The sequence below is a fragment of the Salvelinus fontinalis genome, chromosome 42 (assembly GCF_029448725.1).
Source record: "Salvelinus fontinalis isolate EN_2023a chromosome 42, ASM2944872v1, whole genome shotgun sequence".
Taxonomy (NCBI): domain Eukaryota; kingdom Metazoa; phylum Chordata; class Actinopteri; order Salmoniformes; family Salmonidae; genus Salvelinus; species Salvelinus fontinalis.
The window spans coordinates 24,887,873-25,176,230 of record NC_074706.1 but is presented as its reverse complement, the minus strand read 5'-3'; the positions used below and the strand labels follow the sequence as shown (position 1 = coordinate 25,176,230).

The following is a 288,358-nucleotide window of genomic DNA, read 5'->3' as shown; positions in this document are numbered from 1 at the left end:
GGACGGGTGGAGGGGGAGGATAGGTACATTAGCATTGATTTCAGAGGATGAGAAGAAACTCTGTTACAGTTATCTGGGGATATTTTTTGCAGTGTTTGGTAGAGTTTAGGTTTGGCGGCCATCTTGCCTTGTTTGTTTACTATTCATTGTTAGTTTACCATCCATGGGGTCTTGTCCTCTGAGGTGTTCTCTTTAATCTTTTAATGAGGGTGATGATTAGTAAAGCCAAGGCAATAGTGGAACACCGGACAATGTTTTTCCTGCGGCCAATTGGCAGGCCCCACTGATGTGTGAATTGATTCAACACTTTTTATTGATTCCAACATTGTCGGCTCATAACGAGCAGTTACTGGCATTGACCAAACAGGGTTCTGTAGGTTTGAGTGGCATGTCTTGATTTTGGGACCTACTGTAACCCACAAATATCCATGGTTCCTTAGAATGTTTAATTAGGCTGTGGGCCCCAGTCAATCCCCAGCCAAAACCCATAGTGGCTCCCTCGTTTACCTCGTTAGAGTCAAATAGGTAGTGGTGTGTGTCAGGAAGGAAGGGGACAACTAGGAGAAATGCATCATAAATGTATGTGGTGTTATATTCATAGTTTATTCACCTGGACATCATGTTTAGACTAAGGCTATTTTCTAAGGCTGACTGGATTACTTGGGGCATCTTTTCAGACAAAATCCCTCTTTCGTGAATTTACTTTCCTTTTGATGGCTTTAATGACTGAGTAGAACTCAACAGGTAGGATCAATCTTGTATGGTTCTTTGCTTCTGGTTTGTGCTTATTTGGGGGGGAGTTAAGGCTGAGAAACGGAGCCCCAGATTGGGCATTGTCTCCATCAGAGGCCTCTGGTCTGCTCTTTAACTACAGCGTAATGTCACATACAGCACCTCCTCAGTCTAATTTAATGGATGACTCTCAATGTAACGACAGACCACTGCACTAGCCCTGTAGGGGCATGTAATACAGCCATGTGTGTGTGTGTGTGTGTGTGTGTGAGTGTGTGTGTGTGTGTGTGAGTGTGTGTGTGAGAGAGAGATGACCAACACACTAACCCTGTGGAGGCATGAAGTGCAGTGAGGCGATGATGGGTCTGGACAAACAGGTTTATCATCAGGTTTAGGAAGAGGGAAGTTCTAGGAGGGGACCATATTTCTACATTGTACTGTATGTGGCGGTGGTTCAGTGAAATGACCATTGAGTAATGAATTGATGTACTCCATGTCTACTGCATTGCCTATCGAGTTGATATTATTAGAATAGAATCAACTGAGAGAAATGAATAGCTAGAAGAACCTTGGGACCACATCTCCATCTGTATCCTCTCACACATCCCACTGTAACGTTACAGCCAAAATGCCTGCCACTCCACAGACAGACCATGTCCACTTAACTTACAGTAGAGCAGATGAATGGCCACTCATGTCCATTGGCTGAACATGAGAGAGTCTCTGAGGCTCTGTGTTCAGCCAACTGAGTGAGTGATCTCAGTGGCAAACATTAGAGACAAAATGGCCACCACAGACATGCCAAGGACTCATCCAACAGTCCAGCTGCCAAGTTTCACTACTGTAATCCTGCATCTGTCATTTCCTTCTGACTGAGCTTAGGCCAGAGCTGGAGTTCAAGTCACACAGACGTTTCATAGAACTCCAGACACTGTTTTTATAGAACTTTGTCTGTGGTTGGGATTGATGGACTGATTGGTTGATTGATTTTATTTTAGATATGCCATAATATGTTAGGGCCCAGGGGATATCAAAGCACTAAAACAAGTTTCCCTATGTGATTCTCAATTGTAAAGAATACAAAATATCACATCTCACATGATCATTACGTATGGACTTGCTGTGTTGACAGTGGATAACTATGTATGCGTATGGGGCCCGATTCAATCGGATTTTCAGTTAATTTATCTAAAGCCATCCCTTTTAAATTCGTTGTACAATTTAGTTCAGATTTTCTCGACAGACTCACTAGAACATATGGAGAACTTTCAGAATATTGGAAATGAATGTAAGAAAGCCATGTAGGCCTACATTAATAACCTAAATATTTCACCGGTTATTTAACTAGGCAAGTCAGTTAAGAACAAAATCTTATTTACAATGAAGGCCAAACCCTAACCCGGACGACGCTGGGCCAGTTGTGGGCCGCTCTATGAGACTCCCAATCCCGGCTGGTTGTGATACAGCCTGGAATCGAACCAGGGTCTGTAGTGACGCCTCTAGCACCACCAAACTGGTAGATTAAAATACTCTGATCTTGTATATTATTTAGAGTTAGGAATGCATGAAATATATTGGTGAATCAAAAAATCCAGTGGTTTGATTCATCCTGGAAGTTGCCATATTAAATAGTTCAAACATTAATATTGGATGTTGAGAAAAGTGTACAATAGGAGTTGAATAGTAGTCCTATAAACCTACCCTAATAATCCTCACTAATCATGGAACTCTGATGACAACGGTCCAGTCGCCGTGAATCGTCCCGCAGGCTCCAGGTTTAAACTGCTACGTATGGTATGTGTTCCATGATTCAAATAGGCAGGCTACATGTCCCCAACAAATGTACTTGTAATATGTTAGCCTAATATGATCCCCTACTGCTAGTGATCCTCTGGAACAGCCACAGGAAGGTGACGGAGGAAAGAAAGGTAAACTAACTATGTCATGGAATAACTTATCTAAAGCCAAATGTAAGGAAACTAAAGTGACAGTTATAAATGTATGTGGGTATAACTGACGGTGGCTACCGATAGTGGCTAATATTTAACACAATACAAATGGTAAAATATACAGTAAAGAGTCCTGGCACATAATTAAAACAGTCTGGAAATCATAAATCAACTCCGTAGGTTTGGCGCTATACTGTCATTTGCGCGTGGGCTACAGAAGCCTAAAGCTTGGGTTTCCAAATATCATCCTTGCAAGTTATAAAGCCAGCGTTTCGTAACGTCACTGTGGGAAAGGTGCTATGTTGATAAGCTTCAGTTTGCTCCCATGTGACTGGTTTTACATTTTCTTCTCCAGTGACCATAAGGTCAAATCGATCTTAAACAATCGTCATTTATATTTACAATCCCCTTATCCAAACGGCTTACTCATTTACCTTTCTCTTATCAATAACTCTTTATCAATTTGTAAAATACAGAGCATGGAGAATGGTGCTTTTTCTATTGGGGCAAAAGGAAGTAGATGTTGTTTCACTAGGAACTGACAGGTTGCCTGACCTTTTCACGATGTCATCGCGCCTAAAGGTGGGAGAAGTATGATGGAATTAAGTCGAGGTCAGAATACTGCAAATCTGTAGACACACCTCCGCCACACCTTCATACAGTATCTTTGATCTCCATCCCAAATGAATGGTGGGTGAATAACATGCTATTCTCATGCTTAAGTTCAAGGTCAGAATACGTGTAAAGGGAAAATGGAATAAAAAGGGAATTATGTCCCATTCACTCATGCTTAACTCGGGTCGGAAATGCCACCCATGATGCACATTCATGCTGGATTGGTACTGTCAGGCACCTCATGTAGATAGATGCCTTTCATATCAACATCACAGCACTGAATCTCCAGGTATTTTCAGCATCACTCATCTAGCCTCTGGCAGGTGACATTGTGATTTAGCCATAGGGAGAGAATCCACATCATGGACCGTAGGTAACAATGATCATATCATGTACTCTGTCAGTGCTGCATCAATGGCTGCCTCTGTAAAGCGTAGTTTGTTGCAATTAAATCACTCACATGTTTCCGAATTGCATAATCAAATAGTAAATGTACATAAATGGTTCCTCTTCTAACAGCAGGACGCTCTTTGAACTAATTTATGATGTAGCACAGGATAAACAAACTAGTACATCATATCGCTTCCCATGCAAAATGGCTGCTGTCTTCCCTTTAACAAACTGTTGACTTTGATCATCCATCCAAGTTTCTCTGATGGCTTTTTCCCCATCCCATCACTCTGCATCGTCACGTGTCTAAGACAGAGAGAAATTAAGATGGAGGGGGAGGGAGTGAGACAGCGAGGGAGACGGGAGAGAGGGACAGATTGTTTTTGATTAATCAGCCAGACTTTAATCGTTGTTTACCGCCACTTCCTCTGAACGCAAAAATCAATCAGAAATCTAGAAGTCAGGAGGAAATGTCTCTGTTTGTGACGATGCTCCTTAGTCAAAACCTTTCCAAGAGTGTGGAGTCAATCAGAAAGGACCTTCTGTAAAACACTATTTTTCTACAAAACACCAAATATTACAACACAACTAAGAAGATGCAAAAGCAGCAAAGATTCTTGTTTTCCCAGTGGTTGGGTTTTATTGTAGTCTTGAATGAAGCCATACTACAGCCTATGTGCTGAAGCCAACTCTATTCTTCTATCGTATAGTGCATGGCGATGGCACATCATATTTGCCTTCAAAATAGAATCTCCACTTGAAATTAGCTCAGTAAGCCTCTATCACGAATCCCTAACTTTTCAGACTGTGTGAGAAAGGGGAGATTCTTGTGAAGTGTGCTGCAACAGCAAGATGTATGAGTTTGTCAGTGATCATGGTAGCTGTATTCGGTCATAGAACTGCTAGGGGAGCAATTTAAACTCCAGAGCCCCCTGCCGCTGTCCAGCTGTCCAGATGCATTACAATGGACAGGACCATAGAGAAACTGGCTGGAGAGGAGTAATGATGAATGGACACACACACAATCACACACACACACAGACACTGCATGTGTCCAGACTCAGACTCACCATTACCCCCCAGAGAGGTGAGAGACAGCAGCATGTCCTTTCAGTCAGTTCCCACTGGGCACAGACATCAGTTCAACGTCTAGTTTGGATTTCCATTTGGTTGAGTAGTCAACTAACGTGAAATCAACAAAAAATGTCAACATGTCATTGGACATAGGTTACTTTTTGCAAATCCAATCGGTTTTCCACGTTGATTCAATGTCATCGTATAGATTTTGGGGGTTGAAATAACGTGGAAACAACGTTGATTCAGCCAGTTTTTGCCCGGTGGCTGGTACTGATGCTGGAGGATCAAAATGAATGCCTTTGGCCCAGCAAACAGCAAGAAGAATGCCTTACCCAGACAGACGTCCCACTGGGCAGACGTCAATTCTATTACATTTACATTTTACATTTAAGTCATTTAGCAGACGCTCTTATCCAGAGCGACTTACAAATTGGTGCATTCACCTTATGACATCCAGTGGAACAGCCACTTTACAATAGTGCATCTAAATCTTTTAAGGGGGGCAGAAGGATTGCTTTATCCTATCCTAGGTATTCTATAGCTATAGCTTTAGCTTTATCCTATAGCTATTACACGTTGGTTCAAAATAATGTCATTGAAATGGCGTGGAAACAACGTTGATTCAACCAGCTCAGCTTGGTTTGGCTCAGTAGTGTTAAACAGTATTACTCCATTATAGGAATACTAAATGGCAAATTTTAATGGAGCCTTCACAAAACAATTGTGCCCATTTTTCAAGGTCTAAGGCAAGTGACTAACGTTTAGGTTTAGTGTTGGTACAGTGTGTACTGTGTGTTCTCAGTGTGCTGGAAGAAGAAGTTGTTTCTCCGAGCGTTTTTGTCAGAGCTTTTTGTCAAAGCTGTGTATTAATGTCGGATTAGAAAAATATCGCCACTCAGGGCAGGTTCAGTGCCAAAATGTCTGATATCTCCCAAACGGGGTTTAGGCTTTCAGCTTTCAATGAGGTGCAGAGGAGTTTTGGCTTCAAGTGAAGAGAGAGGGGGGTGGAGAGAGAAAGAGAATGGAACAGAACAAATAGCTAGAGAGAGAAAAAGAACGAAGAAAAGAGATTGAGTGCAGATTATAACTCCCCTCGGGACACACAACTGCATTATGGGGACATTTAAACCCCTGTTTAATTTATATTTCACTGGGTTATTGGGTGACAGTTTCTATAATAATAATTAAACATTCGGTGACCTAACTGACTGTATACAGTCTAAAATCTACACACCGAGAGAAAAAAGGAGACAGCTATTCATTTTTTTCTTCCATTTTTTTTCTCAATGACTATCTGGTTTTAAGCTGTCAATCAAAGTCACTACACTAAGAGGAAGAGGATGCCAAGGTACACATTCTTAACTTTCCCCTTCCATTCTTTTCTCTGTGTCTATCTGGGCCCGTATTCATAAACCGTCTCAGTGGGAGTGCTGACCTAGGATCAGTGTTTGCCTTTTAGATCATAATGAATAAGATTATATGGACAGGAGAGGACCTGATCCTAGATCGGTACTCTTCTGAGACGTTTTATGAATACAGACCCTGGTTTCTAATCTGTTAGTCACAGACACTATAAAAGGATGCCAAGCAACACAGTCTGAAAGCTAGAGAGACTGTCAAGAATGTTATTTTAATGTTTTGTTTTGTCGTCCCCGTTTAGTTCTCGTGACAGGGACATGGCCTTACGTCTACATTGTGTTCAAACCAACGTCAGTCAAAACCGGCAGATGTAGGCCCAACTATCCCAATCCATTAAAGGATTACCCACTGGGAACACCACGTCATTTCAACGTAGATAATTGGGTAATATTTGGTTGGGACGTTGATCAATGACATTACCACCTATATTCATCCACTCAAAAAGAGAGCCAAAAGTTAGTTGAATTTCCATTGTGTTATCACCATGTTTTCAACCATCTAAAAGCACAACCAAATTCCAGTGGACTTTTTTTTCTTCTTGATTTTTGGTTTAGTTGTCACCCAAATGTCTATCACTGCGCTTTCGACCATTTAAAACCACAGCAAAGTTCAAATGGGAATACAAGATATTTTGTTTATTTGTACAACAGATTAACATGTTATCACTGTGATAGCAGCAAAAAAAAGACCTGGATTGCAGTTGAGATTACATAAAAAATACATGACACAGATTATTACAGCAATTGTGAAGATCTCCACAGACCTGCAATGACCTACGCATGCATGCTATCTTAAACATGCAGGCTTTATATGATTACATATAAGAAGAAATGTATAGTTATAGGAACCTCCAAATGTTAAGGATGGATGTTACAATAGTTTGTAAGATAGCATTAATTGTAGGTGATTTATTGTATTACAAAAGTAATATTAAGTTGTGTTTGGTTGACAATGCAACCAAATATCAACATTTAAAGGAGATCTACTGCTTGGATAGTTCCATGAGCTGAGACATTAGCTTAATTACATTATTTAACTTTTATTTGTAGTTGAGTTGGTGAAGAGAATCCAACTTCTCATTTTGTTAACTTGTCGACCAGTTAATAAACATTTTATTGTATACTAAACAAAATATATACGCAACATGTTGGTCCCATGATTCATGAGCTGAAATAAAATATCCCAGAAATGTTCCATACGCACAAAAAGCGTTTTTCTCTCAAATTGTGTGCAAAAATGTATTTACATCCTTGTTAGTGAGCATTTCTCCTTTGCCTAGATAATCCAGACACCTGACAGATGTGGCATATCAAGAAGATGATTAAACAGCATGACCATTACACAGGTGCACCTTGTGCTGGGGACAATAAAAGCCCACTCTAAAATGTGCAGTTTTGTCACACAACACAATGCCACAGATGTCTCAAGTTTTGAGGGAGCGTGCAATTGGCATGCTGACTGCAGGAATGTCCACCAGAACAGTTGCCAGATAATTTAATGTTAATTTCTCTACCATAAGGTACCTCCAAAGTCTTTTTTTGAGAATTTGGCAGTACGTCCAACTGGCCTCACAACCATAGACCACATGTATCCACACCAGCCCAAGACCTCCACATCCGACTTCTTCACCTGCAGGATCGTCTGGGACCAGCCACCCGGACAGCTGATAATTGATGTTGGTTTCACGTCTCCATCTCAACCAAAAAGTTAAAGTTAAAGAATAGGAATAAATGAAATAAAACTTTAAATGCACTTTAAATAAAGTTTGATTTAATTATATTAATTAACTTAGAGTTTTGGTTAAGATGGAGACGTGAATCCAACCTATCAATTATCAATTTGTAGATAAACTGGAATAAAAGCCAGACTAAGTCAGTGGCTCAAATGGAACTATCCAAGCAGAAGATTCATCTCCTTTCAATTTTGCTATTTGGTTGTGTTGACAACCAAACACAATTCTACATCACTAAATATCATTACATTTGAAATCCAACCGAGCTTGAAACCCTAGGCCTATTGTCAATTTTTAGTTGAATTCCTTGTTGAGTTGAAACATTAACTGTGGATGCTATACTGTATAGTCCTAAATAGTATATTTGATGATATATAAGTGATAAAAAGTATGGCTACGTTTCATTTGCTCTGTTTAACCTTCCCTTTGGAATGACTTTGATAGCAACAGTGAATATATTTCATGTTTAAGTGGAGATCTCTTAACAATCATTCTGACGATAGGACATTGGTTAGTGAGTGACAAATAGCATAGCTAAGCAGGGCTGGGATTGGTTAGAAAACCCTGGATGGGAGATCAAAGGGTAGCTGTACATTGATACATTCTCCAGTAGGAGGCCCTGCCAGGCATATCGTTTTTTTTCTTCTGATCTTGGGTATAACGTGGACAATCTGACATTGTTTTAGAGGTTAATCTCTATTGAAATTTGGTTACCAATTGTAATTTCCCCCTCAAAAAAACTTTTTATGTTGATGAATTCTTTCAAATCCAATTATTTTCCACATCACAATACGTTGCGAAATGATGTTAAAACAACATTGATTCAACCAGTGGGTAGGGGCCAGTTTCCCAGACACAGATTTTGGCTAGTCCTGGACTAAAAAGTATGCTCAATGGGAAATCTGAATTTAAATAGTCCTACATTTAGGCTTATTTTGTGTCAGGGAAACTGGCCCATACAGAACTACTTGGTTTACCAGACCAATATACCTCGTGTTTTTCTTACTTCTCAGAAGATGGACCTGGTTAAGGCTGTATGGTTTCAAGAGGTGTCGTACTGTAGTAATGATAATGGTTTGGAGAGGTGTAGTAGCCTAATGATGATATGGTCAACAAGAAGCACTTTATCCAAAAGTGATTTGAAGTTAATAAATTCAAGCAATTTCACCATCTGGACAGATTAAGACTTTTTATTTTCCAGTCAATTTTAGTTTCTTAATTCACACTAATGAGAGAAGCAGCTGACAAACCTTTGCTTTTTTCCTTCTATTAGCCTAAACTTACATGAATTGTCAGTCTCCAAATAACCCATCCCAAAAGTTGATGACATCTTCAAAAGACACTACATAAAATTAAATATATATCAAGGAGTTGTCTATAAAAATTATCAACTTTTAAGCGTGGTACTATTGACTTAAATGTATCTTTGAGAAGGTCAAGCGCTGCTTGCTGAATGATTCTTGAATCCAAATGTCACAGCAGAAAGATAAGCAGTCCCAATGAGCCACGGCACGCACATTAGCAGGAGAGCGTCCTGAGTGTTCCAAGCGAGAGAGACCCACACGAACACATGGACACACGGACACACACACACCGCACATTAGCAGGATAGCATCCTGAGTCTGCCAAAAGATTACCAGCAGTCCTCTTGGGTCAAGCTTTTAAACCCTCTCATTTCCTGATGTCGGCCAAGAGCGAGCGTATGTGTGTGCCATCTTACTTAGAATCTAATTTACCAGCTTCCTTCTCGTGTGTCTCCATCCTGCAGTAATAAAGCAACTCATGTACTTGCTTTTAAGCCCATGGCAATATTCAATCTGCATGAAGTTTTCTGGCTGGTCAGTTGTCAAGCTGTCAAGCTCTTTAAGGACATTTCAAGGTGACCCTTAACTGTAACCCTCTGAAGGTCACTCCGGGGTTAGGACGTGGTGACACCAACTCCTTGGTGTCTAGTGTCATCGCCCATCTGTCTTATACACTGTGGACTCTGTGGACTGACTGACAGAAAAGACAGTGAGACTGACAGGTTTTTAAAAGTATTATATAGTAGGCCTTCAGTCAGGCATATGTCAGGATTCTACATGGGGGGACATATCTCCAGACTGACCACCAGATAAACTGACGGTGCGGTGTACTGCAGTTTAGTCACAGTGGGAATGTGTGTGGCTTCCCCAGGCCTCCTCCCCTGAGGCGTGTTTTGAGAAAGCAGAAATGAGTGAAATAACAAAGGCTTGGACACAAGCCATTCCACTTCAGAGCTCAAAAACTCAGGCTAGCTCTCCTCTTTTAACAGCTCCTCTGTAGGAATTGACCAGGAAGGAACAAAATATAACAACAAACGCCCACCCTGCCTAACAACAAGATGACAGCCAGGCGGGCGAGGAGGAAGTTAACGAAGGGCGGCTCGGGCCAATAATTGACGACTATCGCAATGCAATAAGTGGGAGATTGTGGCACTTGTGCGTGTGTGTTCATTCCCGCTGTGAACGGCATCGTGAAAAGCTTCTCTCGTCGCAATGAACTTCGCTGTGCATAAACTGTATCGAGAGAACACTCAAGGTTCCATCCCCATTGAATAACATTGGAAAAGAAGTCAGCGAGAATGACTGCTTTTTATAAGTATTATACAGTAGGCCTCAATGGAGGCTGCAGAGGGGAGGACGGCTCATAATAATGGCAGGAATGGCGTGTAATGGAATGGTATCAAACAAATGAAAACCACGTGTTTGATACCATTCCATTCACTCCATTCAGGGCATTATTATGAGCCGCCCTCCCCTCAGTACTCTCTATTGGTATGCCTTTAGTCCGGCACATGTCAGGATTCTACATGGGGGAACAAAATGTATTTTAACAGGATTTCACCCAACACCTCCAGAAAGTGTAGCCACAGTGGCAATGTATGTGCTGCTTCCCCCTGAGGGGTGTTGAGAAAAAGCCTGATTAAAATGCAGTTGACTCGCTTTTTCATCTTCTAAATGAAAACAGAAATTTGTGAAATAACAAAGACTTGGACACGAGCCATTCCACTTCAGATCTATAGCTCTCCCCTTGCTGAACAGCAACAAACGCCCACCCTGCCTAACAACAAGATGACAGCCGGGCAAGGAGGAAGTTAACGAAGTAACAATAATTGGCGACTAGCGCGATGCAATAAGGTGGAGATTCTGGCGCTTGTTCTATCTCTGCCGCTGTAAATGACCTGCGTGTGTGTGTGTACATGTAGGTGCGTGCATTCTCGGTGTGAATGGCATCGGGAAAAACGTATTTCACCACCATGAACTACGTTGTGCATAAAGTGTATCACTAGAACACTCAAGATTCCATCCCCATTGAAAAACACTGGAAAATAAGTCAGGGAGCATTGCTCCTTCCCAACAATAATAGGAAAGCTATTTAGCTTGACATTGTGCTGGAGCCCACTGTGCATGCATAGGCCATTACTTATTTGGGAGATGGACCAAACATAATGTGAAGAAATTGGGCTCTATTTTCCCCTTTACTGTTGCATGGTGTAACTATTAACTGTACCCTGTATTCGTCCCAAATGGTACCCTATTCCCTATATAGTGCACTACTTTTGAAGGAGTTGGAGCTTCTGTAGTGCAGGGGAGGTTAAGGGAGGACATGATAAATCTGTGTACAGTACACACACACAGAGAGAGCTGTCAGAAAGAGAAAGAGAGTGTGTGTGTGTGTGTGTGTGTGTGTATGAGAGTGCATTTAGGAGTTCCTTATTATTTAGCCCATGGCCAGCTCAGTCTTTCATTAGTGAAATACACACACACACACACACACACACACACACACACACACACACACACACACACACACACACACACACACACACACACACACACACACACACACACACACACACACACACACACACTTCCCTGCTTCTGACCAGCTCCCACAGCAATTAGAGAAGCTCCCAGGACAACCCAGGCGGAGCAGGAAATCCAAAAGCCCAGACCTGGGGGCTCTGCTGGCCGACTGTGACACATCCTGATTCCTACAACCTGTAATATAGAAGGGATACATAGATAGCCTTTCTCTCTTTTCTTTCTCTCTTTTCTCTCTCTTCCATCCTTTCATTCCTCTCGCTTTATTTCTCTCTCTCTCTCTGTCACTCTATCTAATTGTCTTTCCTATACTTAGCTGAAACAACTCTTCCCCTCGACTAGATTACCAATAATGAATTACATGTTGGTGCAGCGAGGAGAAGGAAATGAACATTCGTTAAGTTGAACACTGACTATTAAAGAAAAGCAACTCTTTCTTCCTGTGTGTGTGTGTGTGTGTGTGTGTGTGTGTGTGTGTGTGTGTGTGTGTGTGTGTGTGTGTGTGTGTGTGTGTGTGTGTGTGTGTGTGTGTGTGTGTGTGTGTGTGTGTGTGTGTGTGTGTGAGAGAGGTCATTGAACCTCTCCACAACATTGTTTTCTTGAGATAAGATGTTATCCCGGGAATCATCACGGGAATGTTATAGTATTCCCAGTTGGGAGTGTTGAGACCCTATTTTTACACAGGCACTGTGACAGGACAGCTCTGTGAATAGTCAATTACATCTGCTCAGGTAGAGAGAGCAAATTGTTACTTTGATAGATTTATCCTGTGAGATATCATTAGGACACCACAGAAGGACGGATCTCATCATGTCTCTCATTCATCTCTATTCATTTCCTGAGTATTAGATGGAGTCGGCTGTCTACTACCGGTGGGAATAGGTTTGTAACGCAGGAAGGGGGATATTCTCTTCAACAGTGACTGTGGTGTCCCACCGACACCAACCATGCATACCTCTGTTCTCTGACCATGAACACAAACTAAGATGTCTTCCAGCGTGCTTCAGCACTCTGTGTTTCTCCCCGAGTTGCCTGATTGACATCTACAGAACCGTGAAGGAACTTCCTGTCTCTCTGTCTAATTGGCGTGCAATCACATACCATTTCCACAGTCACCCAGGATATTTGTCAGCTAGCTAGGCAACCAGCGTGACCCTCCTTGTCGGAGAGAAGCAGTAGCAGGTTGACTTCAACCAATCACATGCGTTTTCCTTCGGGGCAGAGCTGCCTCCAGAACACGATTCATCCCAAAAAATGTAAACCTGCGAAGCAGTAGAGTTATTTCCGCAGCGGTTATTAGTCTAACACACTGACTTAATGGGAAGAGACAAGTGTGTAATGATTATTATTTGGCCACACTGTCCTGTCTTTCAGCAGAGGAGACAGCTATGGAGTGTCACAAATTGCACGTCCGTCCTTGTCGGAATGTAGGGAGGGCTGTGGATGGGTCTTTGCGTTTGTGCGTATGTGTCTGCTACAGATTGCCTGGATCATCTTTTCCTACCCTTTTCCTACACTCTTTGAGAAAAAAGGTGCTGTCTAGAACCTAAAAGGGTTCTTCGGCTGTCCCCATGTGATAAACCTTTGAAGAACCCCTTTTGGTTCCAGGTAGGACCCTTTTGGGTTCCATATAGAACCCTTTCCCCAGAGGGTTATAAATGGAACACAAAAGAGTTCTACCTGGAACCAAAAAGGGTTCTCCTATACGGACAACCAAAGAACCCTTTTGGAACCCTTTTTTTCTTAGGTAGATTTTTTGAACACCATCAGTGCTTTGCCTTGCCATTTCTGAATTTCTAGATAATAGATGGGTAAATCGATAAATAGATGGGTAAATAGATAAGGAGAGTGTGAATGTTTGGCAGATGAAAAAGATTTACATTGCAGTTTGAGATTAGATGAGGTTTTACCTGTTTGAAATTGAATAAAGATAAGACCATGGGAAAAAGTCAATGCCTAAACATAAATTGAAACTCATCTCTTTGTTCTATATTAAACTCGGGTAAACAGAACTGAATGTGATATCTTTAAATATAGTTCGTTTTCATTAAGCTATCAAAACTATCCTCTTTGAAATGAAACGTAAAACTACTTAAACATATTTGACACATTCAGCACACAGCTGAAGATGTCTTTTGTTTCTAGCCATGTTCAGTACACTCCATCTGCTGTAGTATGCACTGTAAATCAATTTCAAGGTGCGCGCAAATCGTCTCACAAAATTATCAGCGTTTGCGCTCTCGTGTGTTGACATACAGTGGAGTGAATATTAAACAAGATGCCTCCGGTGAAAAAGAATGAACGTATTTGTCTTCTGTCGTTCTCCACCCTATCCCTTATTTTCGTAATCAAAGATAGTATGTCCAGCTGTGAACTATTTATCTTGTTTCCCACTCGGGAAAAGCAGATGGGATGTAAGGCATCGGGATCAGTAATATACTATTTCCCAGAAATCCACTTCACATCCCTTAACGGGCCCAGCAGTGATTTGTCGTGATGTATCTCGTCTTGTAGACATTTGTGGATGATGTTCTTTCCAATCAGAGGCTTCGGTGGTGATCTGTAGTCAGCGAATGTAATCAAAGGCCTGTCGAGGTACCTTTTGTTGATTGTGTGTGCGCGTGCTTGCATGTTTTTCCATCAACGGCTTCTGTTACCTATCGACCAGTCTCTTAGCATATGTGTATAGCTCATTTATACCAGAGCATCTATGTCAAGCAGGAGGCTCATTCTAGACTGAATTTCCTGTTTCTGTCCCTATTGCAACGGTGACAATTTCACACGTTGTTGACAAGCCCCTGCATGGTGTCATATCTGTCCTTTCACATCGGATTCCATCGTCCCAGACTGGCATGCACACGGATAGGAAAATAATGGCTCTGTAATGCCTTTCTGTTATAGGCTTGGCTTTTACATGAACAACAAACTGTCGTCAGTGAACCATCAATGGCCATGTTATAGTAGTTTTAAAACAAGTATTTGTTCGTCTGCTAAAATGACTTAAAAGTATTTTTTTGTGTGTGGGTGGGGGGGGGGGGGGTCACTATTCTTTACCACAACTCAATATATGACCGTTGACCAGTCATAGCTCTCATCGTATCGGATCATATGATATTTCAGGAATGTCTCAAGGGGCATAATTCAGTAATCTTGCCTACACTACTTCCCTGTGGACCTCAGTGACACTCCGAGAACTGGGCAACCAAGCTAAATTGGTCTTGTGAAGGGACAATACTGTAGTTGAATGGAGGTGGCATCATGGGTGTAGTGAGTGATGTGAAACGTTCTTAACGTGGCAGATAGAAATAGACTGAATAGAGCTGACAGGAGTGACAGACGATCGCATCTGAACGTTCTGTAACCTCGTCACGCCTGGTAGAATGGATAAAACCAGGACTGTACACGTTGGCCTCCACTGAAACCCAGCTAGATTAACAACATTTAGATGGAGATGGGAAGGCCAGCATCCCGGAGTCGCCTCTTCACTGTTGACGTTGAGACTGGTGTTTTGCGGGTACTATTTAATGAAGCTGCCAGTTGAGGGATTGTGAGGCGTCTTTCTCAAACTTGGATTAGCTAACACAACTTGCTATTGGAACATTGGAGTGATGGTTGCTGATAACGGGCCTCTGGACGCCTATGTAGATATTCCTTTTACCCCCCCCAGCCGTTTCCAGCTACAATAGTCATTAACAATGTCTACACTGTATTTCTGATCAATTTGATGTTATTTTAATGGACAGAAAATGTGCTTTTCTTTAAACAAGGACATTTCTTAGTGACCCCAAACTTTTGAACAGTAGTGTATGTATTACAAATGCATATTTTTGTATCCTAAAATGCATCCCCCTAAATATATTTTATTAGACAAAGTGAGAAAGACAGGAAATGACAAATAAAACCAGAGTGATTGCTTGTTGGCTTGCCCACCTGTACCTTCACATGGAGCTAGCTATAAATGTGGGTCCACTATGCAACATGCTCCTCAGCTCTCTTTCTCTCCTCCCCTCTCTCTCTCCCAGCCCTGGCTGGCCGGTGTGTCATTTTTATACGATGACTGCAGCAATCACTCATGCCGTCCGCGCTGGTTGGCAAACCTAAGACACTCATGTCAAAACCAGATGTGAGCATGCAGGACAGGACGAAAGCAGTTCAGGTAATACTAGCAGGGCGATTCAGGGAAGATGAGATGTAGACTTGAGACAGAAGATTCAGGGAAGCTGAGATGTAGACTTGAGACAGAAAATTCAGGGAAGATGAGATGTAGACTTGAGACAGGCGATTGTAAGTGGAGGCATCCAACAAAACTTTGTGGCTGCGTTCAGGGTTTATTGGCCAACAGAGGCCCTGACAAGCTGGAGGTAGAGATGCAGAGCGGGAACCAGGGTAAGATTTGCATGCACTGCCTTGCTCTTGAACTCACAGCAGTCTCTCTCGGTGTACCTACGTCAGAAGTCTTTCCCCTTGTTAATCTGTGGAGGATGGAGCACCTCAGAGGATGACACCTATTAAAGAGCATGAAGGTTAGGGAGGAAAAAGAGGTTGGGGGAGAAGAGAATGAAAAAAAGTGTGTTTGCGTGTGGTGTCCCACAGACCTCTCTGAACCGTCTCCTGAGACTCACCATATCAACACCCTCTAGATCAGACGCAGGCTAATCAATTTACCTTCTCATTCTACCTTCCTCTTCATCACACACTTGTTTCAAGGCCGGGGAAAGATGGAAATGCCATGTTCTTTTATTACCACTTCACACTCTGCCTTTTTGTAAGGTGTGAGTGTGTGTGGGAACGAGTTCAAATTCTGTATACAGGTCTACCTACATAGAGGCTGTTTGAGTAGCACACCTAGAAGGAATCTAATATGGAGTTATCCTTCTATTCCATTTCTCTCACTGTTTTTCTGTCCAGGTCCAACCACCAGCTCGATTTGCAAGCAGGATTCATTTTTTTTAAATTTTGTTTAACTAGGCAAGTCAGTTAAGAACAAATTCTTACTTACATTGACGGCCTACCCCGGCCAAACCCGGATGACGCTGGGCCAATTGTGCACAGTCCTATGGGATTCCCAATCACTGCCGGAAGTGATGCAGCCTGGATTCGAACCAGGGACTGCAATGAAATGCAGTACCTTAGACCGCTGCGCCACTCAGGAGAACATGGGGTCCAGTCAAATTGAACAGCATAGTTTAGTGTGGGGTATTGAATTGACCTGCACATTCACAGTATTACACACATGCACCACTTAATGTCCAGCAGATCTATGCTTGGATATCATTTGTCTGTCTTCTGAGGAATTGGAGATTTTGTGAAACTAGAGTACTTCTACCAGCTGATTGCTCTTCTATTCAATGTAATAAACTAAAGAGTGAGACAAAGCTATAGCAGTTTCTATATTTTTGCATAAACAGACAGTACACTTGAATGATTTTAACATTGCTCTTAGTTTTATTTGGTTGACATTGCATGTGCAGCACACAATATATGGTTTAGTGTTTCAGTACCCCAACATTTGTGACCTAATATGGTACTAATACATTTAACATTTAGAATTACAAAATCAGTAGTTGGTCTAAAACCGTAACGATTGGAAGAGTATCCTGATTGTGATTTTCTTTTTTTTAGAGACCCCAGTAAAAGTAACTCCATGTGACCCAATGTAAATTTCCACACAATTTCACAACTCAACAAAAATCACTTTTCGCAACTGTAAAAAACAAAAGCAAAACATTTCCAATGAATGTTTCTATATGATTTTCAACATTTACAGTAGACATATACTTGAGTTCCTCTATTCGTGGTAGGTTGAGGGGAGGAGTAGACATCAAAGCACCCACTCTTTCTTTCCCTCTCCTCTTTCTCAAGGTGAGTGTATTCATCAGCCTGTTCCGTTGAACATCCCAGAGTTAATAGAATTAAAATCGATGACAAACTTGTTTCGCTTGGGCTTGAACTGCCTGGGAACAGACAAACAGCGTAATGAGAAAAAGCAAGTCACTCTTTTTGTGAAGCTATGAACTTTTCCTGGAACTTTTTCAGCACAGGGACTGGTTTTGAGTCAGAGAGACAATAGGGGGAGGCAGCAGGGACAAAGATGAAGGGGAGACCGTTAAGAAGAAACTCATAGCTTTCAGATTATTTTTCTCCCCACTATTCAACTTAATATCCTGCGCCCAGGAAGGAGCTCTGGGGAGGTCCAATTACCCACAAACCCCCTGGGGAGAAGAAGAGGGTGTGTAGGGTGGAGCGGCCGCCCACTCTAAGAGGTAATGACCAGGACCAGGGGCGCATTCTGCCCCCCTATCGCTCCTCGCCTCAACCCCCTGCCGAGGTCCCCAACACCAGCAGAGAGCAGACTCCTCCTGTCCTAATCACTCTTATGCCTCTGTGGATCAAGCGCAATTGAGTATCACAGGCTACATCCCAAATGGCACCCTATTCCCTATGTAGTGCATTACTTTTGACCAGTGCCTAGGGTACCATTCGGGACGTAAACAAAGTTTTGTAGCACAACAGCTACCATTACTGCAGTGAAATGGGAAGCCACTAGTCTTTCTATAAAGCAGTTTCTTAACACCTTGCCGTGGCGTGCGTGCCCAAGCAGAAGAGAAGAGGCACTGCAGCGTCACAGTCCACCACTGCACAACACACTAAAAGCCTTGCTGCCTTTTAAAATGCCACCACTAATAGCGTTCCAGGATACCTTTCTTTCTGAAGAGACACACCTTTAGCCTGTTCAGTCGCGCACACACACGGAATGAATGCTGCTTGCAAACCTGCTTTTAAATCCCAAGGCCAAAGATGTTCTCACTCAAATGTCACATTTGTCATATGCGTCGAATACAACAGGTGTAGACCTTACCGTGAAATGCTTACTTACAAGCCCTTAAAAAAAAAAACATCTGCGTTGTTGGTTAAGAAAGAAATGCCTTTAAAAAAAAAAAGAAATAACGAGGCTATATACAGGTGCCAATGGGCAGGGGTACAGGTTAGTCGAGGTAATATGTACAGTACCAGTCTAAAGTTTGGACGCACCAAACACGGGTTTTTCTTTATTTTTACTATTTTCTACATTGTAGAATAATGGTGAAGACATCAAAACTATGAAACATATGGAATCATGTAGTAACCAAAAGTGTTAAATCAAAATATATTTTAGATACTTCAAAGTAGCCACCCTTTGCCTTGACAACAGCTTTGCCCACTCAGCTGTCAAAGGCAAAGGGTGGCTACTTTGAAGTATCTAAGATATATTTTAATTCGCTTAACAATTTGTTTTGTTTACGTTATTTCATAGTTTTGATATCTTCACTATTCTACAATGTAGAAAATAGTACAAATAAAGAAAAACCCTTGAATGAGTAGGTGCATCAACTTTGGACTAATACTGTACATGTAAGTAGGGGTAAAGTGACTATGCATAGATAATAAACAGCGAGTAGCAGCAGCATAAAAAAACGGGGTCAGTGCAAATAGTCCGGGTAGACATTTAATTACCTGTTTATTAGTCTAATGGCTTGGGGGTAGAAGCTGTACCTCTTGCCGTGTGGTAGCAGAGAGAACAGTCTGACTAGGGTGGCGGGAGCATTTGACAATTTAAGGCCTTCTTCTGACACCGCCTGGCATAGAGGTCCTGGATGGCAGGAAGCTTGGCCCCAGTGATGTACTGGGCTGTATGCAATAACTTCTGTAGCGCCTTGCGGTCAGATGCCGAGCAGTTGCCATACCAAGCAGTGATGCAACCAGTCAGGATATGATGGTGTAGCTGTATAACTTTGAGGACCCATGCCAAATCTTTTCAGTCTCCTGAGAGGGAATAGGCTTAGTCTTCCCCTCTTCACGACTATCTTAGTGTGTTTGGACCATGATAATTTGTTTGTGATGTGGACGCCAACGAACTTGAAGCGCTCAACCTGCTCCACTACAGCCCCGTCAATGAGAATGGGGGTGTGCCCGGCCCCACTTTTCCTGTAGTCCACAATCAGCTCGTCTTGCTCACGTTGAGGGAGAAGTTGTTGTCCTGGCAGTCTCTGACCTGCTCCCTGTAGGCTGTCTCATTGTTGTCGGTGATCAGGCCGACCACCGTTGTTGTTGGCAAACAATGATAGTGTTGGAGTCGTGCGTGGCCACGCAGTCGTGGGTGAACAGGGAGTACAAGAGGGCACTAAGCATGCACCCCTGAGGGGCCCCCGTGTTGAGGATCAGCGTGGCAGATGTGTTGTTGCCTACCCTTACCACCTGGAAGTGGCCCGTCAGGAAGTCCAGGATCCAGTTGCAGAGGGAGGTGTTTAGTGATGAGCTTTGAGGGCACTTTGGTGTTAAATGCTGAGCTGTAGACAACGAACAGCATGCTCACATAGGTGTTCCTTTTGTCCAGGGGGGAAAGGGCAGTTTGGAGTGCAATGGATATTGCGTCATCTGTGGATCTATTGGGGTGGTATGCAAATTGTAGTGGGTCTAGGGTTTCTGGGATGGTGTTAATGTGAGCCATGACCAACCTTTCAAAGCACTTCATGGCTACAGATGTGAGTGCTACGGGGCTGTAGTCATTTAGGCAGGCCACCTTGGCGTTCTTGGGCATAGGGACTATGGTGGTCTGCATGAAACATGTAGGTATTACAAACTTGGTCAGGGAGAGGTTGAAAATGTCAGTGAAGACACTTGCCAGTTGGTCAGCGCATGCTCTGAGTACGAGTCCTTGTAGGCCGCAGGGCTTGTGAATGTTTAACCTGTTTAAAGGTCTTACATCGGCTACGGAGAGCGTGATCACACGGTCGTCCGGAACAGCTGGTGCTCTAATGCATGGTTCAGTGTTGCTTGCCTCGAAGCAAGCATAGAAGGCATTTCAATTGTCTGGTAGGCTCACGTCACTGGGCAGCTCGCGGTTGGGATTCCCTTTGTATTCCGTAATAGTTTGCAAGCTCCACCACATCCGACGAGCGTCAGAGCAGGGGTTGTAGGATTCAATCTTAGTCCTATATTGATGCTTATGCCTGTGATGGTTTGTCGGAGGGCATTGCGGGAAAACAGTCTTGTAGCTTAGTATCTGCATCATCAGACCACTTCCGTAATGAGCTAGTCACTGGTACTTTCTGCCTGAGTTCTTGCTTGGTCAGATTTGCCAAATTCAGGGAGAGCTTTGTATTTGTCTCTATGTGTGGAGTAAAGGTGTTCTAGAGTTTTTGTCCTCTGGTTGCACATTTAACATGCTGGTAGAAATGAGGTCAAGCGGATTTAAGATTTCCTGCATTAAAGTCCCCGGCCACTCGGAGCACCGTTTCTGGGTGAGCATTCTTGTTTGCTTATGGCCTTATACAGCTCGTCGAGTGCGGTCTGAATCCCTGCGTGGTTTGTGATAAACACTCTTGGTAAATAGTGTTGTCTACAGCTTATCATGAGGTACTCTACCTCAGGCGAACAAAAACTTGAAACCTACTTAATATTAGAGATCGCGCATCAGCTGTTGTTGACAAATTTGAAAAACCACCACCCCTCGTCTTACTGGAGGTTGCTATTGTCTTGCCGATGCACAGAAAACCCAGCCAACTGTATATTATTCATATCCTTGTTCAGCCATGACTCGGTGAAACATAAGATATTACAGTTAATGTCCCATTGGTAGGATAGTCTCGAACGGAGCTCATCCACTTTATTCTCCAGGGATTGCACGTTAGCCAGTAGGAGATGGTAAAAAAGGCAGGTTATCCATTCGCTGACGAATTCTCAAAGGCTACATTTTAGTCCACAACATTTGACAAATTACAGTAAATTTTACAAACATTGTATTTTCTCGAATTCCTATCTATGGCAATGGGACGGCGCTTAACCAACGTGAGTCGAGGTTCTACCAAAAAAAGTAATAATAATTGGAAAGGAAAAGGCGTAACACTTGCTCACCATTAAAAATGTGTTTTATTTAAGCAGAGTTAAAAGATAAACGTTTCGGCCTTCAACGAAGGCAATAATTCCTGTCTGCAAATACTAAGGGCAATTCAACTGGTTATACTGCGTCAACACTGATTAAGACATTCGTTCATTTATTGATTTTCCTCAAGGTCAAAAATGTCCCTTGAAACTCCTATTGAGTATGAGATCCAGTTAATAGTCCAATTTAATACACGCTTTCGGTCCAAACGCCAACGGATAGAGAAGATGGATAGAGACGGAAAGAAAAAGGGAGGTCGGAAAGGAGAGGAATAAAATAGTCATTGCAAACGTGTAGGAGGAAGTACATGATCAACTAGCTCAGGGATTTGGCCTAGTTTCCCAAACTCGGTCCCGGGGACCCCCCTGGGTGCACATTATGGTTTTTGCCCTAGCACTATACAGCTGATTAAAATAATCTGAGCTAGAGGACAACCTGAATAGGTGTGTGTGTGTGCATGTAGAGGACATCCTCAATAAAACCAGCTAGTGGAGTTAACCTCTACACCTCCATAGACAGGTATCCCATATGAACAAATCTTGAAATATTGCTATATATATTTTTGTATAATTTAATCAGTGTATGTACATCCCAAATGGCACCCTATTCCTTGTAGAGTGCACTACTTTTGACCAGAGCCCTATGTGTAGTGCCATAAAGTAGTGCACTATATTAGGGTGCCATTTGGAACACAAACCTATTTCTTTTGTCTCCTCTGGCTTCCTGTCTCCAACAGTAAAAGTCTTAGTTTATCTGTCGAGGATGACGTATTAAGACTGTATTTAAATACCTGAGCTGCAACCCTGTGTGTTTAATGTGGCTCAGTGGGAGATTTCTATGTCTACTGTGCGGACATGTGTGGACATTTCAATGGGAATCAATGATAGAAAGTTCTGTTTGTTCATGTACCTGCATATATGGACGTTTGTGGGTGAATTTCTATTTTTCCCAGTGTGTATATGTGTATCTAGAGAGTATGTATGTGTTGTTCGGGGTCTATACAGTGTGTTGAAGTCCTGCAACGGGTCGGATACCTACGGTTCCGCAAAAAAAACATTTCTAATTTGTCGACGTGCAGAGCTTGTGTTTCCTTCTGCCACGTGACAATACGTTGCAAAGTTTATTTTCCCTGACTCCTAGCTCACGTGAAAATGGGTAACATAACAGGAGAAATAAAAAAAGGTTACGATGGTGAAATACACCATAATGGAAACTGGTGCTGCTCGACTGAAATCGTCAGTTTGGAAGGATTTGAGTCATTGTGGACAAGGAGGACAACAACCCAGTAGATGGATACACAGCCTGCAAAAGTGCAACAGGTATTTGATTCCGATAATTCAGTTGATTATTACATTAATTTAGGCTTTCGTAAATTTTCGACCATAAAGTTTAAACTCAAGTTTAAACCTGCGCATCTGGTAAAAGTAGCCAATAGCCTACTCAATAAATGAAGGATATTTTTGCAGCCTATAGCCTATTTGATTCTGGGAATTGTTTAAGTTTCAATTAAACTATTTGAATATCTAAACAATATTGAATGTAAAGGTATTGTTTTGCCGGCTATAGGCTTTCATTTGGTAATAAGAAAGCCTATAGAAGGCTCTTTGGAAATGTGCGTTGGCAATGTGCCGCATCGCATTGTAAAAATATGAAGATATAATTCTTAAAAAAGGGGGGCTGAACTTCTTGATTTGGCCTAGTTTTTTGGCTTGGTCATTACGAAATGCTGCAGCCATGACTGAAGCCAAACGAGAGTTGTACATTTGTCTCATTAAATGCTTTCAATGTTTGTATATGAATTTCTAAAATGTATACACTGAACAAAAATATAAATGCAACATGGAACAATTTTAAAGATTTGACTGAGTTACAGTTCATAAGGAAATTAGTAAATTGAAAAATATTTATTAGGCCCCATCTATGGATTTCACATGATTGGGAACACAGATATGTATCTGTTGGCCACAGATACCTTTAAAAAAAAAAGGTAGGGGCGTGGTTCAGAAAACCAGTCGGTACCTGGTGTGACCATTTGCATCAGGCAGTGTGACATCGTCGCATAGACTTGATCAGGCTGTTGATTGTGGCCTGTGGAATGTTGTCCCACTCCTTTTCAATGGCTGTGCGAAGTTGCTGGATATTGGCGGGAACTGGAACACGCTGTCGTACACATCAATCCAGAGCATCCCAAACATGCTCAATGGGTGATGTGTCTGAGTATGCAGGCCATGGAAAAACTGGGACATTTTCAGCTTCCAGGAATTGTGTACAGATTCTTGCAACATGGGGCCGTGCATTATCATGCTGAAACATGGAGGTGATGGCGGTTGGTGAATGGCACAACAAACCTCAGGATCTCGTCATCACTGTGCATTCAAATTGCCATCAATAAAATGCAATTGTGTTCGTTGTATCTAGTTTATGCCTGCCCACACCATAACCCCACCACCACGGGGCACTCTGTTCACAACGTTGTCACCAGCAAACCACTTCCCCATAAAAAGGCCTGTTGTGAGGCCGGTTGGACTTACTACCAAATTCTCTAAAACAGAGGCGGCTTATGGTAGAGAACTTAACATTAAATTATCTGGCAACAGCTCTGGAGGACATTCCTGCAGTCAGCATGCCAATTGCCTGCTCCCTCAACTTGACATCTGTGGCATTGTATTGTGTGACAAAACTGCACATTTTAGAGTGACCTTTTATTGTCCCCAGCACAAGGTGCACCTGTGTAATGATCACGCTGGTTAATAAGCTTCTTGATATGCAACACCAGTTGGATGGATTGGATGGACAAAGGATTAATGCTCACTAACAGGGATGTAAACACATTTGTGCACAGAATGAGAGAAATAAGCTTTCGTTAGTATGGAACATTTCTGGGATCTTTTATTTCAGCTCATGAAACCAACAGTACATGTTGTGTTGATATTTTTGTTCAGTATAGAATATGTAGACACAGAGACAAGACGACATTACCAAAATATCTACCTGCTCCTTCCATCACACCGCCCCCTCTCTCCCCATCCCCTAACAGCCATCTCTCGCTCCACCCCTTAATCTCTCTCTCCACCACTGCTGACACCCCAGTAGTCCCAGGACAGGTAGTTAGTGGGTAGGTTTACACCCCTGAAACAACCATATCCAGGCACTAACCCCACCCCCTCACACACCATGCCCCAACCCTCTGACATACAGGTTCAAAGACACATGTAACTCCCAGGAGAGCACCATCTAAGCTTCAACCCTGTTTGTTTGGAAACCTTTTCACACAGAACTGTCAGCCCTCTCTGGCTGGCAGATGTCAATTAAGTCATCATAACATCCTCGTCCCTCCATCCAGGGGCAACACACACATGGCGGCTCAGGAGACTCACTTGTATTGGATCCCTGCCAAGTTAAGCAGCCGTCTGGAGGCAGTCATTTCAGGGATGTCGTGGTACTTGTCTGACAAATAAATCACGTCCTTTATACCTGTAGGTAAGAGACAGCGAAGGGAAAGAGGGAGGGAGAGAGTCAATTATCTATCGGACAGGCTCGGGATGATGGTGAGTGGTGACTAAGGGAGGGAGGCCTCAGTAAACCCTGCTGAGTGATGAGGGGGTGCAATTTTGAGTGTGTGTACACACACACACGTGTACTGTATGGGGGCGGTCGATAAACCCTCAACAGCAGGCTGAGTCCTATACCGAGAACTAACGACGAAGCAGGAAATCTACCAACTCCAGCTGTCATCTTTAAAAGCACCCCCTTCCAACTTAATGGAGGTGTGTGTCTCTGTGTGTGTGTTTGTGTGTTTGAGAGTGAGAGAGACACTAAGCACTATACAACAGGGCCTGGCTCGATTAGTATATCTACCGTACCATCATGCTTGGGAGGTCTGCAGCTCCCTACACAAACACACACAATTTCACTCTGGCAAAAGGTCACATACAGCAGGTGCCCGCCTTATCTGCCAACACCCCCTGAAACCCCCCTAAACTGCAGAGATAGGATTGGTTGTCCCCCATGGCTCTGTGCTGAGCCCGCCTGATATCTTCCCCGCATCATCAGAGCTTTAGGAGCCGCTGGCTCAATCCGGCTCAGCTTTACCCAGCATGGCTTCCCAGTCTCACCTGCCCTGTATTATCGGACAGTTTCATCTGCGGGAAACTGTGAAAGAGCTGGTATTTATTCTGTGATCCGCTGAGGGGAGACCACGCAGAGTGAATTCTATTCACCACAGTAGATAAAGAGCGACTGACTATAGGGCTGACTGGTGGTGTTACTGTTAGCAGCACCAGCTCTACGGGGAGTGAAAGACAGGCTAGCCTCTAGCATAGAGGTTTACCCCTTCTAGTAGACAAACAGTGGTGATAATATCCACTCAACTGGTATAGACTGCACTGTTACGCTCATCATATTCTCGTCACTTTGTATCACACCAGTTGTTGTACAGTTACTACTCCTATCACTGATGTTAATAAAAGGGTGAGAAATGCCAGCATGTGGAGCTACTGAATTCCAACTGTAATCACAGTAAAGCTATGGCCTGATCCAGTGGTTCTTAATTCTGGTAATCCAGGGTGCATGTGTGTGTTTTTGCCCAAACACAACACACCGTTAAACCTTTTACTAGTGGAATGAGGTGTGTAGTGCAGAAATATGTACCCCTTTGAGTCCCCAGGATCAGGATTGAAAAACAACAACACTGGTCTGAACGACAACAAGAGTTTAGCCTACTTCACAGCATCTATACAGACAACTATTCAAAAGAAACATTAGCAGCGAATAAATATGTACGAAAGCAACAAAGCATATGTGAATGTGTGCAGCGACGGTGCCTGGGCTAACAATGGATCAGATAAATAGATGAAATGCACAAAGCGTCACTTCTCCCAAGTGGAAGTAACAAAGACCTTTATGGTCGGATTGTTTGCAGCCGTAGAAGGCCACAGAGTGCAGAGACAGTACGTGGGGCGAGTTCCTTTATTCATAAATCACCCGCTGAAAATAATCGCTCTGATATTTGGATTTGCATATAAGGTATTATCCTTATTCCTAGGTGTATTGGTTTTGAAAAGCACAGAGACGCAATGAGTGTGAATCTACATACATTAACACACAACCTATGACTTTCTTGGGAAGAACTTGTACACAAACAAAAAAAATTAAAAAAGTGTTCCCCGCAAAAATAAATAACCGCAAATAAACACATTTAATCAAACTTGCTTACTTATTGAAGTAATTTCCAGGTGTGAGTTTACATATGGTAGCAGTCTGAAAGGGGATAATGCCAGTGTTCCAAATGTATAGCCAATAAACAAACCATGAATAAAAATGCACCGTCAATATTGCCTAGTGAGGGCTCTGCAGGAATTGGCATTAGAGCTTAGCTGAACTCCAAGGGGAATAATGATTGGTTGTGGAGATGGTGAAGGCGGTGCTCCAGCAGTAGGTGGTGCTCATGCTGTCAGACCAAAATGAGTCTAAGTAGCACAGAGGGGGAATCAGGGAGGCGGCTTGAAATGACAATGGTTTATTTTGGCACAGAATCGTGTGTGTGAATAACGTTCTTACTATGTAATTGGGCAACTGGGCATTTCATTTTGATGTGTGTAAGGAAGGCGTTGCGTGTCAGAGTGGGATTGTGTGTCTGGTCTGTGGGCCGAGATATGGTCGTTTGGGGGTGCAGTGGTTATGAAGTGGGGCTTCACTGCCTCACAGCTCTAATAAGAAGGAAAAGCATGTAGAGGATCCAAGATCAGCCCAATCGACGGCCTTGGGGGGGGGGGGTAATGGAGGTTTGCTTTACGACCATAGAGATGGGGTTCTGAGTGTCGGAACCTGGTCAACCAGTCATGGTCTTGACCCAAAAAACCACATACACACACCCCCCCAGAGGAGCCAGCCTCTGGCCACATTCTCAGCCACATTCTGCCTATGCTTCTACTAATCGGTCTCTCCTTCCCCAGGTACTGTCCAAATACAAGCAAAAAAATCTGAAGTTCCTAGATGTGGTTCTGTGTCTGACAGCTTGAGACGCCAGTAGTAGTGCGGAATTGAAGAAATGTACTATTGAAAATCACCCACAACGGCTTCTTTCCACTGATCTATAGTGAAGCAACAGAGGAAAACAGATCCATATTTTAAATATAAAAACGTAAGAAGGAAAATATCTTTAAACAAAGCACATTTGTTTTCTCTCTCTGCGTCTGGGAGATATCTATTTATTGTGAAGTATACTGAAGGTGATATGCACATCCCAACCTTTTAGAAAACCGATGCCTCTGTAGATACTGTCAAAAGAAAAGGCCTGCACGGCACACTGTGTCATTTATCATGTCTAAAAAAAACAAAGCCTTTTATCCATCTCTAGCCGTTGCCAAGACAACAGACTTGCAAAAAAGAAAAACATTTTGTAGATTGAAGACTGAGAAACAATATATTTTGAACTGATAACAGACCGCAAAGCGCTAGAGGGTTGTGCGGACTGCCCAGTACATCACTGGGGCCGAGCTCCCTGCCATCCAGGACTTCTAGATCAGGCGGTGTAAAAGGCAGGCCCGAAATTGCCAAAGACTAAAGTCATAAACTGTTCACTCTGCTAACGTCTGGCAAATGTCACCGGATCATCAGATCTCAGACCAAAAGGCTCAGAGACAGCTTCAATCCCCAAGCCTTAAGAACGCTAAATAGTTACCCGGACTATCTGCATCGGCTCTATGCATACTCACAAAGACAAATATATTGCATCCAAAATATGAATATATATATACAGTGGGGCAAAAAAGTATTTAGTCAGCCACCAATTGTGCAAGTTCTCCCACTTAAAAAGATGAGGCCTGTAATTTTCATCATAGGTACACTTCAACTATGACAGACAAAATGAGAAGAAAAAAAATCCAGAAAATCACATTGTAGGATTTTTTATGAATTTATTTGCAAATTATGGTGGAAAATAATAATTTGGTCAATAACAAAAGTTTCTCAATACTTTGTTATATACCCTTTGTTGGCAATGACAGAGGTCAAATGTTTTCTGTAAGTCTTCACAAGGTTTTCACACACTGTTGCTGGTATTTTGGCCCATTCCTCCATGCAGATCTCCTCTAGAGCAGTGATGTTTTGGGGCTGTTGCTGGGCAACACGGACTTTCAACTCCCTCCAAAGATTTTCTATGGGGACCTTGAATTGCTTCTTACGAAGCCACTCCTTCGTTGCCCGGGCGGTGTGTTTGGGATCATTGTCATGCTGAAAGATCCAGCCACGTTTCATCTTCAATGCCCTTGCTGATGGAAGGAGGTTTTCACTCAAAATCTCACGATACATGGCCCCATTCATTCTTTCCTTTACACGGATCAGTCGTCCTGGTCCCTTGGCAGAAAAACAGCCCCAAAGCATGATGTTTCCACCCTCATGCTTCACAGTAGGTATGGTGTTCTTTGGATGCAACTCAGCATTCTTTGTCCTGCAAACAAGACGAGTTGAGTTTTTACCAAAAAGTTCTATTTTGGTTTCATCTGACCATATGACATTCTCCCAATCTTCTTCTGGATCATCCAAATGCTCTCTAGCAAACTTCAGACGGGCCTGGACATGTACTGGCTTAAGCAGGGGGACACGTGTGGCACTGCAGGATTTGAGTCCCTGGCAGGGTAGTGTGTTACTGATGGTAGACTTTGTTACTTTGGTCCCAGCTCTCTGCAGGTCATTCACTAGGTCCCCCCGTGTGGTTCTAGGATTTTTGCTCACCGTTCTTGTGATCATTTTGACCCCACGGGGTGAGATCTTGCGTGGAGCCCCAGATCGAGGGAGATTAGTAGTGGTCTTGTATGTCTTCCATTTCCTAATAATTGCTCCCACAGTTGATTTCTTCAAACCAAGCTGCTTACCTATTGCAGATTCAGTCTTCCCAGCCTGGTGCAGATCTACAATTTTGTTTCTGGTGTCCTTTGACAGCTCTTTGGTCTTGGCCATAGTGGAGTTTGGAGTGTGACTGTTTGAGGTTGTGGACAGGTGTCTTTTATACTGATAACAAGTTCAAACAGGTGCCATTAATACAGGTAACGAGTGGAGGACAGAGGAGCCTCTTAAAGAAGAAGTTACAGGTCTGTGAGAGCCAGAAATCTTGCTTGTTTGTAGGTGACCAAATACTTATTTTCCACCATAATTTGCAAATTAATTAATTAAAAATACTTCAATGTGATTTTCTGGATTTTTTTTCTCATTTTGTCTGTCATAGTTGAAGTGTACCTATGATGAAAATTACAGGCCTCTCTCATCTTTTTAAGTGGGAGAACATGCACAATTGGTGGCTGACTAAATACTTTTTTGCCCCACTGTATATAAAAACACACACACACTACCGGTCAAAAGTTTCAGAACACCTACTAATTCAAGGGTTTTTCTTTATTTTTACTATTTTCTACATTGTAGAATAATAGTGAAGACATCAAAACTATGAAATAACACATATGGAATCATGTAGTAACCAAAAAAGTGTTAAATCAAAATATATTTTATAGATTCTTCAAAGTAGCCACCCTTTGCCTTAACAGCTTTGCACACTCTTATTTTTAAGAGGGCTCGTAAACAAGCATTTAATTGTAAAGTCTAGACCCGTTGTATTTGGCGCATGTGACAAATCAAACGTTATTTGATATTGTTGCTATCAAACTAACCAGAAACACCAGAAAACTAGTGACCAGTCATGTTGGGATGGAAAACTCTAGTTGGAACCAGAGAGACCGTTTGAGTAGTAAAAAAGCATAACATTCTGGAACATTCCACAACAATGACTTGTCCATTGAGGGCAGCTTAAGTAGTTCAGAAGAGAGGGAGGAGGGGGTAGCTAGCCATTTGGGACTAGACTAAAACTTTAGAACATTTCAAATCATCCCACTCTCACAAGAGTGGTAGTGGAAGTTGGTGTGTGTGTGTGTGCGGGTGCATGCCTGTGAGCGCATGTGCCTGTGACAGACGCATCCCAAAGTGACAAGATGGCAGAGAAGGATGGCAGGCAGGCGCTGGGGAGTCAGTCCAAGCCCAGTAGACTGAGGAGACTCCCATGAATCCATGTTTTAAGCATCCTTTTGACCAGCTACGACAGGGAGGAGAGAGACCAATATCAGTCAAGGAAAGCAAAAGGAAAAAAGGAGAGGGGAGACTAATACGTGGCAGTCGAGAGACCGAATGAGAAAGAGGAGCGAGAAGGCAAGGGAAATCTGAGGTGAGAAAGAAAGCGACTTCTCGTTATGGCTAAGCGGAAGGAAGGAAGGGCGTCATCTCAACTCAAATGTACTATTAAGTGACTTCTATGGTGATTATCTTTACTTTTTTTGTACAGAATGCTCAAATCGCCACATGAGACCGCCAAAGCACTTCTGGACATCAGATCAACAGCTACTAACCTAGATTTTGACTTCATACCGGACCCTATTCCTTTGTTCCATGGGCTACCAAAACACTGCAGGCGTAGACGTGGGAGACGAGGTGAAATTGAGGCGAAGTGAAAGCCGAACGGCGCTCCCTTCCGTTCTATTGGCAAATCACTTGAGAATAACACGGATGAGCTTCGTTCGAGTCTCCTATCAGAGAGGCTTGAAAAGCTGCAGTATCATGTCTTATTGAAACGTGGCTGGATGATAACGCTATGCACGTAGTACACGGTGGATTCTCCATGCAGCGGCAGGATCGGACGGCAGCGTCGGGAAGTCGAAAGAAGGTGGAGTGTTTTTTCCCCAAAATAACTGGTGTGCTGCTTCAAGTGAAGAAAATCTCTAGCTTTTGCTCACCTGGTGAATATAATAGGTCATGGTGAGCTGCAGACCTTTTAACCTACCAAGAGTTCTCATCTGTAATTATCACAGCTGTCTACATCCCTCCACAAGCCAACACCACTCTGGCACTCAAACTGTATGGGGCCATAAACAAACAACAAGCAGCTTAACCAGAGGAAGTGTTTCTGGTGAGCGGAGACTTTAACGTTGGGCGCTTGAAACTGTTCTACCGCACTTCTATCAACGCGCCACTAGGGGCGCTAAAACTACCCACAGAAATGCACACAAGCCCCTCCCTCATCCAGCTTTCGGAAAATCTGACCATGACTCCATTCTCCTGCTTCCTGTTTACAAACAAATGCTCAAAACAGGAAGTACAGCGATGCGCTCAATACGGAAGTGGTTGGATAAAGCAGACGCGAGGCTGTTTTGCTAGTACACACTGGGATTTGTTCCAGGATTCATCTGATAGCATTGAGGAGTTTACCACAAAAGCCACAGGTTCATCAATAAGTGCATAGATGTCATCCCCACAGTGACTATAAGAACGTATCCAAACCAAAAACCATGTATTACAGGCAATATCAGAGCTGTAATAGAGCTTTACAAGGAACAGGACACGGACACATACAAGAAAGCCCTCTATGACCTCCGACAAGACATCAAACATGCAAAAGGACAATATAGGAGGAAGGTGGAATCCTATTCCACTGGCTTGAAGATAACGGATTACAAAAAGGGAAACCCAGCCATGAGTTGCCCAGCGATGTAGAACTCCCAAACGAGCTAAATGCCTTTTATGCTCGCTTCGAGGAATATAACACTGTGCCTTCCGGATTACTGTGTGAACCTGCTCTTAGTGGACAATGTGAGCAAAATGTTCACAAGGTCGCCAGGTCAGACGGAATACTAGGCCGTGTTCACAAAGCACGCGCAGACCAGCTGGCAAGTGTCTTCACATAAATTTTCTCTCCTTGTCCCAGTCTGTAATCACAACATGTTTCAAGATGACCACCATTATCCTTGTTCCAAAGAGCTCCAAGGTAACCTGGCTAAATGACTAATCGCCCTGAGGCACTCACATACGTAGTTACAAAGTGCTTTGAAAGGCTGGTCATGACCCACATCAACGCCATCATCCCAGACCCGCTACAACAGATCCACAGATGACGCAATTTCTGGAAAAGAGGGGAAATAACTTTGAGAATGATGTTTATTCAACACCATCGTCCCCTCCAAGCTAGGGCCCCTGGAACTGAGCCCCTCCCTCTGAAACTGGATCCTGGACTTCCTGACGGGCCCCGTGGTGAGGGTAGGCAACAACACCTATGCCACGTTGACCCTCAATACGGGGGCCCCTCAGGGGTGTGTGCTTATTACTCCTTGTTCACCCACAACTGCGTTGCGGTGCACAACTCCGACACCATTGAGTTTGCGGATGACACGACGGCGGTAGGCCTGATCACGGACGGCAATGAGTCAGCCTACAAGGAGGAGGTCAGAGACTTAGCAGTGTGGTGCCAGGACAACAGCCTCTCCCTCAACGTCAGTAAGACCAAGGAGCTGATTGGGACAATAGGAGAAACAAGGGAGAGCACGCTCCCATCCACTGACAGGGCTGTTGTAGAGCGGGTCGAGAGCTTCAAGTTCCTTGGCATCCACATCACTAAGGACTTAACATGGTCCACACATACCCACGAAGAGGGCACGGCAGCGCCTCCTCCCCCTCAGGAGGCTGAAAAGACTTTTCATGGGTCTTCGGATCCTCAAAAAGTTCTACAGCTGCACCATCGAGAGCATCTTGACTAGCTGCCTCACCACTTGGTATGGCAAATGCACCTTCCTTGACAGCAAAGCGCTACAGAGGGTGGTGCGGACAGCCTAGTACATCACCTGGGCCAAGCTCCCTGTAATTCAGAACCTCTATATCATGGGAGGCCCAAAAAATTGCCAAGACTCCAGTCACCCAAACCATAGACTGTTCACTCTGCTACCGTCCCGGCAAAGGGTACCGGCTCTCCGACCAACAGGCTCCAAGAAATCTTCTACCCACAAGCCATAAGACTGCTAAATAGTGAATTAAATGGTACCTGAACTATATTCCTGGCCCTACGCACACTTACTAGACTATACACTGAGTGTAGAAAACATTAGGAACACCTTAATATTGAGTTGCACCTTTCTTGATACACACAGAAAACTGTTGTGTGAAAAACCCAACAGCGTTGCGGTTCTTGGCACACTGAAACGGTGCGCCTGGCACCTACTACTTTACCCCATTCAAAAGGCACTCAAATCTTTTGTCTTGCCCATTCATCCTCAGAATGCGATGTCTCTTGTCTCAAAGCTTAAAAACCATTCTTTAACCCGTCTCCTACCTTTCATCTACACTGATTGAAGTAGATTTAACAAATGACATCAATAAGGGATTGTAGCTTTCACCTGGTCAGTCTGTCATGGAAAGAACAGTACACACACACACACACACCTTTAATGTATATACACTACATGACCAAAAGTATGTGGACACCTGCTCGTCAAACATTTTATTCCTAAATCATGGGCATAAATATGGGGTCGGTCCCCCCTTTGTTGTTATAACAGCCTCCACTCCACACCGTATATAGATTTTTCTATTGTGTTATACGTTTGTTTATTTATCCCGTTTGTACGTTTGTTTATCCCACGTGTAACTCTGTTGTTTTTTGTCACACTGCTTTGCTTTATCTTGGCCAGGTCACAGTTGTAAATGAGAACTTGTTCTCAACTGGCCTACCTGCTTAAATAAAGGTGAAATATATATTTTTTTAAATAAACAGCCTCCACTCTTCTGGGAAGGCTTTCCACTAGATGGTGGAACAGTGAAGTGGGGGCTTGCTTTCATTCAAACACAAGAGCATTAGTGAGGTCGGGTACTGATGTTGGGCGATTAGGCGTGGCTCACAGTCGGCATTCCAATTCATCCAAAAAGGTGGTCGATGGGGTATAGGTCAGGGCTCTGTGCAGGAAAGTCTAGTCCTTCCACACCGATCTCGACAAACCATTTCTGTATGGACCTTGCGTTCTGCACGGGGACATTGTCATGCTGAAACAGGAAAGGGCCTTCCTCAAACTGTTGCCACAAAATCGTCTAGAATGTATGCTGCAGTGTTAAGATTTCCCTTCACTGGAACTAAAGGGCCTAGCCACCCGAACCATGAAAAACAGCCCTAGACCATTATTCCTCCTCCATCAAACTTTACAGTTGGCACTATGCATTTGGGCAGGTAAAGTTCTTCTGGCATCCCCCGAACCCAGATTTGTCCGTCGGACTGCCAGATGGTGAAGCGTGATTCATCACTCCAGAGAACCCATATCCATTGCACCAGAGTCCAACAGCGGCGAGCTTTACACCACTCCAACCGACGCTTGGCATTGCGCATAGTAATCTTAGGCTTGTGCGCGGCTGCTCGGCCATGGAAACCCATTTCATTAAACTCTCGAAAAAACAGTTATTGTGCTGACGTTGCTTTTAGAGGCAGTTTGGAACTCTGTAGTGAGTGTTGTAACTGAGGATAGACCATTTTTAGCCCTCGGCGGTCCCGTTCTGTAAGCTTGTGTGGCCTATCACTTCATGAGCCGTTGTTGCTCCTAGACGTTTCCACTCCACAATAACAGTACTTACAGTTGACTGGGGCAGCTCTACCAGGGCAGAAATTTGACAAACTGACTTGTTGGAAAGGTGGCATCCTCTTCAGTAAGGCCATTCTACTACCAAAGTATGGCTATGGAGATTGCATGGCTGTGTTCTCGATTTTATACACATGTCAGGAACAGGTGTGGCTGATATAGCCAAATCCAATCCAGAAGGGGTGTCCACATACTTTTGTGTATATATAGTGCATCTACATCTGCACATTAATCTGGTACTGGGACTCCCTGTATATAGCTCCATTCTTGTATTTTATTCCTCGTGTGTTACCATTTCATTTTTAAACTCTGCATTGTTGTGAGGGCTGGTAGCAAGCATTTCACAGTTAAATCTACAAGAGTTGTATTTTGCAAATAAAATGTTATTAGATTTTTTATTTGAAGTCACTTAAAATAGCAGGTCTTGTAATGGGCCAGTCATAAACAGGAGAGGGAGGGAGACACTATGGAGGAGCATTCCAATGGGATTAGGAAAGCAACAAAAGGCCTCCAGATTAGCTAATGGGAATACAATGGGAGCGAGGCCACTGGGAGGAGAGGGGTGAAGAGGGGCAACCAGTGAATTAGCTACGTAGACTCAGAGGACGGATAACCTGCTAGGTTGTAATTACAGCGTTAGGACAGTGCCGTCCGCTTGTCAACATAAATATTCTTCATTTTCTATACAACGATCTTAAGACGGATAATGATTCCTCAATTCAAAGTCCATACTGAGGCGTTAAGGCTAAATGCACCAACGCATAACTGAGCTGAGGATTTAGAAGAGAGATAGTTTGGCGCGCTTCACCAACACAACTCTCAGGACTAAAGACACAGCGCTACCGGCGCGGGAGTCAGGCCAGGCTACAGCACTACCGGCGCGGGAGTCAGGCCAGGCTACAGCACTACCGGCGCGGGAGTCAGGCCAGGCTACAGCACTACCGGCGCGGGAGTCAGGCCAGGCTACAGCACTACCGGCGCGGGAGTCAGGCCAGGCTACAGCAGCAGCTTCCTCACATTAGAACTGAGACTGGCTAAGAATATAATAGATGAGGCTGATTTTAGAGGATTTATACTGAAAATAGTTACGTACCATTAACTGTCTGGTAACGGAGGGGTGGAGGAGAAAGGAGTGAGTAAAAGTAAGTAATTGGGTGAATAAAAAAGAGAGCCAGTGAAAATGGGAGAAAAACAGAAGGATAGAAAAAAGCCAAAGATAAAAAGGTGGAAAGAGATTGGAGAGAGTTCTGGGTGGCTCCACACAGTTACTGAGAAGCAGCACAACTCATTTGAACTCCAGTCCAAAAATAAGCCAACAGAGATTTGTTCAAACGTTGATTGAATGGGTGTCCTGCTGGAGACTGAGAGAAAAGGAGGGGGAGCGGTGAGAATGATAAGACCACAGTGCCCCCTAAAGCCAAAAGAGTACCTCTTTTTCCCCTCCATCTCTCATCTGAAGAGCCTGTGTATTGAGAGGCCAAGAGGGTTTCGTTCAAGGCGCGCACACACACACACGTTGAGGGGCCGAGAGGCTAACGTTCAAGGCCTTGCAAACGTTACTTAAAAAAAGGACTCGGAGGATCCCTTACCGTTCTTAGAGAGCTGAGCTGTTCTGTTCGTCGGTACGTGAGGCGCATTTATTAAAACACACAAATGACCCAAAGGCCGGACAGAATGACGCACACACACACACACACACACACACAGAGAGAGCAGCCCACGCTGTACTTGAACATATTCCCTAGGTTTCAGAGGTTCAAACACACTCTCTTTGACCCCACACATGGAGAAGTTGTCATCAAGGCTGAATGGAAATAAGCCTATTTCTAGAGTGAGAGATTAAAACCAGACGAACAGGTGCAGCGTTGTGGAATTGAACCCAGCTGCCTTCCGTAGGCCTAACGGATTCACTAACACGTTTCACGGTAAATATCAAACACATCTATTGTTAAACCCTCTGATTCTCCTCATGCTGTTATGACAGTGAGACAGATAGATAGGAGAGTGAGTTGGGGAGAAAAAGGGAAAGAAAAAGAGAGAATTAGTAAGAGATTCAGAGAGGAAAAAAGCTTTTTCTAGTGGCGGGGCGAACAGTCATCACACGCCACCTTTGTGAAGCACGGCACTTGTTGCTGTTTAGTTTCCTTCTCTCCTCTTGAAGGTGCAGGTGAACGGGAAGTGGTGTATAAACTCCCTCCTTAATGAAGTAGGAGCCTGGAGATGGAGCTTACACCCCACTGTGCCGGGGAGAGGGCCTGGCAAGGTAAATCAGAGTGAAATAGTGTGTGTAGGAGAGTGTCGGAGCTATGAGTGTGTGTATGCATGCCTGCATACATGTCAGTATATATAGCTCTGTGTGTGTGAGTGTGTGTGTCTCACTTCCGTATGCAGCTCCAGGAGGGCCTCTCGCCTAAGGAGCAACAGCAGGGGGTTGTGGGAAGATAACGGGGGAGGGAAAGTTTTTTGAGCAAGGGCAGAAAGCGGTAGAGAGGGAGCGAAGGAGAAAGAGGAAAAAGAAGCTCTGCTTGCTGTTTGTGTTGCTGTTTGAAAAAGGCGGAGGCTGTGGAGTATAATCGTCTCGCTTTCTATCGTAGGTGGGAGAGAGCAAACGAGGGGTAGGGGTACGGGTTGCACCCCCCCCTTGAAACCTTGTGCGCCGTTAGGGGTCGTCCCCAATCGCCCGTGTGACGTCGCTCCCTCGCCGAGCATACTGTCGGAATCACCTTGACACACAGACTGTACAACGGCACACGCACGAGTGGTGTCGATAATCAAACGCACCCAACACACTCTGCTGACAATCTGTTGAGATTGCTCTCGGGACAATCACTGCAGTTGAATTAGTATAAAAACTTTTTTTTTTAAATAGACTGCCATTTGGTAAACAAACACCGGTACAGCAGGAAGCTAAATCAAAAAGGGAAGACTAGCAGATGATTGTTGTGTGTCTGCCCATCCATCAAAGCCATCACGTCAGCGTTAGTCTTAATACCTGCATAACTGATACTGTACAGAGTGAATCCTGTATGGTACTTTGGCTAAATACAATGTCAGGTAAGCTAAACAGCTATGCATTGTGGTTGTCAACCGGGATGTATAGAGAGAAAAGATAGAAAGAGGATGTGTTTAGTGGAAGAGGAGGAGAAGTGTCTCGCTGTGAATAGCTGAGTCAAGGACGAGAGAGGGAGGAGTGTGTGTGTCCCTGAGAGAAGAGGTCTAGAAAGAGAGGAGGAGGAGTGCACACGTGTGGTCATCTGCGTGTGTGTGGGGTCTCACCTGCTTGGATGATGAGCTTGGCACACTCGTTGCAGGGGAACAGAGCCACGTACATGGAACAGCCCTTCACGTCCGCTGAGTTCTTATTCATGATCGCATTCAGCTCCGCATGGCACACTGGAGGAGAGAGGGGGAGGAAGAGAGAAGGGGAGGAAGAAAGTCAACACACTAGGGGTGGCAGTGAACCAAAAACAGAGACGTATTAATATGCAGATAGAGTTTTCCTAGTTCCAACAGCCACATACAATGAATCAACTGGTCTAGGATCAGGTCCCCCCCGTCCATATAATCTCATTAATTGATCTAAAAAGGCTAAACTGATCCTAGTTCAGCAATTCCACTTTGAGCCTCACTTTGGGCCTTAATTCCCATTGTCCAGTGGAAAGTGTTGTACTGAGTTGAACAGATGCCTCCTCTTTCCTCCACCATGGAGGCCATAAAATGACTCATTCCTAACGTTAATTATGGGAAATGAATTGCCCCATCAGCAACGGTGGCCGATTACGGAGCACCCCCACCAATCCCCAAACTGTAGTGTGATTACCATATCCCCCCCACTAACCCCATGCTAGCCAGCCAACCTCGCCGCCACCCGCTACTGCGGCGGATTTGCTTTGGCACAACAACAGAGCACGGCACGACTGGGCACGACATGCACGTTGGTCCACTGCGCTCACAGCAAGCAAGCAGAACTCATACGATCTGGCCCAATCGAGAGAAAGAGCCGAGGGATGGTTCACTTGGAGAATTTGTGCAATCGGTTGTCATGGCAGCATGTATTTGTTGGGGAACATGATAAGATATTACCCTGAGCACTGTTTAATGTTACAGTCACTGGTCTCAGTTACCATTAGAGCAGTGGTAGTTACCATTACCACCACTGGTGAATAGCGTTAATGAACAGTGATCCGCACTGTGACCCAACAGCCAATCCCCCTTTAAAACTGCTCCTAAAACTGACTAATAATGTGGACCTCACAAAAGCCTTTTCTGGTCCCAATTACCTGTTATCAAGTAACCAACTCTGCAGCTAATTAAATGACCCATTTGTGCTCTTAAAAATCAGCTGAGGTTTACCAGAATGGCCTTCCCAGGTAGAGGGCAATTATCCCCACTAACCATGAGACCTTCTGGACAAGAGGGATATTAAGAAAGTGTGTTAGTGTGTGTGGTCTTGGCTAACGAGACTGCTGTTCCTTGTAATTGCATATTACAGCCTTTATTACGGCCAATTATCTCCCTTTGAAGATGATTAGACATTTTCTACAAGCCCCCCCCCCCCCCTACCCAGTTTCACAAAGAAATGGCTATATAAAAATAAAAAAACTTTACATTGTGTCTAGCATCACGCTATGAACTGGGCAGCAAATTTCCACAAGGACCTGGACAGTGGCAACCCTAAGAGGGCTTTTTAGGATACCCCTGGATGGGATAAAGAACATATCCTGTGTTTGAAGATAGAAGGAAAAATGTAATGAGATTCTAACGAGAAGTGGATACAGAGCAGAGAGCGAGTGCATGAAAGAGAAAGAGCGAGGAAGAGGGGAGAGAGACACCCATTGGCCAGAAAGATTGGGTGAGAAATAGATTAGGGGAAATAAGTGATTCTTCACCTAGCTTTGCAAACAGCACGAGAAGACTTGGGCACAGCTAAGCACAATATGTTGCCCAATATATTCCATCTGCAAAAACATGAACATATCTTTATGAAAGAGCTTGGAGAGAGGTGGGGAGAAAAACAAGACAGAAAAGACTAGGGTGTTTCTCTAAACCCTTCTAAATTATTCTGAAGTGGACTGGAGGAAGAAATAGGCCTACATCCTTTGAATGTAAAAAAGGGCTGTCTGGATATTCGCCAACTCATTTACTTTCGGCAGTTCGCTTTCCCTCTCTGTCCTCCAAACTAAGCAACCCCCCCTAACCTCTGCATATTAACTGGAGACATCCTTAAAGCGTCAGGTATCTCCACACACAAAGCTTCAGGTCTCAACTCAAACTGCTTTCAATTACCGGTGAGACAAAGAATTCGAAAAGAACTCCTTCAAAAATTAACTGGGCAGTTAGTTTGACTTTCCATATTTTTCAAGGAACCCTCTCTCCTGAACTCTGGAGATTAATTATCTGGTTCCTGTGGCGATTAGAAAAAGCTGTGATGAAACAGTGATGCGTCTAACGTACAGTCTGTCTGGGAATGGAATATTCTGGAACACCTGTAGCCAATTGCATGCGGATGTTAGCCTGCCTGTGACCCAATAGAACAGTGTATAGGGTTTCTGTAGGAAGGCAGAGGGAGGGGTCTGGAATTGAAAGGATAGACTGGAGTGCACTGAAGGGTTAGGACTGTACATTGTCAACCTATAAAGCCCTGCAGGAGTTTCTATAAGGCTACAATTGTAATATCTGTAGTAGTAGGCATTGGGCTATTAGGTAAGAGAAACTGCACACATGCAAAGTGTGTGTGTGTGTGTGTGTGTGTGTGTGTGTGTTTGTGTGTTCTGGCAGATGGTCAGTTAGGTGCTCTCTGACTACTGTAGCCAATTAGAGAAGCTATTGAGAGGTCAGTGATCAAGATTGCCCACCTGCCAACCGACATGGAGTCCTGTATTTGTATGCACCTTAAAAAAAAACACCATGTCCGAATAACTATACTTGCGTACTACATACTTAAAACTGCATACAATGCATGTACTCATCGCCGCATACTATTTAGAGCACACAGTTTAGTAAAAAGTATGCTGTATGCCACGACCGCAACGCAGTAGCAGCTCCTGACTGGTTGAGTATGTGGGGCGGGGCCGAGTGCGGGTGGATTTTTTAAAATTCAACAAACATGCATCACATTAACCAGCCTGATAATGGCTCACTTCCAATTTGATTCATTTCTCTAAACTCTGAAATGAATAGGAATGGAGATATAGTCTGCTTAGAACCAGCCTGAGTAGGCCTATCACATTCAACCTATACCGTAGGTAAATATTTTCCACTTGAACATATTTATTAGTGAAACCAAAGTGCTGTAACATCTTCAATTAAATCAAACAGCCTAGTATATACACACACACCAAAACGTTTCAACTGTTCAAATCAAAAGGCTATGGCACAGAAATACCTGGACAGTCGGGTGCATGGCGAATTCAGAACTGCTGGACAGCAACATAATACAGTAAAAGCACTGATCATTGGGAACGAGATCAGAATGACTGCTAAGGCTTGTCCCCGGTGCCGACATTGTCAGAAATCCAAAGATGGTTTAGAAGGCCAAGAGAAAAATGAAACTTTTCAATGAGAAAACAGAAATCCGCTAATTATATTTTTAAAAAGCCTACGATGCAATACTCAATTTTAAGAAGAACAAAATCTACCTAGCCTACATTTTGAACACCGCTGCAGAAGATTCGCTATTCGGCATCTTCCCAATTAAGTAGCTTAGTTTTTTGGTTTGGCTACTCAAAGAGAAAATGGGGCCCATCACTCGCAGCCCACCTCTTCTAATGCATTGTGGAAAAGTGTGCATCTAATTCTACTAGATAAAGAGCTGAGTATAACATCCTGGCATTTAAACCATCAACATTTTCAAAAATTCACATAATAAAAAACATTCTATTTTCACTTACTGAGAATGTGTCTTTGCGCTGTTTCACGCTATTCGCTGATTTCAGTAGCACATCCCCTTATCTAATTGCTCAGCTATGGTCAAAGCCAACACGAGTATGACATCCGGACATTTAAAGTGTAGTCAATTTTCAAAACATCGCATAGTATTAAACTTAATTTTTTCCTGCATACTCAAAACGTACAAATATTTAGGACGCAGCTATGGGTATTCGGACTCTCTCCCAGAGTCAACACACTCACACAAAAAACTAAATGTGCTAATATAACCACTGCAGCACAAATAGAATATTGCGGCACTACAGCCTATGGCCTATACAGCCAGTCACCCTGATTAAGACGCATGTCTTCCCTGATTCCCACAGGCTTGTCGAGTCATGTGACTTCCAAAGCTCTAGATTGTGTATGCGTCTCAAATTGCACCCTATTCTCTATAGGCCCTGGTCAAAAGTAGTGCACTAAATAGGGACTAGGGAGTCACTTGGAACATAGATTCTGTCTCGGCTGCCAGGGAACACCAGAGAGAGTGCCTGGCCCCTAGCCAGAGATATCACAACCCTGAAGAGACTAGAGAAAGAGAGGGGGGGAGATGGAGAGAGGGCATAGGGAGGGAAGGCAGAGAAAAGAGATTGAGGGAGAGAAAACGAGGGAGATCAAAAACAAAAGAAGACTGTGCCCAGTGGGAAAGAGGCTGTAGAGCCAACCGACACAGCAGACAAATAGAGGGCCGTTAACTTTGCTACATCGGCTCAAGCAATTACATGGCTATTCCTTTGTGTTAGTAGGAAATGAATGGGTCCGAATAAGGCATTAGGAATGAACCGGGTCGGGGGCAGAACAGGGCTACGGGCTGAGGACCGAGTTTCTATTATTCCTGGATAGTTTTGCTGAGGGAGGGAGTGTGTATGTCACTGCCAAGGGAACGGTTTAACTTCCTCTCCTCTCATTCTCATCTCAGTCTCTTTATTAACAGTACTTAAAGAACGATTCATCTACAGAACAGAGAGACAATAGTTACTGAGGAAGAAAGGGTTTTCTGAATGAGCTTTTAGAAAAGGTAGAAAGGGTGGACGCAGTATTAATCGTGTTGAATATACTGTCCTTCTCTGTATATTATAGTATGATCATATATTCCCTCTAGTTAAACAAAGTGGGACAATGCAACATATTGTGATATTATAGAGGTGGAAAGTCATTTCTGAGACACACTATTTGTAAGAAGAGGGGGGGGGGGGGGTCAGGAAGGGTTTAAAAGATCAACCCCCCCCAAAATATTGACAAAATGCTCTTAGTGCTTTGCCTCTTCACACCTCGCCATGGCAACCGCTGATAGTCTCCCACGCTGGCATCTGCTGCCCACAGTCTGCCAACTGTGCCCTCAGCCCTCTCTATCACTCTTCCCCCACCCCCCCCTTCTCTCTTCTAAACTCCATACCGAAACCCATTCAGAATAGTCTAGCTTTTTCCCAAAGAGTGGCCTACACTGTATATAAACAATTCAATGTGTCGGTGTCCTACTGTATGTGATTGCAGTAAAAAGTATGAATCTGAAAAGCCCTAGGTAAGGAGACCGGATTTATGAAACGAAAATCTGGAAATGTAATTATTTATTTATTTTTACGGGTATAGCCGCGCAATAAAATCAAATAAAATAAAATGTAAAAAAAGTGGCATGCCCTGGAACTATATTTAACTATCAATTTCCGCTGTAGTTCTTTCCAAAACTTTCATTAATTAAGACACAAAATGGATTACCCCTCCAGTTCTCTTAATCTTAGCCCATCTAGTAATTCAAAAACCACCCAAGTCTGGTAGCCTATGCTGTTGGAGACACTTTCTAGCCATGGTTATTCATGGGATGGTTAGTACATCACCAATCAAACGTTCTTATAAAAAGGTCCAACAAGGACATTTTTCAGGGACAGACCACCAAAACCGGGGACTGGCAGCAGAAAAACAGGGATGTCTGGTCACCCTAGGTATCTCTAATAGGTTATAATTGCATATGATTAGTAAGTACTTATGTACTAGGGATGTACTTGTTTCACTTCACAAACTAACTGCCCCCATTGGTCCTATTACCTATCATGAGCTCTCAAGGCTTACAAGTCAAATTTTGAAAATACGCCAGTCGTGGTTGGCAGAGTCGGGGCTAATAGCATCAAAATCAGAAGTTGGGAGAGAACACAATAGTAGCAAGTTCCATCTAGGTTGTGTGTGTGTACGTTCACTGAGTTTTGAGAGGACAAGGAGACTAACTGGAAGTTGTAGTGTCCAGCGCCCTCTTCAGGTGAAACTGTGTCACTTCTTCTAGTTCAGACTTCCAAGGGCTGAGACAAGAATCAAGATGTCCTTGTAGAACAGAGGTATAGCTACTGAATCATTTCACTGTAAAAGCTCTTTCTCTCTCACAAGGACACGCTCTCTCTCAGAAGTATAAACCGATAGTACGAGCAAGCAGTTGGCGACAGGAGAGCATTCCACCTTCCATCCAACTATTCTATCGTTTTCCCAGAAATACATTTATTTTCCAGTGTGTGCCACCTGCTCTCATTTCACCCTCAAACTACCTGGTTTCCATGACAACTGCACAAAAACATCTCTCCTTTCCCGCTCGTTGAGGTTAAGAGCACCGGCCTCCATCTTCAGTGTTACATTAAAACCCCATCTGTGCTGCCGAGTAGTCCCTCTCTTCTTTGTTTGCCTCAGCTGTGTCGTCTGCGCGGGTGACGCTTGTTTCGCCGTTAAACAACAACTGCCTTTGCAACAACAGGGGATTGACTACTGCTTATTGTTAAGGGCTTGTCTGGTTTGAAAGAGGTTGTGCACTGTAATGAAAGGCAGCTATGAGGTGAGGCGAGAGAGAATGAGGATGAGTGTGAAAAAGCGCACCATGTGGTCTTGAGAGGAAAAAGCCGGCCCAGACAGATGGAGCCTAGCATCTGTGAGTGCGAGAGAGACCGGGCATCGGGGGGGTGAGAAAGCAGGAGTCAATCACCGCACACACTTCACATGTTGGACTGGCTAGTACTGTTCAAGTGGCTAGTGTGATTATGGCCTAGCAGCATGTCAGTTGGGGTTCACAGTTCACTAGCTGTTGAAGTGGCCGGCATGTTGCCCAGGCCTGGGTTCAACCATTCATTTCCCTTCAAATGCTTTAGTTAAGATTGATTGACCTTGTTGGGAGCATTGGAACCAATGGAATAGACCCAAAAATGCTAACACTGCTCATATGGCACTCCAGATAGGCTCAATCGAATGCTCCAAGTATTTCAAGGAAAGCTCATGCTGTTTTAACCTAGTTCCGACTTACATCAAGTTATGGAACCAGCATACAGTGAGTATACAAAACATTAAGAACACCTGCTCTTTCCATGACAGACTGACCAGGTGAAAGCTATGATCCCTTATTGATGTCACTTGCTAAATCCACTTCAAAATCAGTGTAGAGGAAGGAAGGGGACACATTATAGAAGGATTGTTAAGACTTGAGACATGGATTGTGTAGGTGTGCCATTCATAGGGTTAAATGGGGAAGACAAAAGATTGAAGTACCTTTGAACGGGGTATGGCAGTAGGTGCCAGGCGCTCCGGTTTGTGGGAAGCATTAGAGTCAACATGGGCCAACATCCGTATGGAATGCTTTCGACACCTTGTAGAGTCTATGCCTCAATGAATTGGGTGGGGGTGCAACCCAATATTAGGAAGTTGTTCCTAATATTTTGTACACTGTGTATATTGTAGGTGTTCACATTAACCTAAGGTTCCTCATTGTGGTGATATTAAAGTAAATCTTACCACAGGGATAGTAGGTAGTGGTACTATAGTGATGTCCCCAGGTAGATCCTACCATAAGGATACTTGGTAGTGGACTGTGGTACTATAGTGATGTTCCTAGGTAGATCCTACCATAAGGATACTTGGTAGTGGACTGTGGTACTATAGTGATGTCCCCAGGTAGATCCTACCATAAGGATACTTGGTAGTGGACTGTGGTACTATAGTGATGTCCCTAGGTAGATCCTACCATAAGGATACTTGGTAGTGGACTGTGGTACTATAGTGATGTTCCTAGGGAGATCCTACCATAAGGATACTTGATAGTGGACTGTGGTACTACACGATGTTGCTAGGTAGATCCTACCATAAGGAGACTTGGTAGTGGACTGTGGTACTATAGTGATGTCCCCAGGTAGATCCTACCATAAGGATACTTGGTAGTGGACTGTGGTACTATAGTGATGTCCCCAGGTAGATCCTACCATAAGGATACTTGGTAGTGGACTGTGGTACTATAGTGATGTCCCTAGGTAGATCCTACCATAAGGATACTTGGTAGTGGACTGTGGTACTATAGTGATGTCCCCAGGTAGATCCTACCATAAGGATACTTGGTAGTGGACTGTGGTACTATAGTGATGTTCCAAGGTATATCCTACCATGAGGAGACTTGGTAGTGGACTGTGGTACTATAGTGATGTCCCTAGGTAGATCCTACCATAAGGATACTTGGTAGTGGACTGTGGTACTATAGTGATGTCCCTAGGTAGATCCTACCATAAGGATACTTGGTAGTGGACTGTGGTACTATAGTGATGTCCCCAGGTAGATCCTACCATAAGGATACTTGGTAGTGGACTGTGGTACTATAGTGATGTTCCTAGGGAGATCCTACCATAAGGATACTTGATAGTGGACTGTGGTACTACACGATGTTGCTAGGTAGATCCTACCATAAGGAGACTTGGTAATGGACTGTGGTACTATAGTGATGTCCCTAGGTAGATCCTACCATAAGGATACTTGGTAGTGGACTGTGGTACTATAGTGATGTCCCTAGGTAGATCCTACCATAAGGATACTTGGTAGTGGACTGTGGTACTATAGTGATGTCGCCAGGTAGATCCTACCATAAGGATACTTGGTAGTGGACTGTGGTACTATAGTGATGTCCCCAGGTAGATCCTACCATAAGGATACTTGGTAGTGGACTGTGGTACTATAGTGATGTCCCCAGGTAGATCCTACCATAAGGATACTTGGTAGTGGACTGTGGTACTATAGTGATGTTCCTAGGTAGATCCTACCATAAGGATACTTGATAGTGGACTGTGGTACTATAGTGATGTCCCCAGGTAGATCCTACCATAAGGATACTTGGTAGTGGACTGTGGTACCATAGCGATGTTCCTAGGTAGATCCTACCATAAGGATACTTGATAGTGGACTGTGGTACTATAGTGATGTCGCCAGGTAGATCCTACCATAAGGATACTTGATAGTGGACTGTGGTACTATAGTGATGTCCCCAGGTAGATCCTACCATAAGGATACTTGGTAGTGGACTGTGGTACTATAGTGATGTCCCTAGGTAGATCCTACCATAAGGATACTTGGTAGTGGACTGTGGTACTATAGTGATGTCCCCAGGTAGATCCTACCATAAGGATATTTGGTATCCAGTCTGTCGTCAGCAGAGCGGGACCAGGGCAGCAGGTCATCATCACAGCCGTTGGGCATGCCGTTGTAGCCGATGCCCACTATCTTATTCTCCTGGTTAACAATACATGCTCCAACCTAGGGGGGGAAACACAGAGAGAGAGAGACAGAGACCGAGAGTTCATTTAACGTTCAGACAGAGTGCGCATATTATTTCTCAACTGTGTTTCATCTAGGCTAGAAGATGTGACTGGGCGTATCGTTGTTCCCCCTCAACAACAAAAAATGGCAAAACATTATGTATTTGGGTGAGAAGATATTTTTCTACCCAATCTAGCCTAGCATGTAGGTCTAAGAATTTAACATTGATGCAAGTATATAGTGGGCTCAAATTACTGGTACCCCTGACTGGCAATGCACAAACAATACTTAAAAAAATATAAACAATATAATTATAGAGAGACTCAAAATACCAACATGTGAGAAATACTGTACTTTATTAATGTTTCAATGGAACCAACCAAAATCATACAATGATTTAATACAAAATTAATGTCACCAAAATCAAGGTTTTATAATTATTGGCACTCCTCATTTAGTACTTAGTGCAACCACCTCTGGCAAGGATAAATAGCATGGAGTTTTAACCTTGTCAAACATTACAGGAAAGGGAACACATTTGATGGGATTTTGGACCATTCCTCTTTGCAGATCCTTTCAAGATCCTTCACGTTCTTGGGTTTGCGCTTATCAACTGCCCTCAACTCAGCCCACAGGTTTTCGATTGGATTGAGGTCCGGCGACAGATGGCCATGGCAGAACATTGATTTGTTGTCACAGAACCATTTCTGTGTGGATCTTGAGGTATGTTTTGGGTCATTGTCTTGTTGGAAAGTCCACCTATGGCCAAGTCCCAGCCTTCTATCAAAGGCAACCAGATTGTCAGCCTGATACTGCCTGATACTTGGTGGAATTCATTATGCCATCAAATCTTAACCAGTGGCCTTGGATCTCTGGAATTATAACAGTCGCAAAACATCACTGACCCACCACCATATTTCACCATGGGTATGAGGTGCCTCTCCTTGTATGCATCTCTGTTTCGACAGCAAACATGCCGATGCTGTATCTGATCAAAACGTTTAATTTGGGTCTCATCTGACCAGAGCACCTTCTTCCAGTCATAATTGAAATTACGTTTGGCAAACTCCAAGCGTCTGTGTCTTGGGGTCAGAAAGGACTTTCTTCTGGCAGCCCTTCCAAAGAGCCTGTGGTTGTGGAGGTGGCGTCTGATGGTGCTTTTTGAAACCTGGTGACACCAAGACGCCACCAAGGCCTGCAATTCTTTCACAGTGATTCATGGGGATTTTGTTGCTTCTCTCACCATCCCCCTCCCTATCCTGGGGGGCAAAATGCATTTGCATCCTCTACCCGTAAGGTTTTCAAGTGTTCCATATCTTTTGATTTTTTTAAAACAATTGCCCTGACAGTGCTCAGTCGTTTGTGGATCTTCTTGTAGCCATTACCAGATTTAAGAAGGTCTACGACCATCTGTCTCTTTTGAACTGCCAGTTCTTTTGTTTTCTTCATGGTGTTGGATGGCAAAGGGATATTGCATGTGTGTTACCTCATTATACCCTAGTGAAACAGGAAGTGATGTAATGGCTCAATATAGTTCCTTGAGACTTTAATGAATTAAATTCCACTTATTTAAGTTTCTGGTTTAATTTTGGTATATGTTACTTACACTCATCTTTAAGGGTGCCGTTAATTGTGAAACCTTGATTTGGAGGACATTGATTTTTAATTAAATCAATAAATGATTTTGGTGGGTTCCATTGAAACATTAATAAAAGTACAGTATCTCACATGTTGGTATTTTGAGTCTCTCTATGATTATATTGATTATATTTTTTTAAGTATTGTTTTTGCATTGCCAGTCAGGGGTGGCAGTAATTTTGGAGCCCACTGTATGTAAGTAGAGGCAGAGCAACTTGGCATGAAGGGTGGAGGTCAATGTTCAGTGGTTTAGAGCGTTGGGAAAGAGAAGAGGGCTCTCCAGCTGAGAGCTAGGCCAATTAGAGATGGAGCGAGAGAGATGAGTGGGGGGGGACATCAACTTATCAGGAATCACATGCAAGCACAAAACCTCTTCTCCACCATAACGAACACAGTGGAACAGCCAATCAGGAGGGATTCTAATCTAACTCACAAAAACATTGACGTTTTCTAACCACTTCTTGGCTAATAATGATCGGTCATCTAACCAATGAGGGTGCGGCGGCGGAACCGTATGCCCTTCGCTGTACTGTTAGTTTTCTCCAGGTGAACTGGCATAGCTCCAACACATCAAACGACCTAGAGAGCCCACCCCCCGCCATGGCTCTCCCCAGGACGCTGTGCTTTGATCAGGGCTAGAAACGCTCCGCCAGGCCCCTTATCACTTTAAAAAGACCCACGCACCCCCCCCCCCTAGCCTCACCCCATCCATCAATACATCAACCCCCCCTACTCTCCACCCAGCTCCATCACTCATATGTTAGAATGATAAAAGTGTGTCAGAGAAATGTGTGAAAGACGAAGTCAACCATAGAGACCGAGAGGGAGAGACAAAAAGACGAGCGAGAGCGAGTCAGTGAGGGAGAGAGCACGAAATGATAGAGGGTCCTTCTCTGTGTCATAGGACTGACTAAGACAAAGTCAGACGAAGCTTGAAGATGATACGTAGTGTAGCTGTTCAGATCACAGATCAAATTAAGTTCAGTCTCGACTCGCGTCCCCTTGGATTTGTGCTATGCACACATGCGCCTGTCTAGAGAGCATTGCTGAATTAATGTAGGGGGCCTATTTGAAGGGTACATCTGACGAGGGAAGAGGGTAAAGACTAGAGAGAGCTGAGCCTTAAAACAGAGGCTGTAGCGTACACACGACCACATTGACAGAGGGGGGGACGACGACTAAGAAACAGTGGCTTCTTGAGAGAGTGCCCACTGAGGGATAAGCTACCGCGCTTTCTTGTTGGTTGACTGCGTCAACTAAGGTGGTCAGATAAATGGGGGGGAATTGTGGCAAAAGCGGAAGGCGGAGGCTTCGTCCTTCGGCCCCCCCGTGGCGGTCTGTAAACACAGAGGCCTCGTGAGGACCCGTCGCTGAGAGACATGAAACGGCGCCAGATATCCCTTTCTTCCGAGAGGGAAAAAGGAGAAAATAAAGGAAGGATAGACGACTAAAGCGCCAACCCTCTGTTTCATCCTCACACTGTTTTGATCAGGGAAGGCTTGGCTGGCTTAAAAACTTTTCTTTCTGTCGTTCTTCTAATCCCCATCGCCTCCACCTCTCTCTCTCTCTCTCTCTCTCTCTCTCTCGAGGTGGAGACAAGACAACATCCTGAACTAGTTTAGAAAGGAGAGGTCATTAGAGAAGACTTGTTGAAATTTCCTACCTTTCTTTCTCGCTCTCATTCCCTCTGTCTCTTGATCTCCAAGACCCCCCCCCCCCCCCCAATCGTTCTTTCTGGGCTGGTTGGTAACTAGTGCCGTCAGAAAGTATTCTCACCTCCTGACTTTTTCCACATTTAGTTGTGTTACAGACAGAATTTTAAATGGATTATATTTAGATTCTCGGTCACTGGCCCACACACACACACAATAATCCATAATGTCAAAGTATGTTTTTAGAAATAGATATTTTTTTTAATTTGAAAAGCTGAAATGTCTTGAGTCAATAAGTATTCAACCCCTTTGTTATGGCAAGGCTAAATAAGAAACATTTTACTCCTGAACTTAACAAATCACAATAAGTTGCATGGACTCACTGTGTGCAGTAATTATGTTTAACGTGATTTCTGAATGACTGCCTCATCTCTGTACCCCACACATGCAATTATCTGTAAGTTCCCTCAATTGAGCAGTGAATTTCAAACACAGATTCAACCACAAAGACCAGGGAGGTTTTCTAGACACGCATCTCACTCGCGCACACACACAGAACAAAGCCAAGGGGACTTTGAAACAGTTAGAGTTGAATGGCTGTGATCGGAGAAAACTGAAGATGGAGCCACAACATTGTACCACTCTTCATATTTTCAAGCATGGTGGTGGTGGCATCATGTTATGGGTATGCTTGTCATTGGCAAGTACTATGGAGTTTTTTGGGATGAAAAGAAAGAATTTTTCACTTTGTCATTATGTGTAGATGGGTGAGTGAAAAGAAATCTATTTAATCCAGTTTGAATTCAGGCTTTAACACAATAAAATGTGGAACAAGTCAACAGGTGTGAATACTTTCTAAAGGCACTAACTCCCAGCAGCAGGTGTGGAGTCAGAGGGAGGGAGGGATGGAGGATTACTGGATCCGTAGACCTCCTGCTGTGCCCCACTGGCCTCTCCCCCCTCCGTCCCCCTTCCCCTGGGGTTGAGCTTATCACAGAGGAGCAGAGCCAGCTCTCATCGAGGGCTGGGCGATATGGCCAGCATATCATGGTATTTTTCTCATGTTTGACGGTATATTTTATTATTTTATTAGGATCCCCATTGTTGCAAAAGCAGCAGCTACTCTTCCAGGGGTCCACACAAAACGTGACATAATTTAGAACATTAATAGACAAAAACAGCTCAAGGACAGAACATGTAAAAGATGTATAGGCACACGTAGCCTACATATCAATACATACACACAAACTATCTACGTCAATTAGGGGAGAGATGTGCCGTGAGGTGTTGCTTTATGTGTTTTTTGAAACCAGGTTTGCACTTAATTTGAGCAATATGAGATGGAACGGAGTTCCAAACAATAATGGCTCTATATAATACTGTACATTTCTTGAATTTGGAGACTGTGAAAAGACCCCTGGTGGCATGTCTGGTGGGGTAAGTGTGTATGCGTGTCAGAGCTGTGCGTAAATTGACGAGGCAAACAATTTGGGATTTTCAACACAATGTTTTTTTAATAAAAAGAAGTGATTCAATTTGTAGCCAAGAGAGACTGGCATGCATAGTATTTATATAATCCTTCTGATTACAATGAAGAGCCAGGCGTGCCACTCTGTTCTGGGCCAGCAGCAGCTTAACTAAGTCTTTCCTTGCGGCACTCGACTGGACAATAAATAAGATTAGATAAAACTAGAGCCTGCAGGACTTGCTTTGTGGAGTGTGTTGTCAAAAAAGCAGGACATCTCTATCACAGACAAACCTCTCCCCATCTTTACAACCATTGAGTCTACACGTTTTGACCATGATAGATTGTAAACTAAGGTAACACCAAGTAATTTAGTCTCCTCAACTTCTTCAACAGCCACACCATTCATTACCAGATTCAGCTGAGTTTTAGAACTTAGGGAATGATTTGTACCAAATACAATGCTCTTAGTTTTAGAGATGTTCAGGACCAGTTTATTACTGGCCAGCCATTCCAAAACAGACTGCAGCTCTTTAAGGGTTTCAGTGACTTCATTAGCTGTGGTTCATATGTTGACGATATTATTTTATCGTATTTTATGTTTTTGAATGATATATTTTTATTTATGAGTAGTGCGTGACCCTAGGGTGGCAGCACAAGTGATTTCAATGGGTCTCTCTCTCCATTCTGATTGTTTTATACTGTTCAATTAAACTTCAACTCAGAATTTTTTGTCATTTTCATAAATGTCTGCATTTCCTGCACTAATTTGTGATCATATCCACACTGCCACATAGCGCTGCACATTATTGGCAAATGTTGCAATTGCAATTTGACTTGCGATTTAAACATTTGGGTGAACTGTTGGAATCATGGAAATATAATTTTTATTTTAATTCAATAGTTAGAATATAATAGTGGGCATACAGTGTTGTTTGACATGACAACGAATGAAAATGCCAGGGAGGAGTTATTGTGACAGGGTAGGAACCAAAGTGTTGGTCAGTGTTTCCTTCGGGACACTATAATCTTTGGCTACATTAAAAATGTTGATCTCTCTTCACTACTTCATGTAGCTTACATACTCGTGCTTTGCCTAATACTCTTTGGTTTAGAAGCATGTTGCACAAACATGCTGATTTAGGCCTAAACCTTCACTGGTATCAGGCTGTATAGCTAGCTACGTTTGCTCTGACTCAGTACATGTATTAGCTAGCTATAACGAGCATTTAGCATTAGCAGTTAACACGATTTAGTGGCAAGTTGCTAAGAAAAGAGACTAGCTGTTTGCAGATGTAAGAAACAAACTAATAGTGTAATTATAGAATGCTTGTGGATTTCTATTATTGAACGCAAGTGTCTCGTGGTCGAGCAACAACAAAAGCGCTCCTTGAGTGACAGGGGGCGGGGCTTGGGGGAAAGAGACTCACACACACTGAAGTGCACATATACACTTTCATACATCTGGATCGAGTAATTTATTGATTTAAATTCCCTAATAAACCCTGCATAGTCCAGACTTCCCTCAAGACATACCTTTATGCCCAAATACTTTTAGGATTGAAAACCTGTAGCCATTTTTCCCCCCTCCATTATACTGATATCCCTCACTCCGTCCATCCACTTCTGTGGGTCAGAAATCCATTTCAAAACAAGCTCTAGGTCGATCACCAAACTAGACAGCAGTGCAGACAGGGGGTATAGGTGTCGAAACAAATCAAAACCGACATCCAACCAGAAAACCAATCCCTGACTAAGGCAGACTGGGGCTAAGGCCCCCAACTGCTTGAAACACCCCCCAAACCAGGTGCTTGCCCCACAGCTGGGAACTCAATCAAATACCCGCCGCCGTCTTGACCGGCAGTGTCAAAGAAAGGCGTCCGTGCCAGGGCCTGATCAGAAAAGCAGGGAGGGCTTATTGAGGGCGAAGGGCCTGGCATCTGGATTAATATTTAACAACAGGCGGGGCTATGGACGCCTTACACAGCCGTGGTAGAGGGAGAAATGGAGAGAAAGCGGGTTGGAGGGCTGGGGGGGGGGGGTCAGGATCAATGACGAGGGGGGTAGGGGGTGGTGATGTTACCTAGGATCTTGAATGCTTCTTTGAGTTGTGTGTGTATATATAATATATATATGCGTTTACCTGTGAGCTGGGATCCTTGCTTCTCTGAGCTGACAGGAAGGCTACAGCCATGAAATATTCAGGCCACTCCAGGTAGTCCTCACGCTTCTTCGTCTGAGCATGATCAGAGGACGGGGTCCTGATGGAGGGGAAGAGAGGAGAGGGAGAAAGGACAGAGAGAAAAGAAAATGGAGAAAGGTCAGAACGGGAGAGAAAAAAATGGAGACAAAAGAAAATGGAGGTCAGAAAAATGGGCGAAAGAAAGGTGAGGAAGAGAAAGAAAGAAGAGGAAAAGAGAAAAGGAGGGTAGCGTTAGAGGTTGAGGAGGGAGAGGGAAGGAGAACGGGTGAGTCAGAGGGATAAGACAGAATAGAAGGAAAGTGACAAGGTAGTGAGGGATGGCGTAAAACCAAAAATAGAACCTTCAAAAGGCTAATTTGTCAAAAAGGAGCAGTCAGTGGCATTGTTCGCAGGTTTCACTAGAGGTCAGCATGATGTAGTCTCGGTCTCCGTCCTCTTGCTCTACAAAGGAACACGCGTGCCGCCGTGAACGCGAACACAAGTTCAGTCGGACACTTCACACACATCCTCACACGGCCAACAGTGCGACGATTCAAAGGGCTTCAAACCTGGGTCTTAACCCAACGGAGAACAGACGCCCACTCCCTATAATTACAACACCCCTGTCTAGAGACCTCACTATCTCAGCGTACATTCTTCGGGTTTTGAAAACCATTATATCCTCTCTTTACTGCTGTGCTACAGGCCACTCACCCACCATTACGGATCCAGACACAGGAACCGGGAGCTATTATGGGTACAGTCGTAAGAAAGTCCCACTGGGTCAGGCTGGAGCACCTTGGAAACTGAAGCAGCAGTACCCAGCAATTAAATCCTACCCATCTGGCTGTCACGCCAACCTAGGGCGGATCGTGCCATAGATCTAGGCCTAGATGCCATGTCTGCCTGTCTACAAAGCACTCTCTAAAGTGGATCCAAAGACACAGCGACAGCAGAAGAGGAAGGGATACTTTGAACTCCTCCACAGTTTGGAGTGTGATCTCTCGGCCGTGCGTTTCAACCTGGCAATTAAACCCTACCCACCTGGCTGTCACATGACAAAGAAATGAAAGAGCGTCCCTATTGCCCTAGGTTGGCAATCGAGACCCATTGCTGTCCGGCAACGCACCACGTCTGCCTGTCTACAAAGACAAGATCGGGGACGTCTTTCGCCCATACCCCCGCAGACACGACTGGACTAGAAAGAAATTAAGGGATCAAAGCGAGAAGGAGAAAGTCTGACACTTTGAACTCCTCCACAGCTCGCACTGTGAGATCTCTCGTCCCTACGTTTCAAAATTGGCTAATGGTTGCCAGCATGCGGAGCAAGAATGCCAAACGGGGACAAACTTTAAAGTGAAGTGACATTTCCAGGCATTCGGACGCATTAAGTGGCGCACATCATAGGGCAGAGGGGCCGTCTTTGCTCAAAAGACAAAGAAACTGCTTGTGTGTTTTTCATTGCGGCTTGATCAAATGATGTGGCATATTGCATTTAATTAGGCCTAAAGAATCTAGTTAGAGAGGCTGTTGTAAAATCATTTACAGTTGATGTAGAGATTTGATTTGTTCAAAATGTTTAATAACACAAGATGAGAGGAATAAAACATGAATTGAAACACATTTTCAGTTGAGTAGGCCTCCACCTTCCAATACAGACTTTCAATTTGATCCAGCTTTTTAGGGAGTGTCTGACTCTTCCTTGATAGATCTAATTAAGCATTAGTCTCCGGGGAAGCTTTGGTAGCTTAAACGTCTTCTGTTATCAATTTGTACAGATGGGCCTTCCTTCTCATTATTCATTAAAGCATCACTGCACTGGCCGCAAACCTTAATATCTCCCAACCTGACACCTGGTGGTGTTCACGCGGTCTTTCAGAAGCCTGGAATCTTCCTGCTGTCATATGTTCAAATGCTGACATAGAATTACAATGACTAGAACAGTCAGACATTCCAGTCCCCAATTGCATGCCGCTCAAGTTCAATTCATTGTAATTACATGGTTCTCCTATACTGCGGCAGCTGCTGCTGTGGTCTCAGTGTCACCCTTCCCTCCAGGACATTAGTCCTTTAATGAGACGCAGATGAGTGTGTTCGCTCCCCTGGGCTCTACAGGCTTTCCCAGGCACCAGATTGTCATAGAGGTCCTACACTCTGCAGAACGGTGGTCGGCCTTCCTGAACAGGATTTTCAACCGCACAGCTGCTGGGAAAAGAGATAACATGCCATGGGATAATGCTTCCTGGGCGTTCTCCCTTCTGGGGTTTATTATTCCCACAAATGCCTATTCCTTATTGGCTTAATGAGCGGGAGGATTAGGCTATCATCGCGCTTCCAAGCAGCACGTCAAAATAGGACTTTTCCTGGCTATACTCGGCCCTATATCGTAGGCTCTATCTGGGAACAGAATTTTGAAAATTCAAGGCATTAGGCTACCTGGTTTAGTAAAAGTGCACAAAGCCGGTAAGAAAGGGACGCTCGACATAGTGAGTGGTATTAGGGAAGGCAGGAAGGCCCCTCAGAATGCCAAGTTTGCCAACATGCATGTTGCATGGGGATGGAAATGTCAGAGGTACGCGACCTAACTCAATACATGCACCCTATGGTTGCTACCATAGAATTAGGAATTTAATAGGGCATTTATGGTTGCAACCAGTTCAGAGTTGATATGGAATACGCCGGCCTATATGCCTAGCCTTCAGCCCCAGCATTCTTCAAAGCAATGATGAGAATGCAAACGCAGAGCTTGGTCAGAAGAACATGAACAAACTGTCAACTCGATGGCAAGCAACAGTTGCTCTGAAGGCAGCCTAAAGAGTTCAGGCTGAGGGTTGATATGGAAAAGGTAAAGGCCTTCAGCCAAAACATTCTTCACATCAATGAAGGTGATACAAGTGTAAGCAGAGCAGAGAGTCGAATACATTTAAAGGCTGAACCAGTAAAAAGAGAACAGCGGTGTGCCGTACACTGAAAAATATTTATGATGAAGGCTAAACATGATGCAACCAGTCTCAAAATGCCATCCAGATTTCAATCAAACACATCCGGAACTCAAGCCTTCATAACAGCGTGAAATCACGGTGCAAAGAGACCGTTATCGAGCCTGTAGAAAGGCCCTGGGAGGCACCGGCTCATTTTGGGGGATCAAAACAGCCAAAGTGGGCCCTCAGACTGCTAAAAGTGGTGGTGAAGAGGGCCAGGGGCCACAGGGGTTGGCCCAGGTCCTCTTCACCTTTCTGGGCTTCTGGCACTCTGCTGGGTGACGGGAACCCCTCCAGGTGTGTGCGAGACGGTTGAGGGCATGTTACGGGTGGAGCTAGAGTGCTCCTCGTGTTTGACATTTGACACAGAGTCAGAGTGAGTGTGAGTGTGGTTGGGACTAGGAGTAGTGTGTGTGGGATGTGTGTGTTTGTCCTCATTGCCCTCCTGCGCGTTCGCTTATTCCCTGTGCCAACACTGCTGCCATTCCATGGGCACACACACAAGGGTGGGCGGGAGACACGTCATCCCTTTTTGAGGGCCACTGATTCATATAGCACTAGTTTCAGCTGAAGAGAAACTGTGTGTGTGTGTGTGTAACAGTATAACTTTAAACCGTCCCCTCGGGCTCGAACCAGGGACCCTCTGCACACATCAACAAGTCACCCACGAAGCATCGTTACCCATCCCTCCACAAAAGCCGCGGCCCTTGCAGAGCAAGGGGCAACACTACTTCTAGGTTTCAGAGCAAGTGACGTAACTGATTGAAACGCTAGTAGCGCGTACCCGCTAACTAGCTAGCCATTTCACATCCGTTACACTCAACCCGCTCCTTTTCCGCAGCAACCAGTGATCCGGGTCAACAGCATCAATAACAGTATAACTTTAAACCGTCCCCTCGCCCATACCCGGGCGCGAACCAGGGACCCTCTGCACACATCAACAACAGTCACCCACGAAGCATCGTTACCCATCGCTCCACAAAAGTCGAGGGCAACACTACTTCTAGGTTTCAGAGCAAGTGACGCAAATGATTGAAACGCTAGTAGCGCGTACCCTCTAACTAGCTAGCCATTTCACATCCGTTACGCGTGTGTGTGTGTGTGTCACGGTTTATGCAGGCTCCATATTCTACATCTTACACATCCCGCCTCCATGTCTTTCACCAAGATGGGATAGGGAACTAAGGGGAGTAGGGAGAATAAAAAACAGACACAGGAGGGGAGGGGACTAAGTGATAATCATGTCTGAAGAGGATAGGGTGATATTTTATCCTGAGAATGGCTACAGTGGTTTCTAAGGTGTGAAATCCTTTTTCTGACTTTCTGTGTCGAGAGAGAGACGACCACGGAATGTGATGACTGTTGAAGCTGCCAACCCTCCCCAGTCTGTGTCACTCTCTCTCTCTCTCTCACACACACACACACACACACACACACACACACACACACACACACCTTGTTCCCAATGCAGTTAGTCGGCAGGTATACATTATAGCTAAGTGCATAGCTTGAATGTGACCTTATTTCAATATACTGTACAGTTACTTAGCTAGCTATCTATCTTACATGTCTAATGACTTTCTGAAAATGCTGCTAACAACAAACGCGAGCTATGTTTATTTATTTATTGAAGTTGTAGCGTTGTGTGTTATCAAAGAACTGAAGGAGTTACGTTAGCTAGCTAGCTACTACTACTTAGCCTAGCTAGCTAGTCCCACTGTAAAACGCATGCAATCAAACAACTGACAATTCGCTGCTAACTTCAAAGTGAAAAGTAAAAACAAAAAAAAGTTACCCATTCAGTTGAGATGTCTCGTTCTTAATTTCTTGGCTCATCTTTGCTTCTGTGCTGGCAAGCTGCATGTGATGTGTCGCCTAGCTGATACTTGCATACTGCGTCACAGATAGGACGTAGGACACAACACAAGCATGAAAATCTCCCGCGCTTGAAAATGTCACGAGGTCCAACCACCAGCCTATATTAGGGAATGTATAAATCCACGTAGTTGTCTTGTTGAACAAACATCTGTAGAGCGCGCCAAACTACAGTTAGCCTTCCAAGGGGGACTTCTGTGAAAAATATGTAAAACCTGCGAAATGTGTGCTCTCTACCACTGTAAACTGAAGCTGCATATGACCAAAAACAGTAAAGTGAGGGACAGAATATATCCTCCCCCGCCACTACGTGGCAGTCATGTGTCTTACTAAAACCACAGCTAAAATAAGGGAGATTGTACCATAATTCTGTTACCGAACTTTACATCTGCATCAGGGAAGAACAGTTACAGTAACACACCTCTGACTCTCTGTGATGACACACACAGCCACACACCTCTGACTCTCTGTGATGACACACACAGCCACACACCTCTGACTCTCTGTGATGACACACACAGCCACACACCTCTGACTCTCTGTGATGACACACACAGCCACACAGCTAGCTCCTTGTTCTATGTGGCCAAGTTTTCCAAAAACGATGTTAAATATCTGCCCTGAATTAAGATTCAAAGATGTCTGCAGAAAGAATGGGGTGTCAGCTATGACATGACACCTTGACTTTGAAAACATCTATTTTGGTTATTGAACTACAGTAAGTGAAGTGGATTTCACTTGGTAACTGAATAACGGTAACAGAATTACATCATGGGTCCCAGATCTGTACTACACAGAAATTCCTAATTATAGAATTCTGCATTTTATTTTACCCTTATTTTACCAGGTAAGTTGACTGAGAACACATTCTCATTTACAGCAACGACCTGGGGAATAGTTCCAGGGGAGAGGAGGGAGGATGAATCAGCCAACTGTAAACTGAGGATGATTAGGTGGCCATGATGGTACAGTATGAAGACCAGATTGGGAATTTAGCGTGGTGATATATCCTGAATAGGTACAAAGGGAGAAATATGCAATATCTTCCTTTGCATATATGGGTATTATTCTACAAACGTGCTATTATTCTAATGAGTTCTGCCCCCAAACAAGACCACATTTGTTTTATTTTATTTTATTGAACCTTTATTTAACTAGGCAAGTCAGTTAAGAACAAATTATTATTTACAATGACGGCACACAGATTTGGTTGGTCCGGACCAGACCAAATCTGAACCAATCATAGACGTCTATGTTTCACAAGTTTGGACATCACAGCACAGCACAGTAGAGTACAGTATAGTAGAATTCAGTACAGGACAGTAGAGTAGAGCAGTGGTTCCCAACCTTTTCATTTACTGTACCACCAACTATTTTGCTCTGCCCGGAGTACCCCTGATTTACCCCCTCATGTGCATTTTACCAGTAGGCCTATGGTCTCATGAGTCTTCTCAAGTACCCCCTGTGGATAGGCCAAGTACCCCTGGTTGGGAACCACTGAAGTAGAGTATAGTACAGTAGAGTACAGTACAATACAGTACATTATACTGTACTCTACTCTATTGTGCTCTACTGTAATGTAACCAACTCTACTTTACTGTACTGAACTCTACTTTTCTTTATTTTACTGTATTGCACTCTACTGTACTCCACTGTGCTTCACTGTACTGTACTGTATTGTGCTTTCCAAACTTATGAAACATAGACATATATGATTGGTTCAAATTTGGTCTAAACCAATCTACGTCTGTGGACGTTGAAATCAAGGCGGGTCCGGACCAAAAAAATGATGTCGAATGAAATTAAGGCCAGGGTGGACTAACCAAATTTCACCTACTTTCAACGTCCATGGATGTCCGTGTCGGTCGGTGCTCAGTGGGTGCAGATGCTGGTTACAGTAAATGGAAAGCGAGGGTAGGCGTTGGTAAGTTCCGGGAGAGGTCAAATTAACTGGATCTGAACATAACAGTATGCCAGTGGAAGGGAAGACAGTAGCAAGTGACCTAGCTATGATTTCTCATTGTAGCCAATTCAATTGCAGTAATTCCGTTACGGATTTGGTAACATAATTACAAGTTTTAATCACTTAATAATTCATAAACAAAATGGTATATCAGTAAAAACACTAACTAATTGGTATGTCTATCTTTACTTGTTACTTCTGTGAACTTTGCCTTGTGCCTTGAAATTAGAAAATATCTTAAGGATACTGTATGTGGGTTTTTGGTTAAGGAATTTCAAAGCACAAGGCATTGTTTCTTAAACTTGCAGACGACAAATAATTTATCCCAAACTAAATACGGGTTGATATTAGTTGGCAGGGGTCTTTACTTCAACATTATTGTGTTTTGATGTATTTCTACTACCCTTTAACCCCTACGAGAGCAGTGACCCCCCCGCAGAACGGTTGAGCTAATGTCTGCTAATGTGATTAGCATGACGTTGTAAGTAACAAGAAGATTTCCCATGAAATTTGCTCCTATGAACTTCACATGTTGGTGCTCATGGGTCCTTTTACATGGAAATGACCTCCTGCATTGTGGGTAATAGGCCCAATGCTCAGTTGGTCTGCCATATGGTATGGGTCTCTCTCTCAATTCAATTCAATTCAAGGGATTTATTGGCATGGGAAACATATGTTAACATAGCCAAAGCAAGTGAAGTAGATAATAAACAAAAGTGAAATAAACAATAAAAATGAACAGTAAACATTACACTCACAGAAGTTCCAAAAGAATAAAGACATTTCAAATGTCGTATTATGTCTATATACAGTGTTGTAACGATGTGCAAATAGTTAAAGTACAAAAGGGAAAATAAATAAACATAAATATGGGTTGTATTTACAATGATGTTTGTTCTTCACTGGTTGCCATTTTCTTGTGGCAACAGGTCACACATCTTCCTGCTGTAGTAGGCACACTCTCTCTCCCTCTCTCTCTCTCTCTCCCTCCCCCCTTCTGCCACTTTCAGGAGGAATGGATCTCCAAGAGATAATGGCCAGATGCATTGAATTCCACTGTTGCTAAACCAATTAAGATTAAAATGGCTTTTCCTAAGGAATGCATCAGTCATGCTGTAGTTGATTACGTAAATATGTATTTCAGTAGTTTGTTTAGGTGTTTGTTTGAGTTGAATAGGGAGTGTATTGACAACTAACTTTTTCTCTCTCTCCTCTCTCCTCTCTCTTCTCTCTTTGATGCAGGCTCTATATTCACCAAAGATGTGTCCCTCTGTCTCGTGTTGACCATGTCACAAACTCATGATGGTGCCCTTCTCAAAATGGTGTTTGACTGACTGGTCCGGGTCACTTGGCCAGACTTACACACAGGCATCGGATGGGAACGAGACTTCTAGAAGGGTAACAAAGGTATCAACTTCAATCCAATTACTTGATACCTTAACCCCTGACGTCATGCCCTAGCGCCGTACCATAGGTGTCCGTATCTGTAAAAGTGCTTGAGCGATATCCTATGTCAATGTATAGTGTGACAGATTACTGCTAAAATAGACGTCATCATTATGCAACTTACTGTTGTATTCTAGTCAGTTTGAGTACATTCGAGCTAATTCTGCTGTAGTAGAATTGTTCAATGGAATGTTTTACAGTTAAAGTGAGTTTAGGGGATAAAACAGGTAACTTTGAGATGACTTTGGCTTTGAAGGGGTCGCTGAGGGGCAAATGATTTAAGTGGGGAAAGACGGGTGGAACTGCTCTCAGCAACATCAAAGCTCTACTTACCATTAGAGCAATTTTAGCAGCTTAGCTAATAGCGGTGGAGGACTGAACCAGAGGTAGCATCTGAAGAAAGCCACGTCTGAGTGTCAAATGGCACCCTATTCCCTATATAGTGCACTACTTTTGACCAGGGGCCCAATCATTATCTCACTATGTAGGGAATAGGGTTCTATTTGGGATGTAGCACATGACTACCAACGACAAGAATGCTGCAGAATTCTCGTGTTAAACCACAAGTAGAGCGGAGAGCCCACTGACCTAACTCTCCAGAAATGTGCTTAGCAGCTAAAGCTTCACCACCACCACACAATGAAGTCTATGGAGAACTCAGAGAAAACTGATGAACAAGTGTTTATCTGTATTTTCCTGGAAATATTGAAATGAATGGAAGATACTGTATCTCTCTGTCTTGGTGGTTTAAAATGAAATTCTCGAAAGGGTCTTGTGTGACCCTTCAAGAAGCATCTGTTGGTTCATTAGAATGTACAGGTAATTGCCAAATTAAAGGAAATACCAACATAGATTGTCTTACTAAGGTGTTTGGCCACCACAGGCCATTAGAACAGCTTTAATGTGCCTTGGCTTAGATTCTACAAGTGTCTGGAACTCTATTAGAGGGATGCGACACCATTCTTCCACGAGAAATTCCATCATTTGGTGTTTTGTTGATGGTGCTGGAAAACGCTGTCTCAGGCGCCGCTCCAGAATCTACCATAAGTGTTCAATTGTGTTGAGAACTGGTGACTGAGACGGCCATGGCATAGGGTTTATATCTTTTTTTATGTTCATCAAACTATTCAGTGACCACTCGTGCCCCGTGGATGGGGGAATATTTCATCCTATAGGGGCATAGCCATGGTAGCCAAATAATGGACCAAATCAAATCACATTTTACTGGTCACAAACACATGGTTAGCAGATGTTAATGCAAGTGTAGCGAAATGCTTGTGAATAATAATAATAGCCTGCAGAGCATTTCTATACATGACCCTAAGCATGTTGGGATATTCATTGCTTAATTAACTCAGAAACCACACCTGTGTGGAACTACATGCTTTCAATATACTTTGTATCCCTCATTTATTCAAGTGTTTCCATTACTTTGGTTACCTGTATATCTGAATCAGTGTTCTGGCATGCTGTAGCTGTATGACACAAAAAGAGGCTACAAATAAAGTATTATCATCATCATCATTTGTTTATGGGAGTAGATCTCATTGATGACATTCTCCCCTCTCTAGAGAGTACCCAGCTAGAGGACCCCCGGGCGGAATGGAGGAAGGAGCAGGAGAGGATGTTGAAGGAGTACCTGACAGTAGCCCAGGATGCCCTGGTCACCCAGAAAGAGCTGTACCAGGTGAAATTAATGGATTAGTGAATGGATGGATGGAAGGATATATGGATGGATGGATAGGTGAATGAAAGAATGACTGAATGGGTGGGTGAGTGAAAGGATGGATGAATTAACAAATAGGATGAGTTATAACAAATAGATGAGAATAAATGAACAAGACTTATTTCCATTGTGGTCCTCGTTACCAGGTCAAAGAGCAGTGTTCAATTGGGAGATCTGGTGACTATGACACACACACCCTTTAAACCCCCTATGCTCCTTTGAGACCCATCTTCAAAGTCACTGATATCTCTTCTTGCAGCCATGGTAGCCAAAATAATGGGCAACTAGGCATTTCTATCCATGACCTGATGGAATGTTAATTGTTGAATTAACTTAGGAACCACACCTGTGTGGAAGCACCTGCTTTTAATTGACTTTGTATCCCTCATTTACTCAAGTGTTTACTTGATTTACTTGTAGGGCGTTGCTATTCCACCCAAAACTAAGATGGCAGCCAGTCACCATCCCTGAAGTATCCATCAGTGGAGGCTGGCGAGGGGAGGACAGCTCATAATAATGGCTGGAATAAGCCATCCTCTTCTCAGCAGCATCCACTGGTATCCATTTATCAAATGTGACAGAAGATATGGAAGGAAAGTAGAAGCTTCTGGTTTTCTACTAATTTGATTCCTGCACATTCAGCAAATAAGATCAAAAGGTGGGGAATGTCCCTGACCTACCAAATTGAGTTTGGAGATAGTCGGAAAAAACAAAAACACAAAGATGTTTACCAGCAGCGATGTGAGAATGATTTATTTCATCATATTGCGTAGTCAGCAGCACTGCAGAAATGGCAGTCTTTCCTGAGCTATTCTCTCCTCTCCTCCTCCCTCGCTCTCTCTCTTCCTCCCTCTTTCTTCTCCAACTCTTCTTGATCTATTTCTTGCTTTCATCATCTATCAAACTTCCTGTCTTATTTACCACCCCACTGGGCTCACCACGTCATTTTAACGTGGACATTTTTGGTTGAGACGTTGATCAATGAGCCTTTATTCACCCCCTCGAAAAGACTGCCATAAGTTTGTTGAATTCCCAATGTGTTATCACTATGCTTTCAACTATCTGAAAGCACAACCAAATTCCAATAGAAAAACAATGTCCGATTTTTTGCTTAGTTGTCATCTCAATGTGTTATCACCGCACTCTCAACCATTTAAAAGCACAACAAAGTTCAAATGGGAAGACATTGTCAGATATGTTGTATTTATACAACAACTTAATGTGTTACCACTGTGCTTCATCTAATAGCACAACCAAATGACCTGGATTGTAGTTGAGAATACATTGAAAGGTCATTTGCAAGTGATCAATGCTGTTCGAGATTCTGCGACAGATATTTCTATTGTGAAGATCTCCACCGACCTGCGACCTTTGCATGCTATCTTGAACATACATGCTTTCATAGTTACAGTAACCTCAAAATGTGGCCATGGTTTAGTTACTCATTTGAAGGTTTAATAAAAAACGGTTACATTAGTTTGCAAGATAGTCTTAACTTTACAAGTCATATCGAATTGTGTTTGGTTGACAACACAACCAAATATCAACATTAAAGGAGATGTAATCTAACGCTTGGATAGTTTCATCTGAGCCACTGGATTAATCCTATTCTTAAACTTTTTTATTTTTTATTTAGTCAGAGACGTGAATCCAACATATAATTTGTTAACTTGTCGACAAGTTAATAGGCAAGTTAAGATTACATTTGACATCAACCAAAGCTTGAAGCCCTTGGCCTATCTATATGAATTGTCTATTTTTAGTTTAACCCTGGGTTGAATTGAAACAATAGCTGTTGATGACTTTGAAAATGTTACATAGGCCTAAATGACTTATAGAGTATGGTTAGATTTCATTTTCTCTATTAAGCCTACCCTTTGGAATGACTTCGATAGCAACAGTGAATCTATTTAGTTATGAAGAGATCTCTCAATAATAATTCTCATGATTGCACATTGGTTGTAGTCAGTGACAAATATCAAAGCTAAGCAGGAATGGTTAAAACCCTGGATGGGAGACCAAATGGATAGCTGTAGATAGATTACCTCTCCTGTAGGAGGTGCTGCCTAGCCTATTGCTTTTTTCTGATAGTGTTAGATCTTCAACGTCATATCCACTATTTCAAAGGTACAAATTCAACATATTATATAAAGGTTTGTCTAGAATTGAGGTTAACATGATGACATAATTCTGTGTTAGAAATTTCACCCTCAAAACAACAACTGACTTTTTGCAAATCGAATGTATTATCCACATAGACTCCAAGTCACAATACGTTGACAAATTACATTGAAACAACATTGATTCAAACAGTTCGGGCCCACTGGGACCTCTCATCCATCTCCTCTCCTCCCTCTCTGTCTCTACCTGTCTCTCAACTTCCCTATTGTTCATGTCCTCTCTTGAAAGTCATATCAACAATATCTCCGGCCCTGCCCTACACTGACCCGTCTTCCATCTATTCTCCTCCCCTCTGTCTGTCTCGCTATCTACCTCTCTGTATTAATCCATTGCTCTCTTGAATTTCAAACAATATTTCCAGCTCTGCCCTTCTGAACTGACTGCCCTCTCCATCTCCTCCCTGGTCTGAATGAGCAGCCTGCGAGGCTGATGAGATGAGGAGAGGAAAGAGAAAGGTGCTGTATACCTCACATCTGAAAAGTACATCGCAACAGACTCTGAGATAAATACATATCCCAGCTTTGTTCAGAGAATGAAGTTTTATCACAAATCTGTTTCTGAAAAGGCCCACCTACAGGGGGATCAAAGGTTCTCTCATAAAGTAAAAAGGATTCATATTGCCATGGACAGAAGTTAACAAAAAGGCAACAATTGGTTGAGAATGGTTGGGAAAAGTTTGAAAAAGAAAAGAACATCCACAGTCTGTGTATTCCTAGAAATAGATTGTATCACTATAGTTCCTTTTGAAGGGGAGATAAACATTTTCCGATTATTTGTACAGAAAATGTGTCAAATTGCATCCTAGCCCAAAGAGAACAGACAAGCAATTGAAATTGTATGAATAAAACGGGTGTTTTTCCCCCTGGCTCAGAGTTCACTCGAGGCAATGTCTTGTAGTCTACGTACCCTGTAGTGTGACTCCATAATGCCTTGCAGGATTACAGCTGATGTTTAACCGCAGAAGTGAAGAGCAATGTGATTATTTCACTAGCCACAAAAACAATGCTGTTAGTCTGTTACTTTTATTATTGATCTATGCGTGAGAATCAGCAGGTCTCTAGATAATCACATGTCTAGCCTATCTGTCAGGCCTATATACAAAGCTGAAATATGCACTGATTCACCATAACAGTCAGAAATAGAAAATATAATTATATAACATATGCTTTAACGCTGATATACACTGAGTGTACAAAACATTAAGAATACCTTCCTAATATTGACCTGGTCAGTCTATGTCATTGAAAGAGCAGGTGTTCATAATGTTTTGTACACCCAGTGTATAGGTCTATAGGCTTATAAGATGCCCTTTACAAAAATTTGAGGCACCACACCCTAATGGAGTAATTTCTCCCCCTTATTCGTATCACAATGACCTTTTACCAGTTCAGTGTAGACACTAATAAAATACTTTTTTGTATTACAGCAATCACAGATTGTCCCTTTAAAGTTATGCAGTGTTGTTAAACTTTCTCTATTATTGTGTTTAAGAATGATTTCCCCCAAGTTTATGTAGATATTTAATTATCTGGGGACATATCATATTTTATCCCTGTCACTGTCCCATCATCCTATCTGCCTATATTTTGCAATGGTGCATATTTTACCGTTCCAAAACTTTTTCTCCCAGTTCTTGCATAGAGCGACAGCGGCCGATAACACAACTATTTAACGCGGCGGTGTAATGATTCCCGCTTGTCTGGAATGGGGAATGGGACCGTGGGTATGGGACCAAATACTTCGATTGAACCAGTGTAACAAGTCGACAACACACATATTCCATTGGTGGTGTCTTGGAAAGGGTTAAGCCGCAGGAATGCAACACTCAGGAATGTGCATGCAAATAGATTTATGCTAATGATATGCTAATGTTCCGTTGGCTGGGAACGGAGTCTGTCTGTCCGGGCCTATGTGTTCAGCTAGGAACCCAAGATGGAGGACAGGGGAAGGCAAAACATGGATCTTTACTGAGTTTTTCGTCGCTTTAGTATTCCACTGGAGTTTTTACCGTACTTATGGCGGAACTTTTAGAAGATGAACATGCCTAGAAAGGGGAATGGCCAGCTGCCGTTACCCGACGGCTGGGAAGAAGCAAGGGACTTTGACGGCAAAGTTTTTTATATCGACCACAACACTAAACAAACAAGTTGGATAGACCCGAGGGACAGGTAACAAGCAACAGTGGCTGTTTGCGTAATGTTGCGAAGTTGACAGGGGCAGCGTTTGTAAACAGTTCATAAACAGTTTATAAACAGTTTATACAAACGTTTACGTATCGACACAAAAGGGGTTCGAACAAGTGAATGCCTCGAACAGTAACGTTAACTGTTAACTATTACAGTACGTTAGCTAGATGTATTATTATAGTGTGAAACTATCAACACGCCTTTGCTAAGTTAGCTAGCATAGCTAATGGTATTGCAAGAACGTGCAGAACGTGTCATTTGAACATATCTAACGTTAGCTATTGCAAAAACGGTGATAACTGATAGCTAGTTGCATAGTTTAGAGAAATAGAATTTCAGCTGGCTATGCCGGATGTAGCTAGCAGCTAGCTATAGTTTGCTAACTGGATAGCTAACTTTCTCATGCCATGGTTTGGAATAAATTCCTTACGATGCTAACTTTAGCTAGCTAACTGTTTCACAATTTCAATGAGGATTCAACAAGTCATAGCTAGCTAACGTAGCTAGCACCATTATTCTTATGAGCTAGCAAGCTATCAAACCAACGTGCTCATTTTATGCAACTACAACAAACTCGTGAGCTCTGTTGTTGCTGAGATTCTAGAACTTCTACTGCGTATGAATCCATTTGATCAGAGAAGCAAATATGTACAAAATAAAAGCAATACTAAAGTTATTACAGTAAAATAAGCTATAACGTTACACCCATTCTCCCAAAGAAGCAAATATGTACAAATTAAAAGCAATACTAAAGTTATTACAGTAAAATAAGCTATTTCATTACAGATGGCTATACTTACTATCTAGTGGTCTATGAAAAAGGCAATTAAAATGCTAAGCAGAAACGCTAGTGAAGAAAGTGGAGTCTCCTGCAGTCCCTGAAAGGACCCTGTGAATTCATCACTCACTCTGAAATGGTAAAATCTATGCCACTTTTTTTTAAAGCTTCAGCTTCCCTAAGTTACCGTTTTGGCTTTTGTAAATGTTTGATTAAATTGTCATGAAAAATATGGGAATCTGAGATCCCCCAAATTTAGGGGCTCCCGAGTGGCGCAGCAGTCTAGGCTTCACTACAGACCCTGGTTCGATTCCAGGCTGTATCACAACCGGCCGTGATTGGGACTCCGGCGTGCGATTGGCCCAGCGTCGTCCGGGTTAGGGTTTGTCCGGAGTAGGCCGTCATTGTATATAAGAAGTTGTTCTTAAGTCTAGTTAAATAAAATAAAATGTTTCCTCTGGAGAAGTGAAGGCCTCTTATGCCTTTATGATCAAGTCTGCTCTAGCCCACTAATCAATGAAATGCTGTGCCTTGGTATTGGAGAAATAAAAAACATTTAACACGTAAAACACAATCATCTTAAACTGTGGCATGTTATTAAGGGCTAATTTCATGGGGAGAAAGAAACCTAACAGCCCATTGCTTTCAATAATAGGCTAATTCTGTACATTAGCCGGTATTGACACGCACACTTAATTCAATTGAGGTCTTTCTTACCAGGGTTTTATTACATAGGGTTCACCACACGACACAAGCCACTTATGACAAACCATTAAGCTCTAATTATGAGGATAATTGGTCAGAAAGTCCGGCCGTAATGGAAGGCTAATGCCTAGCTGCACTATGGAAATGTGAGATTCGTTAATGCTAATTTAGTTGTACGTTACAGTGTTGAGTCATGCATAGATAGAACATGGGTCGCTTGATTAAACGCTCAATGACTGAACAATTCTAGTCATTAGCCTAAGTTCTATTTTTTAAATCAACTTGCTTCATATCAATCGCAACAGTAGTCCTATATTGTTGTCATATTGACGCCTCATCACATGTATGTCAGATGTGTGTTGCTGATTGAAACCTAAAGAGTCGAAAGAGAAGGCCATGTGACAGACACTGTGCTGAAAACGGATGTTTCAGTCTGTGCTCACTCAGACCCCCCTAAGCTAAACGAGTAAGGGTATAATTGAAGCCAAATGCTTCTATAGTGCGCCTTAATGCCCTATACTGTTAGAAAACTGCTAGCCTATAATAGGTGGCATGCCAGCCATTCCTATGAGACCACCACCAGGCATTGTGAATGATATTCATCAAGTTGCTCCCACTTAGAAACAAGCTAAATCATCATTATCCACGGTTCCCTCCCTCCACCTGAACTGCGTCTAGATTCTAGAATGATATGAACTTCCTAGAATGATAGGCTAATACCTCTAATTCTAGAACGGTGTTAATCGGCAAGAATGGTAGGATGCCGTGTCAGGGTGGAAAGGAATCATACTCAGCCCCTTTTCACAATCTCAATCTTGGCCCAGGCTCAGAAATGCTAACGGTATTTACAACCCTAAGGACCTTACCGCGCGTGATATGTTCCAGAGGGGAAGAAATCATATATTGTGAAAACATATTTGACCCATGGGGAAATGTAGGTTTACTATTAGGCTACTATTGGTACTGGCCCTGTATTGTCTGTCGATACATTGTTGTGAAGATACATTGTTGATACATTGTTGTGAAGACTAATTACCGGTGGCAGTAGCTTTGGTGGCATGCCCTGCTCTTTCTACCTCTGCTACAACTCACAGTCCTGTTCAGGAGAGAAGTTGCAGGTAGGCACAGATCTAGGATCAGCTTACTCATCTGACCTACTATGCATTTTGAGATAGTGATGCACCGATATGACATTTTTGGCCGATACCGGTATCCAATATTTTCTTTGCCCCCAAAAAACGCTAACGATAACCGATATTTAAAATTTAAAGTGGCCTTTTAAGCATTCTAGTACAGTCAAATAGTTAACACACAGATGTGGACGCAGCGGTCTAAGGCACTGCATCTCAGTGCAAGAAGCGTCACTATAGTGTCTGGTTTGACTCCAGGCTGTATCACATCCGGCCGTGACTGGGAGTCCCATAGGGCGGCGCACAATTAGACCAGCGTCGTCTGGGTTTGGCCGGGGTAGGCCGTCGTTGTAAATAACACTTTTTTCTTAACTGACTTGTCTAGTTAAATAAAGTTTACACACACTCACATACACCACACTGACTAAAAAGTTATTTTGTTGGCATTTACGTATGTCCCCATTACCAGTAAAACATAATCAAAACATATTTCTTTCACTTACTTGCTGTGCTGTTTCGTTGTTCATTTGTTCAGTCGTTTCATTCTCAACCAGGATTTCTATGGAACGCCGTTTGGGTCTTTGTGTGTCAAAAAAGATACACGTCAAATAACACTAATTGATGTGTCAAATATTCTTGTTGACCAATCAGGACCTGAATATGACTGCACGTCACATAATAATTTAACGCGTTCATACATTTTTTTATGTAGTTATTACACATTGATTACACTATCACTCGTAATTCATATGTCACAACGATTCATCGATACGTATGCTATGGTGCTGGTAAAGTTGTCTCGCGCACCTACAGTGCTGGTCATGAAAAAGCTAGCTAGCGCATGGATCCAAACAATGTTCTTCCCCAAAAACATAGCAAAACGAGATCATCTGTTTCAGTAGCTAGCTAACTATATAGCTAGGTATCATCATCTAAAATAACCCTAATTTATAAGACAGTTCTTATTTGATTAATGGTGGCCTGACCCATCTATGTGAAGCTAGCCACAATAAGGATTAGCCACAATAGTGGATTTTGACTTCAAAATAAAAGTATGTCATTGACAGTGATGCAAATGCATGCAAATAATTGTTTAGATCATGCTAAACGAGGTTGGAATGTTGTTATATAAAATCAACAAAAGACAATAATTTGTTCATTTGACAAAAATCTGTTGAAATCACACTGGATGTAATATACATGGGGCGGCAGGTAGCCTAGTGGTTAGAGTGTTGGGACAATAACCGGAAGGTGGCTAGATCAATTCCCCGAGCTGATAAGGTAAAAATCTGTCATTCTGCCACTGAACAAGGCAGTTAACACACGGTTCCTGGTGGGTTAACTGTCGGACCGTCATTGTAAATAAGAATTTGTTCTTAACTGACTTGTCTAGTTAAATAGAGGTTAAATAAGTACTTTAGAAGTGCATTGGGGGCATACTTATTTCACTCTACAGCCTTACCTATGGATTGTGGATCAATGACATGGTTAATCAGTCTACTCAGTGACACCCAGAGAACATTAGAATAGTATTTCTTATTGCGGGACTCAAACAACTGTGAATTGAGCCACATTTATTGTCAACCTATATGTATTGAAAACTATTCCAGAGGAAAAACAATACTGCGTGGATGTTTTGGAGTCTGATAACTCTGAGGAGGACGTTGGGAAAAAAATATATTGGCTATTGAGTAGACTGTTACCCCATTTCATTGATCCCAATCCTTAGGTAAAGCTGTACAGTTCAATTTGAATGTCAATACACACAATAGGCTGACTGGTGATTTCATACAGTCACAGTCCCGCGATAAGAGCTACAACGCTAATATTTGTGTAAACTCTTCACAGTTGTGTTCTGTGGGTGTCACCGAGTTGACTGACACCCCAATTCATTGCTTCACATTCCAACCTTGTTTAACATGATCTAGTCTAAATATTACATGATTCCACTAATTGTAACCTTCTGCATCACTTTCAAAGTGGTACTATTATTTTGAAGGCAAACCGTAAATTCCACTATTGTGCCTAATCCTTATTGTGGCTAGCTTCACAACACATAACCCGGTCAGGTCGAGCCTCACTAGCCAGATGAAGGTAGCTGGCTGCTTATGACGTTAGCTTTGGGAAACAGGTTTAAGTAGCTGGCTAGCTATTTATTTTCATGAACTGAAGTTCAATTTCAATAGGCGAACCACAAGTGGCTATCTAGCTAATACTTACTCATAAGGATTCCTAAATCATTGCTAAGAATAGTGAAAATGACTGCAGTTTCTACTAGTCATTGTTTTCAGGCTGGTTGTATTGGTGCTAGCTAGGTACCAAGCTAAAGCTAGCTAGCTACCCCAGAAGTTGCGGTCGAACAAATAATGCTTTATTACCAACACGGTATTGTAAACATATCGTTCCTGGCGCCGGTGTTTGCTTGTTTGCAGACTTTTTTTTTACAGATTTGACAGTGCTACTGATAGTAGTGGTGGCACTTGGCTTGCACATTCAAATTCAGAACACACAACATTCCATAATAGAACTGTGTTATTTGACGTGTCAAATTAAAAGCTTATTTAACGCGTCAAATAGTGTTATTGTCAAATAGTGTTATTTGACGTGTATCTTTTTTGACACGCAAAGACCAAACGGCGTTCCATAGTATGTCGTGAAGCTTATAGCAGTGACGCTATTACTGTGTAACTCCGGTAGGGCAACATCTGAACAATAGCGCACTTGGTAACGTTAGTGTGTACCGGTGCTCGACCAGTCGTAAAAGCCAACATCACCCACGACAGAGGGTTGAATTCCATTATCTTGGCGTTAATGGATTTCGCCTTTGAGTTTAACTTTTCTTACTCTTTCAAATGACTGCTCGACTTGTTGACTGCTCAATCCACACAGCAGACATTGTGGGCTAGGTTAGGAATGCTGTGTTGCAGGTGTAGCGCAAAATATTATGTGGCGTCATTAAGTCATGTATCTACGTTATATAGGTACAAAGTTAGTTCAGGGCCTGTATTAAAAAATATTCTCATGTTAGCAGTGCTGAACCAGGATCAGTTTAGCATTTTTGATCATAATCAATAAGATTACAAGGACAGAGTGGACCTGTTCCTAGATCAGTAGTCCTACTCTGAGACTCTTTATGAATAGGGCTGGGAATTGCCAGGGACCTCAAGATACGATATCAGGATAGTTTGATGTCGATAAGATATGTATTGCGATTCTATATGTACTACGATTCGATTCTGTGATTTAATTTTGATTTGATGTTCCCAACATATTGCTCACTATATGTTTGCTGCAGAGAGACAAGAGAGACCTTGAGAAAACGAGTTTTCACCAGTCAGGGAAAAAAAGTGCTGAAAACATGTTGGCTTCCTATTTAAAAAATAAAGCTATAGGATGAAAAATACTGGAATTCTGGTGCAGGTACAGATGACTTGGAGTCAAATATCAATATAATATCATTCCAAAATAATATTGTGATATGTAACTGTATCGATCCCTCCCCCCACTACTACTGGCTGGTAGTAATCTAATGCCACCTTAGGCCTATGCACTGAATGGTGTTAATTGCGGCCGCTTGTTGACAGCTTGGAAACGGCTTGGAAACATTAGAGCGTTTGCCAGTTGACTGCACAACGCAAGGATGGCGACTTGATGCATTTTGCTGACATGTTCTATGATTTGGTGAATTTTGCCATCATATTGTTTGGTTTGGCTTACACGTAGGGTTGCAAAGGGTCGGAAACTTTCCATTAAATTTCCGGGATTTTTCCATGGGAATAGCCCGGGAATCTGGGGAATTTTGCTTAAATTCATCAACAAAGTTAGTTTATCACAGTGAACCTTTTTTTTGTGGGATACACAAGGCAATTCTAGGTCTTGTGGCATATTTTGGTTAAACTATCTCCAATTCAATGGAATTGCAACCCTCTGCATGCACAGTGCATTCTTCCATCACATGTACAGCTGATTCTCAATATCTTGAAACCTATAACAGTAGCCATTGCACGGATTGAGGGAGACAATGCCATCCTGTCTGATGTTCAGACTCTGCTTGCAGATGTAAGATAAGAAATCCGTACTGCCATGCCCACTTCACTGTTGCTCCAAGCAGAGGAAACTGCAGTTCTGAAATACATCAAAAAGTGTGAAGACTTCTGCCTGAAGCCCATACATGCCGCAGCGTACATGTTGGACCCCAAGTATGCTGGCAAGAGCATCCTGTCTGGTGCAGAGATCAACAAGGCCTATGGTGTCATCAGTACCGTGTCTCGCCACCTTAGCCTGGATGAGGGCAACGTTCTTGGCAGTCTGGTGAAGTACACTTCCAAGCAAGGGCTTTGGGATGGAGATGCAATATGGCTGTCGTGCAAACATATCTCATCAGCCAGCTGGGGGAAGAGACTTTGTGGATCTGAGGCTCTTTCCCCTATTGCCTCCATCATCATCCAAATCCCACCAACATCAGCCGCCTCAGAGCGCAACTGGTCCTTGTTTGGGAACATACACACCAAAGCACGCAACAGGCTGACCAATACAAGGGTTGCAAATTTGGTGGCCATCCAGGCAAATCTGAGGCTTTTTGAGCCTGACAACGAGCCATCCTCAACAAGGTTGGAAAGTGACAGTGAAGATGAGGCCTCAGAGTCCGATGTTCAAGAGGTGGACATTGAGGAAGTCCAGGGAGAAGACACGGAAGCCTGAGAGGAAGACAACCAAAGCTTTAGTTTCTAGACTATCATTTTACATTTTAGATGTATGTTGAAAAAGTTTTTGGGAGATGCGATGGATCATTGGGGATCATTCAATATTCCCTTTCTTTTGTTGTTCAGTGAAATCATCCCATGTGAAGAGTCAACTCATTTAATTAAAGTACAATTCATAACTAAATTGTTTTAAAAAATTATATTGGAAGGATTTAATCATTTGCAATTATGTCTACTTATGATAAGGAAAAGGTTTATGTTTCTGTCTCCATATGTTATGGTAAATATATCTAATGCAAAAAAAATCTACATTTAAATGGTATTAATATTAATTTGCATATTTCCATGAATTCCCATATTTTCCCGTTAATTCCAATGGAAAGTTTCCACCTCTGAATATTGCCCAAAATGTGCAACCCCAGTTGCGAGGTACAGGTTCAGTGCATCATAATAACCATGACGTGATGGATAGATGGAACAGAGACATGCATAGTGTGCCACAAAGAATAACTCACTTTATCCGTATAATGTGTCCATAAATGATTCTCCATTAACATAGGATGGAACTTTTTGTGTATGGGAATTGGGAAAACTCCCATTGCCAGATAGCAACAGGTGTTTCATATTTACAAATGATCCACCCCTGTACTCTGGTATTATGAAGTAAAGTTGGAAAGCACGAACCCTGTCAACGCAATATCCCACAATTCATCGGAAAAGGATGTGTTTTGAAAAGATTTTGGTGGGTGTGTTATACTTGGAATCCAAGTGGACCCTCCCACCTTTAGCATAGCACCCCGCCAAGTTGCGCCAAGACTGTCTCATGCTTCACATGCACGTCATCCCCTCTCATCCCCATGGTTACAGTCAGGCCAGGGACTAGACCTGTTCTGTTCAGTCAAGCAGAGGGGACCCTGGCTGTCCAGTGGAGGAATACACATTTTTGGCAGAAAAAAGGAATCCCTCTTCTTTTTTTTTTTTTTTTTTTTTCACCTCTTTCCTTTGCTTTCCCTCGCCTCTCAAATTCACATTTAAATTAGCTTCATTGGCCAAGGCCTAACTGACAGGAGTGATTTAACGTTGTGAAAACAATGTAGGTTCTACAATATGGTTGACAAATTATTTCAATCTCTCTCGCTCTCCATCCTTCTCTCTTCTTTCTCACTCCCCCTCTCACTCTTCCCCCTCTGCCCCCTCCTTTCTATTTCCCTTCTTCTTTCGCTCTCCTCCCCCTGACGTCTGACAGGCCCAGCCGTCCAGATCTCGGATTTATGAGAGGGGCTGAGAATAAGAGGCAGTGTCAGAGTGCTGCACCACATTCCTGAGCCCTCCCTCCCTCCCTGTCTAAATCCCCCAGAAAAGAGAGAAACGTAAATGCCTCCCTCCTCACTGCTCCAGCCCCAAAAATGTTTATTTCCAGAAGAGGCATAGATAAGACTCCAGCCCAAGTTTCTCCCCTCCCATACACACACACAGGCGCGCGGACACATGCAGACACACACGCACAAATTCTCTTGGCCCTCTCAGTTTGGAGCTTGACCCGCTTAATTGGGGCGAATTTGTAAAAGCGCGGCCTCTGCCACAAAAGTCTTCCCTCTCGCTCTTTTTTCTTCTCCACTTTTTTGGCGCTTTGTATGACGTGGTTGGCACGGTATGGGGGAAAGAGACAGAAGAAGAACGATAATAAAAGAAGTGATGTAAATCGTGGCTTTTCACAGCTGCTGGCGTCTGCTTGAGTCTGAACGAGAGGGAGAAGAGAGAGGAAGGGGGAAATAGAGGGAAGACAAAAACAAGAGTGTGTGGTAGCCTTGGAGACCAGAAGCATGGCCGCGTCCTGTAATGTGCGCCACACATGGCCGTCCACAGGCCACGGTTTCCTGCTCCTCCACTGGCCGGCCAACATATTCCTAGGGGCAAGGCTGAAGGCTTTCAATGTGTCTCTTTCAAAAGGGAATCTATCTAGTAGCCTGCCGCTGTATGTTTGCACTTGTATTCAGCTAACCAAGGCTGTAGCGTTCATTTGAATTAGGTGTCAGTGCTGGGCTGGAACAAAAGCCTGCACGCCTGTCACGCCTCTTCTGTAGAGCATCTCTTGACACAGGAGTCTCTTTTAGTCTCTTTATGTCCCCTCAGCCGACCATTGTGGTGAGAAATAGTCCTAGGCCTAGAGACGTTGGATCATTGTTACCATGACGACAGTGGACAGTGTACCGTCCAATCATCCCATCCCACCTTCCTTGTTGTCTTCCTCTTATCTCTCCCTCACATATCTCCTCTTCACACACACGCACACCCACTCCTCTCTGTAGTGGTGATGTTTGGCTCCTCTTCTGACTAGCATCAAAAGGTGCTAGTCAGTCAGATATCTTATCTCAGCCACAGCAACAAGCTCCAGTCCAGGTCTTTGTGTCCCACTGCTGTGTGGCTGGGAACCTTAATGATTTGGCCTCAGATGTGTGAAGGGCCAGATTAACACTTTTCTCTCTTTTGGACATGATGTCATTTGTAGCAGTCTTGGTTATTGTGCAGGGGAAGGAGGTGCCACGAGGTGATGTATGGGGCTGATGAAGGTGTTGGGTTGGCCATTGTGTGTGTGTGTGTGTGTGTGTGTGTGTGTGTGTGTGTGTGTGTGTGTGTGTGTGTGTGTGTGTGTGTGTGTGTGTGTGTGTGTGTGTGTGTGTGTGTGTGTGTGTGTGTGTGTGTGTGTGTGTGTGTGTGTGTGTGTGAGGGTTCAGAGCACAATGATGTGTGTATGGTGATACAGAATGTGTGACATGGCAGTTGGGTGAGGTGAGGACATGTCATTGCGGGGTGGGTAGCCAAGGTGTGAGTGAGTTATCAATTTCTGGAATGTGCTACACACACACACACACACACTGAGGGGCAGACTACTAGTCAGAAGATTTCTCAATAGTCACGCCATAGTGGAAAGGGAGGAGGGCGGTTCCTGTCCTGTCACTTCAGTACGGCCTCTATTTTCACATTGCTTAGTGTTGCTGCTGTCCTGACTGAGTGTTGTATGAGGACATTTCTCTGTGATGGTCCTGTGTCCAAACAGTAAATTGTTGGTTTGATCAGTGTGATGTTAGTGATTGGTCTACTGATAATGTGGAGGTTTTTAGCTTTTCAAACGCTTGGTTCATGCATCCGTTCTTCAGTTAAACAGCCACTCTGATGCTAAACTGGTAGCATAGTAATAACTGTAGATAATAGTCATGGTAAGCCAATACCTGTAGTAGGACAGTGCGAAGACAGCAGACCAGTCCAGAGACTGGCTTCTGAGTTCAAAGGTCGTCGGTGGTGTACGGAGTGCGATAGTCGGCCGGCCCAGCCGAGGGGGCATACCAGGAATACTGCCTGTCTAATTTTTAACATTTACAGCCGAGGGAGCGTGCATACCAGACTGACAGCCGCCCAGGCCAAGAGAGTTGGCCTGTGTGTGTGCACCTGTTTGTTAGCATTAGCGTTTGTGTGTCTTCGAGTGAGAGTGCACTGAATAAACACAGTGAAGTACGCCGGGCGGCATGCTGGCTTGGCTTAAACGGCTAAGTTAATACCCATTGCCCACATTCTTAGACTTATTCAATATAGATTCTGTCCCAGTTTCTCAAACATTTTTTGTAGTTTCAAAGATACAACACATTCTTCCAAAACCGCTCTCTCCCTCTCACTCCTACACCCGTTCTCCACCCCCATCTTGTCATGACCCCGCCAGTGAACTTGGCTGTCTCTCGTCTACTGTCGACATGGGCCAAGTCATCCAAACTACCAGTAGAAAGGAGAGCGGGAACAATGTGCAGGCAGCCACCCAGCCAGTCCTTGGGCAACGCATCCCAAATAGATGGCACAGTGGTTTAGTGTCCCTTCTCTCTCCCTGTCTAGCCAGACTTCCCCCCAGCCCACAGCCACAGTAACAGAAAGGACCTTGAGTGAGTGGTACCACGACGCCAGTTTTAGACTTTGGTCCCTCAGGAATGTGTCACTGTTACTGCTGGATGCTCCGGTGGTGTTGTTGTTGTTTAGTGGCTTGTCTTTCTGAACTCTAGTTTCTAAGGTCACTAGGTCTTTCACATGCAACATTCTAGACAGTCACTGGCCTCTGACGGAAGTCACTATAAACCAGCGTTGTAGTAATGGATGATTCCTTTATGGCTTTTCTTTTTACTCGTCTTTTTATATGAATGAACCACCTGATGTAGTTTATATATTGCTTACGATATGCACTAGCTTTACCTTTCATGTGTTTCTGTGTACAGATACTGTATGTTTCTGTGTACAGATACTGTATGTTTCTCTCTCTCGCTCTCAGGTTGACGAAGCCCCTGTCGTTTGCGGACTGTGTGGGTGACGAGTTACCGTGGGGATGGGAGGCCTCATACGACCCTCAGATTGGCATCTACTACATCGACCACATCAACAGTAAGTTGACAGGTTTACCTCCGTGTTATCCCAGTAACATTATGTCTATGCCAAAACCATCTGGGCCTTCCACCCGGGCAATCACTGATCTGTCCATCATAAACAAAGGACCCCAGGCTGTTTCATCCAAGATTCCCTCTCAGATGTTTTGGCAGGGGTATTTCCCGACACTGGAATTTCTCAAATACAACACAGAAATGAGTAGAACGGTAGAAACTGTAAGGATGTCGATTTTTTTGGTTTTCTTTCTCTGAATTACCTATTGATATTTAGGACCTGAAAACCACTGGAACTTATTTTATAATTTATAGTCAGAGAGCCATGTTGTTTGATATTGATGAGATATTGATGAGACGTATGATCATTCGCCAAGTGTCTCCATCGAATGATGAATGTATTATTTGTATTGACTGAACTTTGAGAAATGATCAAGTTAAAGTCAAAATCTTTACTCGGCCCTTTCTTTGCTCGCTAGTCTTTATCTGAGTTTTATGGTTTTCATTTGTCAAGAGTTTTCAGTTGTGAAAACCTGTTTTCTAACTGATATGGGCTAAATAACAGTAATCTGATGACATCCAGAGATATTATGAGTGTGGTGTCAAGGATGTTGACTGCCAGCAGTCTTATCAGTGACATTAAGTAAGCTAAACATGTTGCAAACTCACAGATGTCCTTCTTGGACAAGTGTCAGGCCAAGACGATAAGCTATGTTGAATTCATCAATATTGTCAGCAGATTGATCGTGATATTAATATTGTCACGGAATTGTTCAAATGAATTTTACATATTGATATGGTATTCCCTCACTGTTGCAACTTATTATGCCACATCATTTCCAGGAATCAGAATAGGCAAATAGAAGAAAAACTGAATACGTAGAGAGAGAGGGAGGGAGAGAGAGAGAAAAGTTTTCAAACTCATCTCCACTAAATGAAATCATTTTATGATTCAATTAGTCACGTTCATTTCTAAATGAGCAGATTAAATTCGACACGGGCCGTCTGTCTTCTGCTTATCCCTTAGGAAAACACTCACATTAAAAATACTTATATTAACTCCATTCAATTAAATCAGATGTTTGTTTTCTCCCAATGCAGATTAAATCCATTTCCCAAATGTTTTTCCATTGTGCTGCCTGGCTGTAGCCGCAGGGTTGAGATGTGAGCTAGCTGCTGCTGCTGCTGCTGCTGGTGTTGTTGTTGTTGTTGTTGTTGTGTGGGCTAGAGATTCTATCTATCTGTTGCACTCACACACATTTCTACTGCGATTTAGCTTTGTTTGTTTGTTTGTCTAACACCGGTGGGTAAACAAACGCAGTCAACTGTCAGTCAGGAGTGGATGATTGTGTGGAGACTCAAGGCTTAGCTTCTGTGTGTTAAGGCTGGCCCTCCTGTGGGTGGTTGGATACAGTGTATTTCTGCACTTCTGAGCTATAGTTTGAATCAGAGTTTGGCTTGTTGCATTGTATTTTTTACATTTGGTCTGGTTGGTTTCACGTTGGCGAATGTCAAATGAACTAAAATGCCTAAACAAAACCATAAATCATTTGTTTATTGGAGGTAAATGCTTATGTTAAATCCATCTATGATTAGGAAGAGGCGTAACTTGTCCCAAACTTCATATTACTTTCGCTTTGGTCTTCCAACAACATGCAGGAGGAAACAGCTCAATATTCCCTCTGACTGCGAGGTGAATAGGCTATGTACAGTAGCCTATTAGTGTTGTCACGATACCAGAATTTGGACTTCGATACCAGGTTAAGTATCACGATTCTCGATACCATCACAATATTCAATACCAAAACGTTAACACAGCAAAAAAAGAAGGCATATGAACCCGAGTCACAGAATGGCACTTTATCCAGAGCTATCCACAGCTACTTTATCCACAGCTACTGCTCTGTTCAATCGTTGGGCATCTTTTGAGTTCAATATCATTCCATTTGACATTTTTTGCGTCAACATTTTTCAGAGACAGCCATGCATCCATTAATGAATCAATTATACAATCATTCAATCAATTTGACTTTGTTTTTACAATCTAACTACATAACAACCTAATGGTAATTCTTTATTTGAATGGTAAATCTCTATTGATAAACTGGGTAAATCAAGATGTAGCCTAGGCCCTCCCGGGTGGCGCAGTGGTCTAGGGCACTGCATCACAGCGCTAGCTGTGCCACCAGAGACTCTGGGTTCGCGCCCAGGATCTGTCGCAGCCGGCCGCGACCGGGAGGTCCGTGGGGCGACGCACAATTGGCCTAGCGTCGTCCGGGTTAGGGAGGGTTTGGCCGGTAAGGATATCCTTGTCTCGTCGTGCACCAGCGACTCCTGTGGCGGGCCGGGCGCAGTGCACGCTAACCAAGGTCGCCAGGTGCACGGTGTTTCCTCCGACATATTGGTGCGGCTGGCTTCCGGGTTGGATGCGCTAAGAAGCAGTGTGTTAAGAAGCAGTGCGGCTGGTTGGGTTGTGTTTCGGAGGACGCATGGCTTTCGATCTTCGTCTCTCCCGTACGGGAGTTGTAGCGATAAGACAAGATAGTAACTACTAACAATTGGATACCACGAAATTGGGGTGAAAAAGGGGTAAAAAGAAAAAAAAAAGAAAAAGGATGTAGCCTAGGCCTATTCACACGAATGCAAATAATCAATAGGAGTGTGTGCGTGCATTGACTTATTGAGCTTGATTTGGCTGATTTCACGGAGATACAGAAGAACAGAACAATCTGTTTCCTTTCCATTTTTATTTTATTGTACTGATAAACAACAATCGCATAGGAGTTGCTTCCTAGTGATAGTTGCTGATAATGGGCCTATGTATGCCTATATAGATATTCCATTAAAAAATCTGCCGTTTCCAGCTACAATAGTCATTTACAACATTAACAATGTCTACACTGTATTTCTGATCAATTTGATGTTATTTTAATGGGCAGAAAATGTGCTTTTCTTTCAAAAACAAGGACATTTCTAAGTGACCCCAAACTTTTGAACTGTACTGTATATTTCATGTCTAGCTCAAGGCCATCGTACTCTCTTCAGACTAAACCTCCCTTCACCTGTCTAGGCTGTATTTCAGATACCTGTGAGGTGAGTGGAGAATGTGTACTGATTGATAAGGCCCCAGAGTCTATCCTATGCAGGTCAGGTGGTCTGGGGGGGAAAAAATCCTGGCCCTAGTTATGGCAAGACAGGGTGGGGTTAGTCCTAGTCTGGGTGGGTACCTACTTCTCCCTGTCTGTCCTGTCCTAGCTTCTCCCTCCCTGCCCAGGCTGTCCCCCGCCCAGCAGGCCTCACTTCCTTATTATGTAAACCCTGCTGCTGCCCTGTGGCCTCCCTGCATTGTTGGAGTGGAGGGAGGGATGGGACGGGGGTTGATAAGGGTCTGTTATGTGTGGTGATTTGCCTTCTTTTATGTGGCGTAGATGGGCCCAGAGATGCGTGGTTGCCTAACTTAGTGGGAACTTCCCCTGACTTCACATAACCACTCAGGGAGTTGCTTTGGGTTCCCCTGTCTTAGTGGAGGTCCTGTTGAAGTCCTGGGTTTATTATGTATAGAGGTAGACAGACACATGCTCTCCCTCACACTCTTATAAGCTCTCATAAAATGACATTGCAGGCTGTAGGTGGGCACACGCGTGTGTGTCCTGTATACCAGGCGTGTGTGTGCCAGTCAGGCATTCATTCGGTCAGATATTCAGTCACATCCTGAGAGTTGAGGTGGGTGTGTTCTGCCCGTGTGCTGTCAGATACCAATGACGAAACAATAGACTGACTGTGTCAACACTGTTTATTGTGCTCTAGCCACTACCTCATACCTTTTAGGGTTGCTCATCGATACAGTGTCTAGCCAACATGATTCACAAGCTAATCATTCGATTTGTAGGGAACCGTTACCAACCTCAGAGCGCAAGAGCAACTCCCAGTATTGACCACAAGTTATATAGCAGATCAGAAACAAAAAATTACTTAGGGCCTAACCGAGGATTATCCAACCCAGCAAACTGGGAACGTTCCCAGAACATTAGCTAAGATTCTCAGTTCTAGTTAATTAAGGTTTTATATAACATTAGGATGATAGCAAATTATTGTAATTTTTTTTTTATGGTTTCAATTAAATATATTTGGAATGTTCTCCTAACATTTACTAAAATGTTGTGCACATCTGTAACAACCACATTCCCCAAACTTTCTCATTAGGTTTCCAGGCAACGTAATAACCCAATGTACCAGTAATGTTTTTCCAGCAAACCAAAATTGGTTCTGTGGAAGTTCCCAGAACATTCGTTAGGTTGCGTCAAACATTCTCATAACACAGATATTGCCCAGTCGTGCTGATGATTATACAATGTTTGTATCAAATATTTCGTTTTTGTGTTATTAGAACATATGCCGCGAGCTAACGAATGTTCTGGGAACTTCCACATAACCAATTTTGGTTTGCTGGGTAGCCTACACCCTCAGCAGAAGAATACACAGGGCTGAGAGTTCCATAGAGAGAGAGAGACAGAGAGAGCGGGAGAGTGGAGACACAGGCACAGTCACAAGCACGTACACACACACACACACACACACACACACACACACACACACACACACACACACACACACACAAATCCTGCTGGAGTGAAATCCGGTTATTCCTCATAGCAGCCAGTCTCTGCATTGCTGACATACTTAGTGTGGCACGGAGGGGGCCGTGCACTAAGTGTAGAGACTTGTTGTTTTCCACACAAAGACTGTGTGTCTCCCAAATGGCACGCTATTCCCTATATAGTGCACTACTTTTGACCAAAGCCCTATGGGCCCTACTCTACATAGGGAATTGGGTGGCATTTGGGACACAGCCAAAGTACAGTAAGGAATGAAGGATTAACCCTTTCCTTCCCTGCCACCGGACAGAGTTCTGGGCTAACCCAGAAGAGAAGGTTAAGAGACAAACAAAAGATGGCAGAGACAGAGAAAGAGAGAGGGAAAGGAGTGAGAGAGAGTGGGAGAGGAAGAGAGAGTAGTGTTGGGATTGATTCAGATGGATTGCTTCCTCTGCTCTCCCACTGTGCCTTTCTCTTTCCTCCAAACAACCGACTGTTAGATGTGGGTGTCGGCCTGCTTCGTTTGCAGTGTACACTTCCTTCAGAAAGTATTCACACCCCTTGACTTTTTCCAATTTTTGTTGCGTTAACAGCCTGAATTTAAAATGGATTCAGTTGCAATGTTGTGTCACTGGCCGACCCACAATACCCCATAATGTCAAAGTGGAATTATTATAATACATTTTTTTAAACAAATTAATTAAGAATGAAAAGCTGAAATGACTTGAGTCAATAAGTGTTCAACCCCTTTGTTATGGCAAGAATAAATAAGTTCAGGAGTAAAAATTTGCTTAACAAGTCACATAATAACATGGATTCTGTGTGCAATAATAGTGTTTAACGTGATTTTTTAACGACTACCCCATCTCCAATTATATGTAAGGTCCCTCAGTCGAGCAGTGAATTTCAAAGAGAAGGAGAAGAAAACTGAGGATGGATCAAGAACATTGTATTTACTCCACAATACTAACCTAAATGACAGAGTGAAAAGAAAGAAGCCTGTACAGAATAAAAAAGATTCCAAAACATTGATCACAAGGCACTAAAGTAAAACTGCAAATAATTTGCCAGAGAAATTAACCTTATGTCCCGAATACAAAGCGCTAATATTCGGACAACTCCAAAACATCACTGAGCACCACTTTTCATAATTTCAAGCATGGTGGGGGCTGCATCATGTTATGGTATGCTTGCCATCGGCAAGGATTAGGAAGCTTTTTAGGATAAAAATAAACGGAATAGAGCTATGCACAGGCAAAATCCTAGAGGGAAACCTGATTCTTTCCAACAGACACTGGGACACAAATTCACCTTTCAGCAATAACCCAAGGTTGTTTACCAAGATGACATTGAATGTTCCGGAGTGGCCTGGTTACAGTTTTGACAAATCGGCTTGAGAATCATTGTCAAGACTTGAAATGGCTGTCTAGCAATGATCAACAACCAAACTTGACAGAGCTTGAAGAATTTTTCAAATAATAATATTGTACAATCCAGGTGTGCAAAGCTCTTAGATACTTGCTCAGAAAGATTCTAACATGTATTGACTCGGTGGTGTAAATACTTATGTAAATGAGATATTTCTGTATGGATTTTTAATCAAAATGGAGACAAATTGAGTGTGTTGTATTTTAGAGAGTCTGACTGGTGTCTGGTGTGCTAAGAAGAAGTTTAAAGGAATAGAAACATTGTGTAAAACACACAGTAAAATGCCATTGTTGTTAGTGTCGATTTTCTTTGGATAGGATTGACCTGACGAAAACGTCAACCATGAAAAAATGTACACGTAATTGCCAAAATAAAGGAACACAACAAGTGTCTTAATAGGACGTTGGGCCACCACGGGCCGCCAGAACAGCTTCAATACACCCTGGCATGGATTCTACAAGTGTCTGGAACTCTATTAGAGGGATGTGACACCATTCTTCAAGAAACAAAAGAAATTCCATCATTAGGTGTTTTGTTGATGGTGCTGGAAAACGCTGTCTCAGGTGCCGCTCCAGAATCTACCATAAGTGTTCAATTGTGTTGAGATCTGGTGACTGAGACGGCCATGGCATAGGGCATGTTCATCAAACTATTAAGTGACCACTCGCGCCCTGTGGATGAGGGCATTGTCATCATATGGGGGCATAGCCATGGTAGCCAAAATAATGTCCAAAATAATAGCCTTCACAGCATTTTTCTACATGACCCTAAGCATGATGGGATATTCATTGCTTAATTAATTCAGGAACCACACCTGTGTGGAACTACATGCTTTAAATATACTTTGTATCCCTCATTTACTCAAGTGTTTCCATTACTTTGGTTACCTGTATATCTGAATCAGTGTTCTGGCATGCTGTAGCTGTATGACACAAAAAGAGGCTACAAATAAAGTATTATCATCATCATCATTTGTTTATGGGAGTAGATCTCATTGATGACATTCTCCCCTCTCTAGAGAGTACCCAGCTAGAGGACCCCCGGGCGGAATGGAGGAAGGAGCAGGAGAGGATGTTGAAGGAGTACCTGACAGTAGCCCAGGATGCCCTGGTCACCCAGAAAGAGCTGTACCAGGTGAAATGGATGGATTAGTGAATGGATGGATGGAAGGATATATGGATGGATGGATAGGTGAATGAAAGAATGACTGAATGGGTGGGTGAGTGAAAGGATGGATGAATTAACAAATAGGATGAGTGAATGGATGAACAAAGGACTTCATGAATGAATGAACGAACAAGACTTATTTCCGTTGTGATCTTCGATACCAGGTCAAAGAGCAGCGGCTGGCCTTGGCCCTGGATCAGTACACACGCCTCAACGACGCATACAAGGACAAGTCCAGCTCACGCACCAGCCGTAAGTAGTGAACCTGACCCGAACTTAGTTCTAAACCAATTGTCACACACAAGCGCGTTCTGTCTTTCACACACTAACTGTCCAGACGGCTCTCTCTCCTCCAGTGTTCTCGGGGTCTTCGTCCAGCACTAAGTATGATCCTGACATCCTCAAGGCTGAGATCTCCACCACCAAAGTCAGGGTAAGATGCATGTCTCTCTTTCTCTCTCGCTCGCACTCACACCTCTTCTAACTAGTGTCTTCTTATTTATTTCTTGTTTTGTTGTATTTTACCCCCTTTTTCTCCACAATTTCGATATTGTCTCATCGCTGCAACTCCCCAACGGGCTCAGGAGGCGAAGGTTGAGTCATGCGTCCCCCAAAACATGACCCACCAAACCTTGCTTCTTAACAGCCGCCCGCTTAACCAGGAAGCTAGCTGCATCAATGTGTCGGGGGAAACACCGTTCAGCTGATTACCGAAGTCAGCCTGCAGGCGCCCGGCCCGCCACAAGGAGTTGCTAGAGCGCTATCAGCCATGTAAAGCCCCCCCGGCCAAACCCTTCTCTAACCCGAACGACACTGGGCCAATTGTGTGCCGTCCTATTGGACCTCAAATCACGTGACACAGCCTGGGATCGAACCCGGGTCTGTAGAGATGCCTCAAGCACTGCGATGCAGTGCCTTAGACCGCTGCGCTACTCGGGAGGGCAACTAGTGTCTTCTTGACTGTCTGCGTTTACGTCGTTCTCAATCTTCGTTCTTTTTCTCCCTCTACCTCTTTCTCGTACTCTCTCTCTCTCCTTCTTTCTCTTGCTCTCTTTCTCTCTCAATTCAAAGGGGCTTTATTGGCATGGGAAACGTATGTTTACATTGCCAAAGCAATTGAAATAAACAAGAATAAACAAGAACAAAACACACCTCTCTTCTCAATGAAAGTGCATTGCTCTGTGTCTCTGTTAATGTGTGTCTGTACTCTGGTTTTAACATTTGTATCTGTCTGCTACTGTAGGTGAATAAGCTGAAGAGAGAGCTCTCCCAGATGAAACAGGAGCTCATCTACAAAGAACAAGGCTTTGAAACCTTGCAGCAGTAAGTCCCCTTTTCACATTGATCACACCTGTCTGTCACACATCTGCCTATTAAACACATGCACACACACACACCTGTGTATTGTCTGTTGCTCTGTGAATGTTGTGATTTTACAACTTTAGTGTTATGTGTCTGTTGGACTTGATAGTGCCTGGGGGTGATCGTAGAACAGGTTGATTACATTACTCTGGTGCAGGAGCACTTTCCTGCAATGCAGGACATTTAAAACTACAAAAATTGCCATGAATCATATTCCACATAATAATTCACTATTCCTGTTGCTACAGGGTTATTTTCCTGCTGTAGCAAACTGGCTCAAGTTAAGATCCGACATCTGTAGGAACCTCTGTATAGGATTATTCGCGAGAGCCTCTACAGTCTACTAATGGGAATTCACGTTCGTAGGGAGAGAGATAATGACCCTGTGATAGGAGGTAAAGAGAGAGGGGGGAGGGAGAGAATGAAGGGGGAAGAGGGGTTGATAGAAGGAGAGACAGATTGCAAGAGGGAGAAGGAGAATGGGGGATTGGGAGTAGACAGAGAGAGAGGGGTTATGTTGCTCACATGGCACGCTCTGGATTAAGCCCTGTCCAAAGCAGCCACTTTTTATTATAATAATTGAAACAATGACGCATTGTCGTTCACCCTCCACACACACTCCATCCGCTCAGGAGGCACACACAATAAAGGAAAAGAGTGAAAAAGGGGCAGGAAGACACACACACACACACACACACACTGCACGTTAGAAAGGTCAGAAATCACGCATGGCAGCTTAACTAAGGCTGCTTGTTATGTCATTTTATCATACTACGCTATTAGAAAAACACTCAACACACATCGCTCAACAAAGAGCTCGTGTGTAAGTGAAAATGCTTGTAGACGTATGTATATCTGGGTTTTTACACCCATATAGATATCGGTGTTCACTTTCAAATTGATCTATCCAGAATCCAGATCATTGGGGATTCTGATATTTGTTAACAAAACTTGTCGTTCTTTGGGCTCAGTGTGTTCTTCTCTCTTTGGTGTTGTGTCAAAAGTAAAAATAAATGTGTGTGTGTGCGCTCCCTTCTGCAGGATCGACCAAAAACTGTGTGGCGAGCAGAGTGGATACCGTCTCAAGGAGGCCAAGGCCATCGTGACGGAGCTCAAGTCTCTCCGCAGGGCCATCAGCTCTGGAGAGAAGGAGAAACAGGACCTCATGCAGGTACGTGTGTGTGAAATATTTTGGTCTGTGGGTTCCTATATCTGCTTTTGAGAGCTCCTGGCAAGGTCATGTTCATTAGAAACCCAACAGAAGGAAACAGACTGAAACAGGAAGGGACTGGCTGAACTTATCCGATTTAGAAATGCTCATTTTCGTTTTGGTACGGTGTGCCTTTCAACCCTGAACTTCCCTCTTGAGTCTAGACCCACCCCATGTTCTCCTCTCTCCCATAGTCTCTGGCTAAGCTAAAGGAGAGGTTCCACACGGAACACAACATGGGCCGTTCGGAACCAGACCTCCGGAACCCAGTGGGCTCCAGACAGACGCTAGAAGCCGGCTCCCAGACAGACGTCTCTGGAGAGGTGAGCACCACCTCTCATACTCTTCCTCTCTTTCACTCTCTCTCACGTTCTCTCCCCTTATTCTCTCCAACACTCTATCTTGCTCCCACTCCCACTCAACATTTTGTGCCCCCCCCTCTCTCTCTTGCTTTCTCTCCTCTCTCTCTCTCGCTTTCTCTCCTCTCTCTCTCTCGCTTTCTCTCCTCTCTCGCTTTCTCTCCTCTCTCTCGCTTGTTTTCTCTCTCTCTCTCTCTCTCTCTCTCTCTCTCTCTCTCTCTCTCTCTCTCTCTCTCCTCTCTCCTCTCCTCTCTCTCTCTCTCTCTCTCTCTCTCTCTCCTCTCTCTCTCTCTCTCTCTCTCTCTCTCTCTCTCTCTCTCTCTCTCTCTCTCTCTCTCTCTCTCTCTCTCTCTCTCTCTCTCTCTCTCTCTCTCTCTCTCTCTCTCTCTCTCTCTCTCTCTCTCTCTCCTCTCTCTCTCTCTCTCTCTCTCTCTCTCTCTCCTCCTCTCTCTCTCTCTCTCTCTCTCTCTCTCTCTCTCTCTCTCTCTCTCTCTCCCATGTCCCTTTGTCTTAATAAAATGCCTGTGTGTTTCTGAGAGGAATGTCCCCGCCCCCCTTCTGTGGGCCTTCTCTGGTGGGACTGGATTCCTCTGTACAAACACACACACACACACACACACACACACACACACACACACACACACACACACACACACACACACACACACACACACTGGATTCCTCTGGTTCCTCGGAGCAGATGATAGCTGCTAGGGGCCCGGCCGGGCAGACTGGGCTCAGGGTTAGAGGTAGAGAGGCAAAGCTGCTTACTACACTGGGGCTTTTCTCCCTCCCTCCCTACACACACACACAGAGCGAGACCTTCACCGATGGAATGCTAAATGGAGGGAGGGCAGAACGAGGGAGGGAGAGGTGGAGGTCTCTCTAATGATATTAAACCCAGTCACTTGAACTTCAAGCAGGTACATGTGATGTTTTTGTTCTCTCTGTCTCTCTCCCTCGCTCGTCCTCCCTCCGTTTCTCAGGCTGGTTTGAGGAGCAGATCATCCTTGGCTGAGAAGGTTAGACTTAGTCTCCAATATGAAGAGGCCAAAAGAAGGTAATCTCTCTCCATCTTTCTCTCTGTTTTTTTTACTGCAGACATTCCTTATGTTAATATGCATATCACCTGACCACAGAACTGCAAGAGTAAACTCAACTCAATAGAGATGGATAGAGCCGCCCGCTCCACTCATCACTGTCAAACGCTCCCTGAAACACTTCAGCGAGCAGGCCTTTCTAATCGACCTGGCCGAGGTATCCTGGAAGGATATTGATCTCATCCCGTCAGTAGAGGATGCCTGGATATTTTTTTAAAATGCCTTCCTCACCATCTTGAATAAGCATGCCCCATTCAAGAAATTTAGAACCAGGAACAGATATAGCCCTTGGTTCTCTCCTGACCTGACTGCCCTTAACCAACAGAAAAACATCCTATGGCGTTCTGCATTAGCATCGAACAGCCCCCGTGATATGCAACTTTTCAGGGAAGCTAGAAACCAGTATACACAGGCAGTTAGAAAAGCCAAGGCTAGCTTTTTCAAGCAGAAATTTGCTTCCTGCAACACAAACTCAAAAAAGTTCTGGGACACTGTAAAGTCCATGGAGAATAAGAACACCTCCACCCAGCTTCCAACTGCACTGAAGATAGGAAACACTGTCACCACCGACAAATCCACAATAATTGAGAATTTCAACAAGCATTTTTCTACGGCTGGCCATGCTTTCCACCTGGCTACCCCTACCCCGGTCAACAGCACTGGCCTCCCCTCTGCTACTCGCCCACGCCTTCCCCATTTCTCCTTCTCCCAAATACAGTCAGCTGATGTTCTGAAAGAGCTGCAAAATCTGGACCCTTACAAATCAGCCGGGCTAGATAATCTGGACCCTTTCTTTCTAAAACTATCTGCTGAAATTGTTGCCACCCCTATTACCAGCCTTTTCAACCTCTCTTTCGTGTCGTCTGAGATTCCCAAAGATTGGAAAGCAGCTGCGGTTATCCCCCTCTTCAAAGGGGGGGACACTCTTGACCCAAACAGCTACAGACCTATATCTACCCTACCCTGCCTTTCTAAGGTCTTCGAAAGCCAAGTCAACAAACAGATTACCGACCATCTCGAATCCCACCATACCTTCTCCGCTATGCAATCTGGTTTCAGAGCTGGTCATGGGTGCACCTCAGCCACGCTCAAGGTCATAAACGATATCTTAACCGCTAACGATAGGAAACAGTACTGTGCAGCCATATTCATTGACCTGGCCAAGGCTTTTGACTCTGTCAATCACCACATCCTCATCGGCAGACTCGACAGCCTTGGTTTCTCTAATGATTGCCTCGCCTGGTTCACCAACTACTTCTCTGATCGAGTTCAGTGTGTCAAATCGGAGGGTCTGTTGTCCGGACCTCTGGCAGTCTCTATGGGGGTGCCACAGGGTTCATTTCTTGGACCGACTCTCTTCTCTGTATACATCAATGATGTCGCTCTTGCTGCTGGTGAGTCTCTGATCCACCTCTACTCAGACGACACTATTCTGTATACTTCTGGCCCTTCTTTTGACACTGTGTTAACAACCCTCCAGGCGAGCTTCAATGCCATACAACTCTCCTTCCGTGGCCTCCAATTGCTCTTAAATACAAGTAAAACTAAATGCATGCTCTTCAACCGATCGCTGCCTGCACCTGCCCGCCTGTCCTATATCACTACTCTGGACGGCTCTGACTTAGAATATGTGGACAACTACAAATACCTAGGTGTCTGGTTAGACTGTAAACTCTCCTTCCAGACTCACATCAAGCATCTCCAATCCAAAGTTAAATCTAGAATCGGCTTCCTATTCCGCAACAAAGCATCCTTCACTCATGCTGCCAAACATACCCTTGTAAAACTGACCATCCTACCAATCCTCGACTTCGGTGATGTCATTTACAAAATAGCCTCCAAAACCCTACTCAATAAATTGGATGCAGTCTATCACAGTGCCATCCGTTTTGTCACCAAAGCCCCATATACTACCCACCACTGCGACCTGTACGCTCTCGTTGGCTGGCCCTCGCTTCACACTCGTCGCCAAACCCACTGGCTCCAGGTCATCTACAAGACCCTGCTAGGTAAAGTCCCCCCTTATCTCAGCTCGCTGTTCACCATAGCAACGCCCACCCGTAGCACGCGCTCCAGCAGGTATATCTCTCTGGTCACCCCCAAAACCAATTCTTCCTTTGGCCGCCTCTCCTTCCAGTTCTCTGCTGCCAATGACTGGAACGAACTACAAAAATCTCTGAAACTGGAAACACTTATCTCCCTCACTAGCTTTAAGCACCAGCTGTCAGAGCAGCTCATAGATTACTGCACCTGTACATAGCCCATCTATAATTTAGCCCAACAACTACCTCTTTACCTACTGTATTTATTTATTTTGCTCCTTTGCACCCCATTATTTCTATCTCTACTTTGCACCTTCTTCCACTGCAAACCAACCATTCCAGTGTTATTTTTTACTTGCTATATTGTATTTACTTTGCCACCATGGCCTTTTTTTATATTTTTATTTATTAATATATTTTATTTGCCTTCACCTCCCCTATCTCACCTCACTTGCTCACATTGTATATAGACTTATTTTTCACTGTATTATTGACTGTATGTTTGTTCTACTCCATGTGTAACTACGTGTTGTTGTATGTGTCGAACTGCTTTGCTTTATCTTGGCCAGGTCGCAATTGTAAATGAGAACGTGTTCTCAATTTGCCTACCTGGTTAAATAAAGGTGAAATAAAAATAAATAAATAAATAAATAGAGGGCGCACTTGACCGAAAGCCTGAAAGCACTTTATCATGGGCCTTAGATCACTTTAACATGGGCCTTAGATCACTTTATCATGGGCCATAGATCACTTTAACGTGGGCCTTAGATCACTTTAACATGGGCCTTAGATCACTTTAACGTGGGCCTTAGATCACTTTAACATGGGCCTTAGATCACTTTATCGTGGGCCATAGATCACTTTAACGTGGGCCTTAGATCACGTTAACATGGGCCTTAGATGACTTTAACATGGGTCTTAGATGACTTGAGCATGGGTCTTAGATGACTTTAGCATGGGCCTTAGATCACTTTAACGTGGGCCTTAGATCACTTTAACGTGGGCCTTAGATGACGTTAACATGGGCCTTAGATCACTTTAAAATGGGCCTTAGATCACGTTAACATGGGCCTTAGATGACGTTAACATGGGCCTTAGATCACGTTAACATGGGCCTTAGATGACTTTAACATGGGTCTTAGATGACTTGAGCATGGGTCTTAGATGACTTTAGCATGGGGCCTTAAGTCCCATCCGATCTGACTTCAGATCAGATCCAAGTCCAGCCATTAAATGGTTATGCATTATCAGTCACAGGCTGTGACTTGGACGGCTGTCAGTTTCACACATTAGCGACGTGATCTGTGACCACCATGGGCAGTTTCAGGCTCAGTGAATAAAACGCAGGTAAACCCCTCTCCTTATGGACGGTAATCCCTGACATTTGGGCTTTGAAACGTTTTCTACTCCGCCGTTATAGAACAGGTGTTTCTACAGAGAGCAGGCGGTGGAGTGTGGCAGCATGACAACTCCCTTGTTACCCCTCCTCCTTTCGGAAAGGCTTGCTGCTGGCTTTAGACCCCTGGGAGTGTGTGTGCCAGGAGAAAGGAGTTCAAGACAAGCATTTTCACTGTATTCCCTTATGAGCGCATGTGTGTTTATATAGGGGTTAAAATAGACTACACGGCCAAAAGTATGTGGACACATGCTCGTCGAAAAATCATGGGCATTAATATGGAGTTGGTTCCCCCCTTTGCTGCTATAACAGCCTCCACTCTTCTGGGAAGGCTTTCCACTAGATGTTGGAACATTGCTGTGGGGACTTGCTTACATTCAGCCATAAGACCATTTGTGAGGTCGGGCACTGATGTTGGGCGATTAGGCCTGGTTCGCAGTCGACGATCCAATTCATCCCAAAGGTGTTCAATGGGGTTGAGGTCAAGGCTCTGTGCAGGCCAGTCAAGTTGTCTATGGAGATTGCATGGCTGTGTGCTCGATTTTATACACTTGTCGGCAACGGGTGTGGCTGAAATAGCCGAATGCACTAATTTGAAGGAGTGTCCACATACTTTTGGTGTATATAGCATCCCTACCCTCTGTTTCTGTTTCTCTCCTTCCTCCCACAGTATGGCCAACGTGCAGGTGGAGCTGGCCAAGCTGGAGAGCGAGGCGTGGCCGGGGGCGGTGGACGTGGAGCGGGAACGTCTCCTCCTGGTCTCGGAGAAGGAGGAGCTCCTCAAGGAGCTGCAGTTCGTATCGCCACGGCGACGCACCGCGCAGGACCTCCAACGTCTGGAGGCCCAGAGGCTGCAGCTGGAGCAGGACCTGCAGGCCGTCAGGAACACCCCCAGCCACGCCCTGGCCCAGAGGTGAGACCCCCCCCCCCCCCCCCCCAACACAATCCCCGGCACCTTCCCTTTAAAAACCTGGTGGTTGCCTCGCAGCTAGTCGTAGCCGTGCAGTTCCAGAAGTTTAGACAGAGGGAAGTCTAAAAAGTCCCCCGGACGTAGGCGATACATGAGGCTGTGTGTATGTAGTGTTTATGTGCGAGTGCCCCATGTGTTCCTCATTGACGTCCATCAGATAACAAACAAATGGATTTGCCCGCCCACGCGGTTACGGCCTTTTGTTTTCCTAATGAACGACGCAAACGTTCCAAAGGGTAAACATTGAAAGGTGCCTTTAATTACCGTTCATTAGCATACCAATTGTTACTCACCCACACACACGGAACACACACACACTGTGTGGTAATTGTCTTGTTTTGGAAGCAGACTGTGCCGCTGCAACATCGCGTCACATTAGAAGGCAGAGCGACTGCCGTAATTGGAAACATGGCGCTTGTATGGGTTGTAATTGTAATTACATATTGTCACCGACACACACACACACACACACACACACACACACACACACACACACACACACACACACACACACACACACACACTGACTACATTTGAAGAAGCCCAATAATTGTGTCTTGAGCTAATTAGGCTCTGTGTAATTGCTCGATAAATGAAGACAGTAATTAAGGTTAGTGTTCTTGAAGCTTAGTTAGCAGAACAGAACAGAGGGGATTCCTACCAGAGGGAAGGGGGCATGTTGTCTATTTAGTATTTATTAGACCAAGAAGTCTCATTGAGGTCAGAAGACCACTTTCCCAAAGGAGACCGAGATATGTGTTCTGTCCCAGACATGGATATGTGTTCTGTCCCAGACATAGATATGTGTTCTGTCCCAGACATAGATAAGTGTTCTGTCCAAGACATGGATATGTGTTCTGTCCCTGACATAGATATGTGTTCTGTCCCAGACATAGATATGTGTTCTGTCCCAGACATGGATATGTGTTCTGTCCCAGACATGGATATGTGTTCTGTCCCAGACATGGATATGTGTTCTGTCCTAGACATGGATATGTGTTCTGTCCCAGACATGGATATGTGTTCTGTCCCAGACATGGATATGTGTTCTGTCCCAGACATGGATATGTGTTCTGTCCCAGACATGGATATGTGTTCTGTCCCAGACATGGATATGTGTTCTGTCCCAGACATGGATATGTGTTCTGTCCCAGACATGGATATGTGTTCTGTCCCAGACATAGGTATGTGTTCTGTCCCAGACATAGATATGTGTTCTGTCCCTGACATAGATATGTGTTCTGTCCCAGACATGGATATGTGTTCTGTCCCTGACATGGATATGTGTTCTGTCCCAGACATGGATATGTGTTCTGTCCCAGACATGGATATGTGTTCTGTCCCTGACATGGATATGTGTTCTGTCCCTGACATGGATATGTGTTCTGTCCCTGACATGGATATTTGTTCTGTCCCTGACATAGATATGTGTTCTGTCCCAGACATAGATATTTGTTCTGTCCCAGACATAGATAAGTGTTCTGTCCCAGATATAGGTATGTGTTCTGTCCCAGACATGTTGTACCAGTAATGATTTGTCTCTCTAGGTTGAAGGTGCAGGAGAGGAGACGAGTCCTGGTGCAGAAACTGGAGGAATCAACCAGACTGACCACACTGCTCCACTCTCAGCTCAAGAGGTGTGTGTGTGTGTGTGTGTGTGTGTGTGTGTGTGTGTGTGTGTGTGTGTGTGTGTGTGTGTGTGTGTGTGTGTGTGTGTGTGTGTGTGTGTGTGTGTGTGTGTGTGTGTGTGTGTGTGTGTGTGTGTGTGTGTGTGTGTGTGTGTGTGCGCACTTCACACTTGTATACCTATACGCAAAAACACTCTTGCTCTAAGGCTGCAGTTACAAAGGCAGCCATATTCTGATCTTTTTTTCACTAATTGGGTTTTGACCAATTATATTAGTTCTGAAAAAGATCAGATTTCAAAAGATCTGATGTGATTGGTCCAAAGACCATTTAGTGGGAAAAAAAGATCAGAATTGGGCGGCCTGTCTAAACTCAGCCAAAGTGTCCCTCCAATGCATATACATACAGCTACAGTAAATAAAACGTTGCTTTTTGAGGTGCTTGCTCATCGTGCGTGTGGCTGTGTGTTTAATGTGTGTTCTCTGTCTCTCTCTCCCTTACAGTATGTCGGCCAGTACCCTGTCCGTCTCATCAGGCAGCAGCCTGGGTTCTCTGGCCTCCAGCCGTGGCTCCCTCAACACATCCTCCTCCCGCGGCTCCCTCAACTCCCTCTCCTCCGGAGACCTCTACTACACCCCTGCAGAACCCCCCTCTCCCCTAGACCTGGACTACCAGTGTAAACTGGACCTGCTCCTCCAGGAGCCCCTGACCCCCTCTGGGATAACCTACAGGCGGGGAGACCCCCCAGGAACTATCACCACCATCCACGAACACGAGGTGGAGAACCCACACCCACACAACACGTCGCTTCACACACACACCGTCGGAACCGGTACCACCGACCTGGTCCCATTAGCGCCGCTGGTTGAGGTGTCCTCGAAGCCGGCCGAGCCGTCCAAGTCGGTGACGTCGCTTTCCTCAAGGTCGTCGTTGTCTTCTCTGTCGCCGCCGAGCTCGCCGCTGGTGCTGGAGGGGGTCGGTGCGTTCCCGTCGGCAGGCCCACAGGACTTTGGGGACGGGGACGTCGGTCTGGTGGTGTCGGACTTTGGCGGTCTCAGCCTGGGATTCTACGACGGCCAGGGGATGGGGATGTTTGAGCCGGAGACGGGGGAGAGGGAGAGGGACAGAGGAGGGGAGGGGGGGAGGGAAGGGAGAGGGGCACTGGCTACCCTCAGAGAGAGTATTACAGGTGAGATGTTTGCTCTGTTCAAATTCTTCCTTTTTTTTGTGAACAATTTTTTTTTATTGGGTCACTTTCCCCACCCTTTAAAAAAATTCCAAACATACCCCTGGCGGACCCACCCAATCCCCAACCTTGGACAACTCATAATATATATAAAAATATATATTTAAAAAAGTATATATATATATAGAGAGAGAGAGAAAAACAAGTTATCAAATTAAGCAAACATTTGACATCACACACCTACATCATATCCAACAGTTTAGAGATTTCTGAGGCGACTACTTTCCGTGTTTCCAGAGAGCTAGGACTGGCTTCATTCATACGGGAAATTCTTCCTTTCTTCCTTCCTCCCTTCATTGGAATTTACCACTGATTAGAAATGCCTTGCGCTGCATGGAGCAACGCTGCCACCTAGCAGCTCAAAATGGAGCTGCACTGAAACAGCACACATTCCCATCGCCAGTCCTCCAGTTCCCCGAACACCACACATTTGTATTGTATCCCCGAACAAATACTCTGCATTCAACTCAAGGGCTTTGATGATTAGTTGACAAGTTGAATCAGGTGTGCTTGTCCAGGGTTACAGCAAAAACGTGTACTGGTGGAGGGACTGGAGGAGTGGAGTTAGGAAACGCTGAATCACTCATGCTGAGTTTATAGGTTCCCATCACATCTATGTCTTACGCCTCGGATGTGTCTCGTAGATATACGAAAATACATGTTTTCTATTTAATTTAATGAATGAACCGATGCTCATTGACAACGCTTTTCTCGAGGACCCTGCAAGCAGAGCAGCAGCCACCCGCGCATATCAACTCTGGTGTCTTACTTCATGTCTTCGTCTGTGTTGTCAGACGTGGACCTCCAGAGGCCAGGGGAGGACAGGCCCGCCTGTGTGTCAGCAGCCGTGTCAGACGAGTCCGTGGCCGGGGACAGTGGGGTGTACGAGGCCTCTAATGTCAAACGGTGGGTCACACTCACTTCCCGCTCTTTTCATTATTTCGATCGATCGCACACGCTCTCTCTCTTCAGCACTCTCCATCTCTCCCTTCGCCTGCCTTTCATTTTCAACCTCTGCCCCTTGTCCTCAACCTCTTCCCCACCTCTCCTCCCTCTCTCCTTTATCTTGAGGTACTGCTGTTCCCAATAGTGTTGCTCCACTCTAAGGGTCATGATGGGTCTTTTAACCTCCTATTCCTCTCCTCCTTTTCCATGTAACTGAATGCCTGCGATGTTTGGTGCAAGATGTGATGAGAAAACCACAAGACCTCAATTAAAACACCAAACTGAAGGCTCCTCAACTCACCAGACACACACACACACACACACACACACACACACACACACACACACACACACACACAATTAGCTTTGTCTCTTGTGTATCACACAGTTGGAGACAAAGCTAAATCTGATCTTTAATGACTGAATGTAAGGAACCCTGTCTGTTTGTCAAACGAGAGATGTTTGAGATGCAGACACACAGAGTTCTGTTGCCCAGTTGTGTCTTTCTAATTAGAGTGCATGGGCTCTGTTGCCCAGTTTGGCTGTTCGTGATTAGAATGGCCTCATTGATGTCTGTTTTTCCACACATAAAATGCTCCTATGGTCAAACGCTTTCATCATCTCTTGCCCCCTAAAGGGGGGCTTTGATGCTGATCCCTTCAACCAGTGTGGTGTGGACTCTGTCTCTCTCAGCTAGCTTTCTCCCTCCTTCCCTCGCTCCCCTTTTCTCTCTTTCTTTCTTCCTCTCTGTCACTTGCTCTCTGTCTCTGCTTGCTCTTTTTTTTCTGTTTCTTTCTTTCATACCCTTTCCTCCTGTCCTCCCTTGCTCTCCCCTTGATTTGATTTAATTAGACGATGAGCCAAGGACACCTTTTCCTCTCTCTCTCTCGCTCTGTCTCTGCTTCCTCCTGTCTCTCTCCTCTGGTCCCTCCTGTCTCTCTCCTCTGCTCCATCCTGTTTCCATCTTGTCTCTCCTCTGCTCCCTCCCGTCTCTCCCCTCTGCTCCGTCCTGTCTCTCTCCTCTGCTCCCTCCTGTCCCTCTCCTCTGCTCCCTCCTGTCTCTCTCCTCTGCTCCCTCCTGTCTCTCCCCTCTGCTCCCTCCTGCATCTCTCCTGTCACTCTCCTCTGTTCCTTCCTGTCTGTCTCCCTCCCCTCTGCTCCCTCCCGTCTCTCTCCTCTGCTCCCCCCTGTCTCTCTCCTCTGCTCCCTCCTGTTTCCCTCCTGTCTCTCTCATCTGCTCCCTCCTGTCTCTCCCCTCTGCTCCCTCCTGCATCTCTCCTGTCACTCTCCTCTGCTCCTTCCTGTCTGTCTCCCTCCTCTCTGCTCCCTCCTGTCTCTCTCCTCTGCTCCCTCCTGTCTCTCTCCTCTGCTCCCTCCTGTCTCTCACCTGTCACTCTCCTCTGCTCCCTCCTCTCTCTCTCCCTCCTCTCCTCTGCTCCCTCCTGTCTCTCTCCCTCCTCTTTTCTGCTCCCTCCTGTCTCCCTCCTGTCTCTCTCCTCTGCTCCCTCCTGTCTCTCTCATGTCTCTCTCCTCTGCTCCCTCCTGTCTCTCTCATGTCTCTCTCCTCTGCTCCCTCCTGTCTCTCTCCTCTGCTCCCTCCTGTCTCTCTCCTCTGCTCCCTCCTGTCTCTCTCATGTCTCTCTCCTCTGCTCCCTCCTGTCTCTCTCATGTCTCTCTCCTCTGCTCCCTCCTGTCTCTCTCCTCTGCTCCCTCCTGTCTCTCTCCTCTGCTCCCTCCTGTCTCTCTCCTCTGCTCTCTCCTGTCTCTCTCCTCTGCTCCCTCCTGTTTCTCTCCTGTCTCTCTCCTGTCTCTCCTGTCTTTCTCCTCTGCTCCCTCCTGTTTCTCTCCTGTCTCTCTCCTCTGCTCCCTCCTGTTTCTCTCCTGTCTCTCTCCTGTCTCTCTCCTCTGCTCCCTCCTGTCTCTCTCCTGTCTCTCTCCTCTGCTCCACCTCTGTTCTCTGTTTTATATTCCAGATGTTCTTTTTGATTGGTAATAATGAAAAACCTGCTGTGTATGTTAGTAGGTCAATGGAGTCTGATGAACCGGCGGTGTACCTGGAGGATGAGCCTGTCCTTCCTGAGTCTGCCCAGGTCCAGATAGGCCTGAAGTAAGAGTACACACACACACACACACATTAAGCTACGCAATGTCTATAACTCCATCCTACCCTGCTGTCGGACAAATGAAAGATAGTGTTGTTGTTTACAGATATGATGCTGCCAACTCCAGTTTTGTCATGGTGATCATGCAGCTGCAAAACCCTACTGCCCTGTCAGTCCCCTCCACTACCAGAGTGTGAGTATTCACCCATTCACTCATTCCATCTTTCCTTTCATTCATTCGTTTATCTGTGTGTACTAACTAGACTCTGTCAGTGTTGCGTTTACACAGACAGCATCGCAGCGTGTTACAGACCATGTGGACTTTGAGAGTGCCGCTGTGCTCAGCCTATCAGTGTGGAGTTGACTTGGCACCTGGAGGCGTTAGAGCTGCTCTGGGGACGTGTGTCAATGTTGAATCTAGAGAGCTCAATACTGAGCTGGCTTTATTTATTTTATTTCAACTTTATTTAACTAGGCAAGTCAGTTATGAACAAATTCTTATTTACAATGACGGCCTACCAAAAGGCAAAAGGCCTCCTGCGGGGACGGGGGCCTGGGATAAAAAATAAATGAAATAAAAAATATAAGACAAAACACACATCACGACAAGAGAGACAACACAACTTAACTGATGTCCTCTCACAAACACACACACACACTCTGTCTCTCTCGCTCTCAGAGAAGTATGAGACTGACTGAGATGAGGATAGGAGGTACAGCCTCACACACACCTCTCTGTGAAACACAAACTCTCTCTCTCTCACACACACACACATCTCTTTGAAACACAGACTCTCTGTCACACACAGACTCTCTTTCTCACACACACCTCTCTGTAAAACACAAACTCTCTCTCACACACACCTCTCTGTGAAACACAAACTCTCTCTCACACACACACACACACCTCTGTGAAACACAAACACTCTCTCTCTCACACGCACACACACCTCTCTGTGAAACACAAACTCTCTCACACACACACACACACACACACACACACACACACACACACACACACACACACACACACACACACACACACACACACACACACACACACTTCTCTGCGAAACACAAACTCTCTCACACACACACACACACACCTCTCTGTGAAACACAAACTCTCTCACTCACACACACACACCTCTCTGTGAAACACAAACTCTCTCACTCACACACACACACCTCTCTGTGAAACACAAACTCTCTCTCTTACACACACACACGCTGCACCCAAATACTACCACTGTCGAGAGCGTCCTGACCGGTTGCATCACGGCCTGGTACGGGAATTGCTCCGTCCACGACCGCAAGGCCCTCCAGCGGGTAGTGCAGATGGCCCGGTACACTGGGACCGTGCTCTCACCCATCTAGTACATCTACTGGAAACGGTGCCTGAGGAAGGCCCGCAGCATCATCAAGGACCCCACACAACCCGGCCACGAGCTGTTCACTCACTGTCGGGCAGACGCTATCGGGGCATGAGGTCTGATACCAACAGGCTCAGAGACACTTTCTATCTACAAGCCATCAGACTGCTGAACACTTGAACTGGACTGACCACCTGCTCTGATTCTTCGTACCTTAACACACATCCACACCCATACAGACATTCACACATCTACACACACACACATCCACACCCATACAGACATCTACAAACACACACATCCACACACACATCACAACTGCTGCTACCAGACTCCTATTATGATTGCTAAATACTGCACAATTTAAACACTTGCCCCCCCCCCCCCCAAACACGTGTAAATATCGCACAATAACTTGTGCCTCCCCGTATTATACTGATGCTAAAATGTCTATTCTATTCTACTGAGCCTTTGACTCTATGTTCCTATTCTTATCTTGTATTATTTCTTATTGTTGTTGCATTGTCCAGAAGGAACCTGCAAGTAAGCATTTCATTGGACCTCGAAGCCAGTTCCACTGCATTTTTCATTGTTCCCCTCTAATCAGGTACTGATTTAGACCTGGGACACCAGGTGGATGCAATTAATTATCAGGTAGAACAGAAAAACAGCAGGTTTCGGACCTCGTGGGGTAAGAGCTGAATAGCGCTGGTGTATACCATGTGTATCCCGTACACATGACTAATAAAGCTTGAGACACACACACACACTTGCCCTTACATCACACAGGTGTGTCTTGTCTACTCTCTGCAGGGGTGGGTGGGCTCTGTCGTGTTATTATTTATGGAGACCCCTTACGGCTTTCTCTCCCGCCAGCAGACCCTTTTTATGGCCGACAAAAATGAAAAATGAAGTTAATCCACCCTCTCATGTTCCCAGGCTTGAAAAGGCATTCGTGTCCAATCGAACAGCGGGGAAACGCCTTTGAATCCCTCGCACAACATTCAGCTGAAATATCTCCCCCAAAAATATGATACAACTTAGCAGGTGGTAGCTAGGCGTTTTAACTGGTTTTTTTTTTCTTTCTTTCTTTCTTCAACCAAACTTCCTTCATCTTATTCTCATTCAACTCATTTGAGTGAAAATTTGGGCTCCTTTGTAGTTTGTGAAATATGCATATGCAGATGAGTCTTCTGCGTGGGGGTTCGTTTGCGGGTGAGAGGAGAGGAGTCTTGCAGAGAGTAGAGAGGGTTTTTTCCCGGGAAGTGTTTGAGTCAATGTTAACTGGAGCAGAGAGAGAAATCCTCAAAGATGCTCGAAGCGCTCTGGCCGGAAGCTACAGAACAGCAGGCAGAAAGAGAAGAGCACACATCTCAATAACACAACACACCAGAGGTAACCAGGCTTTATCCCAACACTTCCCAGGCCACGTACACTTTTCCAACCTACTGCCTCTGTCTCCACATTAACTCTCTGAGTTTAGGAGTGTTATGTTGTTATTGGACGACATGACCTCAACAGCATTGAAATGTCTTCTTCTGGAACTCGAAGTTGCTTGTGAAAATGTCTCGTTTTCTTTTGAAAGTTTTTTGTATAACTCTCTTTTCTCTCCCTCCCGCCCGCCCCCCCCCCCCCCCCCCCCCCCCCAACAGATACATCCGGGTGGCGCTCCTCCCATCTTCCAGTGACATCAGCAGTCTGTTCAGGACCCGCATGGTGCCCGTGGCGCTGCCTGACAGCGTGACATTCAACGAGGTGTTCAGGGCGGCCGCGCCGCACGGCATCCTCCGGCACAAGACGCTCCGCATCGACGCCTGCACCGTGGGTCCCGGACGCACCGAGGACTGCCTGGTACATATACACTGCACAGCACAAACACACTTACCAACAGGCTTTGAGCACCTACCAACACTGTTAACTAAATACAGAGCTGACACTGTAGAATTACCACACAACAACATATTGCTTGCTTATAACAACGTCAACCATTACGACTGGGACAGGGTCAAGAATGTGACCAAAGATGGGCAGACGATCTGACAGACACTTTCTCGCACACACTCTGTCACTTTTTGTCATTATCTTTCTCCTGTCATCCTCTCTCTTTCTCTTCCGCTCTCTCTCGCTAGGCTGGAGCCCATGTGAGTCTGGGAGAGCTTCCAGTGAGTGGGGATATGACCAGTGTGTGGTACAACCTGTTGACCAGTGAGAGGAGCAGAGAGATAGAAGAGGCCAGCCAAGAGAGACCCGGCCCTGGGCCAGAGCAGCACCCTGCAGGGCCCGTGGACATGGTGAGTCCTCCTCCACCACTTCAGACCACTTGACACCGCCTGCCTCAGTCTACATGTTTCTGGATATGCCCACTTCACTTTGATTGGAGATCAGTTCAAATTCACTGCTGCATGCAGGTTATGTTATACAGAATATGCATTCTATTCTACTGAAGGGCAAATGACCGGTGGAGGCCTCAATCGCCAAGCTGTATCGACCGCAGATGGAGGCACACGAAAGTTAAATGGAAAGTTGTTGTTGTAATTTGACCCCCTTTTTCCCCCTAATTTCGTGATATCCAATTGGTAGTTACGATCTGGTCTCATCGCTGCAACTCCCCAACGGGCTCGGGAGAGGCAAAGGTCGAGTCATGTGTCCTCCGAAACAGGACCCGCCATGCCGAGCTGCTTCTCAACACACTGTTTGCGTAACCCGGGAGGAAACATCATTCAACTGACGACTGAAGTCAGCTTGCAGGCGCCCGGCACGCTGCAAGAACTCGCTAGAGTGCGACGAGCCAAGGAAAGCCCCCCGGGCCAAACCCTGCCGGGCCACTGTGCAAATTGTGCGCCGCCCTATGGGGCTCCTGGTCACGGCCGGCTGTGACACAGGCTGTAGTGGCGCCTCGTTCCAATATTGTGTTGTGTGTATGTTGTCAGGATGCGGTGTCGGCCCTGCTGCAGAGGACCTCCAGCGAGTTGGAGGCTGTGGAACAGGAGCTGGCCTTGGAGGAGAAGGAGAGAGCGAGCCAGCTGGACATGGACGGACACCAATGGTACTGACCCACTGTCCCTCACAGCCTACTCTTCACTACCATTACAAACACCATTACTTTCAGTACACACACATATCACAGTTGGAGAGGCAGAGCCACCTGGGGAAAGACAGAGACCAATGGTACTGACAGCTCCCTCACAGATGACACTTTATAACCATTACAAACACCTTTTGACTTGGTGGGAGGCCTGTCGACGTGACCTTGGCCATGGTTGCTCCTGGCCATGGTTGCTCCTGTGGGTCACTCTGGATGGGAGACGGTTAGATGACTGAATGGAATGTAAATGTTGAGTGGCTTCACTGCAGGTAGATTGTATGTTTTAATATTCAATTAAACATTAAAAATACATTAAAAAAAACACCTTGGGGGGACATTTTCCTCTCGCAAAAACACGTGTCCGTCTTACTTTCAAGACGTACAACATGACTACATCAACATTTGACTCAAATATACCAGCCAGGCAGGTTGTATTGCATGTAACAATAGGGCTGACCTCTGACCTCTCCTCTTATGACAGGCTGAGCATGCTGGGAGAGGACAGCCCTCAACTGGTCCTCGGACTGGAGGAGGAAGAAGAGGAGGAGGAGGAGGAGGAGAGGAAGGATTCTGTCAAGGCAGAGAAGAAGTTTGCTGGCTCTGGGCAGGCGTACGGAGGGGAGGAGAGGGAGGAGAAGTGTCGAGAAGAGCCAGCCAGAGAGGAAGAGGAGGAGAAGGAAGAGGAGGAGAGGAGATGTAAAGAGAGACTCCCTCAGGCAAATGAAGGACCAACGCTGGTAAGCCACGTGTGCTCTGACACACACACACACACACGGCTGAATGAAGAAATCTAGCCTCGAGAGGTGTGTTTAATGTGAAACCCAGAGTCTTTAGATCTAGACACACACACACACTTCAAAAAGTCCACTTTTATTTGGTGAACACACATCTCTGTAGCTGTAATATACTCTAACCTTCTCCAGGTGGATGCGGAGACGAACACAGAGATGTGTGGTGTGGCGGTGAGGCCTAAAGACAGACCCAGCCTGGGACCAGGACCACGCAGCGCTCAGAGAGGCTTCGTACGGAACAGTATGATCATGAGGTCTCAAACCTTCTCCCCTGGGGAGCGCAACCAGTACATCTGCAGGGTGAGTGGGTTGTATACATACGGTGAGCACCATAATTCATTGGACAGTGACCATTTTCTTGTTATTTTGGTTCTGTACTCTAGCACTTTGAGTTTGAAAGGATACAATGACAATGAGGGTAAAGTGCAGACTGTCAGCTTTAATTTGAGGGTATTTTCATACATATCGGATGAACCGTTTAGAAATGACAGCACCTTTTGTACATGGTCTCCCCATTTTAAGGTACTACAAGTATTTGTTGAATTGGCTTCACAGATGTGTGTCGTTGGGGCAGGTGTGTTCATTTGTGTCGTTAGTGAATGCATTAGAGCTGTTGATGAATAGTATTGATTCTAGACTTTGCTATTGCCTTTTGAGGTTGTTGTTGGGGTGTGACAACATCAGGAAGACAGCAGTGTCGATGCAAATGAAGCTGGCCGTCATAAGGCTCAGAAATTAAAATCAATCAATCAGGAACATTGTAAAAAACCTAGGCATGCCCAAGTCAACAGTTTGGTTCATCATTAACAAGAAAAAACAACCGGTGAACTCAATTATGTCAAAAGACCTGGTAGACTGAGGAAGACCACTGTAATGGATGACCGGGAATACTCTCTATGGTGAAGAAAACCCCCCTGACAACAGCCCATCAAAAACACTCCTGGATGCAGGTGTAGATGTGTCAAAGTCTACCATACACCAGCAGGACTACAGAGGGTACACTACAAGATGCAAACCACTGAAGAACAGAAAGGCGAGATTACAGTTTGCTAAAAAGCACCTAAAAGAGCCCCAAGAGTTCTGGAAAAAAGTATTGTGGACAGATGAGACAAAGATTAACATGTACCAGAGTGATGGAAAGAGGAAAGTGTGGAAAGAAAAAAGACATGCCCATGATCCAAAGCATACCACCTCATCTGTGAAACATGGTGGAGGGGGTGTTATGGCTTGGGCCTGTATGGCTGCCAGTGGAACAGGCTCACTTGTCTTCATCGATGATGTGACTGCAGACAGATGTAGAACAATGACTTCTGAAGTCTACAGAAATATTTTATCTGCTCAGATAAATTCATTGGACGGCACTTCATCATGCAACAAGACAATGACCCTAGACATACTGCTAGAGCAACGAAGGGGTTTTTGATGGCCAAAAAGTGGAAAATTCTTGACTGGCCGAGTCAATCACCAGATCTGAATCCAATTGAACATGCATTTTACATGCTGAATAGGAGACTGAAGGCAATAAGTCCCCGAAACAAGCAGGAACTGAAGATGGCTGCAGTACAGGCCTGGCAGAGCATCACCAGGGAAGATACCCAGCATGCAAACGATATGCGACCAAATATTAACAAAGATTACTTTATTCAACATTATGTTAAACTGTCCAATGTTTTTGATGCCCGAAAATGGGGGGGACTATGTACAAAAGCTTCTATAATTTCTAAACGGTGAATTCGATATGTATGAAAATACCCTCGAAATAAAGCTGACAGTCTGCACTTCACCCTCGTTGTCATTGTATCCTTTCAAACTCAAAGTGCTAGAGTACAGAACCAAAATAACAAAGAAATTGTCACTGTCCAATGAATGATGGTGCTCACTGTACATGCACACACACACACACACTGAAATATGTAAGTACTGCATGAATTTTGCTCTGACAGGATTCACATCTACAACACACAGAGAGGGAAACAGTTCTTAGAACTCCAGTTGAAACCCCAGTTGGAACCCCAGTTGGAACCCAGTTAAAACCCCAGTTGGAACCCAGTTGGAACCCCAGTTGAAACCCCAGTTGAAACCCCAGTTGGAACCCCAGTTGGAACCCAGTTGAAACCCCAGTTGGAACCCCAGTTGGAACCCAGTTAAAACCCCAGTTGGAACCCAGTTGGAACCCCAGTTGAAACCCCAGTTGGAACCCCAGTTGGAACCCCAGTTGGAACCCAGTTGAAACCCCAGTTGGAACCCAGTTGAAACCCCAGTTGGAACCCAGTTAAAAACCCCAGTAGGAACCCCTGTTGAAACCCCAGTTAAAACCCCAGTTGGAACCCCAGTTGAAACCCCTGTTGAAACCCCTGTTGGAACCCCTGTTGAAACCCCAGTTGGAACCCCAGTTGAAACCCCTGTTGGAACCCCTGTTGAAACCCCTGTTGAAACCCCAGTTAAAACACCAGTTGGAACCCCAGTTGGAACCCCAGTTGGAACCCCTGTTGAAACCCCAGTTAAAACACCAGTTGGAACCCCAGTTGGAACCCCAGTTGAAACCCCTGTTGGAACCCCTGTTGAAACCCCAGTTAAAACACCAGTTGGAACCCCAGTTAAAACCCCAGTTGGAACCCCAGTTGGAACCCCAGTTGAAACCCCAGTTAAAACACCAGTTGGAACCCCAGTTGAAATCCCAGTTGAAAACCAGTTGTGCATTTGTCTGTAAAGTCATGGATATAGAGGCAGCAGTGCCACAGGTTGAGACATGAGGTGTCTGCTGGAACATGCCCAGGGGGTTGACTGCTCAAATCAGACTCTCTGACACTAACTACAGCATCCTTCCTCTGTTATAGAATAAAAATCTATTTCCTGGGCGTTAAAATGGCAACCGGGCCAAATCCGAGGTCGGGTCGCACCTCGAATAGAGGTGTCATTATTTAGATACACGCTCACAAACAGAAACACACACACCCTCACACACCCCAATCCCAGACCAAAGACCAAACTACCGCAGAGCTTTCCCAGACTAACACCAGTGGATGTTCCTGTTCTCTACTCTTCCCTCTCTCTTCCCACTCTCTTCATCTCTCCTTTTTCTTACAGTTGAACCGGAGCGATAGCGACAGCTCCACATTATCCAAAAAGTGCCCGTTTGTCCGGAACACCTCGGAGAGACGCAGCCTAAGGGTTAAGAGGGTGAGTGTAACGTTTGTTCTCTCTTTATCTTGCATTCAGTTTCAGTGATTTGGTCAATAAAGGGGGACATTTTCATCAGGCAAAAGAGCACAGATCTTTGCAATAAATACCATGAAACTCATCATAATCTGAAGAGCAATGTTGAGAATGTTCTTCAACAATGTGCAATATATTCCATACAATACCTCCAATAGAAGTCCAATGTTTTACAAATTACAGCCGTTACTGGATAAATGGTCTAGTCCACCTTCATAACTGGGCTGATGATCTGCTGCTACTCTGCGCTGTACTCCACTCCATATTTATTTTGGGTTTAACTAGACTGATTGTAATTTCTATATGCTGTCTTCTAATATGTACCACATAACAGCATTTACATTTTTTTGGGATATATGAGTTAAGTTTTGTTATGTCCTCTAAATATGCCATTCCATTCAACACTACACTGAATGTCAATGTATCTTTGTCTTCTTTTTTTTATTGGAAAATAATAAACATATTTTAAAATATATATATAAAAAAAACAATGTGCAGTATAAGGAACCAACTATTTAGGCATTGCTCTTTCATTCTCTCTCCCCCCCTCTCCCTCCCTTAGACCCTGTGCCAGCCGGTGGTGGTGCGGAGGCATGGCGTAGCCGGGGAGACAAACACCCGGACCTCCCTGGACTTGGAGCTGGCCCTCCAGGCTTCGCGAACGCGTCAGAGCCGTCTGAACGACGAGCTCCAGGCCCTGAGGGACCTGAGGGCCCACCTGGAGGCCCTGAAGGCCCGGGGAGAGACGGAGCTGCCTGGGTCCGTGCTGCACGACCACAGGTTTCACAGGCTGCTGGAGCAGGCCGAGAGACAGGCAAGTGGCTGGATAGACATATGATAGATACAGTATGCACATGCATACACACTGCTAATGTCCAGCTGTGATAGAAGGACTAGGCCAAGGCCACTCGACATCACAATGTTTTGGAATGGTTTGAATGGCACTCGGGATCTGATGGCTTGTGTAAGGATACCCTGTACCCCCTTATGCCCCTCCAGGCACTCTACCATGCCATGATGCCATCAGCCACTCTCACTAATAGCAGCTAACGGCAGTTAATGCCAGGTCTCTGGCCCCAGGTGTTCTCTCAAGCTTGATTAGGCACTGAAGAGACTTAATGGCTGTATAATTTGGTGCCGTTCGCTTTCACCTGAAGTGACCCTTTTAAAATAAATAAAACGTTGCCCAGGTCACAACTTGAATAGTAAGATTTGGCATAAAGAATGAAACCATTAGTTTGCAGAATCCACATCAGTCGGAAGACACTGTATCCTGCATTTCAGAGCAACTGAAGTAAAATAATTTCTTGCTCTCACTTTTATGGAATTCTCTCTCGAATCTATCAGTCTCTCTCATTCAATGAACACTTTCTCTGTCTCCCTCCCTCCCAGGCGGAGCAGTCTAAGGAACAGCAGCGTCAGGAGCAGCGGGCTGAGAAGCTGATGAGGAGGGCCTCCAAAGACGTGTGTCGGCTAAGAGAGCAGAGTCAGAAGGTCCCCCTACAGGTCCAGTCTTTCAGGTGAGACAGACATCCCTCCGTTCAGCCCCTATTCCTTTATGGACAACTTTTTGACCATAGGGTTTGAACTGTTTTGTATCTTGTCTCGCGTTCTTGGATAACTGACCCTACTGGTCATGTAAGCCCTGTTTATACCTGCCGCTAACATGCGTCCTTCGTCCTGATCTTGTCCTGCTAGTGACCTGATCTTGTCTGTTTACACTTAGAAGATCTGATCACAATCAGATAACAATAAGTATTTTAATCGTTTACACCTGTCAAAAAATGTGGGCACAATCAGAATGTGAACAAGATCATGTTAGAACCAGGTATAAACAGGGTATAGTCTCTGAACTTGTTATGCTCCATCCTGATAGGCCTTGATGGGCAGGTTACTGTAAAAGCACTTTGTGAACAACTGCTGGTGTAAAAAGGGTTTAATAAATACATTTGCTTGATTGATAGGCATTTCTTCTCTCTTTGCAGGGAGAAGATGGCCTACTTCACACGAGCTAAGATCAATATACCATCCCTACCGGCTGATGATGTATGATTACATAGTGACACAATGAAGTATTTTTCCAACTTTTTATAGCAGAGTATTTTAATAGTGTAGTTACTTTGAATGAAACCAATCGAATAGTTTGTACACTATAGTTTATGTATTTGTATAATAAGTTGTAATTGAATACTATCTTGTAAAGAAAAAAAAGAAAAAAACTAAATAATGGCTTTCTTATATCAGGAGAAAACCCAAAATAGAGGTGTTTTGGTACTTGTATTCTGCTCGTGATTTTTCTGTACAGTTTTATAAGGTGTGTTGGAGAGTGGTGTGTGTGTGGGGTGGAGGAGAGAGTGTGTGTGTTTGTCGCCCTCTGGTGTCCTGTGGTGGAACTGCACCACGGGGCAGGGTGCGGGGTAGATTGAGTGAGTCTCACTCCCAGTCCCAAATCAACCCCGATCCTCTACCCCCTATGCACTTATGGAGATCTAACAGGATTGGATAGGTGTAAGTTATATGGTAATAACGACACTTTGCCTTCTGCTAGTCTAGGTGGCATGTTCACTGTGTTTCTTCCATGTATCCAATCCTCTGATCTCCAGAGGTGTATAGTGGGTAGGGGCTAGGAGTTGACTTTGTATTGGGCATCAGTGTTAGCTAAGTGTGCGTATGTGAGAGAGAGAAGGCGACCTACTACAGTATATCATATATAATGTCTTCTGTCCAAAGCTGGTGCTCTGCTATTTTTTTCTCTCTCATTCAGAACAAAACAAACATAAACCTTGTGAATGTAATGTAACTGCTTTTCCACTTCTATCTATCTCTGAGATACTGCACTGATACTGTTCTGTGGCTTTATGCTTTTTCACACCGACCCACCGCAACGCTAATTATTACTGCGTTCACTGGGCTCTAGTCTCAATTTTATAGTTAAATGTTTTGTCAGTTACTAGCCTGGTCCAGGATATGTTTTTGCACAAACTGATCTGGGACCAGGCTATTGTGTAGTTCACTCTGCAACTTAATTTGTAAGATTGGTTTTCCTTTCCCACCTGTTTCCCAACTGTTGAAGTATTTATTCAAAGGATGAACATAAAACCTCTGTGTTAATGCCTTTTGTTACAGATAGGTTCTCTGGACTAGAGCAAAGACAATGCAGGAAATATACTGGACCCAAATCATGTAATTTCCAGCCTTCCAGTGTTTTAAGGGTCCGAAATAGCACCCTATTCTCTATGTAGTTCTCTACTTTTGACCAGAGCCCTATGAGCCTTGTTCAAAAGCACAGAGCCTTATGGGCCCTGGTCAAAAGCACCGAGCCCTATGGGCCCTGGTCAAAGCACAGAGCCTTATGGGCCCTATGAGCCCTGGTCAAAAGTACAGGGGTCAAAAGCACAGAGCCCTATGGGCCCTGGTCAAAGCACAGAGCCTTATGGGCCCTATGTGCCCTGGTCAAAAGCAGTGGGCTATATAGAAAAAGTCAAATCAATACTTTTTTGGTTTTTATCAAAGACATGAAAGCTATAATATTCAGTATACATCAGTTTCTTTGTATAATAATGGCTTGTTATACTCCAGTAATTCATTATATTTATTATTTCTCCAAGGAGTCTCCTGCTCTATTTTTTCTGAATAATAGGACAACAATTGACCTTTGTGGTTTCTTCTCTTTATTTTGTATCTAATGTTTTGTTTGTGTGTCTGTAAACCAGAGAACAAACAGTATTGTTTTTACGTTGCCTTTTTAACAGCTAATAGCTAAGGAACAACAAGGCTTGTATTGAAAACGCTTCTCGGAGTAGGAGTGCTGATCTAGGATCAGTTTTGACTTTTAATTCATAATGAATAAGAAGGGGGACCTGATTCTAGATCAGCACACTTACTCTGAAACGCTTGAATAGGAGCTAACATCTGATTGAACTGTGAGTATAAACAGTATCTGTGGTATCGTACTTAGTTTGTATAGCTACCCCTGGACTCAAGATATATATGGCACTTCCAATCAAATTTGTTCAAATCCGTTTAGTTTACCAACACAATGTTGCCTCCCAATATCGACAACGAAGATGAAAACATGGATTTGAATTGTGGGTAGGCGGAAAAGTTTGGACTTTATTTTTCCTTTGTATTTATTTTTTGTGTTTGTATTATTTATGTTTTGGTTCTGTACAGACATGCCCCCTCCGGACCTTGTTAATTAGCAACTTATAGATGGTTCAAATGTTAACTCACTGTTTCCCCACTGATAATCAACTAGTTTAGAGACACACTGATATCAAATATGTTTTATACAACTGACCTACAGTGCCTTCAGAAAGTATTCACACCCCTTGACTTTTTCCACATTTTGTTGTGTTACAGCCTGAATTTAAAATGGATTCAGTTGAGATTTTGTGTCACTGGCCTACACACGATACCCCGTAATATCAAAGTGGAATTATGTTTTTCGATACATTTTTTCAAATTAATTAAAAATGAAAAGCTGAAATGTCAATAAGTATTCAACCCCTTTTGTTATGGCAAGCCTAAATAAGTTAAGAAGTAAAAATGTGCTTAACAAGTCACATAATAAGCATGGACTCACTCTGTGTGCAATAATAGTGTTTAACATGATTTCTGAACGACTACCTAATCTCTACCCCACACATACAATTATCTGTAAGGTCAGTCGAGTAGGGATTTTCACACACCGATTCAACCACACAGACCTGGGAGGTTTTCCAATGCCTTGCAAAGAAGGACACCTATTGGTAGATGGTTACCAAAAATAACAGACATTGAATATCCCTTTGAGCATGGTGAAGTTATTAATTACACTTTGGATGGTGTTTCCATACACCCAGTCACTACAAAGATACAGGCGTCTTTCCTAACTCAGTTGCCAGAGAGGAAGGAAACCACTCAGGGATTTCACCATGAGGCCATTGGTGACTTTAAAACAGTTACAGAGTTTAGTGGCAGTGATAGGAGAAAACTGAGGATGGATCAACAACAGTATTGTTACTCCACAATACTAACCTAATTGACAGAGTGAAAAGAAGGAAGCCTGTACAGCAGTGAAGGCTGCTGAGGGAAGGATGGCTCATAATAATGGCTGGAATGGAGTGGTATCAACCACATGGAAACCAAATATCTGATGTGTTTGATACCATTGATGCCATTCCAGCCATTATTATGAGTCATTCTCCCCTCAGCAGCCTCCACTGCTGTACAGAATAAATATATTCCAAAACATGCAGCCTGTTTGCAACAAGGCACTAAAGTAATACAGCAACAAAAAAAAGCTACATATTTTGCCTGTATGTATGTACCGTATGTAGTGCCTTTAGAAAGTGTTCATACCCTTTGACTTATTACACATTTTGTGTTACAGCCTGAATTCAAAATTTAAAAAAATTCTCGCCCATCTACACAAAATACCCCATAATGACAAAGTGAAAACATGTTTAGAAATTTTTGCTAATTTAGTAAATGAAATGAAGAAATATCAAATTTATGTAAGTATTCAACCCTCTGAGTCAATACATGGTAAAATCACCTTTAGCAGTGATTACAGCTGTGAGTATTTCTGGCAAAAGTCTCTAAGAGCTTTGATTGTGCACCATTTGCCCATTATTCTTTTTAAAAATTCTTCAAGCTCTGTCAAATGTGTTGTTGATTCTTGCTAGACAAGCATTTTCCGGTCTTGTCTTAGATTTTCAAGAAGATTTAAGTCAAAAAAATCAAAACTGTAACTCGGCCACAAAGGAACATTCATTGTCTTCTTGGTAAGCAACTACGGTGTAGATTTAGCCTTGAATTAACCTTTCAGCAGGACAAAAACCCAAAACACATCTCAGTGTTTGGTGGAAAGCAGACTGCAGACTGAACCAGATTTTCCTCGATTTTGTCAGTGCTTAGCTCCATTATGTTATTTTTTTTATCCTGAAAAACTCCCCAGTCCTTAACAATTACAAGCATACCCATAACATGATGCAGCCACCACTAGGCTCGAACATATGGAGAGTGATACTCAGTAATGTGTTAATTGGATTTGCCCCAAACATAACACTTTGTATTCATGACAAAATTTATAATATATATAAATAAAATATTGATAACTGAAACAAACAACCTTGTCAGAGTATTTTTGATTTCACATTTATCAAGTACAGTATTGGTATTAATTCAAATCATAGGAACATTGGGCTTATATCACATCCAGCTTTGAAGAGCCCATAGATGTAATGAATGTCGTCGGGAGAAGGAGAAGAGGACCAAGGTGCAGCGTGGTAAGTGTTCATTATTTTAATTAAACAACTGAACACTGAACAAAAACGACAAACGAACAGTTCTGTAAGGTGAACACACAAAACAGAAAACAACCACCCACAAACACAGGTGGGAACAGGCTAAAGGCTCAATCAGAGACAACAATAGACAGCTGCCTCTGATTGGGAACCATACCAGGCCAAACATATAGAAATACAAAACAAGGACAACATAGAACACCAGACATAGAATGCCCACCCAAACTCATGCCCTGACCAACCAAAATAGAGACATAAAAAGGATCTCTACGGTCAGGGCGTGATAATAGAGCAAGACTATATGGACAAAAAAAGAAAGTCATCTGGATAAACACCATCTCCATTAGCCTGGCCTAAAAGTACATCACATGACTATAATCCTCTCTTCTATCATTAGCCACCTAGATATGTACGCTAGAGGGCGCCACGGAGGAATGAACATAACAGCACTGTCGTGCTTGCTCGTGATTGGCTCATTCCTGCTCAAAACAGATGACGTTACACCCGGAAGTTGTGGTTTCATCAGTCGAGTAAACTTATCTATTTTTCTTGCCCAGGATAAACGATTAAGGGATTGCTTCTAATCGTTTTGCTTTTCCTCTCTGTAGCTCACATCAGAAGTTGGAATGAAGGCCAGTGTTTATTTCCGCATAATAGCTATTCACTTTCTAGAATCTAGATCTCTTTCTTGCAAAAACGTTTAGGCTACACGATTATAGCTAAAATATCTCTGGTTCTTGCTCATTGTACCAATTTCAGAAATGGCTAGCTAGGCAGGTGGATATTATTGTTCTTGATCAAGAATAGCTGCGGGCCTTTTGCTTTTGTGCCGTAAAGATCAAAGATCCAGAATGCATACAAGGGAGGCTGAGGCAACATCATATTATAAACATATTCTACACATAATAACTAAGTTGTTGAGGATTGCCAATTTGCCATACGTTTTTCATCAGTAGCCTATTTGCTCTGCCTTATAATGCCTGTAATGGAGAATAATTATTCTTCTCTATACAGCTCCAGGTAGTGTTTTGCTCCGAGACGTGCAGGTACTCACCCTGTATAAGGGCAAGTACAGTCGTGGCCAAAAGTTTTGAGAATGACACAAATATTAATTTTCACAAAGTCTACTGCCTCAGTTTATATGATGGCAATTTGCATATACTCCAGAATGTTATGAAGAGTGATCAGATGAATTGCAATTAATTGCAAAGTCCCTCTTTGCCATGCAAATGAACTGAATCCCCCCCCCCAAAAAAAAAATCCGCTGCATTTCAGCCCTGCCACAAAAGGACCAGCTGACATCATGTCAGTGATTCTTTCGTTAACACAGGTGTGAGTGTTGACGAGGACAAAGCTGGAGATCACTCTGTCATGCTGATTGAGTTCGAATAACAGTCTGGAAGCTTCAAAAGGAGGGTGGTGCTTGGAATCATTGTTCTTCCTCTGTCAACAATAGTTACCTGCATGGAAACATGTGCCGTCATCATTGCTTTGCACGAAAAGGGCTTCACAGGCAAGGATATTTCTGCGAGTAAGATTGCACCTAAATCAACCATTTATCGGATCATCAAGAACTTCAAGGAGAGGGGTTCAATTGTTGTGAAGAAGGCTTCAGGGCACCCAAGAAAGTCCAGCAAGGGCCAGGACTGTCTCCTAAAGTTGATTCAGCTGCGGGATCGGTGCACCACTAGTACAGAGCTTGCTCAGGAATGGCAGCAGGCAGGTGTGAGTGCATCTGCACGCACAGTGAGGGGAAGACTTTTGGAGGATGGCCTGGTGTCAAGAAGGGCATAAAGAAGCCACTTTTCTCCAGGAAAAACATCAGGGACAGACTGATATTCTGCAAAAGGTACAGGGATTGGACTGCTGAGGACTGGGGTACAGTCATTTTCTCTGATGAATCCCCTTTCCGACTGTTTGGGGCATCCGGAAAAAAGCTTGTCCGGAGAAGACAAGGTGAGAGCTACCATCAGTCCTGTGTCTTGCCAACAATAAAGCATCCTGAGACCATTCATGTGTGGGGTTGCTTCTCAGCCAAGGGAGTGGGCTCACTCACAATTTGGCCTAAGAACACAGCCATGAATAAAGAATGGTAGCAACACATCCTCCGAGAGCAACTTCTCCCAACCATCCAGGAACAGTTTGGTGACAAACAATGCCTTTTCCAGCATGATGGAGCACCTTGCCATAAGGCAAAAGTGATAACTAAGTGGCTCGGGGAACAAACATCAATATTTTGGGTCCATGGCCAGGAAACTCCCCAGACCTTAATCCCATTGAGAACTTGTGGTCAATCCTCAAGAGGTGGTGGACAAACAAAAACCCACAAATTCTGACAAACTCCAAGCATTGATTATGCAAGAATGGGCTGCCATCAGTCAGGATGTGGCCCAGAAGTTAATTGACAGCATGCCAGGGCGGATTGCAGAGGTCTTGAAAAAGAAGGGTCAACACTGCAAATATTGACTCTTTGCATCAACTTCATGTAATTGTCAATAAAAGCCTTTGACACTTATGAAAGGCTTGTAATTATACCTCAGTATTCCATAGTAACATCTGACAAAAATATCTAGACACTGAAGCAGCAAAGGTTTTGGAAATTAATATTTGTGTCATTCTCAAAACTTATGGCCACAACTGTACACCACTGCCAGACGCAGTAGCGCTGTATCTCAGCTGCAGTGTGTTGGAGGCTCAGCCAGCTGTGGATCCTTCATTCCTGAAATGGTTCAATGCAAAAACAAAGGCTGGGACGGAGTCGACGCACAGGTAAGACTAAACACTTGCAGATAGAGGAAAAAGGTATAGAGCTACATTTTAGCCTGCTCCCAGATCTAGCACAATGACCGTTGGCAAGATGACACAGGTCCTTGTTTCACTTCAGTGGGAGTGCAAAACAGACATGGACAACGCCTACAAATTGGACGGACAGAGGTCAGCTGTGAGGGATTCAACCATCCAGATGACACCTACATAGTGAAGGGCTCTTGTGGACTGGAGTACTCACTGGAGCTGACTGAGGAAGGCAAGAAGAGGCACAAGGGGGGCTCACACGGCTCAACAGGTGGGTCGTTAGTACACAGCGTTGTGAAATGTTTCACAACGTTATGGGACGGAAAACAATAACGATTGTCTTATTGGACAAGTTCCCTCCCTGGTTCAGTACGTTTTCTTCCGTTTGATGCCATTGAACAAAATCATGATTTCTCAGGTGGCTTCAGTGACTTCGCATCCAGCTTCAAGGGTTCCTCCGACAACAACAACCAGCATCACCATTGCAACAACAGACAACAGAGTTCTACCGGGAAAGATTCCAGTGGGTTAGTGATAGTCGCTCTGCTATTGTTTCTGGCCTATAGTATGTACAATCTTTTCCTGAGTGGACCGACGAATCTAGGACAATACTGGCAGTTCCCTGATAATGGCTACAATCCCCATGGGCCACCACCTCCTGGATTCAAGCCAGACTTCACAGGTGGGCTAAAGTCTACACCTACGCCGTCTGCTTACACACCCTTGCTTATATTTTATGGTTCAAGTATGTAGCCTGGTCCTAGATCAGTTTGTGCTGTATTGCCAATTGGCATGACCATAGTAGTTGGCAAGATGGCACAAACTGATCTGGGATCAGGCTGTCACCGATCATAAATGGTATCTTTCTCTATCCTAGGTTTCTCTTCAGGTTCCACTTCCGGGTTCCCTGGTGCTTCTGAATTCCCCGGTTCTGCCGGAGGATATGCTAGTTCTGCTGGCTACGGTGCCAGCCCTGGGTACGGGTTCCACAGTGACTACAGCTGACAGCAGCACTTTGCAGGGGGCCGTGCTGCTGGAGGAACTGGGAATGGATTCTGGACTGGGATGGGGACTGGAGGAGTCCTCGGTTATCTGTTTGGGAGCCAAAGGTCAGTGGTGTAATCCAGTATTTCTGATCTCCAGTCCTCCCAACAGCATACATTTTTGTGGTATCCCTGGACAGACGCAACTCATTGAGGGCTTGATGATTAGTTGACAAGTTGAATCAGGTGTGCTTGTCTGGGGCTACAAAAATGTGTACTGTTGGGGGCACTCGAGGACTGGAGTTGGGAAACACTGGTGTGCGCATACCTTTCGGTTTGGCATGATACAGTGTCTTTCTGACCCATCTTGGGGCAGGTAGTGTGGGCTTAGAGAAAGGGTAGGACATTTTTATTTTATCTAACCTTTATTTAACCAGGTAGGCTAGTTGAGAACAAGTTCTCATTTACAACTGCGACCTGGCCAAGATAAAGCAAAGCAGTGCGACAGAAACAACAACACAGAGTTACATGGAATAAACAAGCGTACAGTCAACACAATGTGTGGATACAGTGGAACATATGTTTGTATAACTCATTAAGTTATTCTTAGTTCCACACTGTCCCACATGAGTTTTTCTTAGGGTGGCTTTTTGATTCCTTTTTGTCAGGCTTTGGAGGGACCAAGAGAAGATACATGTTGAAGATGGCCAGGAAGCCACTGGCAGCTTTCCATGATGCCAGAAGAACACCAAGTGATGTCATCAGGGATCTGGGACAAAGCATAGGTGGAGGTCTGTACTAAATTTGGTAGGGTTGATGTGGAATTGTCAGGATTACAAGATTTTAATGACTCAAGAACTCTGAAATGTTACGTGTCTGCGAGATAGGAATGTATAATTGTTTAAAAAAAATGTAATTACCACTAACAGTTGATACTTCTTACCTGTATCCTTAAACTGCAAATGTCCCAAGGGTTTTAACTTGTTTTATTATGCGTTTGAATTTAACACATTTCCCTGATGTTTTTTTTGATGAAGCAATTTCTAAAATTCCTTCAGAAGGAATTATGTATATACATTTTTTTCTGGTTTATTTATCAGATTGCTGTGAATGTGTTCTTCAATGGCAGTGTGATACTAGTACAGTCACATGTTGTTACTGTTTAAATTGTAGGACAACCTCGTGGTGCTGAATTTCTCAGCTGGTCGTATGTATAAGGCTTTTCTTTCTTGTATAAAAACAAAACAAAAATGTTTACTGTATAAATGATTTTGATCAAATGTATTGATATTTTGAGGATTGTGTTGTCTCTTATTCATGACGATTTTAGAAGTTTAGGACATTAATATCCCTCTGCACAATTCAGAAGACAGCTAAAGGTGTGGTAAGGTAAGTTCAGAAGTGTGGCCTTATTGTTTAGTTTGACTGTTTGCATTGTGATCTGATTCCGTCCAGTGTCTGAGGGAGAGCAATCAATTCCGCGTTAACCAGAGATAACCGACACCAGCATAGCAGATCGGATTACTTATTGTACGCGATATGTCGGAGGTGTAACTGCGTTGGAGCTGTCAAATGGGTGAGCGGCTGCTCGTGTAGCCATTGTCACGAAGCCACACCCGTCCCACTCGCTTAAATATTTCAGAACGAGAAATAAAGTGTAGACTATATGGAAATGACACTTAAATTGAACAAAATAATGCAGATTTCTATCAGCTTAATTGAGGTGTATATGACATCACACATTCCAGTGTTCACACATTCCCCCCAAACACACACAAGGTGGGAAAGTATCTGTAAAAATAGGGGAAAGGAGCCCTGCGAAATTGCCAAATGTCCGTGATATGTATAATGCCGTGAGCCGCTTGTGGATTTGACGTCTAACACAGTTCCGACACCGCTAAAAAAAAACACTATGCGGGTGTGTGCATCTGGTAGAATCTAGTTCTTGGATAGGCTAGCGACGACGACTCTCCCACAGAGCCCTATGTTCTGGGTAGTCTTCTCCAGCTACCCATGTTGCCACTTATTGGCTTCTTAGTATACTCTTCTATTTTTTTACCTACCCAATTGTCCCATCGCTGCAAGTCCCGTACGGACTCAGGAGAGGCAGTCGAGAGCCGTGCGTCCTCCGAAACACAACCCAGGCAAGTCGCACCAATGTGTTGGAGGAAACACCGTACACCTGACCACCGTGTCCGCGTGTATTGCACCTGGTCCGCCACAGGAGTCGCTAGTGGCACAGCTAGCACTGCGATGCAGTGCCTTAGACCACTGCGCCACTCGGGAGGCTTTCTTAGTATACTCTTGGAGTATAAACGCGGGTTGTAGGTTCTATCCCAGGCAGAGCCTGTGAGTGTGGTTGCATTGACACTCGCTGATGGTTGGTGGACCGTGACCACTAATAGGGGTTAAGTCCTGAGGTCCCCCCTCTTGTAAAAAGCAGTGTTTATAGAGGGGAAACCTCTAGATTTCAAAAGCACTAAGTGACAACTTTTTCCAGAGGTTTCCCTCCATAACCACTGCTGGTTACTGTTCTGCAACCACATACCGCTGCAGAATGCTGTGGTAGCCATGCTGGTTAAGTGTGCCTTGAATTCTAAATAAATCACAGACCGTGTCACCAGCAAAGCACCCACACACGTGGAGATCATCCGTTCACCTACTCTGCGTCTCACAAAGACACGGCAGTTGGATCCAAAAATCTCAAATTTGGACTCAACAGACCAAAGGACAGATTTCTACCGGTCTAATGTCCATTGCTTGTGTTTCTTGGCCCAAGCAAGTCTCTTCTTATTATTGGTGTCCTTTAGTAGTGTTTTTTTTGCAGCAATTCGACCATGAATGCCTGATTCACTCAGTCTCCTCTGAACAGTTGATGTTGAGATGTGTCTGTTACTTGAACTCTGAAGCATTTAATTGGGCTGAAATCTGAGGTGCAGTTAACTCTAATGAACTTATCCTCTGTAGCAGAGGTAACTGGGTCTTCCATTCCTGTGGCGGTCCTCATGGGAGCCAGTTTCATCATAGCGCTTGATGGTTTTTGCGACTGCACTTGAAGAACCGTTCAAAGTTCTTGAAGTTTTCCGGATTAACTGACCATATCTTAAAGTAATGATGGACTGTTGTTTATCTTTGCTTATTTGAGCTGTTCTTGCCATAATATGGACTTGGTCTTTTACCAAATAGGGCTATCTTCTGTATATCACGCCTACCTTGACACACAACATAACTGACTGGCTCAAATGCATTAAGAAGGAAAGAAATTCCACAACTTAACTTTTAAGAAGGCACACCTGTTAATTGAAATGCAGTACAGGTGTCTACCTCATGAAGCTGGTTGAGAGAATGCCAAGAGTGTGCAAAGCTGTCATCAAGGCAAAGGTTAAAGATTTTCAAATATAGAATATATTTTGATTTGTTTAACATTTTTTGGGGTTATTACATGATTCCATATGTGTTATTTCATAGTTTTGATGTCTTCACTATTATTCTACAATGTAGAAAATAGTAAAAAATAAAGAACAACCCTGGAATGAGTAGGTGTGTCTAAACTTTTGACTGGTACTATATATACATATATGTATATATATGTATATATATATGTATATATATATATATATATGTTTGGAAAGAGTGCTAGGAGGAGAATTCAGCCAAGGTGCTTTTGTCGTCAAACACTGAGTTACTAGTCATTCAGATAGTGGTTGGTTGTCACGTGTGCCGTAAATAATTTATTATGGCATTATTTACAAATGATTTTAAAAAACGGACTCCTCAGCAACTGGCATGTGGTATGACATGAATCCACAAGAGGGCGCACATGAACCACCAATGCATCTTTCTCTGTTACACATCTTGACAGATGAGAGAGATTACATTATGCAACAGATATGAATATCTTGAAGCCCCCAGCAATGTTTAATTGATTATTAATCCACATACCTGGTTGATTCACCACTTTCTTGGTCCTTTGCTTCTCCTCTTCATCAATGAAGAACCCTCCACCAGAGTCGACTGTCTTGGCGACTTTAGCCGAGGTTCCACCCCCCTCTCCAGCCGATGGTCTGTTGGCCAGGCGGGCTTGCCTCAGCATCACAGGCCGCTGTCTATTCCGTTCGAACTTGGCTCTCATAGCGGGGGACAGATCGCAGTTCTTGGTTTTGGGCTCCGAAGGGGGAGAAGCAGCATGATCATTCATCGGCGTGGGGGGCTCCAACAGACCCATCCCAAAACGCAGGACTGGAGCTAGCTAGCTGTTACACTAGATAGCTGTAGGTCACACTCTCCGGTGTCTTGGAAATTGCAATAAATTGAAGATGTTTACCAGAAAGAGAGCTGGCAGAGTTGAAAGGAGGGCAGAGATGTTTTGGTCTTGTTTTTTAGGCCGTGCACAGCTGTTAGTGTCAATCCATCTGTGCGTTTGCACGAAAACATAACCACATTGTAACCGTTAACTGTCACTACTAGAAAAACATGTTGAACAAATTATTTCACTGTCAATTCCTATTACTAACATCTCTAATAAGAACTTCCAATATACATTTTTTACTACTTTATGTTTAATTAGGAAATTACAGAGCTGTACCAGGCGGTTGAGAAGTCAAGAGGTTCATATTGGCAATGCTATATTAGAATTGCAATTTGCATAAAATATTTGCTTGTAAAAAATATATATATTACATAAATTACTTTAGGTCTGCTTCAATGGCTTTCATAGCTAGGTAAGCATTGTTAAATAAGGACTATATTTTGAGATAATACATATGGTCACCACAACAAGCCCTGCTACAGACTCAATGTTATGTCCACACCATCAGTGGGATCTGTGGTGTTGGACATGGCACGCTCTCTCAACCCATATAAGAAAACCTATACTTATCAACCATCAGTAAGATGGATGTCTATACAAAGGCCTTCCACTCTTGGTGCTGTTGAACCCAATTGAAGCCTCATCTAAGTTCTAGCTTTCAGCTTGCTTGTGTATATGGTTGTGTACCATAGTTGAAAGGACATCCCAGGGACTCATCTGGACTAACTTAAAATGTGAGTTATCCTACTCTGTTGTCTGAACGACCTCTTTGGTGCAGCCTCTCCCATAGGCTGTTTGGCGACCGTTACGAAAATAAAAGAGAACGTTGGGTTACGGATGTAACCTTGGTTCGACTGAGTAGAGAGTAAAGGGTTTTCCAGCTTTCATGGCGTTCCTACACCTCCGTGGGTTTCAAGTGAAATAATATACATTATTATGGAACCCCGTTTGGGTCTTAAAGCACGTGGTCAAAACGCAATCTTTTTAATGCTAGTACAAGTGAAGATTTTTTTTCATTGTGAAAACATCCTCTACCTCCATTTCGATAGTTGAAAAGAGAAGGTTCGGAGAGTAATGCAGATGAATAGTCAAACATTCGCTTCTTTTTTAGCCTTCCCTGGTGGTCTAGTGGTTAGGATTCGGCGCTCTCACCGCCGCGGCCCGGGTTCGATTCCCGGTCAGGGAACTACTTATTTTCTTCATTCTCAGTCGTGTAACCCCATGCAGATTGTAACACAAGTAGAAAAAGGGTTATAAAAAGTTATATAAAAAATCTTTGTTAGTAATGTTCGAAAGCATAAATAGATCCAGTAAATGCTCAAATAAATCAGAGTACATGTAAAATATATATATACATGATATATTATGCACATTGTATGTGTGAAACAAGAGTATTGTTAAATGTTTACCTTCTGAAAAGGTAGCTAATCGTTTTTGAATGGGTGGAAGGGAAGTGTATGAATGTATTGAACTGTAATGTAATGATGACAAATTATGGGTACAAAAATAAATACAAATAATATGCAATTTGGCAATGAATACTGCAGGTAATATAAAAGTAATATGTTCGACCCCTCAGGTTTACCAACAGAATATTTTCCTTAACAGCTCCAGAGCAGAGTGGCGCAGCGGAAGCGTGCTGGGCCCATAACCCAGAGGTCGATGGATCGAAACCATCCTCTGCTAGTTCTTTTTTACCATATCCGCAACCAAAATGTACCAACAATTGAACCTCGACAACCAACCAGAGACAACACCACTACGAAGAATACAGATGTACACTAACCCAGAGATTTTATTTTACACCTGCTACATTAGCAACGTTACGCAGGAGTGGCTGGATCGAAACCATCCTCTGCTAATATTTTCACCATCATGTACCGTGGTGTATTTATACATCGTATGTTTTATTAATTATATTTTTAAGGGAATCGATAGAAAAATGCCTGTATTGAGCCTAGCTACCTGACATGCTAGCCATCCACATCACTCGCTCACTAGCGTTTATTTTCCACGATGAATGTATGGAGTATGAAGCGATCGATATAGTAGCGGAATTACATAAAACATTTGTCGTTACGCAACACACTTCCACCCGTAAGAGCCAAATGTATTATAATGTTCGTTTCAAAGGTTTAATGAAAAAAGAGCGCCCAACGTGGGGCTCGAACCCACGACCCTGAGATTAAGAGTCTCATGCTCTACCGACTGAGCTAGCCGGGCCTATCAACATTCCGCATTTGCAGATGATTTTGAAAGAAGGGCGGGATGATCTGAAAAGAAAGTAGTTGTGGCGTTTTGCCACATTGCAGTAGCATTTAATATTACACAATGACTGAAGGCCCACTAACGAAAAATGGTTTTCAAACCAACCTGCTGGTCTCACAAAATAACAGAACAGTTCATAATCGATGTGAATATTTGGTACCAAAATTATTGTGTTAAGAAAATATGTTTATTTTGATGTCACTGTCTATGGCCACATGTCTTGCTATTGCACATATATTGACACATTGACATTTATTTAGTACATGTTAAATCTTGCAAATAAAAAAAGGTCTACCCTAATAATATAAAAAATACATGTCTTGGAACACATTTGTTCATATAATATGTACAAGATATTCGATATTAATTCCACATTTCAGTTTCCAATAAAGAAACTTTATCTAATAATCGCCTAACATAGTGTGTCGGCCATAAAATTACAAGGCCCTTACTTTAACTACTGTAACAACAATCTGGAGTTGAACAAAGGAAAAAAGTGTCACCTGTAAAGACAACTTTCTGCTAATCCCTTTTACATTTCCTTTATATTGTAGTGTTTGTTTTGGAGGTTTGGGGGATTGTCGGTCTCACATTATTACAATTAGAATGAATTCCCATTGATGTCTGTCTCAGCAATATTCTATTGTAGATTTTATAACCATGTCCATCCAGTCTACTGATTCTAATTCTATGCCTCACACCCCTCCTCCTCCATCTCCACAGACTGATTGCTGGTGCGTCTTGAGGTTGCATATCCAGGCGAAGCACTTCCCACAGTGGCTACAGGCAAAGGGTTTCTCCCCCGTATGAACCCTCTGGTGCTTCTTCAGGTTGCCAGCCTCTGAGAACATCTTCCCACAGGTGGCACACCTGAACGGCTTCTCCCCTGTGTGTACCCTCTGGTGAGCCTCCAGGTTGGACTGACCGGTGAAGGCCTTACCGCAGGCTCGGCACACGTAGCTCTTTCTCCTCCCGGCAGCATCACAGTGCTGCTGGGCCAGCTGGGCTGCCTGCTGCCCAGCCAGGGTCACCTCGATGTGGGCAAAGCCTTTGGCCGTGGCCCCTCTCCCTGGCGGTAGACCTACCAGGGAGTGAAGAGATTGGGAAGACATACCGGTACTAGTATTGGTGGTGGAGGTAGTTGGGTTTTCTGGGTGAGTCTGTTGTAGCTGCTGTGCTCTGAGGCGTCGCTGAAGCTGCCGCTGATGTGCTTGTTGAGACGCTCTCAAAATGGCTGCCCTGCTCCATGTGGGATGCCCCTGGATGCCCCCACCCACACCCAGAGTGGCTGCTTGAACTCCCTGATGCCCAGAGAAAGGCACACCCTCCCCTGTGGGCCTGACAGTCGCTGAGGGAAGCCGGGGCTGAGGCTCTGGGTCGACAATGAGGCAGTCTGGGTCAGTGTCTGTAGTGTTGTCGGTGTAGGAGCACGAGGGACCACCGGAGGGCGATGTTGATGCCGATGTGTCTGGGGCCCAGCGCGTGAAGAAGGTCTCCAGCTCAAACATTGAGTACTCAGAGCCTAGCGTGTTGGCTGCTCTCTGCTTGCTGAGCTGCTGTGTGGTCTGGGTTGGAGTTGTGTTGCCTGGCGCTCCCTTGGGCATATTGGCTTTATTACCTAGGCTCGCTGCGGGACTGGTGGTTCCAATACATTTTTCTGAGTCAGGAGCGGGAAGTGTGGGTCTGGAGGACTCCCCAGTACCTGGATAAGGATCATAGAAAAGGTGCGTGTTTATTTTAAATACTAGTTCAGACGCTCATTCTGAGTTTAAAGACATGGTAAAGGATGATAAGCTAGATAAGCTTTTTACATGTACATTTGAGGAATGGTTTCCCATACTCAGTCCTGCCCCCCCCCCACGTTCTGGTTTTTGCCCTTGATTCAAATAACCAACTCATCATCAAGCTTTGACTATTTGAAACAGCTGTGTAGTGCTAGGGCAAAAACCAAAACGTGCACCCAAGGGACACTGATCAGGACCCTGACTTAGCAGACACTCTTATCCAAGGCGACTTAGTTAGTGCATTCAACTTAACAGGGGTCTGAACTGGCCTCGTTTCCCTCATTAAGAAAATAGCTTTTAGTAAACTATTATAAGTGAGTGGCTCAGTGACACTGTCTGGTGGGCGCCGACACGGTTGTCATGCATTCCTGGTTTATTTTCATTCTCCACTTACACTCTGCTGTCAGGTCAGGTCCTCCTGTTGCTGTTGCTGTGATACTTCCCAGGTTCTGTCCCAGTCTTAGTGTTGATGGAGTTGATTCAGGAGCTGCAGGCTAGGAAGAAGAGAGGAGAAAGAGCCTATGAGATTAACTAAACACTAGATAGATAGCGATCAGCCCAACGCATCACCGAGGGCACACTGCCTGCCCCCCAGAACATCTACAGCACACGGTGTCACAGGAAGGCCAAGAAGATCATCAAGGACCTCAGCCACGGCCTGTTCACCTCACTTCCATCTAGATGGCGGATACAGTACAGGTGCATCAAAGCTGGGACCGAGAGACTGAAAAAACAGCTTCTACAGTGCCTTGCAAAAGTATTCCTCCCTCTTGGCGTTTTTCCTATTTTGTTGCATTACAACCTGTAATTTGCATTACAACAGAAGTCACATAATTAGTTAAATAAAGTATACCTGTGTGCAATCTAAGTGTCACATGATCTTTCACATGATCTCAGTATATATACACCTGTTCTGAAAGGCCCCAGAGTCTGTAACACCACTAAGCAAGTGGCACCATGAAGACCAAGGAGCTCTCCAAACAGGTCAGGGACAAAGTTGTGGAGAAGTACAGATCAGGTTTGGGTTACAAAAAAATATCTGAAACTTTGAACTGCCATGAGAGGGCCGCCCACCAAAACTCAAAGACCAGGCAAGAAGGGTATTAATCAGAGAGGCAAGAAAGAGACCAAAGATAACCCTGAAGGAGCTGCAAAGCTCCACAGCGGAGATTGGAGTATCTGTCCATAGGACCACTTTAAGCCACACACTCCACAGAGCTGGGCTTTACGGAAGAGTGGCCAGAAGAAAAGCCATTGCTTAAAGAAAAAATAAGCAAACACGATTGGTGTTCGCCAAAAGGCATGTGGGAAGACAAAACATTTGGAAGAAGGTACTCTGGTCAGTTGAGACAAAAATTGAGTTTTTTGGCCATCAAGGAAAACCCAACACCTCTCATCACACCGAGAACACCATCGCCACAGTGAAGCATGGTGGTGTCAGCATCATGCTGTGGGGATGTTTTTCATCAGCAGGGATTGGGAAACTGGTCAGAATTGAAGGAATGATGGATGGCATTAAATACAGGGAAATTCTTGAGAGAAACCTGTTTCAGTCTTCCAGAGATTTGAGACTGGGACGGAGGTTCACCTTCCAGCAGGACAATGACCCTAAGCATACTGCAAAAGCAACACTCGAGTGGTTTAAGGGGAAACATTTAAATGTCTTGGAATGGCCTAGTCAAAGCCCAGACCTCAATCCAATTGAGACTTAAAGATTGCTGTACACCAACGGAACCCATCCAACTTGAAGGAGCTGGAGCAGTTTAGCCTTGAAGAATGGGCTAAAATTCCAGTGGCTAGATGTGCCAAGCTTATAGAGACATACCCCAAGAGACTTGCAGCTGTAATTGCTGCAAAAGTTGGCTCTACAAAGTCTTGACTTTGGGGGGTGAATAGTTATGCACGCTCAAGTTTTCAGTGTTCTTGTCTTATTTCTTGTTTGTTTCACAATAAAAAATATTTTGCATCTTCAAAGTGGTAGGCATGTCGTGTAAATCAAATGATACAAACTGCCCAAAAATGTATTTTAATTCCAGGTTGTAAAGGCAACAAAATAGGAAAATGCCAAGGGGGGGTGGGGATACTTTAGCAAGCCACTGTATCTCCAGGCCATCAGACTGTTAAATAGTCACCACTAACCGGCCTTTGCCCAGTACCCTGCCCTGAACCTTAGTCACTGTAACTAGCCGGCTACCACCCAGTACTCTACCCTGCACCTTAGAGACTGCTGCCCTATGTACATAGTCATTGAACACTGGTCACTTTAATAATGTTTACATACTGTTTTACCCACTTCATATGTATATACTGTATTCTAGTCAAGGCTCATCCTATATAACTACTGCTGTACACACCTTTTCTATTCATATACTGTCCATAATGTCTATACACACCATAATATACATACAGATTTATATTCCGGACTGACATTGCTCGTTCTAATATTTCTATATTTCTTAATCTTTTTCTTTTTGGGAATTTTACATGATTTGTTTTGTATTGTTAGGTATTACTATACTGTTGAAGCTAGAAACATGAGGATTTCACTACACCCGCGATAACATCTGCTAAATATGTGTACGCGACCAATAAAATTGGATTTGATTTAGATGTGTTACTGTAATATTCTGTTGCACCACCTTTTGCCTTCAGAACAACCTCAATTTGTCAAGGCATGGACTCAACAAGGTGTGGAAAGCATTCCACAAGGATGCTGGCCCATGTTGACTCAATGCTTTCCACAGTTGTGTCAAGTTGGCTGTTAGTGGATCTCTACTCTGAATAGCTTGTTCCATCTCATCCCACAGATGCTCAATTGGATTGAGATCTGGTGACTGGGCAGGCCATTGCAGTAAGCTGAATTCACTGACATGTTCGTGGAACCATTCCTGAACAATCTTAGCCCTGTGGCAATTCGCAGATGGCTGCCATGAATGGATGCACCTGATTGGTAATGATGTTCAGATTTCCATTCCTGTGACATTCACCCTATGAATGTCATACATACACAGTCCATGTCTTACTTGTCTCAAGGCTTAAAAATAATTATTTAACCTGTCTCCTCCCCTTCAGCTACACTGAAGTGGATTTGACAGGTGTCAACAATAAGGGATCATAGCCTTCACCTGGTCAGTCTGTCATGGAAAGAGCAGGTGTTCCTAATTTGTTGTATACTCAGCGTACTGTAAATCAAACAGATATTTAGGAAAGTCTAATTCACCGTTTTGACTTCCGTGGCAATAAATAATAATTCATTAAAATGAGTAAATTTGTTAAAGACATGCTCTGGTACTGGCGAGTACATAGTATTTTTGTGAACCTTCCGCTTTGGGCTGGATGTGTCAATGTGTAGTTCATACATACATAATCTATGAGCAGAATTACCGTTTTACCTCAATTATCCACAAAATCCCTAGTTTGAAAGCAGCTGTTTTCTGGAAGCTGTGTGGCGCCATTTTCCCCACATTTACCCCCATGTGGGCCAGCCCCCTAGTAATTCGAATTTCAACCAATAAGATTCAGCCCCTCGCCATTTGTTATCGCGGGTGTAGTGAAATGCTTATGTTTCTAGCTCCAACAGTATAGTAATACCTAACAATACAAAACATGCGAGACGCACACAAAGTAAAGCGAAAGAGAGCAATGACGTGGTGCACACATCTGCACATTTGTGATGAAGAACGCAATTTTCCCGGGACCACTTTTGGCTCGTGGGTGCTACTTTCAGAACTACTGATTAAAAAGTATACAAAAGTACCAGAGAAAGTCTTTAAATGATAATTATTTGATTTCCATTTTTGGCATATATTGTGGATGTGATGAATGCTCTTTAAGATATTGATATTGTGTCACAGTTGAGGAAATTGAATGTCCTGTGATGGAGTAATGTAAGGTTAATAACCACATTAATTCATTCATCGGTTTTGCAAAAAAACACTTTAATCTTCTTTTAACATTACAAGATAAGGACATCGATCAAAGTTTCACAGAATTGTGACACAATAGACTTATCCCTACAAGTGTAGAGCATTTTGGACTCAAAAGAATAAAGTCGTACCATCACCTAACAAGATGTTTACATGTTTACTTCTAACAAATATGGTTACTTCAACCCATTTACTGTTTTTTGGTGTATGTTGAACCTCTACCTTGGTGTTACAAGGGGAATCAAACTTGTACTATGTACTATTCTCACCACATCTTATAATTTTCACAGCTTTATGAGTAGAAAACAAATACAGTTGAAGTCAGACGTTAACATACACCTTAGCCAAATACATTTAAACTCAGTTTTTCACAATTCCTGAATTTAATCCTTGTAAAAATTCCCTGTCTTAGGTCAGTTAGGATCGCCACATTATTTGAAGAATGTGACATGTCATAATAATAGTAGAGAGAATTATTTATTTCAGCTTTTATTTCTTCATCACATTCCCAGTGGGTCAGATGTTTACATACACTCAATTAGTATTTTCTGGCATTGGCTTTAAATTGTTTAACTTGGGTTAAACGTTTCAGGTAGCCTTCCACAAGCTTCCCACAATAAGTTGATTGAATTTTGGCCCATTCCTCCTGACAGAGCTGGTGTAACTGACTCAGGTTTGTAGGCCTTCTTGCTCGCACACGCTTTTTCAGTTCTGCCCACAAATTTTCTATAGGATTGAGGTCAGGGCTTTGTGATGGCCACTCCAATAGCTTGACTTTGTTGTCCTTAAGCCATTTTGCCACAAATTTGGAAGTATGCTTGGGGTCATTGTCCATTTGGAAGACCCATTTGCGACCAAGCTTGAACTTCCTGACTGATGTCTTGAGATGTTGCTTTAATATATCCACATAATTGTCCTACCTCATGATGCCATCTATTTTGTGAAGTGCACCAGTCCCTCATGCAGCCAAGCACCCCCACAATATGATCCTGCCACCCCGTGCTTCACGGTTGGGATGGTGATCTTCGGCTTTCAAGCTTCCCCCTATTTCCTGCAAACATAACGATGGTCATTACGGCCAAACAGTTCTATTTTTGTTTCATCAGACGAGAGGACATTTCTCCAAAAAGTACAATCTTTGTCCCCATGTGCAGTTGTAAACCGTAGTCTGGCTTTTTGATGGCGGTTTAAGAGAGGTGGCTTCTTCCTTACTGAGTGGCCTTTCAGGTTATGTCAATATAGGACTCGTCTTACTGTGGATATAGATACTTTTGTACTCGTTTCCTCCAACATCTTCACAAGGTCCTTTGCTGTTGTTCTGGGATTGATTTGCACTTTTTGCACCAAAGTATGTTCATCTCTAGGAGAGAACGTGTCTCCTTCCTGAGCGGTATGACGGCTGCGTGGTCCCATGGTGTTTATACTTGCTTGTACAGATGAACGTGGTACCTTCAGGCATTTAGAAATTGCTCCCAAGGATGAACCAGACTTGTAGAGGTCTACAATTTGTTTTCTGAGGTCTTGGCTGATTTCCCCATGATGTCAAGCAAAGAGGCACTGGGTTAGGTAGGTCTTGAAATACATCCACAGGTACACCTCCAATTGACTCAAATTATGTCAATTAGCCTATCAGAAGCTTCTAAAGCCATGACATCATTTTCTGGAATTTTCCAAGCTGTTTAAAGGCACAGTCAACTTAGTGTATGTAAACCTCTGACCCACTGGAATTGTGATACAGTGAATTATAAGTGAAATTATATGTCTGTAAACAATTGTAGAAAATGTACTTGTGTCATGCACAAAGTAGATGTCCTAACCGACTAGCCAAAACTATAGTTTGTTAACGAGAAATTTGTGGAGTGGTTGAAAAACGAGTTTTAATGACTCCAACCTAAGTGTATGTAAACTTCCGACTTCAACTGTAAATATGCCTATTATCATCACCAGCTATAGGACACCCAGAAAAAAGAATTGAATTATCAAAAGGACTGTCTTGATCAGATAAGAAAGAAAAGACAAAGGCAATATTACCCTGACTACACTAATCTCGGACACCCAGAATTAAAATATTGCGTAATTGCTTCAGATACTCAAGCATCTGTCCACGAGAAATTTCACTAACAAACCTTCCCTAAGCCCCTTTACTAATACTAAGTGTCTATATTAACAGCCAAGAGTTATTCCTGATCATGTGACCTAACCAGAGGAAAAACTCTGGGTCCTATTTTTATCCTATAACTATCAGTTGTCATGTGATCAGGGACAACTCCTGGCCCTCCTGGTCCTCCTCATATTGAAATAGATGGTTGATATATCCCGGTCACATCTAGTACTATTATTGATGAAGATGGTGTTGTAGTAAAGGTTATTTTTTCTCTCTCCCCTGTAGTACTACTGCTGAGGATGATGTCGTTTCTGGTGTTTCTTTAGGTTGCTAGGGTCGGCAAAGCGTTCCCCACAGAGCGGGCAGGCGTACGGCCTCTCCCCCGTGTGAACGTTCTTGTGGATCTTAAGGTTCCAGTATTGAGAGAAGTGCTTCCCGCACACCATGCACCCGAACGGCCTCTCGCCCGTGTGGGTTCTAAGGTGCGGTTCTAGATTCGCCGGGGAGGAGAACCCTTTACCGCAGAACTTGCAGAGGTATGCCTTCTTCCTTACCACTTTCTTCCTACCGCATTTGTACGTCTCCTGACCTCCCTGTGCCTCGTCCGACCCCCCCATTCCGACATCATAACCAGCCATCTCTGACCCCTCTCTAGAACCTGAGAAGCTTCCGGAGCTTTCTACAGTGAAACCCCTGTTCTGACCCATCTCAGAGCCAGCAGGCCCCATCCTCCCTCCCATGATCAGCATGCCTGGGCCTGCTGGGTAGGAGAGGTTGAGGGAGGATGGCCCTGGGACGCTAGCGTCACCACAACCACCACTGCCCCCATTCGTCCACAGCGGAAGGGGGTGGTTCTCGTACGACACACGGCCATAGCTGACCTCCGTGGTGTGGTGCCTGGTCGTCCCGGGGTGGTGGTGGTGGGTGTGGTCTGGGGGTGAGTTGTGGTGGGTGGCCTCCAAGGGTAATGCTCCTCCTCTGTAGTTGTCTCTGCTGGACTCCTCCGGCCCTTGAGAAGAGAACACAGCGTCACAATCACACCACTGGCTGTTGTTGAAATCAATGGGAGATCTCACGATGGAGCTAAACTTGGGGAATGTCAATGCCATGATAACATGTTTTCAAAGCTTTATGCTCTGGAACAGTCAAGGATGGATGCAACAGCATATAGTCTTTACATGGGATCTAACTAGCCTTGTGTCATTGGTCTAACACCTTGATTACCAAGCCCTGCTGTTAGCACCACTACCCACTATCACCACACCCAGCCCTCCACCCCTGTAGTCTCCACTCACCCTCCTGGATGCCGAGTCCTCCACCCCGTGGGTCCAGATCCTCCACCTTGATCAGCAGGATGTCAGGGTCTCTGTTCTCCACCGCTGCAGACTGGAAACACAGGGACGGATCAGGAATTAGATTTCACAATTACGCAATGAATCGTATTCATCTCTAAATCGCACTGTGTGACTGGAATAAATCTATGGACCAATGATTATAAATTGTGTACATCTTACATGTATGCAACAAGTATTTTATGTAGCTATAGATGTTTGATATGCATCTTGTTGCATCATCTGATTAGTGAATGGATGTCTTACTCAGAACCTCTGAATATTGGACCTCTCCAATTACTATTGTGGTTATAGTGACCTTATGGGTTTGAGTGATTTGATATCATTTATTTAACAAATATTAAGTGACATTAAGAATTTATTAGAAGATTAACAAACATGTCTTGCTCGATAAGGATTAAACAAATATTAACTATTTGAGTGTTCTTGCAGGTGGTGGGAGATGTTTCTGTGTCACACTTTCAAGCAGCTCCAGTACAGCTTTTCTTATCGGTGAATCGTTTGAATCCCTTCAGCTTTCCTTTGTCCGCCATATAAACCCTCTATTGCCTATTCATTTCAATAATGACAGAAACCTCAGGGTAAGGAATGTATTTTATTCATAATAGTTCCATATGTAGAAAAACAAAAAAAAACATAGAAGAGGCATTGTAATACATGTTGGAAAAATTGTTATAGTAAAACTGCCACTCCTTCATAAACTGGCATTAAATAACTTATTTACAAAGTGAATTTGTCCAATATCCCCTTTAGCGTTAGATATACAGTACAATTTTAAATATGTACACAAAGCTAACCAGCATCATCCACTCCAGATTTACTCTTTAAGGTTGACATTTACCACGAATACCTTATCGGTAGCATATTTTGGGTCAGATATTCACCCTTCATTAGTCCACTGATATGAAATGTCTTATGTACATAATCAAAACCACCCATCATACCCAGGAACATTTCCACGCGTACCCATCTATTGGGGCCTCCATCATGAGTTCATGATGACTGACCCTAGAGCAGTGTTAAGTTTGTTAGTTTGTCAAACTATTCATAAGGTTGAATCCTCCTGGCTCGAAACATTAGGCTGGTTTCTAAAACACAGTGGAAACTTGATTAGCTTAATGAGTAAGAAGAACTAAATGAGTAAGTCAGGGCCCCCTCCCCACCCTAGGTGAAGCTCATTTATATCCATATTTATTAGGATCTCCACTAGCTGCTGCCCAGGGAGGGGCCAAACAGGATTAAAACAATTAAAATCACAAAATATAAAAACAATACATCTACAACATTACAATGCATGTCTGAGAGTGCGTGTGTTAGCATATGCGCCCGTCTCTTCACAGTCCGCGTTGTGCCATAAGGTGTTGTTTTATTTTTATTTATTTATTTTTATCAGATTTTACTGCGCGCTTGAGTTACTTGATGTGGAAGAGAGTTCCATCTATGTAGTACTGAGCATTTCCCAGTGTGTGTTCTGGACTTGGGGACTGTGAAGAGACCCCCTGGTGGCATGTCTTTTGGGGTATGTATGTGTGTCTCTGCTGTGTTAGCGGCCTGAACGGACAGTTTGGTGCTTTCAACATGTCAATACCGCTCACAAAGTAGTAACGCAGTAAAGCTCTCTACTTTGAGCCAGGAGCGATTGACACGCATGTTTTTGATATTAGCCCTCAGTGTACATTTAAGGGCCAGCCGTGCTGCTCTGTTCTGGGCCAACCGTAATTTGCCTATGTTCTTCTTTGTGGCACTTGACCATATGAGTGGGCAGTGGTGCAGGTGGGATAAAACTAGGGCTCATGTCCGGGGGATATACGTCTGGATGGTTCCTCTCGTGGTGGGTCTTGAGGTTGCGTATCCAGGCAAATCCTTTCCCACAGAGCTCACAGTGGAAGGGTTTCTCCCCTGTATGGACCCTCTGGTGCTTCTTCAGGTTGCCAGCCTCGGAGAACATATTCCCACAGGTGTTGCATCTGAACGGCCTCTCCCCTGTGTGGGTCCTCAGGTGGATCTCTACTTTCTTGGGCCGGTTGAACGCCTTGCCGCAGAAGTTGCAGATGAACAGTTTCTCCCGGGCACTGGTCCTGTGGGGGACCTTGCCGTCCCTCGTCAGGGGGAAGCCAGTGTTGCCGCCGCCAGTGTTTCTGCCCCCGCCGCCGTGTGCCCACCCGTTTGCGTCAGAAGTCGACGGCATCGCAATGTCACTGATGGAGCGAGATTGTGATGGGGCGGCCATGTTGCCATGGTTACCTTGGAACCTGCCTCCTCCCCCAAACGTTGCAGACATTCCACTGTCGCGGCCCCACTTCTCCAGAGGCGCCTTCCCTTCCTCCTCCGAGTCAATGTTCAGAACCTCCTCTCGGTTCCCCGGGAGATGGCGGTGGATAGTGACCGAAGCAGGAAGTGGACGGCGGTGCCCGGACTGAAACGACGCGGCGGCCTCGGCGACTGTGCTGTAAGAACAAGATGGCTGCCCGGCCGTCTCTGCCTGGCTGCTCTCATTAAAGAACGAGACCAGCGGCCCCAGACCGTCCCCTCTGTCGTCATCACCACTGTACATATCAAGCTCAGCAGGGTGGGGTTGGTGCAGCAGTCCTGCGTGTTGGGGTTCACTGTCAGACTTAAGGAGATGTGCCGAGCCACTGACCTCCACACGATGCCTGTTCCTGGGGCCCTGCTGCTGCTGCTGCTCGGGGTGCTGAGGCTGGCTGACCTGCTCTGGGCCATGGGCTGAAGCGGGTGGATGGGATGTGGTGTCCCCAGGGCCAGTTCTACCGCTGCCTCCACGAGGTCCACACTCCACCAGTCCTGGAAGAGAGAGAAAGGGAATGAGAGCAGGTTAATGTTTAACTCAAGTTAAAGGTATGGCCAGGTTGAGTAGTGTGAGAATAGAGTCTTGATGTTGATCAAATGCATAGGGTGAGTAATTACAGTATCTGCAACACAGCATACAAACTAACACACACACCGTCCTCTCCAATCAGTGGTACGTCGTCTGCCTCTGCATCTCCAAGAGGATCCTCCATCCTCTCCTCTTTGACCAGCAGAGACTCAGGCTCCACAAGCTGCAGATCTGGCGACTGGAAGATAGAAAAGTCGGGAATTAACCGCATAAATATACACCACAATATGGTTGATAATGACCTACTGGTGACTGATGCTGCCAAGTGCTCAAAATGGTTAAAATGGGCCATTGTGTACTGTAGGACTATGCTATAATGGAATATAACAGTTAGCCAGCAAGTATATTTGTTTTCTTGAACTGTGTAAGACATTGACAACCAGTATTACAGGATAGGTTTCTTGAACTTACCTTGTCTCGGATGGGGTTGGGATGCATCTGAGAACTGTTGTGATCATTATTGGCTCCAGGGCCTCCTGACCACATCCCCATGGGATCTAGCTGTATGTCGTAGACACCACCTACGATTAAAAAAAAAGTTTAAACTTACTTGAAAAAAATTGCAGGTTCTCTCAAGGTCACATTGGCCTAGATGAGCTTTGTCAGATTTTAAATGACCAAAACAAAGGTGGGTCCCAATGACTGTATACAGTGAGTGTACAAAACATTAGGAACATGCTCTTTCCATGACAGACTGACCAGGTGAATCCAGGTGAAAGCTATGATCCCTAATCCCTTGATGTCACCTGTTAAATCCACTTCAATCTGTGCAGATGAAGGTAAGGAGACAGGTTAAAAAAATATTTTTAAAAGCATTCAGACAATTGAGACATGGATTGTGTATATGTGCCATTCAGAGGATGAATGGGCAAGACAAAATATTGAAGTGCCTTTAATGGGGTATGGTAGTAGGTGCCAGGCGCAACGACTTGAGTGTGTCAAGAACTGCAACGTTGCTGGGTTTCACGCTCAACAGTTTCCCGTGTGTATCAAGAACGGTCCAACACCCAAAGGACATCAGGCCAACGGCATGCCAGTGGTCAAAAACAGATCATTGATGAAAGGGGACAAAGGAGGCTGACACGAATTGTGCAGAGAAACAGATGGGCTATAGTTAGTCAACTGACAGTCCACTACAACGTCGGTGCCCAAAGACCCATAAAATGCACAACTCGTTGGTCCGTGACACAAATGGTGTATGGCAGCTGACAACCTTATAGAGTTCCACTTCTCTCAGCAAAATACAAGAAAATGTGGTTGCAGTGGGCTAAGGAACAAAAACACTGGACACTGGAGAAGTGGAAAAACATTGCCTGGTCTGATGAATCCCTGGTTCCTGCTGCTTTACATTGATGAGAGGACTAGGGTATGGAGAAAACCACGAGTACATGCATCCATCATACCGCGTGTCAACATTACAGACTGGTGGTGGTGTGATAGTGTGGGGTGTGTTTTCATGGCACACATTGGGCCCCTTGATAAAAGCGGAGCAACGTTTGAATGCCACAGGAAATCCGAACATCGTTGCCAATCAGGCGCATCCCTTCATTGCAGCAGTGTATCCATCTGTGAATATTTTTTTCCAGCAGGATACTGCCCCATGCCACAAGGCTAAGATTGTCCAGGAATGGTTCCACGAACATGACAGTGAATTCAGATTCCTGTTTTGTACACTCAGTGTAGGTGGCCCCAATGACTCTATATGTAGCACCAATGGGGGGGGGGGGGGGGGGGGTGTCAATATCACACAAGTTGATGGTTTTCCAGTAGGGCTAGGCAGTAAAATGTAAAAAATGTTGACTAACTTCTATAATGCTATATTAATGTTTTATTTGTTACATTAAATAATTCAGTAATGACTCGAAAAAACTATGGCAATCAGCAGTTTTGTAACTGCTGATAGAAAATGGATAACTGAAAACTGCTAACTAACTTTCTAGCACAAGTCAACTACAGATGGACAAGGGTTTTGTCTAGAAGGGATACAGCTTGTCAACATTTTTAGGAGAACTTACCCAGCAGGTTAGGAGAATTAGGTTAAGGTTAGGAAAAGGGTAAGGGTCTCCAACCTTTTTTAGCATGAGCTACTTTCAAATAGGCACATTCTTCACTTCTCTACCCTGCAACCCCAGATCCTTGGTGTACAAATTGTGTGTTCTGTCAATATACCTTGTAAAAGAATGGTTATTATAAACTGGGCGGTTCAAGCCCTGAATGCTGATTGGCTGAAAGCTGTGGTATATCAGACCGTATTCCACGGGTACGACAAAACATTTATTTTTACTCTTCTAATAACGTTGGTAACCAGTTTATAATAGCAATAAGGCACCTTGGGGGTTTGTGGTATATGACCAATATGCCACGGCTAAGGGCTGTATCCAGGCACTCTGCGTTGTGTCATGTGGAGCACAGCCCTCAGACCCTCAGTTGTTTATTTAAGCAATAAGGCCCAAGAAACTCTTTTGTATTTTCCCGGAATTCAGATTTCTCCCCCCCCCCCCCCCCAGGCTCTACAAGCTGCAGATCTGGCGACTGGAAGATAGAAAAGTCGGGAATTAACCGCATAAATATACACCACAACATGGTTGATAATGACCTACTGGTGACTGATGCTGCCAAGTGCTCAAAATGGTTCAAATGGGCAATATTATTATTCATAGAGAAACAACGAAAATTGATGTTCTGAGTCCATGTCAATGCTTAAATCCCATCAGAAGACACATTTTGAGGCCTGGAAAAAAATCTAACGTTTTGATTTGAGTGCACATGAAATTACTTTTTTACAAAATAGAGGCATACTAAGACATGAAACTTTAGTGGGTAAATCACACAATTATAAGTTTGTGCAGGAAATGAATTGATTCAAATGCTGGAAATTAACAAATAACTATGCAAATGGAAACAATTGGTCGAGTACCAGAGTTTGAGGCTAGGACTTTGATTCCTATGTAATGTTCTACAAAAAGGACTACTTTACTGTCAGTTGTCCTCCTATTATTTTTGGCTAAAGTTTGATTTAACAGTATAAAGCAATAAGAATGAACAAAGTCCATTAAAAACATGTTTTTTTATGTACCTCCCAGAAAGTATACTTAGAACTTTTATTATTCAGAACAGTCAAATATCGTCATACAGTCAAAAATAAAAATAAATACGTATTATGATATTTTGGCCATGTCACCCAGACCTATTTTCCAGTGGTGTTTTTTAAATTTACTTTATCAGCAGGGTAATCCAATAAACTAGTATCAGATATGGTATGGCATTACAGTCTTCTTACCAGTTGATGAAGACGACCCTCTAAATTTCTCATTGGTGTTGATATGAACTCTGCTGTTGGGACGGCTGTTCATTGCGCTTTCCCGTAGCCTTCGTTCGGCGTAACCACGGGCCATCTTCAACTCGAGAAGATTCAGCTTTCGCTTCAAACCTTTGTTCTCCCTTTGGCATTGTGACATTTGCAAACTTACAACCGCATAATCGTCGTCTACCAGTTTGCAGATTTCTGCCACGGCTGCATTGGCCAATACCTCCATAATGGAAGCTAGCTGTGTCTGGAACGCAAGGCGACTCGACATTTTTGGACGACTGGCTCGCGAGCACTAAAAGTCGATAAATACACAGTCTCATGCGATGTATATTGGATATATTGAATCACGTTCACTTCCAATATCGACAAAGACTAAGTTGGACGAAGTGATTAAACATAAATAGAGACCTAAAAGCAGTAGTTTACTAGCTCTGTAGCTCCAGTTTCTTCTTCTGTACTACCAGCCTTTCGTCAGCAACACAAACAAATTATTTCCGGGTCACGGAATATAGGAAACGTTCTAAATAAAAGTTCCTCACGTAATAGTAGAAAAGTGTAATTAACCTATATTTATTCATGATATATGAAACAGGAGTCATTTTTTATATATTTAAGTGACATTTGTATTAAATGCGGGTTTTAAGATGTTCCAATGTCAAATAAATCCCCTCTATACAATACATTGTATATGAAATACATATTGGTTTATAGAGATAACTCTTCTAGGTGCCGACGTAAAAGTGGGGTTGCGATTACTCACTAGTGTCTGTAGAATATATATGAGTATAATTTCTATATGCCCAGAAACACTCTACTCCACTCACTCCATTGGTCCCAATGCAATACACTATAGGCATATAAATTGCATATTGGCTTATAGAGAGAAAACTATTCTATGTGCCAAAGTAAAAGTGGGGTTGGGATAACTCACCATGGTCTGTAGAATTGATATATGGTGTTATTTTATGTGGCACTGAAGTGTAAACACCCAGTAACACGTTCTACTTTCCCCATTCACTGCAGTGCAATACACTGTAGGCCAATAGGTGAGATTAGTTTAACACAATGTCAACTTTGATGGTCTGGCATACCTGTAGGTCAGGGATTCTCAAACTTGGTCCTGGAGCTCCCCTTGGGTGTACATTTTAGATTTTTGCCCTGGCACTACACAGCTGATTCAAATAATCAAAGCTTGATAATGAGTTGGTTATTTGAATCAGCTGTGTAGTGTTAGGGCAAAAAACAAAACGTGCACCCAGGGGGGGGACAGGACCAAGTTTGGGAAATCCTGCTGTAAACAACTTATATAGATTAACCTAATGATTATGAGCCAGTTGCGCCTTTTACTCATGTAAATCAGCCCAAGGCCAGCCTTGACCTGTGCCAAACAAATGCATATGGCCTGCCTGACAAATAATGTCAAATTACTTTAAATGGAGCCATTGGACACTATACGATACAAATATCAAATCAAATATTGCACCATACAGGCAGAACAATCTATAGCGTGTCCATAAAACTGGGGTACAGTCTATTCACTAGAGTCTCTAGAATACAAAACAGCCAATCCTCTATTCAAGCCTCATCCTTCAAATAAACAGATGAGGTCCACCAAGGCCAGATGAGCAAGGCTTGGTAACAGCCAGTCTCGATTTTAGCATGTAAATCTTGGTGGGGCAATAAAAAGAATGTGGGATGCATACCAGCAAAGCTACAACACAACACTTAACAATACATTAATTGCACTTTAACGGTGACTAAAGGTGCCCACAAACTGTTAGAGACTACAAAAAGGAAAAAAGTACTTCCGGGTCACAGAAATTCGGAAAATTGTAAAATAAAAGTCCCCCACGTAATAGTAGAAGTGTAATTACCCTTTATTTATTCATGATATATGAAACATGACTGTCTAAACATTAATGATTCATATTTTTTCATATTTAAGTGACATTTGCATTAAATGTGGGTTTCAAAATACGTTCCAAGGTCAAATAAATGCCTCCGATACAATACATTGTATATTGTAAAATACATATTGGCTTATAGAGAGAACTATTCGAGGTGTCGATGTAAAAGAGGGTTGGGATTACTCAGTAGGGTCTGTAGAATATATACACTGTGTTATTTAATGGGGGACTCTAGTCTAAATACTAAACACTTTCTACTCCACCCACTCCATAGCTCCCAATGCAATACACTGTAGGCCTATAAATTACATTAGTATGCCCAACGCCACTTTTACATTGGCACATATAATCCTTTTTTCTCTATAAGCCAATATGTAATTTATATTGTATATTATACAGTGTATTGCATTGGGGGCTATGGAGTGGCTGGAGTCGAAAGTGTTGAGTATTTAGACCAGAGACCTCCATTAAATAGCACCATATATACACTGAGTGTACATGACATGACTGAGTGTATATGACATAGAATGACCAGGTGAATCCAGGTGAAAGCTATGATCCCTTGCTCATGTCACTTCTTAAATCCACTTCAATCAGTGTAGATGAATGAAGGGGAGGAGACAGGTAAAAATATATATTTTTAAGCTTTGAGAAAATTTAGACATTGATTGTGTATGTGTGCCATTCAGAGGGTGAATGGGCAAGACAAAATATTTAAGTCCCTTTGAACTGGGTATGGTAGTAGGTGCCAGTTTCCCATGTATATCAAGAATAGCGCACCACCCAAAGGACATTCAGCCAACTTAACACAACTGTTAGAAGCATTGGAGTCAACAAAGGCCAGCATCCCTGTGGAACACTTTTGACACCTTGTAGATTCCATTGAGACTGTTCTGAAGGCAAAAGGGGGAGGGTGCAACTCAACATTAGGAAGGTGTTCTTAATGTTTTGTACACTCATTGTAGATTCTAAAGACCCTACTCTGTACTGGTGGTCATTTCCAGTGGTGGAAAAATTACAGTAAATTACCTAAAATAATTGCTGAGACGCTTGGCTTAGATCAAAGGAAGCCAAGGAAACTAAGGCCAATTTTAATTAAGCAATAATGCCCGAAGGGTGTGGTATATGGTCAATATACCACGACCAATTCTGCATTCATAACTAAGTGGGAGGTGGGAATTTACCAGTTGTGAAGTCATAAATACCAGTTGGATGCGTTCACGTGCTTTGTACTCGTTGAGAAACGCAGATTGGCTAATGGCCAACAAGCTGCGTAAACTATAAAGTACATCTATCATGCTTGTAAACAAAATTTTGTGTTGAAAACCCATATTAATAGATTGCTTTTATAAATAATGTTTTGCTGTTGCATTTACCAGCCCAGAATGCTATTATCGAGGTAATTTCCCTAGTAGGTGATGTCAGAGGTCAGCATGTGGAAGAAGTGGGATCTCATGATGATAGACTAGTAATTACCAGCTCAAATTGATTTTTTCCAGTCGTATGTGGTAAATCCCCACTTGGTTACTAATGCAATGTAAGGGCTGTTCTTAAGCACGACACAATGTGGAGTGCCGTGGTATATTGGCCATATACCACAATCCTCCAAGGTGTTTTATTGCTATTATAAACTGGTTACCAACATAATTAGAGCAGTAAAAATAAATGTTTTGACATAACCGTGGTATATGGTCTGATATACCACGACTGTCAGCTAATCAGCATTCAGGGCTCGAACCACCCAGTTTATAATACTATATAACAACCAAGTAAGTAAAAAGTCAACATACACTATATATATATATATATATATATATACAAAGGTGTATGGACACTCCTTCAAATTATCGTCTATTTCAGCCACACCCGTTGCTGACAGGTGTATAAAATCGAGCACACAGCCATGCGATCTCCGTAGACAAACATTGGCAGTAGAATGGCATTACTGAAGAGCTCAGTGACTTTCAACGAGGCACCGTCATAGGATGCCACCTTTCCAACAAGTCAGTTCAACAAATATCTGCCCTGCTAAAGTTGCACCGGTCAACTCTAAGTGTGAAGTGGAGACGTCTAGGAGCAACAACGACTCAGCCGTGAAGTAGTAGGCCACACAAGCTCACAGAACGGGACCGCTGAGTGCCGAAGCGCGTAAAAATCGCCTGTTCTCAGTTGCAACACTCACTACCGAGTTCCAAACTGCCTCTGGAAGGCCCTTTCCTGTTTCAGCATGACAATGCCCCCGTGGACAAAGCGAGGTCCACACAGAAATGGTTTGTCGAAGAACTTGACTGACCTGCATAGAGCCCTGACCTCAACCATATCAAACACCTTTGGGATGAATTGGAACGCCGACTGCGAGTCAGCCCTAATCGCCCAACATCAGTGCTCGACCTCACAAATGCTCTTGTGGCTGAATGGAAGCAAGACCCTACAGCAATGTTCCAACATCTAGTGGAAAGCCTTCCCAGAAGAGTGGAGGCTGTTATAGCAGCAAAGGGGGTATCAACTCCATATTAATGCCCATGATTTTGGAATGAGATGAGGGACGAGCAGGTGTCCACATAGTTTTGGTCATGTAGTGTATCAAAAGGACAACATGGTTCAAAATGTATTAACAGATTTGATCACATTGTTTCAGTACATAAAGGAACAGGTACCACCTGATTATGCCCAATAACATTAGGGGGTGTTATAAATATATTATTAAAAAGAGGGTATAGAATATAGACAAAACCAAATTCAGAGGGGAGATATAGTTACACTTCAATAAAATGACTATGTTTTGGCTATGCCTGCACACCAAACAACAAGTCTGTATCATCAGAGATGGTGAGCATACTCAGATGATCAACTGAGACACTTCACATGATAATTATAATTCAGTATGTCAGCTAAAGAATAGTTCCCAGATATCCTGTGTACATCTCAAGCCACACTCCTACGATTTCTCCCCTTTGTGGACACTCCTATGTCTGATCAGGTTAGTCAGGAAGGAGAAGCTCTTGTAACATAGTTTGCACTTGAAGGGCCTTTCATTGGTGTGAACTGTCTGGTGCCTCTTCACATAGTTTGCCTCAGCAAAGCGCTTTCCACACGTGGGGCAGGCGTACGGCTTGTCGGCGTCCGACCTAATGCTCGGCCTCCCACGTTGTGACTCAATGACACCAGAGGAGGTAGAAGCAGGAGCCACCACCCTCAGGTGGTTAGTCTTTGAGCTCCCTCCTTGACCTCTAGCCATTGTTTGGGTGTTGTTGGGATTGTGTGCTGTGTTATAGGCTAGGTAACTCTCGTGGTGAACGCCAATCCTGACCCGGTCTGTATTCGTGGGGTAACCATGAGGTAACTGAGGAAGGCTAGACCCAGGCCCAGGCTGTCTATGAACCCAATCACCAGGCATTAGACGAGACCCTGAAGGAGAAGACAGACTTCCTGTTAGACTCCCACCAGGGGAGTCTCCCACCACTCTCTGTGAAGGCTGAAGCCCAGGGTGACCTGCTCTGTTCATCATGGATACTGTGGTGTTTGTATCATAGGAACAGGAGGGTCTATCTCTATCAGCCCCAGGCCCTGCTTCATCCCTGCACTGAGACTGTGAAGAGAAGGGTCTGGGCTGCAGACTGGATCCCTGACTGGAGCCTCTGTCTCTCTGATGACCACCAGGACTGAGGTTGTTCAGTCCACCTGTCCACTGGTTGTGTTCTGTGTGGTGGTGGAGTCTCTGTCCCTCGTGGTTGGGTCCTGGTTCTGACTCGGTAAGGAAGAGCGACGGCTCCTGATCCAGGGTTCTGATCCGGGGCCAGGGTTTGTGACCAGCCGATTCAGAGGTCCAGTCTCTCCCTCTAGCAACACCGGATATCAGCAGGTCTTCATGGACTGCAGACTGTAAACACACATTGAACAGAAAAGCATAAAGCTTTATATAAGAAACTCTTTGCTGTACAGAAACATGATAATATAAAATGTTAACCACAGTCAAGCCCATCTCTACCACTGTGATTCAAGTACCTAACAATATGGAGCCATTGGAGTGTATTATAAAAACCTTTCCATGTATTGATTCAAGAATTAAATATGTTTTGACTGAGAAGGGAACTCCATGCAATGATACAAAAATAACAAGGGGGTCAGCACAGTCATTTTTGTATTTCATTTCAATAAAATGGTTATACACTCACATAACCTGAAGTAAAGTAATTTTATTGCACAAAACAATATGTGACAAGTACAATAACTTTTCTCACTATGGTAACACTTGACCCTTTCTGTAAATCTGGTACCCTCGATATGATAAAATGTATTTTAGAATACTTTGGGAAAGGTTCAACATTACACACAGCTTCACTAGTTTATGTGAAGTAAACATGAATTAAGGCACTATCATTTCCTCATTATAAAACACCAGCATCAAACTACAAGACATAGTTGTCACTTTTCATCAGTGAAGCATTTTTACAGACACCATCACACCAACCATCACCATATCATCTACTCTGCCTCATCATACTAATTCCCTCTTCACTTCACCTCATCCAGTTCCCTAGAACATTCAAAACCAACAGAATTAACTTCAAACTAACTAATACTATATTACATGTCACTACACATGGGCCCTGTGCATTTGCTGCTGGTGTATCCTGAGGTAGCTCCTCTCTGAGAATCTCTTCTTGCAGTGCGAACAGGCGTACAGGCTCTCTCCCGTGTGGACCTTCAGGTGTATCTTCAGCAGGTCTTGGCGTGAGAACCTCTTCTCGCACTGGGGGCAGCTGTAGGGTTTCTCCCCTGTGTGGACCCTCTTGTGCCTCTTCAGGTGGTGCTGGTGGGAGAACCTCTTCTCACACTGGTGGCAGCCGAAAGGTTTCTCCCCTGTGTGCATCCTCTGGTGGCTCTCCACCTGTTTGGGGTATTTGAAGGCTTTCCCACAGAATGAACACGGGAAGCGCTTCTCTTTGCCACCGGATCTACTGATAGCGTCACTACTACTGTCATTTGTCAATGGGCTTGTGTAGCCATTTAGTGTTGAGGCACTGGCATAGTGTGAGGTCTTGTTTAACATTAGGATGGTGTGAGGAGGATGAAGGCCAGGGAGTGTTTGTGTTGTCGCAGGGTCCATGTTCCAGTTGATAGATCCTATAGAAGGCAGGCTGAAGGCAGCACCTGTTAGGGGGGTAACCTGAGGCACCATCAGTCTCTCTGAATCACAACTATAGGAGCAGGACGGAGCATCGCTAGCCGAGTCTGTGTCTGCTCTCTTCAGCCGCATACGGACACCTCCGTGTCCCCGTGGACCAAATCTACACCTTGCCCTGGTCAGAGCCAGCCTGTTGTCATGGAGACTAAGTTCAGTTGTTGTTTTGTGTTCGACTGTTTGTTTCTGTTTGTGGTTAACAGTGTTGTTCCCCAGCCCAGAGTTGAGGACGATGTCCCATCCACTGACCTCCACTATGTCACCTCTGGTCCTGGCCTGCTCAGTGATGTTGTCCCTTAGGCCCTTGGCTGCCCCGGTCTGGGTCTGGGAATCCAAGATGTTCACCCAGTCTCCTCTGTTAGCCTCCAACCAACCACCTGTAGGAAGAGGTTACAAAATAGACTTTACAAACATCAAAACTCTACCTATGGATTTTTGTCAATTACCTGGTGAAGTTCATACATTATAATGTGTTTTTGTATGTAAACATAAGTTGTATTGATTTCATTTTGTGAATGAAGAAATAATAATAGCCAGGTGCATCACTATTCCCATTGAAGATATATTACTGTATGTAGGCTATATGTATTTCTCCCTTACCTTGCTCCCCCATCTTTAGTCCACTCAGCAGGTCAATGCTCTCTGGTTCATCCTCTATCATCTCCTCTTTGACTATCAGCAGATCAGGCTTCCCATCCTCCATGTCTACTGACTGTAAGAGATACAGAGTGAGAGGATGTTGGATCAAGAAATCTGATATGAGCACCCTGCTATGGAGCATCATCTGATTGGGCAATGAGGGATTGCTTTGAGTACTATGCAAACATGTTAGTTGCTTTTACACTATGCAAACGTGCTGATCGAATATCTTTCCATATAATCTTATTCATTATGATTTAAACAGCAAAACTGATCCTAGATCAGCACCTCTACTCCGAGAGGCTTTGTGGATACAGGCCCTGAACTAAAACCATCCAGACAGTAGTTCACAGTGGGCTCACCTCAGTGAGACTGTGTGTGGTCCTGTGCTGCTCTGCTGGTTCCTCTGTGGGTTCAGGAGGAGGTGTAGTCTGGTTGTCCTCCATGACCATGGTCCCCTCAGGATTCCCCAGACCCTCCTCATACCCCTCCTCCTTCACCAGCAGCACCTCTGGACCCTCCTCCTCCTGGAAGAGACAGGTGATACAGATTACACAGACATACACTCTCGCTGGTACGCACACACACACACATAATAAACACAATTTCAACATTGAGTGTTTACCCATCCCCACTGTTTGAGTCCTATAATGTAGTTACAGAATGACTTCAACGTTGTTAAAACCCATCATAATGGGCATACATATGTTGTAGTTAAAATGTGTCCTTTAAGAAAAGTCATCATCAGTCAAACCTGACTAAACTATTTTGTCGTGTACAATAGGTGTTTGTTAGTGTGTGGGTATGTGTAGGTATATTTAGTAAGTGTATATTAGTTATAAAGTGCTCTTGGGTGTATGCAGAATAGGGTGAGATCAGATGTGATGTATACTAAAGAGTCTCAATGAAAGTCTTATAATGAAAAGTCCCATTTTGTGTTTATTAAACATAAACAAGTGTTAAATACACCATATGAACACCACACATACACGTCTCAACAATAAATCTGCATGAACTTGATCAACTGCATACATTTTCTCATTAAAAGTGTCTTGGGAAAAAAAAGAAAGTAGTTGAACGGAAGTAATGAAACAGGCATTTGTGAACATCATATAGGCAGTACAGTACAAACACAATATGTAAGAGACAAAAATATAAAACGCACCATGCAACTATTTCAACAATTTCACTGAGTTACAGTTCATATAAGGAAATCAGTCAATTGAAATAAATGTATTAGGCCCTAATCTATGGATTTCAAATGAATGGGCAGGGTTGCAGCCCACTGGGGAGCCAGGCCCAGCCAGTCAGAATGAGTTTTACCCCACGAAAGGGCTTTATTACAGACACAAATACTAAATTTCATCAGATGTCCGGATGGCTGGTCTCAGACGATCCCGTAGGAAAATTAGCCGGATGTGGAGGTCTTGGGCTGGCATGGTTACACATGGTCTGCGGTTGTGAGGCCAGTTGTACTGCCAAACTCTCTAAAACAACGTTTGAGACAGCGTATGGTAGAGAAATGAACATTCAATTCTCTGGCAATAGCTCGGGTGGACATTCCTGCAGGCAGCATGCCAATTGCACGCTACCTCAACTTGGGACGTCTGTAGCATTGTGTTGCGTGACAAAACTGCACATTTTAGAGTGGCCTTTTATTGTCCCCAGCACAAGGTGCACATGTGTAATTATCAAGATGTTTAATCAGCTTCTTGATATGTCATTCCTGTCAAGTGGATGGATTATCTTGGCAAAGGAGAAATGCTCACTAACAGGGATGTAAACAAATGTGTGCACAAAATTTCAGCTCATGAAACATGGGACCAACACTTTATACGTTGGGTTTATATTTTTGTTCAGTATATATGCCTTATATCACACAATGTCTGGATGCAATATTCTACCCAGGAATATCCAACACTGAAATCTGTTACTCTCATTATTCCAAATGCATCTGTGGATATTTTCTGCTGACAACAATGACAATTAATCTCTGTCTTTATTGCAGGGTTTGAACTAAATGTCAAAAGCTATTGAGTGGAATGGTTACTTTCCATTTTATGGAGTGGAAAGGTTTTTCTGCTGGTGTATCCTGAGGAAGCTCCTCTCTTAGAACCTCTTTCCGCAATGAGTACAGGCAAACAGCCTCTCTCACGTGTGGACCTTTAGGTGCATCTTCAGCTGGTGTTGGCGGGAGAACCTCTTCTCACACTGGGGGCAGCTGTAGGATTTCTCCCCTGTGTGGACCCTCTGGTGCCTCTTCAGGTTGCCAGCCTGGGCAAAGCGCATATGACAGTGGTTACAGCTGAATAATTTCTCCCCTGTGTGGACCCTCTGGTGCCTCTTCAGGCTGCCAGCCTCAGCGAAGCGCATGTGACACTGGGTACAGCTGAAGGGCTTCTCTCCTGTGTGAACCCTCTGGTGGATCTTTAGGTTGCCAGCCTGGGCAAAGCGCATGTGACACTGGGTACAGCTGAATGGTTTCTTCCCTGTGTGAACCCTCTGGTGAATCTCCACCTTCTGGGGGCAATTGAAGCCTTTGTTACAGAACATGCAGAGGAACAGTTTCTCTTTACTATTGCCTGATGTTGCTCCCCCTCCCTGAGTCTGGGCTCTAGCCTCGTCGTTTGGGTTCAATACCTGATCGAAAAGTACATCAGAAGATGCCATCGACGTTGACACTGAGTCGTGATCCCAGAACCTGTGTAAAGGGGAGTGGGTCACAAAATTTGTATTTGTCTCTAAGCTACCCCTGTAATCTAAGAAATCTCTGCCCCGGGAGTGTCCATCTCCTAGGTGACGATCTGCATTCAATGTGGGAGGAGTGTCACCCTCCACTTTCACAGTCACCTCATCCACCACTATAACCTCCCCTTTCTTATCTAGGCACCCTTCAGAGTATACACTACTACTGTACTGGTTCCAGTCCCCTCTAGATAGATCAGTCTGGGTCTCTAATCCAAAGGCCATGTTGCCAGGGTCCATCTCTGTAGTGTAAGAACAAGACGGATCATCACCGCCAGTGTCTAACGCTTCACCATCACCATCTCCACGGGAATGAACCGTCCTCTGGCTTTGGTGAAATACCGGTAAGTATTCCGAGCCAGGAGCAGGAGGACAGACCAGTCTCTCTGGGTCTGATCTGTGGTCAGATCCTGTGTGTAAGAGCCTCTGTGTTACAGTTAAAGTCTCTGACTTGATGATGTCGTTTGGCGTTCCACTGACCTCCGTGATGCTGCATTGAGTCTTGGCCTGGGGCGTGGCGGCAGTTGCGATGTCCTCCTTGGCTACAGGGGGCGCCACTCCAGCCGTTGCTTCAGTCTGGATGTCGCTACTGTGCCGTGGTTCCTCCTCTCCTTCTGTCCTTTCATGCTTGACCCCAGGACCTGGAGCCTCTGCATCTGCTGACTGACACAAAAAGAGAGGAGGTTACTGAATTCAATAACAATGTAGGGAAGTCTCACAAGTAGGGCTGTTGCGGTGACCGTATTAATGCCACACCGGCGGTCACAAGTCACAAAGGCAGTCAAATAGGCTTCTCCAAGCTCTGATGCTGCTGATGGTGATTAGTAGCCTACTAAACTTGCTAACTGCCTGGTACTCAGCACTCCCTCTAATCACTCTTACATCAATGCAATTGTAATCAAAAATCGAATCAAATACTTTATTAAGAACCCATGAGCTCATATTGTGCAACATTTCCATAGGCTATGCAATTGTGCGAAATAAAACAGAGTGATGGCCTCTATTAAAAAGAGGAGGATCCCATCAGCTTTCTATAGGCTAGGCTTACAATATTTATTTCTCAACTTTCCTAATATTAAGCACATTGCTTATCTTTACATCAGGAGTATAGCCTACCTGGCTGGCATGAAAATTAACCAAGGGAAAAGCACTATTTAAGTGCATAGATGACATGTATTTTTTCAGCTGCCCCTGTTTTGAGACAGGTGCATGACAATGGTCCGTTCTAAATCAAAACAAATTTCACACATACAGTGCCTTCAGAAAGTATTCAGACCCCTTGACATTTTCCACATTTTGTTAGGTTACAGCCTTATTCTAAAATTGTTTAAATAGTTTTTTCCCCTCATCAATCTATACACAACAGACCCATAACGACAAAGCAAAAACAGGTTTAGAATTTTTTTATTATTATTTTTTATTTTTTTAAACGTAAATATCACATTTACATATGTATTCAGACCCTTTACTCTGTACTTTGTTGAAGCACCTTTAGCATCGATTACTGCCTCAAGTCTTCTTGGGTATGAAGCTACAAGCTTGGCACACCTGTATTTGAGAAGTCTCTCCCATTCTTCTCTGCAGATCCTCTCAAGCTCTGTCAGGTTGGATGGGGAGTGTTACTGGACAGCAATTTTCAGGTCTCTCCAGAGATGTTCGATCGGGTTCAAGTCCGGGCTCTGGCTGGGCCACTCCAGGATATTCAGAGACTTATCCCGAAGTCACTCCTGTGTTGTCTTGGCTGTGTGCTTAGGGTTGTTGTCCTGTTGGAAGGTGAAACTTCGCCCCAGTCTGAGGTCCTGAGCGCTCTGGAGCAGGTTTTTATTAAGGATCTCTCTGTACTTTGCCCCGTTCATCTTTGCCTTGATCCTGACTAGTCTCCCAGTCCCTGGCGCTGAAACACACCCTATGCTTCACCATAGGGATGGTGCCCGCTTTCTTCCAGACGTGACGCTTGGCATTCAGGCCAAAGAGTTTAATCTTGGTTTCATCTGATCAGAAAATCTTGTTTCTCATGGTCTAAGAGTCTTTAGATGCCTTTTGGCAAACCCCAAGCGGGCTGTCATGTGCCTTCCCCAATTGGCCAGCTCTAGGAAGAGTCTTGGTGGTTCCAAATTTATTCCATTTAAGAATGATGGAGGCCACTGTGTTCTTGGGGACTTTCAATGCTGCAGAATATTTTTGGTACCCTTCCCCAGATCTGTGCCTCGACACAATCCTGTCTCGGAGCTCTACGGATAATTCCTTCGATCTCATTGCTTGGTTTTTGCTCTGACATGCACTGTCAGCTGTAGGACCTTATATAGACAGGTGTGTGCTTTTCCAAATCATGAATATACAACAGGTGGACTCCGATCAAGTTGTAGAAATCTCAAGGACAATCAGTGGATACAGGATGCACCTGAGCTCAATTTCGAGTCTCATAACAAAGGCTCTGAATAGTTATGTAAATTAGGTATCTGTATTATATTTTGAATAAATTTGCAAAAAAATCTAAAAACCTGTTTTTGCTTTGTCACTATGGGGTATTTATTGTGTGTAGATTGCTGAGGATTTCGTATTTATTTCATCCAGTTAGAATAAGGCTCTAACGTAAGAAAATTTGAAAAAATTCAAGTGGTCTGAATACTTTCCGAATGCACTGTAAATTAACTAGTATATGTAAAGACAAGTATAATCAAGAATAGTGTGATGGGTGACAATATTAGCCTATCACTTGTGAATGATGCCCAGCATAAGGCAAGAACCAATGCTTTTTTTTGCGCTACTTTTTCTAATCATAGTCGCACACCTCATGTAGCCTAGCCCATAGGCTTATATGTTTTGATAAGGTTTGTATCAGAAGTAGTGGCCAAATAACGTTTTAAAATGAAGCACATTAATCTGCTTTACAAGGGGTGTAGAGCCTAACTGGCATACATAAGCAGTGCGTGAGTTTCAAGTTTGGGGAAGATGATTTTCACCATAAAAAAACACCTTTACAATAAAAGCATTACCTGTATTATCGCATTTGCGGTCACTGGTGATTTCCGCTAATGGAACATTCGTGCTTATAGCCTACTGCCATGTGCACATATCATGTGAAGAAATAGCCTAATAGTTATTCAACATTTTAAGCTAAACGTTCTGATCTGTTGCATAATGTAAATTTAAAAAAAATGATGCTAGTGGTTTTATTAATTTGGGATCTATCGTATCCCACAACTGTCCCAGACTATGTTTGGAATATTTATTTCTCGCACAGAATAGAATAGGTCAACTTCTGTACTATTGGTGATAGTAGATTGACATAGGCTAGTGCTTTTGCTGTTCGTTAGGCCTATTTATCTTGTTGGCTGACGAAAAGTAAATGTGGACAGTTCTTCCAAAATCATTAATATGCACCTCGGAATTGCACGCAGTTGCGTGCCCGATGTGTCGGTCTTCATTTGTAGTCTGTGACAAAGATCCGATCACGTGATGGAGAGCCATGTGAGTGTGAAGTGCTGCCGAGTGCGGAAGGGCACAACGCAGCACTCCGGGCCAAGGGGACAACGGCCACTGGCCTCAAAAGGCATGGATTCTTTTAGGGTGCATTACGGCCACACAAAAGGGATGCCGCCGTGAAATTCGAGGCATTATCAAGTGCTCGTCAAATTGTGAATGAGAGACTGATAAAGTGTGTACTGCATAAAAAAATAAGCAGAGCTCATGCCTTTCAAGTGACTTAAAAAAATCATCATTAGAGTCACATCATGCAGCCTTACAATGTATTAAAAATCAAAACATATAGCCCAATGTTTGTAGAACAACTAAAGTTACATTAATAACTCTAAATTAAGCATATAGGGGTACGTATTTCTTTGTTAACCACTCAACACAGAATAGCCGCATGTGCGCACTCCCTCAAATCGTTTGGAGAAAATATAATTTATTCTGCTTTGTTCAATTGTATTCTTCATACTATAAAATAATGCCAGATCAGGACCTAACATGAGGAAAACTCAGAGTATGCTATTCTGTTCTTCTGAAATAGACTACATTTCCTTCATATCATGTTTCTTTAGACCTGTCTAAAATAAATAATGGATTTATTGTGAGGGTGTAGGCTGTATTACATGGATTTATTAGACTTTTTTCAAATGTAGATGTTCCAAAGGTCTGCACCAGTGGCTTGTAGGCCTAAGTAAGTGTGGAAGCCAGGAGATGCGAAATGTGTTCAGTAACGTCAATCGCAGTGAGAGGGACAGTTATTTGCTTGACAATCACCCGCTGACGAAATTTCATGACCGCCACAGCCCTACTCACAAGCTCCCCTATGCAGATAAATAAGGGTGTACTTGTAAGCAAATTATTAGCTGTCGACATGGAGCAGCTGCACCCCCACCTTCAAAATAGGGGTGCAAACGGATGTTTTTGCACACCCACTTTTTTACCAGAACATGATCATGACCCATTAAATAATTTGTCATTTTCAATGATTAGTAATGTTTTGAGCTAGTCTGTATTAAAATAGATACACTATATATACAAAAGTATGTGGACACTCCTTCAAATTAGTAGATTCTGATAGTTCAGCCACACACGTTGCTGACAGGTGTATAAAATCGAGCACACAGCCATCCAATCTCAATTAGAGGTCGACCGATTATGATTTTTCAACACCGATACCGATTATTGGAGGACCAAAAAAAAGCCGATACCAATTAATCGGCCGATTTTTAAAATGTATTTTTAATAATGACAATTACAACAATACTGAAATAACACTTATTTCAACTTAATATAATACATCAATAAAATCAATTTAGCCTCAAAAAAATAATGAAACATGTTCAATTTGGTTTAAATATTGCAAAAACAAAGTGTTGGAGAAGAAAGTAAAAGTTCAATATGTGCCATGTAAGAAAGCTAACGTTTAAGTTCCTTGCTCAGAACATGAGAACATATGAAAGCTGGTGGTTCCTTTTAACATGAGTCTTCAATATTCCCAGATAAGAAGTTTTAGGTTGTAGTTATTATAGGAATTATAGGACTATTTCTCTCTATACCATTTGTATTTCATTAACCTTTGACTATTGGATGTTCTTATAGGCACTTTAGTATTGCCAGTGTAACAGTATAGCTTCCGTCCCTCTCCTCGCTCCTACCTGGGCTCGAACCAGGAACACAACGACAACAGCCACCCTCGAAGCAGCGTTACCCATCGCTCCACAAAAGCCTTGCAGAGCAAGGGGAACAACCACTCCAAGTCTCAGAGCAAGTGACGTTTGAAACGCTATTAGCGCGCACCCCGCTAACTAGCTAGCCATTTCACATCGGTTACACCAGCCTCATCTCAGGAGTTGATAGGCTTGAAGTCATAAACAGCAGAGCTGCTGGCAAAACGCACGAAAGTGCTGTTTGAATGAATGCTTACGAGCCTGCTGGTGCCTACCATCGCTCAGTCAGACTGCTCTATCAAATCATAGACTTAATTATAACATAATAACACACAGAAATACGAGCCTTTGGTCATTAATATGGTCAAATCCGGAAACTATCATCTCGAAAACAAGAGGTTTATTCTTTCAGTGAAATACGGAACCGTTCCGTATTTTATCTAACGGGTGGCATCCCTAAGCCTAAATATTCCTGTTACATTGCACAACCTTCAATGTTATGTTATAAAAATAAAAAATAAATAGCAGTAAACAGTAGCCTACCAAAAAAGTCAAACTTCATTGCGGTGGCGATTGGCTTTCAGTCGGATCTGCACAGTTCCAACGTCTTATCATCGACTCATTAAGGCTCCCGTGCAGCAGCTCTATTTCCTTTTCCAACAGCCAGATCGATCGCCTTCAACTTGAAAGCTGCATCATATGCATTTCTCTGTGTATTTGCCATGATGAGGGTGACAAAATGACTACCGTAATCAGAATGATGGCAAGTTTGAGCGCGCTCGATTTACCTCACATTATGTGACGGTGCTCAGTTTTTTGGCGGCATGAATCTTGTGAAAAAAAAAAAAACATAAATTAGCCGCATCATTGTATAAACCGCGAGGTTCATAGCGTGGGAAAAAAGTAGCGGCTTATAGTCCGGAAATTACGGTACACTGACTCTACGTGCAATGAACGCAAGAGAAGTGACACATTTTCACCTGGTTAATATTGCCTGCTAACCTGGATTTCTTTTAGCTAAATATGCAGGTTTAAAAATATATCCTTCTGTGTATTGATTTTAAGAAAGGCATTGATGTTTATGGTTAGGTACACATTGGAGCAACGATACGCACCGCATCGATTATATGCAACGCAGGACACGTTAGATAAACTAGTAATATCATCAACCATGTGTAGTTAACTAGTGGTTATGATTGATTGATTGATAGTTTTTTATAAGATAAGTGTAATGCTAGCTAGCAACTTACCTTGGCTTACTGCATTCGCGTAACAGGCAGTCTCCTCGTGGAGTGCAATGTAATCAGGTGGTTAGAGCGTTGGACTAGTTAACTGTAAGGTTGCAAGATTGAATCCCCCGAGCTGACAAGGTAAAAATCTGTCGTTCTGCCCCTGAACGAGGCAGTTAACCCACCTTTCCTAGGCCGTCATTGAAAACAAGAATGTGTTCTTAACTGACTTGCCTAGTTAAATAAAGATTAAATAAAGGTGTAAAAAATAATAATAATAAAAAATAAAAAAAATTGGCCGAATCGGTGTCCAAAAATACCGATTTCCGATTGTTATGAAAACTTGAAATCGGCCCGAATTAATCGGCCATTCCGATTAATCGGTCAACCTCTAATCTCAATAGACAAACACTGGCAGTAGAATGGCCTTACTGAAGAGCTCAGTGACTTTCAACGTGACACCGTCATAGGATGCCACCTTTCCCACAAGTCAGTTTGTCAAATTTCTGCCCCAGTCAACTGTAAATCCTGATATTGTGAAATGGAAATGTCTAATGATATATCTGATATAATAGCTAACAGATTGCCTTTTGCACCCCCTCCTCCCGTCGCCTCAAGATGAATGGTTTTGACCACTAAAGTTTTGCTTCGCTCCGGCGTGCCACTGTTTTGGTTCAGTGCAGTTAGAAAGCACTAGTTGCACCACTGGTGTTTAACATGAAAAGGTACCTGCAATATAAATGTTTTATCTATTTTGTTGTGTTGTTGTGTCATTGTTAGAGTAGAAAGATTTTTGTTCAAAATGTGTGGTTTTATTAAGAACCAAAACACAATAACATTATGTATGCAGTCCTGTTCTTAGTTGCCAATGACTGGAACGAATTGCAAAAAAAATAAAAAAATAAAATAATATTCGCTGAAGCTGGAGACTTATATTTCCCTCACTAACTTCAAACATCAGCTATCTGAGCAGCTAACCAATCGCTGCAGCTGTACTTAACCCATCTGTAAATAGCCCACCCAATCTACCTACCTCATCCCCATATTGTTTTTATTTACTTTTCTGCTCTTTTGCACACCAGTATTTCTACTTGCACGTAATCATCTGCTCATCTATCATTCCAGTGTTAATTTGCTAACCTGTAATTACTTCGCTTCTATGGCCTATTTATTGCCTTACCTCCTTACGCCATTTGCACACACTGTATATAGACTTTATTTTTGTTCTATTGTGCTATTGACTGTACACTTGTTTATTCCATGTCTAACTCTGTGTTGTTGTTTGTGTCGCACTGCTTTGCTTTATCTAGGCCTACATAATGACAAAATATGCAGGCTGTATATGAGTACATTTCTTTTTGTATGAAGTAGCGTTTATGAAAGAAAAGGTTGGAGACCCTTGCTCTAGGTCAAACTGTTGAAATATGACCCATATTACCGGAGCTAAATTTGACTTTCTATTGCAGATTCAGGGCCGCAATTTATGGACATATAGCTGACCCCCCCCCCCCCAAAAAATGCATTTCATGATGATAAATTAATAATACGTTTGAAATATCATTTTTTATGTGAAAATAATTAATGACCAAATGTAAACGCAAAACTCTAGTTTGCATTTTCAAGTTGACAGTTCTTGTTCAATGCCCTACCAGATAACACTGCCATATTGAGGACGAACATTGTTAAAAGATCAAAGTTAACATTTGTAATTGTACTACATTATTATGATCGCATTATTTGTGACAAAAAGAAGATGACAACTTAATGTGCAATTTAACAATGTTTTTTATTAACCTGTAAATCCTTTTTGAGTAAAACAATATTATTCCTCACATTTTCTATTTCATTATCAGTTTGGCCTGTCAATCGATCACTGTGGCTGGGATTGTCAGGGGAGGAGCAGAACATGTGAGAGTCACAGGCTTGTTAGGGTTTCAGACCTGTCAATTCATTATTAGGGGTGGGATTTTCAGGGAAGGGAAAAGATTAGTACTCTAGTAATTAAGACACTTTTTAAATATAATTTATTGTGGGAAACCCTAAGAAAAATAGTTGTGTTCTGTTCACAAATATGGATTCCCCATGTTAAAAAAACAGAGTAGAATTGCAGGAAAATAGTTTTTAAAATGCTAAGAATTTCTGGGAGAGGTCCCCCAGACCCCAAAGCTTTTGCACCCCCACTTTCAGAAAAAGTCAGGCGCCCATGGCTGACGGGAGCCTTTCTGAAATAAACGGGCCACATTTGATGATCTGTAATTTTTTATGTCACACTATGACACTAACCTCTATCACGATAACATGCTGGGTTGAGGTTCCACTCCCCTCATCTATAGCTATGGGTTGGTCATCTCTCCAAGCGTTGTGTTCCGCTGGCTTCACAAAGCTCCTGTGGCCTTCAGTGAGATGTCCTTCACCTGAGAGAGTGATTGAGGAAAAAGGGGTGGTTAAGTTAGGTACACTAGCTATAATTGGGAAGAATGTAAGGAAACACCTCATAACTTCTTGATACACTATTTATTTATTGATTTACTATGTTCCATGCATCACATTATTTTGAGTATGACAATAGGAAATTCAGTAAATCAAGAATCTTGTTAGATTATATTGTGTCTTTGTGCAATAATAATTCGTTCTTAATTGACCTGCCTGGTAAAATGAAGGTCAAATAAAAAAAGTGTGCAAGATAGACAAGTATTCAGCGGAAGTGACCAAAAACTGACCAACACACAATTCTGGGTAACGCATCTGAACACGTGGTGAGGGTAACACGGCAATAGCCCCCGCCCTCTGCAAAATCTAAATGTACCTCTTGCGGTTCCTCTGTATCGGTCGACGATCTTGACACTACTGGGACGACTGGCGAGGACGCGCTCTCGCATTGTCCTCTCTGCGCGCTCCCGTGCCACTTTCAGTTCCACTAGCTGTAGTTTCCTCCGCAATGCCCTGTTTTCTTTCTGGCTTTGAGTTATTTCCAAACGAAACACTGCATAGTCGTCATCTACGAGTTTACAAATCTCTGCAACGGCTGAATTCGCTAGCACCTCCATGATGGAGGCCATTTGAGTGTGAAAAACCATACAGTTAGCCATTGTTAGCAGCTACTAGCTAGCTTTACTTAAATAACATCTATCAACCAAGTCGAAAGAGAATTAAACACTACCTGGGGTAAGTATGTGATGCTGTGCAGTTACATTAGTCATATGCTGAGTTCCAGGGGGTTAATAAACGTCTAAATAAAAACGCTAACGTGGAAATTGTTCTTGGTCACAAGTCGCTTCCGTTTACACCGAAGAGAAAGAATATTATTGGTTGGCGTCATGGCTCAAAGGGTGTGGTTAAATAAATATAAAGATGCGTATTGTACTTTGAAATACGCTACTGCTTAAAATGGTAATTAAGTATGTTAAAAAGCATATTTGGTGTGTTGGAATGGCGTGGGCATATACCGGTCGTTAAACATATGTACACGAGTAGCTCATCTTCTATAAGGAAATAGCAAACATTTTTAAAAACCTTTGAGATAAAAGTTTAAGATTGGGTTTTTGAAGTGTTTCTCCAATTTATGCTTTGGCCACAAATACGATTATTATGGATGTGCATGGTTATTCGAATATCCATAGTATGCGAATAGTTGTGCGAGTACACATTTTCTTTGCAAGAAAAAAATACATGAATTAAAACATCCATCTGACAATCATTTGAAACAATGAATTGAATAAAACAAACTTTATAATGTAGTTATGACCTGCGCCCCGCAAAGACTAGTAGCCTTCATATGTGTAGCTTTATGTTGAAATGAGTAGGAGTGGCCTACAACCAGCAACCAACAGGTAGGCTGTTGTTTACAGAATGGGGTTGAAGAGAGCGCCTTTAATTAGCCTACCTAGCTTAGCTTCTCTAGGATACTCCAGTGAAGACAGGCACTGTTATGTGGGATGATACATACCATTGTGGCTGTAACAAGTTGGCTAGTTTTGGCTGTAGCCAAGCTGTCTTTGCTAATCTTACTGCATCTCTCTCAATTCAATTTCAATTTAAGGGCTTTATTGGTATGGGAAACATATGTTAACATTGCCAAAGCAAGTGAAGTGGATAATATACAAAAGTTAAATAAACAATAAAAATTAACAGTGAACATTAGACTCACAGAAGTTCCAAAAGATTAAAGACGATTCAAATGTCATTGTCTATATACAGTGTTGTAACAATGTGTAAATAGTTAAAGTAAAAAAGGGAAAATAAACATAAATATGGGTTGTATTTACAATGGTGTTTGTTGTTGCCCTGGTTGCCCTTTTCTTGTGCCAACAGGTCACAAATCTTGCTCCTGTGATGGCACACTGGTATTTCACCCAGTAGATATAGGAGTTTATCAAAATTGGGTTTGTTTTCGAACTCTTTGTGTAATTCTGTGTAATCTGAGGGAAATATGTGTCTCTAATATGGTCACACATTTGGCAGGAGGTAAGGAAGAGTGCAACGCTGTCATCAAGGCAAAGGGTGGCTACTTTGAAGCATCTCAAATATAAAATATATTTTGATTTGTTTAACACTTTTTTTGGTTACATGATTCCATATGTGTTATTTCATAGTTTTGTTGTCTTCACTATTATTGTAGAAAATAGTAAAAAAAACTTGAATGAGTAGTTGTTCTAAAACGTTTGACCAGTAGAGTCTCTCTCTCTCTCTCTCTCTCTCTCTCTCTCTCTCTCTCTCTGTCTCTCTCTCTGTCTCTGTCTCTGTCTCTGTCTCTGTCTCTGTCTCTGTCTCTCTATCTATCTATCTATCTATATATAATCTATCTATCTATTGAGGACTTGAGAGGCGTCTGTTTCTCAAACTAGACACTAATGTACTTGTCCTCTTGCTCAGTTACGCACTGGGGCCTCCCACTCCTCTTTCTATTCTGGTTAGAGCCTGTTTGCGCTGTTCTGTGAAGGGAGTAGTACACAGCGTTGTACAAGATATTCCGTTTATTGGCAATTTCTGGCATGGAATAGCCTTCATTTCTCAGAACAAGAATAGACTGACAAATTTCAGAAGAAACTTAGTTTCTGGCCATTTTGAGCCTGTAATCGAACCCACAAATGCTGATGCTCCAGATACTCAACTAGTCTAAAGAAGGCCAGTTATATTGCTTCTTTAATCAGAACAACAGTTTTCAGCTGTGCTAACATACAGTTGAAGTCAGAAGTTCACATACACCTTAGCCAAATACATATAAATTCAGTTTTTTATCATTCCTGACATTTAATCCTAGTGAAAATTCCCTGTCTTAGGTCAGTTAGGATCACCACTTTATTTTAAGAATGTGACATGTCAGAATAATAGTAGAGAATTATTTATTAAAGCTTTTATTTCTTTCATCACATTCCCAGTGGGTCAGAAGTTTACATACTCAATTAGTATTTGGTAGCATTGCCTTTGAATTGTTTAACTTGGGCCAAAGGTTTCAGGTAGCTTCCCACAATAAGTTGGGTACATTTTGTCTCATTCCTCCTGACAGAGATGGTGTAACTGACTCAGGTTTGTAGGCCTCTTTGCTCGCACACGCTTTTTCAGTTCTGCCCACAATTTTTTTTTATAGGATTGAGGTCAGGGCTTTGTGATGGCCACTCCAATACCGTGACTTTGTTGTCCTTAAGCCATTTTGCCACAAATGTGGAAGTATGCTTGTGGTCATTGTCCATTTAGAAGACCCATTTGCGACCAAGCTTGAACTTCCTGACTGATGTCTTGAAATGTTGCTTCAATATATCCACATAATTGTCCTACCTCGTGATGCCATCTATTTTGTGAAGTGCACCAGTCCCTCCTGCAGCAAAGCACCCCCACAACATGATGCTGCCACCCCCGTGTTTCACGGTTGGGATGGTGTTCTTCAGCTTGCGAGCGTTCCCCTTTTTCTTCCAAACATAACAATGGTCATTATGGCCAAACAGTTCTATTTTGTTTCATCAGACCAGAGGACATTTCTCAAAAAAGTGATCTTTGTCCCCATGTGCAGTTGCAAACTGTAGTGTGGCTTTTTTATGGTGGTTTTGAAGCAGTGGCTTCTTCCTTGCTGAGCGGCCTTTTCAGGTTATGTCGATATAGGACTCGTTTTACTGTGGATATAGGACTCGTTTTACTGTACTTTTGTATCTGTTTCCTCCAGCATCTTCACAAGGACCTTTTCTGTTGTTCTGGGATTGATTTGCACTTTTCGCACCAAAGTATGTTCATCTCTAGGAGACAGAACACATCTCCTTCCTGAGCAGTATGACGGCTGCGTGGTCCCATGGTGTTTATACTTGCGTACTATTGTTTGTACAGATGAACGTGGTACCTTCAGGCATTTGGAAATTGCTCCCTAACCAGACTTGTGCAGGTCCACAATTTGTTTGAGGTATTGGCTGATTTCTTTTGATTTTCCCATGATGTCAAGCAAAGAGGCACTGAGTTTGAAGGTAGGCCTTGAAATACATCCACAGGTACACCTCCAATTGACTCAAATTATGTCATTTAGCCTATCAGAAGCTTCTAAAGCCATGACATAATTTTCTGGAATTTTCTAAGCTGTTTAAAGGCACAGTCAACTTAGTGTATGTAAACTTCTGACCCACTGGAATTGTGATACAGTGAAATAATCTGTCTGAAAACAATTGTTGGAAAAATTACTTGTGTCATGCACAAAGTAGATGTCCTAACCGACTTGCCAAAACTATAGTTTGTTAACAAGACATTTGTGGAGTAGTTGAAAAACGAGTTTTAATGATTCCAACCTAAGTGTATGTAAACTTCTGACTTCAGCTGTAATTGGAAAGGGGTTTTCTAATGATCAATTAGCCTTTTTAAAATGATAAACTTGGATTAGCTAACACAATGTGCCAATGGAACACAGGAGTGATGGTTGCTGATAATGGGCCTATGTAGACATTCCATTTTTTTTTTTAAATCAGCTGTTTCCAGCTACAATAGTAATTTGCAAAATTAACATTGTCTACACTGTATTTCTGATCAATTTGATGTTATTTTAATGGACAACATTTTTTGCTTTTCTTTCAAAAACAAGGACATTTCTAATTGACCCCAAACTTTTGAATGGTAGTGTATATATTTGGGAGCAGTGTAAAGGTGAGTTGACATTCCCCCTTTCTCTTTTATACTGGATATTTTTCCAGCTCCTGTGAAAAGTTTGGATGTGTGTAAAACCCCCCTTCGTTATCATAATATTATATGCCCAAGGGGAGCAATTATGGTGCCTGTAACTATTTAGACAGCCTATTTAAAACAAGTTCCTGTTTCGTCTTGTAAAAATTTGATTAAAATTATTTGCTGTCTTTTCAGGTCCTGGCCAATCAAAAACAGCACATGTAGAAATGACCTGAATTGCAAGCTGCAGTTGCACACTTCTACAATTTATCTTATTAAAAGCTAACCTTAAATCAAGACCAAAAAGCAAAACAAAAAAATTCATGAATGTTTACGATATGGCCATTTTGACTTTGTGGCAACTATTGACAAACGGGGTCAAGCTTCAACACACCTACAACTTTATTCATCAAAACCCAGCCCTTTTGCGCCACCGCCAGCTACTGCGCCCATAATTCCGGTTGTGAAAATGGCTCTATTTCTGATACACAATTTTATCATTGCATTAGGTCTGTAAAAAAATGAAGCCCTGAATCTCCTATGATCAGTCTATTTCAAGCTGAGAACAGACTTTCCCCCCCCCCGAAAGAACATTGTTTGCAAGAATAAAGTATAAAATAATGAATGACTTTATTCCATCTATATCAATTCGGTAAGGTAAATATTCAATTGTCTTTGTTCGAGCATAGGCTTACTGTCTCTATAAAAACAGGAATTTACACAAGACTGTTTCAAATGACAGGTTAATGAGGGGTATGTGGTTAATTACCCTCTTAAACTCTTACTCCAAGACACTTCACATGATAACTATACTATGTCAGCTAAAGAATGGTTCCCAGATCTCCCCTGTGTACATCTCAAGCCACACTGCTACGATTTCTCCCCTTTGTGGACACTCCTATGTCTGATCAGGTTAGTCAGGAAGGAGAAGCTCTTGTAACATAGTTTGCACTTGAAGGGCCTCTCCTTGGTGTGAACGGTCTGGTGCTTCTTCACATAGTTCGCTTCAGTAAAGAGCTTTCCACACGTGGGGCAGGAGTACGGTTGTCGCGTCCGTCCTAATGCTCGGCCTCCCACATTGTAACCCAATGACACCAGAGGAGGTAGAAGCAGGAGCCACCACCCTCAGGTGGTTAGTCTTTGAGCTCCCTCTAGCCATTGTTTGGGTGTTGTTGGGATTGTATGCTGTGTTGTAGGCTAGGTACCGTGTGGTGAATGCCCATACTGACCCTCTGTATTGGTGGGGTAACCCCGAGGCAGCTGAGGAAGGCTAGAACCAGGTCCAGGCCTTCTCTGAACCCAGTCAACAGGCATTAGACAATACTCTGAAGGAAAATCCATATTTGCTGATAGACTACCACCATGGGGGGGTCTCACACCACTCTCTGTGAAGGCTGAAGCCCAGGGTGACCTGCTCTGTTCATCATGGATACTGTGGTGTTTGTATCATAGGAACAGAAGGGTCTATCTCCATTAGCCCCAGGCCCTGCTCCATTCCTGCACTGAGACTGGAGCCTCTGTCCACTGGTTGTGTTTCGTGTGGGGGTGGAGTTGTAGGGCAGCTCAGCCACGAAGTGACAATTCTTATCAACTGTATGCAAGAATTTCCTCTGTTGATCTCACCAACCCCCATTGTCTCAACTCTGAGAAGCAGAGGTTACATCCTGTAGGTCTGATATCTGATTGGAGGTTAAATTTACAGTAATACTATTGGTCAACAACTTAGTTTTTGAATCCAAACAACTCAGAAGCTTATAAAAGGGTCTTAGATTCATTGTTCTTTCTCTTATGTTCCAGACTTGCTGTGGTGAGATACCTACACTAGTTCTTTCTCTCTGACCATGCTTAGAATAATGACTTGTAATGCTTGTTAATGCTTTGTTACTTAAGCTTTATGCCTTGTAGGTGAATCCATTCAAGTGAAGTAATACTTGAATTTAGAATTCCATTCTCATGACCATTCCCTGAGCTTAGTCAGCTAAAGGCATAATACTTGATTGCACATGGTGAACATTTTAATAGGCTAACTTCTTAGTCTTATTACGAGTCACATGTGAGGTATTTATAATATAAATACTGTATATACACGTCAAATATTACTGCCCACTACAGAGTCTCTGTCCATCGTGGTTCGGTCCCAGTTCCGACTCGGGAAGGAACGGCTCCTGATCCAGAATTCTGATCCGGGGCCAGGGTTTGTGACCAGCCGCTTCAGAAGTCCAGTCTCTCCTACCAGCAACGCCAGATATCAGCAGGTCCTCATGGACTGCAGACTGTAACCACAAATTGTACAGAAGAACAAATAAAGGTTTATATAATAAACTTTACTGTAGACACAGAAACATGATATTATAAAATGTTAACCACAGTCAAGCCCATCTCTAACACTGTGATTCAGGTACCTAACAATATGGAGCCATTGGAGTTTATTTAAAAAAAATCCATATGTGTTGATTTGAAGAATTAAGTATAATGTTTTGGTTAGACTCATTAGGAAAACCCAGTCCCTGCAATGATAGAAAAATAACAAAGTCAGTCAGCAAGTCAATTTTGTATTTAATTTCAACAAAATGGTCATACACTCACATAACGTGAAGTACAGTACTTTTATTTCACAAAACAATATGTGACAAGTAGAATAACTTCTCACTATGGTAACACTTGACCTTTTCTGTAAATCTGGTACCCTCACTTTAATAAAAAAATATTTTAGAATACTTTGGAAAAGGTTCAACATTACATTACACACACCTTCACTCGTTTATGTTAAGTAAACATGAATTAAGGCACTATCATTTCCTCATTATAAAACACCATCAAACAACAGGACAAGGTTGTCACTTTTCATCAGTGAAGCATTTTTACAGACACCATCACATCAACCATCACCATATCTACTCTGCCTCATCATACTCATTCTTTCCTCAGTTCACCTTGTCCAGTTCCCTCTATAAACAAACTATCTAGTTCTACATTACATATTACTATACACTATACATGGTCCCTGTGCATTTTCTGCTGGTGTATCCTGAGGTAGCTCCTCTCTGAGAACCTCTTCTCGCAGTGTATACAGGCGAATGGCCTCTCTCCCGTGTGGATCTTCAGGTGCATCTTTAGCTGGTGCTGGTGGGAGAACCTCTTCTCACACTGGGGGCAGCTGTAGGGTTTCTCCCCTGTGTGGACCCTCTGGTGCCTCTTCAGGTGGGACGATCGGGAAAAACAGGCCCGGCACAGGTGGCAGCCGAAAGGTTTCTCTCCCGTGTGCATCCTCTGGTGGATCTCCACCTGTTGGGGGAAACTGAAGGCTTTCCCACAGAACAAACACCGGAAGCGCTTCTCTTTGGCGCTGCCACCTTTACTGATTCTGTCTCTACTATGGTCATTTGTCAATGGGCTTGTGTAGCCATTTATTGTTGAGGCACCGGCATTGTCTGAGGTCTGGTTTAACATTAGGAGGGTGTGAGGAGGATTAAGGCCAGGGATTGTCTGTGTTGTTGTCGCAGGGTCCATATTCCAGTTGAAAGATCCTATAGAAGACAGGCTGAAGGAAGCACCTGTTAGGGGGTTAACCTGAGGCACCATCAGTCTCTCTGAATCACAACTATAGGAGCAGGACGGATCATTGCTAGCCGAGTCAATGTCTGTTCTCTCTAGCTGCATACGGACACCTCCCCGTCCACGCAGACCAACTCTACGCATCGCCCTGATCTCAGCCAGTCTGTTGTCATGGAGATTAAGTTCAGTTGTTGTTTTGTGTTCGACTGTTGGTTTCTGGTTGTGGTTAACAGTGTTGATCACCAGCCCAGAGTTGAGGACGCTGTCCCATCCACTGACCTCCACTATGTCGCCTCTGGTCCTGGCCTGCTCAGTGACGTTATTCCCCAGGTCCTTGGCTGCACCGGTCTGGGAATCCAAGATGGCCACCCAGTCTCCTCTGTTAGCCTCCAGCCAACCACCTGCAGGAATAGTTTACAAAATAGACTTTTCAAACATGGCAGAGAAAATGTAACATTATGACTATAGCTACAGTTCCCTGACGGAGGGAAATGAGGGGCATCATACTACGGGGAGTCGGTTGAAGGATCTACAATCACGCCTGAGAAGGTCAATGAAATCTGCGCCTAGCTGGAAGCCCCGCCTTCCACAGATGATAAGCGCGAGACTCAGATTCATTACTTCAATTTAATAACGCTTTTCACCAAGCCCTGGAACGGGCGGCACGGGGCCAAACAGGTGTTCTACCTCATTTCGCTTCTTCAGGGAACAATAGTTATAGTCTTGACGTTACGTTTCTTTTCAGTCAGTCAACTTCGGTACAACATACTATGGGGAAATATAATCACGCCCAAGCCGAACCCAACGAATACTAAATGAAACGGCCCATGACAGACCACCTAGACCTGACCACGCTAGATGGGGCAGTCCAGACGATGCACACAATTTATTCATACTATTTCATCCTTCCACAAGACATAGTCCCGACACATCTGGGGTTGCTATCCAAGCCGGCTGGTCGTTCGTTCTATTGGTTCGGTTGCTAGAGACGTGACCCAGTCGTTTGTTCTAAATTTACATACTGGCTGGCAACGTTGTTATCCCTTGCTTGCTAGCTAGCCAACTATGGCTAATTTACAGTCAAGTCAAACAGTGCAGGCAGGATAACAACAGTAGTTGTATTTGCATTTGTTTATGCTGTTTTCGAGTGACATTTGTTTATGCTGTTTTCTAGTGACATTTATTTGGATACATCCATAACAATGAGCTAATGAGGCACGATTTCGCCTGGCATAGAAAATGTGCTCACGCTTGTTAAAAAAGTGCCTAAAATAATGATTCATGATTTCGACTGGCTGAGAAACGCTGCCTGCCTGTCTTTCGTCCCGACTCGTTCATCACTATGGGACAGTTGGTGATAGAATTTGAATATTGAAACAATATTCAACGCTGTTGAAAACTAAATGTTAGTCTAAAAGAAATATGAGATAATGTCTAGATGCTTTTTATAGTGGAGATCAACTTTATAACTTCCCTGCCTGGGGTGATGAGACAGTGGATTGCTCAGTCAGATGGAACAGAGTAAATAGGCATTTTAACGTCGTAGAATTAGCCGGTGGTATCTTGTGGAATAGACACCGGCTGGAAGAAAGAATAATAACCAGGTGCATCACTATTCTATTACTGTATGTAGGCTATATGTATTTCTCCCTTACCTTGCTCCCCCATCTTTAGTCCACTCAGCAGGTCAATGCTCTCTGGTCCATCTTCTATTGTCTCCTCTTTGACCAGCAGCAGATCAGGCTTCCCATCCTCCATGTCTACTGACTGTAAGAGATACAGAGTGAGAGGATGTTGGATCAAGAAATCTGATATGAGCACCCTGCTATGGAGCATCTTCTGATTGGGCAATGAGGGATTGCTGTGAGTACTATGCAAACATGTTAGTTGATTGATTTTTTGTTAATTGATTTGTTGATTCATTTGATTACTTGACACTCTTTGAAATGGTTTGATAATTCAAAAGGCATGGTCCCAAACTTCAGACAAAATGAATTAAGACCTGGGCATGTATCCAAAAAGAGTCTCAGAATAGGATTGCTGATCTAGGATCAGGTCCCGTATCCACAAAGCATCTTAGAAAAGGTCCTAGGAATTCTGCTAAAACCAGTTTAAGACAAAAATAACTCCCAGCTCAGAGTAGGTTTTAGGATGATGTTTAGACACTGCCCAGACAAACTCTGAGCCAGGAGTAAAATCAACTCTGAAAAGTTTCTCAGCTGGTAATCACAACAGTTTGAGGCACTGCAAAGGAAAGATGGTGATGAGTAACCATTGACATTGTGATTGTTGCAAATGATGGGGAATAACCAATGAGGCATCGCCAGCTGTGAACACTATAGCACGCCTCAGACAACCATGTTGAATGTGACTGTACATCTTAATGTTGCAATGGTAAAACGTTTGATACTGTATCATTTCTCCTGACACGATCAATTCTCTTGATTATCGGCATGCATACACTTTTTTTTAACCAATTCTGATGGTTGTTAAAGGCAGAATTTTGACTATTACCGTTATCAACACACTCTTCACCCCCGTTTAACAACTTCAAATCGTTTGAAAGGTCTATCATTTTCGTCAAAGACATTCATAGGTAGGTCCAATTTAGGCATCTTTTTGAACAACGTGATATTGCACTCCAAAAGGGATAACTTGAAATGGCATAATGTAGGTAATTAAATAATCGATAGAAAAACATGTTTATTTATTTGCCTACTTGTCATAAGTATTTAGGCATATCATGTGAAATAGGAACTCATGTGAAATCATTGTCAAAGGCACAAAAGATACTGCTGCATGTAGATTTAGATTATTTATGGTTCGATCATATAGAATTATCAAAATATTTGAACAAAGCAATTGTATGTGATGCAGGAACCACCGACTCGCTGCATTTTTCTATTATCAAGACACTTGCTGGTAACTCTTAACGGGTTAGGACCGCTCATGAGGTGTCCTAAATATCTTTCTATTAGGTGTGAATTATGACTAAAGAGGCTTCATGCATAGATTTTATTTTTACCCATAAGAGTAGAAAGTTTCTATTCTCAGCACTTACGACCAATTTTCTCCTCTGAGACGCTTTGTGAATACGGGCCCGGGCCCAGGTCCCCACCTGTCTACATAGTCCTATTCATTATGATCGAAAACTGATCCTAGATCAGCACTCCTACTCTGAGAGGCTTTGTGGATACAGACCCTGACCTAATACCATTCAGACAGTAGTTTACAGTGGACTCACCTCAGGGAGACTGTGTGTGTTCCTGTGCTGCTCAGCTGGTTCCTCTGTGGGTTCAGGAGGAGGTGTAGTCTGATTGTCCTCTATGACCATGGTCACCTCAGGGTTCCCCAGACCCTCCTCACACCCCTCCTCCTTTACCAGCAGCACATCTGGACCCTCCTCCTCCTGGAAGAGAGCGGTGATACAGATTACACAGACACACTCCTTCAGGCACGTGCGCACACAGATAATAAACACTTTAAGCAGAGTGTTTACCCATCCTTATGCTTATAAAGTGCTGTCGGTGTATGCAGAATAGGGTGAGATCAGATGTGATGTATGCTAAAAGAATTAATGAATACTCCCTAGAATGCCCAAGAACACAAAGGCAACTTGTCTAAATGACTACAGACCCGAAGCACTCACGTCCGTAGCCATGAAGTGCTTTGAAAGGTTGGTAATGGCTCATATCAACACCATTATACCAGAAACCCTAGACACACTCCAATTTGCATACCGCCCAAACAGATCCACAGATGATGCAATCTCTATTGCACTCCACACTGCCCTTTCCCACCTGGACAAAAGGAACACTTATGTGAGAATGCTATTCATTGACTACAGCTCAGCATTCAACTCCGTAGTACCCTCTAAGCTCATCACTAAGCTAAGGATCCTGGGACTAAACACCTCCCTCTGCAACTGGATCTTGGACTTCCTGACGGGCCTCCCCCAGGTGGTGAGGGTAGGTAGCAACACATCTGCCATGCTGATCCTCAACACTGGAGCTCCCCAGGGGTGCGTGCTCAGTCCCCTCCTGTACTCCCTGTTCACCCACGACTGCATGGCCAGGCACGACTCCAACACCATCATTAAGTTTGCAGACGACAACAGTGGTAGGCCTGATCAACAACGAAAAAGGCTTCTCAACAGTTTTTACCCCCAAGCCATAAGACTCCTGAACAGGTAATCAAATGGCTACCTGGACTATTTGCATTGTGTGCCCCCCCAACCCCTCTTTTTACGCTGCTGCTACTCTCTGTTTATCATATGCATAGTCACTTTAACTATACATTCATGTACATACTACCTCAATTGGGCCAACCAACCAGTGCCCCCGCACATTGACTAACTGGGCTATCTGCATTGTGTCCCACCCGCCAACCCGTCACTTTAACCATATCTACATGTACATACTACCTCAATCAGCCTGACTAACCGGTGTCTGTATGTAGCCTCGCTACTGTATATAGCCTGTCTTTTTACTGTTTTATTTCTTTACCTATTGTTCACCTAATACCTTTTTTGCAATATTGGTTAGAGCCTGTAAGTAAGCAGTTCACTGTAAGGTCTACCTACACCTGTTGTATTTGGCGCACGTGACAAACTTTGATTTGAAAAGTCCCATTTTGTGTTTATTAAACAAACACGTTTTAAATACATCATATAAAAAACCACACATACAGTGTATTCAGAAAGTATTCATACCACTTGACTTATTCCACATTTTGTTGTGTTACAGCCTGAATTGAAAATTGATTCAATATTTTTTTCCTCATCCATCTACACACAATAACCCATTAGTACTGCATGGTACACCGAAATCTCAGAACTTTTTTGACACACACAAAAAATAATAAACAGTCCGGCACTACAATTTGTTACGTCCGGTACTTAGGTCAAATGTGTCTCACGTGATTGAGAAGATCAAGTCAGCACAGCCTCATTATAGCGCAAAGAGCCTCCTCCACTTATTCATTGCTAAAGTGTGTTACCTTATGCTGCACAGAAGTTAACACACTTGAATAATGCACCACGACATGTAGAAATGTTGAAACTGTTCATTACAGTTCGCAAAACAATGTCTAAACAGGCTAGAACACGTTTACAATGCAAGACGATACTTACACACTCGTTTCTAACATGGAAGTTCAGCATTTCTCAACAGTACCATCACAAAAGTCAGAATGTTGAATAAATATTTAACTTACTTTACCTGTTGTCCTCTGATTTTGTCCTTATGTAGGAGGTAATCTTGAGACGAAATATCCACAGGGAAGAGTTATCAGCCCGACTTTCAGTACGCTGGTCTATGGTTGGTATTACCGGTTTTTAATTTCAATACAGATGCAAATTTGCACATGACAAACACTTGCAAAATATGGCCAATCCTAACCGAACCACAGCTGATTGCGAGGAGACTATGTTCGGTTACATTCAGCTATTGTTGACATATTGTTCACCAGGTGCAATATGTTAAGAGATTGAAAATACAATTCATTTTATTCAACATTCTGGCTTGTAGACACTACTGCATCTTTTGTATGGCGACTTCAGTCAGACTGATAAGCCATGGAGTAACCATGGTAACAACCAGATGTTTAGACAAGGTAGCGTTCAGCTTTAATTAAGCTACATTTCCATGCTAGCTTACAGCTGAATTCACTACCCTAGTTCTTTGTTTGTGATATGCCAACCATGATGCAAAATATGCTGATTTCAAAGATGATTGTCACCAAAAACGTTTTTAAATTCACTTTGTCTCCCTCGCCAACAAAAACAAATGAACTTGTCTTCTTTCCTTTGCCTCCCATCTGGTTTTCACTTGATTTCATAGCAACAAACTCAGATTCCAGCCACATTCTGCCTCGCGAATGACATTAATTCCTTAGACAGTGCACACTTTTATAAAAGAAGAGAGTGCTTCTTCTATGCAAATGTTGTTAATCAGTACAATAAAATAATTATCTTGGGAGTTGACAATAAAATAATTATCTTGGGAGTTGACAATAAAATAATTATCTTGGGAGTTGACAATAAAATAATTATCTTGGGAGTTGACAATAAAATAATTATCTTGGGAGTTGACAATAAAATAATTATCTTGGGAGTTGACAATAAAATAAGTCCTAAATGGAAAGGAAAACAACCTCATTACTCAATGCATCACACACTCCTATTGAATAATATGCATTCACCTGTATTGTGAATAGACTTAGGCTACATCTTGATTTACCCAGTATCAATACAGATTTTCCATTCAAATAAATGATTACCATTATGTTGTTTTCTAGTTAGATTGGTAAAAAAAAAGACCATTTGAATATAATTGTATAATTGATTCAATTAATGCATACATGGCTGTCTCTAAAAAAAAAAAAAACGTAAAAATGTAATGATATTGAACTCAAACGATGCCCAACGATTGAACAGAGCAGTATCTGAGTTGATCTGACTGGATCATGTGCCGTTCTATGACTTTGGCAAATACGCCTTTTTTTGTGGTATCGTTTTGGTGTCAAGTATCGTGATACTAAACCTGGTATCGATATCGAAGTCAAAATTCGGGTATCGTGACAACACTCTACCCCATAATGACAAAGTGAACACATGTTTTCAGAAATTTTTGCACATTTATTGAAAATGAAATACAGATATCTAATTTAAATAAGTATGCACATCCCTGAGTCAATACATGTTAAACTGATGTACTGAGTCTCACACCTGGACTGTACAATACTTCCACATTCTTTTAAAATGTCTTCAAGCTCTGTCAAGTTGGTTGTTGATCATTAATCAACGGGTGGGTCTAATCCTGGACGCTGATTGTTTAAAACTGCATTCCAGGCGGTGTCTATTCCAGAAGTTACCACTGGCTAAAACTATGACGTTAAAATGCCTATTTACTCTGTTCCATCTCACTGCACAATCCACTGTCTCATCAGCTCAGCCAGACAATTTATAAACTTGATCTCCACTGGAAAAAGCATCTAGACATTATCTTCCATTTCTTTTAGACTAGCAATTGGTTTTCAATAGCGGAGATTTTTATAAACCTTTCTGTCTGTCTCTGACATTTGCAACATTGTTTCAGTATTGAAATTCGATCTCCAGCTGTCCCATTGTAATGAACAAGTAGGGGTCGGGAGTTATGATGAGACAGGCAGGCAGCTTTTCTCAGCCAGTCGAAATCATGACTCAGCATAGTTTTTATGGATATATACTGTACAAAGAAATGCCAATATAAAACAGGTAAAACGAAACAAAGTGCAGCTAGTTTGTTGTCTTTCCAGCTTCAGTTTGAAGTGATTGTGTTAGCTGTGTTGTTGGCTAGCTCCTCTGAACAAGTGTCCTGACGAGAGAGCACATTTTCTATGCCAGGTGGAATCGCACATCATTAGCTCATTGTTATGGATGATTCCAAATAAATGTCACTAAAAGACAGCTTTTGCAAATGAAGCTACTTTGTTGTTATTCTGGCTGCATTGTTTGATGTGACTAAGTTAGCCGTAGTTGGCTAGCTAGCAAGCAAGAGATAAAAACGTTGAAAATATGAAGAGTGGTAGGTGATATGGTGTTGGATTTGCCACAAACATCGCTTTGTGTTGAGGGCATAAAGTAAAAACAAATTACCACATTTTTTGCAGTTTTAATTTAGTCCCTTATTGCAAACAGGATGCATGTTTTGGAATATTTTGTATTCTGTACAGGCTTTTTAAATTTTTACTCTGTCATTTAGGTTAGTATTGTGGAGTAACTACAATGTTATTGATCCATCCTCAGTTCTCCTATCCCAGCCATTAAACTATAACTGTATTAAAGTCACCATTGGCCTCATGGTGAAATCCCCAACTGAGTTAGGAAGGACGCATGTATCTTTGCAGTGACTGGGTGTATTGATACACCATCCAAACTGCTCAAAGGGATATTCAATGTTTTTTTTACCCTTCTACCAATAGGTGCCCTTCTTGCAAGGCATTGGAAAACCTCCCAGGATTTTGTGGTTGAATCTGTGTTTGAAGTTCACTGAGTGACTACAGATAATTGTACTGGGTACAGAGAAGAGGTAGTCATTCAAAAACCATGTTAAAATGTATTATTGCGCATAGAGTGAGCATGCAACTTACATGACTTGTTAAGCAAAGGTTTATTCCTGAATGTATTTAGGCTTGCCATAAGAAAGGGATTGAATACTTATTGAATCAAGACATTTCAGCTTTTCATTTTTAATTCATTTGTAAAATGTCTAAACATAATTACACATTTGACATTATGGAGTATTGTGTGTAGGCCAGTGACACAATCTCAATTTAATCAATTTTAAATGTAGTCTAACGCAACAAAATGAGGAAAAAGTGAAGGGGTGATAACTTGCTGAAGGCATTGTACCTGTCTCAACAAAAGCTCTGCATGAACTTGATAAACTGCATTCATTTTCTTATTAAAAGTGTCTTGGGAAAAAATTAAGTGGTTGAATGGAAGTAATTAAATGGGCATTTGTGACCATCATATAGCCAAATACAGTACAAATACAATGTAACAGACTTTTTCGGCATATATATATATATATATATATATATATATATATATATATATATATATATATATATATATATATATATATATATATATATATATATACACACCTTATATATCACACAATGTTTGGATGCAATATTCTACCCAGGAATATTCAACACTGAAATCTGTTACCCTTGTTATTCCAAATGCACCTGTGGATCTTTTCTGCAGACAATAATGAAAATTCAGCTTTGACTTTAATGAAGGGTTTGATCTAAAGGTGAGAAGCTATCTTGTGGAATGGTTACTTTCTATGTTATAGAGTGAATGGTTTTTCAGCTGGTGTATCCTGAGGTAGCTCCTCTCTGAGAACCTCTTCCTGCCGTGCGTACAGGTGAACAACCTTTCTCTCATGTGGACCTTCAGGTGCATCTTCTGCGGGTTCTGTTAGGGGAACCTCTTCTCACACTACGGCAGCTGTAGAGTTCTCCCCTGTGTGGACCCTCTGGTGCCTCTTCAGGCTGTACGAGTGGGAGAAGCGCATATGACACTGGGTACAGCTGAAGGGTTTCACCCCTGTGTGGACCCTCTGGTGGATCTTAAGGTTGCCAGCCTGGGCGAAGCGCATGTGACACTGGGTACAGCTGAAGGGTTTCTCCCCTGTATGGACCCTCTGGTGGGTCTCTACGTTCTGGAGGCAGCTGAAGCCTTTGTTACAGGACATGCAGAGGAACCGTTTCTCTTTACTATTGCCTGATGTTGCTTCCCCTCCCTGAGCCTTAGCTCTTTGGTCCTTTGAGTTCAATACTTGATCGAAAACAACACGGCCGTGTGAATCGGAAGGCCTCATCGACATGGACACACTGTCGCGATCCCTGAGAATGTGTAAAGGGGAGTGGGTCGCAACATTTGGATTAGTCTCTAAACTTTCCCTGTAATCTAAGACATCTCTACCTTGTGAGTGTCCTTCTCCTAATTGAGTCTTGTCTGCATTCAGTGTCAGAGGAACGTCGTCCTCCACTTTCACAGTCACTTCGTCTACGACTATAACCACCCCTTTCTTATCTAGGCACCCTTCAGAGTATACACTACTACTGTACTGGTTCCAGTCCCCTTTAGACAGATCAGTCTGTCTCTCTAAATCCAAGTGCATGTTGACAGGTTCCATCTCTGTAGTGTAAAAACAAGACAGATCATCACCACCAGTGTCTAACGTATCACCATCTCCAAGGGAATTAACAGTCCCCTGGCTCTGGTGAAATAACGGTAAATACTCGGAGTCAGGAGCAGGAGGACAGCCCAGTCTCCCCCGCCCTAGTCTCTCTGGGTCTGATTTGTGGTCAGATCCTGTGTGTAAGAGCCTGTGTGTTACAGTTAAAGTCTCGGTGTCTGTCTCTGACTTGAGGAATGCGTTCGGCGTTCCACTGACCTCCGTGATGCTACGTCGGGTACTGGGCGGCGCTGGGGCGGTGGTGGTAGGGACCTCCGTGGCTACATGGGCCGCTCCAGTTTGGATCTCTCTGCTGTGTCGTGGGTCCTCCTCCTCTCTTTCAGATCTCTCCTGCTTGACCCCAGGACCAGCAGCCTCTGCATCTACAGACTGACACAAGTAGAGAGGTTATTACCTGTGCATGAGTTGAATTGGATAACAATATCTTGGGAAGTCTCACAAGCTCTACTTTCGTCCCTTCACTATATCGGCATTGAACATGTCACCCTCCCTAGGAGAGGGGGTGTCCTTGACAATTTATTATTAAAATGAGAGGCCGCCTGGATCGTTTTTGCTATCCATTGTAAATAATGTTTGTAAGCCTATGTCGCCAAATTACACTACATGGTCAAAAGTATGTGAACACCCCTTCAAATGAGTGATTTGGCTATTTCAGCGAAACCCGTTGCTGATAGGTGTATACAATCAAGCACAAGGCCATACAATCTCTATAGGCAAACATTGGCAGTAGAATTGGCCCGCACTGAGCTCAGTGACTTTCAACTTGGCACCGCCACCTTTCCAACAAGTCAGTTCGTAAACTTTCTGCCCTGCTATAGCTGCCCCGTGTCAACTGTAAGTGCTGTTATTGTGAAGTGGAAATGTCTAGGAGCAACAATGGCTCAGCCGTGAAGTGGTAGGCCACACAAGCTCACGGAACTGGACCGCCGAGTGCTGAAGCTCGTTGCGCGTAATAATTGTCTGTTCTCGGGTTGTAACACTCAATACCAAGTTTCAAACTGCATCTGGAAGCAACGTCGGCACAAGAACTGTTTGTCGGAAACTTCATGAAATGGGTTTCCATGGCTGAGTAGCCACACACAAGCCTAAGATCACAATGCCAAGCGTCGGCTGGAGTGGTGTAAGGCTCACCAACATTGGACTCTGGTGCAGTAGAAAAGCGTTCTCTGGAGTGATGAATCACGCTTTACCATCTGGCAGTCCAACGGAAGAATCTGGGTTTGGCAGATGCCAGCAGAACGCTAACTGCCCGAGTGCATAGTGCCAACTGTAAAGTTTGGTGGAGGAGTAATAATGGTCTGGGGCTGTTTTTCATGGTTCGGGCTAGGACCCTTAGTTCCGGTGAAGGGAAATCTTAACGCTACAGCATACAATGACATTCTAGATTATTCTGTGCTTCCAACTTTTGTGGCAACAATTTGGGGAAGGCCCTTTCCTGATTCAGCATGACAATGCCCCTGTGCACAAAGCGTAGTCCATGCAGAAATTGTTTGTCGAGATCGGTGTGGAAGAACTCGACTGGCCTGCACAGAGCCCTGACCTCAATACCATTTTACACCTTTGAAATTAACTGGAACGCCGACTGTAAGCCAGGCCTAATCACCCAACATCAGTGCCCGCGCTCACTAATGCTCATGGCTGAATAGAAGCAAGTCCCTGCAGCAATGTTCCAACATCTAGTGGAAAGCCTTCCCAGAAGAGTTGAGGCTGTTATAGCAGCAAAGGGGGGGCCAACTCCATATTAATGCCCATGATTTTGGAATGAAATGTTCAACAAGCAGGTGTCCACATACTTTTTTTGTTTATATCTATGATCATATGTAATCCATACGTGCTTTATAAAAATCATGTTTTATTTATATCTGTAAATTAACCAATGAAATCAAACCACAGCCGGCTATGATTACAGACACTGGTGTGTGTCCTTTCAAACTCTAAACTAGTGACCTGCACTGTCATTATGAAGACAGCTTGGCTGTTGAAACGTTCCAAAATTATTGCATATGAGCTCCTAGTGTGTGCGTCTGGCAGTCCTTTTCTTTTTCAAGTCTCACAATCTCCCTCTGCTATGACAGATAAATTAAGATGTACATGTGAGTAGTCTTTCTGAAATAAACTGGCTACATTTGTTGGACTGTCATTTTTATGTAACACTATGACACTAACCTCTATCACGATAACGTTCTTGGTTGAGGTTCCACTCCCCTCATCAACAGTGATTGGTTGGTCATCTCTCCATGTTTTGTGTCCTGCAGGCTTCACAAAGCTCCTGTGGCCTCCAGTGAGATGTTCTTCACCTGAGAGAGTCACTGGGGGAAAAGAGGTGGTTAGGTTAGCTACTGTCAATGCTCAGTGGTATATTGTACACTATTGACACTGTCTAGAATTGGTAGGGATGTAATGTAACACTTTGCATAACTTCTTAATATACTATTTATAGATCGATTGATTATGTTCCATGCATCATTGTCTTCAATTAGTACATAATAGAAAATGCTGTAAATTAAGAATCTGGTTAGAATATGATATTTTGTCTATATGCAAGATAGCTAAGAAATCAAGGGAATTATTGCATATTATGCAAAAACTGACCAAGAGCCAATTTTGTTTAACACATCTAAAGTCACACATGGCAGATGGGAACGGGGCGACAGGCTGCGTCTTCTGCAAAATGTACCTCTTGCCATTCCTCTGTACTGGTCGAGGATCTTGACACTACTGGGATGACTGGCGAGGACGCGCTCTTGCGTTGTCCTTTCTGCGCGCTCCCGTGCCACCTTCAGTTCTTGTAGCTGTAGTTTCCTCCGCAATGCCCTGTTTTCTTTCTGGCTTTTAGTTATTTCCAAACGAAACACTGCATAGTCGTCGTCTACGAGTTTACAGATTTCTGCTACGGCTGCATTCGCTAGCACCTCCATGATGGAGGCTATTTGCGTGTGGAAAACCATACAGTTAGCCATCGTTAGCTAGCAGCTAGCTAACAGTAGATAACATATATCAAACAAGTCCCGTCTCCAACGCAAACTAAACACTGCCTGGGGAAATAATGTGATGCTGTGCAGTTAAATTAATCATATTTTGAGTTACATGATGTTAATAAACGTATAAATAACGACAATAAAAACGCTAACGTGGAAATTGTTATTGGTCAATGATCATTTCCGTATAAACTGAAGAGAAAGGATCTTATTGGTTGTCGTCATAGCTCATAGGGTGTGGTTAAATGAAACATTTGTGTACTGTTTGAATTACGGTACACTTATTATATTACATAAATCTCCTATGATCAATCTTTCAAGATGACAGCAGACTTGTTTAGAAAGAACAGTGTGTTAGCAATAATATAGTAGAAGAATAAGGTCATTATTTATCTACAACACCTCAGTAAAGTAAATATTCAACTATACTTGTTCTTGCCTAGATCCTGATGGTAATTATTACAATACAGTGTCTTGCATAAGTATTCTCCCCCCTTAAACTTCTAAATGTTGTGTTACAACCTGGAATTGAAATGGATTTCATTGTAAGTTGTCAACAATTTATTGAAAATAATCTGTCAAAGTGGAACGAAAATTCTAAAATAGTTTGAAGATGAATGAAAACTAAAACACTAATATACCTTGATTACATAAGTATTCACCCCCCTGAGTAAATACTTGTTAGAAACACCTTTGGTAGTGATTACAGCGTTGAGTCTTCTTGGGTAAGTCTCTTGAGAGCTTTGCACACCTGTAGGCTATTGTGCAATATTTGCCCAATATTCTTTTAAATTCTTCAACCTCTGTCAAAGTGTTGGGGATCATGGCTAGACAGCAATTTCCAAATCTCGCCCTTGATTTTCAAGCAGATTTAAGTAAAAAATGTAACTTGGCCACTCAGGAACGTTTGTCTTCTTGGTAAGCAACTTAGATTTGGATTTGTGTCGTATGTTATTATCCTGCTAAAAGGTGAATTCCTCTGAGTGTCTGGTGTAAAACAGACTGAAGCAGGTTTTCCTCTAGGATTTTGTCTGTGCTAGCTCCATCCTTTATCTTTTCATCCTGAAAAATCCCAGCCTTTGCCGATGTCAAACATATCCATACCATGATGCAGCCACCACCATGCTTGAAAATAAGGAGGCAGTTACTCAGTCATGTGTTCTGTTGTATTTGCCCCAAACATAAGGCTTTGCATTTAGACAAAAAAGTTTATTCATTTGCTGTGTTTTTTTGCATTATTACTTTAGTGCTTTGTTGCATAGAAGATGCATGTTTTGGAATATTTGTATTCTTTTCATTCTGTCATTTAGGTCATTATTGTGGAGTCAGTACAGTGTTGATCCATCCTCAATTCTCTCATCTCAGCTATTAAACTCACCAATGAGTTTTAAAATCACTGATGGCCTCATGGTAATATCCCTGAGCAGTTTCATTCCTGTCCTGCAGCTCAGAAGGATGACTATCGTTGATGTGTCTGGATGGTTTAATACATAAACCACAGCATAATTATTAACTTGACCATGCTTAAAGAGACATTCCATATCGGATGTGTTATTGTTACCCGAAAAGCTCCCTGGTCTTCATAATTGAATCTGTGCTTGAAATTCAATACTTGACTGAGGGACCTTACATATGTTGTATGTATGGGGGGCAGAGGAATCATCATGTCAACCCCTATTATTTCACATAGAGTGAGTCCTTGTAACTTATGTGATTTGTCTAACAAAATTTTACTCCTGAATTAATTTAGGCTTGCCTAAACAAAGGGGGTGAGTAATTATGCTATGATTACTATATATTTTAGTATCCAATTTATTTATTTTTATTTTTTAAATCTTCCACTTTGAAAGAGTATTTTGATTAGATTGTTGACGAAAAATGATTATTAAATCCATTTTAATTCCAGTTCGTAACAAAATTAGGAAAAGCCTAAAGGGGGTGAATGTTTAGCTGACCCCTTACATCGCTACAAGTTACCACAAAAATATGCAGAACATTTGATGGTATTGTTAAATTCTGATATAAAAATACCAACACAACAGGGTAGAATGAAGCATAACAGGGTAGAACTAACACCAATAATGAATACATGATTTAAAATAAAATAACTTTTTACATCTATACTGAACAAAAATAAACTCAACAGTTTCAAAGATTTTACTGAGTTGTAGTTCATATAAGGAAATCATGGATCAGAAAACCAGTCAGTATCTGTTGTGACCACCATTTGCCTCATGCAGCACGACACATCTCCTTTGCATAGAGTTGATCAAGCTGTTGATTATGGCCTGTGGAATGTTGTCCTACTCCTCTTTAATGGCTGTGCGAAGTTGCTAGATATTGGCAGGAACTGGAACACGCTGTCGTACATGTTGATCCTGAGCATCCCAAACATGCTCAATGGGTGATGTGTCTGGTGAGTATACAGGCCATGGAAGAACTGGGACATTTTCAGGTTCCAAGAATTGTGTACAGATTCTTGCGACAAGGGGCCGTGCATTATTATGCTGAAACATGATGTAAAGGCAGCAGATGAATGGCACCACAACAGACCTCAGGATCTCATCACGGTATCTCTGTGCATTGAAATTGCCACCGATAAAATACAATTGTGTTCATTGTCCGTAGCTTATGCCTGCCCATACCATAATCCCACTGCCACCATGGGGTACTCTGTTCACTACGTTGACATCAGCAAACCACTCGCCCACACAACGCCATAAACATGGTCGGCGGTTTTGAGGCCGGTTGGACGTACTTCCAAATTCTCGAAAACAACGTTGGAAGCAGCTTATGGTAGAGAAATTAACATTCAATTCTCTGGCAACAGCTCTGGTGGACATTCCATCAAAAATTGAGACATATGTGGCATTGTGTTGAGTGACAAAACTGCACATTTTAGTGGCCTTTTATTGTCCCCAGCACAAGGTGCCACTGTGTAATGATCATGCTGATTATCTTGGCAAAGGAGAAATGCTCACTAACTGGGATGTAAACATTTGTGCACAACGTTTGTGCAAAATAAGCTTTTTGGGTGAATGGAACATTCGTGGGATCTTTTATTTCAGCTGATGAAACATGGGACAAACACTTTAAATGTTGCATTTTATATTTTTGTCCCATGTATGAAATGGTTGAAAAACATAACACCTATAAGAGGAATGAATATTGTGCATTACTTTACTTTCTATTTATTTGATCAAATCAAAAAACATCTGTATTTTTCTTTTTTTAACATTGTCAACCGGAGCTTGTAAGACATGAAAATAGATTGTATATTGTTGCTAGCCAATTACATTACTAATTACAATTATTTATGCACATTGGATTTCATTACAATTACTTACCTTAGGCTATGTAACTGTAATTAGTAACAAATGTATCTAAATATACATAAAATAAAATCTATTCAAAGATAAATAAATATTGACATTAGTCTTTTATTTGCCACTTTCCTAACAACATTTAATAAACGTTAGGTGCATAATCCTAACAGGGTGGAATCTTAGAGTGGAGAGCTTTACACAATTTCCCCCCACCAACAAATGATGATACTTCCGGAATGTGGTACCATTGTGGGAAGGGGCTGTTTTTTTAAAGGGGAATTCAGTGTTTCCTCTATATTCATTTAGCCATCTCCGCAAAATATATATACATTTGTTTTTATATTTTTGCAGAGACAAGCTTTTAAATGGATAGTTGTTGGCTCACTGACTGGAAGTCTACGGGAACAGCTAGCATGTATTTGCGCTAACACTAGTATCGATGCATTCCCCCCAGCTAGGTTTACTGTCTCTCTAAAAACAGGCATTTACACAAGCCTGTTTCAAATGACAAGTTAACAAAGGGTTAATGAGGGGTATGTGGTTAATTACTCTTACCTCAAGACACTTCACATAACTATATTTAATCTAAATAACAGTTTCCAGACATCCCCTAAGTATCTCAAGTGATACGATTTCTCCCAATTATTAGACAACTTTGTCTGATAAGGCTACTCCTGCTGTGCATACAGGGAAACTGCCTCCCCTGTGTGGACCTTCAGGTGCACCTTCATATTGTGGTGGTGGGAGAACCTCTTTGCACACTGGGGGCAGCTGTAGGGTTTCTCCCCTGTGTGGACCCTCTGGTGCCTCTTCAGGTTGGACGATCGGGAGAAACTAGCTGGGCACAGGTGGCAGCTGAACGCTTTCTCCCCCGTGTGCATCCTCTGGTGGATCTCCACCTGTTTGGGGAAACTGAAGGCTATCCCACAGAATGAACACGGGAAGCGCTTCTCTTTGGCGCTGCCACCTTTACTGATTCCATCTCTACTACTTTCATTTGTCAATGTGCTTGTGTAGCCATTTAGTGTTGAGGCACTGGCATTGTCTGAGGTCTGGTTTAACATTAGGAGAGTGTGGGGAGGATGAAGGCCAGGAACTGTCTGTGTTGTTGCAGGGTCCATATTCCAGTTGATAGATCCTATAGAAGGCAGGCTGAAGGAAGCACCTGTTAGACGGTTAACCTGAGGTGCCATCAGTCTTTCTGAATCACAACTATAGGAGCAGGATGGAGTATCGCTAGCCGAGTCTGTGTCTGTTCTCTTCAGCCGCATACGGACACCTCCCAGTCCCCGCAGACCAATTCTACGTCTTGCCCTGGTCTCAGCCAGTCCTGGTCTCAGTTCAGTTGTTGTTTTGTGTTCCATTGTCTGTTTCTGGTTGTGATTAACAGTGTTGTTCCCCAGCCCAGAGTTGAGGACACTGTCCCATCCACTGACCTCCACTATGTCGCCTCTGGTCTTGGCCTGCTCAGTGATGTTGTCCCCTGGGCCCTTGGCGGCACCGGTCTGGGACTGGGAATCCAAGATGTTCACCCAGTCTCCTCTATTAGCCTCCAGCCAACCACCTGCAAGAAGAGGTACTTTACAAACATGGCAGAGAAAATGTAACGTTATAGCTACTGTTCCCTGAAGGAGGGAAACGAGGTACAACATACTGTGGGGAGTCGCACCTTTGCAACTTCGGTTGAAGGATCTACAATCACGCCTGACAAGGTCAATGAAATCCACGCCTCGCTGGACACACCGTCTACCACAGGATTAATTCCTTCAATTTAATGCTGCTTTCAGGGCTTGACATTAACTTTTTTAGCCACAAGTAGGACAGATTATTTACTTGTCCGAAAGCTCAAGTAACTTGTCCCTCACCCAGACCAAATCTCCAGCGTCCGGTGCCAAACTTGCTTGTGCGCCTGGGACAACAGGACTCTGCGCAACGGGAGTTGCCAGGGTCCACGCCCTGAAGGGCAAATGATCTCCCCGGACCAAGGCTGCCTGGGCCAACAGAGCCCCAAGAATCGATGATAAACTCTCCCGGCGCACTCTCTCCAACGTGGGCTGAATCCGAACCACTGGCGGAAATGCATAAAGGAAGGTCAAAGGCCACTGGTCCGCCAGAGAGTCCGTTCCCAACGGGGCACTTGGGTCCCTCATGCAGAAAAAAAGACAATGCGCAAAGATCTATGTTGGCATTGCCGAACCGCTCCCATATCTGGGCAACCACCCAGGGGTATAGCAGATCCACCTGAGTTGAGGTAAACAGGAACATGTATCACCTGAAGTGAGAGCAAATGTGCACTGCTCCACCACAACAGGGACTGAGCCGAGGTGAGGAGGGCGAGGGACCGCCCATGCCTGTTGATGTATTATATTTACATTTTTGTCATTTAGCACACGCTCTTACCCAGAGTGACTTACAAGAGTGAAAGCACACATTTGTGTACTGTTTTCGTACTGGTCCCCTGTGGGAATCAAACCAACAACCCTGGAATTGCAAGCACCATGCTCTACCAACTGAGCCACCATCATTAGATATGACCAGCACACAGTGGTGTAAAGTACTTAAGCAGTACTTTAAAGTATTTTTACTTAAGTAGTTTTTGGGGGTATCTGTACTGTACTATTTATATTTTGGCATACTTTTACTTTACTACATTCCTAAAGAGAATAATGTACTTTTTACTCCATACCTTTTCCTTTACACCCAAAAGAACAGGAAAATTGTCATTCACACACTTATCAAAAGAACATCCCTGGTCATCCCTACTGAGTCACTAAACACATAATTAGTTTGTAAATTATGTTGGAGTGTGCCCGTGGCTATCCGTCAATAAAAATAAAATTGTGCCGTTTAATTAACATAAGAAATTTGAAATGGTTTATACTTTTACTTTTGATACTTAAGTATATTTAAAAGCAAATACTTTGACTTTTACTCAAGTAGTATTTTACTGGGTGAGTCATTTTGTATTAAGGTACAGTGGCTTGCGAAAGTATTCACTACCCTTGACATTTTTCCTATTTTGTTACCTTACATCCTGGAATTAAATTTGTATCATTTGATTTACACAACATGCAAAATATTTTTGATTGTGAAACAAACAAGAAATAAGACAATAAACAGAACTTGAGCGTGCATAACTATTCACCCCTCAAAGTCAATCCTTTGTAGAGCTAACTTTTTCAGCAATTACAGCTGCAAGTCTCTTGGGGTATGTCTCTATAAGCTTGGCACATCTAGCCACTGGGATTTTTTCCCATTCTTTCAGGCAAAACTGTTACAGCTTCTTCAAGTTGGATGGGTTCCGCTGGTGTACTGCAATCTTTAAGTCATACCACAGATTCTCAATTGGATTGAGGTCTGGGCTTTGACTAGGCCATTCCAAGACATTTAAATGTTTCCCCTTAAACCACATGAGTGTTGCGTTAGCAGTATGCTTAGGGTCACTGTCCTGCTGGAAGGTGAACCTCCGTCCTAGTCTCAAATCTCTGGAAGACTGAAACAGGTTTCCTATAAAAATGTCCCTGTATTTAGTGCCATCCATCATTCCTTCAATTCTGACCAGTTTCTCAGTCCCTACCGGTGAAAAACATCCCCACAGCATGATGCTGCCACCACCATGCATCACTGTGGGGATGGTGTTCTCGAGGTGATGAGAGGTGTTGGGTTTGTGCCAGAAATAGCATTTTCCTTGATGGCCAAGAAGCTACATTTTAGTCTCATCTGACCAGAGTACCTTCTTCCATATGTTTGGGGAGTCTCCCACATGCCTTTTGGCGAACACCAAATGCCCTTGCTTATTTTTTTGTTTAAGCAATGGCTTTTTTCTGTCCACTCTTCTGTAAAGCCCAGCTCTGTGGAGTGTACGGCTTAGTGGTCCTATGGACAGATACTCCAATCTCCGCTGTGGAGCTTTGCAGCCCCTTCAGGGTTATCTTTGGTCTCTTTGTTGCCTCTTAATGCCCTTCTTGTCTGGTCTGTGAGTTTTGGTGGGCGGCTCTCTCTTGGCAGGTTTGTTGTGGTGCCATATTCTTCCCATTTTTAATAATGAATTTAATAGTGCTCCGTGGGATGTTCAAAGTTTCAGATATTTTTTTATAACTCAACCCTGATCTGTACTTCTCCACAACTTTGTCCCTGACCTGTTTGGCGAGCTCCTTGGTCTTCATGGTGCCGCTTGCTTGGTGGTGCCCCTGGCTTTGTGTTGCAGACTCAGGGGCCTTTCAGAACAGGTGTATATATATACTGAGATCATGTGACACTTAGTTTGCACACAGGTGGACTTTATTTAACGAATTATGTGACTTCTGAAGGTAATTGGTTGCACCAGATCTTATTTAGGAGCTTCATAGCAAAGGGGGTTAAGTCATATGCACGCACCACTTTAAAGTTTTTTATATATTTTTTGAAACAAATAATTTCTTTCATTTCACTTCACCAATTTTGACTATTTTGTGTATGTTCATTACATGAATCCAAATAAAAATCAATTTAAATTACAGGTTGTAATTCAACAAAATTTGAAAAATGCCAAGGGGGATGAATAATTTTGCAAGGCACTGTATCTTTACATTACTCAAGTATGACAATTGAGTACTTTTTACACCACTGACAGCACATGCCTGCCCAACCAACGCAGGATGGCCTGAGTGCCAGTACACCATCAGAAGTTCCAGGTAATTGATAAGCCGGGCACTCTGTGACACCATCCATACTCCCCAAATTCAGTAACCCTCGCAGTCTGTCGTGATCACCTTGCAGGACAACACCTGGCCCATGAGACCCCCTTGCGACAGTAGCCGGGGATCCCTCCACTGGGACAGTGCCTGAAGGCATGTCGAGGACACCTGAATTGACTGGTTTAGGTAACGAAATGCATCCAAGCGTGTTGCTAGCACCCAGCACCGGAACAACCCCAAGGGAATGACCACCATCATAGAAGCGTCATCCCCAGTAGGCGCAGGAACTGGTGAAAACGTACTGTGTGCCCCAACCGAAAACTGGGCCAAGCAGAGCTGGAAACCGGACAACCTCTGCGGGGATAGAAAAGTCCAATTTAAGTATGAGTCTAACTCGAGACCCAGGAATGGAATGTGCTGCAATGGGGTTAGACAGCTCCTTTTTCTGGTTTACAATAAAACCTAGAGCATGAACATGAGGCACTAGCCTCGATGTGGGTAACTGCTTGTTCCTTTGACTGCTATCAGCCAATCATCCAGATAGGCCAACACCCTCAGCCCCTGGCCCCTCATGGAGTACCAAAAAACGATGCTACTCTCGTAGCGTGAGGAGGTGGCTGTCCCCAAACGAAGTCCTCTTCATCACCCGAGGAAACCCCCTGAGCTGTCGAGGGACACCATGACGTCATCCGAACATGGGCCCTGTATGTGAACAAACCCACCGGCTCACCATCTTCCTGCTAGGAGGCTAGTTCCACCTTTTCCGACAAAAGCCTCAAGTCCCTCTCCGCTTCCTGTACCTCGGTCCCAGCCAAGTTGCGGAATTCTTGGAAAGGAAAGTCGCAAAGAATGCAACAAGAATGCTACACGTCTTTCCAGGGAGTTTTCACACAGTATGTGGCAATGCCCACACGGACTGGTTCGACATAGTATAACCCGCATGACTGGGGGCATGATCGTGACCTCGAACCCGGCTTAGTCATCGTCATCTCGGTCGCTTTCTTAGCCATCTTAAACATTGCTCCAGCAAACTGAAGAATAATTAACTGTTTGTGATTAGGAAACTAACGATACCAAATACAAACTTCAGCACACAATGGAGTGAGCACGTTCTACCAATATGGGACAGTTTAGTTAGCACAACGTAAGACAGTCACGTTTTCTATTTGCTTGTTTCAGTAGCGTGAAGAGTGGAATAGTTGAAGGAATGAATCCGAGCCTCATGATTATCACCTGTGGAAGGCGGGGCTTCCAGCGAGGTGCAGATTTCATTGGCCTTGTCAGATGTGATTGTGGATCCTTCAACCGGTCACGAGAGTGCGACTCCCCATAGTATGTTGTACCGAAGTTGAGTGACTGAGGTGGAACACATATACAATTTTATGTCAATTACCTGGTGAGGTTCATACATTGTGTGTTTGTATATGTCAACATAAGTTGTATTCATTTAATTTTATGAATGAAGAAAATAATATCCAGGCGCATCACTATTCCCATTGAAGAGGGCTCTATGCTGACTTTAAAAAAAAATTTTTTTACAAGGAGTAAGTATAAGTAAAATCTAGGCGCACAAAGAAATTTAGGAGCACAATTAAACACATTTCAGGTATTAAAGCTAGAATATAAAAATTTTCTAGGCACACTGATGCTCCTAAATTAAAATTCCACAACAAGATATTTAGATGCATATCTGAGTAAAAGGGTCGCACTGTAGAACCCTGTTGAGGATCTATGGGTTATATGTATTTCTCCCTTACCTTGCTCCCCCATCTTTAGTCCACTCAGCAAATCAATGTTCTCTTGTCCGTCTTCTATTGTCTCCTCTTTGACCAGCAACAGATCCGGCTTCCCATCCTCCATGTCTACTGACTGTAAGAGATACAGTGAGAGGATGTTGGATCAAGAAATCTCATATGAGCATCTTCTGATTGGGCAATGAAGGATTGCGATGAGTACTTTTTAATTTATTTATTTATTTATTTTACCGTTATTTTACCAGATAAGTTGACTGAGAACACATTCTCATTTGCAGCAACGACCTGGGGAATAGTTACAGGGGAGAGGAGGGGGATGAATGAGCCAATTGTAAACTGGGGATTATTAGGTGACCATGATGGTTTGAGGGCCAGATTGGGAATTTAGCCAGGACACCGGGGTTAACACCCCTACTCTTACGATAAGTGCCATGGGATCTTTAATGACCTCAGAGAGTCAGGACACCCGTTTAACGTCCCATCCGAAAGACGGCACCCTACACAGAGCAGTGTCCCCAATCACTGCCCTGGGGCATTGGGATATTTTTTAGACCAGAGGAAAGAGTGCCTCCTACTGGCCCTCCAACACCACTTCCAGCAGCATCTGGTCTCCCATCCAGGGACTGACCAGGACCAACCCTGCTTAGCTTCAGAAGCAAGCCAGTAGTGGTATGCAGGGTGGTATGCTGCTTTGCAAACATGTTAGTTGATATGATTACTTGACACTCTTTAAAATGGTTTGATAATTCAAAGGCATGGTCCCACTCTTCTTAAAAAAATTATCAAGACCTGGGCCCATTTCCACAAAGAATCTGAGTAGAAGTGCTGATCAATGATCAGGTCCCCGCCTGTCTACATAGTCTTATTCATTATGATCTAAAAGGCTAAACTGATCCTAGATCAGCACTCCTACTCTGGGAGGTTTTGTGGATACGGGACCTAACATAATACCATTCAGACAGTAGTTTACAGTGGGCTCACCTCAGTGAGACTGTATGTGGTCCTGTGCTGCTCAGCTAATTCCTCTGTGGGTTCAAGAGGAGGTGTAGTCTGGTTGTCCTCCATGACCATAGACCCCTCAGGGTTCCCCAGACTCTCCTCACAGCCCTCCTCCTTCATAAACAGCACCTCTGGACCCTTCTCCTCCTAGAAGAGACAGGTGATAGAGATATATACTCCCTCAGGTACGTACACACACACACACACACACACACACACAGATAATAAACACACTTTCAACATGGAGTATTTACCCATCCCCAATACAGTTGAGTCCTATACTGTAGTTACACAATGACTTCATTGTTGTTAAACCCATCATGGAGGACATAAATATGATGTGAGTAAAAATAAGTCAGCTATTAAAAGTCATCAGACAAACAAACTATTTTGAAGTGTACAGTAGGTACAGTTGAAGTCGGAAGTTTACATACACCTTAGACAAATACATTTAACCTCAGTTTTTCACAATTCCTGACATTTAATCCTAGTAAAAATTCTGTCTTAGGTCAGTTAAGATAACCACTTTATTTTAAGAATGTGAAATGTCAGAATAATAGTAGAGAATTATTTATTTCAGCTTATATTTCTTTCATCACATTCCCAGTGGGTCAGAAGTTTACATACACTCAATTAGTATTTGGTAACATTGCCTTTAAATTGTTTAACTTGGGTCAACCATTTCGGGAATCCTTCCACAAGCTTCCCACAATAAGTTGGGTACATTTTGGCCCATTCCTCCTGACAGAGCTGGTATAACTGAGTCAGGCTTGTAGGCCTCCTTGCTCGCACACACTTTTTCAGTTCTGCCCACAAATTTTCTATAGGATTGAGGTCAGGGCTTTGTGATGGCCACTCCAATACCTTGACTTTGTTGTCCTTAAGCCATTTTGCCACAACTTTGGAAGTATGCTTGGGGTCTTTGTCCATTTGGAAGAGCCATTTGCGACCAAGCTTTAACTTCCTGACTGATGTCTTGAGATGTTGCTTCAATATATCCACATAATTTTCCTACCTCATGATGCCATCTATTTTGTGAAGTACACCAGTCCCTCCTGCAGCAAAGCACCTCCACAACATGATGCTGCCACCCCCGTGCTTCACGGTCTGGATGGTGTTCCTCGGCTTGCAAGCCTCCCCCATTTTCCTCCAAACATAGTGATGGTCATTATGGCCAAACAGTTCTATTTTTGTTTCATCAGGCCAGAGGACATTTCTCCAAAAAGTACGATCTTTGTCCCCATGTGCAGTTGCAAACCGTAATCTGGCTTTATTATGGCGGTTTTGGAGCAGTGGCTTCTTCCTTGCTGAGCAGCCTTTCAGGTTATGTCGATATAGGACTCGTTTTACTGTGAATATAGATACTTTTGTACCTGTTTCCTCAAGCATCTTCACAAGGTCCATTGCTGTTGTTCTGGGATTGATTTGCACTTTTCGCGCCACAGTACGTTCATCTCTAGGAGACAGAACACATCTCCTTCCTGAGCGGGTTGACGGCTGCGTGGTCCCATGGTGTTTATACTTGCGTACTATGTTTTGTACAGATGAACGTGGTACCTTCAGGCATTTGGAAATTGCTCCCAAGGATGAACCAGACATGTGGTCTACAATTTTTTTTCTGAGGTCTTGGCTGATTTCTCCATGATGTCAAGAAAAGAGGCACTGAGTTTGAAGGTAGGCCTTGAAATACAGCCACAGGTACACCTCCAATTGACTCAGGCTAATTGACAATTTATCAGAAGCTTCTAAAGCCATGACATAATTTTTTGGAATTTTCCAAGCTGTTTAAAGGCACAGTCAACTTAGTGTATGTAAACTTCTGACCCACTGGAATTGTGATAGTGAAATAATCTGTAAACAATTGTTGGAAAAATTACTTGTGTCATGCACAAAGTAGATGTCCTAACCGACTTGCCAAAACTATAGTTTGTTCACAAGAAATTTGTGGAGTGGTTAAAAAACGAGTTTTAATGATTCCAACCTAAGTGTATGTAAACTTCCGACTTCAACTGTATGTGTTAGTGTGTAGGTATATTTAGTGTGTGTATTGATTATAAAGCACTCGAGTTTATGCAGTCAATAAAAGTCTCAGAATGAAAAGTCCCATTTTGTGTTTATTAAACAAACAAGTGTTAAATACACCATTTGAAAACCACACATACACATGTCTCAACAACAAATCAGGATGAACTTGATAAACTGCATTTTCTCATGAAAAGTGCATTGGGGGAAAAAATTAAGTAGTAGACTGGAGGTAATGAAATAGGCATTTGTGAACATCTCACTTAGAAATGTCCTTGTTTATGAAAGAAAAGCCCCTTTTGTCCATTAAAATAACATCAAATTGATCAGAAATACAGTGTAGACATTTGACTATTGTAACTGGAAATGGCTGATAATATTTTTTTTTAAAGGTATATCTACATAGGCCCATTATCAGCAACCATCACTCCTGTGTTCCAATGGCACGTTGTGTTAGCTAATCCCCCTGTTGTGCTAATTAAATAAGCAATAAAACGGGCCTTTTTAGACTAGTTGAGTATCTGCATTTGTAGGTTTGATTACAGGCTAAAAATAGCCAGAAACAAAGAAGTTTCTTCTGAAACTCGTCAGTCTATTCTTGTTCTGAGTAATTAAGGTTATTCCATGCGAGAAATTGCCAAGAAACTGAAGATCTCGTACAACGCTGTGTACTAGTCCCTTCACAGAACGGCTCTAACCAGAATATTAAGAGGAGTGGGAGGCCCCGGTGCACAACTGAACAAGAAGACAAGTACATTAGAGTGCCTAGTTTGAGAAACAGACGCCTCACAAGTCCTCAACTGGCAGCTTCATTAAATAGTACCCACAAAACACCAGTCTCAACGTCAACAGTGAAGAGGCCCCCCCTGAGATGCTAGCCTTCATTTCTCAGAACAAGAATAGACTGACGAGTTTCAGAAGAAAGTTCTTTGTTTCTGATCATTTTGAGCCTGTAATCAAACCCCCAAATGCTGATGCTCCAGATACTCAACTAGTCCAAAGGTCAGTTTTGTTGCTTCTTTAATTATAACAAGTTTTCAGCTGTGCTAACATAATTGCAAAAGGGTTTTCTAATAATCAATTAGCCTTTTAAAATGATAAACTTGGATTAGCTAACAACGCACCATTAGAACAGAGGAGTGATGGTTGCTGATAATGGGCCTCTGTACGCCTATGTAGATATTCCATTAAAAATCAGCCGTTTCCAGCTACAATAGTCAGCTATAGCATTAATAATGTATTTCTGATCAATTTGATGTTACTTTAAAATGGACAAAAAAGTGCTTTTCTTTCAAAAACAAGGACATTTCTAAGTGACCCCAAACTTTTGAAAAGATAGTATATATATATTTTAAATAGTAAAAAGAAAAAAAACTTGAATGAGTAGGTGTCCAAACTTTTGACTGGTATTGTTGTGTATATACACACACAGACACACACACACGTACGTATATGCCTTATATACTGTATCACACAATATCTGGATGCAATATTCTTTCCAGGAACATTCAACATTGAAATCTGTGGATATTTCTGCTGCCAATAATGAAAATTAATCTTTGAATTTAATGCAGGGCTTGCTCTAAACCATTCCTGAGTGGATTGGTTACTTTCTATGTTATGGAGTGGAATGTTTTTTCAGTTGGTGCATCCTGAGGAAGCTCCTCTCGGAGAAGATCTTCCCGCAGTGCGTACAGGCGAACAGCATTTCTCCTGTGTGGATCTTCAGGTGCATCTTTAGATGGTTCTGGTGGGAGAATCTCTTCTCACACTGGGGGCAGCTGTAGGATTTCTCCCGTGTGGACCCTCTGGTGCCTATTCAGGCTGGACGAGTGGGAGAAGCGCATATGACACTGGCTACAGCTGAAGGGTTTCACTCCTGTGTGGACCCTCTGGTGGATCTTCAGGTTGCCAGCTTGGGCGAAACGCATGTGACACTGGGTACAGCTGAAGGGTTTCACCCCTGTGTGTACCCTTTGGTGGATTTTCAGGTTACCAGCCTGGGCAAAGCGCATGTGACACTGGGTACAGCTGAAGGGTTTCTCCCCTGTATGGACCCTCTGGTGGATCTCCATCTTCTGGAGGCAACTGAAGCCTTTCTTACAGAACATGCAGAGGAACTGTTTCTCTTTACTATTGCCTGATGTTTCTCCCCCTCCCAGAGCCTTGGCCCTTTGGTCCTTTGAATTCAATACCTGATCGAAAAGGATGTGTGAATCGGAAGGCCCCATCAACGTGGACACTGGGTCGCGATCCCTGAGCGTGCGTAAAGGGGAGTTGGTCGCGACATTTGGATTTGTCTCTAAGTTTTCCCTGTAATCTAAGAAATCTTCGCCTTGTAAGTGTCCGTCTCTTAGGTGACTATCTGCATTCCGTGTGGGAGAAGCGTCGGCCTCCACTTTCACCTCATCTAGAATCAGACCCTCCCCTTTCTTATCTAGGCACCCTTCAGAGTATACACTACTACTGTACCGGTTCCAGTCCCCTCTAGACAGATCAGTCTGTCTCTCTAAACCCAAGGGCAAGTTGCCACGGTCCATGTCTGTAGCGTAAGAACAAGACTGATCACCACCAGTGTGTAACGTGTCATCGTCTCCACGGTAATGAACCGTTCTTTGGCTTTGGTGACATACCGGAAAGTACTCTGAGCCGGGAGCTGGAGGACAGCCCAGTAGCCCCAGCCTCTCCGGGTCTAAACTGTGGTCAGATCCTGTATGGAAGTGCCTGTGTGTTACAGTTAAAGTCTCTGTGTCTGTCTCTGACTTGAGGACGGTGTTCGGCGTTCCACTGACCTCCGTGATGCTGCGTTGGGGCGCTGGGGCGGTGGTGGGGTCCTCAGTGGCTTCATGGGGTACTCCAGCCACTCCAGTCTGGATGTCACTACTGTGCCGTGGGTCCTCCTCTCCTTCAGACCCCTCCAGCTTCACCCCAGGACCTGCAGCCTCTGCATCTGCAGACTGACACAAGAAGAGAGGAGGTTATTACCGGCACATGAGTCTAATTGGATAACAGTGTTGTAGGGAAGTCTCACAAGCTCCCCTATGGCAGCTAAGTGAAGATGTACATGTAAGCAAGTGAATAGCTGAGGGGAGCCTTTCTGAAGTAAACTGGACACATTTGATGTACTGTAATTTTTATATAATACTATTACACTAACCTCTATCACGATAACGTGCTGGGTTGAGGTTCCACTCCCCTCATCAACAGTGATTGGTTGGTCATCTTGCCATGTATTGTCTCTCGCTGGCTTCACAAAACTCCTGTGGCCTCCAGTGAGATGTCCTTCACCTGAGAGTGATTGGGGGGAAAGAGGTGGTTAGGTTAGCTACTGTCAATGCTCAATGGTATATTGTACACTATTGTTACTGTCTAGAATTGGCAAGGATATAAGGTAACACATCTCATAACTTCTTGATGTACTATTTGTTGATTGATGTATTCTGTTTAATGCATCACATTGTTTTAATTGAGTAAATAATAGGAAATGCAATAAATAGTAGAATCTGGTTAGAGTACGATAGGTTCTTTGTGCAAGATCGCTAAGTATTAAATAGAGGTTAAATAAATATAATTGTTTTTAAATCAGGGGGATTATTGCATAGAATTCAAAAACTGACCAAGACCCAATTATGGTTAAGACAGTTTCCAAGACTCACTCCTCGGGACCCTAAGGTGTGCACTTTTTGTTTTGTTGCCCTAACACTACAAAGCTTAATGATTAGTTGACTTTTTGAAACAGATGTGTAGTGTTAGGGCAAAAAACAAAACGGTCTGGAGGACCGAGTTTGGGAAATGCTGAGTTAACACATCTAAAGTCACACATGCGCTTAGGAGAACGGGGCGACAGGCCCCGCAGCCTCGGTCTTCTGCAAAATGTACCTCTTGCCATTCCTCTGTTTCGGTCGAGGATCTTGACACTACTGGGACGACTGGCGAGGACGCGCTCTCGCATTGTCCTCTCTGCGCGCTCCCGCGCCACCTTCAGTTCAAGTAGCTGTAGTTTCCTCCGCAATGAGCCGTTTTCTTTCCGGCTTTGAGTTATTTCCAAACGAAACACTGCATAGTCGTCGTCTACGAGTTTACAGATCTCTGCCACGGCTGCATTCGCTAGTACCTCCATAATGGAGGCTATTTGAGCGTGAAAAACCATACAGTTAGCCATTGTTAGCAGCTAGCTAGCGTTACCTAGACAACATCTATCAACCAAGTCCTGTCTCCAACGAGAATTAAACACTACCTGGAATAATTATGTCACGCTATGCATTTAAATGTCATATTTTGAGTTCCATGGTGTTAGTAAACGTCCTAATAAAAACGCTAACGTTGAAATTGCTCTTAGTCACTGTTCACTTCCGTTTAAACTGAAGAGAAATGATCTTATTGGTTGTCGTCATAGCTCAAAGGGTGTGGTTTAATAAAACATTTTGGCGCACTGTTTCAATAACGGTACTGTTTTTACGTTACATATCAAATCTCATATGATCAGTATCTTTCAAGCTGAGAGCAGAATTGTTTAGAAAGAAGTGTGTTAGCAAACATATAGTAGAAAATAATAGAATCACTACAGTAAGGTAAATATTCAACTGTCCGAGTTCTAGCCTAGATCCGTCCTAATATCATTGTGTAAAAATGTTTGTTTAGTTGACTGCGTCTATCTCTACAAGTTAACACAAAATATACACAACATTTGGAATAGTTAGATTATGGTTTTGAAATACCTACCCAGGTAGCTAGCACTCACTCACATGGTTAACTTTAGTTCTGTCATGAAAAGGGACACGATGGAAGTCCTACAATATTACCTTATTCTAGTGTTTGAGAACGCTTGGGAGCAGGCAATGTTGAAAAGTCATCATTAGACATGTAAGTATGCTCCCGCAACCCATATTCTCCGCAAAATGCTCTCATGGTCAACAGAGCTGATCATGGACTGTTGGATATCAGACAAACAGCAGCAATACACAATTGCATATCTATTGTTTTGTAACTTATTACAGAATACAAATCACTGATACACTTCACAAGAATTAGTAAAGCCTGAGTCACCTTAGAAGCTTAGACATAAGAGCATGTACATGAAAATATCATACAATAAGTTTACTGGACAATTTATTGGTGCCCCTGCATTAGCATTATACATTTAAAAATGTTTAATTTAACATTTATTTAACTAGGAAAGTCAGTTAAGAACAAATTCTTATTTACAATGATGGCCTACACCGGCCAAACCCGGGCAACGCTTGGTCAATTGTGCGCCGCCCTATGGGACTCCCAATCATTGACAATGTGTTCAGAATTGTATGTATGGACCATAATATTTTGGGGCGTTGGAATTGCTCCAAATTTGAGAAAAAGTCATTTCTCTCTCATGGCTAACTACCAGGAGGTTTGAAAAGACGAGGCTGAGTGAGTGGGGAGCTTATATTCATGAGCTCGCCTTGACTGACAGTTCTTTGAAACACGTACGTCAAAAAACTTGTTTCAGTAAAATCATTTCAAGCAGATTTAGTCATACACAAAACAACTCAAACAACATTGAAATTGCATCAATGATGTCAATTTTTTTTCACACATCTTCCGTTTGGCATGTCTCTTGTGATTCTCATGTCTCAGTCATTACCACAAGCACGTTCTCCCCAATTAAGGGGCCACCATCCTCCTGTGCTATCTAGGTATATAAACCTTGCCCCTCTGCAACGACGCCTTCTCCAAATCAAATGCTATTGGTCACACGCATATTTAGCAGATGTTATTGCGCCTGTAGTGAAATGTTTGTGTTCCTAGCCCCAGCCGTGCAGGAGTATCTAACAATTCACAACAATACACAAATCTAAAAGTAAAAGAATGGAATTAAGAAATATTAGATTGAGCAATATCGGAGTGGCATTGACTAAAATACAGGAGAATAGAATACAGGGCCTCCCGAGTGGCGCAATGGTCTAAGGCACTGCATCGCAGTGCTATCTGTGCCACTAGAGATTCTGGGTTAGAGTCCAGGCTCTATCACAGCCGGCCGCAACCGGGAGACCCATGGGGCTTAGGGGAGGGCTTGTGTAAGAAATTGTAATAGATACTGGAAACTTGTTATAACAAAATTCTCAACACAAGCTATACTTGACACAACAGGCACCCATCCCCTCTCTTCCCCACACATGTTGTTCTCATCAGATAACAGCCACAGACCCACACACACACCCCTCCCCCATGAACAGGAATCTGTTAAAACAACCCCACACACACACTATGTTCAGGGTTGGGACTAAAGACAAAGAACTGTGTTGGGAGCCAACGGAACGTCGACATCAGGCCGAACAAGACTACCTATGACCCGGAACGACCAATCGGAAGGCCAGACTACAAGATCAACCTACTTTACTTGTTGCATATATAATCAGCACAACATGTTTAGAGGTCTCTTCTCCGACGATTCCATAAGAATCAGACAGAAAGGGGCCGTGCTGCACGATTTGCCAGATATCTTCACACTGAATAAACTGTCTTACTAAATACTGTTCCACCCTGTCCAGCGTAATGACTTGGTCTCATTTCTCTAGTAACGAATCATCAACACTTGGCAAGCAGGGATGTCCTTGTCCCATCACGCACTAGCAACTCCTGTGGCAGGCCGAGCACAGTGTACGCTGACTCGGTCGCACCGTGTTTCCTCCGACACATTGGTGTGGCTGACTTCCGGGTTAAGTATGCATTGGGCATTGTGACTCCTGTGGTGGGCCGGGTGCAGTGTACTCTGACTCGGTTGCCTGGTGTACGGTGTTTCCTCCGACACATTGGTGTGGCTGGCTTCTGGGTTAAGAATTGTTGCGGCTTGGTTGGGATGTGTTTCGGAGGACGCACAGCTCTCGATCTCTGTATGGGAGTTGCAGCGATGAGACAAGACTAACTACCAATTGGGGAGAAAAAGGGGTAATAGAATATCTAGAAGCAACAGCCATTTTTCTCACTTTGGTCATCATCTGGTTTCATCCAAATATCATCAGATTTCATGAAAAACAATGATTTTTAACCATTCATGACATTTAAAGCTTTTGACTCTCTCTCCACCTCAACCTTTGAGTGAGGTTGTTCAGTCCAACTGTCCACTGGTTGTGTTCTGTGCAGTGGTGGAGTCTCTGTCCCTCACGGTTTGGTTCCGGTTCTGAATCGGGAAGGTATAGCGACGGCTATATGTGACCAGCCGCTTAAGAGGATGGTCACACTTGGATATCAGCAGGTCCTCATGGACTGCAGACTGTAAACACAAATTGTACAGAAAAGCATATAAAAGGTTTTGTCTGGCTACCCAGACTCCTTGCTCCAGCCAAACGCCAAGCCATGCCCAAGGACGTTAGTTTCTTCTCAGCAATGAGTCTGGTTCTGAGTAGCTCTGAGTACCTCCCCAACCCATCACCAATGCAAACAAATTTGGGGCCATCTGATTTGTCCAGAAACCGATGGGTTGGGCCAGAGCCAGAACACACTTGAGTAAAGCCATGGTTTGAAAATGTATCATTGGCGTTGATACTCTGATTATATCCACTCGCTAAGGACTTTTGTTTTGTAAAACATCCCTCATCACCACAAGCAAATTAATTGATGGCAGTCTCAGATGCTGACCACACCGCTCGCGTCGTGTGCACAAGCACCTCAAAGGAAATGTACACATACGTGTTATTCAATCATTGCACCCACACTGCTCGCGTCTGCGTAGCCAGGAGCTAAAATAGAACTTGGTTTTATTTGTGACAATCGATGCACTGCAAGTCCTGCCTCTCCCATCTCCTCATTGGTTTCTAGGAGCATATTCCCACAAGCCATCTTCGTTTAAACTGAAGAGAAATTATCTTATTGGTTGTCGTCATAGCTCAAAGGGCGTGGTTAAATTAAACATTTTGGCGCACTGTTTCAATAACCGCACTGTTTTTACGTTACATATCAAATCTCATATGATCAGTATCTTTCAAGCTGAGAGCAGAATTGTTTAGAAAGAAGTGTGTTAGCAAACATATAGTAGAAAATAATAGAATCACCACAGTAAGGTAAATATTCAACTGTCCGAGTTCTAGCCTAGATCCGTCCTAATATCATTGTGTGAAAATGTTTGTTTAGTTGACAGCGTCTATCTCTACAAGTTACCACAAAATATACACAACATTTGGAATTGTTCAATTATGATTTTGAAATACCTACCCAGGTAGCTAGCTAGTACTCACTCACATGGCTAACATTAGTGCTGTCATAAAAAGGGGCATGAGGGAAGCCCTACAATATTACTTCATTCTAGTGTTTGAGAACGCTTGGGAGCAGGAGCAAGCCATCTTCTCATTGGTTTTTAGGAGCAGATACCCACGTGGGTGTTTGAAAGATGAACTGAGGTCCAGACTCCAGTCCAGTTGGTTGTGGTAATGCACCTTAAAGTTGGTTTCCAACCGTCATATAAATTCTGAAGAAGAATAAGCCTGAAACGTACCCTTTATTTAACTAGGCAAGTCAGCCTGAAGGAAGAGAGATTACTAGAAAACAAACTTTTACATTTTATTTGTGGATTAATTGCCGGAGTAGAGGACCTTGTGCATTTAAGGTAAAATAACAACCCAATGTTTATATCCCAGGACAAATTAGGTAGCAACAGCAAGCTAGCTAGCTAAATCTCCATAAATATGTAATGTTTTTCGACCTATCCCCAAATTAATATAGTTGGTTCAGAGTTTGTTTTGGTATTTCAACATGCGTGTCCTGATCGTGTCTGGGGGACATGATATTATAAAATATTAACCACAGCCAAGTCCATCTCTAACACAGTGATTCAAGAACCTAAAAATATGGATCCATTGGAGTTTATTATAATTAGATTCCATATGTGTTGATTCAAGAAGTGCGACTGCACTTCCTGATTTGGCCTCGTTTTTCATCAATGTTCATTAAGAAATGCAAGCGGCTGTGACTGAAGACAATCATTTTATTGGGGTGTGACTATTGTCCTTCCTCCGTCTCCTAAGCTAAAGTTGGGCCGTATGAATAACTAGACAATGTTTATAAAACTATTTATAAGAGGCACATGTATTTATTTGATTAGCAATGCATTTCGATGTTTTGATTGTTGATCACCTAGTATAAAGAGATGCCAGTTGACGTACGACGCCTCCTGCCGGCCATGTTAGAAAACCACCGCATTTATTCTTTCGACAACAACAGCTGAGTGGATACCCCAAGCTGCATGATAACATTGCCTAAAACTAGTTGATTTATATCACCACGGTCAATTTCTGGTGATGGGAAATCGATGTTTTCTGAAACTTGGGGCTTTCACCAAATTGTACCGAAAAAAGGTTAATTACTCTGAGCTTTTAACACAGTGCGCATCAGTGACATCTGCTGGTCAGCATGTTTGATGTTTAAATGCAGTATACTTGTTTTCCCGATGCATCCATCAAAACGTCGTGGTGCAATGGGTAGGTGTGAGCGTTGATTTAATACATTCAATTAGAATGTGGGATTCACATCCTATTTATCCTTTTTTCCGCCAGTTTATTAAAAACGGTTATTATTTAGGATCCCAAAGACAAAAGATGATCATAGGTTACACAAAAAAGTTTTATTTGAACAACTATGGGAAGAAACGACATTTTCAACCATAGCCAGGATTATATATTGTGCCTATGCTAGTGTCTGATCCCAAATCGCTGCCCCTACCTGCACCCAGCGTTGATGTACTAGAATATTTAAAAATCGAAGTAAATTGGTAAATACGGTGTCCAGTAGAGGTCGGTGTATGTATAACAGAAACATTTTATTGAAGAAATTCCGTGGGATCAAGAATTTTGCAAATCATGGTTCGAAAAAGCACACTAGCTCCGTGTTTGAAACGAACAACTTTACAAAATATGGTGGTTACATGGCATGATTTAAGATGTTAAATTTAAAAAACTGAGCAGCCTATGCTTATCTAAACTCAGAATATAAAAGTTAGAAATACAATGTAGCTAGTTTAATCTTGTGCTGTTAGAAGACGACTGACTTGCGCTGCTCTACAGGCTGAGCCACCTGTCAGGTGAGAAAAGCAGAAGAATATCTAGAATAAGTCTAAGTACTGTGCAGCAGAGGTCGTTGTTTTGGAAGCTACTGACTTGGATCAAAAGAAGCTTTTTACCTCGTATCACGAGGTAACTGCTTGTCAACTTTGCCTTGGGTTTTAATTAAACTTTTTCCACTCACTTTTACATATTAACAACAAACTTTGGATACATCATTTAAAAATTATCAATAAAAACTACTATAGTTGTTTCATTTACAATCACTGTTCTGAAAAAGAAAAAGTCTCAAGATTCGATACTGTGTTATGGTTTCAGGATAGATTAATCCGCCATTTGGCTGTACGCCCTGAACTATCTTTCACCTGCTACAACTGAATTATCTAGACAAAATTCTAAGATTCTTGAAAGCTCCCAGCAGAGCTGGAATGAGATCGGCACTCTCATGACTTCTTCAGAGCAACTGGAAACTCAAATCTCCGACTTGAGTGCGTTCAAAATAACTGGGAACTCTGGAGGAAAATATGAGCTCCGACTGGAAATCCGACACCTGTCAGATGATACTGTGACGCCCGAGGCTTCGAACGTCATCCTCACATGGTATTGTTACTTTGACGCAAGCATTGAAACGTTGTCGAATCAGTAGTGCTTAGAAAACTGCATCGGAGCTTCTGTATTAATCATCCCGTCACTACCTTCAGGGATCCCCAGACCCTCCTCACACCTCTCTTCCTTCACCAGCAGCACCTCTAGACCCTCCTGGAAGAGACAGGTGATACAAATTACACAGACATACACTACCCTAAGGTACATACACGGATAATAAACACACTTTCAACATGGAGTATTAACCCACCCTCACTACATTTGAGTCCTATACTGTAGTTACAGAATGACTTCATTGTTGTTAAACCCATCATGGTGGACAAAACAATGTTGTGGGTAAAAATAACTTAAGTCAAGTCAGACAAACCTGACTAAAATATTTTGACATGTACAGTAGGTGTTTGTTAGTGTGTGGGTATGTGTAGGTATATTTAGTAAGTGTACATTATATTGGTTATAAAGCACTCTCGTGTGTAGGCGGAATAGGGCGAGATCCGAAGTGATATATACTAAAGAGTCTCAATGAAAGTCTTAGAATGAAAAGTCCCATTTTGTGTTTATTAAACATAAACAAGTGTTAAATAACACCATATGAAAACCACACATACACGCATCTCTGTGTGCTTAGCAGACATCTCAGCTTGGATGTCGGCCCACCACCTCAAGCTCAACTTCGACAAGACATAACTGCTCTTTCTCCTGGGAGAGGTCTGCCCACTCCAAGACTTCTCCATCATGGTTGATATCTCCACTGTGTCCCCCTACAAGAGTGCAAAGACCCTTGGCGTGACCTTGGACAACACCCTGTCATTCTCTGCAAACATCAAAGCAGTGACTTTCCTGCAGGTTCATGCTCTACAACAGTAGAGTACGACCCTTCCTCACACAGGAAGTGGCGCAGGTCCTAATCCAGACTCTTGTCATCTCCAGTCTAGACTACTGCAACTCTCTGTTGGCTGGGCTCCCTGCTTGTGCCATCAAACCCCTGCAACTTATCCAGAATGCCACAGCCCGCCTGGTGTTCAACCTTCCCAAAGTGTTCAACTGCTCCTTGGCACACTCTACTGGCTTCCAGTCGAAGCTCACATCCACTACAAGACCATGGTGCTTGCCTACAGAGCAGCAAGGGGAACTGCCCCTCCCTACCTTCAGGCTATGCTCAAACCCTACACCCCAAGCATTCTGTTCTGCCTCCTCTGGTCTCTTGGCCGTCCCACCCCTACGAGGGATCAGACCCCACTCAGCCCAGTCAAAGCGCTTCTCTGTCCTGGCAGCCCAATGGTGGGACCAGCTTCCCACTGATGTTAAGACAGAAGAGCCCCCCCCCCCCCCCTACTTGCTAAGTCTGTTATATGTCAAATTTTGAAAAAAGTACACTGAATGCGCGATTGCGTTGACTCCTACCATTTGTTCATTTTGATACAGCGCATCAATTTCTTGGATTATCAGCTGTTATCAAACACATGAGTCGGAAAAGATTAGTGAATTCTACTAGATCAAATGCCAAAATTAATATGCAGTTTAAGTATGAAGTACGCTAGTATGGGTATTCGGACACAGCCACTGCCTGGATGCAATATTCTACACAGGAATATTCAACACTGAAATCTGTTACATTCTGATTTAGAATAACAAGAATATCTTTGTCTTCAATGCAAGGTTTGATCTAAACGTCAGAAGCTATCGAGTGGAATGGTTACTTTCTACGTTATATAGTGAAATGTTTTTTCTGCTGGTGTATCCTGAGGTAGCTCCTATGAGAACCTCTTCCTGCAGTGCTTACAGGCAAACTGCCTTTCTCCCATGTGAAGCTTCAGGTGCATCTTCAGCTGGTTCTGGTGGGAAAAAGTATTTCCAAACTAGTGGCAGCTGTAAATTTTCTTCCCTGTGTGGACCCTCTGGTGCCTCTTCAGGCTGGACGAGTGGGAGAAGCTCATGTGACACTGGGGACAGCTGAAGGGTTTCTCACCTGAGTGGACCCTCTGGTGGCTCTTCAGGTTCCAAGCCTGGGAGAAGCACATGTGACACTGGGTACAGCTGAAGGGTTTCACCCCTATGTGGACCCTCTGGTGGATCTTCAGGTTGCCAGACTGTGTAAAGCGCATGTGACACTGGGTACAGCTGAAGGGTTTCTCCCCTGTGTGGACCCTCTGGTGTCTCTTCAGCGTGCCAGCCTGGGTGAAGCGCATGGGACACTGGGTACAGCTGAATAATTTCTCCCCTGTATGGACCCTCTGGTGAATCTCCACCTTCTGGGGGCAGCTGAAGCCTTTGTTACAGAACATGCAGAGGAACTGTTTCTCTTTACTGTTACCTGATGTTTCTCCCCCTCCCCGAGTCTTGGACCTTACATCCTTTGAATTCAATACCTGATCAAAAAGGACGCATCCGTGTGAATTGGAAGGTGCCATCGATGTGGACTCTGGGTCTGAATCCCTGAACGCGTGTAAAAGGGAGTGGGTTGCGATATTTGGATTTGGCTCTAAGCTTTCCCTGTAGTCTAAGAAGTCACTAGTGTTGCCCTGCGACTGTCCTTCTCCTAAGTGAGTATCGTCTGCATTCCATGTCAGAGGAGGGTCGCCCTCCTCCTTCACAGTCACCTCATCTACAACCAGACCCTCCCCTTTCTTATCTAGGGACACTTCAGAGTATACACTACTGCTGTACTGGTTCCAGTCCCCTCTCATTGGATTAGTCTGTGTATCTAAGCCCACAGGCATGTCACCAGGTATCATCTCTGTCTCTGTAGTGTATGAATAGGATGGATCATTGCTATTCTGTAACGTGTCACTTGAGTCCTGATGGAACAGAACCGCCCTCGGGCTCCCGTAAACTAAATACTCTGAGCGGGGAGCAGGAGGACCGCCCAGTCGCTCCAGCACTGTTAAAGTCGTAGTGTCCGTCTCTGACTTGAGGACAGCATTCGGCGTTCCACTGACATCCGTGATGCTGTGTTGGGTCCTGGGCAGCGCTGGTGTGGTGGTGGGGTCCTCCATGGCTACATGGGGTGCCACTCCAGACGCTGCACCATCCTGGATGTCTCTGCTGTGCCATGGGTCCTCTCCTTCAGACCTCTCCAGCTTGACCCCAGGACCTGCAGCCTCTGCATCTGCAGACTGAGACAAGAAGAGGGGAGGTTATTAGCGGTACAAGAGTTGAATTAGATAACAATGTCATAGGGAAGTCTCACAAGCTCCCCTACGGCAGATAAATCAGGATGTACATGTAAGCAAGTGAATAGCTGAGGGGAGCCTTTCTGAAACAAACTGATCACATTTGATGTACTGTCATTTGTTACACTATGACACTAACCTCTTTCACGATAACATGCTGGGGTGAGGTTCCACTCCCCTCATCTATAGCTATGGGTTGGTCATCTCTCCACACGTTGTGTCCAACTGGCTTCATAAAGCTCCTGTGGCCTTCACCTAAAAGAGTGATTGTGGGAAAAGGGATGGTGAAATTAGGTACTGTCAATGCGCAACTCTATATTGTACACTATTGTCACTGTACATTTGGCAAGGAGGATGTAAGGTAAAACTTCTTTTTGATATGCTATTTATTGGTGGATTGATTATGTTCCTTGCGTCACATTAGTTTAATTGAGCATGACAATAGTAAATTCAGCAAATCAAGAATCTGCTTAGAATATGGTATTGTGTCTTCGTGCAAGAATAATTTGTTCTTAATTGACCTGCCTGGTAAAATCCATAAAAATGTACAAGATAGTTAAGTAATAAGGTGAAGTATTGCATACTATCCAAACACTGACCAAGACTCAATTATGGGTAACACATGTGCAGAGGGGAACGGGGCGACATGCCCCACAGCCTCGGCCTTCTGCAAAATCAAAATGTACCTCTTGCCATTCCTCTGTATCGGTCGAGGATCTTGACACTACTGGGACGACTAGCGAGGACGCGCTCTCGCGCTGTCTTCTCTGCGCGCTCCCGTGCCACTTTCAGTTCTGTTCGCAATACACTGTTTTCTTTCTGACTTTGAGTTATTTCCAAACAAAACACTGCATAATCGTCGTCGACGAGTTTACAGACCTCTGCCACGGCTGCATTCGCTAGCACCTCCATAATGGAGGCTATTTGAGTGTGAAAAACCATACGTTTAGCCATTGTTAGCAGCTACTAGCTAGCTTTACTTAAATAACATCAACCAAATCCAGTCTCCAACGCGAATTAAATACTACCTGGGGTAAGTATGTGATTCTTTGCAGATAAATTAGTCATATGTTGAGTTCCAGGGTGTTAATAAACGTCTAAATAACAACAATAAAAACACTAACGTACAAAATTGTTCTTGATTTAATGTTCACTTCCGTTAACACTGACGAAAAAGGATCTAATTGGTTAGCGTCATAGCTCAAATGGTGTGGTTAAATGAAAAAGGTATGCGCGCTGTTCTTTGAATTACGGTACTTACTGATCAAATCTCCTATTCATGATCAGTATCTATCTTTCAAGCTTAGAGCCGACTTGTTTAGAAAGAATAGTGTGTTAGCAAGAATACTGTAGAAAATATTAGAATTACTTTATTCCATCTACATCACATCAGTAAGGTAAATATTTAACTATACTTGTTCTAGCCTAGATTTACTGTCTCTCTAAAAACAGGTATATACACAAGCCTGTTTCAAATGACAAGTTAATGAGGCGTATGTGGTTAATTACCCTCTTAGCCCTAGTGTTAGATGGGTACCTTTTTTGTGGTGAATGCCCATCCTGACCCTGTCTGTATTTATGGGGTAACCATGAGGTAGTTACGGAAGGCTAGACCCAGGTCCAGGCCTTCTACCAACCCAGTCCCCAGGCATTAAACAAGACCCTGAAGAAGAAGACAGACTTGCTGATAGACTACCACCCAGAGGGGTCTCCCACCACTGTGAAGGCTGAAGCCCAGGGTGACCTGCTCTGTTCATCACGGATACTGTGGTGATTGTATCATAGAGAGAGACCCTCCTATCTTTATCAGCCCCAGGCCCTGCTTCATCCCTGCACTGAGACTGTGAAGAGAAGGGTCTGGGCTGCAGACTGGATCCCTGACTGGAGCCTCTGTCTCTATGATGACCACCAGGACTGAAGTTATTCAGTCCACCTGTCCATTGGTTGTGTTCTGAGTAGTGGTGGAGTCTCTGTCCCTCGTGGTTCGTTCCCGGTTTCTACTCTGGAATAAACAGCGACGGCTCCTGATCCAAGGTCCTGATCTGGGGCCATGGTTGTGACCAGCCGCTTCAGAGGTCCAGTCTCTCCTACCAGCAACACTGGATATCAGCAGGTCCTCATGGACAGCAGACTGTGTAAACACAAATTGTACAGAAGAGCATATAAAGGTTTATATAACAAATGCATTGCTGTACAAACAGAAACATGATATTATTAAATGTTAACCACAGTTAAGCCCATCTCTAACACCATGATTCGAGTACCTAACAATATGGAGCCATTAGAGTTAATTATTTAAAAAATGTCCTTATGTGAATGAAGTATAATGTTTTGTTCGACTGTGAAAAGGGAAACTCAGTCCCTGCAATGATACAAGAATAACCAAGTCAGTCAGCACAGAGTGTGGGAAATGTGGGGGCCAAGCAGGCTACAACTAGCCAGCTATGTGTGTGGAAAACATTTAATCACAGGTAATGTATTATATGGAGCTATACACCTTTAATAATGCTAGTCCATAACTCCCTTGTGTTTAACAGGCAATCAGTATTACTCTTGAGGTTTAAGGTCAAGGGAATATGTAAATGAGCGGTCTTGCAGTTTGAAGTGTGCACAGTGTTAATAGTTACCATGCTTCAGTCTATGTAATTGCAGATGACATGATAATTGCAGCAGCCACCAAAGAAGAGCATGATCACATTCTACAGCAGGTGATGGGCAGAGCTATCCGTCTGAATATGAAGTTCAATGCTGACAAGATGCAATACATGGTGAGTGAAGTGCATGGGACACATCAGCGCAGACAACTCCAAGGTGATAGCAGTCACACAGATGCCCCCACCAGAAGACAGAGTTTACTGGGTATGACACATTTCCTAACCTAGTATAACCAAGATGAAGCCACGCTCACTGCACCACTCAGAATGCTCCTCAGGAAGGACATGGCACGGCAGTGGCACCCAGAACAACAAGCAGCACTGGAGAGTGTTAATCGTTACTATTCTTCAGATATAAAGCTAAAAGTAATAGTACTTCAGTCCCCATTGTCAAGTTAATTTTACAGTGCCACCTAGAGCACGAGTGGTAAGACGTTTAACTTTAGTATAGTCCATTTATTACTCCACTGAGTACTTGTATCTGTTTGTTTTGCGTTGTTGGTCTTTGCTAGTTTAATGGTCCAGTCGGTAGGTAGCTAGGATTCACTCACTCACATGGCTGGTTTCACCGTCATGAAAAGGAGCATGAGGGAATCCCTACAATATGACGTTTTTCTAAGTAGTGAGAACGCTCTGGAGCAGACAATGTTGAAAAGTAATTTTTAGACATGTACTTTTCTTAAATGTCGTTTTGCAATTCACTGAAGCAAGCAGACAAGATTTGCGTTTGTACCTGGGTAACCACAGGTTCTTTTCCCTACAGGCAGACATTCTATCTAATACTGACTGGAACTATACACTATACATGGGCCGAATGGCCTCTCTCCTGTTTGGATCTTCAGGTGCATCTTCAGCTGGTGCTGGTGGGAGAACCTCTTCTCACTGGGGGCAGCTGCAGGATTTCTCCCCTGTGTAAGAAATCCTATGGTGCCTCTTTAGGTTGAACGAGTGGGAGAAACTGTCCGGGAACAAGGTGGCAGCCGAACACTTGCCTATTAATGTTCTGTGGGGACCCCAGGAAGAGTAACTGCTGATTTTGCAACAGCTAATGGGGATCCAGAAGAAGTTGTTCAAAGAGAAAGCCTAATGTTGCAGAAACTTGGTTCAGGATCTCTGGAGGTATTTCAACATTCCCTGGCCTTTCAATCAAATGTAAAATGTTCTGTTATATAACAATCCTAAATTGTAGCCTATACATTATGGCAATGTACATGTTTTCATTTAGAAATCTACATCTTGCATGTTTTTGTTTACATTTACAAAGCTCATATCTCCCTCCGATTGTATGGTTATCTTTTGTGTTAATGATTTAAAGTAAACATTTCTCATGACATTTCACAAATGTCCCATTTTGAATCGATGATCAACACTGGATGAATTGGATAAATAGCTAGGTTTGCCTAAAACATTGGAAACATAATATATATAATGACCAGTCTTTAATCAAAATTTGGTTGTTCTTGTATTTCCACAAGTGCATTTCTTTGAAAAACAACTGATTGGGTTTAGATCTGTTAAATCGGTGTTTCCGTTATTTTGTGAAAGTGACTACTGTAAGCAAGTTCAATGGTAGAAATGAAGGCTATGCTCTTGCTGGACATATGGTTGAAGTGGTCAGTTGGTTTTGAGATCTGATTTGGCCTATTAAATTACTGAACACATTATTGGTCAATTGCATTTGATTGGTGAGTGAAAGTAGTTTCCACCAATGGTTCTCACATACTGTATAGACAGTATGTAGGCCTAATAGTACACAACAATAATACATCACTAATAGTTAATTTCCAGGTAATGACCCGCAGCTAATCAGTGGCTTCCTCTTTTAATCAAGCACACATACACACACGTGCGACTCAAATCATTAGTATTGTAACATTAGTAAGGCTAAGTTATTTATATCCGTCTACTTCAGTGGTCACCAACCAGTCGATCTCCAAGGCATTTACAGTCGATCGCCAAACAGTTCTGTAAAATGTGTTGTGTTCCTATTTTTTCGCCAATTCAGCTGCCCTGTGTGCCGGGTATTACAAACTGTTGCCATTTAATGTGTCTGAAGGTACAAACTCTGCCTTCCCGGTTGGCCTGGAGAGGAAATCAAGTGCACAATTTTTATGTTTTATTTTATTTAACCAGGTAGGCTAGTTGAGAACAAGTTGTCATTTACAACTGCGACCTGGCCAAGATAAAGCAAAGCAGTGCAACACAAACAACAACACATAGTTACACATGGAATATACAAACATACAGTCAATATTACAATAGAAAAAGTCTATATACATACAGTGTGTGCAAATGAGGGAGTACGGCAATAAATAGGCCATAGTGGTGAAATAATTACAATAAAGCAATTAAACACTGGAGTGATAGATGTGCAGAAGATGAGTGTGCAAGTAGAGACACTGGGGTGCAAAGGAGCAAAATAAATAACAGTATGGGGATGAGGTAGTTGTATGGCTATTTACAGATGGGCTATGTACAGGTGCAGTGATCTGTGAGCTGCTCTGACAGCTGGTGCTTAAAGTTAGTGAGGGAGATATGAGTCTCCAGCTTCAGTGATTTTTGCAGTTCGTTCCAGTCATTGGCAGCAGAGAACTGGAAGGAAAGGCGGCCAAAGTAGGAATTGGCTTTGGACAGTGCTATGCCTCCGAACGTCAATCAGATTGATCAGATGACCGAGTCTGCAGTAACATAGGAGGCATAAAAGAAAGCTATGGCAAAATTGATGCTGTGAGATTTCAAAATGTTTAAAACCATGACTAGAGAGAGACTATCAACGAATACAGCAAAGACCTGCTGTTTTTATGAGTGAGTCACGTGCTAATGGCAAATCCCCGTCTACGGTCATCTCGTCACGCAGACAGCTTTGGCTCTTACAGACAAAGATGTCGGCCTCTGTGAAGAACTAGTCCTCAGGTTGAACACGCAAAAAAGCCACCTGGTCCCCATACAAACTGTGACCATCGTGAGCATGAGGATCGACTCATCTCTAATGAGGGCTCACCTCACTGAAGTGTGAGTCCAGAAAATAGGAGATCAGCTCAACCTTTTTTCCAAGACCAGAAGGTGACTGTTCGTCAGTGTCAGAGACTGATGGATCTCATCTCCGCAAGGTTTACGTCCCAAGGAACACGGGTATTGTCGCCTGACTGTGTCCAAGGAATGCACGCGAGCACTGGCAAGATGCCGATCCCTGAAATTCCTTTCAGGCGGGATATGCTTGTGCAAAGTCCATCAGAGGGAACTGGTTCAAACAGATGCCTCCTTGACAGGCTGAGAAGTAGTAAAGGGGGGAGGCAGCCAGCGGGACATGGAGCCCCAGCTGGTCCAAACTCCACATCAACATGCTGGAGTTGAGAGAACTAACTCTGCTCAACTTACTCCCACAACTGCGGGACATACGTGCTGGTACAGACAGACAGCGCCACAGTGGTAGCGTACATAAACCACCAAGGGGTTCTGGGTTCCATCCGTCTCCACCAGATGGTACATACCCTTCTGCTGTGGCCACAGAAGAATCTGGCCCCACTAAGAGCTGGACACCTCTCAGTGAACCTGAACACTGTGGTATCCGAATTCCTCCCGCCTGCAGCTGTGGGCCTGGCCACTGAACACCGAATATGGTCTGGTTTAGATCTGGAGCCCTCTGTTGTTAACATCTTACAGAGTGCCAGAGCCCCCTCCACCACGTCAACCTATGACACACGGTGGTGCGTGTTCTGCCAGTGGTGTAGGGAGCAGGGTGTTGCTTCAGAATCTTGCGGCATAAGAACTGTATTCTTGAGGTGTTTGTTAGATGCTGGCAGGGCTGCATCTACATTTAAGGTATACGCAGCAGCCATTTCAGCATGTCATAATGAAAAGCAGGATGGTCCACTTGGCAGCCACTGGCTCATGATTAGGTTTCTTAAAGGTGTGCTACAGTTTCAGGATACATTCATCTGCCATATAGCTCTACGCCAAGCTATCTTTCCACCTACTAAGAAAGTGAAATATCTAGACTAAGATTTTTTAATGCTGCTGTCAAAGACACGACACTGCCAACAGAGGTATGCGCTCTCATGCTGCGTTCACATGCTAGTCGGAACTAGGAAACTCGGAAATTGACATGGCACGCGTATAACTACAACCAGTTGGCAAGTCAGAAATGTCAGAGTTTCCTAGTTCTGACTAGCACCTTAACGCGGCACCAGTTCCGACACCTGTCAGATGGTAGTGTGACGTCCGAAGCTTCGAATGTCATCGTCACGTGGTATTGCCACTTTGATACAAGCATCGATATGTTGTGTCGAATCAGTAGTGCTTTGAAAACTGCATCGGAGTGTCAGAGCTTAGTATCAATCATTCCATCACTACCCTCAGGGTTCCCCAGACCCTCACACCCCTCTTCCTTCACCAGCAGCACCTCTGGACCCTCCTCCTCCTGGAAGACACAGGTGATACAGATTACAGACATACACTCCCTCAGATACGTACATACACTCCCTCAGATACGTACATACACCCACACACAGATAATAAACACACTTTCAACATGGAGTATATACCCATCCTCACTACATTTGAGTCCGATACTGTAGTTACAGAATGACTTCATTGTTGTTAAACCCATCATGGTGGACATAAATATGTGTGTAAAAATAACTCAGATATAAGTCAAAAGTCATCATCACACAAACTTTACTAAACTATTTTGACGTGTACGGTAGGTGTTTGTTAGTGTGTGGGTATGTGTAGGTATACAGTGCATTCTGAAAGTATTCAGGCCCCTAGACTTTTTCCATATTTTGTTATGTTACAGCCTTATTCTAAAATGTAATAAATACTTTTTTTTCTCATCAATCTACACAATACACCATAATGGACAAGCAAAACAGGTTTAGAATTCTTTTGCTAATGTATTAAAGACAAAAAACAGATACCTTAATTACATAAGTATTCAGACCCTTTGCAATGAGACTTGAAATTGAGCTCAAGTGCATCCTGCCAAAAGTGCTTCAACAAACTACTGAGTAAAGTGTCTGAATACTTATGTAAATGTCTTATTTCCAGTTTTTGTTTTTATACTTTTGCAAAAATTTCTGAAAACCTGAAACCTGAATACTTTCCAAATGCACTGTATTTCGTGTGTACAGTAATTGTACAGTATATAGGTATAATGCGCTGTCATGTGTATGCAGAATAGGGTGAGATAAGATGTGATGTATACTTAAGAGTCTCAATGAAAGTCTTAGACTGAAAAGTCCCATTTTATGTTTATTAAACATAAACGAGAGTTAAATACAACATATATGAAAACCGCACATACACACGCATCTCTGTGTGTCTGGCAGAAATCTCAACTTGGATGTCGGCCCACCACCTCAAGCTCAACAAGATGTTGCTGCTCTTCCTGCCGTAGAAAGCCTGCCCGCTCCAAGACCTCTCCATCACGATTGACATCTCCACTGTTGCCCCCTCCCAGAGTGCAAAGAACCTTGGCGTGACCCTGGACAACACCCTGTCATTTTCGGCAAAAATCAAAGCAGTGACTCACTCCAGCCGTAGAGTACGACCCTTCCTCATACAGGAAGCGGCGCAGGTCCTAATCCAGGCGCTTGTCATCTCCATTCTAGACCAGGGTTTTCCAACTCCCCCCCCGCCCCCCCCCCCAGGTGCACGTTTTGGTTTTTGACCTAGCACTACAAAACTTGATTCAAATAAACCAACTCATCATCAGCTTTGTAGTGCTAGGGCAAAAACCAAAACGTGCACCCAGGGGGGTCCCCAGGACCGAGTTTGGGAAACCCTGGTCTAGTCTACAGCAACTCTGTTGGCTCGGTTCCCTGCTCGTGCCATCAAACCCCTGCAACTTATTCAAAATGCCGCAGCCCGCCTGGTGTTCAACCTTCCTAAATTCTTCCATGTCACCCCGCTCCTCGGCACACTCCACTGGCTTCCAGTCAAAACTTGCATCCACTACAAGACCATGGTGCTTGCCTACAGAGCAGCAAGGGGAACTGCCCTTTCCTACCTTCAGGCTATGCTCAAACCCAACACCCCAACCCGAGCACTCTATTCTGCCTCCTCTGGTCTCTTGGCTGTCCCACCCCTACGAGGGATCAGCTCCTTCTCAGCCCAGTCAAAGCTCTTCTCTGTGCTAGTACCCCAATGGTGGAACCAGCTTCCCCCTGAAGCTAAGACAGAAGAGTCCCTGCCCGAACGTTGCTGATAAGTACTTTTTAATGAGGGAAAATGTACTTGCTATGACTGTGTTATGTGGTTGTCTCACCCAGCTTTCTTAAGATGAATGCAAAAATTGTAAGTCGCTCTATATAAGCGCATCTGCTAAAATGACCCAAAATCTCAAATGTAATGTCTCAACCAAAAATCTGCATGAATTTGACAAACTGCATTATTTTTCTAATTGAAAAGTGTCTTGGGAAAAAAATCAATTAGTTGAATGGAAGTAATGAAATAGGCATTTGTGAACATCATATAGCCTACACAGTACAAACACGATATGTAACAGACTTTTTACGCTTATATATGCCTTATATCACACAATGGCCGTGTCCGAATCCATAGTAGCGTAATAAATAGTATCCCGAAAAATACAATTCTATAGTATATGAAATGTTGAAAATAGTACACCGAATGCATCATCTATTGTGTGATTATGTAGACTCCCGCCATTTGTTCATTTTGGAACAGAGCATTAATTTATCTGATGATCAGGTGTTGTCAAACACGTGAGTGGGAAAAGGTGAGTGAATTCTACTAGATCCAATGCCGAAATTAGTATGCAGTTTGGGTATTATGGCTAGTATGGGTATTCGGACAAGGCCACTGTCTCAATGCAATATTCTACACAGGAATATTCAACACTGAAATCTGTTACTCTTGTTATTCCAAATGAAAATGTATCTCTGTCTTTAATGCAAGGTTTGATCTAAATGTCAGAAGCTATCAAGTGAAATGGTTACTTTTCTATATTATAGAGTGAAATGTTTTTTCTGCTTATGTATCCTGAGGTAGCTCCTCTGAGAACCTCTTCCCACAACCTTTCTCCTGTGTGAAACTTCAAGTGCATCATCAGCTGGTTCTGGTGGGAGAACATCTTCCCACACTAGGGGCAGCTGAATTGTTTCTTCCCTGTGTGGATCCTCTGGTGCCTCTTCAGGCTGGACGAGTGGGAGAAGCGCATGTGACACTGGGTACAGCTGTAAGGTTTCTCCCCTGTGTGGACCCTCTGGTGGATCTTCAGGTTCCAAGCCAGGGAGAAGCGCATGTGACACTGGGTACAGCTGAAGGGTTTCACCCCTATGTGGACCCTCTGATGAATCTCCACCTTCTGAGGGCAGTTGAAGCCTTTGTTACAGAACATGCAGAAGAACCGTTTCTCCTTATTACCGCCTGATGTTGCTCCCCCTCCCTGAGCCTGGGCTCTAGCCCTGTCGTTTGAGTTCAATACCTGATCGAAAAGGGCACGGTTGTGTGAATCGGAAGGTGCCATAGACGTGGACACTGGGTCGCGATCCTTGAGCGTGTGTAAAGGGGAGTGGGTTGCGATATTTGGATTTGGCTCTAAGCTTTCCCTGTAGTCTAAGAAGTCACTCTTGTTTTCCTGAGAGTGTCCTTCTCCTAAGTGAGTCTCGTCTGCATTCCATGTCAGAGGAATGTCACCCTCCACTTTCACAGTCACTTCATCTATGACCAGACCCTCCCCTTTTTTATCTAGACACATTTCAGAGTAGACACTACTACTGTACCGGTTCCAGTCCCCTCTCATTGAATTAGTCTGTGTATCTAAGCCCACAGGCATGTCACCAGGTATCATCTCTGTGTCTGTAGCGTATGAACAGGACGGATCATTGCCAGTCTGTAACGCATCACCTGAGTCCTGATGGAACAGAACCGTCCTCGGGCTCCCGTAAACTAAATACTCTGAGCGGGGAGCAGGAGGACCGCCCAGTCGCTCCACCACCGTTAAAGTCTCAGTGTCTGTCTCTGACTTGAGGACGGTGTTCAGCGTTCCACTGACCTCCGTGATGCTGCATTGGGCCCTGGGCAATGCTGGGGCGAGGGTGGGGACCTCCGTAGCTACAGCAAGCACTCCAGTCTGGATGTCTCTGCTGTGTGGTGGGTCCTCCTTTCCTTCATACCTTTCCAGCTTGAACCCAGGACCTGCAGCCTCTGCATCTGCAGACTGACACCAGAAGAGAGGAGGTAATTATCGGTACATGAGTAGAATTGGATAACAATGTCATAGGGAAGTCTCACAAGCTCTCCTATGGCAGATAAATCAGGATGTACATGTAAGCAAGTGAATAGCTGAGGGTAGCCTTTGAAATAAACGGGCCACATTTGATTTATTGTAATTTTTTATGTTACACTATTACACTAACCGCTTTCACGATAACATGCTGGGTGGAGGTTCCCCTGCCCTCATCTATAGCTATTGGTTGGTCATCTCTCCACACGTTGTGTCCTACTGGCTTCACAAAGCTCCTGTGGCCTCCAGTGAGATGTCCTTCACCTAAGACAGTGATTGGGGGAAAAGAGGTAGTTCAATTAGGTACTGTCCATGCTTAACCCTGTATTGTACACTATTGACAATATCTACAATTGGCAAGGAGGATCTAAGGTAACACTTATAACATATTGATATACTATTTATTGATGGATTGATTATGTTCCATGCATCAGATTATTTTAATTTAGTATGACAATCGGAAATTCAGTAAATCAAGAATCTGAATAGAATATGGTATTGTGTCTTTGTGCAAGAAGAATTTGTTCTTAATTGACCTGCCCTGTAAAATAAAGGTAAAATAAAAGAATTATTCAAGATGGGAAAGTATTGCATACTATCCAAAAACTGACCAAGAACCAAGGCCCCACAGCCTCGACCTTCTGCAAAATCAAAATGTACCTCTTGCCATTCCTCTGTACCGGTCGAGGATTTTGACACTACTGGGACGACTAGCGAGGACGCGCTCTCGAGTTGTCCTCTCTGCGCGCTCCCGTGCAACCTTCAGTTCTTGTAGCTGTACTTTCCTCCGCAATGCCCTGTTTTCTTTCTGGCTTTGAGTTATTTCCAAACGAAACACTGCATAGTCGTCGTCTACGAGTTTACAGATCTCTGCAACGGCTGCATTCGCTAGCACCTCCATAATGGAGGCTATTTGAGTGTGAAAAACCATACATTTAGCCATTGTTAGCAGCTAGCTAGCATTACTATCTACCAACCAAGTTCTGTCTCCAACGCGAATTAAATACTACCTGGGTGTAAGTATGTGAGGCTATGCAGTTAAATTAGTCATATTCTGAGTTCCAGGGTGTTAATAAACGTCTAAATAACAACAATAAAAACACTAAGGTACGAAATTGTTGTTGGTCAATGTTCACTTCCGTTTACACTGAAGAGAACGGATCTAATTGGTCGGGGTCATGGCTCAAAATGGCGTCTTTAAATGAATAACGTATACGCGCTGTTCTTTGAATTACGTTACTGCTTATTACATGACACATCAAATCTCATATTCATGGTCAGTATCTTTCAAGCTGAGAGCAGACTTGTTTAGAAAGAACAGTGTGTTAACAAGAATAGAGTAGAAAATAATATTATTACTTTATTCCAACTACATCACCTCAGTAAGGTAAATATTGATACCCAACATCAGCGGTATTTACAGAGCCACTGAACAAGCTGATTGGCACGTGTGTTTTTCTGTTGCTCATTAAAAAAAAAGAGATTTCAGTCTTAGAGGTGTGTTTCCTCACCGATTCCGCATTTGGTTAATGATTAGCCCCCATGAAACACTGTAGACGCAGGATCCTAATTCACGTCCTCAAAATCCCCATAATGAATCTAACTAAGATAACTAAAATCTTTCATTCATTTTGACGTTTTTGCCGAGGGGGTTTTAGTTGCACAATTTTACATTAAGGAGCTGATGGGCAGGTCTGTCTCACCGTCTATGCTATTGGATAGAGCACAGCCACTGCAGATGTTCACCCCGTGTTAGTGAGCAAATGGACATTGTCAAATCAAAACCCAACCTTCATTTACCCGTTGTGATGCACGGATGTTCCAAACTCCGTTTTAGAAGAGACTGACTTTATGACCAAAAGCATCCTATTTACACTTTGTAGTCCATTTTCACACTAGAATAACGGTTTCTGACCCGTTTTCAAAGGGATTCATTGCTTTTTAAAGGCTGTCGCTCTTTAACTCTTACCCTATGAGGCCTGGAGCCTGGTTTTCTGTTCTACCTGATAATTAATTGCACACACTTGGTGTCCCAGGTCTAAATTTGTCCCTGATTTAGAGGGTAACAATGACAAAGTACATTGGAACTGGCTTCGAGGTCCAGACTTGAGTTTGTGGACCCTATATTATGTTCTGTATATGTAGTCACCTCCATAACTATTATCACCCTTGATGAAGATGAGCAAAAAAGACTACAATTAATAATTCAAATATTGAGCTACAGTGCCTTCAGAAAGTATTTACACTCCTTGACTTTTTACACATTATGATGTGTTACAAAGTGGGATTCAAATGGATTTAATTATCATTATTTGTCAACGATCTCACAAAATACTCGGCCAAAGTGGAATAAAAATGTGATTTTTTTTTATTTTTATAAATGGAAGATATATTATTGTTTATCTTGATGAAATAAGTATTCAACCCCCTGAGTCAATACATTGTAGAGTCTTTCTGGGTAAGTCTCTAAGAACTGTGCACACATGGATTGTACAATATTTGCTCATTATTGTTTTTTAAATTCTTCAAGCTCTGTCAAGTTGGTTGTTGATCATTGCTATATAACCATTGTCAAGTATTTTCAAGCTGATTTAAGTCAAAACTGGAACTTGGCCACTCAGGAACATTTAATGACGTCTTGGTAAGCAACTCCAGTGTATTTAGGCAATTGTCCCGCAGAAAGGTGAATTGGAACAGTTGCCAATTCCTTATAGAAGAACAGTTGCTAATTCCTTATATAATTGTGTTTTATGCTTATTACACATTTATAAAACAGACTAGACAGGAACTATAACGGTCTTCGGCTAAAATATTGTTAGCGGTACCCCAAACTCAACATTCATTTCCCAGAATCAAAGTTCATTGATACTCTTGTTTTAGTAGTGTCTGCTCTGGACGCAATTAGTATAGTTGAGACATTAAAAAGGGTGTCGTTTTGAAAAGTTAACTTCTCCTCCTCCTCCTCCTTCTCCTCTATTACAGTATAATAAATGTCTCAATGTGTTTTGGTGTACATATGACCGATTCTGGTCGACCAAACAAATTCAAATGGAGAGTTGAACTCGCTTGTCAGAGAGAAAGATGTGATCTCTCAACTTTGTTAACGTGAAAGGCAGGGAAGAGGTTTGGTGTGCGTGTAAACCAAAGAGGAACAGGCGAAACGAGAGATTTCACTTGCTAAAATATGTCCAAAATAAGGCCAATGTGTTTCTATGGGCTTATTTTGGGGTTTGTCGACTGCATTGCGGCCTTTGGGACAACGACTCCCATTATTAGGACGGAGACGTGCATCTCGTCATTATATACAAATCTCTGGTGTAGGCTAAATGGGAAGGTGCACACAGCACAGAGGAGCGAAGGCGACGAGACCAAACATACAACATGAGAACAAGCGTACATAAATGCTCATAAAAACTTCGAATTAAGTCTATCGCAGCTTCTACCCACAAACCATAAGACTGCTAAACAAGACTGTTAAATAGCGAATCGAATGGCTAACGTTACCCGCTGCTGCTACTGTTTATTATTTAGGCTGTTGCCTAGTCAATTTAACCCTGCCTATTTGTACATAGGCACATCGACTAGGTACTCCCTGTATATAGCTATGTTATATTTAATCATTATTGTTATTCACTGTGTAATATACCTTGTGTCACTATTCCAATGTTTCATTAAAAAAATATAATCTTTAACTCTACATTGTTGAACAAGGACCCTAAGTAAGCATATCACCCCTCCTTCTTCACCAGCAGCACCTCCTCTTCCTCCTGGAAGAGTGATACAGATTGCACAGACATACACTCCCTCAGGCATGTACAGTCGTGGTCAAAAGTTGAGAATGACACAAATATACATTTTCACAAAGTCTGCTGCCTTAGTTTGTATGATGGCAATTTGCATATACGCCAGAATGTTATGAAGAGTGATCAGATGAATTGCAAAGTCCCTCTTTGCCATGCAAATTAACTGAATCCCCCAAAAACATTTCCACTGCATTTCAGCCCTGCCACAAAAGGACCAGCTGACATCATGTCAGTGATTCTCTCGTTAACACAGGTGTGAGTGTTGACGAGGACAAGGCTGGAGATCACTCTGTCATGCTGATTGAGTTTGAATAACAGACTGGAAGCTTCAAACGGAGGGTGGTGCTTGGAATCATTGTTCTTCCTCTGTCAACCATCAAGGAAACACGTGCTGTCATCATTGCTTTGCACAAAAAGTGCTTCACAGGCAAGGATATTGCTGCCAATAAGATTGCACCTAAATCAACCATTTATCGGATCATCAAGAACTTCAAGGAGAGCGGTTCAATTGTTGTGAAGAAGGTTTCAGGGTGCCCAAGAAAGTCCAGCAAGCGCCAGGACCGTCTCCTAAAGTTGATTGAGCTGCGGGATCGGGGCACCACCAGTACAGAGCTTGCTCAGGAATGGCAGCAGGCAGGTGTGAGTGCATCTGCACGCACAGTGAGGAGAAGACTTTTGGAGGATGGCCTAGTGTCAAAGAAGGGCAGCAAAGAAGCCACTTATCTAAGGGAAAAACATCTGGGACTGACTGATATTCTGCAAAAGGTACAGTGATTGGACTGCTGAGGACTGGGATAAAGTCATTTTTTCTGATGAATCCCCTTTCTGATTGTTTGGGGAATCCGGAAAAAAACTTGTCCGGAGAAGACAAGGTGAGCGCTACCATCAGTCCTGTGTCATGCCAACAGTAAAGCATCCTGAGACCATTCATGTGTGGGGTTGCTTCTCAGCCAAGGGAGTGGGCTCACTCACAATTTTGCCTTAGAACACAGCCATGAATAAAGAATGGTACCAACCATCCAGGAAAAGTTTGGCGACGAACAATGCCTTTTCCAGCATGAAGGACTAAGTGGCTCGGGGAAAAACATCAATATTTTGGGTCCATGGCCAATTAACTCCCCAGACCTTAATCCCATTAAGGCGGGTGGACAAACAAAAACCCACAAATTCTGACAAACTCCAAGCATTGATCATGCAAGAATGGGCTGCCATCAGTCAAGATGTGGCCCAGAAGTTAATTGACAGCATGCCAGGGCGGATTGCAGATGTCTTGAAAAAGAAGGGTCAACCCTGCAAATATTGACTCTTTGCATCAACTTCATGTAATTGTCAATAAAAGCCGTTGACACGTATAAAATGCTTGTAATTATACTTCACTATTCCATAGTAACATCTGACAAAAATATCTAAAGACACCGAAGCAGCAAACTTTGTGGAAATTAATATTTGGTCATTCGCAAAACTTTTGGCCACGACTGTACACATGCATAACACAGATAAAACACATTTTAAACATGGAGTGTTTACCATTTGTGTGGATATGTGTAAGTATATTTAGTAGTCCAAGGATGGGCAATTGGCAGACCCAATTTTGTAGGCCTGCCGTTAACCCCCCCCAGGCGGGTCTCAACATAATGTTGAGAGTTATTATAGTAGAATACACAAAGGTTAAAGTTCACATTTTGGTTGGATCAACTGTTTTCCTCAATTAGTCAGCTATTTTTTTTTTAGATTGTTAAATTAGTCTAGCTATCTAAACTTGTAGTAATCATTGTCAAATTACCAACAGGGTTCACATTTATTTTTGTTAGTCATTCACTCAGATATATTCAAAACTGCAAATAGTTCTCTCTACCCTATGGCAAAATTTGTAGAAAAGCAGCAAACATCCTTTAAAACTGCAACATTGTCTCTACGCCCCATGGCTAAATGGGTATTTCAGAACATAACTTCATATTCTGAGGCCCACTGTATTTTACTGATCTGGCTATGCCATGCCAACGGCAGCCTAGGCTGTAGGCTAGTTCATTTACAGCAGACAAGATATGCTTATAATTGTTGTGCCATTCTTTTATTATATATAACTTTATAGTGAGAAGAATAAGTGAACATAGCTGAATAAAATAGAAAGGATATTTTTATCTAATGATTGCCGAGCGAGTGCACCATGGAGCGGCTATTCTGTGTTGAATGTAAAAAGTGATCATTTGAAACCTGTCCTATACACTTCATTTATTTGCTGCTTTAGTTGTGATGAACTTTAGAATGACTTACAAATAAAAACATTGGCTGCATGATGTGACTATTGTCTGATGATTTGAAAGTCGCAAAAAATGCATGGGCTCTGTTTCTTGCCTAGACTGTGTACACTGTTCATTAGTCTCTTATTCTGTGCATTCAAATTGCCATCGATAAAATGCAACTGTGTTCGTAGTTTATGCCTGCCCATACCACAACCACACCGCCACCATGAGGTGACGCCATACATGCTGTCTGCCATCTGCCCAGTACAGTTGAAACCGGGATTCATCCGTGAAGAGCACATTTCTCCAGCATGCCAGTAGCCATCTAAGGTGAGCATTTGCCCACTGGAGTCGGTTATGACGCCAAACTGCGGTCAGGTCAAGACCCTGGTGAGGACGACGAACACTCATATGAGTTTCCCTGAGACGGTTTCTGTCAGTTCTTCAGAAATTATTCGGTTGTGCAAACCCAGTTGCATCAGCTGTCCAGGTGGCTGGTCTTAGACGATCCCGCAGGTGAAGAAGCCGGATGTGGTGGTCCTGGGCTGGCGTGGTTACACGTGGTCTGCGGTTGTGAGGCCAGTTGAATGTACTGCCAAATTATTTAAAACAAGTTTAGAGGTTTTATATTTAAATTTATTTATTTAACTAGGCAAGTCAGTTAAGAACAAATTATTATTTACAATGACAGCCTAAACCGCCAAACCTGGAATAATTGTGCGCTGCCCTATGGGACTCCCAATCACGGCCAGTTGTGATACAGCCTGGATTCGAACCAGGGCGTCTGTAGTGACACCAAGCACTGAGATGCAGTGCCTTAGACGACTGCTCCACTCAGGAGCCCATGGTAGAGAAACAAACATTAATTTCTCTTGCAACAGCTCTGGTGGACATTCCTGCAGTCAGCATGCCAATTGCACGCTCCCTCAAAACTTGAGACATCTGTGGCATTGTGTTGTGTGACAAAACTGCACATTTTAGTGGCCTTTTATTGTCCCCAGCATAAGGTGCACCTGTGTAATGATCATGCTGTTTAATCAGCTTCTTGATATGCCACACCTGTCAGGTGGATGGATTATCTTGGCAAAGGATAAAAGCTCACTAACAGGGGTGTAAACAAATTTGTGCGCAGAATGAGAGAAATAAGCTTTTTGTGCATATGGAACATTTCTGGGATCTTTTATTTCAGCTCATGAAACCTGGGACCAACACTTTACATGTTGCATTTACGATTTATTTGATTTCATTCTTCATTCATGTAATCACAATGCCATTTGAAATGACAGATGCACTCACCAACAGTAGGGACATCTTATTGATAAAATATGGATTTGGGCTAATACACCATCTGATGACGTAGAAACTCAATGAGGGCTGATTTAGACTTAGGAAATGTACGCCTTTCCTATGCACTTCTGAAGCCTCAATCAAACCGACAGCTCAGTACATCAATGCTGCGTAACCATTTTCAATATGTAATCCAACATGTTTATATATTTTTTTATTTAACAGACTCGTTAGAATATATCGAGAGAACGGGTTCAAATTATTAGTGATAAATGAAAGAAAGCCATCTAAATGTATACATATTCGCCTCCATTTCAGCACCAATTAGTAGATTTAAAAAATACTCTGATCTTGTAGATTATTTTCAGGGTAAGGAAAGTATTTATGAATCACAAAAAAATGGTTTGGAGAGCCTTGACACACAAAATATGAATGAATCAAAAATACAGTGGTTGGATTCATCCTGAAAGTTGCCATATTCAAGTTAAATCGATTAAGATATTGGAAGGTGAGAAAATTGTACAATCGGGGTTCAACAATATTCCTATAAATACGTTATCCCTCACTAATCATGGAATTGTAGCCTAATGTCTGGTCCAGTAATCATGAACTGTGCACCAGGCTCCAGGTATAAACTGCTACGTGTGGTCTGAGTTACATAATGATTCAAATAGGCTACATGTCCCAAATTATTGCACAACGTTAGCCTAATATGATCCACTAATGCTAGCGACTCTCTGGAACAACTTACAAGGATGTGACAGAGGAAAGAAAAGTTAACGGAATGGCAATGGAACAATATGAAATGTAGGCTACAAATTGAAAGAAACTAACACTAAATTGACAGTTATAAATGAATGTGGGTATTGCTGACAGAGGCTCCCAATAATAGATCATATTTAACATGCTATAAACTGTAAAAATAAAAAAAGATAAACTGAGAAAAGGCTGGGCATATAATTAAAACATTCTATAGAGCATAAATCAACTTGGTAGGTTCGGCGCTACAGAAGCTTATAGCTTGGGTCTAAAAAATGTCACCCCCCCCCCCCCAAACTATGAGGACATAGGCCTTCAATTAACATTTTGAATAACGACACAGGTATTTTGAGGTAGGCTACGTTTTCATGAACCCTAGGCACTCGTGAAAAATAATTGATTGGAGAGCCTTACCACACGAAAGAAAACAGTGCTTTAATTGCCTTAAGGGTATGTGGGACGGTAGCGTCCCACCTCGTCAACAGCCAGTGAAACTGCAGGGCGCCAAATTCAAAACAACAGAAATCCCATAATTTAAATTCCTCAAACATACAAGTACTTTACACCATTTTAAAGCTACACTTGTAAATACAGCCAAAGTGTCCGATTTCAAAAAGGTTTTACGACGAAAGCACACCAAACGATTGTTAGGTATGAGCCAAGTCACAGAAAAAGACAGCCATTTTTCCAGCCAAAGAGAGCAGTAACAAAAAGCAGAAATAGAGATAAAATGAATCACTAACCTTTGATGATCTTCATCAGATGACACTCCTAGGACTTCATGTTACACAATACATGTATGTTTTATTCGGTAAAGTTCATATTTATATCCAAAAATCTGAGTTTAGGCGGGACGCTACTGTCTCACTTGGCAAAAAGCCTGAGAAAATGCAGAGCGCCAAATTAAAATGAATAACTATGAAAATTACTATAAAATCAAACTTTCATTAAATCACACATGAAAGATACCAAATTAAAGCTACACTGGTTGTGAATCCAGCCAACATGTCAGAATTCAAATAGGCTTTTCGGCGAAAGCATACGATGCTATTATCTGAGGATAGCACCATTGTAAACAAAGAGAGATAAGCATATTCAACCCTGCAGATGCAACACAAAACGCAGAAATAAAAATATAATTCATGCCTTACCTTTGACGAGCTTCTGTTGGCACTCCAATATGTCCCATAAACATCACAAATGGTCCTTTTGTTCGATTAATTCCGTCGATATATATCCAAAATGTCCATTTATTTGGCGCGTTTCATCCAGAAAAACACAGGTTCCAACTTGCTCAAACGTGACGACAAAATATCTCAAAGGTTACCTGTAAACTTTGCCAAAACATTTCAAACTACTTTTGTAATACAACTTTAGGTACTTTTTAACGTTAATAATCGGTCAAATTAGAGACGGGATGATCTGTGTTCAATACAGGATTAAAACCAACTATAACTAGCCTTCTGGTCTCGCGCCTCTAACAAACAGGACACGTGGAGTGACTCTCTTTCAAGATGGCTGTACTTCTTCATTACACAAAGGAATAACCTCAACCAATTTCTCAAGACTGTTGACATCCAGTGGAAGCGGTAGGAACTGCAAGCATGTCCCTTAGAAATCTGGTTTCCCAATGAAAACTCATTGAAAAGAGTGTGACCTCAAAAAAAAAAAAAATCTGAATGGTTTGTCCTCGGGGTTTCGCCTGCTAAAAAAATCATTTTTATATTGTAAATAAGCTTTGGCAATATGTACATTGTGACGTCATGCCAATAAAGCAAATTGAATTGAATTGGAGAGAGAGAGAGAGCGAGAGAGAGGTTTGGAGGATGGATGAGATGTTTCGGATAATAAACTCAGCAAAAAAAGAAACATCCTCTCACTGTCAACTGCGTTTATTTCAGCAAACTTAACGTGTAAATATTTGTATAAACATAACAAGATTCAACAACTGAGAAATAAACTGAACAAGTTCCACAGACATGTGACTAATGGAAATGGAATAATGTATTCCTGAACAAAGGGGGGGGGGTCAAAATCAAAAGTAACAGTCAGTATCTGGTGTGGCCACCAGCTGCATTAAGTACTGCAGTGCATCTCCTCCTCATGGACTGCACCAGATTTGCCAGTTCTTGCTGTGAGATGTTACTCCACTCTTCCCCCAAGGCACCTGCAAGTTCCCGGACATTTCTGGGGGGAATGGCCCTAGCCCTCACCCTCTGATCCAACAAGTCCCAGATGTGCTCAATGGGATTGAGATCTGGGCTCTTCGCTGGCCATGGCAGAGCACTGACATTGCTGTCTTGCAGGAAATCACGCACAGAACGAGCAGTATGGCTGGTGGCATTGTCATGCTGGAGGGTCATGTCAGGATAAGCCTGCAGGAAGGGTACCACGAGGGAGGAGGATGTCTTCCTTGTCACGCACAGCGTTGAGATTGCCTGCAATGACAACAAGCTCAGTCCGATGATGCTGTGACACACCGCCCCAGACCATGACGGACCCTCCACTTCCAAATCGATCCCGCTCCAGAGTACAAGCCTCTGTGTAACGCTCATTCCTTTGACAATAAACACAAATCCGACCTGGTGAGACAAAACCGTGACTCGTCAGTGAAGAGCACTTTTTGCCAGTTCTGTCTGGTCCAACGACGGTGGGTTTGTGCCCATAGGCAAAGTTGTTGCCGGTAATGTCTGGTGAGGACCTGCCTTACAACAGGCCTACAAGCCCTCAGTCCAGCCTCTCTCAGCCTATTGCAGACAGTCTGAGCACTGATGGAGGGATTGTGCATTCCTGGTGTAACTCGGGTAGTTGTTGTTGCCATCCTGTACCTGTCCTGCAGGTGTGATGTTCGGATGTACGGATCCTGTGCAGGTGTTGTTACATGTGGTCTGCCACTGCGAGGACGATCAGCTGTCCATCCTGTCTCCCTGTAGCACTGTCTTAGGCGTCTCACAGTACGGACATTGCAATTTATTGCCCTGGCCACATCTGCAGTCGTCATGCCTCCTTGCACGTTCACGCAGATGAGCAGGGACCCTGGGCATCTTTCTTTTGGTGTTTTTCAGTCAGTAGAAAGGCCTCTTTAGTGTCCTAAGTTTCCGTAACTGTGACCTTAATTGCCTACCGTCTGTAAGCTGTTAGTGTCTTGACGACCGTTCCATAGGTGCATGTTCATTAATTGTTTATGGTTCATTGAACAAGCATGGGAAACAGTGTTTAAACCCTTTACAATGAAGATCTGTGAAGTTATTTGGATTTTTACAAATTATCTTTGAAAGACAGGGTCCTGAAAAAGGGCAATTTATTTTTTTTGCAGAGTTTTTCAGTGAGTCTATTTAAATACAAAAATGTGGAACTTGAAATTGAATGGCATGGTCAATACACATGCATTTTCAGAAATCAACACTTTATCATTTTATCTAGAGCGCTGAGTATCAGGCTATTAGCGAATTGATGCTGTTAGCAAGTTTGGCAGGCTTCTAACGCCCATCAGCGCTATTAATTTACAGAGCGCAGTTTTGGAGTAGCCTAGTTACCGTGAGTCACGTGGAATTAAACGGAGGTCATGACTCGTTACTGCTAGTCTGGGGGTAATACTGGGCCCTCTCGCCAGTGTGGACCTTCAGGTGCATCTTCAGTTGGTGCTGGTGTGAGAACCTCTTCTCACACTGGGGGCAGCTGTAGGGTTTCTCCCCTGTGTGGACCCTCTGGTGCCTCTTCAGGTTGCAAGTCTGGGCAAAGCGCATGTGACACTGGCTACAGCTGTAGGGTTTCTCCCCTGTGTGGACCCTCTGGTGGATCTTCAGGTTCCAAGCCTGGGAGAAGCCCATGTGACACTGGGTACAGCTGAAGGGTTTCACCCCTATGTGGACCCTCTGGTGGATCTCCACCTTCTGGGGACAGTTGAAGCCTTTGTTACAGAACATGCAGAAGAACCGTTTCTCTTTACTACCGCCGGATGTTGCTCCCACTTCCCAAGCCTGGATTCGAGCCTTGTCGTTTGAGTTCAATACCTGATCGAAAAGGATGCGGCCGTGTGAATCGGAAGGTGCCATCGACGTGGACACTGGTTCGCGATCCCTGAGCGCGTGTAAAGGGGAGTGGGTTGCGATATTTGGATTTGGCTCTAAGCTTTCCCTGTAGTCTAAGAAGTCACTAGTGTTGCCCTGCGACTGTCCTCTTAAGTGAGTCTCGTCTTCATTCCATATCAGAGGAGCATCGCCCTCCTCTTTCACAGTCACCTCATCTACGATCAGACCCTCCCCTTTCTTATCTAGGAACCCTTCAGAGTATACACTACTACTGTACTGGTTCCAGTCCCCTCTTATTGGATTAGTCTGTGTATCTAAGCCCACAGGCACGTCACCAGGTATCATCTCTGTAGTGTATGAACAGGTCGGATCATTGCCAGTCTGTAACGCATCACCTGAGTCCCGATGGGACAGAACTGTCCTCTGGCTAGGGTTACCGTAAAATAAATACTCTGAGCGAGGAGCAGGACAGTCCAGTCTCCCCAGCCTCGTTAAAGTCTCTGTCTCAGACTTGAGGATGGCGTTCGGCGTTCTACTGATGTCCCTGGGCTGCGCTGGGGTGGTGTTGGGGTCCTTCGTGACTACATGGGGCGCTCCAGTCTGGATGTCGCTGCTGTGTCGTGGATCCTCCTCTCCTTCAGACCTCTCCTGCTTTACCCCAGGACCTGCAGCCTCTGTATCTGCAGACTAACACAAGAGGAAAGAGGTTATTATCGGTACACGAGCTGAATTAGATTAAAATGTCATAGGTAAGTCTCACAAGCTCTCCTATGGGCGGGGCCATGCAGAGACCCCCCAAAATGCCTCAGTAGCGAAAATAAATAACGAGCATAGGCCTATTTATTTCTGCAACAACTCACTCACTCATCATCACAAATTGTAAGCAAGCTAGTTACAGTGACTTCTGAAGACATGATTGGCATTGGGCATTGGGAAAAGAGGTTGGGCTATAGGCTGATCATTGGTGTTGATGATTGATGTAAATCTGCTAGTTAGCTAGCTCAATTTATTTTACTGATTGTGATTTACCTCTGTATTTCTGCCTGTCTCCGCTGCTTGTATCAGCCAACCAGACCAAACATGGACGATGATGTAGGCTAAATCATGTGTTATCAAGTGTTACATTTTTTATTATTCTGCTGTGGCAGCACTGTTGCTATTCAGTAGCAATCTCCGTACAGGGCAGACTGGGAAATAGGCACAACCGGGCGTGCGCAAGCTCCGTACAGGGCAGATCAACAGGAGCGACCAACAGGCGCAACCAACAGGGTGGGGAGTGGCAAGCTTGACAACAACTTGCGATCAGTGCGTACTGAGCAACAATGACAAAAAAGTATAAAAAAATTTTTTTTTTAGGAAATTATACCACCACCCAAAAGGACACTTTGGAGACTGGAAGGGCAAAGGGGCATGTGCTCTGCACAAGTGGAGCCCAATCTGTGCACATGCCTGCTTATGGCAGATATATAAGGATGTACATGTAAGCAAGTGAATAGCTGGGGGTAGCCTTTCTGAAATAAACGGCCACATTTGATTTACACTTTCAATTCAACACTATTACACTAACCTCTATCACAATAACGTGCTGGGTTGAGGTTCCATTCCCCTCATCAACAGTGATTGGTTGGTCATCTCTCCATGTATTGTGTCCCACTGGCTTCACTAAGCTCCTGTGGCCTCCAGTGAGATGTCCTTCACCTGAGAGAGTGATTGGGGCAAAAGAGGTGGTTCGGTTAGCTACTTTCAATGCTCAACACTACATAGTGGATGTAATCTAACACTTCTCATAAGTTCTTGATATAGGCCTACTATTTATTGATAAATGTATTGTGTTCCATGCAACATATTGTTTTCATTGAGTAAATAATAGGAAAAACAGTCAATCAAGAACCTGGTTAGGTAAGTAATCAGGGGACTGGGGGAATTATTGAATACTTTCCAAAAACCAATTCTGGGTAACACGTCTGAACACATGTGCATAAGGGAACGGGGTGCCCCTCAGCATTGGCCTGTTGCAAAATGTACCTCTTGCCATTCCTCTGTATCGGTTGACAAGCTTGACACTACTGGGACGACTGGCGAGGACGCGCTCCCGTGCTACCTTCAGTTCCTGTAGCTGTAATTTCCTCCGCAATGCCCTGTTTTCTTTCTGGCTTTGAGTTATTTCCAAACGAAACACTGCATAGTCGTCATCGACGAGTTTACAGATCTCTGCCACGGCTGCATTCGCTAGCATCTCCATGATGGAGGCTATTTGAGTGTGGAAAACCATACAGTTAGCCATAGCTAACCTTAGCAGCTAGCTAGCGTCACCTATATACTATCTATCAAGCAAGTCCTGTCTCCAACGCAAATTAAAGACTACACGCGGTAAGTATGTGATGCTGAGCAGTTAAATATATCATATTTTGAATTCCATGATGGTGTTAATAAACGTCTAAATAACAACAAGAAAAACGCTAACTTGGAAATAGTTATTGGTCATGGTTTACTTCCGTTTACACTGAAGAGAAAGGACGTTATTGGTAGGCGTCATAGCTCAAAGGGTGTGGCTAAATGAAAAGGGAATGCGCGCTGTTCTTTGAATTACGGTACTATTTTTTTTACATTACACATCAAATCTCCTATTCATGATCAGTATCTTTCAAACTCAGAACAGACTTGAAAAAAGGGCTAGCTGGAACTCGTCTGAGCGGTCGGTTATGAATGCCCTCACCCGATAGTACTAAAGTTGTATTGATTTAATTTTATGAATGAAGAAATGTAAGAAAGAAATAGAGCCAGGTGCATCACTACTCCCATTGAAGATCTATTACTGTATGTATTGATTTCATTGTATAAATTAAGAAATAATAATAACCAGGTGCATCACTATTCTATTACTGTATGTAGGCTATATGTATTTCTCCCTTACCTTGCTCCCCCATCTTTAGTCCACTCAGCAGGTCAATGCTCTCTGGACCGTCTTCTATTGTCTCCTCTTTGACTAGCAGCAGATCAGGCTTCCCATCCTCCATGTCTACTGACTGTAAGAGATACAGAGTGAGAGGATGTTGGATCAAGAAATCTGATATGAGCCCCCTGCTATGGAGCATCTTCTGATTGGGCAATGAGGAATTGCTATGAGTACTATGCAAACATGTTAGTTGATTTGATTACTTGACACTCTTTAATGGTTTGATTATTCAAGGGCATGCACAGACTTAAGACACATTTAACCAAGACCTGGGTTTATCCACAAAGAATCTCAGAGTAGAAGGGCTGGTCGATGATCAGGTTTCCATCTGTCTGCATAGTCTTATTTATTATTATCTAATAAGCACTCCTGCTCAGAGTTGTTTCTCTAACACCTCTTATTTATGAAGCATGTGACAAATTACTTCCTCCATGACCATGGTCCCCTCAGGGTTCCCCAGACCCTCTTCACACCCCTCCTCCTTCTCCTGGAAGAGAGAGGTGATACAGATTACATAGAACAATACTCCCTCAGGTACGCACACACAGATAAACACACTTTCAACATGTAGTGTTTACCCATCCCCACCTACATTTGAGTATTATACTGTTACAGAGTGACCTAATTGTTATTAAATCCATCATGGTGGACATAAATATGATGTTGTGGGTAAATATGAGTCAGCTATGATAAGTCAAAAGTCATCAGACAAACCTGACTATGTGTACAGTAGGTGTTTGTTAATGTATGGATATGTGTAGGTATATTTAGTAAGTGTATATTGGTTATAAAGAGCTGTTGGGTGTATGCAGAATAGGGTGAGATCAGATGATGTATACTAAAGAGTCTCAATTAAAGTCTTAGAATGAAACGTCCCATTTTGTGTTTTTTGAACATAATCAAGTGTTAAATACACCGTATGAAAACCCCACACGTCTCAACAAAAAATCTGCATCAATTTGTTAAACTGCATTAATAGGCATGAAATCGGAAATATATATTGGCATTTGTGAACATCATATAGCCTACACAGTACAAACACAATATTTAACATACTTTTTAGGTTTATATACCATTTCTAAATGCAACATTCTACCCAGGATTATTCAACACTAAAATCTGTTACTCTGTTATTCCAAATGCATCTGGGTATCTGTATAGCCCTCTGTGACATCTGTTGATGTTAAAAGGGCTTTATGAATACATTTGATTGGTTGATTCTGCTGACAACAATGAAAATTCATATTTTTCTTTAAAGGGGAATTGCTAAATGTATGTAGATCAAAACATTTAATATTTTGTGAAATACTTACTTACAGGCCCTTCCCAACATTGCAGAGAGAATAATATATATTTTATATATGGAATAAATACACAATAAGATATTCCAAACAAAGTGTTTTGATAACTTTCAAATGTAGTATCAGGTCCATGTAGAATAAACAACCCTTCACATAAATCAAAGGACATTTTATTTGTCACATGGCAAATACAACATGTGTAGACTTACCTTTGAAATGCTTACTTTTGAGCCCTTTCCCAACAATGCAGAATAAAAATATAGAACATTTAGAAAAAAAGGAAATGATAACAAAATAAAACAACAACAAAACTATATACAAGGAGTCCCGGTACTGAGTCAATGTGCAGGGATATGAGGTAGTTGAGGTAATATGTACATGTAGGTAGGGGTAAAAGTGACTAGGCTAGATGGATAGATAATAAACAGAGTAGCAGCAGCATATGTGAAGAGTGTGAAAGTGTGTTGGAGTGTCAGTGTAGTAAGTGTCAGAGTCCAGTGAGTGTACATAGAGCTGGTGCAAGAGAGTCAGTGACTCAGTGCAAATAAAAAGGTGTCATTGCAAATAGTCAGGGTATGAAAAGAAAAACAAAGTGCTCGATCCTTGTATATAATCCAATGAACAGAAATAGGACAGCACTCCGGTAAATACACGTAACGCCACGTAGGGGAGGTGATGGGACTAAATTACTTCTCCAAAGAGAGCCATATTGGATAGTCCACTTGGACACTCTTGCCCCAGCAGGCCTTAATGAAGAATGTTATTTTCGCTGTATGTTTTTGTAGTAGTTTATAAATAGGCCAAACATTTAGGTAATGACATCATTACTGAAGAAGGGCTCACGCCCAAAATGTTCGTGCGGCAATGTAGCCATTTGACTAACTGTTCAGCAGGGCTTTCCTCTGACGTCGCTTGGTATAGAGGTCCTGGATGGCAGGGAGCTCGACCCCAGTGATGTACTATGCAGTATGCACTACCCTCTGTAGAGCCTTACGGTTAGATGCCAAGCAGTTGCTTGGGCGGTATGTAAATCAGAGTGGCTCCATGGTGTCTGGGATGATGATATGAGCCATGGCCAGCCTTTTAAAGCATTAGGGTGTGATCTTCATGGTTAAAGTTAGGAATGGATGTGAATAGCAGTTCAACTGTTGTTGTTTTACAAGGTAAGAATATGTACAACTTGTGAACAGTTGTTAAAGCGTTATAAATATGCAATGTAAACAGGATATATACATGAATGAATAAGCATAGCATTACACTATTATAACAACTATACATAGGGCTATAAACATAGCAGTATAACATTAACCTAAATAATAAACACTAAAGAGAGAAACCAAAATAAAGATTACTGGCACTCTCTCAAGCCTGGTGAAGCTGTCATCTGAATTTGTCGGGTTAAAGCTCTGATCTGCCTAGTGCCACAGAGTCGTAAATTACAGTCCACAACAGCAACAGTAAGTGGCTACATTGAGATGCGCCACGTTAGCATGCTTATATGGCACTCTATTTTCCAGTACAAGCAATAACAGTACACTTGTGCATAACCCCCTGTGCAACAAATGCAGTAGCAGGCACTTACACTGAACAAAAACATAAAAGCAACATGTAAAGTGTTGGTTTCATGAGCTGAAATAAGATCCCAGAAATCTTCCATTAGCACAAAAAGCTAATTTCTCTCAAATTTTGTGCACAAATTTGTTTACATCCCTGTTAGTGGGCATTTCTCCTTTGCCAAGATAATCCATCCACCTGACAGGAATGGCATATCAAAAAGCTGATGAAACAGCATGATCATTACAGAGGTGTACCATGTACTGGATAAAATAAAAGAACACTCTAAAATCTGAAGTTTTTTCACTCAACACAATGCTACAGATGTCTCAAGTTTTGAGGGAGCATGCAATTGGAACGCTGACTGCAGGAATGTTCACCAGAGCTGTTGCCAGAGAATTTAATGTTCATTTCTCTACTATAAGCTGCCTCCAACGTCAATTTAGAGAATTTGGCAGTACGTCCAACCGGCCTCACAACCGCAGACCACGTGCAACCACGCCAGCCCAGGACCTCCACATCCAACTTCTTCACCTGCGGGATTGTCTGGGACTTAAAACACGGACAGCTGATGAAACTGTGGGTTTACACAACCAAATCTTTTTTTTATAAACTGTCTCAGGGAAGCTCATCTGTGTGCTCGTGGTCCCGTGTGGCTCAGTTGGTAGAGCATGGCGCGTGCAACGCCAAGGTTGTGGGTTCAATTCCCACGGGGGGACCAGGGTTCAATTCCCACGGGGGCACCAGGATGAATATGTATGAACTTTCCAATTTGTAAGTCGCTCTGGATAAGAGCGTCTGCTAAATGACTTAAATGTAAATGCTCTTCGTCCTCACCAGGGTCTTGACCTGACAGCAGTTCGGCGTCATAACAGACTTCAGTGGGCAAATGCTCACCTTCAATGGTCACTGGCACGCTGGAGAAGTGTGCTCTTCATGGATTAACCCTGGTTTCAACTGTACCGGGCAGATGACAGACCACATGTATGGCGTCGTGTGGGCGAGCGGATTGCTGATGTCAACGTTATGAACAGAGTGCCCCGTGTTGGCAGTGGGGTTATGGTATGGGCAGGCATAAACTACGAACACAATTGCATTTTATCTATGGCAATTTGAATGCACAAAGATACCGTGATGAGATCCTGAGGCCCATTGTCTTGCCATTCATCCGCAGCCATCACCACAAGGATCTGTACCCAATTCCTGGAAGCTGAAAATGTCCCAATTCTTCCATGGCCTGCATACTCACCAGATGTCACCCATTGAGCATGTTTGGGCTGCTGTGGATTGATGTGATCCAGTTCCCGCCAATATCCAGCAACTTCGCACAGCCATTGAAGAGGTGTGGGACAGCATTCCACAGGCCACAAATAACAGCCTAATCAGCTTTATGCGAAGGAGATGTGTCACGCTGCATGAGGCAAATGGTGGTCAAACTGGATACTGACTCATTTCCTGATCCACGCACCTACCTTATTTGTAAGTTATCTGTCATGTGAAATCCATAGATTAGGGCATAATGAATGTATTTAAATTGACTGATATCCTTATGTGAACTGTAACTCAGTAAAATCTTTGAAATTGTTGCATTTATATTTTTGTTCAGTGTGTCTATAGACAATATGCATAGCAGTATTGGCAACACACCTACATTACAGACTAGTTTGGTAGTATAGTAGAAAATATGTCTGCAAGCTTATCAAAATAACAAAGTAAATAGTGGTAATTACTCATTATTACACAGCATGTCAAACCCCCAAATAAGAACCCATGCAACTTATATTTCGATGCACGCACAACATTCAGGTATTCGTGTTAATGTCCACAATAAAAAGTCCTCCGAAAAACGTGTGTCTTCTCCCTTTGGACAACGATAACACTCTTTTTGGATACTGGAACATCTTCAATGTGAAACAGGTCAAGTGCAGGCAATACGAAGGACCATGTAAAAATGGTTAGCTGGAGCTCATCTTAGCGGTCGGCTGTGAATGTCCTCACCCGCTAGTACTTAATACTGATTAAGGTTCTGACTCACTACAGGCTGTCCTGAAAGAACCAGGCAGATGTTTTATTGGCTCTTAGTCACCACAGACTAAAAGTGATCGTCATGTTTACAATTAGGAATGGATATTCACAGCTCCATTACTGCAGTAATAAAATAATACAGTTTGATTGTTTTGAAGAAATCGAAAAGTCTCTCCTTTTGATTACAATTTCACCACAAGGGGTATGTGGTTAATTACCCTCTTACCCTAAGACACTTCACAACCATAATATGTCAGCTAATGAATGGTTTCCAGATATCCCCTGTGTACATCTCAAGCCACACTGCTACGATTTCTTCCCATTGTGGACACTTCTATGTCTGATAAGGTTAGTCAGGAAGGAGAAGCTTTCGTAACATAGTTTGCACTTGAAGGGCCTCTCCTTGGTGTGAACGGTCTGGTGGCTTTTTACATAGTTCGCCAAAGCGAAGCGTTTCCCACACGTGGGGCAGGCGTACGGCTAATTGCCTTCCGTCCTAATACTCGGCCTCCCATGTTGTAACCCAATGACACCAGAGGTAGAAGCAGGAGCCACCACCCTCAGGTGGTTAGTCTTTGACCTCCCTCCTTGACCTCTAGCCATTGTTTGGGTGTTGTTGGGATTGTGTGCTGTGTTATAAGCTAGGTACCTCTTGTGGTGAACGCCCATCCTGACCCTGTCGGTATTCATGGGTAACCATGAGGTAGCTGAGGAAGGCTAAACCAAGGTCTGGGTCCAGACCTTATATGAAGCCATTCACCAGGCATTAGAACACAGACTTCCTGATAGTGGGGAGTCTCCCAACACTCTCTGTGAAGGCTGAAGCCCAGGGTGACCTGCTCAGTTCATCATGGATACTGTGGTGTTTGTAAATCATTGGAATATACAGTGCCTTGCAAAAGTAATCATCCCCCTTACTGTTTTTACTTACTTCTTTTGTTGCAATTTATTTGGATTTCATGTAATGGACATACACAAAATAGTCCAAATTGGTGAAGTGAAATGGAAAAAATAACTTGTTTCAATAAATTTGAAAAATAAATAAATAAAGGGAGAAGTGGTGCGTGCATACAGTGGGGCAAAAAGTATTTAGTCTGCCACCAATTGTGCAAGTTCTCCCACTTAAAAAGATGAGAGAGGCCTGTAATTTTCATCATAGGTACACTTCAACTATGACAGACAAAATGAGAAAAAAAAATCCAGAAAATCACATTGTAGGATTTTTTATGAATTTATTTGCAAATTATGGTGGAAAATAAGTATTTGGTCAATGACAAAAGTTTATCTCAATACTTTGTTATATACCCTTTGTTGGCAATGACAGAGGTCAAACGTTTTCTGTAAGTCTAAACAAGGTTTTCACACACTGTTGCTGGTATTTTGGCCCATTCCTCCATGCAGATCTCCTCTAGAGCAGTGATGTTTTGGGGCTGTTGCTGGGCAACACAGACTTTCAAGTCCCTCCAAAGATTTTCTATGGGGTTGAGATCTGGAGACTGGCTAGGCCACTCCAGGACCTTGAAATGCTTCTTGCGAAGCCACTCCTTCGTTGCCCGGGCGGTGGGTTTGGGATCATTGTTATGCTGAAAGACCCTGAAAGACCCAGCCACAGCGGAGATTGGAGTATCTGTCCATAGGACCACTTTAAGCCATACACTCCACAGTGCTGGTATTTACGGAAGAGTGGCCAGAAAAAAGCCATCGCTTAAAACCTGTCTAGGACTGGGGTACCGCTAGCGGCACTCCTCCCACATCCCACTGAAAAGGCAGAGCACGAAATTCCCAAAAAATATATTTTTTTAAATATTTAACTTTCACACATTAACAAGTCCAATACAGCTAATGAAAGACACAGATCGTGTGAATCCAGCCAACATGTCCGATTTTTAAAATGTTTTACAGGGAAGACACAATATGTAAATATGTAAATCTATTAGCTAAACACATTAGCATAAGACACCATCTTTTCTTTGTCCACCAACACCAGTAGCTATCACCAATTCGGCTAAACTAAGATATTGATAGCCACTAACCAAGAAAAAACCTCATCAGATGACAGTCTGATAACATATTTATGGTATAGGATAGGTTTTGTTAGAAAAATGTGCATGTTTCAGGTAGATATCATAGTTTACTTTTGCACCCACCGTCACAAATGGACTAGAATAAATACATAGAGCAACGTGTTTACCTAATTACTAATCATCAAACATTTCGTAAAAATACACAGCATACACTAATCGAAAGACACAGATCCTGTGAATACAGACAATATTTCAGATTTTCTAAGTGTCTTACAGCGAAAACACAATAAATCGTTATATTAGCATACCACATATGCAAACGTTACCAGAGCATTGATTCTAGCCAAAGAGAGCGATAACGTAAACATCGCCAAAATATATTACTTTTTTCACTAACCTTCTCAGAATTCTTCAGATGACACTCCTGTAACATCATATTACAACATACATATACAGTTTGTTCGAAAATGTGCATATTTAGCCACCAAAATCATGGTTAGACAATGACAAAAGTTGCCCAGCTGGTCAGACAATGTCGTGCGCCATATTAGACAGTGATCTAGTCGTATACATAAATACTCATAAACGTGACTAAAAAATATAGGGTGGACAGCGATTGATAGACAATTTAATTCTTAATACAATCGCTGATTTACATTTTTTTAATTATCCTTACTTTTCAATACAGTTTGCGCCAAGCGAAGCTTCGTCTAACAAAATGGCGTCATAATCGATTAACATTTTTCGACAGAAACACGATTTATCATAATAAATTGTTCCTACTTTGAGCTGTTCTTCCATCAGAATCTTGGGCAAAGAATCGTTTCTTGGGTCTAATCGTCTTTTGGTCGAAAGCTGTCCTCTTGCCATGTGGAAATGCCCATTGCGTTCGGCATGAACTGGAACCGTGCCCAGAGATTCACAGTGTCTCAGAAATAAATGTCCCAAAATCGCACTAAACGGATATAAATTGCTATAAAACGGTTTAAATTAACTACCTTATGATGTTTTTAACTCCTATAACGAGTACAAACATGACCGGAGAAATATTACTGGCTACACTAATGCTTGGAAAAAGAGCAGGTCGGTGTCCACCGCGCGTCCGGCGCATCTGGAAAAGAGTTCCTACCTACACGTTTTTTTGTTTTATAGTGGCTGTGATTGCGCAATCGACACCATTCAAAGCGTCATCACGTAAAGGCATCCAGGGGAAGACGTAAGCAGTGTCTGTATCCTCATAGCGTTCACAGTGGCCTTTAAACTGACTCCAGATCAGGGGCCAAAATGTGTGAAATCTGACTCCATGTCAGGGAAATTGCTATAGAATGAGTTCTGTTCCACTCAGAGACAAAATTTCAGCGGCTATAGAAACTAGAGACTGTTTTCTATCCAATAATAATAATAATAATATGCATATTGTACGATCAAGAATTTAGTAGGAAGACGTTTAAAAATTACACGATTTCCAGAAATAGTGACAACAGCACCCCCTAGCCTCAACAGGTTAAAGAAAAAAAAAAGCAATTACGTTTGGAGTTCACCAAAAGGCATGTGGGAGACTCCCCAAACATATGGAAGAAGGTACTCTGGTCAGATGAGACTAAAATGTAGCTTTTTGGCCATCAAGGAAAATGCTATGTCTGACGCAAACCCAACACCTCTCATCACCCCGAGAACACCATCCCCACAGTGAAGCATGGTGGCAGCATCATGCTGTGGGGATGTTTTTCATCGGCAGGAACGGGGAAACTGGTCAGAATTGAAGGAATGATGGATGGCACTAAATACATGGAAATTCTTGAGGGAAACCTGTTTCAGTCTTCCAGAGATTTGAGACTGGGACGGAGGTTCACCTTCCAGCAGGACAATGACCCTAAGCATACTGCTAAAGCAACACTCAAGTGGTTTAAGAGGAAACATTTGAATTTTTGGGAATGGCCTAGTCAAAGCCCAGACCTCAATCCAATTGAGAATCTGTGGTATGACTTAAAGATTGCTGTACATCAGCGGAACCCATCCAACTTGAAGGAGCTGAAGCAGTTTTGCCTTGAAGAATGGACAAAAATCCCAGTGGCTAGATGTGCCAAGCTTATAGAGACATACCCCAAGTGACTTGCAGGATCGAGGGAAATATGAACGGACCAAAGTACAGAGATCCTTGATGAAAACCTGCTCCAGAGCGCTCAGGACCTCAGGCTGGGGCGAAGGTTCACCTTCCAACAGGACAACGACCCTAAGCACACAGCCAAGACAACACAGGAGTGGCTTCGGGACAAGTCTCTGAATGTCCTTGAGTAGCCCAGGCAGAGCCCAGACTTGAATTCCGATCGAACATCTCTGGAGAGACCTGAAAATAGCTGTGCAGGAACACTCCCCATCCAACCTGACAGAGCTTGAGGGGTCCCGAGTGTCTCAGCGGTCTAAGGCACTGCATCTCAGTGCAAGAGGCGTCACTACAGTCCTTGGTTCGAATCCAGGCTGTATCACATTTGGCCGTGAGGTGCTGCCAAAGGTGCTTCAACAAAGTACTGAGTAAAGGGTCTGAATACTTATGTAAATCTGTTTTTTTTAGTATTTTTTTTAAATACATTTGAAAATAATTAGAAAAAAACTGTCTTTGCTTTGTCATTATGGGGTATTGTGTGTAGATTAATTAGGGAAAAAGATCGATTTAATCAATTTTAGAATAAGGCAAATGTGGAAAAAGTCAAGCGGTCTGAATACTTTCCGAATGCACTGTATTTGACCTATGCATGGTTTATATTATCAGATGTGGCTATAAAATGTACATAGGCCGAAGCATTTTTCAACAAATGCCAAAACTGCTTTGAAAATACATTTGCCAAAACTGCTTTCAAAAGTGTTTTCCCGCGATTGCATTAAGAATTGTTGTGCATTGACTGCTTGTCAGAGTACATATAGCCCTCCTATTGGTCTTTCAACTTGAATGAGCCTCGAGAGGAATATTTATCTCGCATAGAAAGGGAAGGGAAAGGGGGATCTACCTAGTCAGTGGTACAACTGAAAATGTGGCATTTAACCCAACCTCTCAATCAGAACACACAAGGTAAACAGATACAGTAAGTTAAACAGATAGTGCTTAATTTGAGCTGGATCCTGCCGGAAAAGGATCCGGCGCCTCTCCGTTTTGAACTGTTTTGTTCCGGAACCTATTTGGCGGGATCCGGTACCTCTTTTGCCGTGGATTTTTCTCTCTGTTGCCATTGTTTATTCTCCTGCCCCCACAAAAAAACAATGTGAAAAAAGTAGATTTTCAGCATGCGTCTAATATTCTAAGAGTTGATTTGGGTTGTGCCGGCCCAGGTTTAGAGTTTGTGCAACATTGTAACCTATGTTTGAGACCAACCCGAGGCGGTGGCTTTGTGAGAAGCGCACCTGTATCTCTCACATAACTAGAGTGAGATTCACTTTCTATGACCTCTCGCCCTCTGCTCTGATCGACATGAGCCTGCAACTCATCTCTCCAGTGTTACACTTCATCATTTATTTCCTTATAGAATTATAGCTGAGTGAAGGGTTCTGGAGGAACTGCAACACCCTTGATAAATTGAAATACATTTGCCAAAGTTATAGCACTGCTGCTGTCTGTTCAGAAATAAATGAAATCATTCAGAATAGTACATGGTGTAGTACCTACTACACCATGAGAATGACTATAATTTAGCAACAGTGGATCATTGGCTTCTTTTTTAAATAGCCTAGCTGTGGATTGTAGCTCAATAACAAGGAATAGACTATAGTCGGGAACGCGCAACAAATCTGTCAGTGAAAAATCAGCAGGCAGACAAAACAGGCCTTAAGCAATATTTCAAATACAATCGAGGGAAAACACAGGTTGGAAAGCAATTGCTCCTGCTGAAAAGAGAAGACGAATCTCTCTGCTGTAGACTACTAAAATATTTGATCAACTTCCAAATATTGTTTTACAAAAGAAGCTTTTGGCATGAGCTGCGCATCATTGGGCGAATCAGTTAAACTGGAAAGCATTTTTAGGACTATAATTACCTCATATTGTAACCTACAATATGTCTCCCCACACACCTAGACCTAGGCTGTTGATGGATTCAAGACAAGGTTGTTTTTATTGATCTCACAATCTCGGTTTGTCAGTGACAAAGTAGCCTGCCATTTCGATCATTTGTGCAGTATTAAAAAAGATTCTGCCAAATTCTCCGGTCATATAAATGACGTATAAAATGCGTTTATAAAAGGCCAACATTTTCCCGAACCCTAGGCTACTAAAAATGTTCCCCATGTGTGAAACATCTGTAAGTGCCTCCACTCTACTGCTCTATGCCACTACTCCAACGCGATGATATGCATGCAACGCTTTATAATAAAGGTGCTTTTTTCCCCCTCATGCGTTCTGGTACCTCAGAACTCCCCAAGTCACCCAACTCTAGGGCTCACTTAGTTCCAGCACCTCCTGATTTACAAAGTAAACACTAAACACTGAATGCTATGTTTAACATTATAAACTGGGTGGTTCGAGTCCTGAATAATGATTGGCTGACAGCCATGGTTTATCAGACCATATACCACGTGTATGACAAAACATATTTTTACTGCTCTAATTCCATTGGTAAACAGTTTATAATAGCAATAAGGCAACTCGAGGGTTTGTGATATATGGCCAATATACCACGGCTAAGGGCTGTGTCCAGACACTCTGTGTTGTGCATAAGAACAGCCCTTAGCCGTGGTATATTGGCCATATAACGACAACCCCTCGGGCCTTAATGCTTAAATATATGTCCATATTGAAGCCATGCAATTACTCAGAAAATTGTGGACTGCAAACATGTTAAACATATTTTACAAATATGGGATAGGCCTACATTGAATTATTTTGTTTCTGTAGGCTAATTAACAAACTAGGCTATAACATTACTAACTTTCGAATTGGAGTTGATGAGAATGCAATACATAAAAGACCATAAATACACAACTTGAAGCAACCACATATTTAGCCATGGAGCACGATCTGATTGGCCAGTGAGGGGTCAAGGGTCGTCACTACTTACCACAGACCCAAAGTCATAAACCCTTCCTATTTCTACAATTTGTCTTCTTAAAATCTGATTTTAAACCTAACTCTAACCTTAACCACACTGCTAACCTTTTGCCTAACCTTAAAGCTGCAATATGTAACCAAATTCACAAATGTGAGTTATAGATATGTCATTCACATTGAAAGCAAGTCTAAGAAGCTGTAGATCTGTTCTATGTGCTCTGTTTCTATGCTTCCCATTCTTCAGTTTTGTTTTTGTGTCTTGCTTTTGGTTTCATACACCAGCTCCCAACAGCTGAAAATATATTTCACAGCGGTTTGGATGGTACAATGATTCTTTCTCTACACTGCTTGTTTTGGCACATTAACTGAAATTAGGCAAACTATTAGAATTTTTGCCACCAGGAAATGGTGGAGCGATTTCTGCATATTGCACCTTTAAATTAAGACCAAAAAGCGAATATACGTTTTCATACATTTTTACAATATAACCAATTTTGTTGTGGTTGTGGCTTATGTAACTAGTGACATCTGGGGTCAAGCCTCAACACCTACATCTTGTTCATTCATCAAAACCCAGCACTTTCACAGCAGCTACTGTGCCCATAACTCCAATTGTGAAAATAACAAAAATATTTGACACACTCCTGGACCTACAGCGCTACCACCATGGCCTCGCTAAGATTTACCATTAGGTTTGTTAAAATAGAGCCCTAAATCTCCTATGATCAGTATCTTTCAAGCTGAGAGCATAATTGTTTACAGTGTGTTAGCAAGAATAGAGTAGAAAATAATAGATAGAAAATAATAGAATGACTTTATTCCATCTACATCACCTCAGTAAGGTAAATAATAAACTGTCCTGTTCTAGCCCATGTTGACTTTCTCTCTAAAAACAGGTATTTGTTTATGCCTGTTTCAAATGACAAGTTAACGAAGGGTTAACGAGGGGTATGTGGTTAATTACCCTCTTACCCAAGACACTTCACATGATAACTATAATATGTCACCAAAGACTGGTTCCCAGATCTCCCCTGTGTACATCTCAAGCCACACTAAGATTTTCCCCCATTGTGGACACTCCTATGTCTGATAAGGCTACTCAGGAAAAGCTCTTGTAACATAGTTTGCACTTGAAGGACCTCTCCTTGATGTGAACCGTCTGGTGCTTATTCACAGTTCGCCTCAGGAAAGTGCTTCCCAAACGTGGGGTAGGCGTACGGCTTGTCGGCGTCCATCCTAATGCTCAACCTCCCACGTTGTGACCCAATGACACTAGAGGAGGGAGAAGCAGGAGCCACCACATTCAGGTAGCTAGTCTTTGAGCTCCCTCTAGACATTGTTTTGGGTGTTGTTGGGATTGTGTGCTGTGATGTCGGCTAGGTAACTTTAGTGTTGAACGCTCATCCTGACCGTCTGTATTGGTGGGGTAACACTGAGGTAGCTGAGGAAGGCTAGACCCAGGCCCAGGCTTTCTAAGAACCCAGTCACCAGGCATTAGATGAGACCCTGAAGGAGAAGACAGACTTGCTGATAGGCTACCACCAGGGGTCTCCCACCACTCTGTGAAGGCTGAAGCTCAGGTTGACCTGCTCTGTTCATCATGGATACTGTGGTGTTTGTATCATAGGAAAAGGAGGGTCTATCTCTATCAGCCCCAGGCCCTGCTCCATCCCTGCACTGAGACTGTGAAGAGAAGGGTCTGGGCTGCAGACTGGATCCCTGACTGGAGCCTCTGTCTCCCTGATGACCACCAGGACTGAAGTTATTCAGTCCATCTGTCCGCCGCTTGTGTTCTGTGTGGTGATGGAGTCTCTGGCCCTTGTGGTTCGGTCCCGGTTTCTACTCGGGAGGAACAGCGACGGCTCCTGATCCAGGGTCCTGATCTTTGGCAATGGTTTATGACCAGCCGCTTCAGAGGTCCAATCTATCCCACCAGCAACACTGGATATCAGCAGGTCCCCATGGACTGCAGACTGTAAACACAAATTGAACAGAAGATAATATAAAGATTTATATAAGAAACTTTACCGTAACACAAACGTAATATTACAAAATGTTAACCACAGTCAAGCCCATCTCTAACACTGTGATTCAAGTACCTAACACTATGGAACCAATGTAGTTTATTATAAAAAATGTCCATATGTGAATTATGTATATTGTTTTGGTTAGACTGATAAGGGAAACCCAGGACCTGCAATGATACAAAAATAACCAAGTCAGTCAGCATGAAGTCAATTTTGTATTTGATTTCAATTAAATAGTCCTACACACATAACGTGAAGTACAGTACTTTTATTTCACAAAACAATATGTGACAAGTAGAATAACTTCTCACTATGGTAACACTTGCCCTTTTCAGTAAATCTGGTACCCTCGCTTTGATCAAATTAATTTTAGAATATTTTGGAAAAGGATCAAACAATACACTGCACACAAACAGGACAAGGTTGTCACTTCATCAGTGAAGCATTTTCACAGACACCATCACACCAACCATCACCAATCATCTACTCTGCCTCATCATACTCATTCCCTCCTCAGTTCACCTCATCCAGTTTCCTACTACATCCCAAGCTAACAGAATTAACTACAAACTATCTAGTACTACATCATCAAATCAGATTATATTGGCCACATACACGTTTAGCAGATGTTATTGCGGGTGTAGCAAAATGCTTGTACTACATTACATGTCACTATACCCTATACATGGGTCGTGTGCATTTTCTGCTGGTGTATCCTGATGTATCTCCTCTCTGAGAACCTCTTCTCGCAGTGTGTACAGGCGAACGGCCTCTCCTGTGTGAACCTTCAGGTGCACTTTCATATTGTGTTGGTGGGAGAACCTCTTCTCACACTGTGGACAGCTGTAGGGTTTCTCCCCTGTGTGGACCCTCTGGTGCCTCTTCAGGTGGGTCGATCGGGAGAAACGGGCCCGGCACAGGTGGCAGCCGAAAGGTTTCTCCCCTGTGTGTATCCTCTGGTGGATCTCTACCTGTTTGGGGAAACTGAAAGCTTTCCCACAGAATGAACACGGGAAGCGTTTCTCTTTCCTGATTCCGTCTCTACTACTGTCATTTGTCAATGGGCTTGTGTAGCCATTTAGCGTTGAAGCATTGTCTGAGGTCTGGTTTAACATTAGGAGAGTGTGAGGAGGATGAAGGCCAGAGAGCGTCTGTGTTGTCACAGGGTCCATGTTCCAGTTGATAGATCCTATAGAAGGCAGGCTTAAGGCAGCACCTGTTAGGGTGTTAACCTGAGGCACCATCAGTCTCTCTGAATCACAACTATAGGAGCAGGACGGAGCATCGCTAGCCGAGTCTGCGTCTGTTCTCTCCAGCCGCATACGGACACCTCCCCGTACCCGCAGACCAAATCTACGCCTCGCTGTAGTCTCAGCCAGTCTGTTGTCATGGAGACTAAATTCAGATGTGGTTTTGTGTTTGGCTGTCTGTTTCTGGTTGTGGTTAACAGTGTTGATCCCAGGCCCAGAGTTGAGGATGCTGTCCCATCCACAGACCTCTACTATGTCGCCTCTGGTCCTGGCCTGCTGAGTGACGTTATCCCCTGGTCCCTTAACTGCATCGGTCTGGGAATCCAAAATGGCCGTCCAGTCTCCTCTGTTAGCCTCCAGCCAACCACCTGCAGGAAGAGGTAACAAAACAGATTTTACAAACATGGCAGAGAAAACATAACATTGTGACTATAACTACTGTTCCCTGTAGGATTGAAACTGGATTGATTACTTCCATTTGATACTGCTTTTCATCGAGCCCAGGAACGGGTGGCGCGGGGCCAAACAAGTGTTGTACCTAATTTCTCTCCATCGGGGAACTGTATTATAGCGATAACATTACGTTCCCTTTCAGTCAGTCCACTTCAGTATAACATACTATGGGGAAATGGGTTCTGCTTGGGGCTTGATTCTAACGGATACTAAATTAAACAGCTCATGGCAGACCACCCAGACCTGCGTATTGCGCACACAGCGCGCTGCCTGTTTACTTCCCATCACAGCCGTAAGCACACCGGGCTACACTGGGAGCTGTGACATCCAAGCAATAAAATATCACGTGTGTGGTGATGCCCAACTCGCCGCAGCACAAATATCTCCTCTAGTCAACCTTATAAACAACGCCCAAGACGCTGCCAGACTTCTTGTGAAGTGGGAGCTGCCACAGCTAGGTAACCCTTGCCGCTATATGCCAGGGCGATAGCCTCCACAACCCAGTGGGAGAGACTCTGCTTAGATAGCTCCTTGCCACGAGCTAGATTAGCAACACATACAAAAAGATGGTCACATAACCGGATATCCCAGGTCAGTTCAAAGTACGTGCATAAAGCGCACACCGGACATGTAACCTCTTTTGCTCTTCAGAAGCAAAACGAGGAGGTGAAAAGGGAAATAGCTCTAAAGCTAAAGGACATGACTTTCATGGAGGCCACATTGTCACCTTAGTCGCCCAGGGCGAACGGAGTCCAGGAAGAGTGTACGGATAACGCGTGCGAGTCCATCAAGTTTAACTGAGGCCAAAGCCATGAGCAGAGACCTTTTCTAGGAGAGGATCTTCAGATCCACTGACTTCAGAGGCTCAAAGAGGGCAGCACATAGTGCCTCCAAAACCAGAGCCAAGTCCCATGTGGGCGCAATAGGTTTAGAGACCGGTCTGAGACGATGTACACCTTTCAGGAACCGCACAATCAGGTGGTGGGCCCCTGGTGAGGCTCCGTCAATTCCCAAATGACACGCTGAGATAGCGGCCATGTACACTTTTAAATGTTGAGAATTCCCGCCCCTGCTCAAAAAGCTCATGCAGGAACATAAGGATGTCCCTCCAAGAGCACTTATAAGGAACAAGTGCTTTATCTTTGCCCCATAGCTCAAACCCATAGCTCAAATCTTGGCGCCCTTGCAGACTGAATGGTAGCAATAACATTTGGCGGTAAACCTCTAGCCATCAGATTGGACCTCTCAGGAGCCAGGCCCATTGGAACCGAATATCCGGCCTCCCGTGCCAAACCTGCCTGTGCGCCTGGGACAACAATTCCCTGCGCAACGGGAGTTGCCACAGGTCCCCACCTAAAAGGCAAATGATGTCCGCAAAACCAAGGCTGCCTGGGCCAACGGGGAGCCACAAGAATCAATGGTAAGCCCTCCCGGCACACCCTCTCCAACGTGTGCTGAATCAGAACCACTGGCGGAAATGCGTAAAGGAGGGTGAGGCCACTGGTGCACCAGAGCGATCATTTCCAACTGGGCACTCTGGTCCCTCAATGAGAACTAGATAACATGGTGCGTTTTCTGGCGATGCATAAAAATCTACGATGGCCCTAGTCTCCACTCCTGAGTGTCAGAAGTTACAGGTAATTGATATGCCGGGCTCTATGACACCATCCATACTTTACAAATTGAGTAACCCCTCGCACAGCACCCATCCACCCCTGGGGGGGATGAGTCTTTGGTGACCACCTTGTGGGACAACACCTGGCCCATGAGAACCCCTTGCGACAGTAGCTGGGGATCCCTCCACTGGGCCAGTGCCCGAAGGCATGTCGGGGACACCGGAATTGACCGGCGAGATGTATCAAAGTGCGTTACTCGGACCCAGCACTGGAACAGCTGCATCAATAATAATCCTGAGGGAATGACCACCATCATAGAAGCCATCATCCTCAGTAGGCAGATGAAACTTGCGAAAATGTACTGTGCACCCAAACCAAAATTGGGCCAGGCAGAGCTGGAACCCAAACACCCTCTCCGGGGATAGAAAAGCACAATTTAAGGATGAGTCTAACTAGCTCGCTTGTTCCTTTGACTGCTATCAGCCAATTGTCCAGATAGGCCAACACACTCAGCCTCTGATGGGTACCAGAGCTCCCTCCACCACCTGTGAAAAGACGAGGCGAGAGGGACGAGCCGAACGGGAGTACCAAAAACTTGTAGAATATAGCCTCGAAATGGAACCTCGGGAACTTTGTGACAGGGGTACATGGGCACATGAAAGTACGCATCCTTTAGGCAGGCCGATGGTGTGTGAACCAATCGCCGGGACGTACGGACTGTAACAGCCACTGGTTTGTGAGTATTTTGAACTTGCAAACTCTGAGATGCTTGTTCAGGAAACGCATGTCTAGAATAGGGCTTAAACCACCGTCCCTTTTTGTAACCAGGAAATAGACTGTACCAGCTGTCCTGAGCTTCCAACAGATAAACCACTCGTTCTGCTTACTCTGGAGCAGGAAGGATATTTCCTCCGTTAATACTGGCACTAAGACCAGGAGAACAGTTTATGTGATGACGCCGCAAAACGTGGTGGGGATTCGTACAAAGAATTGTAGCCTGTAGTGACTGTTCGCATGACCCAGGGCAACACTGCGCATGTGAGCCATTGGTCAGAGCAGGCAGCGAGTCTCCTGTAAAGTGCCATCTGAGGGGGCATGACGCCCCCAGTAGTGGCATGGGAAAAATACGTTTCCACCACTCGTGTCTGATTGTGGAGGGACATGTTTTATTGAACGCACATGTAGAATACACAACACTCTTGAAACACACAAACAATGGGGTTGAAACAATGTGTTTAGGTGGAAACGTTTGCCTGAAGTATCCTTCCCCGCGCCGTGGCAGGACCATGTCACCCCTGGCCAGGCAGACTGATGTTGCGTCTGGCAAACAAGCGGGTACGACCTTGTGCTGGCCTGGGCCCCCGGGACAGCCCGCTTAGCAGGCCCAGCATCCCCAAAGGACTTCAAAGGGAGAAAAGCACACTGCTCCTCTTCCTTCTGGCCTTGAACTAGGCGTGCATGGCCTCCAGGGCCGAACCGGACAACCCCGGAAGACATTTGTCTGTCCCTCTCTGTCTGAAAACGTCAAAGACGACAGTGTGCCACCACAGTAGCGCCCCTGCTCTTCCCGAGTGCCTGAACGGTGCACCGGGATGTGCACAGAATGAAGTCAGCCGTAACACAAATCTCATCCAGGAGCTCTGCATGGGGCTCTCCTGCAGTCAAAGAAGTGCCCAGCTCCAGCAGCAACTCTGTCTGGTAGATCTGCAGTACAGCTACAGACGACAAAAATCAGCCACCCCCTCTGCACGATACATCTTATCCAGCTGAGCAGCTGAAAAACGACAGTGCTTGTTAGGATGCGTAGGATCTGCATTAGCCACACCCTTGTTATCCAACAGGCTAGGTAGCCAGGTAGCTAGGTAGCTTGCTATAAACTGGAGGCGTGTGCACCAGCCCCGCCCAATCCCTCCCCTCCAGATCCATGAAGGAGGCATACCATGCAGCATCAGCTTAGCTGAATGCGGGTTGAACCAGGTTGTCGTAAATTCTTCGAAATACAGAAACAGGGGTAGGTGGTGCTTGACTGTGGCAACCACAGGGGGCAGGTACTTCCCACCGAACCTTGATGACTTCTGCCGCGGGTGTGAACATGGCCACTTCAACTCCAAATGTCTAGCCACCCTGCAGCACAATTCTATGAACAATGTGTTGGATACCAGGGTCTCCCCAACTACTCACGTAGCGTTAGGGGGTGGCTGTTCCGGAACTAAGTCCCCTTCCGAGAAACTCCTGGAGCGTCCAGAACACCAAGTTGTCATCCGAACCTGTGCCCTGTATGTCATCATGGGAGACAAACCAGCCAGCTCACTACCTCCTAGCTCGGAGGCTAGTTCCACCAAAGCCCCAAGTCTCTCTCTGCTTCCTGCACCTCAGTCCCAGGCGAGGTACCAGCATCCGGGAAAGGAAAGTCGCCATCGGTAACTCCAAGCTTTTTCAAGAATTCGACATGTCTTTCCAGGGAGTTTGCACGCAGTATGTGGCAATGCGCACATGGACTGGTTCGAGCAAGGGCCACCAGAGGATGCTCCAAGCCGAGACAAAATACACATAAATCGTGAGTATCTTTCAGAGAAATAGTATAACTGCATGACTGGGGGGATGTACACATTGTCATCTCGGTCGCTTTCTTAACCGTTTTACTAATTTTCTTCTAGCAAATTGAAGCATAACTAATTGTTCGTGATTAGGAAACTTATGAGAACAAATACAAACTAAAGCACACAACGTCCAGAGGGTGAGCATGCTCTACCACTATGGGACAGTTTAGTTGGCGCAACGTAAGTCTCGTTTTCCACGGACTTGTTGTACCGAAGTTGACTGACTGAAGGGAAACTCATACATTTTTTGAGCAATTACCTGGTCAAGTTCATACATTATAATGTGTGTTTTTGTATATAAACATAAGTTGTATTGATTTCATTGTATAAATGAAGAAAGAATAATAACCAGGTGCATCACTATTCTATTACTGTATGTAGGCTATATGTATTTCTCTCTTACCTTGCTCCCCCATCTTTAGTCCACTCAGCAGATCAATGCTCTCTGGTCCGTCGTCTATTGTCTCCTCTTTGACCAGCAGCAGATCAGGCTTCCCATCCTCCATGTCTACTGACTGTAAGAGATACAGAGTGAGAGGATGTTGGATCAAGAAATCTGATATGAGCACCCTGCTATGGAGCATCTTCTGATTGGGCAATGAGGGATTGCTATGAGTACTATGCAAACATGTTACTTGATTTGACACGATGCAAATGTATTAGTTGATTTAATTACATGACACTCGTTAAAATGGTTTGAAAATTCAAAGGCATAGTCCCACACGTAAGACAAAATTAATCAAGACCTGGGGCGTCTATCAATTCATATTATGCTCTATCGTTTATTTCGTTGTGTTGCAAATCACACTCTTTACGGCAATATTTTCAGTCAATTGGACGTCGCTTTGCCGTGCGGAAGGAAATTTGCAACACAAACAAACATGGAGAGTGAACGCTACACAGAGCACGGAGACACGGAGCTCGTACCTAAAAGAAGGGCAACTTCGGTCGCATGGACGTGGTTTGGGTATGAAAAATCTGACACGGACCAGAAAACCGTCCTCCGCAAAATATGCTGCAGGCCAGTCCCGACAACAGGCTCATACACCATTAACCTCTTTTGCCACCTACGTAAGAATCATGTGAAACAGTACGGAGAGATTTGATCTAATAACATTCAGACAGTAGTTTAGAGTGGGCTCACCTCAGTGAGACTGTGTGTGGTCCAGTGCTGCTCAGCTGGTTTCTCTGTGGGTTCAGGAGGTGGTGTAGTCTGGTTGTCCTCCATGACCATGGTCACCTCAGGGTTCCCCAGACCCTCCCCACACCCCTCCTCCTTCACCAGCAGCACCTCTGGACCCTCCTCCTCCTGGAAGAGAGAGGTGATACAGATTACACAGACATAAACTCCCTCAGGTACATACACACAGAAAATACATGCTTTAATGATGGATGGGCCATACTCGTGAACATTAGAAACAGTTTAAATTCAAAACAGTTGCTCTGTCACAATGTGCATCAGCCAATTAAAATCCTCAATTTACTTGCACGTGATAGAATGCACACACAGATAAACACTTTCAACATGGAGTGTTTACCCATCCCCACTACGTTTGAGTCCTATACTGTAGTTACAGAATTACTTCATTGTTGTTAAACCCATCATGGAGGACATAAATATGATGTCGTGGGTAAAAATAAGTCAGCTATGATAAGTCAAAATTCAGACAAACCTGACTAAACTATTGAAGTGTACAGTAAGTGTTTCAGACCCCTTGCAAATGTATTAAAAATAAAAAACTGAAATCACATTTACATAAGTATTCAGACCCTTTACTCAGTACTTTGTTGAAGCACCTTTGGCAGCGATTACAGCCTCAAGTGTTCTTGGGTATGAAGCTACAAACTTGGCACACCTGTATTTGGGGAGTTTCTCCCATTCTTTTCAGCAGATCCTCTCAAGCTCTGTCAGGTTGGTTGGGGAGCATCACTGCACAGCTATTTTCAGGTCTCCCCAGAGATGTTTGATCGGGTTCAAGTCCAGGCCCTGGCTGGGCCAATCAAGGACATTCAGAGACTTGTGCTGAAGCGCCTCCTGCGTTGTCTTGGCTGTGTGCTTAGGGTCGTTGTCCTGTTGGAAGGTGAACCTTCACCCCAGTCTGAGGTCCTGAGCGCTCTGGAGCAGGTTTTCATCAAGGATCTTTCTGTACTTTTCTGTACAGTCTCTCAGTCCCTGCCGCTGAAAAACCTACCCACAGCATGATCCTGCCACTACCATGCTTCACCGTAGGGATTGTGACAGGTTACCTTCAGACGTGACGCTTGGCATTCAGGCCAAAGAGATTAAATCTTGGTTTAATCTGACCAGAGAATCTGGTTTCTCATGGTCTGAGAGTCCTTTAGGTGCCTTTTGGCAAACTCCAAGCGAGCTGTCATGTGCCTTTTATTGAGGAGTGGCTTCCGTCTGGCAACTCTACCATAAAGGCCTGGATGGTGGAGGGCTGCAGAGATGGTTGCCCTTCTGGAAGGTTCTCCCATCTCCACAGAGGAACTCTGGAACTCAGTCAGGGTGACCATCAGGTTCTTGTTCACCTCCCTGACCAAGACCCTTCTCCCCTTATTGCTCAGTTTGGTAAGGCGGCCAGCTCTAGGAAGAGTCTTGGTGGTTCCCAACTTCTTCCATTTAAGAATGATGGAGGCCACTGTGTTCTTGGGGACCTTCAATGCTGCAGACATTTTTTGCCTCGCCACAATCATGTCTCGGAGCTGTAAGGACAATTCCTTTGACCTCATGGCTTGATTTTTGCTCTGACATGCACTGTCAACTGTGGGACCTTATATAGACAGGTGTGTGCCTTTCCAAATCATTCCCAATCAATTGAATTTACCACAGGTGGACTCCAAGTTGTAGAAACATCTCAAGGATGATCAAATTGAAACAGGATGCAACTGAGCTCAATTTCGAGTCTCATAGCAAAGGGTCTGAATACTTACGGAAATAAGGCATTAATGTTGGCAAAAATTTGTAAACACCTGCTTTCGCTTTGTCATCACGGGCTATTGTGTGTTGATTGAGGATTTTGATTTAATCCATTTTAGAACAAAGCTGTAAATAACAAAATGTGGAAAAAAGTCAAGGGGTCTGAATACTTTCCGAATGCACTGTATATTGTGAACACCTCCCCTCTCCTGGACTTCCTGACGGGCAGTCCCCAGGTGGTGAGGGTAGGCACATCCGCCACACTAATCCTCAACACGGGGGCCCCTCATGGGTGTGTGCTTAGTCCCCTCCTATACCCCCTGTTCACCCACGACTGCGTGGGCGCAAACTACTCCAACACCATTAAGTTTGCTGACGACACGACGGTGGTAGGCCTGATTACCGACGATGAGGTAGCCTATAGGCAGGAGGTCAGTGACCTGGGGAGTGTGGTGCCAGGCCAACAACTTTTCCCTCAACGTCAGCAAGACAAAGTAGCTGATCGTGGACTACAGGAGAATGAGGGCCAGCACGCCCACATCCACATCGACAGGGCTGTAGTGGAGCGGGTCGAGAGCTTCAAGTTCCTTGGTGTCCACATCACTAATGAATTAACATGGTCCACACACACCAAAACAGGCGTGAAGAGGGCACAACACCATTTCCCCCTCAGGAGGCTGAAAAGATTTGGAATGGGCACTCAGATCCTCAAAAAGTTAAACAGCTGCACCATTGAGCGCATCTTGACTGGCTGCATCACCGCTTGGTTAGGCAACTGCTCGGCATCCAAACGCAAAGCGCTACAGAGGGTAGTGCGTACGGCCCATCACATCGCTGGAGCCAAGCTCCCTGCCATCCAGGAACTCTATACTAGGTGGTGTCAGAGGAAGGCCCTAAAACTTGTCAAAGGCTCCAGCCACCCAGGACTGTTCTCTCTGCTACCGGCAAGTGGTACTGATCCACCAAGTCTGGAATCAACAGGACGCTGAACACTTCTACCCCCAAGCAATAAGGCTGATCTTACCTCGTACCCCTGTACATTGACTTGGTACTTGTACCCCATGTATATAGCAAAGTTATCGCTACTCATTGTGAATTTATTCCTCATGTTCTCTTTATTATTTGTACATTTTTCTCTCTGCATGGGAAGGGCCAGTAAGTAAGCATTTCACTGTTAGTCTACACCTGTTATTTACAAAGCACATTTTATGTGACAAATAACATTTGATTTGTAGGTATATTTAGTAGGCCTTAAATGTAATGGTTATAAAGCGCTGTTGGGTGTATGCAGAATAGGGTGAGATCAGATATGATGTATAGTAAAGAGCAGTGGTGTAAGTAGTTGTTTTGGGTATCTGTACTTTACTATTTATATTTGACAACTTTTACTCCACTACATTCCTAATAAAAATAAATGTACTTTTTACTCCATATATTTTCTCTTGACACCCAAAAGTACTCGTTACATTTTGAATGCTTAGCAGGACAGGAAAATTGCCTAATTCACACTTAACAAGAGAACATCCCTGGTGGACTCACTAAACACATGCTTTGTTTGTAAATTACGTTTGATACTTAAAGTATATTTAAAACCAAATACTTTTACTCAAAGTATTTTAGTGTGTGACTTTCACTTGATTCATTTTCTATTAAGGTATCTTTACTTTTACTACAGTATGACCTTTGGGTACTTTTTCCACCACTGCTAAAGATAGCCTCATTCAAAGTCTAAGAAGTCCCATTTTGTGTTTATTAAAAATAAACATTTTAAATACACCATATGAACATTGCAATGTGTTGGTCCCATGTTTCATGAGCTGAAATAGAAGATCCCAGAAATTGTCCATACGCACAAAAAGCTTATTTGTCAAAAATGTTGTGCAAATTTGTTTACATCCCTGTTAGTGAGCATTTCTCCTTTGCCAAAAGAATCCATCCACCTGACAGGTGTGGCATATCTAGAATCTGATTAAACAGAAGGATCATTACAAAGGTGCGCGCCTTGTGCTGGGTACAATAAAAGGCCACTCTAAAATGTGCAATTTTGTCACACTTTCACAGATGTCTACATTTTTGAGGGAGAGTGCGATTGGCATGCCGACTGCAGAAATGTCCACCAGAGCTGTTGCCAGATAATTTAATGTTAATTTCTCTACCATAAGCCGCCTCCAACGTTGTTTTAGAGAATTTAGCAGTACGTCCAACCGGCCTCACAACCGCAAACCACATGTAAACATTGCCAGCCCAGGACCTCCGCATCTGGCTTCTTCACATGCGGGATAGTCTGAGAACAGCCACCTGGAAAGCTGATGAGTGTTTGTCTGTAATAAAGCCTTTTTGTGGGGAAAAACTCATTTTGATTACCTGGGCCTGGCTCCCCAGTGGGTGGGCCTATGCCCTCTCAGGCCCATCCATGGCTGCGCCCCTGCCCAGTCATATGACGTCCATAGATTAGGGCCTAATTCATTTATCTATTTAAATTGACATATGACCAGTAACTCTGTAAAATCTTTGAAATTGTTGCCTTTATATTTTTGTTCAGTGTAAGTAGTTGAATGGAAGCAAATAAATAGACATTTGTGAACATCATATAACCTACACAGTACAAACCTTTTAGGCTTATATATCACACAATATCTGGATACAATATTCTACCCAGGAATATTTAACACTGAAATCTGTTACTCTCGTTATTCCAAAGGCATCTGTGGATCTTTTCTGCTGACACTGAAAATTCATCTTTGTCTGTATTCCAAAGGCATCTGTGGATCTTTTCTGCTGACACTGAAAATTCATCTTTGTCTGTAATGCAGGGGTTGGTCTAAATGTCAGAAGCTATCGAGTGGAATGGTTACTTTCTATGTTATAGAGTGGAATGGTTTTTCTGCTGATGTATCCTGAGGTAGCTCCTCTCTGAGAACCTCTTTCCGCAGTGCGTACAGGCAAATGGTCTTTCTCCCGTATGGACATTCAGGTGCATCTTCAGATGGTGCTGGTGGGAGAACCTCTTCTCACACTGGGGGCAGCTGTAGGGTTTCTCCCCCGTGTGGACCCTCTGGTGCCTCTTCAGGTTGCAGGCCTGGGCGAAGCGCATGTGACACTGCGTACAATTGAAGGGTTTCACCCCTGTGTGGACCCTCTGGTGGGTCTCCACCTTCTGGGGGCAGCTGAAGCCTTTGTTACAGAACATGCAGAGGAACCGCTTCTCTTTACCGTCTGTTGTTGCTCCCCCTCCCTGAGCCTTGGCCCTTTGGACCTTTGAGTTCAATTGCTGATCGAAAAGGACGCTGCCGTGTGAATCAGATGGTGCCATCGATGTAGACACTGGGTCGCGATCCCTGAGTGCATGTAAAGGTGAGTGGGTCGCGACATTAAGATTTGTCTCGAAGCTTTCCCTGTAGTCTAAGAAGTCACCGGTGTTTCCCTGCAAGTGTCCTAAGTGAGTCTGGTCTGCATTCCATGTCAGAAGAGCGTCATCCTCCACTTTCACAGTCACCTCATCTACGACCAGGCTCTCCCCTTTCTTATCTAGGCACCCTTCAGAGTATCCACTACTACTGTACTGGTTCCAGTCTCCTCTCATTGAATTAGTCTGTGTATCTAAGCCCACAGGCATGTCACCAGGTATCATCTCTGTAGCGTATGAACAGGACGGATCATTGCCAGTCTGAAACGTGTCACCTGAGTCCTGATGGGACAGATCCATCCTCGGGCTCGGGTTACCATAAAGTAAATACTCTGAGCGGGGAGCAGGTGGACAGCCCAGTCGCTCCAGCCCCATTAAAGTCTCTGTATCTGTCTCTGACTTGAGGACGGCGTTCAGCGTTCCACTGACCTCCGTGATGCTACGTCGGGGCCTGGGCAGCTCTGGGGCAGTGGTGGGGTCCTCCTTGGCTACAGGGGGGGCTACTCCAGCCACTCCAGTCTGGATGTCTCTGCTGTGCAGGTCCTCTCCTTCAGACCTCTCCAGCTGGAACCCAGGACTTGCATCTTCAGACTGACAAGAAAAAAAGGAGGTAATTACCGGTACATGAGTAGAATTGGATAACAATGTAGTAGGGAAGTCTCCAAGCTCCCCTATGGCAGATAAATGAGGATGTACATGTAAGCAAGTGAATAGTTGAGGGGAGCCTTTATGAAATAAACTGGCCATATTTGATGTACTGTAACTTTGATGTAATCAGGGTATAAAATTAACACCGGCCACGTTGGCGGGTGGTCACACTCAGGGCTTTACAGTGCAAGCATTTCATAAAAATAGTCAAGTAAAGTATGGGCACAAAAGCAAGTTGTGATTTATAGCTAAATAAATGCTGCAGTAGCTGTTTTGAAGGTATTTCTGCAGTTTTGTTTCATATCTGGTAATGCACAATCTGAATCCAATCGTTACAGCTATCCCACCTTGCAAAGCAACACTGCCTGTCTGGGGAGGCTGTGGGCGAAGTGCTGAAAGATTTTTAGAAGAAATGCGCTCATCCTTTACTTCTCTAGGGTAGGGGGCAGCATTCGGAATTTTGGATGAAATGCATGCCAAAATTAAACTGCCTGCTTCTCGGGCCCAGAAGATATGATATGCATATAACTGGTAGATTTGGATAGAAAACACTCTAAAGTTTCCAAAACTGTTAAAATAGTGTCCGTGAGTATAACAGAACTGATTTGGCAGGCGAAAACCTGAGAAAAATCCATTCAGGAAGTATTTTTTTTTGGTTTTGTAGTTTTCTATTCAATGCCATTAGAGTATCATTGACTTAGGACTCAAATTGCAGTTTCTATGCCTTCCACTAGATGTCAACAGTCTTTAGAAATTGTTTCAGGCTTGTATCCTGAAAAATGAAGTAAGAGCAGTCTGAATGAGTGGACCCTAAAGTGTCACAGAGCTTTTTCATGCGCACGACCGAGAGAGTGCCTTTCTTGTTTACCTTTTAAATTGACAACGTTATTGTAGATTATTTAGGCTAAAAACAACCTGAGGATTGAATATAAACATCGTTTGACATGTTTCTATGAACTTTACGGATACAATTTTGATTTTTTTGTCTTCCTGTTTTGACTGCGTTTGAGCCTGTGGATTACTGAAGAAAACGCGCTAACAAAACTGAGGTTTTTGGATATAAAGAGATTTTATCGAACAAAAGGAACATTTATTGAGTAAATGAATGTCTGCTGAGTGCAACCATATGAAGATCATCAAAGGTAAGGGATTAATTTTATCTCTATTTCTGACTTGTGTAACTGTTCTACATGGCTGGTTACTGTTTGTAATGATTTGTCTAGTGGGCTATTCTCAAATAATCGTAAGGTATGCTTTCGCCGTAAAGTATTTTTTAAATCTGACACCGTGGTTGGATTCACAAGAAGTTAATCTTTAAACCTATGTAAAATATGTTTTGTTTTCTGAATATTTATAATGAGTATTTCTGTATTTGAATTTGGCGCCCAGCAGTTTCACTGGCTTTTGAATAGGTGGGACGCTAATGTCTCATGTACCCAAGAGAGGTTAAATGTTATTCTAATTTACTCAAAAGTCTATTAAAATTAGACTTTGTTCTTGTGTTTCTTGTGTATTTACATTGTTTTGTTCACAAGCTAGGTTGCTTTCAATGTTTGAGTTTGCTTCCACTGCTAGCAAAAAGAGACATGGTCATCTCTACTAGTGAGAGTGTCTCTGTTACCAAGGTAACCTTAAAGGGGCAGCTAAACATTTTTGCCTCTACTAAGCATGCTCATCGGTATTTTAAATTTTTATAAATGGTGCAAAAAACATTTTGGCTGGTAGATAAAAAAACATTTGTAAGAAATGTATCTACCAGCCCCAGTGCCTGGTATACATTTTTTTGTACGTTTTAAGCCCTGGATGTAATACTATTACACTAACCTCTATCACGATAACGTGCTGGTTTGAGGTTCTGCTCCCCTCATCAACATTGATTGGTTGGTCATCTCGCCATGTATTGTGTCCCGCTGGCTTCACAAAGCCCCTGTGGCCTCCAGTGAGATGTCCTTCACCTGAGAGTGATTGGTGGAAAAGAGATGGTTAGGTAAGCTACTGTGAATGCTCAATTATACACTGAGTGTACAAAACATAAGAACACCTTCCTAATACTGAGTTGGACCCCCTTTTGCCCTCAGAACAGCCTCAATTCGTCGGGGCAAGGACTCTACAAGATGTCGAAAGCGTTCCACAGGGATGCTGGTCCATGTTGACTTCAATCCTTCCCACAATTGTGTCAAGTTGGCTAGATGTCCTTTGGGTGGTGGACCATTCTTGCACAGTGTGTCAATAGACTTAATTAATAATTAGATATTGAATTATCTTAATTTAGGATGATCCTAAATGAAGCAACTCACAGATTTGTAAAATAATCATACATATCACTATTGACAGCTTTGACACTAGAATTAGTAAGAATGTAATGTAACACGTTGCCTAACTTCTTGATATATTCAGTGGTGTGGTGGGGGGGGGGGGGGGGGGTTATAGGCAGGTATATGCTTATACCCACTTATTTTTCATTGGGCATTGCATATACTCACTTCTAAATCCCCACTGATACGTATCAAAGTAGTGTCTATGAATATGGCTGATGGAACAGATGTTTTATTTAACCTTTATCTTAAAATGTTGATAAACTATTATTTCTTAACATTTTAGACGCAGCAATGTACACACGGTGGTAGGACCTATGCGTGAACGATCAAATGTAATTGCAGGAAAACACTGTTCTAAAATGTGCACCGCATACTTGAATGGTTTCATGGACAGAGATAAAAAATATCAAATCAATAGAACAGGATATAAGGAAGTCTTTATAAATCTGTCGGAACATAATTATTTGAATCAATCCACTGGCCATTTATTCTCCATCTCATGTGAAACAAAAACACAGCTATTCAAACAGTGCTAGGTGCCTGCATACTTAAATTAAAGGGTAACAACAAACACACACAAAAACTTTGATTTTTCCCAGACTTAGAAAGTGGTCTCCTGATGTGGTTCAAGCATTGTTATGAACTTAGAACATACACGTGTTGTTTTCTGTAAAAAAAAGTGTGCGTTTGAGAGCAAAAACTGGAAGAAAAAAAATGGGGGGGATATCTGAAACCTGGGAATTTCTGACTCAGTTGACTTCCTAATTGATCTGTTTCAATAGTAGGCCTACTATTACCCTACTTGCACAGTACAGCTAGGTTTGGCCTGATATTGAAAGACCAATATGGGAATTCATGATTTTAGGTCATTTTAGGTCAACCATGACATACACTCTGTATGTCATGGTTTCTCATACATCATCACACTGGGCGCCTTTCCTTCGCCAGTCAGACCGTTTGGAACTGTTTGGGCAAAATGTAAGTATACCCACTTCTCCAAGCACCACTACACCACTGGAGATACTTTTTATAGATCAAGTGATTATGTTCCATGCATCATATTGTTTTCAATGAGCAAATAATAGGAAATGCAGTAAATATGATAAGTGTCTTTTGTGCAAGATACTGTAGCAAGCTAAGTAATCAGGAGAATTATTGCATACGTTCTCAAAACTGACCAAGACCAAATTCTGGTTAACACATCTAAAGTAAAGGGGAAACGGGTGACAGAAGACCCCCCCCCCATGCAAAATGTACCTCTTGCCATTCCTCTGAATCGTTCGAGAATCTTGACACTACTGGGACGACTGGCGAGGACGCGCTCTCGCATTGTCTTCTCTGCGCGCTCCCGTGCCACCTTCAGTTCTTGTAGCTGTAGTTTCCTCCGCAATGCCCTGTTTTCTTTCTGGCTTTGAGTTATTTCCAAACGAAACACTGCATAGTCGTCGTCTACGAGTTTACAGATCTCTGCCACGGCTGCATTCGCTAGCACCTCCATGATGGAGGCTATTTGAGTGTGAAAAACCATGGCCATTGTTAGCAGCTAGCGTTACTTACTAGATAACGTTAACATCTATCATCCAAATCCTGTCTCCAACGCGAATTAAATATTATCTGAGGTAAGTATTTAGTGCTGTGCAGTTAAATTCGTCACATTTTGAATTCCATGGTTGTTAAAATGTCTAAATGACAAACGCAAAAGTGAAAAGTGTTCTTAGCCATGTTTACTTCCGTTTAACCTTTGGAATTTGTTTGGCGGATCGCATCCAAATTTGAGGTGCCTACACCGCCCCTTACAGTACTGGAGTGTGAGGCCAGGCCTACATAAATAAAATGCTCTTTTTTAATTTAACCTTTATTTATTTAACTAGGCAAGTCAGTTAAGAACAAATTCTTATTTACAATGGCGGCCTAGGAACAGTGGGTTAACTGCCTTGTTCAGGGACAGAACAACAGAAGTTTACCTTGTCAGCTCGGGGATTCGATCTAGTAACCTTTCGGTTACTTGACCAACGCTCTAACCACTAGGCTACCTGCCGCCCATTAATTAGTCCTGGTCCTCTAAGAAAGTTACATATAGCCGTAGACACCTACACTCACTAAACCTAATTACCCCATTCCACTACTTTTACCCTATCGTCTCCTGCACCATACCAACGGCCTAGGAGGACGGGACACCAACCCTCAACACACCCAGTAACTCTAATGAAGTCAAATCTTATATACCCAAATACATCTCTGCAGCTGCCACCAGATCTATTTTCTGTGATTTACTTTCCATTTCTGAAGGTACAGTTGATAACCATCGATAAGAATCCAAGCTTACTGATGCTTGTGCTGGCACAACTCTCACTGGGATCCTCTCAGGACCCTCACCCGTGACCCATCCTCCACTTTCTTCACTGCCTCAGCAGATGACACCCTCTGCACTACACTGACTCTGGCCACTTCAATCTGCCTCTCTCGCACCGTACACTTCCAATCCCCAGCAACATGGGCACCCCTACAGTTAACACACACACAACTACACAATCCTCTGTCCCATGACCTCCTGCACACTTCCCACATCTTGGAATGTCCCTCCTGCACCTGAAACAATGCAGTGGATTTGGCACAAAGGCTCTAACAGGATGACTGATATATCCTAACATGACTTTGTCAGGTAGAGACTGACTCAAAACTCAAAAGGACTGACAGTGACTACTCTGTTTCACCACCCTCCCCACCGGGTCTGCGACGCACCAAATGGCAGGTGTCACAAAACCAGGAATCTTCAACTTTAATTGCTCCATCTCTACACTTAAAGCTACCCCAGAAATCACCCCTTTCAGTGGTGCCCTCTTCCTAAGAGCAAAGCAAGAAACAGATTTTGACCCAGGTTGCTGACACGGACCGCCACCTACAGTACTGGAGTGTGAGGCCAGAAATAACACAAACAAATATCACAAGTCCACTACAGGTTACCTTCACTGATTCAACTGCACCCAACTCCTTTTACCATTGGTTGGCGTCATTGCTCAAAGGGTGTGGTTAAAATACGGTAGTTCATTACATTACACATCCAATCTCCTATTATGGTCGTCACTAGTTACCAGTCACAAAGTCTTAAACCCTGCCTATTTCTACAATTTCTCTTCTTAAAATCAGATTTTAAACCTACTAACCTTAACCTTATACATAACCCAGGAATATAAATAAATATGCATGGTGTGTATAGACAGTAGATGACTAGAACAGGCTTGTACAGCAGTAACTACAGTGCATTCGGAAAGTATTTAGACCCCTTGACTTTTTCCATATTTTGTTACGTTACACCCTTATTCTAAAATGGATTGAATTATTTTTTCCCTCAATCTACACACAATAGCCCATATTGACAAAGCAAAAACAGAAATACCCTATTTACATAAGTATTCAGACCCTTTGCTATGAGACTCAAAATTGAGCTCATGTGCATTCTGTTTCCATTGATCATCCTTGAGATTTTTCTACAACTTGATTGGAGTCCATCTGTGGTAAATTCAATTGATTGGACTTGATTTGGAAAGGCACACACCTGTCTATATAAGGTCCCACAGTTGACAGTGCATGTCAGAGAAAAAACCAAGCCATGAGGTTAAGGGAATTGTCCGTTGACAAAGGTTCACCTTCCAACAGGACAATGAGCACACAGCCAAGACAATGCAGGAGTGGCTTCAGGACAAGTCTCTGAATGCCCTTGAGTGGGCCAGCCAGAGCCCGGACTTGAATCCGTTCAAACATCTCTGGGGAGACCTGAAAATAGCTGTGCAGCGAAGCTCCCCATCCAACCTGATAGCGCTTGAGAGGTTCTGCAGAGGAGAATGGGAGAAACTCACCAAATACAGGTGTGCCAAGCTTGTAGCGTCATACCCAAGAAGACTCGAGGATGTGATCGCTGCCAAAGGTTCTTCAACAAAGTACTGACTAAAGGGTTTGAATACTTAAGTACATGTGATATTTCAAATACTTTTGCAAAACAATTGTAAAACTGTTTTTCCTTTGTCATTATGGGGTATTGTGTGTAGATTTTTTATTTTTTTTAATCCATTTAATCCATTTTAGAATAAGGCTGTAACGTAACAAAATGTGGAACAAGTCAAGGGGTCTGAATACTTTCCAAATGCACTGTATTTTGCGGAATTGCCCATTGTTGATATGCTGTACGTGTGTGAGTGAGATTTAAACATGAACACACAATGAACAGCTATTTGGCTCAGCTTTTCAAACAGGCATGGCAGTGCCACTCAGTCTTATATATACCAAGAGCCTTATGAAACCCTTTTAAAGACAGAATAACACAATACAAAATAATAAAGGGCAATTTCTATTCAAATGGTATTATGGCAGCCATATTGGATTTTGTACCCATTGGAATTGAGGCAAAATACATGGAGGCCCTAAAGAAAATATTTGGTGGCCTGACTTTAATTACAAAACTAGGAGCCACAAATACAAAATCTTTCAAGCAACCTCAGAACCCACCAAAAATTCCGATGTCTGAGTCCACTTGTTTTGAGCAGATTACAATAGCCACAACATAAAAAATAAACGTAACTATGTATTTTTGTCAGGCAGGACCATACAGCACTGAATGAGAGCACATATGACTTGGAAAGTTGTCTATTAATCAGCTACCAAAAAGTAAAGCTTACATTCATCATACCTATTTATAGTTGATATTTCCAACCTATTGTATCTCTGTGTTTACAGGTCTATATTTCCTAGATGCATTAAGATATCCTAATGCTGTTTGTTTGTGTATGTAGGTGGAACTACTGACTTAAAAAATGTGGGGGAGTTGCCACTAGCCCATTATTCATTGATCTGAAAGGCTAAACTGATCCTAGATCAGCACTCCTACTCTGAGAGGCTTTCTGGATACGGGCCCTGATCTAATATCGTTCAGACAGTAGTTCACAGTGGGCTCACCTCAGTTCTGCTCAGCTGGTTCCTCTGTGGGTTCAAGAGGTGGTGTTTCCCAGACGTTCCTCCTTCACCAGCACCACCTCTGGACCCTCTGCGTGGAAGAGACAAGTGATACAGACATACACTCCTTCAGGGACATGCACATAGACACACACAGATAAACACACTTTCAACATGGAGTGTTTACCCATCCCCACTACGTTTGAGTCCTATACTGTAGTTACAGAATGACTTCAATGTTGTTAAACCCATCATGGTGGACAAGAATATGATGTGGATAAATATGAGTCAGCTATGATAAGTCAAAATGAATCAGACAAACCTGACTAAACTATTTTGATGTGTACAGTAGGTGTTTGTTAGTGTGTGGGTATATTTAGTAAGTGTATATTGGTTATAATTCGTGTTTTGGTGTTAAGTGTTAAATACACAATATGAAAACTACAAATACACGTCTCTCCGCGTGCCTGGCAGACGTCTCAGGTTAATGTCGGCCCAACACCTCAAGCTCAAAAAGAAGGAGCTGCTCTTCCTCCAAGAGAAGCCCTGCTCGCTCCAAGTCCTCTCCACCGCAGTGTCCTCCTCTCAGAGTGCAAAGAACCTTGGTGTGACCATGGACAACACCCTGTCTTTCTCTGCAAACCTCAAAGCAGTGATTCGCTCCTGCAAGTTCATGCTCTACAACAGTAGAGTACGACCCTTCCTCACACAGGAAGCGGCTCAGGTCCTAATCCAGGCTCTTGTCATCTCCAGTCTAGACTACTGCAACTCTCTGTTGGCTGGGCTCTCCGCTTGTGCCATCAACCCCCATCAACCCCCTTATCCAGAACACTGCAGCCCGACTGTGTTCAACCTTCCCAAGTTCTCCCATGTCACCCCTGCATCCACTACAAGACCATGGTGCTTGCCTACAGAACAGCAAGGGGAACTGCTCAAACCCTACATCCCAACCTGACCATTCTGTTCTGCCACGTCTGGTCTCTTGGCCGTCCCCCCCCTACGGGTAATCAGCTCCCACTCATCCCAATCAAAGCTCTTCTCTGTCCTGGCACCCCAATGATGCAACCAGGTCTCCCTGAAGCTAGGACAGCAGAGTCCCTGCCCATTTTCTGACATTTCTGAAACCCCATCTCTTCAAAGAGTATCTTAAATGAATCCCATCTTAAATGAAGTGTTAAACAAATCTAAATATTTTATATTTGAGATTCTTCAAAGTAGCCACCGTTCGACAGCTTTGCACACTTTTCACATTCTCTCAACAAGCTTCATGAGGTAGTTACCTGGAATGCATTTCAATTAACAGGTGTGCTTTGTTAAAAGTTAATTTGTGGAATTTATTTCCTCCTTAATGCATTTGAGCCAATCAGTTATGTTGCAACAAGGTAGGGGTTGTATACAGAAGATAGCCCTATTTGGTAAAATACCATGCCAATATTAAGGCAAGAACAGATCAAATAAGCAAAGAGAAAGCCCATCATTACTTTAAGACATGAAGGTCAGTCAATACAGGACATTTCAAGAACTTTAAACCTTTCTTAACAAAAAAAAAATACATCAAGCGCTAAGGTGAAACTGGCTCTCATGAGGACCGTCACAGGAAAGGAAGACCCAGAGTTACCTCTGCTGCAGAGGATAAGTTCATTAGAGTTACCAGCCTCCGAAATTGCAGCCCAAATAAATGCTTCAGAGTTCAAGTAACAGACATATCTCAACATCAACTGTTCAGAGGAGACTGCGTCAATTAGGCCTTCATGGTCGAATTGCTGCAAAGAAACCACTAATAAAGGACACCAATAATAAGGAGACTTGCTTGGGCCAAGAAACACGAGCAATGGACATTAGACCGGTGGAAATCTGTCCTTTGGTCGTGTCTTTGTGAGATGCGGAGTAGGTGAACGGATGATCTACGCATGTGTGTTTCCCACCATAAAGCACAGAGGTGATGGTGCTTTGCTGGTGACTCTATCAGTGATTTATTTAGAATTCAAGGCACACTTAACCACCATGGCTACCACAGAATTCCACAGCGATATGCCATCCCATCTGGTTTGCGCTTAGTGGGACTATCATTTGTTTTTCAACAGGACAATGACCCAACACATTGGGGCGGGAGGTAGCCTAGTGGTTAGAGCGTTGGACTAGTAACCGAAAGGTTCCAAGATCGAATCCCCGAGTTAACAAGGTAAAAATCTGTCGTTCTGCCCCTGAACAAGGCAGTTAACCCACTGTTCCTAGGCCGTCATTGTAAATAAGAATTTGTTCTTAACTGACTTGCCTAGTTAATTAAAGGTAAAATAAAAAACACCTCCAGGCTGTGTAATGGCTATTTGAACAAGAAGGAGAGTGATGGAGTGCTTCATCAGATGACCTGGCCTACACAATCACCTCAACTCAATTGAGATGGTTTGGGATGAGTTGGACCGCAGAGTGATGGAAAAGCAGCCAACAAGGGCTCAGCATATGTGGGAACTCCTTCAAGACTGTTGGAAAAGCATTCCTCATGAAGCTGGTTGAGAGAATGCCAAGTGTGTGCAAAGCTGTCATCAAGGCAAAAGGTGGCTACTTTGAAGAATGTAAAATAGTTTGATTTGTTTAACTTTTTTGGTTACTACATGATTCCATATGTGTTATTTCATAGTTTTGATGTCTTCACTATTATTCTATAATGTATAGAATAGTAAAAATAAAGAACCTTGAATGAGTAGGTGTGTCCAAACTTTTGACTGGTATATATAAACACATACATACATACATACAGTTGAAGTCAGAAGTTTACATACACTTAGGTTGGAGTCATTAAAACTTATTTTACAAAATAACAAACTATAGTTTAGGACATCTACTTTGTGCATGACACATGTAATTTTTCCAACAATTGTTTACAGACAGATGTATAATTCACTGTATCACAATTCCAGTGGGTCAGAAGTTTACATACACTAAGTTAATTATGCCTTTAAACAGCTTGGAAAATTCCAGAAAATAATGTCATGGCTTTAGAAGCTTCTGATAAATTATGTCAATTAGCATGAGACAATTGGAGGTGTACCTGTGGATGTATTTCAAGGCCTACCTTCAAACTCAGTGCCTCTTTGCTTGACATCATGGGAAAATCAAAAGAAATCAGCCAAGACCTCAGAAAAAAATAGTAGACCTCCACTTTTCTGGTTCATCCTTGGGAGCAATTTCCAAACGCCTGAAGGTAGCACGTTCATCTGTATAAACAATAGTACACAAGTATAAACACCATGGGACCACGCAGCCATCATACCGCTCAGGAGGCAGACGCGTTCTGTCTCCTAGAAATGAACGTCCTGTGGTACAAAAAGTGCAAATCAACTCCAGAACAACAGTAAAGGACATTGTGAAGATGCTGGAGGAAACAGGAACAAAAGTATCTATATCCACAGTAAAACGAGTCCTATATTATCATAACCTGAAAGGCCGCTCAGCAAGGAAGAAGCCACTGCTCCTAAACCACCATAAAAAAGCCAGACTACGGTTTGCAACTGCACATGGAGACAAAGATCGTACTTTTTGGAGAAATGTCCTCAGGTCTGAGGAAAACAAAAATAGAACTGTTTGGCCATAATGACCATTGTTATGTTTGGAGGAAAAAGGGGGAGGCTTGCAAGCCAAAGAACACCATCCCAACCGTGAAGTACGGGGGTGGCAGCATCATGTTGTGGGGGTGCTTTGCTGCAAAAGGGACTGGTGCACTTCACAAAATAGATGGCATCATGAGGATAGAAAATGATGTGGACATATTGAAGCAACATCTCAAGACATCAGTCAGGAAGTTCAAGCTTGGTCGCAAATGGGTCTTCCAAATGGACAATGACCCCAAGCATACTTCCAAAGTTGTGGCAAAATGGCTTAAGGACAACAAAGTCAAAGTATTGGAGTGTCCATCAAAAAGCCCTGACCTCAATCCTATAGAACATTTGTGGGCAGAACTGAAAAAGCGTGTGCGAGCAAGGAGGCCTTACAAACCTGACTCAGTTACACCAGCTCTGTCAGGAGGAATGGGCCAAAATTCACCCAACTTATTGTGGGAAGCTTGTGGAAGGCTACTCGAAACGTTTGACCCAAGTTAAACAATTTAAAGGCAATGCTACCAAATAGCAATTGAGTGGATGTAAACTTCTGACCCACTGGGAATGTGATGAAAGAAATAAAAGCTGAAATAAATCATTCTCTCTACTATTATTCTGACATTTCACATTATTAAAATAAAGTGGTGATCCTAACTGGCCTAAGACAGGGAATTTTTACGAGGATTAAATGACGGGAATTGTGAAAAACAGAGTTTAAATGTATTTGACTAAGGTGTATGTAAACTTCCGACTTCAACTGTATATATAAACGAGTTTTAGTGACTCCAACCTAAGTATGTAAACGTGTACATACATACATACATACATACATACATACATACATACATACATACATACATACATACATACATACATACATACATACATACAGTGGGGCAAAAAAGTATTTAGTCAGCCACCAATTGTGCAAGTTCTCCCACTTAAAAAGATGAGAGAGGCCTTTAATTTTCATCATAGGACCACTTCAACTATGACAGACAAAATGAGAAAAAAAATCCAGAAAATCACATTGTAGGATTTTTCATGAATTTATTTGCAATTATTTACGTTTTTGCCCCACTGTACATATCTATCACACAATGGCTGAATTCAATATTCTACCCAGGAATATTAATCACTGAAATCTGTTACTTTCGTTATTACAAAGTCATCTGTGGATCTTTTTTGCTGACAATTAAATAAAAATTCATCTTTGACTTTAATGCAGGGTTTCAGGTATTGAGTGCAATGGTTACTTTCTATGTTATAGATAGGTTTTTCAGCTGGTGTATGCTGAGGTAGCTCCTCTCTGAATCTCAGGTGAATGGCCTTTCTCCCGTGTGGACCTTCAGGTACATCTTCAGCTGGTTCTGTTGGGAAAACCTATTTTCACACTGGGAGGCAGCTGTAGGATTTCTCCCCTGTGTGGATCCTCTGGTGGATCTTTAGGTTACCAGCCTGGGCAAAGCGCATGTGACACTGGTTACAGCTGTAGGGTTTCTCCCCTGTGTGGACCCTCTGGTGGATCTCCACCTTCTGGAGGCAGCTGAAGCCTTTCTTACAGAACATGCAGAGGAACTGTTTCTCTTTACTATTACCTGATGTTGCTCCGGCTCCCTGAGCCTTTGAGTTCAATACCTGATCGAAAGGGGTGGAATCCGAAGGCCCCATTGACGGGGACACTGGGTCGCGATCCCTGAACACGTGTAAAAGGGAGTGGGTGGCGACATTTGGATTTGTCTCTAAGCTTTCCCTATAATCTAAAAAATCTCTGCCTTGTGAGTGTCCTTCTCCTAAGTGAGTCTTGTCTGCATCCCATGTCAGAGAAACATCTCCATCCACTTTCACAGTAACTTCATCTACGACTATAACCTTCCTTTTCTCATCTAGGCACCCTCCAGAGTATCCACTACTACTGTACCGGTTCCAGTCCCCTCTAGACAGATCAATCTGTGTCTCTAAACCCAAGGGCATGTTGCCAGAGTCCATCTCTGTAGTGTAAGAACAAGACGGATCATCACCACTAGTGTCTAACGTGTCACCATCTCCACAGGAATGAACCATCTTCTGGCTCTGGAGAAATACCAGTAAGTACTCTGAGCTGGGAGCAGGAGGACAGCCCAATGGCCCCTGCCCCAGCCTCTCTGGGTCTGATCTGTGGTCAGATCCTGTGTCTAAGAGCTTGTGTGTTACAGTTAAAGTCTCTGTGTCTGTCTCTGACTTGAGGACCGCGTTCGGCGTTCCACTGACCTCCATGATGCTGCGTTGGGCGCTCCAGTCTGGATGTCTCTGCTGTGCCGTGGGTCTCCCTCTCCTTCAGACCTCTCCAGCTTGACCCCAGGACCTGCAGCCTCTGCATCTGCAGACTGACACAAGAAGAGAGGAGGTTATTACCGGTACATGAGTTTAATTGAATAACGATGTAGTAAGGAAGTCTCACAAGCTCCCCTATGGCAGATAAATAAGGATGTACATGTAAGCAAGTTAATAGCTGAGGGGAGCCTTTCTGAAATAAATGGGCCACATTTGATTTACAAAGTAACTGGAATTTGTTATGCAACACTATTACTCTAACCTCTATCATGATAACATGCTGGGTTGAGGTTCCTCTCCCCTCATCAACAGTGATTGGTTGGTCATCTCTCCATGTATTGCGTCCCGCTGGGTTCACAAAGCTGGGGGGGGGGGGGGGGGAGTGGTTAGGTTAGCTACTGTCAATGGTATATTGTACACTATTGACAATGTCTAGAATTGACAAGTATGTAAGGTAACACTTTGCATAACTTGATATACTATTTATAGATCGATTGATTATGTTCCATGCATCATATTGTTTTCAATTAGTAAATAATAGGAAATGTAGTAAATCAAGAAAGTAGTTAGAATGATCTTTGAGCAAGATAGTAAATTAATCACGGGAATTATTGAATACTACCAAAAAACTGAACAAGACACAATATTGGTTAACACATCTTACGTCACATATGGGGAAGGGGCTATAGGTGTTTGAATGTTAAATGATGAGACAGAGACATTGATGCGAGTAACCAGCCTTGTTCCGTACATCACAATACATCCGGGTATCTCAAGCACCCCGGTATAAACACATGAGTTGCAGTAATGAACATTTACCAACAGATGGCATGACTGTGCCATCTTACACCCATAACAATAGGCTCCGCAGCTTGGCATTGTGAAAAATGTACCTCTTGCCGTTCTTCTGTTTAGATCAAGGATCTTAACTTTTCTCAATAGGGGGTGCTGTTTGCACTTTGTAATAATTTCTTTCCCAAATTAAACGGCCTCGTACTCAATTCTTGCTCGTACAATATGCATATTATTATTACTATTGGATAGAAAACACTCTCTAGTTTCTAAAACCGTTTGAATTATATCTGTGAGTAAAACAGAACTCGAGTTGGAGCAATTGTCCTATGAGGATGTGAGAATGCTGAAATCTGCAGGTTGTTCTGAGGTCGGTTTATTAATTTGCATGTATTCTATTGGTTGAGATGCACTGCATACGCCTTCCCCTGGATGTCAGCGAATAGTGAGAATTGAAATGGAGTTGCTAGGCAGATCTGAGGCCTTATAAATAGGCTGGCAACGTGGTGTCCTCCCTTTCTTCTCTTCGCCATGACGCAAAAAGCACCTCAGGATGTCGTTCTAGAAAGCTCCCGTTATAGCCCTTAGATATATCCGGCTCTGTTTTTATTCGATATAGGTGTTAAAGACATCATAATGTTGTTATTTTAAAGCGAGTTATATCAGTTTAAATCAGTATATTGCGATTTTCGGATATTTCTTACTGCTGCGTTATAGTGAGTTGGACACGTCTTCGCCACATGGCTAATGTTTACTGCTAATTCCAACGTTGAAGGCGACAATCTACAACCGAGCAACGATTCTTTTGGAAAAAGGACAACTTGCCCAAGATTCTGATGGGAGCTCATCAAAAAGTAAGAAGTATTTATGATGTTAATTCGTTGTTCTGTTGAAAAATGTCAAACTACTATTCCGCCATTAATTTCGGTGCGGTCTCGCTTTAACGCACGCTGTATGTCGTAGTAACGTTAATTTTAAAAATCTAACACAGCGAATGCATTAACTTCTTGCGAATATAGGGGGTGTTGTTTCGCATTAGCATAATTTGCTCTACAGATTAAACTGCCTAGTACTCAATTCTTGCTCGTACAATATGCATATTATTATTATTATTGGATAGAAAACACTCTCTAGTTTCTATAGCCGTTGGAATCTTGTCTCTGAGTGAAACAGAACTCCTTCTACAGCACTTTTCGGATTTCAGACATCTTGGCCCCTGATCTGGAGTCAGTTTAAAGGTCCCTGTAAATGCTATGGAGAAACAGACACTTCTTACGTCTTCCCCTGGATGTCAGTACGTGATGACGCTTTGAATGGAGTCGATTGCGCAATCAGTGCCTCTATAAATCACCAAATACCGGAAGTAACTTCCTTTGGCTGCCTGCGCCTGACGCACGAAGGACGTCGGACTCGCCTCCTTCCAGCCTGTTGTTTAGCCAGTAATATTTCTCCGGTCATGTTTTTACTCGTTATAGGTGTTAACACCATCATAAGGTAGTTAATTTGAACCGTTTTATAGCAATTTATATCCGTTTAGTGCGAATTTGAGGCATTGCTATGTTGTGCACTTTGAAGCGCCGGGCACGTTTCGGTGTCCCGGTCGAACGTTAGTGGGCATTTCGACAGACAAGAGGACATTTTTCGACCAAAAGAAGATTAGACCCAAGAAAGGATTAATTGCCCAAGATTCTGATGGAAGAACAGCTCATAGTAAGAACAAACTATGATGATAAATCGTGTTTGTCGGAAAAATGTTAATCGCTTATGCCGCCATTTTGTTAGATGTAGCTTCGCTTGGCGTAACCTGTATTGAAAAGTAAGGATAATTTAAAAAATGTAATTCAGCGATTGTATTAAGAATTAAATTGTCTATCAATCGCTGTCCACCCTATATTTTTTTGTCAAGTTTATGAGTATTTATGTATAAGACTAGATCACTGTCTAATATGGCGCACGACATTTTCTGACCAGTTGGGCTACTTTTCTCATTGTCTAACCATGATTTTGGTGGCTAAATATGCACATTTTCGAACAAACTCTATATGTATTGTGTAATATGATGTTACAGGAGTGTCATCTGAAGAATTCTGAGAAGGTTAGTGAAAAAATTTATATATTTTGGTGGTGATAATGCTGTCGCTCTTTTTGCCGTGAATCAATGCTGGGGTAATGTTTGCACATGTGCTATGGTAATATAACGATTTATTGTGTTTTCACTGTAAGACACTTAGAAAATCTGAAATATTGTCTGGATTCACAGGATCTGTGTCTTTCAATTAGTGTAAGCTGTGTATTTTTACGAAATGCTTTATGATTAGTAATTAGGTAATACACGTTGCTCTGTATTTTTTTCTAGTCGAGTTGTGATGGTGGGTGCAATTGTAAACTATGATTTATACCTGAAATATGCACATTTTTCTAACAAAACCTATCCTATACCATAAATATGTTATCAGACTGTCATCTGATGAGGTTTTTTCTTGGTTAGTGGCTATCAATATCTTTATTTGGCCGAATTGGTGATAGCTACTGGTGGAGAGAGAAAATGGTGGACAAAGAAAAATGGTGTCTTTTGCTAACTTGGTTAGCTAATAGATTTACATATTTTGTCTTCCCTGTAAAACATTTAAAAAATCTGAAATGGTGGCTTTATTCACAAGATCTGTATCTTTCATTAGGTGTCTTGGACTTGTGATTTAATGATATTTAGATGCTACTATTTAATTGTGACGCGATGCTAATCAGTGTGGGGGGGGGGGGGGTGGGGGGTGCTCCCGGACCCGGGGTAGAGAGGCGTGAAAGGTTAAGAACTAATGTATCTTTCATTTGCTGTCCAACCTGTATTTTTTAGTCAAGTTTAGGATTAGTTACTGATTAGATTAGGTGCCTCTCCCAAGATTTCTCCCGACATATTGTTGGCAGCTTGGCTACTATTCTCATTGTATAACCACAATTTGTGCCGCTAAATATGCACATTTTCGAACAAACTCTATATGTATTGTGTAATATGATGTTATAGGACTGTCATATGAAGAGGTTTGAGAAGGTTAGTGAAAAAAATTAATATCTTTTGCTGGTTTATTCGTTATCGCTATTGTTGGCCTGAATCAATGCTGTTGTGTGGTTGGCTATTGTAGTAAGCTAATATAATGCTATATTGTGTTTTCGCTGTAAAACACTTTAAAAATCTGAAACATTGGCTGGATTCACAAGATCTTTGTCTTTCATTTGCTGTACGCTGTGTATTTTTCAGAAATGTTTTATGATGAGTATTTCGGTAATTCACGTTGGTCTCTGTAGTTATTCTAGTTGCTTTGGGGAGAGTTGTGATGGTGGCTGCAATGGTAAACTATGATTTATAACTGAAATATACAAATTTTTCTAACAAAACATATGCATACAATAAATATGTTATCAGACTGTCATCTGATGAAGTTGTTTCTTGGTTAGTGGCTATTTATATCTTTATTTGGTCGAAATTGTGATAGCTACCTATGCAGGAAAAAAATGGTGGAGAAAAAAAAGTTGTGTCTTTTGCTATCGTGGTTAGCTAATAGATTTACATATTGTGTCTTCCCTGTAAAACATTTTAAAAATCAGAAATGATGGCTGGATTCACAAGATGTGTATCTTTCATCTGGTGTCTTGGACTTGTGATTTAATGATATTTAGATGCTAGTATTTACTTGTGACGCTATGCTAGGCTATGCTAGTCAGCTTTTTTACTGATGGGGGTGCTCCCGGATCCGGGATTGTGTGCAAGTAGAAGTTAACACTACTGGGGCGAATGCCGAGGACGCGCTCTCGCATTGTCCTCTCTGCGCGCTCCCGTGACACCTTTAGTTCGTGTAGCTGTAGTTTCCTCCGCAATGCCCTGTTTTCTTTTTGGCTTTGAGTTATTTCCAAACGAAACACTGCATAGTCGTCGACTATGAGTTTACAGATCTCTGCCACGGCTGCATTCGCTTGCACCTCCATGATGGATGTTATTTGTGTGAAAAAACATAGTTAGCCATTGTTAGCTAACGTTAGATTGCGTTACCTAGATAACATCTATCAACCAAGTCCTGTCTCCAACATGAACTAAGCATTACCTGGGAAAAGTATGTGATGCTGTGCCGTTAAATGAGTAATATTTGGAGTTACATGGTTCCAATAAACGTCGAAATAACAAACCTTTTAAACGTTAAAGTGGAAGTTGTTCATGGTCAATGTTCACTTCCGTTTAACCTGTTGGGGATGGGGGCGCTGTTTAGACTATTTATGCTAATGTGGCAAATTTTTTAAACGGCTTCCCACAAAATCCTTGATCGTACAATATGCATATTATTATTATTATTGGATAGAAAACAGTCTATAGTTTCTATAGGAGTTGAAATTTTGTCTCTAAGTGGAACAGAGCCCATTCTACAGCAATTTCCCTGACATGGAGTCAGATTTGAGAAATGTTGGCCACTTTTCTGAAGTCAGTTAAAAGGGCACTGTCGTTGCTATGACTATACGGACACTTCTTACGTCTTCCCCTGGATGCCTTTACGTGATGACGATTCCAACGGGGTCGATTGCTCGTTCACAGGCCCTACAAATGAAAAAAACCTTTAGCTAGCAAGTCTTTTCTTGCTGCGTAACGCGCGTGGAAGACACCGACCCTCTCCTGTTCCAAGCGTTAGTTTAGCCTGTTATATTTCTCCGGTCATCTTTTCACTCGTTATAGGAGTTACAAACATCATGAAGTAGTTAATTTAAAGCGTTTTATAGCAATTTATATCCGTTTAGTGCGATTTTGGGACATTTATTTTTGCAACGATGTGAAAAGTTGGGCACGCTTTTCAGTTCATCCCGAACGCAGTTGACATTTCCACATGGCAAGAGGACAGCTTTCCACCAAAAGACGATTTCTCCCAAGAAAGGATCCTTTGCCCAAGATACTGATGGAAGAACAGCTCAAGGTAGGACATTTTTATTATGATAAATCGTGTTTCTGTCGAAACATTTTAGTGGCTTAGGACGCCATGTTTTTTGACGTAGCTTCGCTTGGCGCAAACTGTATTGAAAAGTAAGGATAAATTAAAAAATGTAATAACGCAATTGTATTAAGAATTAAATTGTCTATCAATCCCTGTCCACCCTATATTTTTTAGTCACGTTTATGAGTATTTATGTATAAGAGTAGATCACTGTCTAAGTGGCGCAAGGACAAATTCTGACCAGCTGAGTTACATTTCACATTGTCTAACCATGATTTTGGTGGCTAAATATAAACATTTTCGATCAAACTGTATATGCATGTTGTAATGTGATGTTACAGGAGTGTCATCGGAAGAATTCTGAGAAGGTTAGTGAAAAAATTAATATCTTTTGGCGATGTTGACTTTTATCGCTCACTTTGGCTAGAATCAATGCTGGGCTGCTAATTGCTATGTGCTAAGCTAATATAACGATTTATTGTGTTTTCGCTGTAAGACACTTAGAAAATCTGAAATATTGTCTGTATTCACAGGATCTGTGTCTTTCGATTCGTGTATGCTGTGTATTTTTACGAAATGTTTGATGATTAGTAGTTAGGTAAACACGTTGCTCATTGTAATTATTCTAGTCCATTTGTGATGGTGGGTGCAATTGTAAACTATGAAGTCTACCTGAAATATGCACTTTTTTCTAACAAAACCTATCCCATACCATAAATATGTTATCAGACTGTCATCTAATGAGTTTTTTTGTTGGTTAGGGGCTATAAATATCTTAGTTTAGCCGAATTGGTGATGGCTACTGGTGTTGGTGGACAAATAAAAGATGGTGGATTATGCTAATGTGTTTTTAGGTAATAGATGTACATCTTTACATATTGTGTCTTCCCTGTAAAACATTTTAAAAATCGGAAATGTTGACTGGATTCACAAGATCTGTGTCTTTCATTAGCTGTATTGGACTTTAATGTGTGAAAGTTAAATATTTTAAAAATATATTTTTTTTGAATTTCGCGGCACTGGTTTTTCAGTGGGGGGGGGGGGGGGGTGCCGCTAGCGCCACGCTGATCCTAGACAGGTTAAACTGAAGAGAAATTATATATTGGTGGCATCATAGCTCAAAGGGTGTGGTTAAATGAGGAATGTACGCGCACTGTTTGATTTACGAAAACGGTGCGCGTTTCCATGGGGCATAAGTGTCTCGTTTCATCTAGTTCTTGATACCATGTCGTGTTTTGAGGTGTTTTGACTGATTTCATGTCAATACTAATATGGCCAAAATTCCCTAGCTAGGTAACCAACAACTTTAACGATGTATTTGAGATACAAGTGCTCATTGTACAAATGTATTTATGTTTTCAATAAACATTGGAGACAAAATATACCTTACATGTTGTCAACAATCTAAGCCAACCCCATCTGTTTCTCCCCATAGTTGTGCATGTGGCGATTTTGATGCTAATCAAAACCTTGTGGTTGGGATTGTGTGCTGTGTTATAGGCTAGGTACCTCTTGTGGTGAACGTCCATCCTTACCCTGTCTGTATTGGTTGGGTAACTCATAGGGAGGCTAGACCCAGGCCCAGGCTTTGTATGAACCCATTCACCAGGCATTAGATGAGATCCTAAAAGAGAAGACAGACTTCCTGTTAAGTCTACAACCACTTTCTGTGAATCCTGGAGCCCAGGCCAGAGTGACCTGCTCGATTCATCATGGATACTGTGGTGTTTGTATCATAGTAACAGGAGGGTCTATCTTTATCAGCTTCCCCCCTCCACTGACTGTGAAGAGAGAGACTTCCATACATATTTGCCCAATGTAGAAGTGCCCAGAAAGTGACTTTTTGGACCTGAAAGCCAATACATTCAAGAGGTTTGGAACCGAAAAACGGTTAAAGAATGAAACAGAACCGGGCACAAAAGTGATATCTAGTGTTCCGGAATAGAACCATTATTTTCAAATCTTGAGAACCGGCTAATAACATTATTTTAAGTTCTGAGACTTTTTTTCATTCCCATAGATAATGCCGTCATAGCGTCTATGCAAATCACTCACTTGGTCATTCACTGATACTTCTCCTTCCAGTGTCTGCCTATCAGCTTTTTCTCAGTTAAGGATACTATTAGTTATCACGTTTCACAAAGTTCCTCCATATTAGCTGCTCCTCCGTAGGTAACTAGCTATTATATCCTGGGTGGTTCCAGCCCTGAATGTTGATTGGCTGACAGCCGTGGTATATTTAAGTGGTAAGGCACGAGGGGGTGTGGTATATGGCCAATATACCACGCATTGCGGTGTGCCTAAACACAACCCTTAGCCGTGGTATATTGGCCATATACCACAAACCCCTGAGGTGCCTTATTGCTATTATAAACTGGTTACCAACGTAATTAGAACAGTAAAAATAAATGTTTTGTCACACACGTGGTATAAGGTCTGATATACCACAGCTATCAGCCAATCATCATTTAAGCCTGGAACCACAGTTTATAAAAGACCAAATACCATGGGTATGACAAAACATTTAATTTTACTGCTCTAATTACTTTAGTAACCATAATAGCAATAAGGCACGGGGGGGTGTGGTATATTGCCAATATACCACGGCTAATGGCTGTGTCCAGGCACTCTGCGATGCGTCATGCATAAGAACAGCCCTTAGCCGTGGTACATTGGCAATATACCACACCCCCTCGTGCATTATTGCTTAAGTATATAATTATGTAATTCAGTGAAGTAGGAATGATAGGCCTACTACTAATATCTTAAAGACATTATAATGCAAGTCATATCATCATGATGCTAAGCGCTTCAAGCCAATCCTCCTCGTCTATGTCCACCCCTCTCTCTTGCTCTCTTCCCCACCTGCAAAATTTCACTCGTTCCCTACGCTTCTGTCCATCAAGCATGCAAACAATTAGCTTGCTTGGTCTATAGCAAGCTTCTCTGATTGTTGGAGTAATTTTAATGAGCTAAATGTAAAAACTATGTTGATCACAGGTTGAAATGGAACAGAAAGGAATGATATAAACCTGTATTTGATTGAGTGTAGTCTGGCTCATATGATTGAGTGTAGTCTGGCCCAGGAGTGTGAAGGTGAACGGAAAGGCTCTGGAGCAACGAACCGCCCTTGCTGTCTCTGCCTGGCCGGTTCCCCTCTCTCCACTGGGATTCTCTGCCTCTAACCCTATTACAGGGGCTGAGTCACTGGCTTACTGGTGCTCTTTCATGCCGTCCCTAGGAGGGGTGCGTCACTTGAGTGGGTTGAGTTACTGACGTGATCTTCCTGTCTGGGTTGGCGCCCCCCCTTGGTTTGTGCTGTGGTGGAGATCTTTGTGGGCTATACTCGGCCTTGTCTCAGGATTGTAAGTTGGTGGTTGAAGTTATCCCTCTAGTGGTGCGGGTGCTGTGCTTTGGCAAAGTGGGTGGGGTTATATCCTTCCTGTTTGGCCCTGTCCGGGGGTATCTTCGGATGGGGCCACAGTGTCTCCTGACCGCTCCTGTCTCAGCCTCCAGTATTTGTGCTGCAGTAGTTTATGTGTCGGGGGGCTAGGGTCAGTTGGTTATACCTGGAGTACTTCTCCTGTCTTATCCAGTGTCCTGTGTGAATTTAAGTATGCTCTCTCTAATTCTCTCGTTCTTTCTTTCTTTCTCTCTCTCTGAGAACCTGAGCCCTAGGACCATACGTCAGGACTACCGGGCATGATGACTCCTTGCTGTCCCCAGTCCGCCTGGCCTTGCTGCTATTCCAGTTTCAACTGTTCTGCCTGCGGTTACGGAACCCCTACCTGTCCCAGACCTGCTGTTTTCAACTCTTAATGATCGGCTATGAAAAGCCAACTGAGATTTATTCCTGATTATTATTTGACCATGCTTGTCATTTATGAACATTTTGAAAATCTTGGCTCTCTCTAATTTTCTCCTTCTCTCTTTCTTTCTCTCGGAGGACCTGAGCCCTAGGACCATACGTCGGGACTACCGGGCGTGGTGACTCCTTGCTGTCCCCAGTCCGCCTGGCCTTGCTGCTATTCCAGGTTCAACTGTTCTGCCTGCGGTTATGGAACCACCACCTGTCCCAGACCTGTTGTTTTTCAACTATTAATGATCGGCTATGAAAAGCCAACTGAAAATTATTCATGATTATTATTTGACCATGCTTGTCACTTATGAACATTTTTGAACATCTTGGCATAGTTCTGTTATAATCTCCACCCGGCACAGCCAGAAGAGGACTGGCCACCCCTCATAGCCTGGTTCCTCTCTAGTTTTCTTCCTAGGTTTTGGCCTTTCTAGTGAGTTTTTCCTAGCCACCGTGCTTCTACACCTGCATTACTAGCTGTTTGGGGTTTTAGGCTGGGTTTCTGTACAGCACTTCGAGATATTATCTGATGTACGAAGGGCTATATAAAATAAACTTGATTGATTGATTGATATTTTTCGGTGGGTTCATAATTTTATTTTGACCAGTTCATAACTTTATATGTTGGTCGGAACAGTGTTTCAGTATGATATGTTGGATAAAGGAATAAAGACAGACACCACTGTCAAATTCAATAGCCTTGTTCATGCATTGTACAAATCCCTACACACGGAGTCCGGGGAACAGCCCGGCTGGTCGATTACCTATCAACTAGACTCCGTAACATCCTTTTCAATAGAAAGTGCAGACATAACGGCACAACTTTAAGTTTTTTTAAATTGAATATCCGAAACATACAATATACTTGCAGTGAAGCCGCTCAACAACTACACCATACCAGTCATCCAACAGACTCCCATTCAGAGCGACACACCGAAGCATCCAGGGTCAAAGCCCTGCTTAAGGGCACGTTGACAGATCTCCCACCAGGCCAAAAAACGTGAACCCGAACCCTCCAAGATCCCCCCACAGTTCCCCCAATTGCTGTCCCTCACCCATTCGAGACCAGTCCCCCCCAGGAAGAAAAATAAAATATACAATTAATTCCATTCCCCACCCCCAAGAACCCCCCAATGCACCAACAACCAAGAGAACGAACTAAAGAGAAAAAAAGACGGGAAAAAACAGCAAACAACAATGAAAAAAAAGGACATCAAGGACAACTAAAATCATTACAGCAATGCCAACTGTATATGTTTGTGTGCATATCTGGCACTATTACATGTATGTATGTGTGTGTGTATATGCATGTGTACAAACACCTGCACGGCATCAGCCTCGGGGAAACCGGCTTTAGCAGTAAAAACACTGCCCCTCAGTGTCATTCAAACATACTTTTTATTTTGACTTTTATCTTTGACCATCATTCTATCTCCCGCACAGCAACTCCACTCCCACTTGTCTCCAATTCCACATCCCAACCCTCAGCCCATCCCACCTATCTCTGCTGGCCACCCTCTTCGGATTTCTATGCAACATCTATCCTTCAACTATGCTGTGCTGTTTAACGTACAATTTCAATCTATCTAATCGAATAGAATCCACAGATTGCGAGTTGAAGATTAATACTTCTACTAAGAGTATTAGTAATTGACTGACCCGGTCTCTCCAAATCTCCTAACAGTACTATTTATAGGGTTAATTTTCGATCAGTGCTATGCATTTTCCAGCCCAGCCTCACATTCAATTCGCGCATATATGTACAAAATGTATTTAGTTTGTGCTTTTTTGTGCATTTTTTGGTGGTTCAATTCGTTTGAAAATACACGAATTTCTGTGCTACTTAATTCGTGCGAAAAGACACGAATTTAACCAGTAGGCGACACATAAGCCGTTGCAACAACTATAGACGCGATCGCCTGTATTTATTTATTTTACGTTATGAATATATAGATATTTTGTCTTTTTTTTAACCATAAGAGGTTATATATATATATTGTCTTTATTTAATCCCTATTAAAACATTGTGGTTTTATGCCTATATGTACTGTTTTCGATTTTTCTGAACAGACTTTTCAGTATAGAATGAATGTAGCAATGCATGATGGTTAATGGTGTTTTATTCGGTTGTAGTTCCATGTATTTCATAAAAAATAAACGTGTAAACCATTTTTATTGACCAGAATGTAACAAAATGGCAGCCTTGCCATTGTCCATCAATAACAAAACGTTTTTTTTTCGTATAACATTTGGGGAAACGTATGCAGTCATTGTAGTCTTACATTTTGTTGGCCAACCAAAATTACCAAAACGTTAACCCGTAATAAGGCTAGGGTGGCTGAGTGTAAATACATGGCTCTGAGGGTAAGCATCTTTTCACTAGAAACGTTCTTGTGTTCAAATTACCGTCAGTACGAAATAGCTAGAAAGCTTTCGTATTTCCACTTGGCTGCACCTACGGTTACGATAACGATAAATCAAGTTCAATACCTGCGTCGACCTGTGTCGAGCAGCAAAACACCGGAAAGCTTCTAGCCTACCGGAAAGTTACAAGAAGAACAAGAATAGTTACCTCATCCGGTTATGTGACACTCTGGATGCCCCCTAAAAGCAATTTCAACCGTTTTGAAAAATGACGCCTGGTAACCCCAAAAAAATACCAGGTACCAAGTTTGGACTTAGAATATTTTTTGAAAACCTCCATAAATCACTCAGGCCAGCACCCATTGATTTGGGGTGGTAGTATAGTGCTCCCAGAGCGGGTATGGAAGTCTGGATCCCCCCTAAAAGCATTTAAGGCTCTGTGTGTCTTTAAGCACCATACTTTTTCACTCTATCCTTGCTGTGTGTGTGTGTGTGTGTGTGTGTGTGTGTGTGTGTGTGTGTGTGTGTGTGTGTGTGTGTGTGTGTGTGTGTGTGTGTGTGTGTGAGAGAGAGCTTTTCTTTGACATCTGTTTAGAGAAATTACTGATTTACAGTTCATGAGGGTTGACCGATTCACAGATTTAAAGTTTTGGAAAGATCTGACTTTTTAAACCTTCGAAACAGCACCTATGACCCCATTTTAAGGCACTTCCGGTTGGCACAGGAAGCTATAAGTAAATATATATCCTGATCGAGGTATGCTTTTACAGAATCCTGAGTTTTAAGTCTATACGTTAAGAACTGACTGATTTACACAGGGTTGAATGCACTATATATCACAAACTGCTGGTTGGGTATGGCAAAACACTTTTAG

The 288,358-nt window shown here is 43.1% G+C and overlaps 10 protein-coding genes, 1 long non-coding RNA gene, 2 other non-coding genes and 1 pseudogene across 18 annotated transcripts; 4 read left to right on the top strand and 10 right to left on the bottom strand.

The window, feature by feature from the left end:
- Positions 1-17,181: 17,181 nt before the first annotated feature.
- LOC129841012 (deoxycytidylate deaminase-like) lies at positions 17,182-59,624 on the bottom strand. Its single transcript, XM_055909106.1, has 6 exons — positions 59,293-59,624; positions 54,478-54,595; positions 47,441-47,576; positions 38,388-38,504; positions 25,059-25,155; positions 17,182-17,713 (listed from the first exon to the last, which is right to left on the bottom strand). Exons 1-6 carry the CDS (start codon positions 59,358-59,360, stop codon positions 17,635-17,637), a joined length of 615 nt encoding a protein of 204 aa, XP_055765081.1. The 5' UTR covers positions 59,361-59,624; the 3' UTR covers positions 17,182-17,634.
- An 8,927-nt stretch (positions 59,625-68,551) lies between these two features.
- On the top strand, positions 68,552-114,271 carry LOC129840927 (protein WWC2-like). Of its 2 annotated transcripts, none has more exons than XM_055908972.1 (24): positions 68,552-68,856; positions 80,500-80,609; positions 87,647-87,762; positions 87,960-88,047; positions 88,152-88,228; positions 89,039-89,118; positions 90,199-90,328; positions 90,562-90,690; positions 91,713-91,786; positions 95,935-96,177; positions 97,782-97,871; positions 98,364-99,049; positions 99,901-100,012; positions 102,075-102,158; positions 102,260-102,346; positions 105,179-105,377; positions 105,656-105,817; positions 106,457-106,572; positions 107,093-107,348; positions 107,535-107,702; positions 110,490-110,582; positions 111,181-111,432; positions 112,011-112,138; positions 112,604-114,271. In XM_055908972.1, the coding sequence occupies exons 1-24, from the start codon at positions 68,723-68,725 to the stop codon at positions 112,668-112,670; spliced, it is 3,681 nt and encodes a 1,226-aa protein (XP_055764947.1). In that variant the 5' UTR covers positions 68,552-68,722; the 3' UTR covers positions 112,671-114,271. The 2 variants fall into 2 exon arrangements, with proteins under 2 accessions (XP_055764947.1, XP_055764946.1); XM_055908971.1 differs by having other exon boundaries at positions 68,553-68,856; positions 102,072-102,158.
- Positions 114,272-119,515: 5,244 nt separating this feature from the next.
- Positions 119,516-121,974, top strand: LOC129841375 (store-operated calcium entry-associated regulatory factor-like; annotated as a pseudogene).
- A 4,133-nt stretch (positions 121,975-126,107) lies between these two features.
- On the top strand, positions 126,108-126,179 carry trnae-cuc (transfer RNA glutamic acid (anticodon CUC)). The gene has a single exon. It is a non-coding gene; the product is annotated as a tRNA-Glu (tRNA).
- Positions 126,180-127,143: 964 nt separating this feature from the next.
- trnak-cuu (transfer RNA lysine (anticodon CUU)) lies at positions 127,144-127,216 on the bottom strand. Its single transcript has one exon. It is a non-coding gene; the product is annotated as a tRNA-Lys (tRNA).
- Positions 127,217-127,428: 212 nt separating this feature from the next.
- On the bottom strand, positions 127,429-143,116 carry LOC129841080 (Krueppel-like factor luna). The gene is made up of 8 exons (XM_055909184.1): positions 142,604-143,116; positions 139,735-139,844; positions 139,390-139,501; positions 139,069-139,229; positions 136,371-136,461; positions 135,957-136,084; positions 129,440-129,539; positions 127,429-128,963 (listed from the first exon to the last, which is right to left on the bottom strand). Exons 1-8 carry the CDS (start codon positions 142,899-142,901, stop codon positions 127,957-127,959), a joined length of 2,007 nt encoding a protein of 668 aa, XP_055765159.1. The 5' UTR covers positions 142,902-143,116; the 3' UTR covers positions 127,429-127,956.
- Positions 143,117-144,492: 1,376 nt separating this feature from the next.
- On the bottom strand, positions 144,493-162,852 carry LOC129841521 (zinc finger protein 1-like). 2 transcript variants are annotated; one of them, XM_055909824.1, is made up of 7 exons: positions 162,286-162,845; positions 161,763-161,893; positions 153,590-153,772; positions 150,727-150,891; positions 150,326-150,437; positions 149,975-150,102; positions 144,493-148,420 (listed from the first exon to the last, which is right to left on the bottom strand). In XM_055909824.1, exons 1-7 carry the CDS (start codon positions 162,566-162,568, stop codon positions 147,479-147,481), a joined length of 1,944 nt encoding a protein of 647 aa, XP_055765799.1. In that variant the 5' UTR covers positions 162,569-162,845; the 3' UTR covers positions 144,493-147,478. The 2 variants fall into 2 exon arrangements, with proteins under 2 accessions (XP_055765799.1, XP_055765800.1); XM_055909825.1 differs by lacking the exon at positions 144,493-148,420 and having other exon boundaries at positions 148,717-150,102; positions 162,286-162,852.
- A 6,304-nt stretch (positions 162,853-169,156) lies between these two features.
- Positions 169,157-184,523, bottom strand: LOC129841522 (uncharacterized). Its single transcript, XM_055909826.1, has 6 exons — positions 182,601-184,523; positions 182,090-182,232; positions 180,122-180,292; positions 173,413-173,577; positions 171,824-171,935; positions 169,157-170,569 (listed from the first exon to the last, which is right to left on the bottom strand). The coding sequence occupies exons 1-6, from the start codon at positions 182,881-182,883 to the stop codon at positions 169,605-169,607; spliced, it is 1,839 nt and encodes a 612-aa protein (XP_055765801.1). The 5' UTR covers positions 182,884-184,523; the 3' UTR covers positions 169,157-169,604.
- Positions 184,524-184,780: 257 nt separating this feature from the next.
- On the bottom strand, positions 184,781-200,072 carry LOC129841524 (uncharacterized). Of its 2 annotated transcripts, none has more exons than XM_055909828.1 (6): positions 199,558-200,072; positions 198,836-198,966; positions 198,471-198,635; positions 193,639-193,803; positions 192,661-192,772; positions 184,781-187,806 (listed from the first exon to the last, which is right to left on the bottom strand). In XM_055909828.1, exons 1-6 carry the CDS (start codon positions 199,838-199,840, stop codon positions 186,896-186,898), a joined length of 1,767 nt encoding a protein of 588 aa, XP_055765803.1. In that variant the 5' UTR covers positions 199,841-200,072; the 3' UTR covers positions 184,781-186,895. The 2 variants fall into 2 exon arrangements, with proteins under 2 accessions (XP_055765803.1, XP_055765804.1); XM_055909829.1 differs by having other exon boundaries at positions 184,781-187,791; positions 199,558-200,071.
- Positions 200,073-205,255: 5,183 nt separating this feature from the next.
- Positions 205,256-210,653, bottom strand: LOC129840939 (zinc finger protein 3-like). 3 transcript variants are annotated; one of them, XM_055908989.1, is made up of 4 exons: positions 210,172-210,439; positions 209,625-209,740; positions 208,282-209,428; positions 205,256-206,465 (listed from the first exon to the last, which is right to left on the bottom strand). In XM_055908989.1, exons 1-4 carry the CDS (start codon positions 210,437-210,439, stop codon positions 206,425-206,427), a joined length of 1,572 nt encoding a protein of 523 aa, XP_055764964.1. In that variant the 3' UTR covers positions 205,256-206,424. The 3 variants fall into 3 exon arrangements, with proteins under 3 accessions (XP_055764964.1, XP_055764965.1, XP_055764963.1); XM_055908990.1 differs by lacking the exons at positions 205,256-206,465; positions 210,172-210,439 and adding an exon at positions 210,614-210,653 and having other exon boundaries at positions 207,641-209,428; XM_055908988.1 differs by lacking the exon at positions 205,256-206,465 and having other exon boundaries at positions 207,641-209,428.
- LOC129840942 (uncharacterized) lies at positions 210,429-214,497 on the top strand. The gene is made up of 3 exons (XR_008757262.1): positions 210,429-210,518; positions 212,123-212,253; positions 212,903-214,497. It is a non-coding gene; the product is annotated as an uncharacterized LOC129840942 (long non-coding RNA).
- Positions 214,498-217,358: 2,861 nt separating this feature from the next.
- Positions 217,359-230,262, bottom strand: LOC129840941 (gastrula zinc finger protein XlCGF48.2-like). The gene is made up of 3 exons (XM_055908992.1): positions 221,051-230,262; positions 220,524-220,654; positions 217,359-220,324 (listed from the first exon to the last, which is right to left on the bottom strand). The coding sequence occupies exons 1-3, from the start codon at positions 221,331-221,333 to the stop codon at positions 219,245-219,247; spliced, it is 1,494 nt and encodes a 497-aa protein (XP_055764967.1). The 5' UTR covers positions 221,334-230,262; the 3' UTR covers positions 217,359-219,244.
- A 96-nt stretch (positions 230,263-230,358) lies between these two features.
- Positions 230,359-235,026, bottom strand: LOC129840940 (zinc finger protein 583-like). Its single transcript, XM_055908991.1, has 3 exons — positions 234,539-235,026; positions 234,081-234,211; positions 230,359-233,200 (listed from the first exon to the last, which is right to left on the bottom strand). Exons 1-3 carry the CDS (start codon positions 234,795-234,797, stop codon positions 232,046-232,048), a joined length of 1,545 nt encoding a protein of 514 aa, XP_055764966.1. The 5' UTR covers positions 234,798-235,026; the 3' UTR covers positions 230,359-232,045.
- Positions 235,027-249,688: 14,662 nt separating this feature from the next.
- LOC129841248 (neurotrophin receptor-interacting factor homolog) lies at positions 249,689-266,620 on the bottom strand. Its single transcript, XM_055909432.1, has 6 exons — positions 265,904-266,620; positions 264,153-264,283; positions 262,110-262,271; positions 256,499-256,660; positions 255,758-255,869; positions 249,689-251,053 (listed from the first exon to the last, which is right to left on the bottom strand). The coding sequence occupies exons 1-6, from the start codon at positions 266,178-266,180 to the stop codon at positions 250,098-250,100; spliced, it is 1,800 nt and encodes a 599-aa protein (XP_055765407.1). The 5' UTR covers positions 266,181-266,620; the 3' UTR covers positions 249,689-250,097.
- Positions 266,621-288,358: the final 21,738 nt, after the last annotated feature.

Coding starts and splice junctions, on each gene's coding strand:
- LOC129841012 (XM_055909106.1), bottom strand. CDS start 59,360: ATGCAGCTTGCCAGCACAGAAGCAAAGATGAGCCAAGAAATTAAGAAC. Junction 47,577..54,477: donor GCAAGGATCCCAGCTCACAG/GTAAACGCATAT, acceptor TTCCCCCCCTAG/GTTGGAGCATGTATTGTTAA. Junction 25,156..38,387: donor CAAGCTCATCATCCAAGCAG/GTGAGACCCCAC, acceptor TCTTACCTACAG/GTATAAAGGACGTGATTTAT.
- LOC129840927 (XM_055908971.1), top strand. CDS start 68,723: ATGAACATGCCTAGAAAGGGGAATGGCCAGCTGCCGTTACCCGACGGC. Junction 88,229..89,038: donor TCTCCACCACCAAAGTCAGG/GTAAGATGCATG, acceptor CTGCTACTGTAG/GTGAATAAGCTGAAGAGAGA. Junction 102,347..105,178: donor GTCCCCTCCACTACCAGAGT/GTGAGTATTCAC, acceptor CCCCCCCAACAG/ATACATCCGGGTGGCGCTCC.
- LOC129841080 (XM_055909184.1), bottom strand. CDS start 142,901: ATGTCGAGTCGCCTTGCGTTCCAGACACAGCTAGCTTCCATTATGGAG. Junction 139,502..139,734: donor CCAACCCCATCCGAGACAAG/GTAAGTTCAAGA, acceptor TCTATCTTCCAG/TCGCCAGATCTGCAGCTTGT. Junction 128,964..129,439: donor ACCTGACCTGACAGCAGAGT/GTAAGTGGAGAA, acceptor ATCCTTATCCAG/GTACTGGGGAGTCCTCCAGA.
- LOC129841521 (XM_055909824.1), bottom strand. CDS start 162,568: ATGGCTAACTGTATGGTTTTTCACACTCAAATGGCCTCCATCATGGAG. Junction 153,773..161,762: donor AGCATGTTATCGTGATAGAG/GTTAGTGTCATA, acceptor TTTTTGTGTCAG/TCAGCAGATGCAGAGGCTCC. Junction 148,421..149,974: donor CCAGAGGTGACATAGTGGAG/GTCAGTGGATGG, acceptor GTGTGTTTACAG/TCTGCAGTCCATGAAGACCT.
- LOC129841522 (XM_055909826.1), bottom strand. CDS start 182,883: ATGGCTAACTGTATGGTTTTCCACACGCAAATAGCCTCCATCATGGAG. Junction 180,293..182,089: donor AGAACGTTATCGTGATAGAG/GTTAGTGTCATA, acceptor TACTTGTGTCAG/TCTGTAGATGCAGAGGCTGC. Junction 173,578..180,121: donor CCCGACGTAGCATCACGGAG/GTCAGTGGAACG, acceptor GCTCTCTTCCAG/GAGGAGGAGGGTCCAGATGT.
- LOC129841524 (XM_055909828.1), bottom strand. CDS start 199,840: ATGGCTAACTGTATGGTTTTTCACGCTCAAATAGCCTCCATTATGGAG. Junction 193,804..198,470: donor CCCAACGCAGCATCACGGAG/GTCAGTGGAACG, acceptor TGTCTCTTCTAG/GAGGAGAAGGGTCCAGAGGT. Junction 187,807..192,660: donor ACTAAAGATGGGGGAGCAAG/GTAAGGGAGAAA, acceptor ATGTTTGTAAAG/TACCTCTTCTTGCAGGTGGT.
- LOC129840939 (XM_055908988.1), bottom strand. CDS start 210,439: ATGGCTAAACGTATGGTTTTTCACACTCAAATAGCCTCCATTATGGAG. Junction 209,741..210,171: donor ATACAGAGGAATGGCAAGAG/GTACATTTTGAT, acceptor TCACTCTTTTAG/GTGAAGGCCACAGGAGCTTT. Junction 209,429..209,624: donor AGCATGTTATCGTGAAAGAG/GTTAGTGTCATA, acceptor TTCTTGTCTCAG/TCTGCAGATGCAGAGGCTGC.
- LOC129840941 (XM_055908992.1), bottom strand. CDS start 221,333: ATGGCTAAATGTATGGTTTTTCACACTCAAATAGCCTCCATTATGGAG. Junction 220,655..221,050: donor GTACAGAGGAATGGCAAGAG/GTACATTTTGAT, acceptor TCACTGTCTTAG/GTGAAGGACATCTCACTGGA. Junction 220,325..220,523: donor AGCATGTTATCGTGAAAGCG/GTTAGTGTAATA, acceptor TTCTGGTGTCAG/TCTGCAGATGCAGAGGCTGC.
- LOC129840940 (XM_055908991.1), bottom strand. CDS start 234,797: ATGGCTAACTGTATGGTTTTCCACACTCAAATAGCCTCCATCATGGAG. Junction 234,212..234,538: donor ATACAGAGGAATGGCAAGAG/GTACATTTTGCA, acceptor TCACTCTCTCAG/GTGAAGGACATCTCACTGGA. Junction 233,201..234,080: donor AGCACGTTATTGTGATAGAG/GTTAGTGTAATA, acceptor CTCTTGTGTTAG/TCTGCAGATACAGAGGCTGC.
- LOC129841248 (XM_055909432.1), bottom strand. CDS start 266,180: ATGGCCATGGTTTTTCACACTCAAATAGCCTCCATCATGGAGGTGCTA. Junction 262,272..264,152: donor AGCACGTTATCGTGATAGAG/GTTAGTGTAATA, acceptor TTTTCTTGTCAG/TCTGAAGATGCAAGTCCTGG. Junction 255,870..256,498: donor CCACACACAGTCTCACTGAG/GTGAGCCCACTC, acceptor TATCTCTTACAG/TCAGTAGACATGGAGGATGG.